At 40.1% G+C, this 288,358-nt stretch overlaps 7 protein-coding genes across 9 annotated transcripts in view; 6 read left to right on the forward strand and 1 right to left on the reverse strand.

Annotated features, from left to right (window-relative positions):
* LOC141013795 (diacylglycerol kinase theta) overlaps positions 1-466 on the reverse strand; it is a 19,884-nt gene extending 19,418 nt beyond the window's left edge. The window contains exon 1 of the mRNA XM_073487657.1: positions 1-466. This exon is cut by the window's left edge and continues 675 nt beyond it. The gene's annotated coding sequence lies outside the window, so the exon portion shown is untranslated.
* Positions 467-9,228: 8,762 nt separating this feature from the next.
* mgat4b (alpha-1,3-mannosyl-glycoprotein 4-beta-N-acetylglucosaminyltransferase B) lies at positions 9,229-116,009 on the forward strand. The gene is made up of 15 exons (XM_073487181.1): positions 9,229-9,509; positions 61,200-61,379; positions 61,480-61,623; positions 64,108-64,241; positions 69,750-69,796; positions 71,275-71,388; positions 81,219-81,294; positions 85,831-85,945; positions 93,542-93,672; positions 94,052-94,159; positions 96,470-96,663; positions 98,313-98,391; positions 100,993-101,080; positions 107,684-107,796; positions 114,149-116,009. Exons 1-15 carry the CDS (start codon positions 9,413-9,415, stop codon positions 114,170-114,172), a joined length of 1,644 nt encoding a protein of 547 aa, XP_073343282.1. The 5' UTR covers positions 9,229-9,412; the 3' UTR covers positions 114,173-116,009.
* A 2,137-nt stretch (positions 116,010-118,146) lies between these two features.
* Positions 118,147-132,951, forward strand: canx (calnexin). 2 transcript variants are annotated; one of them, XM_073486290.1, is made up of 15 exons: positions 118,147-118,219; positions 124,571-124,807; positions 125,756-125,829; positions 127,046-127,104; positions 127,272-127,413; positions 127,503-127,584; positions 127,770-127,962; positions 128,115-128,304; positions 128,630-128,743; positions 128,840-128,996; positions 129,099-129,314; positions 130,719-130,838; positions 131,436-131,568; positions 131,653-131,747; positions 132,806-132,951. In XM_073486290.1, exons 2-15 carry the CDS (start codon positions 124,574-124,576, stop codon positions 132,863-132,865), a joined length of 1,869 nt encoding a protein of 622 aa, XP_073342391.1. In that variant the 5' UTR covers positions 118,147-118,219; positions 124,571-124,573; the 3' UTR covers positions 132,866-132,951. The 2 variants fall into 2 exon arrangements, with proteins under 2 accessions (XP_073342391.1, XP_073342392.1); XM_073486291.1 differs by having other exon boundaries at positions 131,439-131,568.
* A 6,118-nt stretch (positions 132,952-139,069) lies between these two features.
* maml1 (mastermind-like transcriptional coactivator 1) lies at positions 139,070-171,103 on the forward strand. 2 transcript variants are annotated; one of them, XM_073486982.1, is made up of 6 exons: positions 139,070-139,376; positions 140,118-140,621; positions 156,662-158,032; positions 162,853-163,113; positions 164,349-164,478; positions 166,309-171,103. In XM_073486982.1, the coding sequence occupies exons 2-6, from the start codon at positions 140,292-140,294 to the stop codon at positions 167,364-167,366; spliced, it is 3,150 nt and encodes a 1,049-aa protein (XP_073343083.1). In that variant the 5' UTR covers positions 139,070-139,376; positions 140,118-140,291; the 3' UTR covers positions 167,367-171,103. The 2 variants fall into 2 exon arrangements, with proteins under 2 accessions (XP_073343083.1, XP_073343084.1); XM_073486983.1 differs by having other exon boundaries at positions 140,324-140,621.
* A 1,467-nt stretch (positions 171,104-172,570) lies between these two features.
* ltc4s (leukotriene C4 synthase) lies at positions 172,571-175,682 on the forward strand. The gene is made up of 5 exons (XM_073487638.1): positions 172,571-172,634; positions 173,011-173,110; positions 174,539-174,609; positions 174,703-174,784; positions 175,541-175,682. Exons 1-5 carry the CDS (start codon positions 172,571-172,573, stop codon positions 175,680-175,682), a joined length of 459 nt encoding a protein of 152 aa, XP_073343739.1.
* A 7,079-nt stretch (positions 175,683-182,761) lies between these two features.
* ccdc69 (coiled-coil domain containing 69) lies at positions 182,762-202,809 on the forward strand. The gene is made up of 9 exons (XM_073487398.1): positions 182,762-182,811; positions 196,128-196,191; positions 199,858-200,036; positions 200,512-200,599; positions 201,012-201,085; positions 201,163-201,264; positions 201,342-201,461; positions 201,604-201,701; positions 202,241-202,809. Exons 1-9 carry the CDS (start codon positions 182,791-182,793, stop codon positions 202,407-202,409), a joined length of 915 nt encoding a protein of 304 aa, XP_073343499.1. The 5' UTR covers positions 182,762-182,790; the 3' UTR covers positions 202,410-202,809.
* Positions 202,810-213,104: 10,295 nt separating this feature from the next.
* Positions 213,105-236,576, forward strand: emx3 (empty spiracles homeobox 3). Its single transcript, XM_073487178.1, has 3 exons — positions 213,105-213,835; positions 228,411-228,595; positions 234,781-236,576. The coding sequence occupies exons 1-3, from the start codon at positions 213,475-213,477 to the stop codon at positions 234,952-234,954; spliced, it is 720 nt and encodes a 239-aa protein (XP_073343279.1). The 5' UTR covers positions 213,105-213,474; the 3' UTR covers positions 234,955-236,576.
* The last annotated feature ends 51,782 nt before the right edge of the window (positions 236,577-288,358 follow it).

A 288,358-nucleotide genomic window follows, 5' to 3' on the forward strand; every position in this document is an offset into this window, starting at 1 on the left:
CTTCCTCTAACACAGAGTCGGTGTCCCGGCGAGGCAGCTCGGTATTCAAGCCTCTCGACGTCGTCCTCCTCACGGTGGAGAGATCGTCCACCACGCCGAGATCAGAGCTCCTCCGCCGGAGACAGCGGTGCCACCCAGCGGCGCCGCGCGGAGGACAGGGCGCTGCGCTCGGCGTGTTTCCGGAGCTCCCCGCTCGGGAAGCTCGATGAATAAAAGATGAAATATTGACCCGGTGAAAGCTGGATGCTGAGTGTGTCCGCGGCAATCTGAAGTCAAACCGATCAATGATGATATTTTCAGTCAAAAGCTTCAGTAACGATGCGGCTCGTCTGTCCGTACCGAGCAGCTCCACACCCGGCAGAAACACTCCGCAGACCGGGGGGGGGGGACGTTTATCTCCGCGGGGCTGCTGGAGCTCAACGTTATTCAACAAGTGTGAAGTGAGCCGGAGGGGAAGCTCTCATTTTGGGTTTCTTCTTCCTCCTCAGAGGCTGATTCTTCTTCCGCGTCAGAGTCTCCAACACTGATTTACTCCTCCTCCTCCTTCTCCTCCTCCCTCCCCTTCATCCCCTCTCCTCGTCTCCTTCCTCCCTCCCTTCCTTCCTTCCCTCCTCCCTCCTCATCACTGAGCTGACTCTTATTAAATGAATGAATGATTCATGTTCTTCTGTCTCATCAGCTTCCTCCTTTTGTTTCCTTCCTTCCTCGTTTTGTTTACTCAACTCCTTCCTCAGTGTTTGTTGTTGTGATGAACTTTATTTAGACTTTACATGATTAAAGGAGCATCTTGTAGTTTTGCAGAAGAAATTCAAACTCTGAATTTTAATATTTACAATATTAATGAGCTAATAATACAAAGTGTTTCCATCAGTGAATAAACCAGCTGTTCTCAGAGGAAAATAAGGTCCCACAACACTGTTTGAAGCTAGAAAGGTGGCAGGGTCCGCCACATATAAACACAGTAAAGCTCCTTTAAGGTCAGTTTGTTTCAGTCTGTGAAGATCTTTCTCTTCTCATGAACATTTCTACATTAAAACTACAGACTGCTCCTTTAAAGCTAATTGGTTTACGGCCTCATTAGTTCACCAACAAATAAGCTAAGTTTACTAGTTACAGTTTAGCCTAAACCTAGCTGGCTAACAGGCTTAGCTTAAGGCTACTGTCTTTAGTTTAGTCTGCTAAGCTAATTTGCTCACTAGCTAAACTGCACTTGCGAATAGTTTATTAGGCTAGCTAGCTAACAGGTTTGCTTTGCTAAGGTTTACTTAATAGTTAATCCACAAGCTAAAGTTTGATAGCTGAAGATAACAAGCTAATAGGCTAAGTTACCAGGCATTATTTGTTCGCTATTAGTTTACTAGCTAGCGTATTGGCTAACATGTTTAGCAAATGAGTTTCAAAAGTAGGCGAAGAGGTCGAGCAGGAGAATTATTAAAATGTTGAAATTAAAATATTCTTTGTTTCAGTCACTGAAGATCTTTATCTGTTCATTTACATTTCTTCACCAAAACTACACAATGCTCCTTTAAGTTATTGTTATTTAATTTAAAAACAAAAACAAAACGTAATTTTCTTACATGTTATAATGTCACACGTGAACCTGAGTTTAACATGTGCATCTTAATAGTCACCTGATTAAAGACGTGTTTTTAGCTTCACAAGACGTCAAACATGAAAAGTTAATTAACGTGTGATTTGATTTACTCACATTTAAAACAAAGTTTAAAAGTTGTTGCTTTGAGTAATTTAATACATGTGTCTTTGTGTGTGTGTTTTGTTCACAAGAACGAGGGAAGAAAACACAAACTGTAAAAACATTTAAAATTAATAAATAAACAGCATTTTGACATTTAATTTGTGTTTTTAGAAAAACAAATATTATAATATAAAAAATATTTTTAAGAAATTTATGTTTTGAATGTTTTTTAAGACCATTTCAGCCTCTTAATGTCTCTGTTGTCATCATTATATTGTTAAATATATATTTAACTTTTACCATCTTCCATCACAGAAAACATACAACATAGAAAATAGACATAACTATAAAAAATTCAACAATGCCTGAGGTACATTTACAGTTTTAATTTGTGTTGATTCTGGCGCCCCCTGTGGACAAAAGATGACGATCGTTTCAGTGCCATAGCACCAAACAGAGCAGCTTCATCCTCAGCTCATCCTCACTGCAACATACACAATAGTTTTAATTTTGTTATGGATCCAACCTGCATCAGTCGATATCAGATATCAACTCCTCGAAGTACGCTTAATAAAAGTTTCCAATAAAACTGAATCTTAAATAATGTTTAAATGGGGTCGAGATTGTTTTTTCATCAATGAATTTTGTATGTTTTTTCCTCAAACCCACACAATGTGCTCTTTTTTTGGTCTTTTAATTATTTTTTTGACCCACACACAAATATTATAATTGTCAGTTTGAGTCCAGTTCAGGGTAATAAGTAACTTTACCCTCCTTGTGATATACACAAATCAATAAACTGCTCTTAAATCATTGAGATTTAAAAGGTTCAACATGTCTGATGGGATCAGGATCCATGTTTTGTATGTAACTCTAAGTCTCCAGAAGCCCCTGAGATCCCAAACTGATCTGAACAGACGTTTTTTACACACACAGCTAACACTATTAGCTCAGCATGCTAACTCTGTTAGCTCAGCAGCTCGAGTGAAGACTTCATCTTAATAAAGGTGTAAATATGGTCTCCTCAGATCAGGTTGTGATCTCTTCTCTTCTGCAGACTGTGATCACAGCAGACGAGCTGTATGGAGACATCTGATGTATCGACAAAAAAGACGCTCCTCACATGTGCAGAACTTGCCTTAGAAATATCATTTTTTAAAGTTTTCTTCAGTATCACAGTAATCCAGTGATGGCTGTCTGTACATCCATGAGTACACTGCAAACAGGAAATGCTAACAGCTAATTCGGCAAAGTTTTAATGTAGTTTTGGGGTATTTTTATTTATTTATTTTTTGGTTGTTTTTCCGTTTTAAATCAAGTCTCCTGCTACTTCAGTTGTTAAGCAGAATGCTGCAACTCTGTTTTACTGTGAAGCTCCAGAAATGTTTTGTGGAATACGAGACTTCACCTGACTTTATATCAGCATGGAGGGAGGAGATGATGACTCTATGAATCTGCTCAGAAATCCTCAAAAAAGACGATCCTTACATGTGCAGAACTTGCCTTAGAAACATCATGTTTTTAGGTTTTCTTCAGTATTAAAGTAATCCAGTGATAGTTGTCTGTACATCCATGAGTACACTGCAAACAGGAAGTGCTGACAGCTAATTTGGCAAAGTTTTAATGGAGTTGTGGAGTTTTCTTCTTACTTTTTTTGGTTGTTTTAACGTTTTAAAACAAGATGAAATGCTCTAAAATCAAACTTCTGTGAACACATCAGACTCCGTGTTACAAATCTGAGGTTATTATTCTCACACATCTCAAATATTCTTACTACTTCACATGTTTCAGTCGGTATATTTTCCACATCCATCCTCTTTGTTTACACTCAGTGCAGCTTTTTATCTCTACTCATTATTGTTTTCATTTCTTTTTTTAAATGATTCTTGTTTTTCTGTAGTTCTTTAAAATACCAGGGGACTGTTTCAGGAAGCAAGTTTAACAAACTCTGAGTCAAAACCTGAACTCTAGGTTGACCAACTCTGAGCTGTCAAACTCAGAGTTTTCGGTTTCAGAACAGGTGTTAACAATTAGTTCAATCAACTCTGAGTCAAGGTTACCCTGAGTGTTGCTCGTGCATGAGGATATAAAAAGCCCTCATCAGTGGAACGCAGATAACATGATCCACCATGGCAACAGGTGAAAAAAGCCTCGATCCTCCTACTTCTCCCCAGTGGAGTTGGAAATATTAATGACTGCATATGCAGAAAATGAGCATATTTTCAAAAGAAAAAGCAATACTGGGGCAGCAGCAAAATAGCGAGAGCTTGTGTGGCAGAAAATTGCTGACCGAGTCAAGGCGTGAGTATAAATTGGAGAAAAAAAAGAAATGTTTCGTCTTGAGTGTTCCACTCATTCAACATTTATATTCTATATGTGTGTTTGAGCGCACAGGTGCAACCCAACAGGCACAAAACGGACTGCAACGGGCAGCAACTAAAGATGAAATATAAAAATATAGTCCAAACAGGTAAGGTATAATTTAATTACAAGCAATTGTGGTGTTGTTATAGCCTGCCCTCATTAAACAGCATTCAACATGTGATAGCGATATTTAAGTAATTAGGGAAATCCCCTAAACAAAGAAAAAGCCAAATCTTCAGCCATCCCATCACGGCCAGTATTTAATATTATCTATATGAAAGCCACACCTAAATGCCTGTTATACATGCATGTCTCCAAATTTGTGTTTTCTGGATATGTTCAAATTTGACCTCCAGTATAGCCAACAGAAAAAAGGCTGAGGCCCGCAAAACACCAGGCCCTGCAACTCCACCACCACCACTCACAGAGGCTGAAGAGATGCCCTCAGTCAGAACAGTGGGCGACCTATTGCTGAGGGCATCTCTGGGGGGAGCTCATCAGAGCCAGCCACGCCCCAGGACACAAGGGCCTACATAAGAGGTAAGTTATTCAAATGAATGGCATATTTACATTCATGCTTTTTCTACTGTTAGCTCAGTAATGGCCATCCATTCATCATAGACACAACTTGGCACACTGATTGTTCTTGTAGCAGTAGGCTACAGTTCTGTTATTGGCTGCTGTTGCTCTCAGATATCAATCTATTTCAAGGTGACTCAGAGTCTGAAAAATTGTGATGGGACCTGCACACTATTGTAAAAAAAAGAAAAGAAAAAAAAGAAATGTACATTAGGTGGGGCACTTTTCTGGGTAATCATCAACTGACTAATCTTCTTCTACCAGTTACTGATGGTGTAATCTGTCTCGTGGAGCCTTCTGCTATAAGAGACCTCCATGATGTTGTAAGTACTCTTAATATTCCACAGAGTTGTCATGATGGTTAGAATATAACACAATAATTTCTTTTTATTACAGGAGGATGATGAAGACACCCTATCTGCCGCCACAGAGAGGGAAGTTGCAGAAAGGCCTGTTGTGGTTCACACCTCTTTAAAATAACTTTGGTTTCAGTTAATGATAGTGTTGTTCCACAATGCAACTTGCAGCTTCTTTCTCTCTAACAGAGCAATGCTGGAAATGACAATGAGGAAGAGGGTCCATCAACCTCCACAGCACAGCTTACCTCAGTAAGATGTTGTTCAGCATTGACCCACAACTTACTATAACACTAAGTAGACATGGCACTGTGAAATTCAACGTCATTTGTGTTCCTATAGCTCCCTGTGAAACTGTACAAGGTGTACTTGCAGACACAAATCAATAAGTCAAATCTGGAAATGGATCACATAAGGCTGCAGATCAAAAAGACACAAATGGAAATACAACTGCTGGATCATCAGTTAAGGGCGGGTGACGTGCCCACAGGTGGATGATTTTCAATTGTTTCAACAACAAAAGATTAACTGTACAACATTTGTACTTCCAGGAAATAAAGAAGACCTCATAAAATAAGAGGCATATTGTCTTTCTTTGACACTGGGGAGGTGATGGGTCAGTTAGAAATGGTTGAAGCACATCATGTCTCTAACAGCTCTTCCATCTCGTGCATCAGCACGGGGGTTAGGATTATTGTCTGGATCATCAGACCGCTGATAATGATAAAACATCCAATCAGGGTCTGATAATGCTCTCCCGACGGAGATTTCTGCGGAGTATTTGCGCTTCGACATTAACTGGCTCCTCGAGAAACGGACACGCCATGTCTGCCACTGCCTTCAGTCTGCAGGCTTCAACTTAAGAGCAGGGGAAACTCAGGGTTACGCTGAACTGGCTTTGTTAAACCGAAAAACCAGAGTTTCCCTCATCTCAGGGTTGACTAAGTCAGGGTTTTCACTAAACCTGCTTTCTGAAACGGGCCCCAGGTCAGGTCCTGAAAACTTGTCAACAATCCTGTTTGTGATGCTGGTGTGTGTTTGTGTACCAGCTGTTTGTGACCACTAGGTGTCAGTGTGAGGCAGTTAAACTGATTCAGATGACAGTCTGCAGCCTGGACAAACTGCTGTTGTGCCTCTGAGCAAGGCATTATGAAGCTTCACTGTAGGAGAAGCAGTTTTAATGTTTGAACCACAAACGTTGTTCATGATGTAACGGATTACAGTTAACACTTTTATAAATCAACTTAATGTATTCTTTATTTGAGATTAATTGAAAATAATAATCTTAATATTCTTATTTAGTTCCTTCAGTTGACTCATGTGTGACAGTGAAATACTTCATTTTATTGACCACATCATCCTGTCAGATTAATTAATTTGACCCATCTCGTCTCTTTTAAATTTATTTTATAAATATCACATTTTTTAATTCTTACTGTTGTTGTGTTTCCTGAATCATTTACAGCAGTGATTGTAAAAGTTTAGTGACTCTTCTTCACAGGTTGCACATCTCCATCAGTCCAGTTGTTCAACCAAAGACTGATTTTTATACCTCTAAAATAAAAAAACAAACATATTTTGTCCCTTAAAGAGTTTGTTGGCATGTAAAGTTAAATGCAACAGATTTGTGAAGCTGTTTAGTTTTTTTCTTTTGGATATCGTCACTGTGGGGCAGATTAATTCTTTAAAAATAAAATATCAGGTTCCATTTTCATCTTCAAATCGTCTGGTTTGCATTTTTATTTGTCCCCAAAAAATAGTAAATGAAATGTAAATAAAATGACTGAGGTGAAATGTTTTGCTTATTTCATCTGAATATCGTCCACTGTAGAGCAGGTGACGTTGACTAAAATGAAATATCAAACGGCTTTCTCCCTTTACAAGTACGTGAAAAAGAAAATGCAAATTCTAATTATTTAAAATTTTTACTTAAAGTCACACATATGTAGAAATTTCTGCTCCTTTTTTTATTTTCAAGTTCACATTAATCATTTTATGTCGCCTTTCCAGACAGACAGACAATGATTTTTATTCTACTTTCTACATTCACAGGGTCCAAAAATCTCCTTGCCAGCCAATCAGACGCTCTCTTTACTCAGTTAATATTCTCTAACTCGACTTTGATATAAACTAATCTAATTTTCTGATGTGTCATCCTGACCACCAGGCAGCGCTGCAGACTGTGACTCAACACAGCTGGATTCTCTGCACAACTGCCAAAAATGAATTAAATCCTGACCTTTAAAGCTGTCAGCTGATCCAAACACAGTCATGACTGAAGTCACACCAAACACAAACTGTGCAGCAGAGACGGACGGTGGCTGCGGCCACACAGGCTTTAAATCAATCTCATTTAGGAGATGAAGGTGTGGAAAGTCTTCAGCTTCTAATTCCTTTATTAGTATATAATCGTTTATACAACATTAAACAGAGCAGGAGAGGAGAAACACAGGTGACAGGATGGAAATAAAATCAATAAATTAAATTTAAAAACAGCTGACAGCCTCCAGAGTGAACGCTTCATTCATCAACTGAAAATCAGAAAAACACCAGTGAGACGCTGAGATGAGACGATCAGCTGGTTTATTTCTTCTCCTGTGATTTTATTCTCTGAGCATCATCAGACTGACAGTTAACAGACGCACTCATGTGTCTGATGTGTCTGATGTCCATTTATTTACATATTAATACTGATCCTGTGTCAGTCTGACCAGCAGCAGCTACATATCTTATACAAAGAGGCATGACGGCTATAAGCTAACACAGTTCACACCTGTAGTGGCGTTAACTGGCCTCCGTACTGACCCCTGGTCTGTAAGAGTGGGTTGACCCCTACACAGGTACCTGATCACCTGACACCAATTTACCAAAAACCTCATTAGTCACAATTTATCTACAAACCTCCAAACAGTTAAATATCAGTTTGTATTTTGCTAATGTTAGCATGTCCCGCTAACTAGCATACCATCAACATTAGTAACCTAGCATTGCATCCAAGGGCAAGAGTTAGCATACCATAATTAATTAATCATAATAATTATCTGGGAACATCCAGACTGATCTGGATGATGCTATATTTGAGTTTAAGCTAACATTAGCAGCTCTGTCCGAACACTTAAACATAAATGTGTAAAAAAAAAACTCAAACTGACACCAAAAACACACTAACAAAAGTTGCAAGGAATTAATTAGTGTTAATTAGCAGTGTTTGGCTGATGTTAGCATATCCAGAAGTTGGACTTGTTAAAGATGAGTAAAATATCAATTCATAGCTCAGAAAGTTAGGTCGCTGAATCACTGGCTGCTAAAGAGTGGGAACAAGGACGTAATGGGCGGGAACTCGCCGCTTACGTCACAACGAGCCGTTTATTACCAAATTAAACAGTAAAGAATTCAGATTTATTTCTTAGTCATCATTTATATTCTATAAGATACTTTAAAATATTTTTATTTAAGAAATAATGTTGTTGGACCTGTTTCAGACTGGATGTAGTGACATGTTTCTGCCTATAGGCGGAGGCAGCGCCCTCGAACACTCCTGTGTGTACGTGTGTTTGATGTTTTGAGGCTGAGTTCATTAATGTTGCAGAGTTTTATCTTTGGGGATTTTATATAATGTTGATATAAAAAACGGCCTCACGTGTTTTACACATTTACATTTCCTGCAGTGTGTCACCTGCTTGCTAGCTCGTTGCTAGCTGAATGTTAGCCTCATGGCTTCAGAGCTGCTGCTCACATTCTCACCATTTTATCACTTGAACTAAAATCACTTCCTGTTTATAACCAGCAGCTCCTGAGTTCATCTGACAGCGATGAGCCCAGAAATCAAGACTGGAAGCTAATTAACAAACAGCCTGGAAACATGGACAACAACTCCTCATAATAACTTTATAATAACTTGAAATCATCTTTAAAAACAAAATTAAAACACAATAATCAATAATCTAACAGTTTATATCTAATAACAGTTTATGTCTAATAACAGTTTATGTCTAATAACAGTTTATGTCTAATAACAGTTTATGTCTTTATTTGACTGGAATCTTAATTTGATTTGTTTGTTTGAATTTTCTGTTTGAATCATTTTATAATCTGATTTAAATCATCAATGCAAATAATGTTATCTGTTTATTCCTCTACTCTCTCTCTCCCTCTCTCTCAGTGTCTCTCTACCTGTCTCTGTCTCCGCCCCCCTCGTCTCCCCCTCCCTCCCCCCTCTCTCCCCTCAGTCTCGCTGCTGCCTCTCAGACGGACGCAGCTCCGCCCGTCTCTCCGTGTCTCTCTCTCAGTCTGTCTGTGTCTACCTGTCTCTCTCTCTGTCTGTCTGTCTACCTGCCTCCCCCCTCCCTCCATCCATCCCTCCCTCCGTCCCTGTCCTCCCCCCTCTCGGTGCGGACATGCTCCCGGGGCTCCGGAGATGAGGCTCCGAAATGTCTCCTTCCTGACGGTCTTGTTGTTCGGGCTGTGCGGGCTGGTCTCCCTGTCCTGGTACACCGCCTTCAGCAGCTCCAGAGGTAAGACCCGGTCCCGGAGCGTCCCGCTCTGTGTGTGTGTGTGAGTGTGTGTGTGTTACAGTGTGTGTGTGTGTGTGTGTGTCACGCTGGGGGGGCTGGTCTCTCAGAGGTCGGTGTGGTCTCGCAGCTCCGCTTTGTGTTGTGGATGTTGCAGAAAAAGCAGATGATGGTGAGACTGAGAGGCTGCAGGCTGCACAGGGTCTGGAGGTACAGGGAGCGCTCGTTTTGAGATGCATCACAGCCCAGCTGAGGGGAGAGAGAGGGTCCACATGAAGAGAGAGAGTCTGAGTGTGTTGCAGCTTCACACAAAACAGATGATGCTGCTGATGTGAGGGGAAGCTCCGGCTGAAGGTGGGCAGGGGAGCGCTTGGTTTGTGATGCAGCACACACCAGCTGAGGGGAAGAGGGTTTAAGTGAAGGGATGAGATGGAGGGGTGGGGGGGAGGTTGATTTTGTTGCAGAGAGAAAACACAAGATGCTTGAAGAGGGGAGCTCTTCAGTGAGGTGATGAGGGGAGCGCTTGGTTTGTTACACATGACATGCCAGCTGAGAGGAGAGGGTCCAGTTGACTGAGGGAGAAGATTAATGTGCAGAGGGGATGGGTTGGTTTGATTTTGTTACAGGAAGAAGCTCATGATGGTTTTGGGGAAACGCTGGATCTGAGGTGACGAAGTGGAGCGCTTGATTTGTCATGCATTACATGCCAGCTGAGGGGTTGTGGGTCCAGGTGAGGGTGGGTTTGATTGTGTTTCAGTTCTTGTGGTGCAGTAAAAGATGCTTTTGTACAAGAAGCTCAAGCACCTGAGGCCATGAAGGGAGCGCTTGATTTGTTACACATTAGAGCTACAGAGAGAGGGTCTGGATGAAGTCAGAGAGGAGGGGTTGGTTTGATTTCGTAGCAGGAAGAAGCTCATGATGAATTGGGGGAAACTCAGGATTTGAGGTGAGGAAGGGGAGCGCTTGATATGTGATGCACCACATGTCAGCTAAGCGGTGAGGGTGTAGATGAAGGAGAGGAGGAGACGCTTCTGCATGAGAAGCTCCAGCTCCTGAGGTAATGAAGGAAGCGCTTGATTTGTGAAGCAACACAGCTTAGAGGAGTGGGTCTAGATGAAGGAGGAAGGAGATCATTAGGGAGAGAGGAGGGGTTGGTTTGATTTTGTAGCAGGAAGAGGCTCATGATGGTTTGGGGGACACTCTGGATCTGAGGCGAGCAAAGGGAGCGCTTTATTTGTAATACAACACATGCCAGTTAAGGGATGAGGATTTGATTTTGTTCCAATTGCTGGAAAAACAAAACAAAAAGACACACACAAGACTCCTGACTGACAAGACTGAGGCTATGAAGGGAGCGCTTGATTTGTTATACATCAGAGCTAAGGGGAGAGGGTGTAGATGAAGGAGGGAGGAGATCATTAGGGAGAGAGGAGGGGTTGGTTTTATTTTGAAGCTACAGGCTTTCTGTGATGTCAGAGGAAACTCTGGCTTTGTGGTGGCGAAGGGGAGCGCTTGATTTGCTTGATTTGCTTGATTTGTGTTGCATCAGAGCCAGGGGGACACATGCCAACTGAGGGGTGAGGGTGTAGATGAAGGGGTGAGTTGGAGAAAGGGGTTGGTTGCTTTTGTTGCAAAGAAAAACACAAGAAACTTTAACTCCTGAGGTCAGGAAGGGAGTGCTTGATTTGCGATGCACCAGCTCTAAGGGGAAAGTATTTAGACGGAGGAAGGAGGAGAAAAATGGGAAGACAGGAGAGGAGGGGTTGGTTTGATTTTGAAGCAGGAAGAAGCTGATGGTGGTTTTGACTCTGAGGTGAGGATGCTACGTGAGGGAGCGCTTGATTTGTGATGCATCACAAGAACTTCTTTGCGTACGGTTGCAAGGGAGCGCTTGGTTTGTGATGAACCACATGCCAGCTCGGTGTCTACAAGAAAGTTGGAGGCAGAGGAGGGTTTGTTTAATTATGCTGTGTTGAAGAAAACAAACAAACGTGTGCACGTGAAGCTCTGAAGATGAAGGAAGGAGCGCTTGTTTTTCAACACAGGCCAGCTGAGGGGGGAACAAGTCTGGAAGGGGAGGGTGGGAGGGGTTGGTTGGATGATGATTGCAGTTACATTTTGTCTTACATAAAAATGTAAATAACGTTGTTGCTGTATGCAAAACCGTCTCAGCTGCTCCAGACCTCACTGAAAGGAGCGCTTGTTTTGTGAAACCTTACACTCTTGGTGGGAGGTGACAGACGAGGCATCAGATTGTTACCTTCCTGCTTCTGTCTTTCTGGTACCGGAACCGCTTACTGTTGAGCTGAGGACGATCTGTGGGCGGGTTTGGACTGAGAGTCAGGTGGAGCAGCTCTTGAGCAGAGGGGCAGGCTTCATTTATGATCTGTGACACATCTGGAAGGGAGGAGACAGTTTGGTGTTGTGTGTTAACCTCTGACCCGTGTGGATGTGAACTGCAGGGTCCACTGTCAGCTGCCCCAGGGGGTAAGGGAGCACTTGATGTATGGTTCATCACAGGCCTCTGGGGCATGTGTTTGTGTGTCTGTAAGCGGTTTGTGTGTTTGTGTTGAGCTGTTTTGCATGAAGCAACAACATGTGGGTGTTTGCAGGCTCAGCTGTCAGCTGCACTCTCAGGTCCATGGGAGCGCTTGATTTATGACTCCTTATAGCCTGTGAGGAGGGTGGAGGCAGTGAGATGATGAAGAGGGGGTTTCTGGAGCAGATGTTTGCAGCTGTTTGTTGTTTTGAATATTTTTTTGCTGAGGGAAGACGTTGCTCAGAAAAAAAGGGAGCGCTTGGTTTGTGGTTCATCACACAGCAGGGGAGCGGGGTCCAGCTGTTGTGGAACAGATGATGTCTGGAGTTTCAGTCTGCTGCTCGGCGTGTTTGGGGCGGGTGGGTGCAGACCAGGCGGCTCCTGAGGAAAAAGGGCGCTTGGTTTGTGACGCTGGGTGAGACGGGTGGTGTTCAGGTTTTGTTTCTGTATGAAAATGTTTTTCATTAAGAAGGCTCAGCAGCTTTATAAGAGGAGCACTTGCTTTTAAACACAGTACACACCAGTGGGGAGGAGTCAGACTATTTAATATCTGGCTGGATTTTGTGTGAATGTGTTTGCTGTCGGCTCGTCCAGCTCTGGACTCATGGTGAAAACATTCTGCTGATAATCATCTATTGATCGTATCAGCTCCGGTGTCCACCTGCTGGAGTCTCATTATATTCAGATTATCTGCTGGAATGATGCGTTCACGTGCAGTCCTGTAGGTTGGAATAATGAATATCTTATCCACAGAGGATGTTAACGACTGTTGACCTGCAGGAACCTTTTTTATCTGCTTCAACATGTCGTGAACAAACGGCTCGGACAGATCTGTCACCTCCATCAGTGATGTCATCACTTTGTTCTCTTCCTCTTTCATCACTTCCTCCTTTCACAACAAAACCTTCATACAGTTTTATCTTAATTCCAGTGAAGCCTTCAAACAACATCCGCCTCTGTTTATATCAAAAGTCTCACAGGAGGAAGTCCGTCGGACAGGACAGAACAGAACAGAACAGAACTGTTCACAGTGATGCAGGTTTGTCTACTGATATTTATTCAGACATATTTCAGAGAGCTCGAGTGTCAGCGTGATGATTTCGGTTTGTTAAATTGACTCCATCAGTGAAATAATGAAATGTGACAACTGCTCAGGTTCGTTCACTTCCAAAGCAGCCAGTGAAGTTAAGAAGAAACTAATAATCCTGCAGCAGTTTGTGGGATTATTTATGTAAAACAACTGTAACAATGTCTGAAATGTTCTGTAGACTGGCTCGTTAATCAGAAGATGTTCTGCTCTGCGTGTCGACAGTTGACGACATCGTTGTTGCACTTTGTGTTGCAGAAACAAACATGTTGTCAGAGGAAGCTGCAGCTAATGAGGGAGTCCAGGGAGCGCTTGTTTTGTGATGCTCCACGTGTCAGGGGAGGGGAGGGGTGAGCGGCTCCAGACGTGAACAAGGGAGCACTTGATTTGGTGGAAAGTTAGTTACTTTCCACCAAATCAAGTGCTCCCTTGTATATTTACTCACATACATTCACATACATTCTTCCCCACTACGTTTATTTTACAGCTGTGAAACATGAGTCAACATATGTTGCGTTTGGCTCTGAACACACGGGTGGTGTCAGGTGTGTGGCTGACTGGACCAGTTCAGACTGGAGTTGTACTGGGATTACTGTGAGCTCACCAGAGAGAATCATGGAGCTGTGTGTTGTCCTGCTGTCAGGAGGAATCCTGAAAGATCAGCCTAGTCTTTCCTCGTGACTTTTAAAAACATTTCTCTGGATGTTTGAGGGGAAATGACTCCAGACTTCTGATCTGAATCTGTTCCAGTGAACTTTGTGTTTGTGCTGCAGGTGACAGGTAGAAACTCCTGCAGTGACTCTTGTGTGTTTGGAGAAAGCAGATGTGTTTGTGTGTCTGTGATCATGTGATCCGGGGTCTCGGTCGCTCCGACAGGTTCAGACTCGTCTGTTTGACTTCACAGTTTCTCTGGAAGTAAAGAAAAGTTTCCACTCAGTGTCCAAACATGAACTTTGATGTTTAACCACAAACAGACCTGCAGCACAGACACTTTCATCTGCATGATAACTGTCGACTGTTAGACTATTTTATGAAGAATTTAAATTTGAAGTTTTGCATTTGGAGAAAGTCGAGGAAATGAGAAGAAAAAACCTTTTGTCGGGATAAAAATCTTGTGTCTGTTCTTCAGCCAACAATTTATTTATTTTTGTCACCAGAAGATGCAGATTATATTTTATTTATATGTTTGGCATGACACCGAAATAACAATATTTAATGTGTCAGTTTGGCTCTTTCAGCTTCTTTCATGCGGAAAAAAAAAATGTTTCATTGAAAACAAAACCTGAACTGGAAAAAGAAACATTTGTGTTTGAAAAGGTTGTTTCAGCACTCAAACAAACATCTGGTACTGCAAAAACAAAAGAAAACAAAAATTTCACTGAAAACTACATAAGAGATAACAGATAATAACAGACATGAAGAAAAACATCAGATCTCTGTCATCAGAAAACATCAAAATACAAATAAATATAAAAACAGAAATAATGTTTAATGTCTGTTTTATTTTTCTGTGTAAGACTTTTCAGCACCAGATGTTTGTTTCAGTGCTGATGTTTCAAATGTTTCAAATGTTTCAATCCCATTTTTTCTTTTTCAGTTCAGGTTTTTCGTTTAATGACACATTTTATTTTCCCTTTATTTCCTTCATGTAATTCTTTTGCATATAAATAAATAAAACACAGATACTAAAACAAATTAAAGTATCACAGGTAGAAGTCTGATAAGAAGTGTCAGTTATTAGAAGAAGCATGCAATCAGTTAAAGAGAGTGTCGGATGGATTCATTCACCTCAGCAGGACGTTTCAAAGACGTTTCATACGAAGATAAAATACTGAAACAATTGAAGCTGGAGTTCAGTGACATAAATGAGACGTTCACTGTCTCCATCCTATAATAATCTGTTCCTCCTCGTCTCTACTCTCACATCATCGATCTCCAACATGGTGAAAGAGAGAAAACATGCAGCGTGTTTGTGATGAGTTTGCATGTTTGTGTTTCTGCAGTCACTGTAAAATAAAGCTGCAGTTTGTTGTTGTTTGTCTCAAAGTGTCCGTTTAACAGAGCAGAGAGACACAACAGACACAGAGACACCGTACATGGACGCAACAGACACAGGGACACAACAGACACAGAGACGCAACAGACACAGAGACACCCTGCATGGACACAGCAGACACAGAGACACCCTGCATGGACACAACAGGCACAGAGACACCCTGCATGGACACAGCAGACACAGAGACACCCTGCATGGACACAACAGGCACAGAGACACCCTGCATGGACACAACAGGCACAGAGACACCCTGCATGGACACAACAGACACAGAGACACCCTGCATGGACACAACAGGCACAGAGACACTGACACCAGCCCGCTCTCTATTATTTATTGTTGTTTAATCACAGCAGAGACGAGCAGAACAGAACCTGCAGAACTTTCAGATTCTTATCTTCAAACTCAAACACAAAAGTTTGCCGACAGTTTTCTCGTCTTTGTTTGAATCAAAGAAAGTGACTGAAGTTTCTGAAAGTGTCAACTCAGCGTTTGTTTTTATTGGACGACAGAATAAAAGAAGAAGCGGAGCCGTTTGAAAGGAACGAGACAGAAATGTTCTCGACTCGACTGAAGCTGATGATTCAGCTGCCAGATTATAAACAGAGATCAGTTCACTGCTGCTGGTTGGAGAAAACAGCTGGAAGGAGGAAATAATCCTGATGATGTGTCCGTCTGCTCTCTGAAGGTGGATCTGTCGTGTCCTGTCAACAGGTTGGCAGCATCCTGTATGAGACGTTTATTGAACACTTTGACGTGGCTGATGTTCGGTTGGTTAGAATGATGTCATGCTGGTCAATTTTCTGTTTCAACAGAAAATGTGTTTTTTGTTTTTTTTTACCACCAACATGACTGGAAAATGTCCCGGCATCTCATGAAAACAACCGGTTTTGTTACCGCCAGCATTTCTCAAAATGTCCCAATGTCTTGTTAAAAATGTTTTGTTCGAACCAACATGGCAGAAAAATGTCCTGACATCTTGTAAAAAAAAATTTGGTTTTTTTTGCCACAAACTTAGTTGGAAATGTCCTGGCATCTTGTTAAAAACACCTGTTTCTAAATATGCAGTTTTGTTGCCTTTTTTGAAAAAAAGACGTCCCAACGTCTCTTGAAAATATATAAATATGTTTTGTCGCCTCTAGCACGGCTGGAAAATGTCCCAATGTTGCCACAACCCATTTGGAAATGTTTGAACATCTCATTAAAAATGTCCAGTTGTGTTGCCAGTAAGTTCTGAGAATGAGTGTCCCAAAATGTTTTTAAAAATATCCAGTTCTGTCTCCACAAAAACAGCTGGAAAAAGTCCCAACGTCTCTTTAATGTCCTGAAAAACCATTTTGTTGCACCAACATGGCTGAAAAATGTCCCGACATCTCGATATATAAATGTCAAGTTTTGTTGCCACCAATGGTTTTGAGAAGTGTCCCAACATCTTGTGAAAAACTATCCAGTTCTGTCTCCACAAACACGGCTGAAAAATGTCCTGACATCTCGTTGAAACTATCCAGTGGTTTCAGGCTTACAAATGCTGAACCGCTGTCTAGAACAGTGGTCTCTGGCTCGGCTCGCCCAGCTTTAACGCCACCGCTTGATATGAAAGTCGGCTCATGTTTTATGATGTGAACGTATCTGTGTTTGTAGAAATGGAAAATGGAAATGTTGTGTACTGGCGACAGTGTCTGCCTGATTTGGTGCCACACACACACACACACACACACACACACACACCTTGCGCTGTCTTGCCGTGGTGTCATTCCCATCATGCTCCTCTCCATCCTCTCTGAATGAAGGTGTGTTTCTGCTGCAGAGGCGAGATTGATTCACACGCCAGGAGGTGTGTGTGTGTGTGTGTGTGTGTTTGTGTGTGTGTGTGTGTGTGTGTCATACCACTCAGAGTAAATGAGTCCAATCAGTGAAGGTGCGTTTGATTCATTCATTCCTCTGAGACTGCACCAGTGATGTCATGTTAACAGCCGTGAGGTCAGAGGTCAACACCTTTTAATCAAGCCCTCTGATTGGCTGTGCTGAGCATGAGTCTCTGCTGCTACGCTCTGTGGTGGTCATGTTGGAGGTAATAAAGGAGCATTCTGCTGATTTAATTTTGATATTTGACTTTGAACCTGTTATTTATTTAGTGATTCATTTAAGACTTTAAGACTAACCTCACCAGACTGCTGCATCTGTACACACACACACACACAGAGTTTGGTTTACTACATGTGAACAGCAGACAGCTCATAGCGATTAGATGACGCATCGGCCTCTTTCAGCCTGGAAGTGAACATGCCTGGCCCTGTCCTCCTCCTGTCACTCCAACACACACACACACACACACATCCTATCTGGTAGTGTTTAGCTGTCATAACCCTGGTGTTACTTTCCTCTGTGGCGGTGTTTGCTACTGATCTGTGAAGCTCTTTTTTTTGTACAAACGACCGTCGGCAGCTTTTAATCCTTCTGCTTTTAATTAAACTACATTTTATTAAACATTCTGATAAAAAATCATTTCATCACAACTTTGACATTAAGATGATTAGAAACGGTAATAACAGTTATTGTTATTAAATGTGAAGCTGCTACCTGAATGTTTTCATATAACAGAGCAGATAAAACTCAGTGAGAAGCTGCTGTCTGCAGGTTCAGAGTATTTCTGTGTACTGCAGTAATCACTGTACTCTGTCTGCTGGTTCAGGAGTATTACTGTGTACTGCAGTACTCATTGTACTCTGTCTGCAGGTACAGAGTATTTCTGTGTACTGCAGTACTCACTGTACTCTGTCTGCAGGTTAAGAGTATTTCTGTGTACCGCAGTACTTACTGAAGTAGTATTGGATTGTTGTTATTGGTCAGGAAACCAGAGAAGAAGAAGAGTGGCTTTCTGAGAGCAGTTATTGATCTTCTCTCTGCTTTCACGCCTCAACTCTCTCCTTTGTTGTAGTGTAGTGTGAACATTTATACACATTTATATAAATTTACAAACATTTATACATCATTTAGAAAACATTTAAACAACATTTATGCACGTTTATACATGCTTACAAACGTTTACACAAAATGTATATACATTTCTACCAGATTACAAAGATTTATACAACATTTATACACGTTTACAAATATTTACACATTTTTACACGTTTACACATTTATACACAATTACAAACATTTATACAACATTTACAAAACATCTAAACAAAAACATGTTTACAAACATTTACAAAACATTTATCATGTTTACAAACATTTACAAAACATCTAAACAACATTTATACACATTTACAAATATTTATACACCATTTATACAGGTTTACAAACATTTACACAACATTTATATACGTTTATACCAGATTACAAACATTTATACAACATTCATACACATTTACAAACATGTATGCAACATTCATACACATTTACAAATGTTTACACATTTACAAACATTTATACACCTTTACAAACATTTACACAACATGTATACACCTTACAAACATTTACAACAAATTTACAAAACATTAATACACGTTTACAAACATTTAAACATTGTACATGTCTACAAACATTATATGACATTTATTTACACGTTAACACAACATTTATACATGATTACAAACATTTATACAACATTTACAAACATCTAAACAACATTTATACACATTACAAGTTTATAAATGTTTACACATTTATATACGTTTATACAACATTTATACACATTTACAAACATTTATACAACATTCATACACATACATACATACAAACATTTACACATTTCTTTTAACACATTTACAAACATTTATACACATTTACAAACATTTATACACGTTTACATAACATTTATACGCGTTCACAAACATTTACAAAACGTTTGTACACGTTCACAAACATTTACAAAACGTTTACAAACATTTATACACATTAACAAAACATTTATACATGTTTACAAAATGTTTTTAAACGTGTATAAATGTTTGTGAATGTTTATACACGTTTACAAACATTTAAACAAATGTTTAAACAACATCTATATGTGTTTACAAACATTTATATGCATTTACAAACATTTAAACAACTTTTATACACATTTACAAACATTTATGCAACATTTATGCAACATTTATACATGTTTACAAACGTTTATACAACATTTATACACATTTACAAACATTTACACAACATTTATTCATGTTCCTTTCACTTATCTCTTCGTCTCTCCAATCACACCTGCTCCTGATCTGATCCTCTCCTCCTTCCCTTCAGTCTTTCCTTCCCTTGACAGTTTGGTCAATACGAGGGAAACTGAGAGCCTGTGTGTGTGTGTGTGTGTGTATGTAATATGAGTTCCAGATTAACTATGTGATCTGTGTTACAGAAGCTGCTGTTTGAGATGTCAGTCACCCTGGTAATGACTGTAGCTGAGTGTGTGTGTGTGTGTGTGTGTGTGTGTGTGTGTGTGTGTGTGTGTGTGTGTGTGTGTGTGTGTGTGTGTGTATTACAGATTTTAATTCCTTCAGCTGTCGGCTTTCATCAGCCGGCTGGTAAATCTGAATCAATGAATATAAAATTGAATAATTGCTGTTACAGATTAATAAGAGACTGAAAGCAGGTAAACTAATCAAAGATGAATCCATCAGTCAGGCTGATATCAAACCCAGTGTAACAGTCTGAACTCCTGCTAGCGCCACCTAGAGTCTGCAGTGTCCACTACAGCCACAAAATGAGCTATGAGATCAGGATTCATCCTCTGGGGATCATGAATATCGAGTCATTACAGCTTATTTTTCATTAGCAACTTACCTGATGATTATTTTCACCAACATTTGGTCAATAAAGTGTCAAAAAATGTCACCATGGTGATGTCTACACACATCTTGTTTTTCTTAATGAAGTTCAGTTTACAGTGAGATAAAACAAGAAGAACAGCAGGAAGAACATGTTGTTGATTCATTGTTTGCTGATCGACTAATTGGTTAATCAGCTAATTGTTTCAGGCCCGTGTGTGTCTGAGAACAAACAGATAATATAATAATATAGGTCATTATAATTGTAATTTGTCTCAGTTGATGTAACATAAATGTTGAGATGAATATTCACGTCCAGTAAATCAAGTGCAAACTGTTAGGGGGTAAAAATAACCTGCTGTGTGTGTGTGTGTGTGTGTGTGTGGTAATGGTATCTCATCTAATAACAGTTTCACACCTCTAAATGAAGTGCAGCCTTCGTCGTCTCCATGGAAACTCGCCCTCAGACTCCTCTATAGGCGTTGATGTTCTGTCTGCTCCCGTTAAGGGCTTTTATTTTGAAAGGAACAGCAGGGGGGAAGTTGTCTTGTCAGAAAGCTTGTTTTCCACCATCGATCACGTTGTGTAGTGAAGTCAGGAAACATGTTTTCAGCTTCCTCCCTGAGTCTCACTCAGAATGTCCTTTGATTCATTCACTCATTTTACTTTTACATGTTTGTTCATGACATCACTTCCTGTCTAACGTCTGTGATCTTTTAGTCAGCAATTCTTTCATTGGCCTTTAGGGACAAATGAAGTGTTAACTTTATGTATTCTATGATGCTCTTCTGTCCTGTGTCAATCACAGACACCTGAACACACCGCAGAAACTCGACTCGCTCATCGACTCTAATCGTTTGTCGAGCCGTAACCCATGACGATCTGTGGGATTATGGGATATTGTGTTTGTTGAAGGACGATAAAATACATAAATATAAATAAAACAACAACATTGTTTGTTAACAAACTGCCGTCATTATCTCAACATATGAAAATACTTTGAGGTACAGTTGAAAAAGTTGTATTCTTCATTCTTAAAATTGTTAGAAATGTTAATGAGGTTTTCTTACTTCAGAACCTGGAAATTCTGGTTTCACTGTGTTTATTGTGAAACCAGAACTGTTTATTCATTGAGATTTCATTAAAGCACATTAAAGTGGAATGTAACTAAGTACATTTACTCAAGTACTGTACTTAAGGACAGTTTTCAGGTACTTACATTACATTCTGGAGGCTTTATTTTACTTTTTATTCCACTACATGTATTTGATAACTTTAGTTACTAGTTACTTTACAGATTACATTCTGCATCAGAGCCAAAGTAGCACATTTCTAAATGTATTTATTTTTTATCATCAATCAGATAAAAAACAGTGATTGTGATGACCAGGTGACTCATAGTGTACAGTATATACATACATGTAAATATATGGATCAGTTACTTTCACTTGTACTTTTGATACTTAAGTACATTTAATATCAGATACTTTAAGACTTTTACTTGAGTACTCGTCATATGGGTGACTTTCACTTTTACCAAAGTAATATTTTAGCACCATATCTTTACTTTTACTCGAGTATGACTTTAAGGGACTTTTTACAACACTGCATTTAAAGGTGCTATTTGTGGAAATAATGTCAGATAATGGTGCTCTGGGCTGGCGCCGACCCGTCCTACATCCCAAAGTGTCAGTTTTTGATGAGTTGGGAAAAATCAAAAATCATCTTTTCTTACAAATAAAGCACCTTTGACCTCTGGTGGTCTGTTGGATTTTGGGAAATGGTGTTTCATGAACAAGACCCAAATATTGAATTAACAACAACATTGTCAGAAACTATTGAAAAGTCGTATTCTTACTTTTTAAAGTTGTCACAAAAGTCAATTGGATTTTGAAGTTTTTCTTCCACTGGGAAAAACACCTGGAACTTCTTCTTTTACATTGATTCTCTATATTTAAACATTTACGTTGTTATGGAGCCAAAGTTACCTTCATTACTTGTTTCTGCTGACTCACTGATGAGCTTCTGTCGGGTCAGAAGTTCTGTTTGTCTGAAGTTTGAACAGTTCATTGATCTGATGCTGCTGTCAGAGGACAACATGGACTGAGGCGACCTGTTTTAACCTCTTACATTCTGTCTCAACTCCTGAAGCCTTTGAGGACGTCTGAGCACAGAAGACGATCATTTTGTTGGACTGAAACTGCAGAGTGAGTTCGTTTGAGAAGAACTTGATGCAGAGACATGAATCCTGATGTGTGAGTTTTGTTTCTTTGTGTTGTTGACGCTCCGTCTCACACTTTGGCAGCGTGAGCCTGAAACCTGCAGGAGTCAAATCAGCAGACCAACACAACGCTCTCTGTCTGTGACCTTGACTGCCGCCTTCGCCTCAGGGGTCGGGTAGCCTCGTTCCCCCCGAATAACCCCCCCTTAATACACACACACACACACACACACACACACACACACACTCCTGCAGGCTGTTGTCATGGTGTTACTGCTGCCCTGTGGGTGGCTTTCAGTGTGTGTGAAGTTAATTTTTATCCACACCTTCTCCTCCAGTCGTCATGTGTTCAGTTTCCTCATCACAGGAAAAGAAGCAGCAGTTCAGTCATGTCTAAATCTTTATTCTACCACCCTTTCACAATAAAAATAATATATATATGCAGTGTGCGAAATACAGGGGGGGTCCGGGGGGCTCGACCCCCCCGATTAACCCATGAGACCCCCTGAAAGCCTCAAAAGCAAAATTTGAAGGGGGTCTCAAATTTTGACTAAAAACTAAAAACTAAAATATTATATTAAAATATAATAAAATGTTACTAATGGTCATTAAAATGTTTTTAAGCTCACCATGTCCAGTATTCAGAATTCAAAACATTTATTCACAAATATATTGTATTTGTTGCCATGCGGAGCCAGCTGGTCCTGCGCACGTATGCAAATTAGCCATGTGCGCCAAACAGAAGAAAGACATAGGTTGAGAAGTCATACTGAAAATGGCTAGCAAGCGAAAGCTAAACCAGAGTGTATATCACTCACACACTTTGGGTTCACATCCAAAAAGGCGGCACTCAGAGATGAAGAGGCACCGGAGGACGATGCTGGTGCAGGTAGCACAGTGGGCCCGCTCCGTACCAGAACAGAGGCTCCTCTCCCACCCAGTGACTCCCAAGAAGAACAACGTGAAGTTGAGGCCGAGTGCTCTGAAGACACAGCAGGTGCTGAGGTAACGTTAGCTGCTACTGCTGCTAGCACAGGTGACCTGCCGGCTGGTTGGACAACAAAGCAGGTGGGCGAATGGAAAGACCGCAGGTTATGTAGGCCTTGTGGTTGGTCGTGGTCTTAGAGAGAGCACCCGCCGTGGTGCTGTTTGGCTTGTTGTAGGCTGTCTGTCTGTCAGCACCCGCCGTGGTGCTTTTTTCAATATGAGAGATGGCCTGTTTGCACGGTTAGGCGAATGTGCTTTGTGTATGTGTTCAATGATGCATCTGTCTGATCGTATTTGCTGTAGATGGATGGTTAAATAATGTCACGCGATCGGTCATACTGCAGGCTCTCATTTGCAAGTGCACTGATTGCCTGCCAGTCTCCGATAGGCTATACCTGGCATTTATTCAGTTGATTGCTCTTGTAAGTGCGCCAGATTGGTGCCAATTATTGTCGTGTCTGCATTGTAATGCACAACTTTACCTCTCCTTGTTATAAAACAGCGTGCATCCAGTGCAACCTCCTATGTCAGTGTTACTTTACGAGCATATCGGATTGTCAAAAATTGTTAAGTGTGTGCGTGTGTGTGTTGTCATGTAGGCTATAGACTGATTGTCTTGGCTTGCATCCATGAAATATTGTAATGTTATAGACCTACTGCATATTGAGGAAATTTAGACTGGTATTGGGCAACAATCGGGAGATGGGGACCCCCCCGAATACTGACGGGTATTTTGCACACTGTATATATGTATACATATATATATAAACTGGAAAAAACTATGGTCAGTTGGCAGTTTATTAGGTCTGCCAAGTTCAATCTAAGTCAATCCAGCACAACAGTTGTGTAAGAAATGTGTTGTAACTGATTTACTCCTGATTAACTGATTTATTTGACTCGCTCAGATTATGTTTATTTCATCATTTCTGCTTTATTTGTGTGCTTCTACTGTGGTTAAGTATCTACGTAGTTAAATTGTTTCATTATTTGTCCGTTTATTGTTAATATTTCTGACTTTGTCGTGCTGTAAGAGCCCGAGTCTGCACCAGCTGTTTTATTTTGAAAATTGAGAGGATGCACTCTGCTGTTCCGCTGTCTGACTTCCTGCCTGACTCGAGCTGCTCGGTGCAGATCGACGCCGCCATGGTGCAGCTGGTGGAAACCGTAACCGCGGCTGTAACGTGACGGAGATGAGCTCAATGAAAACTGGTAGTTAGACACGTGCTTATACAAAAATCGTGTTATTTTGGAGGACGTTGTTTGCGCTGCTGGTTTCTATTATTTTGTCCATCCAAATTAAATCACTCACTGTCTTGTTTGGCACATCCCAGCCACCGTACTGACACCAGTTATTCGTCTGCGTGACATTACATGATGCTAAGTTGTATTTATTTTTATTTGAGCCTTAATTCAACCAGGAAAGTCATTAATGATACTAAATTACACTTAATGTTGCTAAATGGTGTTAAAAAGTGTGTGCTCGTCAGCCTCACCTTGAGGTCTATTTAGGAGCTTTTCTGGAGCTTTCAGTCATAACTGTCAGAAATATAAAAGTTCATATTTCCATTTTATTGTGAGGTTTTTAAGGATTACTTGAATGTTTTGGATTAAAGTGTTGCTGGACGGTGAGAGTCTCCCTCTACATGCAGTGAAGTGGAAGTGTTAAATATCAGAAAATGTTAATGCAGTCTGGTGGAGGTGCAGAAGTGAAGTAAACATACTTGGTAACATTCCTCCTCCGTGTATTAATAAAGTGTAATTGTTATTATCTGTCATGCATGAAGCTTTATTGTTTTATCATTAGTTATGGAACACAATGGGGTAATATTCAGTTTACAGACTGTAATGAGAGTCCACTGTTGATGCTGCTGTTGCACACATGCAGGTTTCTGAGTGTGTGTGTGTGTGTGTGTGTGTGTGTGTGTGTGTGTGTGTGTGTGTGTGTGTGTGTGTGTGCGCGTGTGTGTGTGTGTTTCCTGGAGAGTCCAAGACGTTGTGAAAGGAGCTGATGAATATTTGATGTGAGCTCTGGGAGGTCGGGTTGCACTCAGACAAACACCAGGCAGAGAGAAACCACGTGAAGGACTCACTTCGTCTGTTTCGGACTCGATTCTGATGGTTTCATGTGTGGGAAGAAAATGTACCGTATCAACTGAGCTTCATTTAGAGTGAAATCATTAAACACACATCAGACCTGTTGATTTGATGAGCTCAGGATTCAGCTCTTAATGGAAACAGCATTTACATTTTGCATTACCTTAAAAACTCCCTGATGTGTTCTGGAAACAGCTCACAAGTTGGCTTTGATTGTTTTATTTTAATGTTCTTGCCGTTAACATGAGGTGAGCAGAACAATGAGTTCTTCTTTTTCACACTGGCACCAGACAGATTAGGATCTTTGTTTGTTGCATTTTACGTTTCTGCAAACCGTGGATATGTTCAGTTGTGCACGTGTCGTATCAACGTTCAGATTTGATGTCGATGATCCGACTCTCATGTCAGGAGGTGGAGGGGGTGGTGGTGGTGCCAGAGACCACTGTTCAAGCATGAAACCATTGGATATTTTTAACAAGACGTCGGTACGTTTTTCGAGACGTGTTTGTGTTCTTGACAGAACCAGGTATTTAAAACCATGACAGTTTTCTGATCTAACCGAGTGATTTTTGTTCCTGTACATAACCAGAGACCACTGTTTGAGACGGCTTTCTAGATTGTAAGCATGAAACCACTGGATATTTCTATCAAATTTACCAGCCATGTTGTGGTGACAAAACCAGGCATTTCAAACCTAATCATGACAGTTTTCTGATCTAACCAAGTGGTTTTTGTGCCTAAACCTAACCGGACCATGAACAGGGAGGGACTTCACCTCGATCACAACCGTCATCAGAAACAGGATCACAGTGTTTCTAGTTGTGGTCAGGTGCGAACGTTGAACAGGTTTATCTTGCTGCATAATTCATCCAGTTCCTAAAAAAATCCCCTTTTTAAAGCATTTTTGATGTATATGACCATGAACCAAAGTGTGGAATAAAAATCCATCACAGTCCAACACATCTGTAGTTTTTCAAGTGTTAGAGTTGTGTTAGCTTTATTAGCAGCTCCACCTCAGGTCTGAGCTCTGGGATGAAATCTTTTTAACAGAAATGTCTCTGTGTCGACCTTTAAAGGCTCATTAAATAAACAGGTCTGAGCGCAGATGTACAGCTCAGACACTTCATGTTTATTCCCAGTCAAAGAACAACAAGGCGAAAGTCAAGACAGGCAAATGTACAAGAAACAGGTCAGAGAGGCAGAACGACGGGATGACTCAGACGTGAGCATAGTAGACAGTCAGCATCTCTGCGGGTGTCAGATGTGAGTGTGTGTGTGTGTGTGTGTGTGTGTGTGTGTGTTTGTGTCGGGCCGTCAGCTGTGTATTAGCCTGTTAGCATGTTGTCCTGATGACTCTGATTCAGCTGCAGACTGACGGCTGCAGTCGTTTATCTCCAGCTGCTCCGTCAACCTGACAAGCTGTGTGTGTGTGTGTGTGTGTGTGTGTGCATGTGTGTGTAGGACCATGAACTACAGATTACCACTGTCACTCACACACATACACACACACACACACACACACACACTTTCTTTGTGTAGTAACAGTGCTGATGAGTGTTTGGTCTGAGGCGATGTGCTGACACTGTGATAGGTTGGGTAAGCTGTGTGTGTGTGTGTGTGTGTGTGTGTGTGTGTGGGCACAGTGTGTGAGTGTGCCAGAGGTATCAGGAGGACAACATGTGACCCACTGCCTCCAGCATGTGACTCACATGTGTGTGTGTGAGTTCATGTTTTTGGACGTGACCTTTGACCTCTTGTTCTGCGGCTTTTTCGAGGACACTCGCTCTTTGTTTTTCTGCCATTTGCAGCTCAGATGATCACAGAGACGATTAACATCAACAGACAGATGATTTGTTCACTTGTCGAGTAGAAACACTAAACGTTTGCTGAGCGTTTGATGCTTCTGCTTCGTTGCATCGTGAATTAAATCTTTTTTAAGATCTTCAAGCGTCCAATCTGAAGTAAACCCATGAAAAACACCTGAACCCAAAGTGCTTAAATCAAATCAACACAATACATAAGTTTATCCTCTACAACGACACGCTGCTGCTGCTGCTGCTGCTGCTGCTGCTGCTGCTGCTGCTGCTGCTGATGATGATGCACCATGAAATCAGAGCTGTCCTGTTGGATCATCTCATTATCACGTCATAATTAATAAAGATTTCTTCTTTTAAGATATAATATGAAAGAATTGTACGATTCTTTTTGTATTTTGTTGAGTTGTGACATCCAGAAGTTCACTCAAAGAAGGCTAACGGTGCATTTCAATTGGTTGCCTGTCACTTTAACCTTGAACGAGATGAAACACAACGTGAATAAAACTTTAAAACATGACCTCGTCTGTGAACAGTTGGGCCTGAGTCTCGTCAGATAGATTACGTTAGTTTCCAACAATGATCATTTGTGTTCATTGGCTCCAAACAGCCATATTACTTTACTGTGCATTAGCCTTAAGCTAACATTAGCATGTGTGTTTGAATCCAGGTGAAGCTCTGAGTGAAGTCAGCACTCAGCAGAGACTCTGGTTCTGGTTCTGGTTCTCTGTCTCCTCTCTGTAATAGTGCTGTGCGATATGCTAAAAATACTACCACAAAGCAGTAGCATTGCTGCAGTTACATTCGCCTTCATACAATGAACTTGATTTGAACTCAAAATTTGGATATCCAACGGTCATTCCGATGTTGAGTTGTGCTGTACACGGCGTATTAAATCACAACCGTAGTGTACGTTAACGTTAGTGTAGCAACAGTGCTAAACAAGTAGCCTACACATTAAAATTACGATATAGACAACTGAGAGTTATATCCTACGGTAGACATTTTTATATCGCACTACAATATATATCGTAATATCGCACAGCTCTACTCTGTAACGTTACATTCATGAAGTAAAGTACATTTCCCCTCCAGCTCCAGTCAGCAGTCAACATTACAGAACAGAAACACCCGACAATGGAGGTCACCTCTGGATCACTGCTGCAGTCAGGTTGATAAACAGGAGTGAAGATCAAAAAAACTTTTTAATCCCACAAGTTACAAACTAATCTTTGAGCTCTCCTCCCGTCACAGTCTGATGAGATGTTTCTTCTGGCTCCACACGCCTGTTGTTTTGTTTTCTGATCGTGTTTAAAGAATGTTCAGTCTTGATTCAGACTCTGATGATTATCAAACTCACTTCACCTGCAGTGTTGTGGTGACTGTCTTCTTCCATCTTCTCCTTCTCAGTTCTTCTCAGCTTGTAAAGTCTGATAACTTCAGAGAAACGTTCCAACAACAAACAGTATCCCGGAGTCTCGTTAATTTAATCTACAAAGAGAAAAGAAATCTGGAAATTATCTGAAGACAGACGAGAAGAAAATCTAATTCAAACCACTGAAGGAGGAAACAGAAACAAGATGTGGAGAGAAGTTGTTCCTCTGATGGTCCTCCTGAGATCTGTTCCATTGTTTCCTCTTTAATAGTCTGAGGACAGGAAGGGAACAGACCGAGGAGGTCAGTTATGATTTGTGATATTTAAACAATATGAATAAAACTGACCTGACTTTTAGAGAGAACGAGGATGAAGAGGAGGAGGAGGAGGAGGATGAAGATGATGAAGAGGAGGAGGAGGTGGCGGGGAGTCTCTGTTCTGAATCAGATCAGCTTCCTCACACAGAGAGAACCATCTGTCTACCAGAAACACTGTGTGTGTGTGTGTGTGTGTGTGTGTGTGTGTGTGTGTGTGTGTGTGTGCGTGTTCAGCCCTGCCCTCTCATTTACTGTAGATGAGTAATGGGACTGTCCAGGCAAATGGACATTGTGTGTGTGTGTGTGTGTGTGTGTGTGTTTGAATCACTTTCATTAGATTAGTTGTTTAAATCTCTCTCAGAGTTTCAGGTATCTCTGTTTCCTCTCAGGCGACCATCTGCCACCACAGTGTGTGTGTGTGTGTGTGTGTGTGTGTGTGTGTGTGTACAGTAGATGTGTGTGTGTTGGACTGTGTGTGTGTGTGTTGATGCTGCAGGACTGAATGTATCATCCAGATGATGTTGGAGGATGTTTTGGTGCAGATTATTAATCATCATCAGCAGAAACACTGAAACATTTACGTTAACGTGTGCCCTCTCAGTCTGTCGTGTGTCAGCCTGAGAATCACTTCTGCTCTGTGTTTCCTTGTTGTTGCATTTTATTTTACACCTCTAACAATCTACAACACACAAACCTGAAGCCTGCTAATGTTCCAGCAGAGGAGCTCTGACTGGTTTCTGTGTTTCTTCAGCTCTGGAGTGTAAATACAGTATTTATATATTACAGTTTGAGTACCTGAAGGTAGAACTCAACTACAGTTTTTAATACATTTACAATAATTAGTCTTGAACCATCACACAAAGAAGCAAGAAGAAAATGATTATATTTTTTTCATGAAGGTGAACACATGTAGAAATACTCTGGAGATCTGACTAACTCGTATGAAGCATTAAACTAAAATCATCCAGGTGTCGCCACCACAACACACAAACACACACACACACACACACACACACACACACACACACACACACACAGGCACACGTCACGTGAGCAGAGCTGTACCATCGCTGGCATCTGTCTATGAACACAGAGCTGCAAGGACGTGTGTATGTGTGTGTGTGTGTGTGTGTTCATGAAGCTGAATGAAAACACCACAAAATGGCGGCTCTTCATACTATAAATAACATGAGATGAGCTTCAGTACCACAGGGCTCAGTACTCGGACCACGTTTGTTTGTGCCTCCTCACATCAAACCTTAATAAATACAACAAGTTATAATTTCTATCATTTTTACTTATGTAATCTATTATAATCTATAATTTTAATACATATTAAATGAGGTTTGGACGGTTGGTTGGAATAAATGAACACTGTGAAGGTGTCAATCAACGGATTCATAGAGAAAATACTCAGCAGAAGAACATACAGTTATGAAATGTAACTAAGTACATTTACTCAGGAACTATACAGTACAATTTTTAAGTACTTGTGCTTGATTATTCCACTTTCTGCTACTTTATACCTCCACTCTACTACATTTATTTAATTACCTTAGTTACTAGTTACTTTACAGATTACATGATGCATCAGAGCCACAGTAGAACATTTTAAATTAATGTATTTCTATCAGCAGTCATAATCACCCAACCCAGAGTATAAAGTACATACATGAGGTACTTTACTTGAGTATTTCCATTTTCTGTCACTTTAAACTTCTACTCCTCTACATTAATTTAATAACTTTAGTTACTACTCACTTTAAAGTAATAATCTGGAAGATTTTCATGTAAATAAATATCTGTTAAGTCACAATCTATCTCCGAATGAGGTAACACACTGATGATTGAGCCTCGGGCCCACTGTTGAAAGTGCTTGTATTTGGTGGAATACCAAAGTTGCACACTGGGTGTCGGCGGAGGCTTTCTCGGAAAACGCGACATAACAGTTTTGTTTGTCCTGGTCGTTAACGGTTAGCGTTATGGCCGAACACCTGATCTCCGTGAAGCAGTGAGGTCCAAAAACACACCTGCAGTTGCCGTTTTAAAGATGACATGCTGCATCAGAGCCAAAGCAGAGCATTTGCTACTTCAGTACATTTAATATCAGATACTTTAATACTTTTACTTGCACTTCAACCAAAGTAATATTTTAACATGAGTATGACTGAAGATAATCGGAATTTATTTGACTTCTTTTATTACTTTTACTTTGAACCCTTAAAGTATCTTCCTGGTTAAACTTGAATACTTTTACTGCAGTAACATTATGACTGCAGGACATTTGGGTGTTTGGTGTTATTTTAATACTTTTATGCTGTTATTCAGTCTAAGACATGGATGTTTGCCTCCCTCCTCTCCTTCCTCACCCCCACATCTCCTCCTCACTCTCTACAACCTCTTCCTTTCCATCTTCTTCCCTTCCTTCCTCTCCTCTTCCTCACATCGTAGCATCCTCTCTTCCCTCCTCTGTGTTTTGTTTCCATGGCAGCGGGGACAAAGGGGCGGGGCAGCAGTTATTATTACTTAAATGATGTCATCTCAGTGGCGCTGCTCGAGCCGAGGGAGATCAAATGTGTGGGACAAATGTCTTCTGCTGGTGTGTGACGGTCGTAATGTGTGTGTGTGTGACTACAGCAGTCTCTATTTATAGACTGAGCTGAGATCCTGAGGGGCTACACACACACACACACACACACACACACACACACACACACACACACACACACACACACACACACACACACACACACACACACAGCCTCAGTAACTGTTGGCTGTCTTCAGGCCACCAGGTCAAACAGCCAAACTGTCTTTTCTTTTTCTAGTAGTCGTGGAACTCTCCAACCTCCGAGCGTCCGCAGGAGATCCATGTTTATGATCGTGTTTAAAATCGATCTAAAATAAAAACCAAAGATAATTCATTCTTTTTGCAGCAGGAAGCTACGACTTTAGTCTTTTGTATGTAATTATGTCATCACGCTATGTGATCTGCGTTGCAAAACGTGGTGAAAAAGCCAAGTGATTGGTATGAGGGTGGGGCAGGGTTTTATGTAGCTGTGAGAATATTTAGAACAGGAAGCTTCTCCAAGAAATAACAAAATAAAAGCAAAAATACTGATGAAGGCGCTGGAGAATCACTGTATTTCTATTGCAGATGAAACCATCAAAACACCTCATACAAATGAGCTCAAAGACTGATACATGTGCATAGTTCACATGAGTTGTAGAGTCTTAAGAAATATTTTGTTCATGTTTCTACACTTTGGATCAATATGTTGTGTTTTTATTCAGCAAAATATGATGAAAAAATGTCAGATTTTTTATATTTGTATTGATCATTGTATCATTTATTATTGATTATTGAATTAAATCACATTTTAGCTTAGGTTGTAAAGATGTCAGGAAATTGAAGCATTTGAAGATACTCCTAGAAATGACATCACAATATCCAAAAACACCATGAAGGCACCGATGGACCATTTCTGTTGTTCAAAGGGTTAAATATGAATATACATGACAGTTCAGAGACCAAACAACGGATTGATTAACGAAGAAAACAATCGATAATGGAGATAATTGATAGTTGCAGCCCTGATGTTTAGTTTAGTTTAGAGTTATATAAAAAGGAGAAAAGCAGAAAATCCTCACAGTGACGAAGCTGACAGCAGAGACATCTTTTAGTCCTGAGGATTATGTTGTTGATTAATTGGAAATCATTCAGTCTATAAAAAACAGAAAATAATGTAAAAGGTCATAATTTCCTGAAGTCTCAGGTGACTTCTTGAAATTGGGAGATGTTTTGTAAGCTGTGACTTGGGAATGGCATTTCTGGTTGAGAAACATGATGATTCTGGAGTTTTTTAAGAAATAAAGTCAAAATTATTTAATTCCAGATTTTAAAATATGAATATTTTCTGTTTTCTTTCTCCTCTGTGGCAGTAAACTGAATATCTGTTGAGACACTTGAGGACGAAACACTGATCGACATTTTTCAACATTTTATGACAATCAATTAATCCAGAACATAATCGAGAATAACAATAACTGTCAATTGATGCTCTAACTGATGTATTGATTTAACATAAAGTCTCAAAACGTAAAAGTTAAAACAGTTCAGAGAAAATGTAGAAATCTGTCTCAGTGGGAGTTTTAAAACTGTAACGTGAAACTAAAACACAAATAAAACAACAAATAGAGTTTAAGTGCAGCGCAGAGCGGTGAAACCTGATGATACTGTCCTCACACACACACACACACACACACACACACACACACACACACACACACACACACACACACACACACACACACAGTGAGGAGGATAAGGTGTTGTGGTTAATTGGTTGGTATTTGAGTTTCCCTCCAGATGTGGCCCCTCGCTCTCTAAATGCCCTCTTTGTGTCAGCGGCTGCTCGAGTCTTTTTCCACAAACGCTCTCATTCACAAGCTGCTACCTGACTCCGCTCACCTCCACCTCCCAGACGGGCAGAGGCAAGGAGGAGGAGGAGGAGGAGGAGGGAGGCAGTCTGGGTCTTAGTATCCACACTGGTCCAGACTGGATTCAGGCTCTCAGCTGCCAAAACAAAAAGTCTCCAATCGTTATATTCACCATCGTCTGTTTTCCACCTGAACTACTTCACAGCTAAAATATGTCTCACCTTGAGCTGTCAGACACCCGAGAGGAAATAAAAAGGCAAATTATAGACGGGTTTTCTTTCCTAACAGATAATTACAGGAGCTCACATGCTGTAAAATCTGTCATTGCAGTGTGAGAAAGTGAGAAAATTAATATTATTGATAGATAAAATGCAAACCACAGATATGTTAAGACTTTGTGTATCTTCAGGTTTCATTTTCAATTTAATGTCGCAACAAAGCTGGAAAGTAAAGATGGTGACAAGACGAGCTTTTAACATGATGCCGTAGTGATGCTCCGGTTGGGTTTAGGCACAAAAACATATTGGTTAGGGTTTGGAGACATCATGTTTTGGCTCAAAATACCTGAGCCACAGCTGAAATATGTCCCAACATCTCATTAAAAATATCCAGTGGTTTCACGCTCACAAATGTTAAAAACCCCATCTCGAACAGTGGTCTCTGGTATTTTAAATTATGTTTAAAGGACCTGGTGTCTTCGCCACAAACATGGCTGGTAAAGGTCTCAACATTTGGTATTAAAATTCAGTGGTTTCATGCTTACAAATGTTGAAAAGCCCACTCAAACAGTGATCTCTGGTTTGTCAAGCATCTCTGGTGAGGTTAAGCCACAAAAATCACTTGGTAACGGAAATGATCGTGTCTTGTCTCAAAAAATGGAAAATGTCTCGACGTTGAGTTAAAAATATCCAGTGGTTTCACGCTTACAAATGTTACAACGCAGTCTCAAACAGTGGTCTACGGCTTGGCCATCTTTGTTTAGGTTTAGGCACAAAAAACACGGAAAAGATCATGTTTTGGCCACAAGCACAACTGGAAAATGTCCTGACGTCTTGTTAAAGCGGTTTCATGCTTACAAATGTTAAAGACGCAGTCTCGAACAGTGGTCTACGGCTTGCTGGCCATCTTGTTTTTATCCTGGTGACTGAGCTGCTCCAATCTGATCAGCTGTTCAGTTGTCTTTAGAGAGGTTTCAGTGCTCTGAAAAGACTAAATGACTGAAATCATAAATGTCTGTCAATGGCTGTCAATCATAGCTGATCGTCGTGGGTCAGGTTCTCCACAGGGATCAATTAAACTTCCCTGATGGGATGTGATCAGGTCTAACAGGACTCTGATGATCACCGACTGTTTGGTCTGTCACACTGAATCATCTGACGAACTCACTGCCAGCAGTGTAATTATGATTAATACAGAGCAGCCATGTTGGCTCACAGCCTCACCGACAAGTCTAATCTGATGTGAACGATTCCTGAATGACAGATACACGTCAGGTTCACACATATCCTGGAAGATTATCTCATTTATGATGAAATCTGAGCGTCTGAAGGCATGACGATGACCCAGAAGCAGGTATTTTAAGTCAAAACATGATCTTTTTCTGACCCTGACCAGGTGTTTTTTGTGCCTAAACCTAACCAGAAACAGCTGCCAAGCCAGAGACCATTGTTGAAGAGGACTTTTCAACATTTGTAAGCGTGAAACCACTGGATACTTTCTGTCTGAATGTCGAGACATTTACCAGCCAGATGGCAGCCAGGCCAGAGACCACTGTTCAGGACTGAGTTTTAACATTTGTCAGCATGAAACCACTGGATGTTTCTGAGGAGACGTGTTGGTGTCAACAGAACCAGATATTTGAAGACAAAACATGATCTTTTCCTTTTTTGTGAATAAATTAAGAATTGAAGCTAAAGCAGTAAAGTTTCAACTTATCCGTGGTTTTTGCAGAAACATACTTTTATTCTGGTGAGTGGGTTGCTTGGAGATTCTTTTGGACCTCTGAGGATCAGACAGGACCGCCTGAAGTGTTTTCCATATGGACCCTGAAACCTTCAGGGGGATCTGAAACTCTCAGGAGGATCAGTCAAACCCCTTCAGAACTTCTCTCTTTGAAATTATGCAGATCTTCGCCTAAAGGTGATCTGAAACTTCTCAGAACCTCCCAGCAACTTCTTCAAACTTCTGCAGCTTCTCTAGAACTTTCTGAATGAAACCAGCGGTGAATGGTTGTTTAGGGACGCCTGCGGGACATTTTTAACTTCCTGAAGAATCTAAATCAGAATCTGAACGAGCTGAGCACTTTGTTCACGTGGGAATCAAACCTGCGGCCTGCCTGGTACATTAGAGAGCGAGAGGAGGGTTTACTGTGGTGAAGCTCTGGGTCACACAGACTCCCCCGGGATGAAGCTGATTGGCCGACAGAGATAAGAATCTCCCGTTACCACGTCAACGGTCGAGTGCCCTGTCTGTCAAGCGTCTGTTCCCACGGTAACAAAAGCTCCCGTTTCCCCCAGCCGGACCCCCATAACCCTGTACACACACACGCACACACACACACACACGCACGCGCGCGCACACACACACACACGCACACACACACAGTTAACATCTCCAGTTTGTCCACACAGACTGGAATCTTTCCCAACTCTTTGAAACCTGTGTGTGTGTGTGTGTGTGTGTGTGTGTGTGTGTGTGTGTGTGCTCTTGTGTTTCTGTCTTTGTGAGGACTTTGTGAAGAGTTTTACAGAGAACAGAAAGGTAACAATGTTTTGTTCGATCCTCACATCTTCAAAGATTTGAATGTTTAGATCTGGATTGAGGGTTGATGTTAGAGGTATAGATCTGTAGATGTTATAGACGTATACATCTGTAGACGTACAGATATGTAGATGTGTAGAAGTAAGAAGAAATGTGTGTGTTGGATTCTGCGGTCAGTGCAAATGTTTTTCTTCTCGGACCAGGAAGAGTGAAAAAGGCCAAACTGATCCTATTAGACTAAAACACACACACACACACACACACACACACACACACACACTCAGGTTGTTTCCATCTGAATGTGGAACTCATTTAAGAAAATGTTGTTGGCAGAAGTCGGTGTCTCGTCTGCCAACTTAGTTTCTAATAGATTAGATAAAAAGAAACAAGATGTTAAGAAGTTGAATTTTAATGACGAACATGTATGTTGTGATTATAATCTACAATAAATTGAGTAATGTGTTCTCAAACAAAGACAAACATTTCCTCTGGGACTCTACATGCTGACTAACATCCTCTTTGTTCACGTGTTCCTGCAGTCTGAAGCTCAGCCCTGCTGGTCGGTTCAGGTTCATGTCAGCTTTGTACTGTAGCTCCATAACAACCTGCTCCTCCTCCTCTGACACACCTGACGGACTGGTGAGAGGGGATGACGCACACAAATGATTTCTATTTAATCCCCTCGAGGCAACACAATCACCAGAATAAATGTTGGCAATGTTGAAACTTTACTTTTCTTTATGTTGCAACTTAGGTTCAATGTTCAGTTTTATTTCACGTACACACTTTACTTATGGTCCAGTGAGATTTAGGCACAAAAACCACAAACACTTAAAAAATGTCCCGACGTCTCATTAAAAACATCCAGTGGTTTACAGACGTTGTCACAGTGTTGAACGGTGGTCTGAGCTGAAGGTCAACTCATCATTATATCACACGTGTTGTACAAAGGTCAATATGGTTTGTGTGATAGTAGAAATTTGAACATATATGTGAAAGCAGCTTTTTGCCACCCATGTTTACATGTGTTGTTGGACGGTGACCTCTAGTGGCTGTAGTTATTATTACAGCAGCAAAGGAGGAAGTCAGGTGAGGTTAAGAGTCCATATAGAGAGGGGGTCTGTGACGCACAGGTAAGTCAAACGAGCACAGGACTTTTATCAATGAGACCGCTGCTCATATCCTGTGTGAAAGCAAAAATGAATGTTGAGTTATTTTAACTTGTTACTTCACATAACATATGTAACATAGTTCATTTTCAGCTGAACCATGATGTTTTCCTAAACCCAACTGAACTGTGGCGTACGTTGAAGGTCCGGTCCAGATGTATTTGGCTGCTGGAGGAAGTTAGTTTTGTGACATTTCCTTCAAAGGAAATGACGTGCATGAACTGGTCTTCTTTGGAAAGTTTGAAAATGTTTCCTGCTCATATCACAGTTCAAGGTTTCTATGATTGTACTGGCAGTTTGAAGTGATACCACAGTTGAGTTTTATTATGAACGACAGTAGGACGAGTCATAGCCGGTTGAGGCTTTAAAACCAGCAGTAAAACCCTTAAAAATTGATTCAGAAGCTCGCAGGATCAATGTGAGGTGTTAAAAGTCTGACAGCAGAGTTTAACACCAGCTGAGGTCTTCAGATGTTTCACCTGATGATGTCACAATAATAATGAGTCACATTAATAATAATGTGTCGAGATAAAAACATCGTCTCTGTCTGTTTGCAAATAACATCTGGATGGAACAGGCTGCTTGAATGAAGTGAGAGGTTAGAGACACACACACACACACACACACACACACACACTGTGCCAGCTCCAGGGGAGTGCAGACACACTGCTGCCTTGTTGTTTAAAGAGAAGTGATACTTGAGCTGAACGAGTGTGTGTGTGTGTGAGAACAGACCACTCAGTGTACAGTCCAAAGGCCACCAGCAGGTCCACACACACACACACACACACACACACACACACACACACACACACACACACACACAGATTATATCCTGTGTTTACCTCTCTGTAAATTCACAGAGGAGCAGCTCAGTGGAACTCAGATCAGACGAGTCCATTAAAACAAAATTTGACTTTCCATGAACACCAAAGACAAACACGTACGTATGGAGGCCCAGAGAGGTCAAAATCAAATAACTAATGTAACCACATCATTTAGAAATATAACTGTATAATGCTTACTCTTTATTTATACTTAGGACTAAAACTGTGACAGTGAAAATAAGCAAAGAAATTAGTAAATGGCTCAATAATAAGGCATTAATGAATTCATAAAATGTGACATAAATCAATATTTCTGCTTCTGTATGTATTTATTTTGTATGAATTAGTATTCTCCTATTTGTTTACTTTCCCTTTTGTTTTACCATTTTATTTATGAATACATTTATGCATCTATTATTATGTACTTTATTAAAGTAAAGGTGTGTAAGTATTCAAAGAAAAATGTTTGTAGAATAGCTATTTTCTTTTATATTACACATTATTCTATTATTGTTGATACTGTATTGACAAATAATTATCATTTTGATTGCTGCGGCTTGTTGAGGTTAATATGAAGTATTTTATACCTTTGGCAACTTCAATTAGCTTCAGAATGATACAGTTTTAATACTTATTTATTAAAGGTTTTTAAATTGTTAGTCTGTAACTGTCATATTAATATGGCCGAGTACAAACTACAATATTTAAAGTACAAACTACAATATTTCCCTTTTAAATGGATGAAAAGTAGAACAAACAGTACAGAAATGTTAATACATCCAAAATAAATCCACTAACGATACGACAGGACAAACGTGTTCACTTTTCTGAACCTTCACCGTTCAGTTTCTTCTTCTACTGTTTCTACTGTGTGTGTGTGTGTGTGTGTGTGTGTGTGTGTGTGTGTGTGTGTGTGTGTACATGTGGAGGTCGAGCGAGGCAGACTGTAAACAGAGAGATAGAGAGAGAGATGTAAACTGTCAGCACAGAGCTCATCGGGGTCAAAGGTCACATCTTGTGGTTTGTCGATGCTCGAAACCACTTGACCCGCTGCTGATCCTGCACACGGGCGGTCGATGTGCTGTGGTTGCCACGGTGATGCTTTTACCCCCCTCCCCCTCCATCAGTTCATCAGATCTTCACTCATTATTAAACACGTTCTAATTAAAAACACATGATCCAATTACTGTAGAAGTTCTAATTAACAGATTCCCAGTATCAGACCAGTAACACATGAGGACGGATTATAATTACTGCATGAATTATTAATCACTGGGGCCGGTCTAATTACTGGAGTTATACTTTAAACCAGGCAGGTCACTGATTGGTTTTTACGCTGAAACAGATCAGAGAAAAAAAAAAAAGATTTCTATCAGTGGAATAATTTGGCTGGTTGCCATGGTAACACGATCCATGACAGGGGATGCCTTCAAGACGCCGCCACTTCCTGTTGGGGATGACGTCACGTTGGGCTCTGGGAAACTTTTAAGATTAAATTATTAACACTAATAATCAGTTAATGCTGAAACTGAAGGACTGAAACTGAAAATCAAACATAAATAAATAAATACATAAATGGCTCATAAAGTAGCAGATATGCCACAAAATGTAACACACAAAAGATTCGAAAAATAAGCATTAATTAATTTATGAATTGTGACAAAGTGATATCTCTGTCGTAATTTCCCTCTGTATTTATTATCGTATTAATTATTGAATGAATTTATTAATTTGAAAATGTTTTATTCATGTATTTATTTTTGTGTTGCATTTAGCAAGATAATACATGAATACAAAAATGAATGAAAAAAACTTAAATGGCAAAATAAAGAGGGAAAGTAATTAAATAGGGTAATTTACATAAAGGTAAATAAATACAGAAGCAAATTAAAACACAAATGTCACATTTTATAACAAATGAATGCCTACATTTATTTTAAGTGTTATTTTTGGTGTATTGAATGGAATATTTAGTTGTTAATTGAGCCATTTATTTATTTATTCATTTATATTTGTCCTTTTTACATGTAGTTTTTCTACATTTAAGGTACTGAAGGACCTGAAAACTTACTTTAAGTATTTCAATCATTACATCACATTTATCAGATGCATTAAACCTCTGCAGGAACAAAAACAACTTTATTATTTAGTCATTTATTAACGTGTTTGCTGTTTTCTCTCCACTCATGACAGTAAATATTTAGTAAACATGAATAAATACATCAATTAAAACAAACCTGAGTGTATAAAGTGCTGACTGTGTGAGGTTCAAGGCGCCTCACAGACAGCAGCTGAGTGCGTCTCCTCATATTAATTATTTACTTTATTGTGTATTAATATCAGTAGATTCTGCAGAGTCTGTGTTTTATTCTCAGGTAACAACAGAGTGTTGATAAGAGTTCAGCAGTTCATATACACATGAATATTTATATACAGTACATGCATATATCAGAACAGGCATGTGTTAGCATTACAAACAGTGTGTTTGTACAGGATTGTTGTGGAGTAACTGGAGCTGCAGGACGCTGGTCAGTTTAATGACGTCATTGTAAATGCTCCACGATATTCATGCTTTTTTAAAATTCATTTGAATTGCCAGGATTTATCTAATAGTTATTAACAACAATTTCCAACATTTAGACCGTATTTATCAAAACTGCAGACAGCAACAAACTAAAGGTCAGAGCAGCCACAGCAAGGAGACAACTCAATTTTGTGAGTTGTTGAGTTAAAACAAACTTTATAACCGCTGTGAAACTCTGTCTCTGACAGATTCTAAGTCATTGTCTCCTTCTTGTAAATTCAGCATTAAATGAAAACATGAAGTTGTTTGTCTCCTTGTAAAAAGTGTCAGTTTGTGGCAGCATGGCTGTACCAGCCTGTCTGCTTCTGTGTCTAAAGTGCTAAAGTCTTACCTGCCAACATTTAGTAGCTGATTGAACACACTGTTTACACTGATTTCACCATTTACACTCAATTTATGAAAGAAGAAACATTTCATTGATGCTGAACATGTCACATTTTACAAATACACTGAACAGTAACCAATATAGGCTACTTCTTTGTCCCCGTGGAGAAAGTCCCCAGACTCCCTTAACAAATGTCTCAATTTAGTGAGTTGTTGAGTTGGAGACACTTTATAAACTTTGTGAAACGCTGTCTCTGACTAATTCTTCATTATTTGTTCCTTCTTGTAAATTCAGCAAATGTTCTACATGAACTTCTTTCTGTGAATAAAAAATATATGTGTATATCAGCATCATAAGTCATAAGATAAAAGTCAAATTCATGTGTTTGAGGACTGAAACGTTAATAAAATTATTGATCGACAGGTTTTGGAAGCTCGAGCTCGGGAGCTTAGGGAGCATCATAAAAACAACAAAAACACCTTTCCCTTCTTGTACCAGTTAGTCAATGTTCATCATCTTGGCAAAATATTCCCAAGTCTGAATATTGAGAGTTGATATTGAACACTGAGGCATGAAAACAGTCTGCTGAAACATTCACAGCGCCCAAAATACTGACGACGTGACCCAAGTGTCCTCAATTATAAAGTTTATAAAGTCATTAAAATGAGCTCCACCTTTAGCAGCTGCACCATTAAAGTGATGAACACATTAACGCAACAATAATTATAATCAGATAATGCCAATGTTTTTTGGCACGCACATTTTGTACTTTAACTTCAGTAAAACATCTGAATTCTTCCTCCATCACTGCACAAAAGTGATTGTGCTTATTAACATGATGATTTTGAAGTGTGGCTCCTGGATTAATCAAGTTGACAGTGTAATATCAGTATAATATGTTACCTGTAGAGGAGCTGACTGTTAAGTCTCAGGTATCTGTCGGAGGAAATTGAACCGTCAACCTGCTTCCTGTGTCGGTGCAGCCAGCTGCCTCTGAAGCTGCAGGCTAATAACCAGTTTATGAGCTCTAATGCCTCCCTGTGTGAGTCTGAGTCTTAATGGTCTTTAGTTAGCTGGAGGAGTAAATCTATCAGACAGATGCAGCTCTGATGGAGTATTACTGCTCCGCTGTGCTGACTGTTTATCAGAGGACTCCATTATTCTCTACAATCTGTAATAATCGTCTCTGGTTACATCATCTCTGACAGAAGTTTGGTGAAATGATGTAAAGTGTCTGTAAGTACGTTTACCTCCAAACTGAGCTCAGCTGAAGAACTTCAGTACATTTGTATTAGTTAAATTAAACTGCAGTTCACTGTTTCACGCTTCATGTTCCTGCTGTGTATTTAGCTCCGTTAGCTGTTCGCTGCCTTTGCCAAACACATGGCAGCACTCTCCTGCTCGCCGGCTGCTAACAGCTAGCTAGCTTTCTTGCCAGTTTCAGTCCAGATTTGCAGTGTCCTTTTGGTGCAGCATATTCATATTTTTCTACTCTTGCCCAGAGTAGCCAACCACTGATTGTAACTATAGTAACAGCATGTGTTGCAGTCAGCGCCCGGTTCAGTTTGTCATTTCCAAAACGAGTCTGTTCATCCCAGACACATTCTACCGAGGTATGGTGGGACGCTGTTGGTCTCAGGCCCTGCAGCGTGCTACGGCATTTTAGTTGAACATTAAGAAAACTGATCGGCTCTTCTGATCGTCCTTTATAGAAAACACAGATCAAAATATTTAGAATGAATATTGGCCAATCAATCAGAGCACCCTTACTTTATAATATGTTTACACAGCAAAGAGGTCTGCAGCTGCAGTCAGAGATCACAAAATGAAAATTGATCTTTCATTTAATGCAAACAGCTTCAACAGAGATGTTTTTAGTTTTTATGTTGCTGAGAAAGAAAAAAATGTAAGAAAGACCAAAAAACCTGACAGAATTCAAACAAACCAAGCAAAATAAAATGTTTTTTCTTGTTCTCGCTGCTCTAAACTGCATTATGATGTGAGGAGAGCTCAGTCTGACAAAAACATGATGAATAATAAACTACAGCTGAAAGCAGGTACATCAGGAAGGTCTGATTTCTGTTAGCTTGTTGAGGCAGGCTGATGATAGGAGGTGTGGACTAGAGTGCGGCACGGGCCGCATATTTCTGTCCAAACCCGACCGAGCCCGAGAGAATAGTACCCGAACCCGTCCGAACCCGACAGTCATTCTGTTTTGTTATGTCCAAAACCGAACCGAGCCCGACATTATTTAATTACTGAAGCACTGAGTTTGTGTCACACAGTTGTTATGGTTACTATTTAACCCGATTACACCTGGTAAATGACCGTAAATAGGCATTGATTTGTGCTTTTCTGATAGTAGATTGTTTAAACACACGCACACACACACACACACATTACGCAGTGTCATCAGCAGTTAAAAAGATAATAAAATCTTACCATTGTCCGTTGACGAACGATTCTTATCGATTCATGTTCTTATCTTTTGGTAGTTTTAAACTTCCCAGATGACAGATGTTGTTTGGCGTCCTCCATGTTTTAGCTAGGCTAGTAACGTAACGTTAAGTTACAACTACTAAAGTCTGCCAGAAAAGTACCGGCGGGACCCCCCCCCTCAAAGTTCTGGCAGAAACAGCCAATGTGTGTGTGTGTTCTGTTCAGGTGTTGTCACGTAAATAACAGTTCCCACGCAATAAACAGGACAGACAATAGGATTTTATTTATTTTTACATTACATTTTCACTGAAAGCTGACCGAATCCGGCCCGACCCGTCGGGTACCGTCGGGACCCGTCGGGCTCGGATCGGGCAGCCACACTCTAGTGTGGACATAAAATCTTTTCTCATCTCAGAAGAGAATCTCTCACTTTAATCACTGTTCACAGAGTCACTGATGTTTCTGACGACACTTGTTTCATTGTTATTCATGTTTCACAGAAATGAACTGAGGACAGAGGAGAATAATCTGCAGGAAAATAACAAATATTTTAACATTTTAAACCTTTTGTAGGGGATAAAATGTAAAGTTATCAATAAAATGTCAATAAATAACAGTTTGGACATTATGACGTCTGTGTTGTGGAGAAATCTACTGACGTTAGCATGCTAACCAACTAGCCTCAGCTCAGTACCGGTCCAAAGAACACTTCTCTGGTGCTCCATGCTCACAGTCGGGACTGCTAGCCATACAGCTAAATACGCTAACAGCAGTCACAATTGCTGCCCCCTACTTGTTTGGAGTATGAATTCAACTGTTATCAAATTCCTACGTACTGCACCTTTAATCTGTTGATGGTCATGTGATCATGTTAGTGGTTACAGTGAAGCTCAGTATTCTTCTTCTCTTATCTTCATTATGGTTCGCTGTGGTCCTCTGAGACCATTAGCACAGGCTGTAAACAGGAAGTACCCAGGCCCAATCACTGACCCCATGATAGCTCCCTGCGGGATTCTGGGTAGCGTAGTTGACGTTCTCCCCTGCAGTTGGATGTGCAGCCGGCAGCACCGCCTCAGGGCAGCAGGTGTTTCTCATAGAGAGACGGCAGCATAATGAGGTCACATGACACGTAATGATGGGGAGGAATGCATCAACACGGCAAGGACTTTTTATTTTTCTTGTGGAGGGCAGCAGGGTGGATGTAAACCAGCGTGGGAAGAGAGCAGAGGAGGAAATGTTAATCTGTATGACCTCTGGATAACAGATGTAAGCAGCATCAGAGTGCTTATAGACAGGAAGCTATTATCTTATAGACAGGAAGCTACACTCCCAGGATCATATGGACAGGAAACTTATCAGTCTGTATGTAGAGGATGTGGTGAGAACACTCAGCCTCTTAATTAGAGTTATATTATTGTTTCTCCTCATTTTATTTTCTTAAAAACTGAGTTAGAGAAAAGTAAGAAAGATTCATAAAGATTACCATGAATCCTCTTTCATCATTCAGTGTGTTCACACCTGACATTAACATACATCTGACTGAGCACCTGTGATCAGATCTCACTTCCTGCTCTACATGCAAATAAACATCACCGGGACAAACAGACTCCATGTTTTTACACAAAGACAGAAAGAAGTTCATGTAGAACATTTGCTGAATCTACAAGAAGGAACAAATAATAAAGAATTAGTCAGAGACAGCGTTTCACAAAGTTCATAAAGTGTCTCCAACTCAACAACTCACTAAACTGAGACATTTGTTAAGGGAGTCTGGGGACTTTCTCCACAGGGACAAAGAAGTAGCCTATATTGGTTACTGTTTAGTGTATTAGTAAAATTTGACATGTTTAGCGTCAATAAAATGTTTCTTCTTTCATAAATGGAGTGTAAATGGTGAAATCAGTGTAAACAGTGTGTTCAAACAGCTGCTAAATGTTGGCAGGTAAGACTTTAGCACTTTAGACACAGAAGCAGACAGGCTGGTACAGCCATGCTGCCACAAACTGACACTTTTTATAAGGAGACAAACAACTTCATGTTTTCATTTAATGCTGAATTTACAAGAAGGAGACAATGATTTAGAATCTGTCAGAGACAGAGTTTCACAACGGTTATAAAGTTTTACGCTACTTAACAAAATTAGCTGATTTGTTAAGGGAGTCTGGTGATGTGGTTACTAGTTCAATGGTTCGATTAGTAGAAACAGACAGTGTGTAATCCATTCTGCTTGTTGCTGTGTCTTCTTCTTCTTCTTCTTCATTGGTTTTACTTTGTTACTGACGAGTTATTTCTGTATAAAAGAAAGCTCCGGCGCCTGCCTGCAGTGTATTATGGGATACAGTGTGATGTGATATAAATCCTGTTATTAATGGATGTCACTGAAGCTGTGTCCAAATTCAGGGACTGCATCCTTCGAAGGGCGCATTTGAAGGCCAATTACGTCACAACGCTGCGCGAAGGCTGTCCCAATTCGAAGGCTGCTCCAAATGTGGCCTTCTTTTCCCTCTTTTTGGAGGACGCACCGCTACTATCCTTCACAGCCTCCCATATCCCAAGATCCTTTGCGCGCCGTTGCTCAGTCCCGAAAAAGAAGAGGGAAAGCAAGAAAAATGGCGACATCAAGTGGCGCAGACTTGACATTTAAATGTAAGTATGGGTTTATACTCGGTTTTTACTCATTTGAACACAAGGGCGTAGGTTTGGTCTCAGCTTTGGTAGTGACATTACCAACCTCACCCCACCCGCTTCTTGAATAGGAAGTCGAAACGGTAATACCACGCATTTCATTACCACTAAGTGGTCAGTAGATGGCGACTGTGCACCGCAAATAACAGGCAAAACATTAACGGTATCCAAGATCATAATGGATAGGCCTATGGATATTTAGACCAGCACAGCAGCCCCAGTACTACAAACAAAATGACTACGCATTAAAATATCCAGAGACTCATGGCAATGCATATAGTTCAAGAGATGAGAAACTGTCAATTCAATGGGCTCATTTGACAACATTATGTTAGGATATAGCCGAGCTTACATGTTGCCATGGTGTATTTAGGGCTGATGAAACGAAACCTGCTATAAGGCCAAACCGGGCAAGAAGAATTCTTCTATACAAAAAACATATTCTTAACCTGCTCATGGCTTGCATCTTCTCTGTTATCTAAAGCTCACGCACAGAGCTTTCATTAGGTGTCCGTTTCCGTTATTAACGGGTTATTAACGGAGGGTATAAAAGAGCCTTTACACGAGGGTGGGAAACGGGGAAGACACACTTAGCTAAACATCGCACTCTGAATGCTATTCGTTTTTTTACGTGATTCTGTGCACACTATACTTACAGCCGCGGTAGTGAAATACGTTCGAATGTCCCTTTTCTTTTTTGGAGGTGGCATTGTCTCCGGAGCTTAGCCTACTGCATTGAAGTAGGAGTCCCCAGTCCCGATTGACAGATGCGGGGCGTTTTAATTTCAGCACATGGACGTTTGTTGTTCTTCTGAGTCGCATGGGGCCACGGGGTTACCTGACTGACACCAGATCAGCAGTGGCCCACTAACCATCACTCTGTCGCAGCCAATAAAAACAGCGGATATGGGTCGTCATAGCACGGAATCAATGTCGGAACGTGGCAAAAAAACAAAACGTGAACAAATGTAAAATAGTTTTTATTAATGCTACCATATGTGTACTATATTGAAAATTTGAAATAGTATTTCAACATTGTCAATGAATGTAGATTTTTCCTATATAAAATTAAAATGACAAATATTGGTAGTGACTATTTTGCAATCCTCGAACATTGGTTGTGACATGTCACGACCATCTATATAGAAACCTACGCCCATGTTTGAACATCCAACGCCAGATATGTTAAACTTCAGGGGACTTGGAAAACCTCCAAATTTTAACTTTCAGTTAAAATACGTGACGCTGGTAATGCATTAGCATACGGCATAAATTTGCATTAGGCCGTTGGAAGTAAAGCCTTAAAAGCCTTCACTTTCAAAATGTTAGAAAACCATAAAATCCATTCAGTCAACTCTCTTTCGCGGTCCTGGGCGGCAGAAATCGTGACATAAGGGTAAGGGCGGGAACATCTGGTGACGCAACCAGGAAATACTCAGAAGGCTAGACCGTCCAATTTAACAACGGTTGACGCGGCCGTTGAAGGTCTCTCCGAAGGACTCGCCTTCGGAGGCCACAAAGGCCGCGTCCTTCGAAGGATGCAGCCCCTGAATTTGGACACAGCTTGAGTGTCATGGCTGATGTGAGCAAAGCATGATGGGAATCTTATAGCTTCAGTTGGACAGTCTGCTGAGCTGCAGTTTGTTTTAATGTTCTGATTTGGATTCTGGTTTCTCCTCTCTGACGGCTCACATTCCTACATTTCCCAGAATCCTTGTCAAATATGTCAGGTATCTCCTGATGGCGAGCAGCTGAATGATGTCTTCTGTCCAGAAAAACAACATAAATGTGACTTCCTGAGGATGACGATCATCAGAAACAAACAAAAAAAACAGAGAAAACGTTTGAAACTGGTGGTAACATGTCCTCCACCTCTGTGTGTGTGTGTGTTAGTATTCAGAGGGCATCAGATCGACCACAAGTGCACACAGAGTATATCTAAGGTGTGTGTGTGTGTGTGTGTGTGTGTGTGTGTGTTCATGTTATCATTGGCTGCAGCAGCAGAGACAGCGAGGACACGCTTCACAGTCTAGAGGACATCTGATTTCATCTGTGTGTGTGAGTGTGTGTGTATGTGAGTGTGTGTGTGATTGTCAAGTGATTGGAGATGGTGCGAGTCAAGTCAATTCCTTCACGCACACACACACACACACACACACACACACACACACACACACACACACACACACACACACACGGTTGTCGTGGTAACCGTGTGATGCAGCAGGAGGCTGACAGACTGCAGTCAGCTCTCTGTGATGCTTCAGTCTGTCGCTCTGAATCTTTGTTTCACGTTTTCAGTCAAATGTCAGAAACTCACAGTCAGTCTGAGTCTGTGTTTTCCTGCAGCTGTCTGATCCTGAACGCCCCGCTGCCTCCTCCTCCTCCTCCTCCTTCTCCTCCCCCCTGTTTTGTTTTTAGCACACATGCTAATGTGGCAGCCATGTTGGCAGCCTTTGAAAGCTAGCAGCAGTGACAGTAAAAGTACTTTTACTGTGGGCTGTGGCTGCCATTCAGTGTTCCATCTGCGAATTTGGGTATTTTAACAACCTGAAGAGACTTTCATCTTCTACATTTACAGACTAATTACACATGTAGGCACGGGTTGAATTAAAATAAAATGCAGAGACGTCATCTTTAGTCACCGTAATCCTGGCACTGAGGTTTAGAAACGGCATTTAGACGACTCTGTAAAGATTACATTCATAGATAATATCAGTCAACATTTAAATGTGTTTTGGTCCATTATGACTGCATTTGAATCTCTGCTCACATTCAGTTTTTGGGATAAATTAAATTAACAAATTGATTTTCTCTGATTCATTTCCTCTCACTGTTTGGATTCTGAGGCTAAAAATCAAAAAGAAACCGGGAACTGAATCCCAGAGAAACCCAGTGAGACCAGTGACTTCATCTGCTCTGACAGGAGGGTAGGAACCAAAACGCTGCCAGATTTTGGTTCCTACCATCTCTTTGTCTCTGTTCCTATTGGATGTGACAGCTGATATTGAGAGGAAGCGGCATGTGAAAATATCTGAGCGCTGCCAACTGACCAGTCTGTGTGTGTGTGTGTGTGTGTGTGTGTGTGTTTGTGTGTGTGCGTGTGTGTGTGTGTGTGTGTGTGTGTGTGTGTGTGTGTGTTTGAGTTGAAATGAACCAAACGGAGACTCATTATCATGGTCACACACGCTCTCACACACTCAGACAAACAACAGTATTGACTAAAGGCTCAAATAAACACAAATCCACTCCACATATCGACTGAAACCAGAGCTCAGACTCACACACACACTCCGTACGATGAAGTCATGGTGTCAGATGATACTGTTTGGGTTTTAACTGAGGAGTCTGTGTGTGTGTGTGTGTGTGTGTGTGTGTGTGTGTGTCTGTGTGTGTCTGTGTGTGTGTGTGTGTGTGTGTGTGTGTGTGTGTGTGTGTGTGTGTGTGTGTGTGTGACATATAGTGAATAAAATATCCAGTGTTGGAGGAAGTATTCTGATCCTTTACTTAAGTAAAATAAATAATATCACACTGTAAAAATACTCTGTTACAATAAGTCCTGCATGACAACATTACATATTAAGTGTTATCAGCAAAATGTAATGAAGAGTTTTAATTAATGTGTAATTAACATTTTACTACTGTAGTTGGTGGAGGTGGAACTGATGTGAACTATTTTATTAAAGCATTTAAAATCTTAATTTGTAAAGTAACTTGTAACTGAAGCTGTCAGATAACTGTAGTGACGTACAGTTGAACTGTAGAGAAGCAGAAAGTAACAGAAAATAGAAATACTAGTACCTCAACTTTGTACTTTTTGAGGTTCTTTTAATTCACTTCTATATTTATGTACGTTACCATTAATTTCTTAAAGTATTAATTTACTTTTTCTTTTGTTTTACTGTTTACTTTATTCATTTATATATTTCAAATACATTTTTTATTCATGTCTTATGTATTTATTTATGTATTATCTTGCTAAAAGGGGAAAGAACACAGAAATAAATAAGTAATTAAAAAAATTAAGAAAATGAATAGAAATAACTTGCAAAATTAAATTGAAAATAAATAAATCAGGAAATGAATGAAAATAAAATCTGAAATATCTATTAGTCACGTTTTATAAATGAATTCATCTAAACATTTATTTTCTTATATAATTCTGGCATATCAAATGACACATTATTTATTTATTGAGCCTTTTATTTATTTATTTAATTTTGATTTTGACCTAATGTCAGCATGTTAGCATGTTGATATTAGCATGTAGCTCAAAGCACTGCTGTGTCTAGTTACAGCCTCACAGAGCAGCTAGCAGGACTGTAGATGCTTAAGTACAACACATGTCGGCCATCATTTGACGCCTGTAGCACACGTGTGTCATACATTCAGAGAAGCAGGTCTCCTCACCAGAATAACGTTTACTTCATCATTTCCACAGATCCTGACTAGTTAACACCTTCAGTTTGAAACAGATCCCGTTGACTTGCTCATATTTGTCATGGACACGTTATAGTCTCTCTGTGTGTCAGACGACGGCAGCTTTCCATTGTTGTTGTCATTTTCCTGGCAGCTGTAACAGCGTAAGTCAAACCATATGGTGCACACATCATGCTGTATTGATATCACAGTTTCCACAGAAAGCAGCATCTGTTGAAGGCGTCCAGATTAAAGATAAAGTGGACACCTGCCTGATGATGGGACTCACATGTTTTCCGTGGCTGTGGTGTGAAAGCTGACGGACACACCTGGCTGAGAGACGACGGATGCTGTGGAGGTTTTCAGCCTTTTCTCCGCCATTCTGTCGTTCTTTGTGTCTGAGAGGAAAAACAGAAACTCTTTGTTTCTGTCGTTCATTCAGTGTTTTTTGGCTAACATGCTAATGCTCCTGACAGCTCTGTGCTCCTTTGTGTTTGAGTTTGTGATGTGTTCAGTGTTTTCTCTCTGTTGTTGTTCAGTCGGTGTTCTTGGCCGTCCTGCTGCTCCGTCCTGCTCTCTCTGTTTCACTCCGTCTGGCTCGAATGCTAATGTTCCTACCGGTCCTCCGCTCTGATCTGTGTGAATTAATGGAAGAAAAGAAGAACAGCTCTTTGTCATGGTCTGTTCAAACTTCAGCTCCGGGCTCAGCGTAGTCTCTCTTCACCTCCTGTTTTCCTTCACTGTCGATGGTTGTTTAGCTCGTATCACACCGGAAGATATTTGCTTTCAGTTTTCCCCAAACTGAAGATGAGATGCAGGATCTTGGCATGACGTCGTGTTGACAGAAGGTTAACTGAGGATGGAGAGAGACAGAGACAGAGACAGAGAGAGAGTCTTCTCATGTTATAAATCAGTGTGAACAGCAGAGGATCGTGGGAGTCGTGTGAAAAATCACAGGCGAGGTGTGAACATTCAAAAGTTAGGTTCAACTCACTTTACTCAGACTTTGACATGAGTTGTACAGGAGGAGCTGAGCCTGGAGGTGAAGTCAGTCTACGAGCATAATGAGCTCATAGAGGACTAAAGAAAAGAGACTGTATATCAACGGAAAACATGTGTTTCCTCAGAAATAGGTGCAGCAGTTTATCCGTGTGTCCTGGTGAAATAGGTTCAGATAGAAGCTCGGTGCTACAACACTTAACGCTAACAGCTTGCACTAGTCGGCCTCAGTAGCTCCCATAACTAGCTTGACCACAAACCTCTTTGTGTCTTCTGTGGAACAGTAGATATGAAAGCAGAAGGTGCAGCACAGCTAACAGGATGTGTAGAGCTCAGGTTCTGTCTGTAGTCGGACCTCTGTTTGTGTCAGAGAGTCTAAAACAAATTTGAATGTCACCTTCAGTGAAGTGTGACTGGATTTACTGGCTCTGATATTGTTACTGGTCTGACCATCAGTCAAATTCATAAATCCCAACACGCCCTCACACCTCGACTGATTAGGTTGATTGCTAATGGCTCCCGACCTGTTTACCAGCGACAGGTGAACCACAGCAGACCTTCAAGGGTGCGTGACCCTCTTTCCACTTTTGGGACAGACGACCTATACAGCTGATTTTGTGACGAGGACGTGCTGGATACCCTGAAAGTGTTCAGAGGAGAACCTGGTGGTGATCACGTTGCTTTCAGAGGTCCGATATGGGGCGGACACAAAATATGCTGGAGGAACTATTTATATATATGGCACCAGCTCAGGGAATGCCTCTGGATCGTTGAGGAGCAACAGGAGGTGGTGGGGAGGAGGAGGAGGTCAGGGAGGAGGAGGAGGTCAGGGATATCGTCTTCTCCTGCTCTCACCACCAACCTGAAACCAGATGAGCAGCAGAATCCAGATGGATGGTTTTCATCAGCAGCACAGACGAGGTTCTGGTTCATAATAAATTTGCTGCAGAAGCTGTGAGGATGATGTCATTGTTGTGAAGCTCCAGCCTTGACTTGTGTTCACACTCCTCACTGTTTGTGTGTGTGTGTGTGTGTGTGTGTGTGTGTGTGTGTGTGTGTGTGTGTGTGTGTGTGTGTGTGTGTAGAGGGGATAATTGACTTCCTTTAACACAGCCAGATGGAAATCAGCTGTTTATTGTCACCTGTTTATTCTCTCTCTCGCTGTTTGTCTGGTTTTTCTTCAGTTCATCCAAAAGACGGAGATTTTTAAGAAAAGCAGGTCGGGAGCTGAAGCGACAGAAACATAAATAGTGGATAAGACACACATTGACATTTTCAGCACACACTCCTCTTCTCCTGCAACAGCAGACAAATTATGGAGGTTTATTCCCCAAAGAAATTTACTGACGAGGCACAAAAAGCAGCGGCGGAGGTTCAGAAAGTGAGTTTGACGTCAGACTCAAGACTGTGAGGATTTAGCTCCTTCAGCTGTATTTTAAATAAAGTTCAGTTGGACTAAATGTAAGTGGTTTGGATGGATTATTAAACGACTGGATGAATGTTTTATTATCATCAGACAGATTCTGTGTGGACGGAGAGGTTAGCTTGAATGTTGATGTTTGAATGGAGGAAGTCAAACATCTGTGAGCTTCATGTTTCTGCTGTCAGAAGATGTGAGTGTGTTTGTTAGAGGGTCAGTCAGATGGAGACCGGATGGATTCAGGTTTGAAGTCAGTGGAGACACAGAGTTAAACACAGAACCAGCTGCTGCACCTTAACTAACTGTAACTCCTGTGTAACACAAGCGACTCACACAGCTGGAGATATGTACTGAACACACCCAGAATCACTCCACAGACACTTAAAACATCTGTAATAACTAGAATTACATATTACTAGTTACCTTCATTTTACAGTAATATATTACATTTCAATATTACTGTCTGTGTAGAGTAATATATTACTTATTACACTACTTTTTAGTTACTTTCAACAAAATGCCCAAATAACCTCTATAGAACAATTAAACAGTGTAGATCTGTTTAAATAAACGATGGTCTTGGACTCAGAGATGAGCAGACAGAGGATCACAGTCTGATAGATTATGAGATTTAATAAATATTTTTAATTGTAGAACAATGAACACATGGTGTGATTCATCATGTAAATTAAACAGCGTTATGTGACATAACTGTAGTAATATTATAAGTAATGTGTTATATTACTCTGTTATCACTAAAAGAAATATATTACTGTGACACGTTACCTCAACTCTGTTATTAACACTATGAACCAACACAAACACCGTAACAACTACACAATATAAGTACAACCCCAAAACTACAGCAGCAACACAGCAAGACCACTACAACAACCTCACAACCACTCTGTAATATCCCAGTAACTACTCATAATTAGGGATGTAGTAAAGTTTATTTATGTTATTAATTAGTCTGTCAGTTATTTCCTTTATTTGTTTATTATTTGTTCTATAAAACATCTGATAAAAATCCTCACCACAGACTCACAGGGTTGTTTTTGTAACCCACAAATATCCTCAGTGTGATTAGAAGACTAATACAATAAAGACAATATTAACATTTAATGATCCAGTGAAGTTTTTTGTTTCTTTGTTTGTTTTTAGCTTTAAAAAATCCAGTTAACAATGAGTCAGTGATTGATCACCTTGAATCAAACCACAGCACCACAACACCCGAGCAGCCGCTTTTTACTTTATCTACTGCTGCAGATACAATGTTCAGATTCACTTTATTGATTTATGATTTACTGATTCAGATTCAACAACTTCATTGATATAGGTCAGTTCATTCACACAAGCAATGCGACAAACAGAGGACAGAGAAGGACAGCAGGATGAAGAGCTTAAGTGAAATAAATACACATTTGATACATCTGTCTTAAAAATGTGATCTAAAATGATACTTTCTGAATTTAGTGACCTGACAGAAGGAATGAAAGATCTCGAGTATCTATTAGCTCTCCTCCAATAATATCTTTTCATGGTTCTGGTCTAACTGGTCTGATTTTCAGTCATTATATCACCTTCATCTTTGTGTTTTGTGTCAGTGCTTCAGTAACACTTCAGACGTCTGTCCTCTTGTTGAGTCTCATTGATAACGAGCTGTTGTAACTCTGTGACCGTCCCGTCGCTGTCAGCTGACTCAGCAGCTTTGGTTTCCTTCCCTCCTCGTCCTCCGACACACTTCACTCTGACTCAGCAGGTGAAACTCAAACAGTTTTCCTGTCAGTCGTCCTGTGGACCCTGCTGCCGCTCCGACATCCTGCTGGACATTTTTGAACTCCCATCTGAGTGTCAGAGGGTTACTCAGAGTTATTTAGAGTTTGTACCTTTTCCTGTTTTTCTGGAATCTTTTAGACTTTTCCAGACAAGATGTTGAGTTTGATATGTGGAGCTGATAATTCTCGTCACTGCTGTGATAAGTGCTAATCTGCAGAGAGGCTGGACTGACTAACAGCACTTGTTCCTTCATTTATCTCTCCCTCTGTGTGTGTGTGTGTGTGTGTGTGTGTGTCTCTGATTAAACACCATCTGCCGGGGGTGAGATGAGGGGGTGGGGGGGAGAGGTGGTGGTGGTGGGGGGGCAGAGGGTTGGGAGACCCCTCGTTAGAGACCTCGTTAGGGACTTCGTTAGAAAGTGCCAGACCGTTCTGTCCGTGAAGCTCAGCCATGTGAGAAACACCCTACACACACACACACACACACACACACACACAGTGTTAGTATGCTGCTGTGGTCGGCTCTACAGATGATAATACGGAGGCTGGAAAATAAATGTAATTAATGTCGGAGCTTAACTGCAGCTGATTTATTAATTCATACATTTAAAAATCAATCTATAAAAGTGATTAACTGTAACAATGGGTTTAGGTTTGTTGTTCCCTCCTCACAACACGTCCTCAAATTAAAGTTTCCAAACTTTTTTCAAACCGCGCTGACTCGCAGAAATCACAGCACAAACAAGCTTCAGCTCAAACCTACGGCATGAACATCCAACACAACGACTGAACAGGTCGTCAGTCAGCATCTGTCACACCAACATGGCTGCCGACACACACCGGACCTGAAAACTGGCTTCCGGTGTGTCTTCAAAGCCTGTCGCTCTTCATGGAGGCTTGGACACAGCGGCGACTAGAGGACAGTGGACACACTGCCTCAAATTCAGACACGCCAAACAGCGATCCATCAGGATGTTTCTCTGTGGACATCATCATAACGGCATCACACAGCACTATTATGTACAGTACCTAACCTGACTTCAGTTCAACAAACTCAACGTTGACCTTTGGATTCATTTCCCTGAAATGTTACTCAGTGTTGAGGAGGTAAACTGGTGGTACAGATTTCTCTGAGTATTGATCCGTGCTGCTGTTCACACATGACGTCATGCAGGAAATGATCGTGAACGTTTCAGGGAGAGACAGCAGGTGTGAACGAGGCTTTATTTAACCTTTATCTTTAGTCTCAACAGTCTGCGTCAGAATCAATCACTATGATACTAATCATTACAGACAGTGACAGGTTTTAAAGATCATTCAGGACTCATTCAGACCTCCTGCTTCCTGTCGAGTGAAAAACCAGAAGACCATTAACTGTGACTCATCCTGGAGTAATGTGTGTGTGTGTGTGTGTGTGTGTGTGTGTATGCGTGTGTGCTTGTGTGTGTGTGCGTGTGTGTGTGTGTGAGAGAGAGAGAGAGAGAAAGAGCAGGCTGGGTAATCTCATTACCTGGGTGGTCTCCACCCTGTGATTGGTGGCTATTATATTATCAGGCTAACACACACACACACACCACATGATGACTCAACCTGACCGCCCTCTCAACTCTGCTTTGTATGTCACAAATGTGTGCGTGTGTGTTTGTGTGTGTGTTTGTGTGTGTGTTTGTGTGTGTGTGTGTGTGTGTGTGTGTGTGTGTGTGTGTTGTGGTATTACAGTGCAGGATTACAGCGTATTAGTGCTGTTTATCCGTCGACATTCAGCTATTGATCTGAGCTGCGCTGTGTGTGTGTAGCCTATATGCCTGTGTGTGTGTGTGTGTGTGTGTACTGTGTATGTGTGTGTGTGTGTGTGTGTAAGTGTGTTCACGTGTGTGTGTTTGGTGTCTCCTCGCAGCAGCCTGATGAACTCTGACACCAAACGAATGCTTAACTTACCCGTCATTGATGTTGTTATCTTTGATTAATTATTGGAATAGGCAGAATGAACACACACACATGCACGCGCGCACACACATACACACGCACGCACGCACACACACACACACACACACACACAGGACATCAGTGGCTGTTGGGTCGAACATGAATATATGAGGATGTAATCCTGGAGAGAGCCGAGCCTCGAAACACAATGACTGTTTTCACAATGTTATTATCTGACACACACACAAACACACACACACACACACACACATGCACACACTCTCTCACTCTCACACACTGTTTACTGTGTCGGCCTGGTTGTGAAAGCATCGTAAATCCAATTCTGTTTGCTTTTTTTCTGTTTTAACTTGAAAGAAAAACATCTTAAGTCAGTGTGATGCAGTTTGGAGTCCTGCAGGCGCCCCCTACAGGCTGCACTGTCACATTATAGCCACAACATGACCAGCAAAACCAGGTTGTTAGTGTTTGATCATCATTGTCTCTGATGTCCAATGAGGAGAAACATCCATAAATCCATTCAGAAATCAGAGAAAACAAGTCACTCATAACTGCAGAACTCCCCTGAGAATCTTCATGTTTTTTAGTTTTCTTCAGTATCAAAGTGATCCAGTGATAGTTGCACATACATGGGTACACCACAAACAGCAGCTGCTAACAGCTAATTCTGCATAACTTGTAGTGCATTTGTCTGAGGTGGGCATACACACGGTTAGACTTTGAAAACCCTGTGCAACAGAAAAGTCTTTAAAATCATGAGGCTTCATCGTTTAAAGAGCAGGAACTGAATCAGGAAATCACAACAATATGCCTCTTAAATTCAAATTTTTCTGGGTGAAAGTTGAAATTATTGTCTCATGGTGGCACCCAGTGAGTCAGTTGTGGAGGTTTGTGGAGCGTTTGATCAAGAAATGTCCAAAAATCCACTTAGAAATTGTAGAAAAAGACTCTTTTTGTAACTGCAGAACTTGCCTAAGAATCATCATGTTTTTAAGTTTTCTTCAGTATCACAGTGATCCAGTGATGGTTGTCTGTACATCCACATTTAAACTACAAACAGGAAGTGCTAACAGCTAATCCGGCTCACTTTTCATAGCAGTAGTCTGAGATGGGTGCCCACAATGTTATGAAATTTCAACAATCTGCCTGAAATTTTGAGTTTTTCTGTGTAAAAGTTAAAATGTTTCCTCCTTTGGGCGCCTGATGAGAAGTCAGGGGGTCACCAAACTGTTTCTGTCCACTAGTTGTTGAGATGTCTCAATCTGGACCAGAATTACTGGACAGACGGACGAACAGACGTCAGCCTTCTTAGGCTGCATTCAGATTGATACAAACACAGATTTTCACCTTGAGATTCTTGCAAATTTTAACTGTCAGACTGTTTGTTCAGTCTGGTGTTGATTCAAGAACTGCACAGACGTTTGCTGTAACGGTTAAGACTTGTCTCAAAACTTATAAGGAACTGACACAAAAGCCTCTTTGTGCCAGTCTGCGGCGCCCGTCTACTCACATCCTCGCATTAACTTAATATCCGTCACACTGCCGCGAAAATCTGCCTCATATTCAGTCATCCTCTGTCTCTGGAGGGATTAAACCAGCTGTTGTTCACACGTCTGTCTTCATTCAGCAGTTTGGTGTTTTCGTTTCTTCTCCTGTGGACAGCTGGTCAGTTGCAGATGCTGTGATGTGTCGTCCAGATGTTTCCAGCTGCTCGCCTTATTGATTAATTGATCTAAGTATTGACAGGTTCCTCTCAATCAGACAGTGAGAGCTTCTTTCTTTGATCCAGTAGAGACGACTGTTTCTCACTGACTCTGACTCTTAAACCCAAACTCAGGTTATCTGCTGATATCACAGACAGAGCCAGGCTAGCTGTTTCCCCCTGCCTCCGGTATTTATGCTAAGCTAGGCTAAGTCACTGTATTTCTGCATCATGTTGTCTGTGAGGATTTTAAAGCACTTTGTGTGACTGTTGAGTTTCCTTCAGTCTGCAGAAACAGACTCACTGTTAACAGACTGAGTGCTGCAGGAAGGAGATTATTTCATCAGAGCAGATAAATAACTGGGCAGGAGCATCATTAAAAACTCATCAGCAGTGTGTGTGTGTGTGTGTGTGTGTGTGTGTGTGTGTGTGTGTGTGTGTGTGTGTGTGTGTGTGTGTGTGTGTGTGTGTGTGTGTGTGTGCACTTTAGTTATCATCCAAACAGATGTGACTATTGTGCTCCATTAATGAGGCTTTAGGGGAATAATTACAGCAAAATGAGAGTGTTTTTACTTTCCATCTATTAAAGTTCAGCTCAGACACAGAAACACAGAACGCACCAACAGTATATTCAAGGAAAAACACAAGATATCGGTCAGATTACCATAAATATTCAGAGGATGAATCCTCTTCATTCAGTGTGTTCACACCTGACATTTACATACATCTGACTGAGCACCTGTGATCAGATCTCACTTCCTGCTCTACATGCAAATAAACATCACAGTAGAACATTTGCTGAATTTACAAGAAGGAACAAATAATGAAGAATTAGTCAGAGACAGCGTTTCACAAAGTTTATAAAGTGTCTCCTAACTCAACAACTCACTAAACTGAGACATTTGTTAAGGGAGTCTGGGGACTTTCTCCACAGGGACAAAGAAGTAGCCTATATTGGTTACTGTTTAGTGTATTTGTAAAATTTGACATGTTCAGCGTCAATTAAGTGTTTCTTCTTTCATAAATTGAGTGTAAATGGTGAAATCAGTGTAAACAGTGTGTTCAAACAGCTGCTAAATGTTGGCAGGTAAGACTATAGCACTTTAGACACAGAAGCAGACAGGCTGGTACAGCCATGCTGCCACAAACTGACACTTTTTACAAGGAGACAAACAACTTCATGTTTTCATTTAATGCTGAATTTACAAGAAGGAGACAATGACTTAGAATTTGTCGTAGTCGTTTAACAAAGTTTGTTCAGTTTCTCCTCATGAAACAATCTTCTCAAAATTGAGCTTTTTTCAAAGGGAGTCTGGTGACTTTATTCACAGGCGACAAAGATGTAGCCTATATCGGTGACTGTTCACTGTATTATTAAAATGTGACATGTTTTCTTGTTGTTTCACGGAGGACGTCAGTTGAGTAGGAGGTCCTCTGACTTGGCCCAGGACAGATGTTTTATCTTGTCGCCATAGCAACCACTGCAACCTGCACTGATGATGACCATGTCAGGATGCATTAACGTTTACACTATAAAAAATATGTCGTGCCAGACCACCTCGAGTGATCGGGTCACAATGCATCTTGGTGGTGCTTGTTTTCAGAGCCGTCCACTTGTGTTCGATCACCTGAGATACATATTAACTCCAGGTATAAACAGGGTTCATGACTCTTCCTTTAGCGCCACCATCAGGTCTAAATTTACTTTTCTTTTTTCTATCTGTATTTAAAATGAGAATCATTTGTAAAACATGAAAAACATGCCACCATTTGCAGTTTGTGTGTAAATAGCGCTCACAGTCATCAAATACTGTAAATTCTCGAATAGACGCCCGCATTACTCAAACATTGGTTGCATGATAAAAGCTTTTTATTGTACAAAAATGATTTATAATTTGTAATTTATAAAGTCAACATGGTTCAACATAAAAAAAGAAGGAGAAGGTCAAAGAGTTTGTGCTTTGAGCCGCTGGAGGGTTTTTAATCTGAAACATCTGCAGGAAAAGTTTTTGTTGATCAGAGGAAGTGTTGAATCTGTTGTACTGATGGGAACATTTCTCTGCAAATAAACGTTGAGCTGAATTTAAACAACAAATTACAACAAATGATATAAAAGATCAGAAAACTTTGAGATTTGACGATACTACAAAATAAACTAAAACAAAATAGGAGCATAATAACAGTTAAAACCTGTTTTTCTATCTCAGACTGATCTGTTCACGTAGTCATCTGTTGTCAGCGGCGTGCAGCCTGACGCAGCGTCCTGATGTTAAAGTGAGTGAATGGCAGCGGCTGCGTGTGAGCGTGACGGGGATTACTGCAGATTTACCTTCACATAGCATTAACTCAGAGGATGATGGAGGGATGATGGACCATGTTTGCTGCAGCAGATGAAGGATTTAGCTTTATAGTTTCATGTTTTTATTCAGATTATGTCTTTTTTCTCTCCACCTGTTGATGACGACAAGCTGGTTGAGTCCTACATGTACTCTGTCTGAGGAGTAATCTCATGACGCTGCCACACAGTCCTGAGGAGGACAACAGCATTAACATCTGTCTCCTGAAAATCTCTAATATTCACTTTTATAAAATGAAAACAGCTTCAGGACATAAAAACACATAATGACTCATGTTCACCAACGTTTGCCATTTTCCAATTGAAACAACATGTTGGTGTTTTACACACTGCTGAAAAAACCTGTAATAACCTCTCCTCCTCCTCTTCCTCTCCTCCTCCTCTTCTCCTTTTCTTCTCCACCTCTTCCTCTCCTCCTCTTCCTCTTCTCTTCCTCTCTTCCACCTCTTCTTCTCTTCCTCTCCTCCTCTTCCTCTCACTCTCTTTCTCTCCTCCTCCTCCTCCTCTTCCTCTCCTCCTCTTCTTCCTCTCCTCCTCTTCCTCTCACTCTCTTTCTCTCCTCCTCCTCCTCCTCTTCCTCTCTACAGGAGATGTGGTGGACATCTACCAGAGGGAGTTCCTGGCGTTGAGGGAGCGCCTCCACTCGGCCGAGCAGGAGAACCTGCGGCGCTCCAAAGAGCTCAACCTGGTCCTGGAGGAGATCAAGAGGGCCATCGCAGAGAAACAGGCGCTGAGAGACATCAACCGCACCTGGAGCAGCCTCTCCGGTCAGTGAGAGTCTCATCTGATGTGACCCGGTCCAGTGTGGTATCATCTGGGTTTATATAAAGTAACCTGGTCCCGCCCGGTCTTGTGTTCTGGTTTCAGAGGAGACGAGGCTGAAGCTGTGGAATGTGAGCAGCAGTAAAAACGTCCTGCAGCTTCCCTCCATCTTCCATCATCTTCCTCACCTGCTGAACAGAGAGGACAGCCTGCTGCCGGCCGTGCACGTGGGGCAGGGACGCACCGGAGGTGAAACACCAGCTTACCGTCTCCATGATAACAAACACAAAAACGACTCACATGAACTTATTCATTCAGCGCATTAAAGGCTGAAAGAAAATAAGAAAACGTCATTAAATCACACACACCTCCACTCCGGCCCGGGGGACCTGCAGAATAATCAACCCAGGCACGGTGCACCTTCCCTGGGGAAACAGCTCACTGAGGCCCCCCTGATACACTCCACACAGCCGGGAGAATAAAACAGCTACAAGCAACCAGGCTGGACCAAGGTCACTGTGTGTGTGTGTGTGTGTGTGTGTGTGTGTGTGTGTGTGTGTGTGTGTCAGGTCTAATTTAGTTGTAAAGCATTTTTTCTGCTTAGTAAACCGTTTCCTGACAAGTGTGCTGTACACAGAGGGCATAAATACAGAACCAGAGAACAAACACATCAGAAAATCTAAGATATTACTGTGTGTGTGTGTGTGTGTGTGTGTGTGCGCGCGCGCGCGCGCGTGCACACAGTCAAATATATTTATGATGCACTTTGAGTAAAACAGGTTAGTCAGGTGGAGGACAGAGAGATAAAAAACACGAGAAGAAACACTGAAAGAAATGTATGTGTTTTTATCTGTGTGTGTGTGTGTGTGTGGTGGTGGTGTGTGTGTGTGTGTGTGTGTGTGTGTGTGTGTGTGTGTGTGTGTGTGTGTGTGACAAATCTGATTTCGATCTTAAGTTTTTGAAACAATACAGACTCAACACAAAGCGTTTCTTTCCCGGAGCATCAAGTAGAGACAATCAGGTTAAAGAAAAACAGACTTGTTAATTTACAGATATACAGCCAGAGGCTCTGTGTGTGTGTGTGTGTGTGTGTGTGTGTGTGTGTGTGTGTGTGTGTGTGTGTGTGAGAGAGAGAGAGAGAGAGAGAGAGAGAGAGAGACTCATTGTCCTGGTTCAGTCTGGTTTGGTTTATAAAATCAGGATTTATCATAGATTGTTGATAAACACATCAAAATAAAATGAAATTAAACCGCCTGGAGAGACGATGCCAAGGAGGGCTTTTATTGTGAAACCTCTTACAGGAAGGAAGCGCTGAGTTTAATTGCTGTTAGCTTGATATCAAATATATGAACAGTAAAGAGGAACCTGAGGGAAAGTGTGATGCTCAACGATCTCACTGCACCTCAGCTACCCACCAGATCCTCCGGCTCTGTTTATTTGCTGGAAAACCTGCCCAATCCCATTATTCAGGATTAACCACGGGCTCTGTGTAGTTGCTGGGAGTCCCTCACATTCTCAGATCTCCTGGTCGACCCTCTGGCTCCAGCTTCATGTATTTACTGGATTATTCTACAGCTGCAGGTCTTTGTGAACTACTGTGAACTTTAAAACCTCCTCTGCTCCCTGAACAACCTCCTGGCTCTGTGTGTCTGCTGGAAAAACTTTACATGTTCAGGAACTTTACACTTTCTGCTGGTTGTTTGAACTTGCTGAGAGAATCTCACATTCCCTGACCCCCTGAACTGTTCAGAAAATTAAAATCTTTTCCCCTTCAGATTTGTAAAGACGTTACATCACAGGAGGGGAAGAGGAACTGATTCATAATGAAATGTTAGTCTTCAAATTTACAGCAGGAGGTTTTTATGCATATTTTCAATTTTCACATAAAAACTAACGTGAGTGGAAACTGGAAGAAAATTAAAAAAACTTAAATATTGCAGCTACGGAGGCCAGAAACAGACAAATAGATCAGGATAACTCGATCAGAACAACATAATAACAATCTTGTTCATGTTATTACCCAAAATGCAAACTATAAAACACAATTAATCTTGTTATAACCTGAAACATTTCATGTTTTAATGTGAAACTATGAAAATAACAAGAAGCTTTTCTTCTTCTTTTTATAAGATGAAATATATCTCTGTTTTAATGTTATTACAAAATACAGACTTTTCAGGTTGCAACATAAAAAAAATTCTCTAAGAATATTCTCTTGTTATAACAATAAACTTTTCACACTATAATAAGGAACTTTAATAAGAAATATATTAAAAAATATCTTCTTACAAACCTGTTGCTGAAACAAGAAACTAATTATCTTAAATTTTATTCATTAAAGCTTATGATAAATATGATAACTTATGTTGTTGTATCAAGAAATGTTTGACGTTGTAACATGATAATAATATATGAAACTGTCTTGTTATAACGTGGAAATATAAGTTATTATCTATTATGTTTTAACAAAATATTTCACATTATGACGAGATGTTTTCATGGTTCGTTCTCACATTATAACATGAAATATTTCTTGTTATAGATAAAAAGTTTATTATCTAAGAAGAGAAGTTTCCTGTTATAAAGTGAACGTGACGCTGATGTGTTTCTGTTTCTGACGTCACGTCACCGTACAAAAACCAGCTCAGTGTGTCACTCAGGCTGCTGTGACCTTTGACCTCCGTCTGCTTCAAGGAAAACTCCACCTGAAGTCTGTTTCCTGTGTTGTCTCAGTCTCCATAGTGATGGGGGTTCCCAGTGTGAAGAGGGAGGTCCACTCCTACCTGACCGACACCCTCAGCTCTCTGATGTCAGAGCTCAGCGCCGCCGAGAAAGAGGACTGTGTCATCGTCGTCCTCATCGCAGAGGTCAGTGTGTGTGTGTGTGTGTGTGTGTGTGTGTGTGTGTGTGAGTGTGTGTGTGTGTGTGTGTGTGGATAATTGGCCGTCAACGTGAGTGCTTATTGATGCGTATGCTTTCTCGTATGCTTTCTGAAGGTCAGTGGTTTAGCTAATGAGCCCCAACACACACACGCACACACACACACACACACACACACACACACACACACACACACACACACACACAGAGGGATAATGGTTAGCTTCAGTGCTAACGCTAACCTCATACAGCTGCAGGGAAGTGAAACGAGGATGACGTGTGTGTTCACTGAAACATTTAAAGCTGTGAAATTACATTAGTGAGAAGTGTGTGTGCACGCTATCAGTTACATCACAACAGGACGAATGGGCGTGTGTGTGTGTGTGTGTGTGTGTCTGCAGTAACAATGATGGAGGTCACACTGTGAGCTGTGCCTGTGCCGCAGTTTCAATTCAATCGATGATTTGTTATTTTTTAACTTTCTTAGTGACTTTTATCGTCATCAAATCTCCAAAACAAACAACATGTTGGTCCGTCTCTTAATACTGTCCGACTTCCTGTCCGTGGCTCAGCTCCAAGCCCATTGGTTCCTACTGAAGATCTTTAAAAACTCCGTACAAATATATAGTTTCATGTTTTAAGCAGCTGCTCACTGTAGTTTTTTATCAAATGAACAGGAAATTGTGAATTTAGTGTAAGTTTTTGAAAGTTTTTGAAAAATATAGATACCCAAACGTATCTTATGACTGTTTAAAGGGGCAATTTGCAGGATATTGATACATTTATAAGAAGTTTAGTTTAAAACCTTGGCATGCTAACCAGCTAGCCCCGGCCCGTCCTGTCTCCTAACAGCACTCTGTAACTCAGAGGTGATGGTCTGATAGTTTCAGCTGGGAGATGTAAAAGCAGCCAGTTCACTACCGAGTCAAATAAGTCAACAAAATAAACTCACTAAATGTGAAGAAAGGAAATATTTTGACACATATTTTCCTTCTAAACAGAAAAATACAACCGTCCACCGCCTGAACTCAAGTTTCTGAACTCAGACGAGCTGAATCGCCTCGGTAACTCATCGTAACAGACACTTCATTCAGACTGAGGCTGGTTTCTGAGGAAACAGTCAGAATTCAGACTTTAAACTCAGAATTGTGACATTGAAGTCAGTGGGCTGAATCAAACTCACCAGAACAGTGTTGGTTAGGTCCAAATAACTCCTCAGTTCACAGAGTAATTATTCATGGCCCGTGGTGACCTCTCCCCGAGATCTGAGGTCTCAATCTGAACAAACTGAAGGGCCACCGGCTCCACGGCTAACTGAGCTTCTTGCTAACGGCAGCTAGTTGCTATAGCCAAAGAGTGCAGTGAGCAGCAGTTAGAGGTGATGCTGCCCCCTATAGTTTTGGAGCTACACAGCTCAAACACAATGTGGTAGAGATGATAATAGACTGATAAGTTCAGTTGATCAGAGTTTCAGTTATCTTCCAGCAGCACGGAGACATTATCCTGCAGATGTTGGGACTCAGGCAGCGGCTGATTTCAGACCTGTTCATGTGAAATAAACAGCGTGTTGTAGGTCTGCAGGGGGATCAGTCGGGTTGTGTTGCCCCGCTGAGTCGCATCACATGTTCTCCTGCTCCTTCAGTACAACATCCTTCAGTCATGTAAAATTCATGTTACACATCTCTCCACTTTAAAACCTTTAAGTGCTCCTGCAAAACAAAAACCTGCTGAGACTCCGCGGGATGAGTTTATTCTTCAGGATCTCTGGAACCTGAACATCAGAGTAAAAGATGAGCCGAGCTCCGTTTTAACTTCGGTTCAGTCTGAATCCATCAGCCAGGAAATTGCAAACTGCGTCTGTGAGATAAAACAAAAACCCTGAGGGGAGTTTAAACATCAGGCTGCAGGAAAATGAAAACAGGAGGAAGAAGATATCAGAATGACGAATGGAGACACAAATGAAAACAAACTGAAAACAAGGAGGGAAACAGAAAATAGGCTGAGGGAGAAGAGGAAATGGAAAGTGTAAAATCACTGAAACTGACTGTGACAGAAACACAGACAGAAACACTTTAACTCTGGTTCATTCACCAAACGAACCAAACCATGAGGGAGGAAGGTACGGTGGCCCTGAGAGCCCAACAGACTGCAATATCTCCACCAATCTGACAGCACATGAAGACATTTTCTTAATTAGTGTTTTGTCTCTTTGTAAGTTCTTTCCAGCTGCAGCGGTGTTGAGCTCTCTGACCAGGAGGATGAATCCAGGATCAGTTTTAAATCCTCTCAAATCCTTGTCCAAGCTCGTTAAGCTGAGCCTGTACGGCTCTGTTGCCTCTCCTCCTGGAGCGATCGCATCACTTGTGGTGAAGTTCGGTCCGGTTGGAAGATGCAGTGGGCAGTGATTGTCTCAAAGTCCGCTGCACTTAAAGAGCTTCATCCTTCAAGGGACAGTTCAGCCAGAAAGTAAAATCCAGTCATTATCTCGAGTCTCAGGTCAGGTGAAGCTTTCAGCGTTCTGGTCTTCACACTTTTAATTGCCTCATCTTATCTTGTGACAAATCTGACCTGTTGGCAGCGTTAAGAATTATAAATAAAACCAATAGAAATTAATTTTCTGATGTCGGTCATATCGAGGCCTCGGTATAAAATTGAGAGCTTCAGAACCAGTTAAAATCTGCTTGTATGTTTGAGTAGAAGTAGAAAGTTGCGAGTTAAAATCCAGCATTCAAAATGTATTGTACTTTCATTTCAGCACCAGTCGCTGTCCAAATACGTTTCTTTTCATCATGAGATCATATTTATCAGGATTTAATGATGCCATCATAAACATCAGTATCAACAGTAGATTTATGATTTGTTATGTCAGAGTTTTGCTTCACTACATCCAGACAGAGTCGCCTCCTCGGTCCCGACAGCTCTCTCTCAGTCGGGTTCAGTTGGAGCCCATGTGCGGCTGATAGAAACTTCCTTGAATCTCTTAATTGGACTCAAACTGAACTGAAACTCCGTCAGCTCGTCACCCGCCAGCCACTTCACTGATCCACAACAGTGTCTGCAGCTTGTTTCAGGCTCACACGACGGCCTCTCTTTTCTTCTTCTAGCTGTTAAAATGGTCAAACGTAAAAATGTCTCTGTCAGAACCGGAGAGGCTCAGAAAGAAAAGAACTCTGAGTAAATATTGACGGTGAGAAGTGAGAAGCGGCTCTACGCTCCGTCTGCTCCTCATTAACACTGGAACTGTGGTAAGCTCCACCCAGCTGGCACCTCCAGGACGCCAAAACAAACCGCACACTCTCTGCAGGGCCCGACGGGCCGCAGCTCTGCTCGGCTGATGGAAACATGTGTGACCTCTCAGCGACCTTTCAGAGCCAGATGATTGGGTCCCAAGAGAGAGTCCAACTGGGCCCCGATTGGCCGAGCAGGAGGCTGAGCTGTGATGTCATCGATTGCTCAAGTTGTTGTTGGTGTTTGAGGGGGAATAAGCGTGTGTGTGTGTGTTTGTGTGTGTGTGTGTTTTGTTTTGGTGCAGGAAACATAAAAATATTCAGTGATCTCATTCTGACTTCATGATTCCTGCAGAGCCGTTGTGTTTGTGACGGTTCTGGTGCAGAACACAGAAACTCACTGACGCACAAAGTGAGATTAAACTTCTCATTTACTTTAATCCAAAAATAAAGACGATCTGATCCAGGAGGGAGGCAGGTGAAGTGTCTCCACAGCGCAGGAGAAAGGTCTGGCTGCACCAATCCTCATCCTGCTGTAATGGCTTGTTTTAAACCAATCACAGCTGTCCTTGGGGTTATTTAAATCAAGGGTGCAAAATAGTGTCAGGAGGGACTGTTGTTGTTCATGGGTTGGCAAGCTCTGGCAGTAAAATAGCTAAATCTAGAGTTGTTCTGAACTTGCTACCAGTATCGAAGTTAAAACACTGGAAACTGTATCAGCGAGTACACGAGTCTATGCACCAACACCACAGAATTGATTTATTAGACACAGAACTCTGCTACCTCCAGCAGCGTCCTGTACACCTACATCCACACAGGGTTAGCAGCTGGAGAAAATACTAATAAATGCAGATTTGTCTTTAACACATTGGATCAGATCAACTGATACACAAAGTTCAGGTGTCAGAATCAGGAAGGAAAATTTGTTTTTTTCATTCATGTCGTGCCAATTCTGCACAAAAGAAAAGGTAACAGCTGCTAGCTTAGCTTCATACCATTAGCAACCAAGTAAGGGTAAGTAGTCTTCAGTGTGTAGGTTGTTAGCTCGGAGAATGATGTCGATGTTTCCTGTAGATACAACGTTAATCGGTACGCGTTGTAAGAGCTGCTAGCTTGTTAGGTTGGGTTAGTAGGTCGCTCACTTGAAGACTGTAGAGACGGGGCGAGTCAAAGGCAACACGCACACGACTTTTTATGGTGCAGAGAATCAAATCCAATGAAAAAGAGAATTCAGGCACATTTTTTAACTCTGCATTGATTTAGGCTGAAAATGGACTTTCTATATTTGACCTGTGTGTTTCTACTGTGAGATTCCCCACAAACGCACTACATATGGAAGGAACGTGTTGTCTGTTGTGGGGGGGGGGGGGGGGGGGGGGGGGGGGGGATTTGGAATAGTCCTCCCTCCACCATAAGGGAATGCCCCACATATTCTTCTTTTAAAGGAAAACTAAAACAATGGCTCAAATCAGCGACCACTAACTGGACTTGTGACTACTTGTACACTACTTTTTATTGTTATATCCTGTCTGGGTCTGGTATCCTTCTGACTATGTAATATATTGTGTTGTGTGTATTGTCTCTTATACTTGTATTTTATCTATTTATTTGTCGTCTCTTCTATTTGTATCTTTTCCATTTATTTCTTAGGGACTACAAATGCAAATTAGCAGCTTTGCTATAATCCGACATGTTTACATAGATATTTAATATCGATGTTCATCAATGTGCACTGTCCCTACCCAAAAATAAAGCATTTTTATTATTATTATTATTAGAGTTTTTGTATCATGATATAAATCATTTGCTTTTTGCAGGTTGAAGAGTTGGTCTTTTGGATATGTGTGTATATTTTTTCTAATTTGTATTTAAATATATCATTAATTTATAAATATTTTTTCTACTTAAATTTTTCTTTTATTTGAATGTATTTCTCTGACTAGTATAAGTGATCTGATCTGAGATACGTTGTATTGAAATTCATCAAATGTCGCACAAATCAGTGAAAACAGTGTAAGCTAGCTCGCTAGTTAGCAACCAAGACATCAGCAAACTCGTAGTGTTTTGTGTTATAAAGAAAATGATCATCACATTGAAACATCAGAAAGTTCTTATAACCGTCAGTTTAGGGCCTGTGTGTCACATGACCTGCAGTACCGAGTGTGTCCACTACACTGAAATAACTTCCTGTTTCCTGTGGGGGCAGGGTCAGGACTTCTGATGATGTCACAGTAACACCTGACACTCTAACTGTGTGTGTGTTTTCAGGCTGACCAGCAGTACGCCAGCAGTGTAGCAGACAACCTGAAGCGCCTGTAAGTCCACCTGCATGATGGGATGCCGTCTCTATGGCAACAGATGCTAGAGGGGAATCTTCACACTCTCTCTCTGTGTGTGTGTGTGTGTGCGTGTGTGTGTGTGTTGTGTTTGATCTCAGCTCGTATGCGTCAGCCTTTGATCGCCGCCGTGTGAACAGCTGTGTGTGTGTGTGTGCCATTGTTCACGGCATGTAGTCAAAGTGCAGCATGTTAGTGCATGATTAATTTATCTCTCTCTCACACACACACACACACACACACACACTGTGTCAGCAGCAGGAACCTTTCTGTAAAAACGTTTTTACACTCAAAGATCAAGTGTGATTTTTTTCCTCCACCCCATCTTTTTCTTTCCTTCATCCTTCATCTCCGTCAGTCTTTTCTTTCCTCCCACACCTCCTTCTTTTCTACGCTTCATTATCATTTCATTCACACCTCCACCTCCCAACTACATCTCTCCTTCTCTACATCCTCCTTTCCTTTCCTTCCTCTTACGTTTGCATCCTTCCTCCTACCTCCTCACTTGATATCGTTCTTTCAATCTGAGTGGTGGAAGAAGTAAAAGTACCACTACAAAAATACTCTATTACTGTTGTACTGTTGGAGCAGCTCCAGGTGGAGACAGTTTGAACTACCTACTACAGTTAGCTAGTTTAGTCCAGGTGTTCCCAACCTCCGGGTCGGGCCCCTCCAGAGGGTCACCAGATGAATCTGAGGGGCCGTCACATGATTCATGGAACACACAACGTTAGTTCAGACTTTTAATCTGTAAAGATGTGTTTTATGTAAAATATTAATCTGTGAAGTAACTAAAAGTGGCAGATAAATGTAGTGCAGTAAAAAATACAATACTTCCCAGTTGTTGTGGAGTAGAAAAGTAGGATATTATGGAAATACTCAAGTAAACTACCTCCAAATTGTACTTTGTACTACTTTGAAAGTCACCCATATAAATAGAGTTCAAGTAAAAGTCTTAAAGTATCTGATATTAAATGTACTTAAGTATCAAGAGTACCAGTAAAAGTAACTGTGTTTTTGTGGTGTTTTTCTTAAAATGATTGATGATAAAAAATCAATTAATTTGTGAAATATGCAACTTTGGCTCTGATGCAGCATGTAATCTGTAAAGTAACTAGTAACTAAAGTTATCTAATAAATCCAGAATGTAGTGGAGTGGAAGTACAAAGTAGCAGAAAATGGAAATACTCGAGTAAAGTACAAGTAGATCAAAATTATACTGAAGACAGTACTTGAGTAAATGTACTCGGTTATACTCAAAGGCAAAGCCACACATCCTAACTGATGTCTGCTGACTGTCAAGTAAATGTACTCTGTCGCTGTCTGTCTGTCTCAGCTTCAGTCAGCTTTATTGATATAACAGGTGAAGACAGTGTGTTATATGTTATAATGTATATAACAAACAATAAACAACCAGTGAAGTGTGAAGTAAACTAACATGTTTGTCTGTCTGTCAGTTTTCCAGCAGAGATCCAGTCGGGTCTGTTGGAGGTCGTCTCTCCGTCCGTCCACTTCTACCCTGACTTCTCTCGACTCCGAGAGTCCTTCGGAGACCCAAAGGAGAGAGTCAGGTCAGTGTGTGTGTGTGTGTGTATGTGTGTGTGTCTGTGTGTGTGGCTTCAGTACAGGAAACTTCTCTTTCACTATAAAAGTCTATTTGAATAACAACAGGTCAGTAAACAGGAAGTTTATTATGTTTTTTTGGAGTCCGTCCGTGTTGTTTGTTGTTTGTTGTTTGAGGAAACTCGTCATCAGTGCAACAGATGATCAGATTAGATTAGATTACAAATATTCTATTTGTAAAGTACGATGGCACCCAGTAGAGTGCATACCTCCACCAAGGTCCAACAGTCCCCTTTATTTCAATCAAGCCTAATCCAACATCAAATAAAACGTGTTTAAATCTTTTTATCAGGATCTGTATAGAACTGTTCTCACTCATAAACACCAGCCTCCTGCACAACTGATTTTATCCCGTTATCTGGATCCACACCAGAAGTTAGAGGGGTCTATTCTGAACCCAGACTTTTGCTGACAAACCATCCAACCAATAAAACAATAAAACAGCCAACTGACCAACCAACCAACCAACCAACCAACTGACCAATCAACCAACAAACATGGACCTGGGTGAAAACATAAATTTGCAGAGGTAATTAGAGTTTGACGAGGTGATAATTCAGAATCAGCTGTTTGCTGCAAATTTAATTAACAAATCTCAAAATGACTAAAAACAAACCAAATAACAATAATAATAAGAGTTCAGTTTAAACTGAAAACAAGGTGTTTCACTCAAGGTCAGGTTAGTTTCACTTCATTGAGTCTCGACTTTAAAAAACTGCAGTTTATATTAATTAAAACACACACACACGCACAGTCACCTGTGCATGTGTTTGATTTATCAGCTCCAGTAATCAGTGAAAGTTGTGTAATTTTGAGTGTGTGTGTGTGTGTGTGTGTGTGCATTTGTGCGTGTGTGTGTGTGTGTTTAACAGCTCCCCAGGCTTCTGTCAGCCTGTCATGGCTAATTCATGAGGCTCTGAACCACACTGAGCGAGCTAACTAGACACACACACACACACACACACACACACACACACACACACACACACACACACACACACACACACACACACACTTAAATTGGTCCTCCTTGGCATCCTAAAGGGAAACACACACACACTTTCGTTAGGAGTCAGTGTGCAGCTCGAGGTGACATCATTTTACTTAATAAACTGTTACTCCACCCCTTTTTGGTCTTGTTACCGTGGTAACACAGGAGAGAGGGGGCGGAGGTGAATTCAGAGGGAAGGAAGGATTGAAGGAAGTAGGAGGAGTGAAGGAAAGAAGAGACGAATGGAGAAAGGAAGGAAACAAGATGGAGGACTGAGGGGAGGAAGGATGAAGGTCTGGACACATCAGGATTTAGAATAAACTGCGATCAGAGGATCCACAAAATAAATCCATGTAGAGTTCAATATTGTTGAACTCTGACTTGTGAATTAGCGCTGCTGACCAATGACAAGCCGTCTGAACAGTTTTGAAATTGAAAGGAGAGAACGAAGAGCCAGACCGTCCAGACTGAGGAAGGTGGAGTAGATTATCAGCTGTGTTGCACCGAGACAAACGTCAATGTTGCGAAAACCTCTTTTAAATAAAACATGTGGACTTTCTGTAGCGATCTTGCTAACAAGCTTTATTTTCCCTTTTCAGCAACTTGCTAGTGAACAAAATGTCAGGAGAAAGTAGAGTAGAAGAAGAGCCTGAGTGACCACCTTGGATCAGATGTCACTTCCTGCTCTACATTCAAATAAACCCGTCCATCAGTGGGAAAAAAAACACCGTGTTTTTACACAAAGACAGAAAGAAGTTCATGTAGAACATTTGCTGAATTCAGGGCCGGTTTTTGCTATGGGCAATGTGGGCGACCGCCCAGGGCGCAATCTATGTGAAGACAAAACAAAACTCGCCAGTTTTCTAGACTACCGCTCATTTCCATGTCAAGTTAGTGGAGTGGGCGCTGGGGCGCCTCATTGTCACATCAACTTGCTGCTGAGAGTCACACAGGTTGTGTGTGTCAGAAGAGGCGAGGGGGAGGGGGAGAGGGATAGACTGATGATCCCAGGCCACACAACACAAACTGCTTCCAAATAAATTGTATTTCATTCCTAAAATTAATATAGACCCATATACCTACATGTAATTAATTGGGTTATGTGAAAAATGTAAAAAAAAAAAAAAAAAATCTGTGCATGCATCTACGTGAATTTGTTTACATCACGTGACTCCGGTTGTTTGACGGGCGAACAGACGGTGTTGGCAAAAGGTAATGATGTCGAGTCTTCATCTTCATCATGGATCAAAGTAAAAGAGCAAAGAAGCCATCAGGTGCCCAGTTCAGAAAAAGAAGAAAAGAAGAAGAGAAGAAACGGGCAAAAGATAAAGGTATGCAGATTTCTATGAGTGACGTGAGTGACAGTAGCCTATAGGCTATTTATTAGCCTCTTGCTAATATGTTGCTACTTAGCCACAGAAGGTTTTTAATTTTGCTGAACTAGCAACTATTAGAATTGAGGCATCATGTCATGCAACTAATTTCACCCATAGGCAACCTAGGCTAGTTTGTGTTTGCAACACAACAAGTGCAAATTCACACAGACGTCCTGACTGTGGAATGTTTAATGCTATACGCTATATGCTAACTTAAATAACTTCTAATATACATTGACATGGCATTTTGTAAGCTACATGTGATAAAGCTTTTTGAATAATTTGTAGTGTGTTATGCTTAGTTAATAGGATGTTAACAAATGTTAATAAAATGTGCATTATGGTCATTTTAATTGGGTAACTGATGCATGTGTGATCTAAGTGTGATCTAACTTACATATTGTATCTTAATTGTAAATTCAGGGGCACTTATGAAATATTTTGGAGCTGGAGCACCCACTGGCCAAAATGAGGAGTCAGATACTTCCACAGCAGCCACAGACATGGTCCTGGAGTCTGATGAGGAGCCATCTACCTCTGCAGCCACACAGGCCTCTTCAGGGATGGTCCTGGAGCCATCTACCTCCTCAGCCACATGTTCCTTGCAGGACTCCTCAGGTGTGTGTGTATGTGTGTGTGTGTGTGTGTGTTAGATCCTGTGATGAAGGATTTGTGCAATTTACATTGGTGTTTATAAACTGTATTTCATTTATTTATCCTGTTTTTTTCTCTGTTCTTGTTACCTTTTTGTATTTAAGATTATATATAATAAAATAATACAAATAATATATAGTTTTGCTGTTTTTTGGGGTGTGTGTGTGTGTGTGTGTGTGTGTGTGTGTGTGTGTGTGTGTGTGTGTGTGTGTGTCAAGGGATGGTTCGCCCAGGGCGTAAATCTAGCCAGGACCGCCCCTGGCTGAATTTGCCAGAAGGAACAAATAATGAAGAATTTGTTAGAGACAGCGTTTCACAAAGTTTATAAAGTGTCTCCAACAAACTAACTATCACTAAATGAGACATTTGTTAAGGGAGTCTGGTGATGGAAACACAGCTGTCAGTTGAGATTTTCATTCCTCTGTTATTGTTTCACTTCACTTCAGTGAAACACTGTTTGTGTCTGTATATATCCAATCACTTACTGTTGGATGTAAACACACCTTAAGCTCAGGTGAGGGATCGTACCTGACCACCAGACATGAAGCTTTGTTAGCTATGTGATGTTAGCATCTGTGAGGCAGTTAAGGTTTCTTCTTTTATTACAGATTTAAACAGCCTGATTCACACATTTTGGAATTAAACTTTTTTTTTTTTTCTCACTGATTTTTATCTTTTTTTAATGGATACACAAACAACTCCAAGCTCTTCTTTATAACTGGCTAATTGGTTTAAAACTGCAAACAAAAACCCTCCTTTATCTAGAAGCCATTTTTATGATTTGATATCCTCCCTTATGTTGCATCAAATGTGGTGTTTATTCACAGCGAGCGTCAGTGATGAGGGCGAGAAATTAGGCTAAAATATCAACTGAAACAACGAAACCTTCAATGTGAAGTTTGTCTCACTGCTCCAGGCTTCGTTAGAGGAATTCTCCCTTTTGAGAAAGTTTAAAAAGATGCATGAGCTGCATTAAAGCATGTACGTCTTTAAATCTAAAGTCTTCTCTGCACAGACACCACCTCCTCCTCCTCCTCCTCCTCTTCCTCCTCTTCCTCTCTCACTCTGTCTGTCTGGTTACGGCTGAGTTATTTTCATCCTCTGGAGAAACAGTAAAAACCAGTTTCAAACTTTTCTCTGAGTCTTGCTGCAGACAGTCTGGAGGATGAGAGCAGGTTTAAAGACGTCTGTGTCAGGACTCAGTGCTTCATAATGTATGAAGGAGGACTGAACAGGTAGAGAGACCGTCTGATCTCAGAGGAGGAGGGGAAGAGGAGGGACGACAGACGCTGAGGATTTTGAGGATGAACAAACAGATTTCTCTTCATCACGTTTCAACTTTTTGTAAACAGAAATCTTCTGCTTCGTTGTGAAGCTAAACCTTTGGCTCAAAAAGAGTTCACAAGAACTTCTTTTCATCAAACTGAGTTTTATAGAAATAAACAGAAAAGTGACGGAAAGAAGGGAGAAGGAAATCAATCCAACATCACTTCCAGAAATGTCAAGTGTTGATGATTGGAGCTGAAATATGTCAAACGTGTCTCGTCCTTAAACAGATGCTCAGGGACCAGGAGACAGACAGATATCAGCAGGGATTCGTCCTTTTTAACAGTTTGTATGCATACTGAAGCGTCTCGCTGTCTGAGGAGAGACATTAAAGTAACGACAGTAAAACGAGCTGAGAGTCGTGACCTCGCATGTTAAAGCAGCTTGTTCAGTTCAGTGTCAGTATTTCAGTGTAAAGATGTCAGACATGTATATTTCTGAAAACCTCTGACAAGTTGAAACTTCTGTCACCACAGATATCCTGACATCTTGTCAATTATGACCAGTTTGGTTGCTGCAAAGACGTATGGAAAATGTCGCTTCAAAAATGTACCAGTTTGTACTGTACGTCCCAACTTCGCGGCAAAAACATCCTGTTTCATTGCTGCAAATTCTTGTGGAAACGTCCCGATGTCTTGGCAACAACATCAGTTTTTGTTGGCACAAACCTGGATGGAAATTTCCCTACATTTCTGTTTTTGTGCCACCAAAATGGTAGGAAAATTATCCAGACGTCTTATTGAAAACACCTGGTTTTGTCGCCACAAACATGGTGAAAAAAATATCCTGACATCTCGTTAAAAATATCAGTTTTCTTCACGTCAAACACGGCTGGAAAATGTCCTGATTTCTTGTCAAAAAAGTCCAAAGTTTTGTTGCCATGAACTTGGCTGGAGAATGTCTGAGCATTTTGTTAAACACACCTGGTTTTGGCACCACAAATGTGTCTGGAAATGTCCCGACACCGTAAACACGGCTGCACTGCAAAATGTTCCGATGTTGTCAAAAATATCTTGTTTTGTCACCACAAACACCACTGAAAGTCTTTCCTAAAATCTTGTTAAAATATCCAGTGGTTTCACACTTACAAATGTTGAAACACTGCCTTGAACAGTGGTCTCTGGCTTGGCAGCCATCTGTGCTTAGGTTTAGACATAAAAACACTCGGTCAGGTTTAGGAAAACATCGTGTTTTGTCTTAAAATACCTGGTTCTGTCTCCAAAAACACAGCCGGTAAATGTCACGACGTCTCAAGAAACTGAAACAAGTCCAGTTGCCTACGATAGAGCACTTAGATTTACCATGACTTAGATGACTGAGAACCTTCATCAACACAACTTCTCATTGAAAGACTCAGTTTCAGCACCACAAACACACCAACATCTCACTAAAATATCTGTTTGTGTTGCCCCTAACACGGCTGGAGATGTCTGGATGTCTTGTAAAGAATATCCAGTGGTTTCTTCTTACAAATGTTGAAACCCAGTCTCATACAGTGGTTTCTGGCTTGGTAGCCATCTCTTGTTAGATTTAGACACAGAAACCTCTTGGTTAGGTTTAGGAAAACATCGTGTTTTGGTTCTGTCTCCACAAACACGACTGGAAAATGTCCCGACGTTTCATGAAAAATATCATGTTTTGTCGCTGTGTCTGGATATGATGCGCACAAATGATCAGAAACTCAAACTTCCAACATCTAATCCTGCCAGTGCAGCTGAATGTCCTCATGCTGACTTAAACATGAACTGTGGTGACTCGAACTCAAATTTCAAAGACTGAAGGCTGACACTTAAAGTTATTGATAGCACAGAGTCACAGGCTGAGCTGAAGAGTCTCTGTGTTCACGCTCAGCACAGATAAGTGGCGTTTAATCTGAAGACACTGGGTCTTGTTGTGTTGGAGTTCGGGTGGAGAATCAGCTGACTTTCACTGGCGTGTTAAATGTGGTCGATGTCTGAGGGCTGAGACAGAGAGCGTGTAAGGCGAGGCCGCTTGTTGAGAGCTTTACTGTTCGCCTATAAAAAGCTCCTTTTTCTCTCCAGGATTGTTTTTAACCTCAGCGGGGATATAAAAAGGCTATTGACTCCCCGTAGTAAGAAAACACTTTAAACTGTGGATAAACCGCTGTGTGAGGAGATGAGCCAGGCTGGTGGGGGGTGGGGGTGTATTTATGGTACAATAAAGACAAATAGAGGACAGAAGGGTGGAGGTGGAGGTGAAGGTCTGCAGACTGAAGGAGTCAGACGCCATGTGTTCATCACATGCTACATAAAGTTACACAAAGATATTTGTGATGTGATGTTGGTCTGTTTTTAGGGTCAGACTCTGAGCCGGAGGAGCTTCAGTCACATCAGACACATCAGACCATGAAGTCTATAAACAGCAGAGAGGCTGCCGCTCGCTAAACTCCCCCATCACACTCTGCTTTTCACTTCACATTCACACTGAAGTCATAATCAAAGCTGTGAAGGTCACAGTTAATTAAACGTTTCACTAGGATGCTTTCTAGTGTTGTATGAGAAATCCTCTTCCAATAAGTTTTTATTTAATCAGTCAGAGTCATTTGTTTTTGTTTTTTTGTTATTCAGGGAGAAATGTTATCCAGGAAACATTTTAAAAGATGTTAAATATCATCAGTTCTGCTTCGTCTCGCTCGTCTTCCTGTAATCTTAATTTAATGACTGATAATTGTAGAAGATAAAAAGTATTTTTCTATAACATTTATTACAAATACTCGATGGTTTCCAGCTGAAATAGAAACACTGTTCATAAACACAAAAAGACATGTTTCAGTCTCTGAGCTCAAATAAATTACAACTTTATTACTTATTCATGTTTTCAAGGAAGTAATCAGATTGTTTACTTCACCAAAATAACTGATCAACAATCTTAAAATATGAGTGAAAGTTCTGCATTTTAAATTTTATTCAAGTAAAAGTATCAGCAGTATTTTCAGCTTCATGTAGTAAAAATAACTTTTCTCTGAATGTTGTAATTGTTCTGTTCATGCTGAAGTAACTAAACTTGCACATTTACTCAAGTACTGTACTTTTTTACATTTTATGCTTCTTTATATTTACTTCTCCACATTTCAGAGGCAAATATACTTTGTACTCCACTTCATTTATATGACAGCTTTAGTCGGATCAAATAAATGATGATGTATTATTATAGATTAATATAAAACTTTATTGATTCGGAGAAATTCACAAACGACCCGGCTGTATATGACGTCATTAAAATGAGCTCCATGTTTAGCAGCTGCAACATTAAAGTGATGAATAAATCAATAATTAGAATCAAATAATATAGTTTATTAGTATATTTTGTTACAAATACTTTTATTTTGTACTCAGTGGAACTGAAGTATAAAATCTAATAATAAAATAATAAAAATAAAACACGCTGCTGATGTTGAGCTCACAAACACCCAAGAGTTTCCTGCAGCCTCCGTAAATATCGAACTCTGTGTGTCTGTGTGTGTGTGTGTGTGTGTGTGTGTGTGTGTAGATGTTGCTAAAGGATGGAAGTCCCCTCTTGGCAATTTCTTTTTAAAAAATTAAAGATCACATTTGAAGTAATATTATGGTAAAAGAGCTTAAAAGAAGCTTTTTTATTCTATTTTTGTTTTTTCAAAATGACCAGAAACACAGGTCCCCTCTTAGATAGGGGAGACATTTAGTGCCCTGTTAGCAATATTGACATGTATGTGTGTGCGTGTGTATGTGTGTTTACTGAACCTCGTCTGTACACACACTGATTCGATTCATGGCTGATTGCTTGGTGCTGTTTTCTGGGAGCGACTGGACCAACTGGATGGAGACGAGCTGTTTAGATCCAGCTGATAGTTGATCTGATGGATTTATCAGCGTCTCCTCTGCGGTCGTTTCCTCTGACGGTGTTGGAGCTGATGTTGTTCCTGCTCTGGATGTAAATTTGTTCAGTGAGGCAGTTAAATGATGTAAATGAGAGAAGAAGAGCTGCAGGTTATCGTCTGTCAACACCAACTGACCTACAAACTGATTTCTGTGTCTAAGATCAAGTCGGTCAGATCGTTGAGTATTTATTGTGTTTAATGTGGTTTTAATTTCATATACTGACATCAAAAGAATACCTGAATTATGTCTTGATAATGTTTTCATAATTATTTACACATTGACAAGTTCACAAACAGCAACAACATTTTATCAAAACCAATCAATATCAAATCGAAATTAACATTAAAATCAAATCAAACAGAAAATATCATGTTGTTATCACAAGTTGACAGAACGTAAACAAAATATTAACAAAACCCTCCACAGCTGTCAGTGCTGATATTAAATCAGCATGTAGGTGAGGAGGTGGGCGGGGACGGCCATGCAACTGCAGAGCAGATGAAAAAATGGAAACAGGTGTTAAATGGGTTGAGCAGTCAGGTGATGTGGAAAGGATGTAAAATCCAGATAAATCTGGTACACAGATGGAGGCAATAACAGGGCCTGGGGAGCTGAGGAGGAGGGACGGAGAGACAACCTGTAGCACTGAGTCACAACGAAGTGATGAACTGTTAATAAACCCACAGACAGAGAGAGGTCTGTGACATGTCTGTTGTTTTACTGTGTTTGAAAAAAAACTCAACTTTAACCTGAAAGTAGCTGAGTGGCAGAGATGAGGAGAGGATTGTAGCTATAAGAGTAATGGAGAGGAGAGAGCGGTGAGTCACTGTGACCTCTGTAGAGGTTAAAAAGTTCAGTTTCAACATCGTATACATGAACAATAAAACTCTGATATGACTGAACTTTACATGTTGGATGAATTAATATTTGATGTCACACTGTTGGGCAGTCACGCTCTAATAATTAATAATCTAATTTAGGGAGGCTGTTTGCAGGATAAAGGTCTGAACGTGGCTCAGGTATGACCTCTATGGACGTAAACAGTGAGAAGCTAGACGAGTCTCCCCGCTACCAGCTGAAGCAGTCCCTATCTAAATCCATATTAAAGCAGCACCTTGTAGGTTTAGGGACCGAACCCTTTATAACGGAGAGCTGGTCCAGTATCTCCTGAACAGGGTATACTCATGATCTAACACATACAGTACAGTAGCAGTGAGTGTGTGAGTGTGAGTGTGTGTGTGTGTGTGTGTGTGTGTGTGTGTGTGTGTGTGTGTGTGTGTGTGTGTGTGTGTGTGTGTAATCTCATGGCTCATTGGGTCTTCTGTCCCTGGTGGCATTTTTCTGATTATCCACTGAGCAGCCTGTTATTATAGCTTACTGTGTGTGTGTGTGTGTGTGTGTCTGTGTGTGTGTGTGTGTGTAAATGTGTGTATAACAGGAAGGCAAACATTTCTTCTTGTTTATAATATTTATCTCCTGTCTTCTTTCCCCCTTGTCCTCCTCCTCTTCCTCCTCCTCTTCTTCCTCCTCCTCCTCCTCCTTCTCCTCCTCAGGTGGAGGACGAAGCAGAACCTGGACTACTGTTTCCTGATGATGTACGCTCAGTCTAAAGGAACTTACTATGTCCAGGTAGGAAAGAAAACGGCGTACAGATGTTTCACAATAAAAGCAGCTGAATGTATCTTCCCTTTTCTGGTGGGCTTTTAATGTGAAACACCTGCAGGAAGTGTTGAGTTTCACTGTGCTTAACAGCGATTGAATAAACAGCAGACAGATAATTTCACATTTAATGAATCCCTCTTGACTCTCGATGTGTTTGTGGTTTTCTATGACAATGTTTTTCTGCTCGGTCACGTCAAAAACTCTTGTTACAAACAACACGTTCATCGTTTCATCATGAAGGACTTGATAAAAGCTGACTGACAGACTCTCTGGCCCCGTCCACACCTCATATTAACATTTTAATGAATATAAAACCCCTCTCTGCTCATCTCTGTTGAGTTTTATGAATATATTTATTAAAGCACTGATGCCAGGAAGCAAACAGTACAGTAAAGTGTCAGTTTGACTCACCTGATGCCTCCATCACAGAGTCATAAAGAGGGAGTGTGTGGTCAGAACAAGTCACTTTGAGTTATTCAACAGATCATTTAACAGTGATCAGCCCAGGCTCCAGGATGGTATGTTAACAGTTAATGTTTCTGCAAACCAACATTATGTCTAAAAGACATATATTATTCGTCTACACGTAAACCTGACGTCTGAGCAAAAGGACGGTTTGTGCTGTCATTGAAAATTTTGAAGACGTCTGTTTGAAGATTAAACGTTCACATTCAGATCATATTTCACCAGGTTTTAAAATACTGGATTTCAAACAAGAGATTTGAAAAATAACGATGAGCTCTCATTTGTACATTGTAGAGGATTAAAGCACAAAAAGAGAAGGACTTGAACCATCAACCCTCACTCGACCTGTCACGCCACTGCAGACACATATAACAAAACATGTAAAGCAGCTTGTGCTCCATGTCTTATTTAACATTAATGTATAAATCTGTTCCCGTTACGTTGTCCTGGAAGCTTCTCTTTAGCAGCTCACAGTCTGTATATTTCCATATTTATGACATTTTATATGAAACATTAGATGTGTTGATTTTAAGTCTTCATAGACCGACCAGTGACTTAAAACACACTTAAAACTAATCAGTATCGTCTCTTTTAAAATAAACAAATTATAAACATGATAACACAAATTTGTGCTGATGTTTAAACCACAGCTGGTTGCTGCCAGATGTTGTGAATGCGTTCATTATTTGCCTTGATTTCACCTCAAAATCTCTGTTTTCTGACCTGATGAAATATCAAACAAGGTACGAGGTAGATGTTTAAAAAACGAAATAAAGTTTGAAGTCCTTGTGTCCTGCTACATTTTATGTTGCTGTTGGTGTTGATGATGAGTTGATGAGTCTCACAGCCTGAGGACTCAAGCTGCTCTGTAGTCTGGTGGTACGGCAGCAGATACTTAAGATACTTCGAGTTTAAAATCTCTCAACTCTTCAGAAAGATTCTGGTGACATCACCGTGGCTCTTCTTCTTTCTCCTGGCCTCGGCAATTATATTCACCGTATTTTTGTCTGCTATGGATGATGTCATCACTCACATCCTCCTCGCTATGACGTCCTGATGTCAAATAAAACACAAACACATAGTAAACCACAGAGGATCAGTGTCCATCATACAGCAGGGACTGTCAACATACTGTTGTCATAGAGACAAGACGCACGTGCAGCGTTTTTCCTCTCAGAGCTCCTGAACAAACAGCCAGCACTTTTCTCCTCTGAAAAAAACGTAATGTGGACACAGACCCTTAGTTTCCCATCAAACATCCTGAAAGCTGCAGCAGCAAAAACAAAATTGAACAATTTCACGATCCTTTTGTTGAGAAGTGTGTTTCAGATAGACGACTAAACTGGAGTCTGTCTAACCGAGACTTTAGAGGCATCAGTACTAACCTGAGTCATTGTAGTACATTAAATGAGACTGACTTGGTTACGTAAAGACGTATATACAGTGTACACAAACACACACACACATATATTTATGTATATATATATATGTATATAAGTGTAATGACCTGAATTTACAGCATTGTACAATACACTGTGTCTGTCAGCACATAAATAAAATGGATGTTCCTGCTGTAACGTCTCAGCAGCTTCACTTTACACTCTCACATGTGGAACTCAGCTGATGTCCCTGCCCTGGATCTGATTAATCAGGACGGCCATTAAAATAAAAAGTGTCTCTGATGTAATCCTGTGAGGCTGATGAAACTGTTGCATTGTGGGTAGACTGACAGGGAAGTTAATGGAGGTGTCTCAGTGCTTCATCAAACGCTCTTTGTTCCCTTTAAAGATGAAAAGAAGAAGAAACAGGCAGCGACTGTTTCCTCCTGTTTCCCCTCGCATCTGAAAACTAAAGCAGGTGCTGCTGGACGCCACCTGTTGAAGGTTAACACACAGAGAGATAACTCACATGTTGATATTTACTCAACTTCTTACAGAAATATCTGAGAGAAAGAACATTTAACTTGAGATGGATATCTTTAAACAGCCTCTCCACCGGTGCACTTTCCTTTGCTTACCAGGCTTTGTTAGTGCAAGGAGGCTGCATTTAAGCTTTGGTCTACACGCAGGCCGCTCTATTGTCAGAACCATGTGGTGAGTCCCAACAAAAGAAAACAGCGTACAGATTTTCACAATTAAAGTGGCTGCATGTATCTTGCCTTTTCTGGTGGGCTTTTAATGTGAAACACCTGCAGGAAGTGTTGAGTTTCACTGAGCTTAACAGGGATTGAAAAAACAGCAGACAGATAATTTCACATTTTATGAATCCTTCTTGACTCTCAATGTGTTTGTGGTTTTATAAACGATGTTTCCTGCTCGGTCACGTCAGAAACTCGTTACAAACATGTTCGTCGTTTCATCATGGAGGACTTGATAAAAGGTGACTGACGGACTCTAAGAAATTACCTCCTCTGATAAAAGTCAATGTGAGAAGAAATGAGTTTCATTCATTTCATCATCGAAATAGAGCAAAGTGATCAACCCAGTCACCAGAAGAAATGCTGGAAATGTACATTACTGTAAGCAGCAGATACCTTGACACTTTACATTTATTTATGTTCAAGTTTCAGTTTTATGTTGTGACAACTCTGTGATTATGGTCTGGTTCAGTTTAGGCACAGAAAATCTTGGTTAGGGTCAGGACAAGATCAATGTTTTGGTACAAAAAAACCCTGATTCTGTCTCCACAAACACGGCAGGAAAATGTCTGGACATCCAGTGGTTTCATGCTTACAAATGGTAAAATGCAGTTTTGAACAGCGGTCTCTTGCTCAGCAGCCGAGTCTGGTTTGGTTTAGGTACAAAAAACACTTGGTTGGGGTCAGGAAAAGATCATGTTTTGGTTTAAAATGCCTGGTTCTGTCTCAAAGTATATTTGTGTAATTTCTAGTAAAAATATGTCTTTACATTTAATATATGATGTGACCAGCTTGAAAGTAACATTTCAGCGAGGTTTAAGAAACTTGGTTTTAGGAAAATGTCCTCTTTTTTTTTTTTTTATTAATCAACAACATCTTTCATTATTCTCTTTCTTATTTTTGAGGTGGCATTTTCTCCAGTGTGAAACCATAAAAGAGACGTTGTGGAGATAAATTTAGACCCAGATTCTTCTGCTTGAAATGTAAATGAACTTCCTGAGTTCCTGTATTTCCCTGTCTGAGTGCATTCTCAGTGAAATGAGCAACATTTTCTGTTTTCAGGAAGGTTTCTGGTCTCTTTCACAGTCGAGACTGAAAATGATTTCTGGAGATGAATGTTTTGGTTGCGTTTCTTCCCCTCAGTGTGATCTATGACTCTGTAGGTTTGTCCTTGAACGCAGCTTGCCCTGCCGGAGCTGAACCGGGGTTATTTTTTCCTGGCCATTTTCCAGTGATGGAGCGATCTCCCTGCCATCATCTCTGCTGGCAGTGGCGTGTTTTGACAGGAAGGCAGAGTCAGACTGGCTGTTATGACACCTAAACTCGCTCTGAACTTTGTAGAGTCTTTCCTCGGTGGTGTGTGGTGACGGAGGGAGGGAGGTGGAGGAGGTAATTACTCCGTGTCAACTTCCCCGGGATAAAAGTGGAGGATGTAAATGTCTGTCAGGGAGCAGGAACAGAGATGTTGAGGCGCAGGTATTTTTTACTGTAAAGATGAATTTGTGTGTCACAGCTGAACAAAAGTAAAACTGAACAGCCAACACGTCCTCTTGTTCCTGCGTCTTCTGCCTCTGAATGACGTCCGTGTGAGACTTTTGTTTCAACGATTTCATCTTCATTGCAGCAGTTTTCTGTTGGTCTGAGACACACTCGACCACCAGGGAGTTTATTTCATCTAAAGACTTCAGAGCTGCACAAAGATCTGACACAAGCCAGACCAGGACTCAATTATAACATCCACACTCAAGATCTGAACGTGTTTTCTGAATAAAAAATGTCCTAAAACAACCTGACATTTGTTTCTACATGTTGTTGAGTTGTGTTCCTACTTTATCACAAATGTTTCCAACAATGTTAAATATTTGTACTTTTGTACCTGTCCCTCTCTCTCTCTCTCACAGCTAGAGGACGATATAGTTGCTCGTCCAAACTACTTCACCACCATGAAGAACTTTGCTCTGCAGCAGCCGCTGGAGGAGTGGATGATCCTCGAGTTCTCGCAGCTCGGCTTCATCGGTGAGTCGATAACAACGATCCTAACATTATGAAATATAATATATCTTTATGAACACAGAGGCTGAGCAGGTTCAGCTGGAGGCTGTCTTAATGCACCCGGTCGGTCTGATCAGCTTGTCTGAAAAGACTTCTGAAAGTTTCTAAGCAGACACTTTGAGTCATGGAGGTTGCACTGACCAACGTCTTTGTCACTTAAATGAGCCAAAAAATAATTACCAAAATATGTGTTAAACATGAGGAACTATGACACAACAAGTATGCTTTAAACACAATAAACCAAAATGTGGCATTTATTTACCCAGATGCAAATAAAAAATAATAATATTTCAGGTCAATTAATAATTCAAATGTAAACAAAAAAATCCCAATATTAATAAACACAAAATGAGTTTATCTTTCTCTTAATACTTTCAAATGTCTTTAAATCATTAAAACCTTTTACCTGTTCTTAGGTTTAATAACAGCACAGCATCTTTAACATGTAAACATCTACCATGTAGCGGTAGAAGGTCAGTATCAGTACTCAGAGTCCAGCAGTGGTGAAGGTCGGCATGGGGAACAGGATAATGGATGTCCGGTGGAGCGCAGATGAAAACCCGCTCAGCAGAATAAACCCGTCAGAACACAGTTTCTGGTCCAGAGGAGCTTTCCCGGTCCTCGCACAGTCACAACTGTCCGTGTCCTGAATCACATGAATCAGCTAAGCAACAGGTCCACGCGCTGTTTCTTGGTGATTTAACAGCAGCTTGTTTTAACCAGTTTCATCAAATGCAAAGCTAACAGTCTGAAAGCAACGCTATTGACAGTTATGCTAGGCTAACGGCTAATCGCGATTAGCGACACATCGTTTTTTCACTATAACATGTAGTCACAGTACATAAAACCACACAAACACTCATATTTACCTCTTGTAGATCATAAACATCAAACCCTGATGATAACTGGTCGTCAGTCCCTGAAGTTATGGACGTTATGACTCGTTAATCTTCCGGTTCACTCTGCGGTGATAATCAGCTTCTGCATCCTCCAAAACCCGGACCTAGCAGCTACGACTAAGCCCCGCCCCTCTACCGGAGAATGGAATTTGGTTGGCTGTTTGTTTTAGGACAGTCCAATTAAAATAAAGAAAACACGAGATTGACATATTGACATATGTAAAGCAGGTTAGGCTGTAAGGCTGAATACACGTGCAGGCTCACTAGCCCTTTTCACACAGAGACTCCGAAACCAAGCAGCTCCAGCGTAAAAGATGACCTGTTCCCCGGTGTCCTCCTGTTAAACTAAACATGTACCTGCTGACTGTTTATAATCATATGGATGCTGTTATAATGTGTTGTGATTGAGATCCTGACCCACCAAACATCCTGGAAAATGACAAAGTTACGTTTTTCTCTTAATTACATAATTACATAATCGCCATCAGTCAACAGGACGCTGTCTGACTCTGTCACTCGTGGGGAGGGAGGCTGTTTATGGGGGAAAGTTCACTGGAGTCTTGGTCGGGAGGTCTGACCATCGTGGTGATTTTTTTCACTGCGATTAACACTTGATGAGTTAAAGTTTTTTGCCGGGAACAGACGCTGTTTTTCAGGCAGAAATGTGACGAAGAGTCGGTTGGACAGACACTTCTCCACGAATAACTGCGGTATTTTTTTCCTCATATAAGTTGCCAGAGACACGACCAGTTACTACGTTACTGTTGTTTGGTCCTGTAACGTTGCTTTGTGGGACATTTCTCTATATTTTGTTGAGTGAAGGATCTGTTTAGTTATCAGACAGTGAACACCATCAGTTCGACACGCCCTCGCTCTGTGCCGCCGGCTTATCGGTTCACACTGGTTCGGTTCGCCAATACTGCGCCTCTGATACTACCTCTGATACTACCTCTGATACTACCTCCGATACTACCTCTGATACTACCTCTGATACTACCTCCGATACTACCTCTGATACTACCTCTGATACTACCTCCGATACTACCTCTGATACTACCTCCGGAGCCGCATCAGAGGCGCAGCGAAATTTCACCCCTCGCCGCATCTGAGACTTTCACACAGAGGAGGAGGCAGAGAATTGGCGCAGGATCCCCGCATGCAAACGGCAGTGTGAATGGGGCTACTGACTCAGGTGCATTTCAAACAAACCATGCTACTTTGCATGAACTATGAGCTTTGACTAATGAACTACAAAGATTAAGACTCTTATATTTCTACATATGTTTAAACCTTTCAAGTTACATTTTAAAACTTTATTTATATCAATGTTTTAACCATATTTAAACATTTTTAAAGACTATTTACAGGCTGATGTGTCTACATTAATTATTTATCTCCAGATGTCTAAAAGTATTTTAGCCAGGGCTACATATACATTAGTATTATTCTACTTTTTATCCTCCTTTCTTCTACAAATTAACTTATTTTTGGGTGATTTAAAAGTATTTAAAAACACACTAAACTAAGCTGAACTAAACTAAACTGAGCCAGTCTTGTTCTGGACGGTCAGATTTTTTATGTTTTTTCTTTCTGCAGTTATTTTATTGTCACTTCAGTCATTTTTTATTCAGTTAGACTTTTTTAAGCAAAGATGTGGAAACATTCTCCGGTTCGAGCTCCTCACATGTTGTTGAATTTTTCAGTTTTCTTTGTTGTATTTGACAATAAATTAAGGATCTAAAGGTTTTGGAATAAGATAATTCAGGACTTCAGATCATGAATGCTTTTAAACATTAGGAACTATGATTAATCGATTTAATTTCAACTTTATTTGTTGCCACTTGTGCTGATGCAGATACTAAAACTATAGGTTTTTTGGGGGGATATCCCAACTTTGAGGAAAATGAGCAGAAACAGTTTGAAGTCAACAACAGAGCTCCACATTAGGAGTAAACTGCTGTCATGTGTTCGCTGAGATTTAACACCAGCACTGGAAACTGTGCCTTTAAATTCTTTGGCTCATCAAGATCAGAACCACAATTTGATAAACATGTGGTTTATGTGAAGGTTTGAACTATAAATCCAGATTAAGTTCTTGTGATAAAGTGTATGTAAGGTTAGTTCGTCCTCTGCGTCCTGCACACTGAGATGTGACTGAAAGCTCTGAAAAACGAGTAAGTGGACCTCTGAGATTAGCTCTGGTGTCACATCGTGTTCCCAAAGGTCAATAAAGAAGTTCTCAGTTGAGAAGTTTCTGTTGGAGCAGCGGGGTGAAACAGGAAGCTGAAGTCCGTCTGATGGTTGAATTACATCCAGCAGATGAACTGAAGCGTCTCCTCCGTCTGATCTGCTTCCTAATGATCCTGTCAGAGCTAATCAATGACTCCTGTCGTCCTGGATCCAATCAGCCGACGTATGGAGCACAGGCGCTACTCGCCTGGAACCTCCGGCTGATCCAGACTCAGGTTATTTTCTCAGAACTGTTTCCAGCTCTGACACATGGAGGCCGGACGAGCCGGACCAGAGCCAGAAATTAATCAGCAGCTATTCTGATAATTGATTGGTTTCTGGTTTCTTTGTCTTCTGTTATAATAAACTGAGTCTAAGTGAGTTTTGGACATTTGGTCAGACAATACAGGACATTTTAAGATGTCACCATGGCAACAGGACACCTCAAAATGTTTGGAAGACATAAAAATTAAAAATGCATGACAACAATTAGACGGAAATGTCTCAGTATTGTAGTTATTGACCCAAACTGACAAAATAAATGAAAAATAAATAATAATTTGACTCAAACAAACTTATATTTTCCTCAAAAGACGACAAAATTTACAGTTTGACTAAAATGAACAAACTAAATGGTACAAAACACACACACTTAAAGAAACAGTGTGTGTGTCTGTGAGGGGAGTCGATGTTTACACACACACACACACACACACACACACACACACACACACACACACACAGTAACTGTCTCTCACACACACACAAATTTACCCATCATCATTTTCTTCCCATGAGGCTTTGCTGCTCCACTTCCCTCTAATAGGTCCCTGAGTGCTCAGCCCGTCATTACTGAGGCCGGGGATGGACGAATCAAGCGCTCCCCATCGTCCCTGCAGAGAGAGAGCAGCTCAACAACGAAGCAGAGCGTCTTCGTAAAGACACAACGTGACCTCACACAGCGAACACACTAAACTTTAAACTGAGGCGGACAAACAGCTGCAGGAGTTAAAGGAACAGTCCCAGTATTAGAGTCCAGGTGTCCTCGTAACGATCGATGTCAGTGAAGAGCGAGCAACACGTCGAGGTTGGGTTTAGGTAAACAGTGAAGTTTTACCTAAAATGACTTCATTACTGAGGTAACTTTAGGCTAACCCTGAAGATAGCTTGGCCCTGGTTCCCTCCACAAAAGGCCTATGAGAGTTTTGGATTGGTTTTTGGATTATTACAGAAAATAATCTCAACTTTATGATCCTTACAGGTTTTGTTCATCAAGATAATCTTCACAGATGAACACACTGTGTGATGTTTGAAGCATAAATTAAATATGTAGCAGTAAAAAGCTAATGTTAGGCTACAAACAGACTTCAAAGAGACACAAATGACTTCAAAGAGACACAAAACAACTACAAAGAGACACAAATGACTTGTGACATCACAGTCACATGACTTAAATGTCACCACCACTTTGCGTCTTACTGCACAATTACTATACAGGTTTTCTATAAACTGATCAATGTTCAAGTTGTAAAGTCAGAGTTGGAATAGTTTGTGACTAAATTGGGCCTGTAAAGACGGACTAGTGAGTAGATGAGTCTCCGTGTTCGCTGTGAGGACGCTTAATGTCCCCGACAACCTCTGTAGTCTCATTTAGACACTTGTTAGCAACCGCTAACCGTTTTTAACACACGGAAGAGATTTATAATTAAACTGTGGGACATTTAATGATGGAGTTTATGTCTTATTATTATTATTTCATTAACCAAAACCTCTGTCTTGACTTCAAGACGAGGGAGGAGGAAGTGTATAAACGTATTTCCAGGTTACTAAACCTTTGTTGACATCCTGACCTTCCTGTTTCACCAGCAAACTTTGTACTGCAGAAAATATGTAATGAAACAAACTAATAATGATCATTTCAGCATGATCGATCCCCAGAGAAAAGACCTTAAACCCATCAAATGTCCTCTCGCACCACCTGCAGGACAGGATTGTTAGCTTAGAGGTTTCCAATAAAGACGAAACACTCGGCCTCTGCTTTATACATGTAGGACAAATAAAAGCATTTTATGCACACACACACACACACACACACACACACAGCTCTGATTTGTGTTTAGAGGCGTTCTGATCCCTTTAATTTAAGCGTGACCGACGTGTGCAGAGCAGAACATTTTTAAACTCTTATTTCTGTTTCAGTATTAAGACAGAAATCCTGTGAAGTGATTCTCACTGTGTGTGTGTGAAGCTGATGAAACTGTTGCATGATGGGTATTCTGACAGTGAAGTTAATGGAAGAGTGTGTGTCGCGCTTTCCCTTCATCAGCGCACACTTTGTTCTTTTTAAAGAGAATAAGTGCGTCGGACAGCAGAGAGTCCGACATCATCCAGCTGTGCTGCAGGACGCCCTGAGGTCCAGTCAGTGTTACAGCAGAACCACAATAATCGTGGAGATGATGACTGGATGTTAGCATGTTGGAGAGCTAACACTGACGTTAGCATGTGGAGAAGCTAACACTGATGTTAGCCTCCTTTCCTTCTTTTTGTTTTTTGAAAACATAATGAAATAAAAAATCAGTTGTGAAAATTATTTTTTCAATCACATTATTTTCTTAAAATTTTGCTTCACGTGAAAATGAGGCTTCAGTTGCAGATACACTGTCTGAACATTCATTTCAAAGAGACAAACAATGTTAGAAAACGTTTCTGTAATATTAAAAATCCTCCTGATGTGTGTCTCACTGCAGTAACGTAGTAACTTTCACTGTCAGTTTCTGTCATGAGGTTCCTGGTAGAGTCTTAGGTTCTGTTGTCCAGTGGGTACTGAATGAATCTCAGGCTGATCCAGGATGTGAGGGTGAGCTGATTTAAAGTGCAGACGCCTGAATGAACTCCTGACTTCACATCTTCGTTGTCTTCAATTTCTACGAACACACAGTTCAAACAGAGTTGAGGCGAGGGGACGTTCTCGGGGACTTAAAGGTCAATAACTGAACTGAACAGAATGTCTCACCGGACCGAAACAGTGACAAGGGTAAATTGAGAGGCCGACAGAGAGCTGAGCCCGGCTCCTGCCCCTGCTGGTCCGTCCTGATCTGTTTGGACGTTTCAGCCTCTGAAGGGCCGGATGTGCGACGAGGCAACAGAATAAAAACCCCCTGCAGACGTAAACGAGGCCGGACTGAAGCTAAACTTAGCAAATGCAAAATTTGAACAGCTGAATTACAGAGCGGCCCCGCAGCGCTGCAGCTCTCTGCTCTGTCTGATTTAATTCAGTGAGTCAGCTTCACCCTGATGAATTTATTAAAGCAGCCGCTGCTCGCAGGCAACTCGGGGTCAGGGAGGAATCCTAAGGTCAACAACGAGGACTGGGGGAGGAGGTGGTGACACTCCGACAGTCTGGACGGAGAAGAAACATCAACGAGTGAAATCAACATCATCCAGCTCAGGGACCAGACTCCTGCTGGGCTCCATCGCTCTTCGCCTCCATTTGTATTCACCTGCATCTCTGTTGAAATCACTCCCTCTCTCTCTCTCCCTCTCTCTCTCTCTCTCTCTCTGTATGTGTCTCTACCTCGCTCTATCATTTCCACATCAAATTCAATTTGAAACGAGCCCGGCTGGCAGAGCAGGAGGCTCGCTGCTGCCAAAGAAAGTGATAAAAACAACAGCTGAATATTGTAACAGGTGGCTTCAGTTCACATTCATTCAGAAAACAAACCAACGAGTCACCAGAAGATTACAGAGATAGATTTAGTATCGAGCATCAGCTCCTCTGAGCGCTGATTGATTGGATGAAAGGAAGCGTTGATGACTGAACTCAGATCAGCTCTCAGCTCCAAGTGGAAGGATCTTATTCAGGAGGGAGCGTGCCTATGTTCCCACAGCCCTATGTTCCCACATGTCTAAGATTGCAGCTGTAACCCTAACCCTAACCCCTCATTCATTCATTCATTCATTCATTCATTCATTCATTCATTCATTCATTTACTATAAAGTGCTTCCAAAACATCTTGTGGGAGGATAGGGCTTAAATTGGAGAAGCTAACACTGATGTTAGCCTGTTGGAAAAGCTAACACTGTTGTTAGCCTGTTGGAGCAGTTAGAGCTGTTGTTAGCCTGTTAGCTTTCAGTGTCACAGACTATGTATTATTATTTTATAGCCTACAGACTATCTTCGCCTCCAATGACACAATCGGTTAAAATTAAATGCCCGTCTTTTCCTGTCCGTTATAACGAGCTAGCCTGCAGTGACAAGCATTTAATTGATTTTAACTATTTCCATCAAATAAATCTTCATTTTCAAACAGTCTTGTTATTCTGAACCAGAAAAGTAGAAGCTGAGAAATGGAAGTAAGACCTGAATGTTGCAGATCAGACGAGGTGTTCTCGTGTCTCACTGACCAAACTAAACGGTCTTCTTCTCTGACAGGTAAGATGTTCAAGTCGTTGGACCTGTCGCTCATCGTTGAGTTCATGCTGATGTTCTACAAAGACAAACCCATCGACTGGCTGCTGGACCACATCATGTGGGTCAAAGTGTGCAACCCAGAGAAGGATGCTGTGAGTATCTCAGTCCGATCTCATGAGCACCAACAGAAGTCTTTACAGTCTGTCTGCAGAAGAGAAACAGAACAGAGACTGAAGATCAACTGATCCTCTGTGGTCCTCTTCAGAAGCTGTTCTGGCGTGATGTTCTGTTGTGATGTTCTGGTGTGATGTTCTGTTGTGATGTTCTGGTGTGATGTTCTGGTGTGATGTTCTGTTGTGATGTTCTGGTGTGATGTTCTGGTGTGATGTTCTGTTGTGATGTTCTGGTGTGATGTTCTGTTGTGATGTTCTGGTGTGATGTTCTGGTGTGATGTTCTGTTGTGATGTTCTGGTGTGATGTTCTGGTGTGATGTTCTGATCTATAAAGATGATTTGTTTGTGTCTCCATCAGAAACACTGTGACAGACAGAAAGCCAACCTGAGGATTCGCTTCAAACCGTCTCTCTTCCAGCACGTCGGCACACACTCGTCTCTGGCTGGAAAAATACAGAAACTCAAGGTAACCTGTGTGTGTGTGTGTGTGATGAGATTAATCCTTTTATATCCATTAGTCACTTATCATGTTTAACTCAAAGGCACATTTAGTTCACATGAATACGTTTAAATGAAAATATTTATTTTTCATGACACTGTTGCTTCATAACTTCCATTTTCACGGGACTGTTGATATATTTCATGTTTTTCTCGCTCCAACATGAACGTTACAGTTAAATAATAGTGTTTTAGGAAACGAGCCAACATGGATCCAGTGGTGCTGACTTCTTGTTTCAGGCTCAGATTGCGATGCTGCTCACATGGAGCACGTATTGTTTCATTAAATCATCTCTAACCAGCTGACAAACATCCAGCCTGAGGCTGCGGTTCCCCCACAGTTCAGTTCAGCTCTGCCCGCAGGCCTGGTGCTGATTGAGGCAAGTGCAAACACTTGTAGGTCAGAGCCTCGCTCTCACACTGGGAACAAACACAGGTAAAATAAAATATTATATCTGAGCTGCAAGTTAAAGTTTTCTGGCAGCGCTGAGCAGCAGACTGATGGTACCGGTCAGCTGTCAGCGTGGAGTGTAGAGTTTAGTGAGTTTGAAACAGGGTTTAGGTTCAGTCCAAGTTCAGTCGGTGGAGATGAAGATTAAAAGCCACTGCAGTCGTCGGCGTTCACACACAAGCTGCAGTATCTCACAGCGGTGGCAGCTTCGCTTCCTGCCAGCAGCTCAGAGCCGAACGCCGCGGCTCGCCTCTGATTACTGTGTTAAGAGCGATGGATATTAGCCCCGCTGACTGCTGCTGCAATCTGGGCCCAATCAATTGGATATTGATCGGGCCGTCCCGGACCACCGCCTTCCCGATGAGGCCTGCCAGCACGGGGAGGCTGTAGACGGAGGCTAAACATAGCTATTACCCTCCAGCGTGAAACGTTCACTGTGGTTTAGTAAGAAAATCAGCCCTGAGTTTAAAATGAAAGTTAAATTAAAAGAATCACAGTGGATGTGGGATTTATTGAAGTGTAGAGAGGCTTGAAATAAGAGAGTCAAGAGATTTGTTCACATGGAAAAGTCTCAAATAATTACTGGAGTGAAAATAAAGAAACAAAGAAATCATGTGGAACTGCTTCAGAGCTCGTGACCCTTTAAAGAAAAGCAATTTCTTCTCCTCTGTCTGTAAACCGTCAGATGTTTAAACACAGAGTCACATTCGGCTGTAGACTGTTCAACTTTAACTGGTCTGAAGAAGAAAAACTGGTATTTGTCACAGAAAAGATACTAAAGAGATTAATAAAGGAATAACGTCAATAAGATGACATCACTTCACCGATAAAAAGATAAAGAGCAGTAAAAGAATAAGTTATAAATAGATCAAAGATAACAGTTAGTCATCACATGAGAGCAGCTAGAATCAGATAAATGGAATAAAAGCAGTGAAATGAATTAAAAAGATGAACAATCTGTTTAAAAAGGCAACTTCACAGGAAACCAGGTGGGTTTTAACAATTGATTTAAAGTAAGTTACTGATTCTGTGAGCCTCGTCTCCTCAGGTAGGTCGGTCCAAAGTCGAGCAGCCCTGAGAGCAAAAAGCACGATCACGGTCCTGATGTGACAACAACTAAAGAATGTGTGACGACTTATTAAACAACAAAGGAACAACTTCCTGTTCTGAGAGCTGCTGATCTGTCTGATCATCTCTAAACAAAGAAGTCTGACAGTTTTCTCTGTGTGTCTCTGTGTCTCTGTGAGTGTCTCTGTGTCCCTGTGTGTCTCTGTGAGTGTCTCTGTGTCTCTGTGAGTGTCTCTGTGAGTGTCTCTGTGTGTCTCTGTGAGTGTCTCTGTGTCTCTGTGAGTGTCTCTGTGAGTGTCTCTGTGTCTCTGTGTCTCTGTGAGTGTCTCTGTGTGTCTGTGAGTGTCTCTGTGTCTCTGTGAGTGTCTCTGTGTGTGTCTCTGTGTGTCTCTGTGAGTGTCTCTGTGTCTCTGTGTGTCTCTGTGTCTCTGTGAGTGTCTCTGCGTGTCTCTGCGATTGTCTCTGTGTCTCTGTGAGTGTCTCTGTGAGTGTCTCTGTGTGTCTCTGCACTGAACTGAAGCTGAATTAGTCATCAAGGACAGCTAGCGAGTGATACCAGTCTGTGTAAAAGGCTGTTGGCAGTCTGAATGACTTGGGGGTCGGATCATGTTCTGGTCAGTGCACCGTGGTGTCATCAGTGTTCCTGGTGACTCTGCAGTGACACAGCGAGGCAACACAAACAAACTGTGTGGAGAACTAACTGCCTGATATCTGAATGTGTTCATCTGTATGAACGGTGTCCCTCCTGCTTGGCTCCAGGATAAGGACTTTGGGAAACAGACCCTCCATAAGGGTCACGCCAACCCGCTGGCAGAGGTGACGACCAGCCTGAAGACCTACCAGCACTTCACCCTGGAGAAAGCCTACCTGGGGGAGGACTTCTTCTGGGCCTTCACCCCCGTAGCGGGGGACTTCATACGGATACGATTCTTCACACCTGTCCGCATCGAGAGGTTGGTACCAGACTTACAGGGTTCGAGGTCGAGTGCTAGAAGGGGGTACAGGTTGTGGAGGGTACCAGATGATACCTGACATGTTCTCAGGAGGAACCAAGTGTACTCAAGGTTAGAGGATGTGAGAGGATCCAAAAGACACCAGGGAGGGTGATGGAGGTGATGGCTTAGGGGCATCAATGGGCATGAGGGGTTACCAAGCCTCAGCTGGTACTAGAGCTAGAGTAAGGGTGATGGTGAGGGGGTATGAGGGTACCAGAGGATGCCGGAGAGGAAACAAGGAGTTCTTGGGTCTCTGGGTACCAGAAGCCATTAGACCAGGGGTCTCAAACTGCCGGCGTCCGGCCACTTCCGGTCCCCCTCCTTCCCCCATCCGGCCCATGACCTGATGTCAAAAATGTAACATAATCCAGCCCGCAAAAGTATTTTATTTATTTCATTATTTTTCTTCGTTGTTTCACACTAATTTAAATTACACCTTCATGTTCAAGTGAAATACAAACACAATTCAAGTTGACTTTTATTTTGAAGTAGACGAGTCACAGGAAATGCAAAGTCTTCAGTTAGCAACGCTGACGTTCATCAAAAATGCATCTTCAGAGTGAAACAGTGGTTATTTTTCAGCATTTGTAGACAGCAGATCAGTTTTAAAAACCTCTGGGAGAAGTTTTATTCAGTCGGTGGACAAGAAGGAGGTGTTTGATGAAGAGCTGCTGACAGGATGGACACCAACAACTTATCAGAGAGGTGACAGCTCTGTCTCCCTCATTAACATTATCAGGTTTCCTGTTATGAGATAAAATCCGACATATTGCCAAACAGGCGCGTTTGCTTTTAGCTTTGACAACAAGTCCTCCACCATTGTCTCGTCAGTCAGCTCTCCTCACTCCCTCTACGCCAAAAGTTAAATGTGACTCTGCTGACCTCCAGTCGTAGCGTCCATCGTTGGACTATTGATTTATTAAAAAGCAAAGCGAAGGTGGGAGCAGTGGGCAAGTGATGTAATCTGTGTCAACACCGGGATAACCGACTACCACTGAAAGCCTTTGGGAAACAGACCCTCCATTAAAAAAGACTTGCACTGTTAAAAACTAATGTGCATACAGATGTTTACTCCTGTTTGCATTTCTTGTTAAATATGAAAAAAATAAAGTACAAATGTTTTTTCATTTGTTAGTTTCAATAAGTTATTTAAGAGCAGATCTGCACTAACTGTTGCATTTTCTTGTGGCCCGAGGGAATTTGAGTTTGAGACCCCTGGGGTAAAGGGGTACCAAAGGCTACCAGAGGACCAGAGGATGTTCTGAGTAGTATCAGAGGGTTCAAGAGTCTCAGAGGTACCAGGTGGCACCATGTGTACCAGATGTCAGGGGACACCAGAGGTTACAGGGTGTAAGAGGTACCAGAAGATATGAGGATGTTACAGAGTGCTGATTGAACAAAGAGTTACAGGATCCCAGGAGAAACAGGTGGTACCAGGGAGTCACACAGTACTGAAGGATAAGATTTATATGGTCTCAAGGGTAACAATTCAGACTTTCAGACCAGTGACACTGCTCCAGTTGTTCATACAGGGAAACCAGCAGAAATGAGTTTTATTCAACACATACTGAACAGACTGACTCCGTCCGTCTCTCTTTATCTTCCAGGTATTTCTTTCGGAGCGGAAACATCGAACATCCAGGAGACAAACTGTTCAACACGTCGGTGGAGGTTCTGCCATTCGATGTGAGTCCTGAAATCCAGTCTGGTTACTGAACCAGTTATCAATCACAACATTTTTTTCTATCAGTAATAAAAACGTCTGATGTTGACGCCTCTGTAAAGACGACTGACAGCTCAAGAAACTCGAGCAGCTTACAGGCAAATGTTTGAAGAGAAATCAAACCGTCTGTGGTGAACATCCACAGATCAGCTTTAACTCTGACCCACCGGCCTTAACGTAGTTTTCTCGCGCTTCTCTTGTACAATTTTTAACAATATTTGAGGTACGTTCACTTTCAGTTTGACCTTCAGGTGAATCTGGACTTTAAACAAAAGTTTCTTGCCCTGTTGGATTTTTTAGTTTAGTGTTCCCAGATCTCAGATGTTAACTTGATGAGTGCAGCTGTATCATCACTGTACACAACTCAAAAACAAGTTGAACCCACGTTACCATTGGAAATAAGTCAGCTTTATGTTTAACAAGAGATCAGATGTGTGATGGATAAGTACCAGATGATATTATCTCACTACTCACACATCAACACCTGATAACACAGAGGTACAGACTCTCTGGGAGAGGAGGCAGAGTGATGGATCACTGCTTCTTCTTCCTCCTCTGTGGTCGCCTGTAAGATGAAGGCTGATGAAGACTAAGTGTCACAGCAGGACGGAGCGACGTATACAGAGAGGAAGAGGCGCTCCGGCTGAGGTCGGCCTCAGTGGACGAGAGAGAGAGGCATAAAAAAAAGACAAAAAAAATCAACCGACACTCAGAGCACGCCGAGGACACAGAGGAGAGAGAGGAGGTGGAGGCGGTTGCCGGGGTAACACTGACCAGGAGAGTGAGGAGGCGAGGGAGACGATGTTGAGGGCTGATGGGAAAGAAGGATGTGGTCGATCAGGATGACAAAAACAAGAAGAGACGTCTGAGATTCAAGAGTTTGACAACGTTTTTTAATCCAATCAGATTAAAACACATTTAGTGATTCTGATCCTGAGAAGAATCTTGATTTCAGTTTCTTCTTCTTTAAAAACCAACAAAGAGAAACACAGTGGTGATACGTCCACTTTGTGTTTTTCAGTGCGTCTTAATTTTGGATCTCCAGCTGGTGGCTCGGTTCTGGCAGAGGAAAGGATGCAGTGAAAACGTTCCAAGTGATTTGGGAGAGTTGGATAGATTTTTATAAAAGAGGTCCGAGAGAATAACGTGTTTAAAAACCGATCAATCAGAGCTTGAAGTGGAAAATGAGTAAAAAAAAATCATTCACATGTTTCTGTGTGCATTAATAAACACAACTCTAGTATCTGTATTTTCAAAAAGAAAGCAAACATTTAATGTGATTATTCAACATTTTGGGAAATACGCATTTGGTTTCTATCAGAGAGTTAAATGAGAAGATCAATACCTCTCTCATTGGAGGGTGTTAAATATAAAATAATTATACTCAACTTGAATATGAAGCTAAATTTTAAGCTACAGACATCAGTCAGTTAGCTTAGCTTAGCATCAAAGACTGGAAACAAACAGTCGGTCATCAATCGATCAATTCTTGGGGAAGAAAGCGAACAAGTGTTTTTTCAAACTGTCAACGAAAAATATGAAAATATAAAAATAATTATTATGTAGTTAAATCATGAGGGAAACATCTTCAACATCCTTAATCTCTAATTAAGTTTCAATGTACTTAAAAATTAAAAGTCATGTAAACAACATACATGACAAAAATCATATACAATAAAATCATATACGACAGGAAGATATAACAGATATACAAACATATAAACACATGAAATAAATCACACAGGATGAGAAGATAACACAGTTAAAAGGATTCAGATAAAAAGGTGCTTAAAAGGAATAATGAAAGATTTATTATTAATTGTAGGTATGATGAGGACCTTTATGTGATGATCTATTCAGTGAGCGTGGGCCAGGCGTCAATTTAAAGGAGCATTATGTAGTTTTATAGAAGAAATTCAAACTCAGAATTTTAATATTTAGAATATTAATGAGCTAATAATACAAACTGTTTCCATCAGTGAATAAACCAGCTGTGCTCAGAGGAAAATAAGGTCCCACAACACTGTTTGAAGGTAGAAAGATGGCAGGGTCCACCACATATAAACACAGTAAAACAGTATAAATTGTGTTTATTCAGTTTATTCAGTCGTGGAAACAAAGAGAGTTTGATTATTCAGTTTGTTTCAGGCAGTGAACATCTTTCTCTGCTCATGAACATTTCTTCACATAAAACTCCAGACTGCTCCTTTAAATTATTTATGAGTGATGATTTTTTTCCACTCTTCTTGTTTACATTGGAGCCGTTACTTCACGAACAAGACCCCGAGATGTTTAACCTCCTTCGCTCCTTCAAACATATATTAAATTTGAATTTTACATTTCTAATTTAGACTCTCTGATATCATATGGACAGAAAGGGATGAAGACATTTTTTAATTATTTCATTTTAATATCGGCAGCAACAGACTTCCATACAGCAGAATCCACACAGAGGTGCTCCAATGTTTCATCCCTCTCTTCATATTTAACATCATCTCATCTCCTGTAACAAATTAAATTCCTCCGACACGTCAGTAAACTTGTGTTTGTTTGTGCTTTTCCAGAATATTCAGGCAGAGAAAGAGGCCTTGACAGAAGGGAGAGAGAAAACACCAAAGTACCATCGGACAGAAGACGGATTCATCAGAATAGGTGAGTGATGATGAATCAGCTGCTTCACCTGAATATTCATACTGTTGAATAATCTGCCTGCTGATCAATACTGTTCAGACAGTTTGGTTCGAGTCCTAACGAGCTTAACGAGCTGTGTGCTAACAGAGAGAGGGAAGTTATTCAGGACACATTCCTCTGCTTCTGTTTAACACACACACACACACACACACACACACACACACACACACACACACACACTCACACACACACTCTGTGGTTTTGTGGGACATTTACGAGTTTGGCCGGTGACGTAAAGTTCACCGTTTTAGGAATATTCTCATTTTATTTTACGAGGCTTATATAAGCAGTGAAAACAACAGTAGAAGTGTATTATTAACAGTAATGGTAACACAAGTAGACGCAGTATTAGAGGCATTAGTTGTATTTGCAGCAGTGCAACAGTTTGAAGTGACAGATGAATAAATTACTGGATTAATTAATTCCACTGTGAACCTGCAGCCAAGTGAACATAACACAAGAAACAGTCAGGTCACAAAGAGGTGGAGGAGACACTAAAATAAAACATAAATGACTAAAATCTTCACTAGGAACCTAACTTAAAGACTGGAGGAGAGTAAATGTAAGTAAATGAATGATAAATAAATATCAGAAGCAATGAAACAAAAACATATCAGATGTGTCGAGGTGCCTGCAGCCTGTCAGACTGTGTAGCTTTCTTCTTTTACTACACTTGTTTCTGTACTTAAAATCTCTCTACATTGTGATGAAGTAATAACTCACAAGTTCTGCCTCACGGATCAGTCACACATTTCTCATTCTGATTCTGAAACAGGCAATAAATCCTCAAAATACACAAAAAATGTTGCAAATACAATTATAAATTATCATTAAATTAACTCGCTGTGTGCTCAAGTCTGTGATTAAGATAAAAACATGAAGCAAAAGAAAAGAACCCACAAGAAGAAAAATAAATCAAGAACACATAAATTAACATCACTCGTCAGCAGAATGTCAGATTTATTTTATTTATTTACAGCTGATTTATTTTAACCTTTAATCAATAGATGAAGTCCTGACCTGCAGACTTTCATACAAATATAAGTACGGATGTCTCTTCATCAGAAGTTCTCAGAGAACCACTGGAGCGACTTCAAGTTGGATTTTATACAGTTAAAGGTGCAGTCTGTAAGATTTGGCCACCTGACAGTTTCAGACTTTAAACCAATAGGGGGCAGCGTATCACCAGACTTACCGGTACTGCTCACTGTAGCTGCCCTTAGCTCAGTTAGCTGTGCAGCTAGCAGTTCGGACTGGGAGCTCGGAGAGCAGGGGATGGGTCGGGGTTAGCTGGTTAGCGTGCTAACTTCAGAGGATATCTCCAAAAAACAACAAAAAAAAAATCTCCACGACCTTTAAAGACGTCATGTTGTCCAAACTGCTTTTTATTCACGTTCTGTTGATAATTTTAGTTATTTTTTGAATATTTTCAACATAAATTCTCACATTTAAAGTTTTATAAACAATGGATAAAAACTATTAAAGCCAATTATGACCACAATTTTGCAATTCCATATGTTTTGTTCCATTGGATCTTAGTTTCTTATATATAGTTTCTGTTTTCTTTTAATTATTGCATGATACGTGTGTGTACGCTCAATACGACCACATTTCTTTATCATCTTTCAAAAACTGAACATAAATTACAGAAAATGTGGTGGAGAAAGTATTCAGCTCCTTTAATGCAGTAAAAGTAAAACTGTAAAAATACTTTTTACAAGTCTAAAAAAATATTTAAAATGTTACGTAGGTAAAAATATGTAAGGATTATTAGGAAAATGTACTGAATTTGTGTGTAATTTCGTAATTTGTAAGGTAATGACTGAAGTCGTCAGATAAATGTTGTGAAGTAGAAAATGGCATGAAAATGTTATTACACTTATTATTTGAGTAAATATACTCAGTTACTTTCAACCACTGGCAACATAAATATCAATATTGTGATATATTTCATATACCAGGATATAGACTATAAAAACATGTCATCCAAAGGGACTAAACCAGTTCATCTGTATGTTGGACTTCAGGTTTGGATTTAAACAACAATGTAAATATTTCCAAATATATCCAGCTGTTTGTGTCACCGTCTGTCCTTTCACTCCAGGTTTCTCTGTCAATCCTCATATTTCATTTTCCTCACAGACCAAACCAAATATTCAGATTTAAATCAGAAGGATAATCAGACAGACGTGCAGGACGGTTTAAAGAAACAAACATGACGGCAGCAGAGCGGCGGCAGGACGAGAGGAGGGCAGCTTCGATCTGACATCATAAATTACCAGCATCTCTTTATCCCCTTCATCAATTTTTCAGATGAGTCGGCGGGATCGATCCGGCCGGCTCTCCTTCACTCTATTAATTTCAGCTCGATGCCTTCAGATGTCCTGCATCTGCAGAGAAACGCAGACGTTCAGTGTCTGAGAGCATCGTCCATGATTCAGTTATTTTTATTTATTTGACCTTATTTCAGCAGAAATATTCCCTCAGATCAACCAGCTGAGAGATTCAGGACTCAACAGCACTTTAACAACTTTATATACTCCTTCAGTTTAAAGCCAGCAGTTCAGCTTAGCATCATATGTAGCACAATATCCCTCCTCTGTCACACATTATTGGTATTATTAACTCTTGAAGCCAGCCGTGCAGTTTAGCATCAGCTTTTCAAGATCTAGCATTCACACTGACATTTCCTGAAACATTTCCTTCTCTAGTATTTTAAAGTTACTCTTCCAGCCAATCATGAAACAAAACACATGATTTTATCCATTTATTTAACGACGATGTTTCCATTAAACCCTGAAAATCTTTCTTTAAATGTGCTTTATAAAGTTGAGCTCTAGTTTCGGTGGTTTACTCATGATTTTATTCACAGACACTCCGGTAACGAAGGGATTTTTGTGCAGATTTACAAAGTTGTGAATGTATTATTCACATAAAAAGACCCCAGTAAGATTCAGCGACACCTGACCAATTACTCAGTTTAATATAGTTTTTAACTGAGTGGTTAAATGAGGGATTCTGAGATGAAAGTAGTCATAATGACCAGACTAAATGTTGGCAGCGAACGTTTCTGCAAACCACAGATATGTTGAAACTTTGCTTTTCTTTAGGTTGAACTGTTGATTTTATGTTGACATCACTGTGTTCATGGACTGGTTAGCTTTAGGCACAACAACCAGTTGTTAAGTGTCAGGAAAACATCATGTTTCCTCTTAAAACACCTGCTTCTGTCTCCACAAACACAGCTAGAAAATGTCCTGACATCTCGCAACAGAAACATCCAGTGGTTTCATGCTTATAAACATTGAAACACAGTCTTGAACAGTGGTCTCTTGGCAGCTGTCTTGTCTAATTGTCTGGTCATCATCATGTCCTCGACCTCACGACATGACATTCAGCTCATGTTTATGTTATGTGACGTGATATGACACGTACGAAAATGACAAAATCTGAACGTACCTGTGAATTGCAGAGACGTTCAACATTTTCTCCTGACAGCTCGGTCGTTACCGTCAGCTGATAAAGGTGGAACCAGCTAACTTTAACTACTTCTTTACTGCTGGGTACCTCAATTCTACAAATACATTATAATTTATTTGTCAATATATGTTTTGTAATAATGATCTGAATCTGCAGAGTGAGTAGAAACTGTGAAGTCCACAGGCCTAGAAACTGTATCTAATTACAGTACTAGATTACTTTCCACCTGACAGACAACTTGCGTGTTTTGTTTTCTTCACTGTCTCAGTGTCATCTTTGTGTCATCTTTGTTTCATCTTTGTTTCTGAGTAAATCTCTGCAGCAGCTGCACACATGTCACAGTGAAAGCCATAATACCCATAATAATAACAGATAATACCCCGTGATAAACAATAACACGCAGCCCAGACACTGCTCTTTGTTGGGATTACGGTCACATCCGTACCTGGAAGCATCAGTGCCAACACAATATAATCCCAGTAAATAAATCCTCTGAGGGATTATTGCTCTGTTGAGGAGCCGTCACACCAAAACCAACTTCACTGAGCTGAAACTGGAGTGAAGAGCAGCGGGAGGTCGGATGGACTGATGGAGATGACTGGATGTAAAGACCAGCAGTGATTCAGGGAGGGAAACATCACAGAACCACAGGGGTATAGTTAATGGACTATGATAAACGTAATGGGTCTCAATAACCATTAATAACCCTGTAAATCTGCACAAAAAGCATTTAAACTTAATTACTCACCTCCATCAACAGATGAATAAATAAATAATATCACAGGAAAGAAATCCATTAAAAAGCTGAGATACTGAGTCGGTGCTGCCTTTAGATCCGGACTATTTTAAAATGAACGGACCAACTTTATAGAGATTTCTGTAGGAATAGCTGTTGGAGTGTTTCATTTAGTTTAATTCATTTAACTTAGTTAAGTGTAGTTTTGTTTTGTTCCGTTTTGTTTCATTTTGTTTTGTTTAGTTAATTTAATTTAATGTAGTTTTGTTTTGTTTTGTTTGATTTTTCTTTTTTTTTAGTTGATTTAGTGTAAAGTTGTTTAGTTTCATTTAGTTTTGTTTGTTTCATTAAGTTTCAGTTAATTTTGTTTCATCAGACCTTCACCAGTTGTTCACATGTTGTCAAAGTCAGTCATAAATCCAACACAACATGGCTTTAATCAAGTAATTGGAATTAAAAGGCATCAATTAGGCAAAAAAACCCAAAAACAAATAACGACTGTTGATAAAACAACCACTTTAATCACAATGAAAAACTACTTGCAGATACCAAATTAATGGAAAAAGGTGGGCGTACAAAAATAATATCGACCGTACCAGAAAATAAACCACAAAGCAACACCAGGATAATAAACAACATCAGAAACACTTTAAAAAGATCAATTCAATGTTGTTTGTATCAACATCAGGGGTGGAAGAAGTATTCAGATCCTTTACTGATGTACTTATAGTACTAATATTACACTGTCAAATGTACTTCATTATAAGTAAAAGTGTAGTATAATGAGGAAAATGTACTTAAAGTATTCAAAGTAAAAGTACTGTGCAGTGTCCCCTGTGACTGTTATACTCTTATATATAATTAGATCATTATGATTCATGCATTTATATAAAAGCAGGATTTTGTTGTTTTGTATCAGACTAAAATCTAATTCATCGCTATCAATCGACTAACTGATGAACTGATCGGTTCAGCTGTACTTTAAACTGTTAAAACAAAACGTATATTATCACATCTTCATATGTTTTGTATATGTGACCCTTCTACCACTGAATAAAGCATTAATCCCCTTAAAAGTCAAATAGGTTATCATGTGGTAAAAGAGACATCTCAGTGTAAATAAACTATCTGGGGTCACTAATATGACTCTCAAGTAAATAGATTTAGAGGCTGACAGGATTTCTCTTGGATTTCTCGTGTAAACACAAATATGGAAATTACCATATTAACTTAAACACCAAGCAATAACACACAAACACACAACATCTCAGCTTGTTTTGTGGTTTTTGTATTAACAAATAATTAAATGCAGATCAAGGCAAAACCCTTGTATGGTGTTTGTTCAACCAGAGTGAACTTTATTTTAGGTTGTTATTTGAGCAAGCTTGCATTTAGAATCGTTGGCACGCTTTAAAGTTGGAGCTCATAAAGAAACGAGACGCTAGTACCTCTGTATGGGCAATGGTAACAGCTCCTACCGCAGGAACATCCCTCTCGTGGTCGCAGGTCCGCGGTGGCTCCGACATCCACACAGAGGAGAAACACAGGCCACGTCTCTTCCACATGGCGACAGCTAAGCTAACTCAGCTAGCTCACGTAATAGCAAGAAAAACACACGCTGTCTGCAGCAAACAGTCCCAAACTCACTCGCTTGATTGTGAGGTAACTGGTGAACAGTTCACAGTCCAGCGTGAAGGAAAATAACACGTTAAATACAGCAGTCTGTAACTATTCTCACACGGCTCTACCTCCCGACTCTTTCTCTACACCATTGTTCTCTCGCTCTTCACGCGCTCCCTTCTTCTCTTCCTCTTCACAGACAGGTGAACCGGAAATGTTACTCTTCAAGGTCATTCTGTCTCAAACGTTACAATAACGTCTTTTTAGGTTTTTAACATACATAACAAGCCATGAAATATATTTTAAAGGTGCATATTTAACTGTAAATTATTTATGCATTTTAACTTCTTATTTAATTCACGTTAACCTCATTAACATGAACTTAACCATGACAACTGAATATTATTCAAGCGTCTTATGAACTTGAAATAACCACACCTTTTGAAAAGAAATATAACTGTAACTGATATTTATCAGGTTATTACATATAAAAATGAGAAAATAGACTCAGTAAAGTACATGTACCTCAGATTTGTATTGAAGTACAGTATCTGAGTAAATGTACTTAGTTACAAGTTACATAATTCTCTGTCTAAATGACCGTATGTTTGACAAAGTGGTCACAAGACCTTCTGGAGGTGGACGAAGTGTGTTCACCATCCTGAGAGTCAGAGAACATCACAGGTTCCATCAGCTGTATTGATCTTATTGATCTTCATCTCTTTCAGGAACCTTCCAACACGGGATCACAGAGGGCGAGGTGGACCCCACCTTCGGGCCCCTGGAGGCCATGCGTCTCACAGTGATGACGGACTCGCCGGTCTGGGTGATCCTGAGCGAGGTGAGACCCCCCAGACGGATCACTGGGACCAGATTCAAGCCAGTGTGGTGTCACTTCCTTTAGTTTACATACAGGGTTCCTTAGTTTGGTTTCTGAGGGAACTGAGGGGAGTCCCGGTTCCTTATTTGTCTCTCAACGCACCAGTCGAGGCAGATGGTCGCCCACCATCGAGTCTCGTTCTGCTTGAGGTTTCTGCCTGTTAAAAGGCAGTTTTTTCTCACCACTGTCACCACCTGCTTGCTCAGAATATGGTCTAGACCTGCTCAATCTGGAGAGTGTTGTTAGATGTAATGTGTTTTCTGTTAAGATGAGTTGAAGTTAAACTTCCAAAGGTTTCATAGAGGCGTCTTGAGTTCTTGATAGATCTTTGATCGGGTTCCAAACATCCTTGAGATCCGTATCCAAAGTTACTTCCTGTACTTTGAAAAAATTGTTCTTCAAGGAGGTTTCTGAGGGCAATGAGGGGGTTCAAGGTTCCTCATCTGAGTCAATGGATACCTGTAGAGGTTATATAGATTTCATGAAGGTGTTAAAGGAGTTCTTGAAAGGGTCACAGATTTAAAGGGTTGTAGGAAATTGCCTGAACTGTTTGAAGCATGACAGGTTCTAGAGGGGTTTTCTGTAGATGAGTTTAAGTCGTGCCTTCAAAGGTTTTATAGAGCGTCTTCACAGAGTTTTGAGCTCTTGAAAGGGTCTTTGATGGGCTTCCAAGCATTGAGGAGAGATACATCAAGAAGTAACTTCCTGTAATTTGAAGAAATGGTTCCTTGAGGAGGTTTCTTGAGGGGGTTCCAGGTTTCTTATTTGAGTCAGTGGATACCTGCAGAGGTCAAAGGGTAAAAGGGTTAGAAGGAAACTGCTCAAACTTTTCTTTAGCCCTCATAAAAACAAACCTCAGGGTTTCTGTTTAGATGAGTTTAAGGGATTTAGTCAAAGGTTTCATAGAGGTGTCTTCAGTTCTTGATAGGTCTTTGATCGGGTTCCAAGCATCCTGGAGAGAATCCAATGTGTTCAAAGCTTTAAGGAAAGTATGTATGGGTATGTTACAGAAGTTGATAGACCTCCAAGGTGCCTTGATTAGTTGAGTGTGGGAGGATACTGCTGGGGTTCTCAACAAGCTTTCTCGGTGGATCCTTGGTGGGATCTAAGTGTTGCTAGAGGTGAAATGGCTACTGGGACTTTTGTGTAATCGGGTACAAATGATCCTCAAGGTTGTGACTTAGGTTGTCAAACATGTTCCAAGTTCCCAATTACCCAAACCCATTTATGAAGTCCTTGGCAAAGTTCCAGGCTTTCTTGAAGGGATCCATGCAAGGCCTAAACCATGGAGTCAACATTGGGGGGGACCAAATTTCTCTCTTATATATATATATACCTTTTTTTTCTTTTTACCATAATGATAATGCATTGCGTTACATGTTATTACATTGTATTACTTGTGTGGGCACTGGGCAGGAGGGCCTTCACTGCTCTCTTCTCATCCTGTCTTCCCTTGCCAAGCTCCTGTGGTCCTATATTCTCCTCTCTCTTTTCCTCTCTCTTGCTCTCCCGTCATCTCCTCTCCTCTCCTCTCCAGTCAAGTCAATTCAATTTGACTCAAATTTGTTTTATTGTCATGAATGTTGTGAGAACTATATTGCCAAAGCATCAGGAATACATGAAACAAAACAAATACAACCCACAGAACCAAATAAAATAAAAATGAAAAAAGTATGTGTGTGCTTATGTCCTCCTCTCCTCTTCCTTTCCTCCTCCTCCTGTCCTCTCTCCTTCTCTATCCTCTACCCTCTTCTCCTTTCCTATGAAATATTAGTAAACCACTAGAAAGTCTAATATTTATATATGTTTACTTTAATATTAGACTGTTATGTTGTCATTAGTTGGTCTTAACCATTCATATTAGCTCCTTTCTCACTCACCTCCATGTCACCAGCACACACTCTCCCTGTCCTGTCACCATCCTCTTGTTCATTCTCTCTGTCCTTACTCTGAACACACCACAGTGAACATGGATGAAATATTAGTAAACCACTAGAAAGTCTAATTTTTATATATGTTTACTTCAATATTAGACTGTTAGGTTGTCATTAGTTGGTCTTAACCATTCATATTAGCTCCTTTCTCACTCACCTCTATGTCACCAGCACACGCTCTCCCTGTCCTGTCACCATCCTCTTGTTCATTCTCTCTGTCCTTACTCTGAACACACCACAGTGAACATGGATGAAATATTAGTAAACCATAGACTAGAAAGTCTAATATTTATACATGTTTTACATATGGGGGGGCAACACGAGTCTGTACTTTAACATTGGACTGTTATGTTATGTTGGGTGAACAAATTGCAACAGAAGCAGTGTTATGTATGCAAATTAGCCATAAGTAATTAGATTATGCACTGTTTGCTCATGTTAACAACGAATTTCAAAAAGCCTGTATACATTTTTCATTTGTCTTAATGTAAGTAATAAACTCAGTAATTTACATGGTGATATCTAAGGCGGGTTAAACATTTTACCCTATTCACGTGAGGAAAATAATGAGGCTAGCGAATGGACTATATTTGGGTCTTTTTTGAAACTTGGGAAATGGGATTCTCCAGGGATTTTTTCCCTCATGTTGAGGATATAAAATCAGTTGCATTTGCTTCTGTTGCAATTTGTTCAAGGTTGTCCCCCATTTTGTCTTAAAATTACTGGACTAGACATAGTAAATTATAGACTAGAAAGCCTATTTGATTATACTATATTGACTCCTTGACATTAATGGTAATTACTCATTTTCTCACTGCTCTGAACTTACTTTATTTCTTTTCTGAAGCTGCCCAAAAAACAGTCTTATATCGCTGCCACTCTTCCTCTTGCTCATGATGACTCACTGTGAAATTGACGTGCTACATAAATGATTGACACTCAAACTTCATGTGGGTTTTCTTACAAATATAATATGGTTCGATATAGGAGCTGGGAAACTTCTCCTCTCCTCATGTTAGTTGCTCTGGCTGTTCACTAGCTAATACCTGTAAATGGAATGTAGCCTAACATTATACTAGTGAGTTAGCTCAGAATTCCTGTCAGAATGTTAGCTAATGTTAGCCAGCTAGCTAGTAGGCTATTCCTTGCAAGACCATTCATGAAATTACATTTTCATAACACTTAACAAAAAATATAATCAACAACTTTAATATAGTCGATTAGTAACATTCATATTAGGCTACATTCTGATTTTCCACTTTTAAATATGTTTGAAAGTAATGAAAAACAGAGAGAGGGTTTGACATACCCACAGCAGTCGAGCAATGAATTCTGCTGGATGGGGTGGTGTGTCAACATGGTATTGTACGGCGGGCAACACCATCTGGACAAACCACGCATAACTGCAATCCTACAACCGGTAGTAACTAGCCTATATCAAAAATGTCTTATGTTTAGCTATAATAATGATTAAATGACTTTTTTGCTATTGATTATTTCGGACAGTGGGATGTGTATGTGGTTGCCTGACTTTTTTTTTTTTTTTTAATCAGATAGATATTGGGGGGGACATTTTGAGCATATCTGAATATTGGGGGGGACATGTCCCCCCCAATGTATATGGTGATTTAGGCCCTGGATCCATGGGATATTTGGGAGGTGGTTCAAGGGATTTCAAAGAGTCGTCAAGTCTACACGTCCAGGTTCGAGGGCTTGTTAGGGATGTAATTCTCGGGCTACCTTATAGCTTTTCCTGGCATCGTTGAAAATCAGAGAGCGAGATCCTTGAAGTGCCTCAAGGTTCAGAGGTTGAAATGGAACTGTGGGGGTGAAACTGGTGTTTGATTGATTCCAGGCATTTTTGAGGGGGTTGCAAGAGATCAGGGGATGTTTCCCAGGTTATGGAAATGCTTCCAGTGATAGATAGAGACTTTATTTGTCATTGTACAAAATACAACAAAATTTCAGGTGCACTCAAGTACTGGCCTCAAAATACATAAATAAAAGTAGATGAAATAGATAATATACCCTGAAATACAATAAATAATGCTTTCAAGCATCATCCATTTGTCCTGACTCACTTATTTACCATGCATACCTTGCCAGCGTATGCAAATCATATGTTCCATGAAGGTAAAGTGCATTGTGTAATAATAAATTATTGCATATTAGTGTTGACGTGTGTTTAGGGGGTGTGTTTTTAGTTCTGAGTTCAGTATGGTGATGGCTTTGGGGTAGAAGCTGTTGATGAATCTTGTGGTGCGTGTTTTGATGGACCTGTAGCGTTTACCGGAGGGCAACAGTTCAAACAGGTGATGGGCGGAGTGGAATGAGTCCTTTAGGATGTTGTGAATTTTCTGCAGGCAACGGGAGGTGAAGATGTCGTCCAGGGAAGGTAGCTGTTGGTTTAGGATGTTCTGGGCAGTTTTTATGACCCTCTGCAGGGACTTTTTATCTGCTGCGGAGCTGCCACCATACCACACCAGGATGCCATATGTGAGGACACTCTCAATTGAACAGCGGTAGAAGGACTCCAAAAGCTGTTGTGATAGGTTTATCTTCTTTAGCAGTCTTAGAAAGTACAGTCGCTGTTGTGCCTTCTTGACAAGCGCTGTGGTGTTCGCTGTCCATGTGAGGTCCTCTGAGATGTGTGTGCCCAGGAATTTGAAGCTGGCCACCCTCTCCACCCTCTCCCTGTTGATGTTCAGTGGTAAGTGGACATCCTGTTTCTTCCTGAAGTCAATAATGAGTTCTTTGTTTTTTTGGTGTTGAGTGTCAGATTGTTTTCTGTGCACCACTCTGTCAGCCTCTGTACCTCCTCTCTGTAGGCAGACTCATCGCCTTTGGTGATCAGCCCCACCACAGTCTTATCATCTGCAAATTTGACTATGGTGTTGGTGTTGTGGGATGGAAGGCAGTCATGTGTATATAGAGAGTAGAGGGAGAGGCTCAGCACACAGCTTTGTGGGGCCCCTGTGCTGAGTGTCAGAGTAGAGGAGCGATGCGGGCCCATCCTGACTGACTGTGGCCGGTCTGTCAAGAAATCCTTAATCCAAAGACAGATATTGTGTTGTACACCCAGGTCGGACATCTTGGAGAACAGTCTGCTGGGTAAGATGGTATTGAACGCGGAGCTGTAGTCCACGAACAGCAGCCGTGCATATGCCCCTTGTTGTTCCAGGTGGCGCAGTACAGTGTGGAGGACAGTGGAGGTGGCGTCGTCTGTTGACCTGTTGGCTCTGTATGCGTATTGGTGAGGGTCCATAGTGGGTGGCAGAGCAGCCTTGATGTGTTGCAGGACCAGCCTCTCCAGGCACTTCATGATGACAGGTGTCAGTGCCACGGGCCTGTAGTCGTTGAGGGATGTTATAGCAGTCTGCTTTGGAACTGGCACTATTGTGGATGTCTTCAGGCAGGTGGGGACTGTGCACTGTGACAGAGAAAGGTTAAAGACATTTGAAAATACCTCGCCTAACTCTGCAGCACAGTCTCTGAGGACCCGCCCCGGGACGCCATCTGGGCCAGCTGCTTTCCGTGGGTTGATTTTACGGAGTGTGCGGATCACATCTGCAGACTGGATGACGAGTGCCTGGTTGTTGGTGACTGGAGCAGGATCGATGTTCGTCCTTGTTCTTTCCACCTCGAAGCGGCCAAAGAACAGGTTGAGCTGCTCCACCTCCACGGCGCTGCTGCTGGTCAGGCTGCTGGTGTTGTTTTGCCTGGTGATGTGACGTATCCCCTGCCATGCCTGGCGGTCTTCTAGATATCTTTCAAGGGACTCGACGTGGCCTCTGGGATCCTTGAGGAGGTGTTATCTGTACTTGGATGTAAGATTCAGGGGAACACTGAAGGGTTTTCAGGAATCTCTCAATGAACAGAAGTAGTTCTCAGATTAGACTTGTGTTGTTTCCATGATCGTAACAAATCCTTGAAAACTTGTTCAAAAGAATTGCAGGGGTCTCAGTTTCTCACTCAGAATGACTCCATTTGTTTTGCCCCAGTTTTTGTTAACGGATTAATTCCACAGCACCTTAAAGTATGACTGTGGGGCAAATATTTCGTCCTGACCTCTGACCCCTGACCTCTCTTTAAGGGTCACTGAGGAGAAAGTCTCTCCATGTTAACCCTTTAAAGAATGCATTAGTCTCAATTCAGTGACGACTTTTAGCTTCACGTGATGTAAAAATGTTGTTCGAGAGGCTTTTTTAATCCTGACAGCTGAAACATTTCTGAACATTATTTAATCCAAAAATGTCTGGATCATTAAAAATCATAATCAGTCGACTCTAACAGGCTTATAAAGCACCAGGCTGTACTGGTCTATACTGGATCATATGTGTGTTAATGTTGCTGACTGGAGCTTCTGGTTTCTCCCTCAGATCTTCATAAAGAAAGCCGACTGAAGCTTCTCCCCCCCTCAGCGTTACCTCAGCACCTCCGAGCGTTCAGCCGAGCTGACCGGAGGCTCGTCAGCTGCCGTCCTGCTCCAGACCTGCTCACCAGATCCCCACCGTGGTGCCACAGCGCCGCCGTCTGGCTGGACCTCGCCACTGCAGAGCTGATCAGATCAGAGACTGAAAACACAGAACACACAGACAGACAGGCCGAGCAGGAAACACCTGTCTGACACGACATGCAAAAAGAGAAATTCCTCTCAGATGATGCTGTAATTAATCCTGAAGAGTCTGTATTTATGTGTACATACAGTAAGTCAATGTTAAACACTGGTAATTATGGAGGTGTGGCGAGAGCGCCGCACAGCTTCTGATGATGAAACCGCTGCTTCAAAATCAAAGACTCAAAGGCCTCTTTCTATCTGCAGTCCAGACCTTTCTACCAACACTGTCCCACCTGTCCCCCCCACAGTAACCATGTATGTGCATATATGCATAGAGATGTACACACTATCATATGAATGCCCTCTCAGTGTGTTGATATGTGTCTGTAGTTGCTGCTCGGGGTTTCACACCTTTTCCCTCCTTCGGTGAACGATTTGCCTTAAACGAAGACGAAGAGCAGAAACGAGCCCCAGACTGAAACATGTAGCCACAACAAATACCCAGAATCCTTTGCTGCGACCTCGGACATTTCTCACATCTTTGTGGCTTGAAACTACTGACAATGACCGCTGATATTTTCTTTTTTTAATGAAGTCTTTTAAAGTTGTTTTAAGTTAACTGAGGCCTTCACTGACGACTGCTCTGTTCTGCTCTACAGTACTTTAATGTGCTTTACATTACTGCACAGTACTTTAATGTACTTTACATTACTGCTAAGTAATGTCATGTACTTTACATTACTGCTAAGTAATGTCATGTACTTTACATTACTGCACAGTACTCTAATGTACTTTACAATACTGCACCATACTTTAATGTACTTTACAGTACTGCACAGTACTTTACTTTACTGCACAGTACTTGAAATGTACTTTACAGTACTGAACAGTACTTTAATATACTCTACAATACCGCTCAGTACTCTAATGTACTACACCGTACTCTAGTGTCCACTCTGTTGTACTTCACTGTACTGTAGTTTTCCAGTCCAGTGCAAAAATAGAGATTCTGCTCATCTTTTCTTGTTTTTCCATTTTCAGTCTCTCGTCGTCGCCTTTGCTAAAAACTTCTTCCGTAAATTTAATTTTCATTTCTCTGTAAAGACGCTGCCTTTTCCCTCTGGGAGTCATACAAGCTACATGTCGGAGGAGAGAAACTTTTGATAAATTGTTCCAACAAAATGCTAATTTGTGCCCTTTTCTTTTTACATGTCAGTTCAGTTAAATGCTGTTTAAAGGAAGAAAACAATGGTTTCATCTTAAAAACATTCACGTTTCGAACAAAGTCGCCTTTAAATCAACAAACCCACTGAGTTAACAGTGAGTCACGTGCACCAATCATTAATTTAAGGGAACAAATGTAATTAATTAAAGAGAACAAAATTACTAATTTAAAGGAGCAATTTAACAAACCGTTTCCTCCGACACCTCCCGGACTCTGCAGCTGTCACATCTGGACTTCATTCATTCACACTGTGGAAAACAGTCTGAACACACGTGAAGTGAACTGAGCGTCTTTGAGCTTCAGGAAACATCCCAACGTTTCTTTTCTTTGTAAGATGCACTGGAATGCATTGCTATAATCTTGTGTTTGTCTTTTGTATCCTTTAGATAAACTATTTAAATGATCTTAAACTTCTATCCAATCTGTGAATTGTAATAAAGACAGAAATTTAAATGAGTTTTTTTGGATGTATCTGTGTGTTTCATAATTATAAAATGTTTGTGGGGGTGGTCGTGGGCAGATTTCTGGGAATGTCATCAGGTTTCATCAAAAGAAAATGATGAAACATCAGTTCATGGCAGGGACCTGGAAAGCTTTGAGTTTAATTTCATGCAGAAAAAAACAAGATGACAGGAAGTATTAGTGGCACCAAAAACTGTGGTTTTCACAATAAAAGCCAAGTCTTCAGTTTCACATGATCCAGTGAAAATGTATGTAACTATATACGAATATTAAAAGTGCACATTGAGAAGGAAACATTTCAGAGGGATATTAAAGGTTCAGGACGTTACAAAGCAGCTTTATGGTTCATCACAGTGAATTAAAGGTATTAAAGCAGCCTGTTGTTTAACCAGTCAGGTCACATGGATGAAGGTCACATGACCACAGATCTGCACTGACAGGCTGAGGGAATTAAAGGAAGAGTTCAACATCTCAGTAAAAGTACTTTTCCAATCAGAAAATGTCACAAGCGAAATCACAATTTCAACTGATCGGCTTTTTTTTTTTTTTTTTTACATATAAATGAAAATTTTGACATTTTCACAAACAAAGCATATGTAGTCCATATTTTCACACATTTACACATGTGACTGGCTGCTTTCAGATAAATGTATATATTCAAATATTTTAACGTGAAAATACAATAATGTCACACGTGATCTGCTTCTCTCACATATTAATGAAAAAAAGACATTTACATTCTAACTTGGGAATTAAATACATTCATACTCAAGGATATAATCCTGAGAGTGAGATGATCAGAAGAAGTTGTCAGATCTTTAATTGGGGTCAAAGTGCAAATATAATAAATATAAATTATAATATAATATAAAAAAGAGACCCTGTGACAAGTAAAAATACTGCATGAAAAGTTTTACTTAAGTAAAAGTACATTATAAGTATCAGTAGTAAAAGTACAGTATATTGTCAGCTTCATGTAGTATGTAAAAGTACAATATTTAAAATATAGAAGTATTGTCAGCTTCAGAACTTGAATTCAGATTTACTCAAGTAAAAGTACCAAAAATACTGTGTGAAGTACAAATCAGGCATTGAAAATGTTCCTGAAGTAAAACTAAGAAGTATTTGGAATATTTACTTAAAGTATTGCTGTCACAATACCAGAATTTCACTACATGATTATTGTGAGCAAGGAAAAAAAATGCTGGCACTCAGATCTATCTTTAATTAAGTTTACTGTGTGTTTTGTCTCTTTTTCTGTCAAATAAATGACCAGAACTGTAAAAAAAGAGTCTACAAAAAAATACAACTATCAGCTACTCAGTCACCAGTGAACCAGATTAACTCACAAACAAAAGATGCAGAAGGCCGAACATCTTCACTGTATTATTCACAACATATAAGCACACGTGTATTATTAACACAATATCAATATTTCATATTTTAATATCATGGTTATTGTGAATATCTCAATATTGTGACATACCTAAGTATTTAAAGGTACTCAATGCAGTAAAATGTCCCCTGTGACTACTTTTAGATATGGGTCATTAGATGATTATGACTCATGCATTAATGTAGAAGCAGGATTTTACTGTTGGAGATGGTTGAGCTTTTTGTATATTTGACCAGTAACAAGTCAGCGAGTCAGCAGATATATAGTGAAGTAAAAATTACAGCAGACTCATCAGAAATATAGAGAAGTAAAAATAGGACATTTTCATAGAATAAGGTAGTGCTTTAAATAAACACTTTGTTTACTACTTGAATACTATGATTTATTTCCTTTCTTGTTAATACTAAGTTCATAAACAAAGATTTTAAATAAGAAGAGTGTTAATTGTTTTAATAATCGTGATATTGATCAGTTTAATGTGTTTACAGCTTCACTCTGTCTGATGGATTCTAGTAAAATCCGTCTCAATCTCAGCCTTTTCATCAGCCGCACTACACCCAATCACCGCGCACTTCCTGTGACAGCTGGACCAATCATGGCTGTCCACGAGGTTCAGCTCCGGGGGGGGCGGGCACTGTCCACTTCGACTGAGATTCTCCTTCGACCAATCAGCTGTTGACAGTTGACAGGAAACGTCAAATGTTCGCTCTCGTTAACCAATCAGCGACGGGGAGAGGCGGTTTCTGCCCCCCGATATCCCACGTGACCCTCCTCAGTAGTTCCCAGGCGGTCACATCAGCGAGCCGGAGGTGAGTAAAGAGACCGATAAATGTCACTTTTAAACGGACAACATTGCGGGAGTGGGACGTTTTCTGAGAAATGTCCGTTTATTTATAAAATCTGAACACTAATTATTCAGATAATGGCGGGTTTTAGCCGTTAAAAATAAAGCTCCGTGTTTCCAGCGTGCTGTTAGCATTGAGCTGAGTGGCTAACTGAGGCTAATTAACTACAGGTGAATTCAGCTAGCCAGTTAGCCTCATGCGATGGCCTTTACTATCATTTAATTGGCACATACATCATTATTACATTTCGCTTCATATTCCACTGAGACTACTTCTCTCCAGGTTAATCAAAGTCTGCTCGTGTCTGTCAGAAGACAGCTGAAGTTTTCTTGGCTCGGCTCCTGCACTGACAGTTGTTTCGTAAGCAGCATCGCAGCTAAGCTAAGCTAACGTTAGCTGTCTCAACCGGAGAGAGGTTCTTCCTGCGGGGACACTTGGGAGAGATTAATGAATTGATAAAGAACATAAATGTCGGTTGAAATGTTCAGACAAAGCGACGTTAAGGGGATGCTGTTAAAAACTAATGAATGAATGAATGAGTGTGTGTGTAAGGGCTAACGTTAGCATCCTCAAGACGCTCCAGCGTTTACAAACCAACGTTTCACAACCTGAGATGCTGTTCAAACACACACAACTTTATTTAAAATGGTATTATTGATCCTTTTATTTCTGATGATGCCAAATATTAAAGGCTGTGGAGGTATGTGCTTACAGTTAACCATTATTTACAATCCGTCATGTTGTTCAAACAGGGAAAACTTTATTTAAAATGGTAAGAGATACCATTCTTTCTTCAGTTGCCATGTGTAAGATGCTGCAATGATTGATTACCTGCAACCTGTCAATTAGTTATCTGATCAATCATTTACTTTTAATGTTACAAAAACGTCCACCACAATCTAAAATTTTTTATGTTTTCATATTTTCCTCTTTACTAGTGTTTTATTTAATGAATGAATAGTTGAAACAAAAACATACATAATAAATGAGATTCTTGCTTGTTCAAATTGTGGTATTAAAAATGTGACTTGTAGTCAACTTCTTAAATACATACCATTTTCAACAGGAGGGTCAAAAACATTTTGTCTTTTTGAAATGAATTGTTGAAATAATGTCAAATGCCCATCACAAGTTTCACATTTAGTTTCACTTTATCATTCAGTCTCACTTTAACACTGGCAGTGATTCAAAGTGTCTGGAGCTACACCAACATGTGCAGTTGTGAAACGGAGGAAAGCTGCAAATCATTTAAGTCAGATACTGGTTTATGTGTTAGAAAGTGGGGTCCACATATGGGTTGATGCATGTTCTTCTCTCAGGTGAAGCAGTCCGACCGGTTCAACCCGCTGGTTTCTCTCAGGGTTCAGTGCGTCGTGTCTGACCGCCACCCGCTCTGATCTGAAGTCAGTCAGACAGAAACTGACTCTGTATTTAATCTCCTCCAAATTACACAGAGGTCACAATTTTCTGCTCGAGCTGACTGACCAGTTGAGCAGCAGAGTGAAAATCTAGATACTAAATAGCAACACACGCAAATGGTCATTTAAAATTGCTCAAACTGATTTGAAAGTACGTTATTTACACCCTTTTTTAAGCTGAAATCTTCACTTAAGTGGCTAAGATAAAAGTGGCTTTGCTACTGACGTGTGTCAAGGGTCAGAGAATAACATCTTTTAAATCAATTTGTTGTTAAAACCAACCAAAAAATATAAAATGGCACCGTACAGCTCACCTGGTGTAATCCAAGGGGTGAGGAGATGAATTCTGATTTACTAAGTGAACCCGTCCCTTAATATCAAGCCATTTCAACTGCAGTCGATACACTGTCACCGAATGAATCCACAAATGTAGTCATGTTCCTGCTACAGCTGAGAGTCGGCTAAAATCTGAATGTAGATCTGCAGGTTTGGTCACTTCTGATCTCATTTAACGTGATAATAATGCTCAGAACATTGATCAATCTTGCTGAATCATTATCAGTAAAGCATGAAATCATAAATAAGCATTCTGCAATTTGTGTTTTAGAAAATCAGTCTCAAAATTTAAACGGTATGAATAACTTACGACAACAAAGACATTCTGTTCACATCATTTTTATATTATGAATAGTTTTTAATAAAAAAATATCAGTGTCAAGAACTGTGTTCTGACTTCACAATAACTCACATTTTATTTATATATTCAGGAAGAGAAGAAGATTTAACATCCTCTTTGACAGACATTTGTTACATTTATTCAAACAACAGTATTTGCAGGTGAAAACAGTTTTTAAAGCTCATTGTTGGTTGTAAGGTCGGTGATACAGGCACAGATGAGTGACAGATTAGTAGAAACACAGTCAGTCATTCACTTTCTATATGAAAATGACTCCCCAATGTTTATTTCAGTTTAAACAGTAACCTGTCGGTCCTGTCTGTCTGCTGCTCAGTTCACTGATGCAGTCTGATAAAGGCTCATTCCGCTGTTTAATGAAGAGCAGCTGGTCACAATACTCGTACATTATTTGAAATGTCTTTAAATCATCTTTATGCCCAGATAAGCTTGAAACATTTTAATAAATTCACCCTATTTTCTTAAATGAATTTAGTGTTATTTTGTTAATAAAACTTCTGCTCTTAGTTAAGATGTCAACTAAGTAAAAATGATTGATAATGGATTTATTTCTTGCATTACTAACTTAATATTGTCACATTACTAAAAATGAGGTGTTTTAGATTTTCTTTGAAATGTAATGTTTGTTACAGCTTCTGAAATGTGAAGGTTTTCTTGCTTTTATCGTTTTATATTCCAGTAAATCTGATATCTTGGGGTTTAGACGGTTCCCGGACATATTAAGACATTTGAAGACGTCATTTTGGACTCTGGGCCTAATAACATCTCATAGATCGATCGGTTTATCCAAGGAGTAGCCTACAGATGTATTTGATAACAAGAATATAGTCTTATAGTTCTAATTCTCCAGACAGCTCTGTGTTTCCTGATCAAACTCTGTTAGAAAGCAGTGTGGTTATCAGACAGTGAATCAGAGCAGCAGCAGATGTCCTGCAGGCTAAACTGACTCTAATATCAGATTAACTGACCGTCAGACTGGGTGGAGAACAGCAACTTCAGCTGCTTTCTCTCAACTGATTAAGAGACGCTGCTATCAGCCAATCAGAGACCCTCGAAAAGCTCTTTACTCCTGCAGGATGGAGGAAGACCATCGTCTCATAGCTCCTTCTCTGTATCACACAGCGTCCTGCTGTCACAGATAGTCACCAGAGCACCAAATGTGGATTAACCCACTGCTGAAAATAGTTCCCAACAAATTCTTAGAAATGACTGTTTTAGGAAACAACTGAGCCAAACTGATCTTGTGTGGACTGCAAATAAAAGCCTCCAGAGTGTAACTTATTAAGAATAATGCCAATTTAATTACAATATTGGTCCGAATAATTCAATTTATGCCCTCAGTTGAGCCTTAAATTATATATTTGTGAGATTTACATCTTCAGGAGGAACCAATGAGGAGCTGAGAGCCACAGAGTCTGAACCTGAGATTTGTTGACAATGCAAATAACCTAAAATAACATCAGACTGATCCTTTAAGCTTCAACAAACATTAAAGACAGCTGTTGTGAAAACTGACTTGTACTGACGTGTTTAAAGACTTGAGTACTGAGCAGTGATGGTGTTTTGATGCTTAATTCAGCCGATTCACTTCACAATAAGACAAAATGTAGCACCCCGGCAGGTTGCCGATGCGTCACATGGCAGAAAGTAGTGAAGGGTTAATGTCCTGTCACGGCTGCTAATAGAAGTTCAATTTTTAAAGGAAAGGAAATATTATTTCTCTGAAGTTTTTCACCCTGCAGCTAAATCCTTCAAATGCCATGTGGGCACTAGTCAGATGGCTTTGATGCTAAGCTAACAGCTAGTGTTGGTGGTGGTCACACTCATCACTATGCTGCTGGGCTGTTAGCCAGGCATGCTAATCCCGTTAATCTGATTATTAGCCTGGCAGTCTGCTGAGTGAGATGAGTAGCGGCAGGTTAACACACTGAAGAGCAGAGAGCTGGTTTCATTGTCTTTTACACATCGACAGATGACATTTATCTGCCAGATCTTATCTAATGTTGTTTTATAGGTTAATTTGTGATTAGTCCCACATCCCATCCTGTGTTTGAGTCAGGTGACGCAGTAAAGAAAGGATGGAGAACATCCACACACACACGATCACAGCTCCTGATACTATTTAAATGTTTCACTATAAAACAAATCAAATTGGTATATTTTACAGTTAGAGAAGTTAAAAATGTTTTTGTTTAGGTTTGACCCTTTAGGGTTTCATTACAGAAACTTTTTTACTACAGAAATTTAGAAACTCTACATTCAGAACATTTAAATTCTCGTCTTAGACTTGAAAAATCCTCATTTTGTAGACACTCGATATGGTATGTCAAAAAATGTAAATTATATTATAATGTTTATACATATTGATATCAGCATCTGCTGTTATAATTGATAAACACATCAACTCTTTTTTTTTTTCTTGTTTTTTTGGAAGGATCCCTTAAATGGTTTTATCAAAAAGGTATTTGTTATGGAGGTGGGATATTATACAGTATAACAATAACTCGGTGCGCTAAAACAATAAACTGCACTGGGAATTTAGGGATTTTACATCCTGAGAATCATTGTAATCTCTCGAAAAAATTTCTTATATATCAGCTGATAACGTCGGGTTTAATTTGTATTATTTTTATTATTATTGTTGAAGTGGACTTTCAGTTGACAAAAAATAAACATTTATTGTTGTAGGCCCTGAAATTTTCTATTGTGTTTAAGTTTTAAATACAGCAAGTCTGTGTGAGACGGCAAGATGTGAATAAATCTGCATACTACCGTGTGTGTGTGTGTGTGTGTGTGTGTGTGTGTGTGTGTGTGTGTGTGTTAAATAACCTCCATTCTCTACGGACTCCACAGTGTTTATGTGCAGAGTAAATTACCCGTGTGTGTGTGTTGTGGGGTGCTGCAGTAATCCCACGGGGTGTAATCTCATTAAGGTTAACTGAGCTGAGGCTGAGTGTCCTGTGGGTGCTGCCTGGTCACCATGGCGATGGATGGGTGCCAGGGTGACACAGGTTAACAGCCTGCTGTGTGTGTGTGTTAATGATGGCGGACACAGTTTGTGTGTCGCGGCTATAGACAAATAATCCTGAGAGAGTTAGCGGAGCATTAAAATCCAGCAGGGATGTGAACAGTTGTCAAACATGAATCAACATGTGGACTTCCTGCTGCTCTGATACTCATTCATCTGTGATTCGTTCTTCATTTATGGGTTTTTTTGGTTTAAAATCAGGAAAAATGCAGTTGTTTTAAATCTAACCACATATAACTGTCATTGTCTTTTAATCAGAATACGAGAGTTGATGTTATTAAGACTTTAGAGGAAAATATTCAGGTTATTCAGAAGATATGATCTGTTGGTGTAATGAGGCAAAAATTTAGACTAAACTTATATTTTGATAGAATATACCTCAATATATAGTTTGATAAGACATTAAATTTGACAATAAAGGAACTGTTCACCCTAAAAGTAAAACTCAGTCATCATCCCCTCCCTCCATGTTGATATAAAGTCAGGTGAAGTCTCATAGTCCACAAAACATTTCTGGAGCTTCACAGTAAAACAGAGTTGCAACGTTCTGCTAAACAACTGAAGCAGCTGGAGACTTGATTTAAAACATCAGATGTCTCCATACAGCTCGTCTGCTGTGATCACAGTCTGCAGAAGCCCCGAGATCACAAACTGATCTGAAATAATTATATTTACACCCTCGACGTGTGGTCGATGCTAACACTTTTAGCTTAGCTGCTACAGTGAAGATTCCAGCTGTAAAAAAGGTGTAAATAACGTCTTTACAAATCAGTTTGTATCTTGTACGTCCGTTGAGATCCTCCACCAGTCATGCACCAACATCTTTAGCAGTGTGACAGCATTCACTGCTGATATCTGAGTTTAAAACTGATCAAAGTGTGGAAATGTTGTAGAAAAACATGGACATCAGAATCCTCGCTGTAATAGCAGTGCACGCTGGGACGGTCATATGATCAGCACTCAGCCGTTCATGTGAATTCTGATCATGTTTCAGCCTCTCATTTATGTAAAGATGGACAGCATGACAGCTCAAAGACCTAAAGTATGTAGGACCTGAATAAACAGGATCATTGTAGCCTGATATCAGCATGTTAGAGTCCTGCTGAGACAAAAAACAAGCCAGAATCCAACCAGCTGGACCAGATGTGCTCACTCTCACCTCCTCTTCTGTGCAGACTATGGATCAGAGGGTCGGGTTGTTCGTTCTTCTGGCAGCAGGCCTCCTCTGCCTCAGTGTAGCCCCGCTGTCTCGGGCTGAGGACCTGGTTGAGGACGGTCTTGGTGACGACATGGACGTGGAGGACGAGCTGGATCTGGGTCTGGCAGGAGCTGAGGACGAGGAGATGGAGGAGCTGGACGGAGATGTGCAGGATGAAGCTTCATCTGCTCCTAAAACTCCTCCTGCACCAAAGGTAATCTTCTACTCTGTGAGAAAAGTTGTTGTTGAGTAGATGCACAGATTCTGATCTTTGTATCCAATATTCATCACAAAGTCATTATTCCTTTCTTATTATGCAAAAGAATCATCTTAGAGTTATTTATATGCAACAACAGATTTAGTTTATGCCAGAGTTGTAGAGAACAGAGGGCGTCACATGTTGTAAATATGTTGTAAATCCTTCTGATTTGGGGCTGTATCAATAAAACTAACTTTACTTTTAAGTGCTGCTCTCCATGAAAATATAAAATACTGATCTTCTCTAACTTCATGATATTTCATTTAAACAATGAGGAGGACGTTAAATGTTTCACAGGAAGTGTGTGTTACTTACTCATTAACGGTCCAATCAGGAGGTCAATTTGATAAGAAAACAGTGAGCTGACCTGCTGATCTACTGACCTGCATTCACACTGGAAGGTCAACTTAATCTGTTTCAGTTTGTCTTCCTGAAACTTTCATTTATCTAAATCATTTCTTGATTAGACGCAGAACTTTAACTTTAATAGTAAATAATTGATTTGTAATTTTTCTAAAAACAAAGTTACAGAAAATACAAAGAGAAAATGGTTGGCAGAAGAACAAGAGGGGACTTGTCTCTTTAATACCTGTTAACTTGAGATTAACTACATTAGTTAAATCCTTTCAGACCAGAAGTATTCCCTGTAATATTATAATGAAGTACTGAAGAGCTGCAAATCTGGATTTTGATAATTGTTTGGTACAGACGGAGCAAAGATCACATCATCATTTTTATATTTTTCTTTTCAATAAAAAAACAAATGCAAAAATTAACATACCAACTAGAATCTTGACTTGTAGGTCTATCATAATAACCCTACAGTGAGGACGGAGGTCAGGAACAGAATAAATGTTCTGTTGTGTTTCACTGCACCACTAACACTTTCTTCTTTGTATCCAGGTGACCTACAAAGCTCCAGAGCCAATGGGGGAACATTTCATTGCTGAGTCTTTTGATCGGGGGACACTTGACGGGTGAGCACATTACTCACACATGCTCCTTTTCTCATTTCTCAGTTTATACCTCCTCGCCTCCTTTCCTCACGTCTTAGTCCCCCCCTAAGACCTCTCTCCAGACGCAAGGAGAGAGGAGTTGAGGCAACGAGCATTTGGAGCCGCATTTTAAAGCAATGTCAGTTAAATGTGACACATCTGCATCGTCTGTCTGTTGTTTCTTATGATCTGTCAGCTCATTACAACCTGTGTATTTACTTTTAATTCAGTCCACAATGTGACATAAATCATTTCAAGGTGAAATGTCATTTAAACGCAAGTCGCTGTGCAAACGGTGAAGGGAAGAAAGTTTGAGCATTTAAAATAACTAATATAACTTAATAATACAAAGAATCACACTCTGGAGCTCAGCTTCCACCACAGATTGTATATTCCAGCTGTGTGTCGCCTCTTTTACATCACGCAGACTTGGCAGAGGATACAGCTGTGCATCCTCACTCATAGCTCCTCCGGTACGCATCCTCTCTCCTCGAGCAGCATTTTGGGACATAAGACCTCCTTCACTGTGGAGCGCTGAGTTTGATTTCTGGGTCACGGGCAGGAGGACAGAGGAGAAATGAGAAGGTTGTTCTCATCAGTCACAGCCCGAGGAGCAAAAACAATCCTGGTCTTAATTTGGACTTTCACTTGGAAACTGTTCCAACTTCAGACCACAAATAATTTTGTTCCTTCTGTTTTATCAAAGATGCTCGTGTAGTTTCCCATCATGCATTTTGCTCCAACCAGCAGCGATGGCAGATGATAAGAGCGAGACCCAAGGCTGGTTTTTTTTTTATAGGCTCCAAATTAAGTGTTTAGATTTGTGGTCAACACATCAAACCAATTCTTATTAAAATCTTCTCCTCTATTATAGCTGCAGAAATGAATCAATTCATTCACAACTATTACTCGCCAACCATTTTGATAAGCGATCCATCTGTTTGAGTCATATTTGTTGTAAATTCTCTTATTTTCTGGTGTCTTCCCTCCTCTGTGACTGTAAACTATCTTTGGGAAATTTGAGGACTGTGTGTGTGTGTGTGTGTGTGTGTGTGTGTGTGTGTGTGTGTGTGTGTGTGTGTGTGTGTGTGTGTCTGTGTGTGTGTGTGTGTGTGTGTGTGTGTGTGTGTGTGTGTGTGTGTGTGTGTGTGTGTGTGTGTGTGTGTGTGTAACTAATCTTCCTGTGTGTTGGTTTCAGGTGGGTGGTGTCCAGCGCTAAGAAGGAGGATGCTGATGAAGACATCGCAAAGTATGATGGTAGGTACACAACAACAACGTCAAACTGTTTGACTGAAGCTGATCAGCTGAGATGTCCTAAAATAAACAAACTTGGACAAACTCCTGATTTGATTCAGGTAGTCGTATCACTTTCCTGGCTGTAGTTGTCGTCAGGTCTATGAAGATGATGATGTCGTTCTGAACAGGTAAATGGGCTGTGGAGGAGATGAAGGACAGTAAGCTCCCCGGAGATAAAGGTCTGGTCCTGAAATCTCGAGCCAAACATCACGCCATCTCCGCCCAGCTGCTGCGACCTTTCACCTTCGACACAAAGCCCCTGATCATCCAGTAAGAACTCCTTTCCCTCTCACGTCACGTCTCCTCACTGGTGGTCTGACGGACTTGTTCATCACTCTCCTGTCTCTTTCTGTGTTCAGGTACGAGGTGAACTTCCAGTTAGGTATCGACTGTGGCGGCGCCTACGTCAAGCTGCTGACTCAGACTCCTGATCTCGACCTGGTTAGTCTGACTCCTCTCACACAAACACATCCAAACCATCAGAATATGTTCTGAAATCCATTGAGTTGTCTGTGTGTAAATGTTTTATCTGATTATTTTAGTGTGTTTTTTTGTAAATTATTGTGTTAACTCTGTGTTGCTGCCATTCTCAGCCAGCTCTCCCTAAACTGTGTGTGTTTGTTCAGGACCAGTTTGTGGATAAAACTCCATACACCATCATGTTCGGACCCGACAAATGTGGAGAAGATTACAAACTACACTTCATCTTCAGACACAAAAACCCCAAAACTGGAGAGTACGAAGAGAAACACGCCAAGAAACCCGACGCTGACCTGAGGACGTACTACACCGACAAGAAGACACATCTGTACACACTGGGTAAGACACACACACCTACACACGCACCTGTACACACTGGGTAAGACACACACACTGTACACACTGGGTAAGACACACACACTGTACACACTGGGTAAGACACACATGAATGATAGATCAGGTGTATAAGTCGTCTCTGTTTCGCACCCCAGTGGTGAACCCTGACAACACGTTCGAGGTGCTGGTGGATCAGACGGTGGTGAACAGCGGCAGCCTGCTGACGGACATGACGCCCCCTGTGAACCCTGCCGCTGAGATCGAGGACCCCGACGACCAGAAGCCAGAGGACTGGGACGAGAGGCCCAAGATCCAGGACCCTGCCGCCACCAAGCCCGAAGACTGGTCAGTACACATGAAAGTTATTTCTGGACATTGATTCGGGAATGTTTAGTTTGTAAACCCGTTCAAAGTCACTTACTAGTTTACTACTTGATGAATCATGTGGTGAAAGCTCCTGAAAGAGACCTGAGTTTGGATTATGTTCATGATTGAAGCTTCTTTTCTACACAAGACACAATCAATTACACAATTAAAGTACCTCAAAATAACTGAAGTTAATGAATTTCAGATGAAGAACAGAATATTTGTAGGGTTATTTGTTGTTTCATTATTGACAGTTTCCTCCTCGTTCAGTCCTGCAGTCATTAACATTTCTGTCTGTCTTCAGGGACGAGGACGCTCCCGCTCAGGTTCCAGATGAAGACGCAGTGAAACCCGAGGGTTGGCTGGATGAGGAGCCCGAGTACATCGGAGACCCCGACGCCGTCAAACCTGAAGACTGGTGAGTTATATCATCACATCACAGACACAGCTCACTGATTGGCTGATGACTCCATTCGTCTGATAACCGTCTCTGTGTGTACTTCCTGTCCATCAGGGATGAGGACATGGACGGTGAGTGGGAGGCTCCTCAGGTCCCTAACCCCGCCTGCGAGACCGCCCCCGGCTGCGGCACCTGGAAACGACCAATGATTGACAACCCCAACTACAAGGGCAAGTGGAAGCCCCCCATGATTGACAACCCCAACTACCAGGTGAGCTTTTAACCCCGCCCCTCTTTAGACACTCAGATTATGACCTTTTCACAAACGAGATGAAAAGACTGCAAACAACTAAACGCACGTTTGTGTTGTCAGGGCGTCTGGAAGCCGAGGAAGATTGCCAACCCGGCGTTCTTCGAGGATCTGCAGCCGTTCAAGATGACTCCCTTCAGCGCCCTGGGGCTCGAGCTCTGGTCCATGACCTCCGACATCTTCTTTGACAACTTCTTCATCACCGACGACCGCAACACGGCTGAGCGCTGGTCCAACGACGGCTGGGGGCTGAAGAAGGCTGCAGAGGGTGCCGCTGATGTGAGTGAAGGGAGCGTCGATATGAAGTGCTGTTCTGTCTGAGGAGACTTTTAAATAAAGTTTTGAACATTCAGATTGAAGCGTCAGAAGGTACCAAAGATTCTGCAGGAACAGAGGATGAAAGTTTTATCTTTATTTTGATGATACAACAGGATTTCACAATAAAATGCAACTGTAACTTCTCCGTGCTGCACACAGGAAATACTAATATTCATTTTTATTTATATCACAAATTTTCCAGTTTGGTAAATAAACATCTCCACATTATTTTATTTAGCTCCACATATGAAATTGGTGGATAAGAACCAAGAAGACAAAAACAGAAAAACTTTAAAAATAAAAGGGACTGGTGAAGAGATACTAATCACATACTGTAAATTAGAATAAAATAAGACAATATAACGGGCAACAAAATGGAATAAAGTATTACAAGTAACATTAAAGGAAGAAATAAAAAAGAACAACTTGGTTGCTGGTTTGAATCCTGGTGTGGAAATTAATTTAATTTGTAATTTTCTAGAAACTTCTAACAATCAACAGATGAGTAACTTTTTATTAAAAATGTTTTTACCAATCAAAACAACAAAAATGAATCTGCAAAAACAATTATTCAAAAAAAAATCAAATACTAAAAACTGTAATATTCAAATAATTTCAGAAAGATAAAACAATAAAATGCAACAGGACAACAAAGTGTAAACAAATCACATTAAAAATGAAAAACTAAATGAAAGTTGCTGGTTTGAACCAACAGGAACATTTACTGTAGATGAATCACAAACATCTCATCACATTCTAATAATAATAATAATTTTAAAATTGGACGATGAGAATTAAAGAAAATATTATTTTAATCGTAATAGAAATATATATAAAAGTTTTATTTTAGTTTAAGCAGTAAACCTCCTCAGATTAGAGACTAAGGATCAATGAACACATCGACAGTGTGAATAATTTTGATGTAAAGAAACACATTAATATGATGGCAGCAGATAAAGTTCATTTTGTTAAATATTTCAGGTCCAGTTTATCTTCAGATACTTTAAATTCGAGATGTGACTTTGAACCTGAGTGACCTCAGCGATGATGTAATCCTCTGGAGGAAGTGGTGTCTCTTAGTGTGAGACACAAATAGATGTTGTGAAGATTATTAAGAGTCAGTCAGTAACCGTCAGAGACTGTGACACTGTTTCAGCTTTCATCCACACAGATGCTGCGTTCAGGGACATGTGTGCTGCTACATAATCATAATTCACCAGGACAACATTTAATTAAGTGTGTCACAGCCTGTGTATGAAGTGACAGAAGGTGTGGATGTTCACCAGGCGGGGAGCGTTTCTGATCACTGACATGTTGTTTACTCATTGATGATGTTGTTGTTATTGTTTGTTTGTGTGTTTGCAGCCCAGTCTGGCCACACAGATGTTGAACGCTGCAGAGGAGCGTCCTTGGCTCTGGGTCGTCTACGTCCTCACTGTGGCTCTACCGCTCGTCCTCATCATCGTCTTCTGCTGCACTGGAAAGGTAACACACACACACACACACACACACACACACACACCTAGCTGTTAGCTGGATCTTTGACGGAAATTCAGTGACAAGGCTTCAGAAAGAAGGAGTCCTGAATGTCACCCTGACACAAGCCCTCCTGCAGCCAGTTATCAGAGCTGATGTCCCAGTGTGTGTGTGTGTGTGTGTCTGTGTGTGACTGTCCACAGAGGTCTTCAGGATCAGCTCAGGGTCAGTTGAATTTCAGCACCTTACAGGAAGACTTAAAGGAAGCCGGACTCCTGTCCACCTCCTCCTCAGGCCTGGTGACTGACGCTGCTGTTAGCTGTTAGCTTCGTGTCTGATGTGTTTGTGTCTCTGTGCTGCTGATAGTGACAGTTCTGTTTGGTGCTGTAGCGTAAACAGCAGTCTGTGGTTGTGTGTGTTCACTTGTGAAACGTCACTAGTCACCAGCAACAGTCACACCATGACGATAGGTAGAACGACTGTTATTGTGCGACCAAATTGTTTCAGAATTTCTTTTTTGTGTAGATTAAGCTCATGTGTCGTTGAAGAGGTTCTGAATCTGTGTATCTGAAGTCAAACTGAACTGTTCTCCTGTTTGTTGTGAAGAAGAAGACTCCAGCGACGCCGGCAGCAGAGTACAAGAAGACAGATGAAGCTCAGCCCGACGTGAAGGAGGAGGAAGAGGAGGGGGAGGAGGAAGAGGAAGAGAAGGCTGAAGAAGCAGAGAAGAGCAGTCCAGGTGACTACGACGTCTTCAGAAAACTCTGTTATTCTCTGTGTTGTCTCTGCCGTCTGTCACTGACTTGTCAAACTTTTCTCTCAGCTGCAGAAGAGAAGAGTGACGGAGAGGAAAATCCTGAAGAGGAAGAGGATGCAGAGGGCGCCGCGGATGAAGAGAAGGAGGCGACAGCTGACGAGGTGAGATCAGCTTTTGTTTCCCTGTGTTGGTGTGATGTGAGTGTGACGCTGCGTTCAGGTGAGTTTGTTTGTCTTTACAACAGAAAGACGACTGAGAACAGGAGCGATGAAGACAGTTTAGATCTTTTCTGAATACTTTGTGGTCAAAATAGTAATTTTTAACACAATGTTACAGCAGCTTGTTCATTTAAGTTGGTTAAAACTGCCTGGTGTCAATAAGAATTTTTTTTTTTTATGTCACGATGTGACAAATGTCAGAAAAATCAGATGGAATCAAACTGATGAGATGCATCTTTGTTCAACAAAAACTTCAGTCACTAATCTTGTTTTAATTTTTGATTCAAACTTAATCAGGATTATTTATTTAACAAAATAAGAAGTAGAGGAACAAAGTGAATACAAATTAAAGTCTCGTTTGATTCCTAGACAGGACAATTTAATTTAGTTATCTGATGAAGCTTTTGATAAAATGAAATAAAAAAAGCTTTTAGATTTACTGTATATAAATCACTTTTTTGCAAAAACACAAATTGAATCTTGACAATAAATTAAAAAATCATATCAAAGCTAATTTGATCAAAACTAATTACACTAATCATGTCACATATTAAAACGCGTCAAAACTGCGAAAATATATTGATTTTTTAATATTACATGATGAAAATGTTAGAAAATAAAACTATAATAGAAACAACATTCAACAGTCACACCAGATAATTAAACATCATTGTTTTGTTGAAGATTTATATTTTACTTTTTTATAGATCTGCAGCAGTTTGTGAAGAAGTAACATCAGGTGCAGAGTAAAGCTTCTTTTAATGGGAGTAGTTTTTTTAAGTGGGAAATATAGAAGTTACTGATATCTGTGACTTTGAACCACAACTACATGACTGTTTCTACATTCACAGCTGCTCATAATTACATTTTGAACCATGTCTGGTGCATTAAAATAAATGTACATTTGGTGGAAGAGGCACATGTTAATGCAAAATTGGACGTTTTGTGAATGAGCTTTGGTTGGGAGCACTGTGACATCTTCTATCTTGTTTCGTCTGTAGAAGTTGGAGGATGACGTTCTGCGGAGATCTCCCAGGAACAGGAAAGTCAGAAGGGACTGATATCTCTGAATCCACAGCCTGACCTCAACATCTCCACCCTGACCCCCACCCTAAAATACCCCCCCCGACCCCCCTCCTCCTCCTCCTCCTCCTCCTCTACTCCTCTGCTCCGAGGTGATGAAGCCTGAATGGAACCCGTTTGAAGCAGTGAAGCCAACAGGAACCTAATCAAGACCTCCAATATGGACGCCTGAAGATGATGATGATGATGATGATTCCAGTATGAACAGGACTGAGTTAGCTTGATTTAAAGGATTTTTGTTTATGAAAGAGATTTAACTGAGATTAACTAAAACTTCCTGCATCATTCCTTAACAACACCTGAGCAGACTCGAACCCGCGGGATCAACGTGTCCTGTCCCGTCCCGTCCCGTCTGAAGCACCGCCCACTGCTCACCGCCCAGCGCCACCCTGAGCTAACAAGTGCCCCGCCCTACCAACAGTTAGTTAGCTCTCAGCAACTTGCTGATTAGTCTCCTGACGGATGGATTTTTGGCTATCACCACCCAATCTGAGGTAGTCTACCATAATCCTGCTTGAGCTACTAACAAGCTGCTACTTAGCCTAATAATTAAGCTAAGAGCACTTAGGATTAGCCTACACATGAGTCTTGTTGAATAGCCTACCACCAGGCTGCTAACGAGGCTAACAACAGTCAGGATAACCATACAAACGGTCAAGAACATGAAAACAAAACTCTTTGCTAATTAGCCTGGATGAGTAGATAATTCAGCTATGATAGCTAGCAATCCGAAGTAGCCATCTTCCTGCTAAGGCTACCACCAATCTAAGTAGCTCACTGTCAGGGTGCTAATTAGGCTAACAGTGGTCAGACTTATTCAACAAACTGTCAGAGAAACCACCAACCAATAGTCTTGCTAATTAGCTTAATATCAAGCTGCTAATAAGCCTGCAAATATTGTGATTAACTGTCTTGTTTGCTAGGCTAGCAACTAGCTTGTTAGTCAAATTCACCTGCTAACAGTTGAATCATTAGCCTTCTGTGCGTCTGGAATGGTCAGAAGTAGCCGACCAAAAGTGTTTCCAATTGGTCTTCTAGCCTGCTAATTAGCTCATGATGCCTACTTGCACTACAATATAAAGTAGCCTACTATCATCCTGCATGGACAAACAGCAGGCTACTAAAAGCCAACAACTAATGTAACTTCCTAGCTAAATAGCCTGCTAAAAGCTAATTCCCCTACCAACAGTCGGCATGTTAGCCTTTCTAGATGTGACACATGAGCTAGCTGGCATCCTAAAGTCACCCACAACTTAGCAACATGCTAATATTTAAAAAATGCTAACGGGAACACTCCAACGGACACAACTTTTACTTTTGCATGTCTTATTTCTTGTCATTTAGTTGTTCTAAAGCTCATGGTTTGTCCCCTGAACGAGTCTCCTCGGTATTTCAACTGTTTTATTCTCCTGATGGCAGCGGGGAAAGGTCAGAGGTCACCCAGCTCAGAACCACAGAGCCTGAAATGGTTGGAGAGAAGGTGTCAGAGCTGGTAAAGGTGAGTGACAGGTGATGTTACCTGGAACTGAGGTGGATGCTGTCGGACCAGCTCTGCGCACTAAGCGTTTCTCAGAAGTGTTGAGTCAGCATGATGATGGTTACAGGCAGCAGATGAGCTTCTGACACCAGAAACCTGTTTTAGTCTCATGATTCAGACTTTTTTTCTTTTTGAGATTTCAGTCCAAACAAACATTCCAGCAGCGTGTATCACTGCTTACTTCTTCCCGTCCAATCCGAGTTTATTTTCAGAATCTTTGTCCCGGGGTTTAGCCTCCCAGGCAAGTTAAAATCACCATGTCAGCAGGTGGACAGACATCCAGTCTCTCTTTCATCAACCCCATATGAAAAGAAAAAGGCACTAAGGGAAAAACTCAGGCGCTTACTCTCTCACCTGTCCACCTGCGGCACCACAACACCTCCACCAATCACAGACGCTCTCCTGCATGAAGCCATGTTGGAGTTTAGCCCCATATTTAAAAGAAACGGCACTTGAGCGTGAAAGTTGATTTATAATCTTTGACAAAATAATCTCAACTCATGTTTCACTTACCAGCTTTTCTCCAGAGCTCGCTCTTCATCCATGACAGACGTTGGGTCGTGTGACGACAGCTGAACAAACTCCAGAGAAAGGCTCGTAGATGAAACTGTCAGTTCAGACATTTAATGTTTTAACCTTCAACATTCTCAACATATCAAACCCAACTTTGATTCTGTCTGTTACTGTTTTTTATTCTGCGATCGTTACATTTTTATACATTAATTAGCATCATGAACTAATGCCAGAGTAAACACACTGTCAGTCATTTCGTTACCACCAGGTGTCGCCAAAACCAACCAGAGCTACTATCTAAAGGATGATAACTTAAAGGTGCAGTATGTAAGAATTATACAGCTAACTGATGCTAACTGTAGCTGCCGTTAGCTCAGGAGTGGGAGCTCAGAGCACCGGAGCTAGCTCGTCAGCATGCTACACATGTTTTTAACTCAAAATCTTACATATTGCTCCTTTTTAAAGTAGCTTTGTTGTCATCAGAATTCACTCTGTCTGTCCGAACACTTGAATCCTGAGCAAAATATCTCAACAACCAGATTTTGGTTAGTGACCTGCTGACCTTTCCTCTCACGGCACCATCAGGACGAAATATCCAGTTTTCTCTCCGCTGGTGGTGAAATTCTCACAAGGATTTCATGAAATAACTCCATGAACTTTTCCTGTAAAGATGCCAATTTATCAGTTCTGTGTTCTTTTTTTACCGATCATGTTCTCATCTAAAAGGATTATGAGGAAACCAGATGATGATGTGGCTGATGGAGCGTGTACAGTTCAGAGAGCTCTGAAGTAAAACTGTTGTTGTGAATCTGAACGTGTGAAGAAGACAAACATTTGTCCCGTCTTGTGTCCATGAGGTGACTGTCGATGTGTCTGTTCTGTCCGTGTTCTGTGTTCCAGACGGTTAAACGACTAAACTTCTTCTGTCAGACGTCTGTTTTCTGTCCATTTAATTCAGGATTCCCACCAATCATGAGCAAGCTTTTGGCAGGCGGTCGACTAGTAAATGGTGGGCGGGTGTGAAGCCAGAGCTGATGATGTGTTTGTATCTCTGGCTGTTGTGAGATCAGATTTTGGGCCTTGCTTCCATGTCAGGTGACCTTTAACCTTTATTTTCCTCCTCCCTTTAGAGTAAACAAGAGCTAGTTAGGTTTTGGCTGTAAGCTCTGCTGCTTTTAGTCTTTATTTTCTCCTGTGTCGTCTCTAAAGTTAAAGTGTCAGTTTATGATACTTTAGGACAAATCGCCTCCAGCAGCAGCAGCAGCAGCGTGACATTCCTGTCGAGAATGTACGTTTCAGCCGTTCTCTTCGTCTCCCTCCTTTTTCTTTTTTAGCCTCAGATTTTTCTTGTTTCCTCCGGTCGCGTCCGGCTGAAGCTGCCTAGCTAACAGACTGTAGACTGAACACTGTATCTGCTGGTGAAACTTTACATGACTCTGTAACTCTGTACTTTTTATTTTGTTGAAAATGTGTTTGAACTAAACTAAACTGTTGGCCCAGCCTGTTTCTGATGTACACACTCTGTAGAGAGATGGACCTGCTGACACACCACAGGAAGGTCCAGCTTTGAATAGAAATACTGTGATGATGGAGCCTGACGTGTGTGTGGACGAGCAGTCAACATTTGTTTTGATGAATAAAAAAGGCCAAATGGAAACTGAGCGACTGTTTTTAATGTCTCAGATTCATTGTTGTTTAAAGTGAACCACTACAGGTGATGTGGATTTTTAAACACTGGCTTTATGTTCTTACTGAGCTGGTTCAGACATTTAGACTTTGTGTGAAAATGTTTTTAAAGGGCTTTTTGCAAAAGACTGGTTTAAACACTCAACAATGTCACTCTGTTTAAATACTCTTATACAAGAAAAAGTTTCGAGCAGAAATTACTTCAGCTATGAAAGGAAATGGTCCTTTTCAGAGATATTATATATATTGTTGGAATTGTATTAGTGATGCTTTAAAGGAGCTTTATGTAGTTCTGTAGAAGAAATTCAAACTCGTTTTAATATTTATAATATTAATGAGCTAATAATACAAACATTTCCATCAGTGAATAAACCAGCTGTTCTCAGAGGAAAATAAGGTCCCACAACACTGTTGGAAGCTAGAAAGGTGGCAGGGTCCGCCACATATAAACACAGTAAAACAGTATAAATTGTGTTGTCCTTTAAGGTCAGTTTGTTTATTCAGTCATGAAAACAAAAAGAGTTTGTTTATTTAGTTTGTTTATGCAGAATCAGTCAATGAGGATCTTTCTCTGCTCATTAACATTTCATCAACAAAACTAGACTGCTCCTTTATCAGAAAGACAGAGGTTTAAGTAATCAGATATTTAGATGTTTCATCAAAGTAAAAATACTCTTACAGGAATAGAAATAACAAGCAAAATTTAGTTAAAGCATTAAAGTAAACAGGACCTGCCGGATGGTCCTTCACAGAGATATTATAGATATATTATTGGAATATTATTACTCGTGTTTTAACAGATAAGCAACATTTTAATGTCTCAGATGATGAGGGAAAACATTTTAACTAGTTAAAATACTGCTGGATAGTTTAATATACAGAAATGTGTCATATTTTATAAAATGGTCATATGTTTGGTCTTAAAAAGTCCTCAAGTAAGTCGAGCTGTCCGATAAATATAGTGAAATAGTGAAAGAGCTAAATTACCCTTTGAAATGTCATCAGATAAAGGAAACAATTAGTTGAAATGTCTTTTCAATGTACTTACTAAAAATATATATTTCTGTATGTTTTCTGATCTAAAACTGCTCATTTGAAAATGTTCATGTTATTTTTGTTGATCACATGATCAGTGAGAACTCAGCTGATCATTTTATTCACACACATTAATCACTGTACAGATGTGTTGAGTTATACTATCCACAGTACAGCTGCAGATATTATGGAAGCTCATCTCTGCCAGAAAACAGTTCTCGTGGTTTGTTTGAATTAAAGGTGCATTATGTAATTTTGTTGATGAAATGTTAATGAGCAGAGAAAGATCCTCATTGGCTGATTTTTTTCTGCCTAAACAAACTAAATAAACAAACTCTCTTTGTTTTCATGACTGAACACACTGAATAAACAAACTGACCTCAAAGGAGTTTTACTTTGTTTATATGTGGCGGACCCTGCCACCTTTCTAGCTTCAAACAGTATTCTGGGACCTTATTTTCCTCTGAGAACAGCTTGAAAAATACATATTTCTGAGTTTGTATTATGACCTCATTAACGGTTGTATATATTAAAATTCTGAGTTTGAATTTCTTCTCCCAAACTACATAGTGCAGCTTTAATAAATATTTTTTTACAATGCCTCAAATCAATTATTTTTATCTGGTGCCATTATTTGAAAAATCACTCAGTCAAACCGAAAGAAACTTTTGATGTCAAAATTCAAATTATCACAAAATTGTTACTGGAAATTGTGTTTTTACTCAAAGTTAAAACTTTAAGTCGCACACAATTTTGTCTTAGTATCTCATAATTCTGACTTTTAATGGTTTCATCTTGACTGGGGGCAGGGCTGCACCTTGGAAAATTTATTTTGGTGTGTTAAAAGTAATAATTTTGCCTCCATAGATCAGAGTTTTGATTTCACATGAGCATTTTAATTTTTCTACCTTCTCATTTGTTTTCTTCTACTTGCAGAAAGCTCTTTTAATTACTCTGTAATTGTTAATATGAGTAGAAAGTCTCAGTAATCATGTTAATCAAAGAAAGGATACCATGTAAAAACAACAGAACTGAGACCTACTGGAGCAGAAGCTAACCCGGAAGTGGGCGGGACTTTCGTCATGATTGACGGCACTGATTCTCTTCTGATCACCATCTCTTTACTGTAGTCTGATCAGTTATTGATCACCAGCTCTGTATTTCACTCTCATCAGTTGTTCATGACTTCTCTCTGATTTCTCATGACTCTGCTGAACATAGCTGTTGCTGAATGACCAGGTTTTCCTCACTCCTCGCTCCCTATTGGCTGTCTCCGCTGTCAGTCACCGGTGAGGCGGGAGCAGGAACATTCCTCCTGTCGCTGATGGAAAAAAAGAGAAAGTTTCCAAGATGGCGGCGTGGACCTGCCTGTCCGCTGGAAAACAATAGAAACAGCACAGAGGGACAGAGTTAGCCCGATCTAACTGACGAATCCGTTCCCCGCTCTTTAAACCTTACTCATCCCGAGTCGGGCTCGGCCGAGGGGAGGATTATCCGCGCCAGCACCGCGGCAGAAATAAATTAAAAGTATGATGCTTTATTTAAATGTTTCAGGCTAGCCACCTAGCTAGGTTGCCAGCCAGCTAGCCCGAGCTCTCGTTAGCCTGTCTGCCCAAAACATAGCGCTAGCAGCTAGCGGCTAACGGCTGCAAGGAGGCGGAGGATCAGCTGTTTGCTAGACAGATGCTGTAGGAAGAGCGGACAGCAACACTTAAACAGTAAGTGATTTTAAAACCTTACTATGCCTAAATTGTCTGGAAAGTCTTGTCGTTTGTTTTGTGGTGTATGGAGCTGTAGTGTTAGATGGATTAACGTGTTTATTAACTGAGGAATAGCTGCCAAGTTTGTGAAGAAGCCAAGTTGTTAGCCAGCGCTAGCCTGTTAGCTCTCGTCCCGCTAACCAAGCTAACTACTAATACTTGAGCAAAATAAAGTTTCAGACAAGTTGCAGACCCGTTATGATGCCCACATTCACTCTAACGTTATCGTTTACAAATAAATGGAGGTGAAGTGAGAAGCTAACGCGAGCTAGCTCCAAACAACCTAATTTTAATGGCAGCTCAGATAATTTTATAAGGAATTTTCGACGCTCCAACTTTGATTTTGAGTGGAGGAATGTGCTAACTTAACTTAGCTCAACGGGAGTGAGTTTGGTAGCGAGAGAGCAGCACACTGTTCACTGGTTGAAGTGGGAATGTAGAGTGAATTATTAGGGTTTGTTCAGAAAGTAGCGGGCTGGTTTGTTCTCCGACCACAGGGATAAATGAGAGGTTTGTGTTTTTGGGGTTAAACCAGGCGGAATGTGGCTCTAGCAAGACTCCAGCAGCTCTGCTTTACACAGCAACTTAAATGAGCTGGTGTATATAGTGAGGTTCATAGTACACACTCGGGTTTAAACGGGTAAATTCAGGAGGCTGAATGGTATTGCACCCAAAAACCTTAATTTTCCTCTTCGGCAGTGAGTGCCGCTGTGACTGAAGGCCATTAGCAAGACAAAGGTCGCCTCCATGGAGCCAGCACAGGAGTCTTTGTAAAGGGCAAGGGGGGTGTATAGACGCCCAGAGTGAAAAAGAGCCAAATTCAGCATTTTATGGACGAAACCTGAGCCTGGAGTTTACTACAAGTCTTTATTGATGATGGCGGATTTTGTTACACCGCGACACAGCGCGGTGATGGAGAGGCTCCGCCGGAGGATCGAGCTCTTCCGGCAGCATCACAACAGCTGCGAGAGCCGCTACGAGAACGCGACGCTGGAGCGACTGGAGCTGGAGAGGCAGCAGACCTTCGCCCTGCACCAGCGCTGCCTGCAGGCCAAAGCCAAGCGGTCCAACAAGCACCGGCAGCCCCAGCCCAGCGGAGATCAGTCCGGCCAGAGAGCGCCGGGCGGCGGCGGCGGCAGCGCGGAGCACGGGGACAGCGGAGGGACGGCGGCAGAGCAGAGCCGGAACAGCACCCTGATAGCGGTGAGTGAGCACTGGACACAGGCTGACACAAACACACGGCAGGCTGCTGGAGGAAACAGGGGGACAGCTGGAGGGGCTGCAGGCAGCGGTCAGAGGGACAGGCTGTATCAGATATTTGGCATTTACAGACTGGATCCAGACTGATTTATCGGCTGTATGAATCACAGTACAGAACAAACACAAAGTGTTTCTCATGATGATGATGGTGCTGCAGATAGATTGTGTGCTGTGCTATAAGTAGCAGGACATTAGTGGAGGGTACTGGGGACCAATCCATCCTAATTTAACTTGTGCAACAACACCAGCAAAATGTGCTGTGTCCAACAAGACTTCAGCTGGTTTACACTGGTTGTTGATTGTAGTCTCCTGAAGGTCTGTTACAAACATTACTACATGTTAGAAACGTCTCTGCAAAACACTGCAAGAGCTGCAGTGATTAATCAGTTGTCAGCTCGTATATTAAATTGGTTTGGGTAATTTATTAAGAATATTGTCATATATATTATGTATTTTCTGGTTTCCTCCCACAAGACATTTGAAGACGTTATTTTGGGCTTTGGGAGACACTGATGAACATTTTTTCAAAATTTCCTGACATTTTATAGACCAAACAAATATCTGATAAATCAAGAAGATAATCGGCACATTAATCAACAATGAAAAATGATTATGTGCAGCCCATGCTGATGTTTAGCAGGTATAATGTTTAAAGGTGCAGTATGTAAGATTTTGCCACCTGTCAAATTCACAACAAATAGGTGCTAACTAGCTGCTGCTAGCTAACTAGCTGCTGCTAGCTAGTTAGCCCAGTTAGCTGTGCAGCTAGCACTCCAGACTGGGAGTTCGAAGAATTGGGGGAGTGTTTGTGTTTACACCACAAGCACAGGAGGTTTAGACCGTGACAGGACAGGGTTAGCTGCTTAGCATGCTAACTTCAGTCGATATTGTGAGAACTGCCATTCTATTGATAATTAGATTTAAAAAAAAAAAAATTTCAACCAATTCTTACATATTGCACCTTTTAATATATTCACTATCTTAGTTTAGCATGTCCAGCTGAGGCTGATGTGAATGTCATTAGTTCTGTAGGTATTTGGTGATAAACCAAAGTAGTGGACACATTGAAATGACAGGTTATCCAACAATGAAAATGAGTTTACAGCCGAACAAACTTCCTCCAAACACCTGTCTTCAACAGTTTCAGGATTTCCTCCAGGGCTGTTGTATTCGAGGTGTTAGTTTGAGCTAGATGTGCTCAATAAATTGGCAACTGAGTGTATTAGATGTATTTCCTTCATCTCATGCAGCCATGTGTTGTTGATTATTTGTTTGTTGTTGTCTTGGAGCAAAATCAGTAGAGAATGATAAGGTGTTGAGTCTTAATAGGTTAATTAAACACTGACCAACATGTTTATTTAATACCTGAGGAGTGTGAACCATCACCACAGATGGACTGTAAATAATCAAAGCAAAATTAAGGCATTATCGATAAGACTGTTATCTAAAATACATCTGAATATGGCTAAAGGCGTGTGAAGGAATCTAATCTGTCAGTTTGTGGCGTGGCTGAGCTGTTAACATAAGAAAATGAAATGCTGTGACTGTTTGTTATGAAGGTTTTTTATTATGTTAATGAACAGACCTAAAATCAGCAGTTAGTATTCAGACATACGTCCTAATGATTTCCTCTGAAACTGATAAACATGTCGGTGACGTCTGAAGTCCGACCCACAGTGTGACAGACGCTGTACCGTCAGATATTTGACACAGATCTTATTTGTCTGCTGTCTGAAGTGTTTCTCTGAGCTCAGACAGCTCCTGTGTTTGTTAATCAGAGCCGATCACACTGATTGATCACTGATGTGCTGAAGCTGCTGATCAGAGAAGCCCCCTACACAGTTGAAACCACTGCTGTCTATGTGTGTGTGTGTGTGTGTGTGTGATTGACAGAGGAAGTGTTGTTATGTGTCTGTCTGGTCATGTGACGTGTGTGTTTCCCTTCAGCCTTGCTTGTGGTTCTGGTTGTGGTTCTGTAATAGACACAGACTGGTTTGGTTCAAACCTTTCATCCTGCTGAAGTGTCCATGAGCAAGACACAATATTCCCTGACCTTTGACTGCTTTACCTTTTTAGTTTTGGTGTTTATTTCCCTAACAATTATTCAGTTAACTGATCTGCTTATTTAGTCAGTTGATGGTTTAATAATGGTAATAAACTTTATTAAAACCGTTCTTTTCTAAATAATAGAAGAAAACTAATTTATTAGATAAAAACATCAAATATTTGCAGGAATCAGATTATTGTGTTACAGTTTGTGACTCTTCTTTGTCCCATAAACTGTTTGACTCTGGCTTTTCTTACAGTTGCTCAGACTGTTGAAATGTGCTTCTAGTCTGGCTCTTTGTCATGTTGTAGTTACACACAGTTCTTATTTCTTAAAGTAAATGTCAAGCATTTTGATACAAATATACTTAATTTCTGCATCCAAAACTTCAGCAAGGAGTGATACTTGTACTACACAAGTGTATCTCTTGTTTTAAATTAGAGCCCATCGATATATATCGGTTGGCTGATGTCATCAGCTGATGATGGCTCATCACAGATATTTCAGTATCAGTGTATATTTTGTCTGATGTGCACTGATATGAAATTTAGACCTGATAAAACCAAAAGTTTATTAAATTTCCAATGAAGCTTACTGTGTCAGTGCAGCGATGTCATTTTGGATTGTTAAACTGTAAAATATATTTATCTTTGTCACAAGTGTTTGACAACCGCATTTAAGCCATCATTATAAAATGTATCGGCTGATATTAGAATTTATTGAAACTGACTGTATTTTAAATATAAAAGGTTGACGAGTAGAGTCGGTGGTTTCTCAGTTTGGTTTGAAGGTTTACTCCACTGTAGGTCCTGTATGTGTCCAGTTTGACTGACACATGCAGGAGTGTGTGTGTGTGTGTGTGTGTGTGTGTGTGTGTGTGTGTGTTAGCAGATACTCAGCTGTTAGAAAACAGAGGAGTGTAAAAGAGTCCATCTGATGGCTCACAGCAGGTGAGAGGCTACAGGTGGGATTGATGAGGTTTAAACTGCAGCTCAGGGCACCAAACAGGCTGAACATAAAGAAAAAGAGAGTCACTGCTCTACATGAAATCACACTTTGTTCAGGCAATCTGTCAAACTGACCTACTGAGAGACATTTTAAATAATACCAAGATGTTCTGGTTCAGGATGATCTGATGATCACGGAGGCTTTATGTGCATTAAGCCGTCTACATTTTAAAACACTGTTTATGTGCGAGTGTGTCCACAGTAGTGTTTCTAAGGTGTTTGAGTAGAGAGCAGTCTCCACAGTAAAACACCTGACCAGAAAAACTACAAAATCTTCATCCTCTTTTGATTTGGTAAACTGCATCTCAGCCATCATCTGGTGAGGAGGAATCATTATTTCATGGTTGTAAAAATACAAAATCACAGAAAAGAAAGTTGTCTTTACTTTTAGTGCCACACAGTCGCGTGTGAGTGAGCAGTTAGTTACACTACCTGCTCTCAGTGATCACTATGTTTTTTTATGTTGTGTTAAATAAATACATTTTTCTGTTTCTGTTGTCACACAGCAGTGATTCAGTTTCAGCCCATAAATACTACATATTAGTCAGCAGTCGTTCTCAAGCTGCTGTGGTGTTTAAAATCCTTTTTTTTATTCCAACAAAATCAGTATAAATTCTGGTTAATGACAACAGCTCTACTGTGTATTCAGCTGCACTGACATTTAAAATGAACAATCACAGACAAAGTTAGAGTCGTCTTCATAACTGTTCTGGCACTCAGCCCCCGACCTTCACTGGACCGGTTGATGTCATCGTAGGGCTGCACGATATTGGAAAAAACTGACATCTGACATCTGACAGCTCTACATCAGATTCCTGAGTGGTCCACAACCCCTTGTTTTGTAAATAGTAGAAAATAAGTAAACAAATTAGTTGTGTTGTTACCTCTCGTTGTGGCAACAGATGCAAGGCACTGTCGACACCAAGTCTTCGTTTTTGGCGATTTTCTCTTGTTCATTGCTCATTTTTCAATGTTGTTACAAGCGACTCACTCCACATGCACAGTGTGTGTCAGGTACCCTTGAAATTAGATGAGTTCATTTGCCTCCTACATCGCAGGCCCTGCGATGTGACTATTGCGCACACGTACATCGCGATGACGATGCTCAAACGATATATCGTGCAGCTCTATGTCATCGTGTTAGAAAAGCTGACTTGGTTTTATTTGAAATGGAAAAGATGCATTCTCAAATTCTACCGGTTTAATGTGGACGTGTTCTGAAGAAGTTCTGAGGTCCTTTTTGAGATTTTAAGGGTAATTAAGAAGGTGCCATCCTTTAGGGCATTTCTGTGGGCATTTAAGAGGCTCTAGTTGTCAGTGAGTAGTTTTTAGGGGTTCTTTTAAAAGGTTCTAGTGTCATTTGAGGAGGTTTTGGGTCCTTAAAGAGATTCTAATGGTCACTGAGGATCCTGAAGATGGTTCTGATGGCCTCTGAGGAAGTTCTGGGGGTCTTTAACAAGCTTTTATGTCATTATTCGTAGTTTATAGGGTCCTGTATGAGGTTCTAATGGCCGCTGATCAGGGTCTAGGTAGGGATGTGAGATATATATGGGATCAATAAATTATCAACCCAGTAATGGGAAAATATGGCAAGCCCACTGAGGCAATGTGATCATGATATTGGTCTATATAAATAAAATTGATTTGAAAATTCAAATAAAATCAGGTATTTATCAGTATCGTTGAATATTCTTGCCTTAACCATCACAACATTTACAAACTGTGATGCAGCAGTCGGCTGTTTGTATCTTCCATAAGATGTTTTAGTGATAAACACAGAGGAAGAAGCATGTAGGATATTAAATCATCCATCTTTGCTCTCTACACCTGAACCTGTCTTACCCTCAGGTGTGCATAAACTACAGGTTAGGAACTTTTTTTCAAATCATTGATTATGTTATCGGTACAAACCAGGAGAAGGAGGTTCTTCTTGGTTATCTGTAGGCTGAAGAAATCCACCTCATTCATCCGTAGCTCCAGGGGTCATTGGTGAGTTTTTATGGTCCTGTTGGTCGGAACTGTTCATAGTGCCTGGTACCTTTTTTGGTGTCACCTCACTGAAAACACTTTGAGGACTGATTGGTCAGAGAAAATCATCACTAGATTCCTCACTTGACGCGTCATGTAGCGAGCTGAGTCGTCTCATCTGTTCTCTGATGAAGGATTTCATAAACTCTCCTGTTGTTTCAGCAGATTTTTGTCTGACCAACAGTCGCGCCTTCATACCGTCCATGGTTCCTGTATGTGTTTGTGTCGTGTTGAAAATGATGTCACAGCAGTTTTACGTGGTGTTGCTATGGCAATCAGCGGAGGCGGAAGTGTCTGCCGTGGAAAACAAAAAACAGTACCTGGTGAGCCGAGCCGGGCTGTACCAGGCAGTGGAGACGAGGTTTTAATCACTCCACTGGTCATGGAGAAAGTTCTGATGATGTGAGAGTTTCTCTGGGGTCTTTGAGCAGCTGAACACAGCAACAAAATAAAGAGATTATGTTCATCCCTCCATTAAAAAAGGACCTCTGAAGCTGCTGTTTTGTCACTCTGTGTTTATTTTGTCTGGTATTAAATCTGACATGACCAGTCACAGTCGTGCTGCTGTGTTTCTCTCTTACAGTCAGTTTGTTTCTCAGAGTGAATCTGCTCTCAGGCTGACAAACACTGACTGGAGTCCTGAGAGGTGACTCAGTCTGAACAGAAACCCCCCACCGCCCCCTCACAGCTGACTCATCACTTCACTCTGTGTGTTTGTGTGTGTTTGTGTGTGTGTGCACGTGTGCGTGCGTGTGGGGCCTGAATGCTAACACAGGAAACACCTCGCTCTCACTCTACTAGATGTCGACAGCAGCAGCAGGAGGAGGAGGAGGAGGAGCTAAATCCTCTCTGAAAAGCTGTGATTGGTTTCTCTAAGTAATGATGTCACTTACTGGAGGTCAAAAAGCTAAACTGCAGATGTTAACAGCAAATACTGATTAAACAAACGATACTGTAGCCTAATATCAGAGTTTAGAGACCGATGCTGGTATCAATACTGGAAAGTAAAAACAATCTCTGCTACCACAATCTACAGACGGGACACTTAAATGACACAATAACCAGTCAACAGTGGGAACACGTGCAAAATGATCTTCTCTACTTCCTGTTCTCATCAGTGGACTGAATTTATTGGTTTTATTTATTTTGTTTAACCTTATTTTTCCCAAAGATTTCGCCTTCTGAGATTCAAAATCCCTTTTACAAGGAATTAAAAACAAGCAGCAAATTACATCAATACAATGCATTTACCAGTGTTGAGTAACAGGACATGTGAATTCAGTGGCAGAATAGTTCTTAATCCTGTTTTTATAGTCTTTCATACTTATAATAATGAAGTTAAGGTGTCTCTGTAGAGCACACCAATATTCTGTCTGAAAATTGTTTTAATTCCCCCAAATTAAAAACATATCTCACATTGATAGACCACACGTTGGAGAAGCTGTGGAAGAAAATCAGTACTACGCTTTGTGGACCTTTCCAAAGATACAAATGTTTTGGGGAAATACGTAGAGAATCACACATCAGAGAATAACAGGAAATGAAACTAAACTCCCTAAAACTATTTATTGCAGCGGCCAAGAAACAGCCATCACTTGTAAATTCCAGGTCGATCCACCTACAGAAGAAGATTATCTTGAAATGATCAAAGACATTAAATAAAGACTTTCTTAGTAAGATTTATACAATGATTTATACATTAGAAGACTCACTAAATTCAGTGTTTCCGCCAGGATTTTTTTAAAGAGTGGCGGCGAGGGTGGGCTGATCGACGGGGGGGGGGGGGGGGGGGGGGGGTGCGCGCGCGCGACCGGATCGTCGACTAGTCGCTGATGACATCATTCATATTTTTCCCATCATAACTAAAATCCCAGGAGGAGGGAAATGCTCTGCAACAATCTGTTTCACTGACTGACAGCTCATGCACAGAAATGAGTCCACAGTACAGCAGCTTTATAAACAACAAGCTGTAAATCAGTTTGTTTTTTTGTAACATATAGCCTACAGGTGCAAAAGAAAATACTGTAGCTACTGTTCATTAAACAATTAGGGAGGAAAACGACACACAGGCCTCGTCACCATCACAGTCCTGCTCAGTCACAGTTTCACTCACAGTTTTAGTTTTTCCTGGTTGGTTGCTGCTGTTGTTGTTGTGCGCGACGTAAAGCTGTCGATATGAGCGGAGTTTTTTTTTTGTTTTTTTTAATTGCCGGCAGCCCGGACACACTGCCCGCGGAAGCGGCAGTTTCTCCTGCTCTCTCTCTCCGCGCCGGTCAAACATCAACCCGTCTGTATCTGCTCGGTTTTCCAAACACAGGTCTGTCTCTAGCGCTGTATGTAGCCTATGGATGTGTCTTGTGTGCAGACGCAACTGACAAATACTTATAGACGGACAAGCAAACTTAATCATCATTTATTTTATTTTGAAAATTGACCGGATTCTCTCGCCTTTTCTGTGCCCGACTTCCTGTCTGGTACGCGCTCGTTCTATCCAGCTTGACTGCGCTCGTATTTTTTTCATTCAGCGCACTCAGCTGTTGTTTCAAGCCGCTACTCTTGTAGCCTACTGTTACATGATCAGCGACTAGTCGACGTCAAGCTCAAAACGTCATTGTGGAGCAGGGGACTAGTCTGTGCAACCTCTAGTGGAAAACCTGCTTTACATTGTTTTAACATAAAAAAAAAAAAAAAAAAAATCATCATTCTGAAGGTGTGGCGGCTTTTATTTTGCCGTGGCGGTGCGCCACGATCAATTACATGTAGCGGAAACCCTGAAATTGATAATATTATGCCTCGTTGTGGGACTAATACAGGGTTATCTTATCTTATTGTTGGAATAATGAAAGATGCTGGTATTTTTCCTCTGTCATCCTCACTGCTTTAAATCTCATTTATGTTCTTTTTTCTGTTCAAGGAAACCTATTCACAAATAATTAGAGCCGATATATCAGTTTGTCGATGTTATCGGCTGATTTTGGCCTGTCACAGATACATCAGCGTTTATGTTGTCGATATCAGCCGATATGAAAACCTTTTAGATTTTTTTTTGAAGAACACAATACAGAAAAAGATGCTCAGGTTGATCAATAATCAGTAAATGACAAGAAGTTAACCATTTCAGTGCAAAGTCAAGTAATGAATTTCAGTGAAAGAAACAAAATATTCCAGCTGAAAACCTGCAGTTAAACTCTGATAAGCCGACATAAACTCACCAGATATTTAGGATTTTTGTGGCAAAGCGAGGACCAGCAGTTCCAGTGTGAGTCACTCTGAAGATATTTAGAAGACTTTATTTATTTGACTGTTTGATTGTTATGTCAAATATGCAGACTTGGTTGTTTTAGCCATAACAGAAGATTTCAGTGTCTTCTGAATGTGCAGACTCAACTTGGCTGGTGTTCAACAGCTCTCCTCCTGCTGACATCGACATGGCTTTATTGTTTACAGTGCAGCATTATCAGGGAAAAGTACTGTGCATCCCCGTCGATAGAGTCTACTGCGTCCTTCAGATTTTAACACATTATCATTTTCTCAGGTGTTTCGTGAGTAGTGAACCAGTGATTGTAACTAGCTCTGACACATCGCTGTGAAGAGAGAGGTAACTATTGTAACAGCAACAGAAGACGTCCTCTGTTTCTGTCAGCGCTAAGTTTAGTTTGTTTGCTAAGTGATAGTCATACACAGTGGACACATACAAAAACCTCTTTCATCCCAGGGAACATTTCTGTTCTTCCCAAACACATTTTGTATCGCTCTGGGGTGAACTCTGTGGAGTTCTGATTATTAAGTAGTTTTGTTTTTGTCCCAAACTGTTTTCCTCCTTCTCTTTGATTAGCTGTTCTTTTAGGATACCAGCCAGTTATTAAGAAATCACAGTGAAAATAACTTCTTCTACTCATTTTCAATACTTTGTACAGTCTTTTTTTTTTTTAGAGTAAATACTCAAAATGGTTCCTGAATATTAGACTAATGTTGGATTGAATTTCAAACATTGTCTGTTGGTTATATAAAAGATTGTTGTTTGATTTAACGTAGATGTTGAGATGTACCTATGATGTAGGGAATCCAACCAATGAGCTGAGTTGATCCCCACTCTGAGCTTTGACCCCTGACATGTGAACTTTCTGTGGGGGGACACAGTTATCAGTAACTGACAGTCTCAGTAGTAACAGTGGTATCAGTTCACCTGTGTTACCTGACAGATGAAGCTGTCTGAATACCCAGAATGCCTCTGATGTGCTCTGTGCAGTGACTGTGTAGCTACAGCAGGACCACCCCCACCCCGCTCTGTATTCGTGGTAACGAGGAGGTGGAGTCAGACCTGTATTTCAAGTTTAAGAAGTTCAGTGAGTCACCAGAGTTTCCTTTCCCTCGGGGCAGACTCACCGATCTCTTTTTCTCTCTCTCTCTCTCTCTGTCCATCAGTGTCACTTTACCTCAACTCCCCCCACCCACGCTCTTTGTTTCCACTCATCTTATGTGCATGAAAGTCCATAGAAAACTTTTTTTTGTTTATAAAACTTTGAATACCCGACTTATTTCCTCTTTTTAATGTTCAATCTATAAAAAGTCAGCAAAAAGTGAAAAACGCCTGTGAGAAGTTCCCAAAGTTTTGTTTTGTCCATCAGTCTGAAACTAAAGACATTCAGTTTAATATCAAACAAACAGAATATATTCACATTTTTCTTGATTAATGGATTATCTAAATCATTGTAGATTAATCAGGGCTCCAGACTAACTTCTGGTGGGCGTCGCTTTTTCATTAGCAGCACCCAGTAAAACATTTTAATTAAATTTCTTAAAACATTATGTAAATGGTTTTTAACAGGAATAGAAGTGCAGATTAATGTTTTCTTTATTTAAATCACAGCACATACAACAAGAAATTGTGATAACCTTATTAAAAAAACGTTAGAAAGTGCTAATGTTTAAAGTGCTTGACAAAGTCAGATCTCAAATATTATTAAAAAAAAAACATTAATCGATATAAACATTTACAGGATAACATTCATTTAAAGGCTACTGCCCACACATAGTTTGTGTTTTAAAAATATATTTTTAATGATTTTGTAATCAAACCTGCTGAATATCAGGCGCACCAGTGTGACCAACTAAAATGTTAAGTTGTGCTTTACAGATTTTTGGCTGTATGTGTGAACTTAACAGTCACTCACACCCTGGAGCCCTGTTAGTTTTCTGTTACTTGACTAAATGATTAATTGACTAATTGCTGCATTCAGGGACACGCACCAGAATCAGCCAAATGAAGTCAGTAGCAACTTAACACCTTATTTTGGACTGAACATGTTCCCACCATGTATTTACCATAAAAAGTTTGAAACACACAGTACAACTCTGATTGTTGAACAATTGTTAGACCAGACTTAACATTTGTTTCTGTAGCCATTGTCCCATTAAATCTGTTAAATCTTTTACCTGGACCGTATTCAGCTTCACTTTATTGTTTTCTAAGGGGAAAAAACTCACCCAGTGGCACTGTTATGATCACTACCAGGTTGTAAATGTTGCCACTGACTCTGGAATTGAACAGAACTATCATAGAAAGAAGAATAATCATGTTGGTAATAACATGTCAATAACAGGACCACAATGTTTTCATGTCCTGACCTTTTAGGGGGACAAAATTAAGTCAATATGAGGGTGAAACTGCTGTAAAGTACATGAAAGGAAGAAAAAAATACATTTCTGTTGCTCAAAATATCTATATCATGATTTAAAACATCTTTTGATTATTTCAGATAGATTGAACAGAGGTCTGATCCTCTTCTTTCTGTCTATGTACTGTGGGTTAAGCTCCAATTTGGCCCTGTTCAGGTCTGGTTCTGTCTGCGTACAGTTAAAGTTTCCTGTAGTTTATAATCCAAACAGTTTCTTGCTGCTTCCAGAATTACTGGCCAGAATCGACGAGCTACTGGCCAACTATTCTGTCCAAATGTTTTGATTCTGCCGTTTTGGCACCAGCGAGGCTGATCAGGAAATTCTCAGCATGTTTTGTAGAAGACGTCACGGTTCTCCACACCGTGACGCCACTCTGCTCATGAGGCTGAAACCTGGACAGACTTTTATCTTGTTCACCTCTGATGTCTTTCTCAGAGATGTCAGGACCCTGATCAGGTTTTTAGACTGAATTCTAACTAACTTGTAATAATCAGGTTGGTTGTCTGAGGACACATTCTCTTTCACAGTAACGGCCCGTTCCACAGGCAGGAGGGTTGTTAATATTTTAATCCATCAGTTATTTTTATTTGAACTTTATTAATTTATTTCATGCATCAAATAAATTTAGAATCAGCTGGTCGTATATGGATGTTTGATTAGTTTCAGTTGTTAAAAGTTTTCAGACACACTTATCAGTAAGCACTTTGTTCTAGACTAAAATATGTCAACAACTCTGTGATGGATTGTGATGAAATGTGGTTCAGATATTCATGTTTCCCCTCAGGATTAATTATTTTTCATATGAATTATACTTTTCATCTAGCGCCACCATCAGGTCAACATGTTAATGTGTTCAATACTGTAGTTTATTACCTGCAGAACTAAAGACATTCACATCAGCTGCAGCTGAACTTTGTTTACTGCTAATTAGCTAATGTTTGCATGCAAAACTAAGATGGTGAAAAACATATCTGCTAAACATTTGCCTGTTGGCTTTGGCATTGTGATCATGTTAGCATGATGTTAGCATTTAGCAGTGCTGTGTTCGGATCACTCCGGACGGATGTAAATACCAGGTCTGAATGGGGTCAGACCTGGTATTTACATCCGTCCGGAGTGATCGATTACAGGTGGACAGCTCGACGTACAGGTGTGATGGCCCCATTTGAGATCCAATCAGCCAGACCACATTCAGAGGTGGTGAGCAGTAACCACAACATCACCAGACTCCCTTAACAAATCGTCTGATTTTAAGCGTTGTTACATGAGGAGAAACTTAACAAACTTTTTACAAATGTCTCCTTTTTGTAAATTCAGCATTAAATAAAAACATGAAGTTGTTTGTCTCCTTGTAAAAAGTGTCAGTTTGTGGCAGCATGGCTGTACCAGCCTGTCTGCTTCTGTGTCTAAAGTGCTAAAGTCTTACCTGCCAACATTTAGCAGCTGTTTGAACACACTGTTTACACTGATTTCACCATTTACACTTTATTGATGCTAAACATGTCACATTTTACAAATACACTAAACAGTAACCAATATAGGCTACTTCTTTGTCCCTGTGGAGAAAGTCCCCAGACTCCCTTAACAAATGTCTCAGTTTAGTGAGTTGTTGAGTTAGGAGACACTTTATGAACTTTGTGAAATGCTGTCTCTGACTAATTCTTCATTATTTGTTCCTTCTTGTAAATTCAGCAGATGTTCTACATGAACTTCTTTCTTTATTTGTGTAAAAACATGGAGTCTGTTTGTCCCACTGATGGACGGGTTGATTTCATATAGTTCAGGAAGTGACATCTGATCACTGTGGTCATTCAGATGCTGGTTAATGTAGCTGTGAACTGACCGAAAAGGTCAAACTGAATGTAAACATCAGCGAGAGCGTCACCTGGATCCACCTGTTGAGTCTTCTTGGGTTGAGACTGCATGTGTGGAGAATATGTGATAGTGAAACCATGTGAGTGTCAGCTGATGTGGAGTAAGTTGTGAATGTTCCCCTCAGATGTTGGAGGGATGAGCTGCCTGCTCTGAGGAAGCTCTTTGTTATCTGCATTATGTAAGCCGGCCGGACCGCCTGCAGCTGATTCTATTAACGGCTGCAGCACAGACGCCAGGAAGGTTTTTACTCCAACTTGTATTACTCTGTCTATTCAGCTGCAGCGCCTCCTACAGCCTGAAAACTGTCCCTACACACACTGAAATAGAGATTCTGTCATAATTCAACAGCTGTGTTTGTTACTCAGTATTCTCAAATAACCTCATTTCATGATGTAAGTATCTAAATTCAGACATTGTGAACTACAACTGGAATTGTTTCTCGCAGTTTAGAACTAAAATAAGCAGATTAACATGCCATCAATTAATCATTGGTCGTTATTTGAGCTGAAATGGCAAACAGCCTCTAGTTTTAACTTCTTAAATGTGAGGATTTGCTGTTATTCTTTGTTTCATATCGTTGTAAATTAAACATCTTTGGGTTTTCTGACAAAATAAGATATTTGAAGGCGATGGAGCAACTGTTGTAGTTAGACTTCATTGATAATGAAAATACTTGTTATTTGCAGCTCGTTATTCGTAGTCTGAGGAATTAACCAGGGTCATAAATCAGACACTAATGGATAATAACAGATTTTATTTTTACAATTTAGCAGAATAAACTTTGAAAAACTTGCAACAAAATGATGTCAAGTAGAATTGTGTAGGAGATACACTAATAATAAACACTCGTTAATGGGGCACCACCTCCGTTATTTGGTCTATTTGAATAATCCGGAGGTAATTAATCAAATTCGACTGGACAAGTTTAACTTGTATCAATTCTAATCAATTTCAGATCAATTTATTCATCTCATATATGAAGCAGTGAGATTCTACACATATCCATCGGTTCTCCACATTAAAAACAAACCTGCACAGACAACGACATGCGGTTAAATATGTTTATTGACTAAATAATTCAGGTTGAATAAATGAAATGGCAATTTAAATGAATAACACAGGTAACAGGAAATGTGAAATAACTAGGTCATGGGTTATTAGTGGAATATGGGCTGATGGTGAGATTATGGGTTAGGTTGAAGCATTTAAATATTACGGTAGTAATTTTTAATACTAACGAGACCCTAACCGAATTTCTCTTAAGCTAAAAGATTAGAACCAGAGCCATATACCATCTCATGTATCATGTGTGAATCCAGCTGTTGTGAGTGATGGAGAGCCTACTTTCTCAGCCGAGTTGCGGGGCCGCGGCAGCGGATTCCCTCGGGTGATTTGCGACTCTAGCTGGCGGTCCGATGGCCGGGGTCAGCTCGTCCGGTATCAGTCGGTTGGGCACCTCGGTCCGTTGTCTTAGGAAGAGGGCAGCTGGTCCCGTACCGATCCGGTGCAGATCTTGGCTCAATGCCCAGCGGGATGGTACCGCTAGCGAGCGCTGGGGGCTTGTCAAAGAGTCTGTCTTTCGTTGGAAACCGCTTGCACGGTCTCGGACACAGCAAGTTGCTGTGTCGTGATGATGATTGTGATAAAGATGTTCTTCTTCGTTTCTTCGAGTGGTTTTCAGGCTCTGACTTTATAAACTAAATCTAACTTCTTGAATAAAATAACTGAGGACGATACGTTGATCAGGCGGATCTTCCGTTGTTAGTTAATGCAAGATAATCTAAATTAAGTTCACTTCTTCAAAAGCAGGTTACGATACTTAACTGTATAAAACAAATTAAAACAGAACTTCGTTCTGGTACAAACTTAATAAAAGAAGCTAATCAATACTGCGAAAAATATAAAGTGAGAAAAATCAACGCGTGAGCACTTCTGATGAGATCGCTGTCTTGGAGCGTGTTTCAAAGTAAAGTAAAGAGCTTCAAAATAAGTTACAAAAGAAAAACTTAAACAAAACTTTTTAAAAACAAAACAAAAACAAAACTAAACAAAAAACTAAACTGACTCGAGAGACGTGATCTCTCCGTTTTATTATTCGCAAATCGAGGCGTGTCTAGGCGGGGCTTACCGGCTTTTATCTCCAAGATTTAGTGGAGGTGTTAAGATTCACAGAAACTCACTGAACTAAACCGTGCTTCACCTTCTCAGTTTCTCACCATGGCTCAATAGATGTACTTTGTCTATCATGACAAGGATTATGACGTGATTAAACATTAATTATACATATTCAGCTTAATACTTGTTAAAACAAAGACATATCAGAGTCATTTACTGGTTATAACCATGAACATATTAAACAGAATATTTCTCGTCCAACTGTATCAGGACTCACCATCAGGAGGTGCTGTGGTTCCACCGAACACAGTACAGATTAAACATTAAAATTTGATCTCAGTCAATCTTAATCGTAGAGAAACGGGAGAAAGATCAGTTTTATGAGCTTCTCTTACTGTTTCTTAATATGTTAGAAATAAGATTGTGAGATACTGACTTAATGGTTAATTAGACATGGTCTGAAATCTGGAAGAATACAGAGGCCATTTGAATGGAATGTGAGCAGATAGCATCCAGATGTGTCATAAATTTAAAGAAGACAGAGTAACAGCATAGAAAAACACGTCAGAAGGTGTCCGATGTCCACTCTGTGAATGTTTGTGGATCAGAAGTCATGGAGCAGAGAGAGAAATAGGTAGAAAGTGATCAGGCGTGTTACTTAATCTGCAAATGTAAAGACATTGTATTAACACATCCTCTGATGACATTGGTTCGTCCCTCCTGGTGAACTGTCACAGGACTCACATGACCTGTGTGAGGAGGTTCTGGTCAAAGGGAAAAGAGAGTTCAGAAATGGGAGTTTAGTTGTAAATTAATTAAAACTGTCCTCATTTGAAGTCTTTATGGTCCAGGAAACACTATCCTCTCTGCCAGGAGATAAGATGGCACCCCTGTAGCCTGTAAATCGTCTTCATCCAGATGAAAGGGTTAACAAGAAACAACAGGGCCTCAAGCTAATGCAGAGGCGATGGAGCACATGTTCCTACAATTGATAAATATTTAACTTGTATAATTTAGTTGTTCGCTTATTATTTTTGAAATGGCGTCGTCGTCCAGTGCTTAGATATGTTTCAACAAGTTTACATCTTCTCATTAATAACATGTTTGTATGAAATCTATTATTGGACTGTTATTAAGGAGCCACCCCGAAAACTGTCAGTTTGTTGCTCAAATACACTTCAGCAGAGTTTGGGTTTGAATCCTTTTGTGATGCTGTTCTGATTGTTCTCCAGCTGCAGGAGACGGTGAAGAGGAAGTTGGAGAGCGCCAGTTCTCCGATGGGCAGAGATCAGGTCAACGGTTTCAGCGACGGTTTCCCCCCCAACAAGAAGGCCTGTCTGGACAACGGCACCGCCAATGGCTCCCCACTGGACTCCAAGCTGGGCATCAGCGACGCACTCAACTCTAACGGCACTCACAGGCCGGCGGGCGAGTCGACGGACAGCGGCAGGGAGTCGGTCTCAGACTTCCATCGGAAGGAGATGAAGCAGGAGCCCGATGACATCCTGCCCATCATGCCTCCATCGGGAGGAGGCAACAACAGCCTGTTCCCTGACCTGAACCTGAATGAGCAGGAGTGGACGGAGCTGATGGAGGAGCTGAACTGCTCTGTGGCGATAGAGGACATCCAGGACATTCTCAACGACGGCTTCGAGGACCGCAAAGACCCTCTGGAGCTGGCACCGACTCCGGGTGGAGCTGGGGCGGTGGGAGGAGGAGCAGGAGGAGCAGCAGGAGGTGGAGGAGGCCAGTCGTCTCAGGGTCTGCTCCCTCCTGATCTGGTCAGCGTGAAGTCGGAGTTCTCCCCGGCGTCGGTGGCCTTCGAGCAGGACTCTCGCACGGGCTCCCCCCACGTCAGGTCCACCTCCTCTGGGCCTCCTCCTCACCCCACCAGCTCCCCTGTCGCCTCCTCCTCTGCCTCATCCCCGGCTCTGCCCCCGTCTCAGCCAGCTCCTCCCCCCAGACAGCTTCAGCCTCCCCCCAACCACCTCCTCCCTCCGGGTCCCCCGGTGCCTAAAGACCTGTCCCCTGCCCAGCAGCTGCAGCAGCTGGCCGCCCAGCAGCAGAGGGCCCAGCATCTCCATGGCCAGATGCAGCACAAACAGCCGCAGCCAGGGGCCAAGTTCCACAACCAGGGGCCCCATGCCCACCCCCCGCCTTGGCCCCAGATGGCAAACACCTCTCAGAGCCCACTAGGGGGCGCGTTTGGTATGGACAAGCCCACGAGCCCCTCTCTGTACCCCCAGGACTTCAACCCCAGCGGGCAGAAACAGCTGCTGATGCCTAGTCAGCCCAACAAAGTGTCTCCCAAGGCAGGGGCTGGCAGCTACATGCAGGGGCCCACCGGACACCCCAACATGCTGGGGCACCCGACTTCAGGGCCTCCCCTCAGCCATGCGCCGGCCCCTGGGGCTCAGGCCTCGGCCGCCATGCTGAGCTACAACAACACCAAACCTCTGTCGCACTTTGAGGCGGGGCCCGGACCGCCGCGGCCCCCCAACACCCAGAGCCAGAACAAGGCGGCGCTGCTGACGCTGCTCCGACAGCAGCAGATCAAACAGAAGAACAGCATGAACTTCCGCCAGCACATCCCACACACACAGGTAAGACACACATGAATAATGTACCCTGTTAACTGCCCTGCTCAACAGCAAAGAAACACAGAAGATGCTCAACTTCTTTTTTACACTTGTGTGATTTCAGTGACATTTAAAGAAAGTTTTAAAGAAAGAAACTTCTGGTTCAGCACCCGGCTAACTTGAATTGGGATAAAATAATTTAATCGTGTGGCTCTTCTGGACTTTCCACATTTTATTGGACCCTAAAAAAAATGCTTCTTTCACAATGTTGGCTTATGGAAAAAAGTATTTTTTGGCCTCAGTGCATCACGTGACGATGTAGTTACACAGTTTGGCCACTATGGAAACTGGCTTCAAAGACTGGCGTTCTTCCTGGGGCCTTGATCAGAGCACTACAACAATAACAAGCTGTACAAACTGATCAGAGTGTTCCTGCTCTGCTTTCATAACCAGGCCAACAGCACATTCCTGGACTGTAACACACACACACACACACACACACACACTTCATACCGCTTCATTTCCCAGATCGGAATGAATAAGAGCAGGTCTGCAGATTCTTACTTCGTACAACAGACTTCATGACTAGTTGCTAGTGGTTCACTTTAATATTAAATGTTTATCTGATAGATGAACCCAAACTCAGTTCTGACCTCCCACACAGCTGTAGTGGACTGATGAACAGACTGAACAATGAGAGTCTGTTGCAGCAGCAGAGTCCTGCTGCCTCATTCAGTTTGGACCCAAAAGAAAGAAAGGGAGGTCTGTTAACTTTCTCAGATTTTATGTTGTAGATTCAGTGATGGCAGGCGGGATTTATGGAGGACAACTTTTTTAAGTCTGTCAGGATTTTTACTGACTCCAGTCTGTTGTTTTGCTCCTGTTGTCTCTGATAGTTACGGACCAGCTATGTAGTTAATGAGGAGATCTCGAATTAATTATATGGTTATCTCGGGAAAACAAAGTTTCGTTATCTTGAGATCTCGAGAAAATTATCCCGTTATCTCGGGAAAACGGCAGTTGTTATTTCAAGATAATAACTCGAGATCTCGAGAAAACAAATGAAATTAACTCGTTTTCACGGGAAAACGGAGGAAATAAAATGTATGAATGCATGGCCCTTTAGGGCTTCCGTAGATAGTGGACCTGCTGGTTTGGTGTCCACAGAAATCACACTAAATGGATGTGATGGGTACACGTTGTTTCTTACAAATATATTAAAATGTTTGAATTATGAAGTTGAAGCTTAATTAATGAAAAAAGTTGAAAATGTAATAAATGACGCGCTGGAAAAAGTTTCGCTTTAAGTCTAATGGCTTGTGTCCATCCAATTTTGTTTTGTGACTGGTTACAGATTTACGCCCCCTAGTGTTCAGCGCAAGGAAATGCATGTCTTTACAGATGGATAAACGCCACCGCTAACATGAGAGAGGGAAGCTAGTTTTTTTGTTTTTCGCATGCCCACAGGTCATTATCGAGACAAAAACATGACCAATGATTCATGGAGACAAATGAATAATCCAGTTTTGTTGAACGTATGAACCACTAACATAATGCAATTAGACTATTTGTTACATAGCTAGCATGCTACTTTCATCAACCAGTTTGCTAATTCGTTTATACTTCCTGTGGCACATAGTGAACGAGGTCTTACTGAAATCCAAAAGTGAAAAGTTTTCAATGTACTCGAGGGATATTATGGACTGAAAACAGCAATAACAAAAAAATGGAAGGAGGAGTTTTGCAGCTACATCAGAGATCTTGGAGGTTCCCATAGATATGAATGGACTTGATTAGACTCTCATACACACAGCTACGTGGAAATGAGACGTAAGCCTTGAGTTTAGTGGAAGCATCAATTGAAATGTGATCAATCGAGCTGGAAGTGTGAAACATCAGAAACATCAGTTTTAAGTCAATATTTCAGTTGAAGTGGCAGCACTGAAGTTCAAGTATGTGCACCGTAATTAAAATATAATTTGGTGTGTAAACAGTGTAAGAGATGAAAACAGTTAAATACCAGTTAATGAATAAAAATGAGTTCAGGAGTCACTTGATGTAGCAGTTGAAAACAGTTTAGATAAGTTGATAAAAAAGCTGAATTGACTTTTTGTGTCAAAGACTAAAATTCAGACAAACTACTTCCTGATGATTGAGCCTCTGTTAGAGATGTGAAGTTTGTCCTGAAGAGGGCGCTACAGGAACACTTCTGGAGTCATTAACTTTTATACGTCTGAGGAAGGAGACATTTCTTATCAGTCTCTTAGATTTTTATTTTATTTGTACAAGTCACCGTCAGTTAAAATCATTAGGAATCTGTCTGTGTGGCCTCCACAGTACACGTCAGACTGGTGTGTAGCGGGCTGTACTGGTTTGAGTCCAACAGGTGCAGATGAAGACCAGTCTGGAGCAGTTTGAGTGGAGGTGAAGTCGGCCTGCAGCAGGGAGGCCTTTTGTTCAGCTGCTCTGGGCCCCACGCTCTAACATCCACTGTGTGTGTGTGTGTGTGTGTGTGTGTGTGTGTGTGTGTGTGTGTGTGTGTGTGTGTGTGTGTGTGTGTGTGTGTGTGTGTGAAGCAGCTGGTTGCTAAGGCTCACACAGGGGGGTGAAGGGAGGCCGTGACAAAGCAGCCTTTCATATTCTCTCTCTGTGTGTATTTAAATTTAGCTGCTCGTATTTTTCCTCTGAGCAGACGGGACACTCTGTTCCTGCTGCACTTTGTCACCAGCGTAACTCAAACTCACACCAACTTCTGTAGTTTTTGTCCTGCTAGGCTTCCTTACTCTAACATCAGCAGGGGTGAAAAGTAATTAAGTACATTTACTCAAGTGCTGTAACCACAGAAGACTAGCTTGCGTCATGGTGTTAGATAACGGTGATCATAATACAACAAATACAGCTGATACATTTAAGTTAAGTTTACCAGACGGATGAAGTTACTTTTCAGATTAAGTTTATACAGATATAATGTAATTGTCACAGATTAAACTATCAAATAATATAATATATGTTTATATGATTTTAAAGGGACCAGTTTATCCATTAGCTACTTTTACTGTCGACACTATAGGTACATTTTTGATGAAAAAACTTTTATTCTCAAATCTTGAATGTAATATGTAAATATGTATGTATTATTGTAGGTTAGAGCCAAATGTCAAACACATGACATTAATACATAACACATTAATTAAACTAATATGATTTATACCAGTGATCTTTCCTCTAGCACCCTCCTCAGGACAAACTGTACATCACTCCTCTTATTGAGGCTGTGGCTGTGTCCCAATTCAGGGGCTGCATCCTTCGAAGGGCGCATTTGAAGGCCAATTACGTCACAACGCCGCCCCAATTCGAAGGCTCCTTCAAATGCACCCCACAAATGCGACCTTCTTTTCCCTCTCTTTGGAGGACGCACCGCTACTATCCTTCACGGCCTCCCATATCCCAAGATTCTTTGCGCGCCGCTGCTCAGTCCCGAAAACAAAGAAAGAAAGAAAATGGCGACATCAAGTGGCGCAGATCTGATATTTAAATGTAGGAATTGGGTTTATACTCGGTTTTTACTCATTTGAACATCCAACACCAGATATGTTAAACTTCAAGGGACCTTAAAACCTCCAACCTTTTTCAGTCAAACTCTCTACTCGTATTTTCACTTTCGCGGGCCTGGGCAGCAGAAATCGTGACATAAGGGTAAGGGGTGGGAACATCTGGTGACGCAACCAGGCTAGCCCGTCCCATTTAACAACGCTTGACGCGGCTTTCGAAGTGCAAAGGCTGCGTCCTTCGAAGGATGCAGCCCCTGAATTGGGACACAGCTTGTGATGAACACTGCAGCCTTTTTAACTAAATATAAACATAATTAAATGTATAAGCTGATAAACCATCTTAGTCTCTTACTTCCTTCCTGCGTCCCTCCTTCCATCCTTTCCTCACTCCCTTGTTCACTCTTCCTCAGTGGTGAAGGTGATTGTCAGAAAATTATTTGCTGATATCATCAAGTAAAAATATCAAACTTTAGTTTGTTATATCTTCCAGAACCTGAATTTTTCTTATAGCCATTGGTCTTTATTCATGTCAATTTAATGTTGACTGAACGATAAATGATAATATTAAGAATAAAGTTATTTGTAACTTTCAAATCAAAGATGTCAAGTACCTTAAAGTACAGAAAATGAATTTGGATTAAATTAACCATAATGAAATAGATAAAAACTGTAAAAAAAAGAACAACAACACTAAACTTTGGGTTAACATTAATAAAAGGCCTTTTTTATTTTACACATTCTGCTACCTCAGATTAGCATTTTAATTCATTTTTTCTTTTCTCACTACAGTATCTAATTTCTCATCCCTGCCTGAATTACTAAATACAGTCTGATTTACATTATTATTAGTAACATGTTTGTATTCATGTTTATTCATATAATGCAGTCGAAGCATTTGCGCAGGATTCAATACAAAAGATGTATCGTCTTTTTGAAAAACAAAAAGGTTCTTCAGTCAGAGATTTCTTGGGTGAGTTGAGGGAAACTTGTTGAACCTTTTCAGAAATATCGAGAGTATTTTTTCCAGTTATTTACATACATTTGTTGAAACTGATGTTTCTAGACTTTAACTTTGAAAAATCATGGACGTTTCAGGTCCTGGAGAGGTTTTGACTCTGCTTTGGAAAGTCTTTGAATTGTTTGTGTCTGGTCTGTTTTTGCAAACCGTTACCTGTTTTTCTCCTCATGTTTAGGAAGCTTAGTGTAAATCTGAACCACCTCTCTCTGGAAACAGCTCCCTCTGCTGGAAACATTCATAACTACATCTTTTTTTAATGTTATGTTCTCTACCAGGACCAGAACACGTATCCTGCTCCTCCACACGGCCCGGGCCCCGGCAACACTATGACGTCTGCGCCCGGAAACAACGCCATGACGGCCCAGCCGGGGGCCAATGCCATGGCAGGTAGCCACGGAAACGGGGTGTACATGAGCAGCCAGGCAGCGGCGGTGGCGGCGCTGAAACAACAACAACAGCAGCAGCATCAACAGATCCTGGAACAGCAGAAGCAGCAGCAGCAGTACATGCAGAGACAGCAGCTCATGGCTGAACAGGTAGAGTGGAACAGTGACACCATCAGACATTTTAACACAGCTGATAGGCTAATGATTAGCACTGATTGATCCGTCTGCAGCCCAGATTTTAACTCTCTTGTTTTTATCCGGTGCGATCAGATTATTTTCAATGAGAGAGGAAGATATTTGAAACTTTTTGCAAAATGGTGAATCAGTATCTGAATCTTATCGTATGAAATGATTAGTAAAACTGACTTTACAACTCAGTTTACAGAAAACTCAACTAGTTGACTTTTCATACACATCCAAAGACAACATACCAATAAACTGCACTAAATAATCACAAGAAAATCAGTTTATCCATATATAGTTCATCATCTTCTATAATTTACATATCTTTACATTCACTCACTGCAGAGTCAGCTAAAAGCACATAAACAACAAACAGGTAAAAGGGTTCTTTTTTTTTTACTGGTGAAGTAAAATAAGCCAGTGGCTGATAAATAACATTAGTCAGAGATTCAGTTTCATCTTTTTTTATTCCAGTTCTGAATCGGAGGGATGTGATTGTTTATGTTCAAACCTGCAGTTGAACTGAGAGTAAGAAACACGTTGTGTCAACCTGTGAATGCGTCTCAGTCTCAACACTAGAGGGAGCTGTTTGTAGTAAATGAGCTCACAGTGATTGACTGCTGTAGTTTCACACTATAGTCCCATTTTCTCATATTAGCCCTGACGATGCTGTACTTCACTCCTCTACATGGTGAAGCTTTTAGCAGAAGAGATGAAATATATTGTGGTAGCTGCTGAATATGTAACTTTAACGAGAAGCCTTCAGCTCCTTCTCAGTCAACTTTAAACTTACTTCAGGCCCAGTGTTCTTCCTGCAGAGCTGCTTGGACTCTTCTTCCTGAATGCTAATTTTATTTATTTAAAGTTAAAGTTAAGTAATTTCTTCTGCCAGCCCATCTGTCTTAGAAACACTTAGGAAATACAGCTTTACTTTGAATCAGACTCAGAAACAGGTTTATTGCCCTGTCACATACAAGAAGTTTTCCACAGTGTTTTGGTAGTAGTTCAGAGTCGAGAGACGTCCTCAGAATTGGCACCATTTACCAGCCAAATGCTGTTCAGATAATATGAAAGCGACTGGTAGAGCTGCTTCACTCGCCAATTGTTCACGGTATGAATATCTTAACCTGCAAATATATATCCACGTATTTAAACATTACTTTTACACTTAAATATGATTGTGTGTGTCTGTGCGTGTGCAGGAGAAGCAGCGACAGCAGGACCAGCAGCTGCAGAGACACCTGACCAGACCTCCCCCACAGTACCAGGACCAGCCGGGACAACCAGCCAATCAGAACCCTTTCCCTCAGCCGCCAGTCAACCAGTTTACAGGTAGGACGACAGGAATACACGTGTATGAGGCTCACAGTGAGAACAACAGCAGGACAGACATCAGTGATTCATTATTCATCAGGGTTATGACCATCAGACTGCAGGTCGAACATCTGGGTCAGAGGTCAAATGATACAGATGACAAACTCACACTGAGGACGGACAAAATATTCAGTATTCCTCAGTTCAGTGGTTTGATTTTACATTTTGTTTATTTCTGCTAATTGTTTCAGACTTTTTTTGATCTAAACGGACTCATTTTCTCTCTGTCCTTCGCTCCACACAAGCAAACCTGTCCCACTGGTGTTTTTAAGAAGAAAATCACTGTTGGTTATATTTCAGACCGAACACTGAGACGTCTGTACACTCACTGAGTTCTGAGCTTCTTCAGTGATGGCACAGATCAGCGACAGGAGGAATTTATTCTGCAGTCACTGATAGAAATCATCCAATCCGTGTGTTAAAGCTGTGATATAACAGAAGCTTCATTCTTTAAAGATGACCATCAGTTAAATATTACATCCACACACTCAACAACACAGATTAATACACAAGCTGCCAAGATACTGATGTGGTAATTAAAACTTTCTGTTGCTCACATCACATCCAGGTTTTAGCTACATGTTTGAATGTTCGTTACCTTCAGAGTAAAAGTTATAATCCTAACTTTGTGGAGGTCTCTAGAATAACTAACATTATGGGCAGAGATAAATAGATGAGCAAGAAAGAAGAGAAAGGGGAGAGAGACTTGTGGAAGCCCATTTCTGCCAGTTAAAGGAAAAAGAAAGAAAGCTAAGCTTGATGAAAAATAGTCATGAGATAAAATGTTACAATTTGTCAGTGATTGTGACTTTTATTCTCAGAAGCTTTCATCTCATAATTATGTCTTACTGTGGAAATATATAGAGATATATTTTTTTAATCAAGGCAAAACATTTTATCAACGTTTTGTCTTTTTTTTTTTTCACTTAAATTTTATTCAGAATTTTGTAAACGTTCAACCTCCTTGGTTGTATCATTTTGTCTTTAACTGTCAGAAAAGTTCTTCCATAACATCCTCTGAAGTGTGTGGTGGTTAGGTTCTTCAGGAAAAACATGTTTCTTGTAGTTTATTTGTATCATTAACATAAATAAAACTCATTACATTAAAAAATTGATTATTTGTGATGACAGGAATGGTTGTTGGTATTAATGACCCAACAGATGTGTTGTTTAACTGCTGTCATAGGAAACAATCAGGGTTGTACATTTATATTTACAAAACATAAGTGATAGTCAGTCGACCAGCTGAGCTGCTGTTCGTGAAATAAAGTAATTTCACAGCAGGACTCGTCTCTGCTGTTTGTCGTGACTCAGTTGGATGTGAGCTGGTTTATCAGACACTTGTTGGTCAGGTTGTTGTTGGACAAACATTCCTCTGTGTGTCGATGTGTAAATGATGCTCACCACTGATTTGACTGGTAAATGTGAGACAGAACAGTTCTGATGAGCTGTGTGTTTGTCCTCCAGTGTCCTGGCAGCAGCTCAGACTGCTGCTGCTTTCATGTTCAATCTAAAACTGAAACATTACTGTTGAATAACAACACAGAGGTGAAATAAACATTAATCAGATTCAACTGCTGCTCCATAAATCTGATCTGAGCAACATCTGCTCACCTAAATTAATTGTTTAAAGAGGCTAATTATTCTGTTTGATCATGTTTCTAACTGGAGCTTAAATGATTAATTGATTAATGAATTGGAAACTATCATTAACAAAAATAATCATTTGTGTAAATTGAATGTGCAACATTTTGTCTCAACTTTACAAACTTTGTTTTTTCTTCACAGCTTCCTCTCAGCCAATGGGGAGCGTCGGCTCCATGGGAGGCCCCGCCCCTGGCTCCCAGCGTATGTTCCCTCAGAACCAAGGTATGATGGGTATGAACATGGGTCAGGGCGGCGGGCCGGCAGGCGGTGTAGCTCCGCCCACTGCAGCGAGTCAGGCTGACATCAGTCTGTCGTCCTGCGGGGGCGGAGGGGGCGGGGCTGGTGTGGACGTGCAGCAGGTGCTCTACAACAACATGAACCTTCACCCAAGCCACCCGAACCACCCAGCCCACCCGCCACAGCAGCCCGGCCTGCAGCGCCAGCCTCTGGGCGCCATGAGCGCCTCCTACAGACAGAACCTCCTGGCTCAGCAGCAGCACCTGAAGACGCAGCCCAACGCCGCCATGTTGAAGCAGCAGCAGCTGGCTGCCGCCGCCGCCCGCATGCCGGGCTCCATGCAGAACAGTATGGCAGCCAACCTTCCCGGCTCCATGCCCGGCAGCATGCAGGGACCTCAGAGCGCCGCCTGGCAGCAGCAGCTGGCCAACCAGCCGCCCTCCAGTAACAGCGGCCTGCCGCCAAACGCCTTCAACAACGCTGCCAACAGCTTCCACCTGCAGCAGCAGACGCGCATTCCCAAGATGGCGCCCGGCTCTGCACCCTTTGGTGCAAACCCCAGTGGGCGTCCAATGGGCGGCCTGAATCCCGGGCAGCAAATGATGCAAACAAACATGGCAGCCGCTCAGCAGAGGGCGCAGCCCAACCCTCAGAGCCTCGGCCAGCCAATGGCCAATCAACAGCAGACTCAACAACAACAGGCCAATCAGAACCAGGCTGTCTTGCCCGACCTGGCGCCGTTCGGACAGCCGCAGGGCAACAGCCGACAGGGACTCCAGTGTAACCAAGGTTACCAGGTGAGCAGGACTGCAAATCAGCAGCAGCAGCAGGTGTCGTTCGGATACAACGTGGCGTCGGGCAGCTTCGCCGGAGAGAGCGAGCTGGTCGACTCCCTGCTGAAGGGTCAGAGCACCCAGGAGTGGATGGCCGACCTCGACGAACTGCTCGCCAGCCACCACTAGTCAGACTCACCTGTGTGCACCTGGAGCACCTGAAGCCTGCTCAGCTGAGAGGCCGCACTGCTGTACCCGGAGGACGAGCCGCAGCCGCCATGTTTAAATACGGACTGACAGTAACACTGAAGGAGGTCAATGTTAGTATTAGCCTCACAGCTAGCTGATGGTGAACATCAGTCTGCATCCTCCACCTGTCTCAGAGATCTGACAGCTGATTGGCTGGTGAAGACCGTGTGTCCTGTTCTGATGAGATGAGACTGAATCTCATTTCATCAGAGTAGAAACAGGAGGTTTGGTTTTCATCAGATCAGTTCAGTTCCCTCAGTCAGCTCAGAGTCACCGACATCATGTCAGAGATCAGCTGGTAGAGATCTTCAGATCAGCAGACGGAGGATTTAAAATAAAACCCGTCGAGTCACAGATGAGCCCTGATGTGTTTCAACACCAGACTTTATTCAAAAAACTCCAAATTTAACGATGACTTTCTCACAGCAGAATTACACACCTGGTAGAACAGAACTTAAAGTCTTTAATTCTCTGATATTAACACACAATTTAATATCCATCTAACAGGAAGTCCCTCTGGAAAATATCAGTTTTTAGATCTGTGATAGCTGAGCTACATCTACCTGCTTCCTATACTAAGTATGTTTTGGACTAAAAAGAAAAAGTGATGGAATTTGATATTATATTTAAATCTATTATGATGTAGATTTCACATTTTAAATAATAATTTGAAAAACTGCTCAGAGACAAAATAACCAGACAGGAACTTTCTGGTTTTGTTTAAATTGTGTGACTTTAAAAACACATTAATGTGAAATATTCATCAAACAGTCCACTTCATTGTTTGGTAACATTGAGCACAATATCCTGAAACATCCACAGACAAAAAAAATATAAAAATGATATAGTGAGATAAAAGCCTCAGTATGAAAACCTTTATGATGGTTGATGAGCTTATGTCGTCTTGTGCTCTAAATTTTCATATCAAATTGCAACTTCAGATTGAAATAATCAGCAAAAAATAAGATTTTTTCATTTTATTTTTCATTTTCCAAGCTGAACTGTGTCTACAGCATCAACATGACAACAGGTGGAGTTTTGTTTCTGTTCTGTTCATTTCAAGTGAATTTTATTTATAAAGCCCACAATGTCGCCATCATTCCACAGTGAACATGTCAGTGTTGTCGTCATGTGTTAACAGGATGTTTGAGTTAATATATCTGTTATTTGAGTTTTTGTTCTTCAGGTGTGTAAATCTGTAACTGAGCGACTCGTCTGCAGACGATCAGAGTGTTGATCCAGTTACTCACTTCAGTGTTTGTTGATGACTGGAGACTGAACAGATGAGTCGTATTGAGACTACTGAACCCTCAGCTCAGTGTTAAACCACTGCAGCCGCCCACAGCGCCACCTACAGACTGTCAGCGGCAACCGGTCGCAGTTTGAACAAAGCTTTTGCAGCCTGAACTTGATTAAAATGAAATCAGTCTGAAAGAACGCATACCAAGTCAATTTAAAGGAGCATTCTGGTGTTTTTGCGCGTTTTACAGTTTTCATCACTCTTACAAACATTTAATTCATTTTAAAAATCAACTTTCACATCATGTTTGCTTTTAGTTTTATAGTTTTATCATAGTTTTCTGTTATATTGGTGAAACTTCACCGCAACATGTAACTGTGATGAAATTAAAAGCAGATGTGATGGTGGATCCACAGCTGATTTTCATACTGTACGGAAATATCAGCTGCAGGGAGGACAAATATTTAGATATCTAAAACAATACCTGCAACACTTTGTTTAGGGAAATGATCTGCAGTCATGGCAAGTGATTTGTTTAGAGCCATAGTCAAGTATTAATTATAATTCCACTCTTCCACAACATCTTTATTTAAACACCAACAAGTCAGTGCAGATTTCCCTCACGTTGACCAGACTGAATCATCCTCCCGTCCTGTCATTACCTTCAGCCTCATCGTCCTCAGTGTAAGAAGTGACAGTAAAACATGCACACTGACCAGCAAATGTTAAAATGTAAATGTTGTCTCACTGAACTGAGACCGAGCTCCACTTCCTCCTGCTGCACCGACATGAGGCCACACAGTCGATGCTTCAGTCTCTGTGCTGCATCATTAAACTTAAAGTTCCTGAGTTTTCCTCTCCTGACTCAACACATCGAGTAACGGATGAAGCATTAAACTCTTCTTCTCCGCTGACACAGTTCTCCTCAATATTTAAGTTTTCGTGACATTTTTACGAGTAGATTTAATCTAAATGCAGAACAGCAGCAGGAAACACACGTGATCAAAGTTCATAAAGTTTTTGTTTTTGTTTCAAAAGCAGACTGTCGCATGTGTTCACGCTGAGTTTCCAAACAAAATGGAGAACTGAATTCCCAGCTGGGAGCATTTAAATCACTTGTCATGAAACTTGATTTTCTTTGCCCTGAAGAAAGTCTCCTAGGTGGAGCAGCCCCTCCAGCTGAACCCTGCCTCCACAGATGTTGACACTGACAGTAAAGGTTCTGAGTCGGACGTTTGCAGACATGTTGACGCATTTAAACTGTCCAAAATTTCTGGTTTTGTTTTACAGACTGTCACTGATATTAACAGATGCAGTGAGGAGGGCAGAGGGTTGGTCAGCCTGGGAGTCTGAGTTCAGGCAAAAATGTCACTGATGATCAGTATAAATCTTTGACTGCAGTTTAATTCAAAGTTCTCCATCTCATGAAGATAAAACAAGTTTGATAGGCAGTGTTTTAGCTAAAATGTTTCCCTGATTCAAACTGTCCTCGTGTTTCCTGATATGACAGCAGATGATACAGATTTAAAGGAACAGTTCACCCAAACAGTAAAACTCAGTCATCATCTCTTCCCTCCATGATGAAGTGTCGTGGTCCACAAAACATTTCTGGAGCTTCACAGTAAAACAGAGTTGCAGCATTCTGCTAAACAACTTAAGTAGCTGGAGACTTGATTTAAAACATCAAATGTCTCCATACAGCTCGTCTGCTGTGATCACAGTCTGCAGGAGAGAAGAGATCACAACCTGATCTGAGGAGACCATATTTACACCTTTATTAAGATGAAGTCTTCACTGGAGCTGCTGAGCTAACAGAGTTAGCGTGCTGTCTGAAGTGGGTGAACTGTTCCTTTAAACTCCATCGTGTCAGATCAGATGATGTTTAAACACTGAAGTTTAAAGTTCTCAACATGTCGATCCTTAAAGTCCACGTCTGCTCTGTTTCACCCGTAACTCACCTGTGTGACCGATGACAGTCTGCAGCATTAAAGGCGGATCTGTGACCCGGTGGTCCTGTTGTAAGGCGGATCTGTGACCCGGTGGTCCTGTTGTAAGGCGGATCTGTGACCCGGTGGTCCTGTTGTAAGGCGGATCTGTGACCCGGTGGTCCTGTTGTAAGGCGGATCTGTGACCCGGTCGTTCTATCTACTGTACTGTTTGTTGTGTATTTTATTTGTGATGTAATTTGGGGGCTGGTTTCGTGTTCTGTCCTGACGGACCATCAGCCTGCAGCGCGGCTCGGCCTCTCGGGGTTTTCTGGGTTAAACTGTTGTAAATGTCTATAAATATATTTTTTGTATGTATGCCTTTCCTAATGATCTGGAGAAGATAGATGTTATTTTTATATATTGCAGCGGATTTTTTGTAAGTATTTTATACTTTTGATATGGTTCTCTGTAAAACAAGAGTATTATGTAAATATAGTTCTTTAGAAACACGTTTGTTGTCCGCGTGTGTCTGTTGTGTCTCCTTTTCTCTGACATGATGAAACATTTCTGTTAAAAACGAGATTAAACTGATGGAGAAGAGCAGAGAAAATGTTTTACACATCAAATACTGTAAATGTATTGTGTGATTCTTGTTCAGGCCAAAACTTAATAACTAAATTAATCACGAGGAGAATTATTCAGTAACACCTCACATTAAAGTCCTTGTAGCAAGTGTTAGTGAATATGTAATAAAGTCCTTAAACTATTAGATTTGTACTTTACAAGCACTTGTAACACGTTTACACTTAACTTCAATAAAAGTTTAATGAGTTTCTTAAAGTTCATAACAGCATTATAAACACATTTATTGAGTTTAACTTACTTATTGTAATTGTTAAACATTTACTAAACTTTATTGTTGCTTTAATAAGATAAATACATAATTTATTATGTATTAGCTGTAAACGATGCACTAATTACAACGTAACTGCTGTTTTCTGCCGCTGAATCTGAAACTTTAAACAATGGCTTATAAGAGTTTTTATAAAAACTATTAACTCACTTGATTCAAGGAGCTTTAATATAAAGTGATTTTTATCAAATCTTTTCTTCTTTCTTGTGAACACTGGATACTTTTACATCTTCAGGACTCTTAACGAGGCGCTGTTTTACTACTCGTTAACGTCTTTATCATTTCCAAAGAAGTATCATCAAAACAAAATATCTTTTAAAGGTATTTTAGGACTTAAAGAATAAATTCATTGATACAAATGGTTCAACAAAAGTAGAGTTTGGATTTTTGATTCAACAACATTCATGAACTGTAAAAGACTCAAAGAAAATTATTGAACTAAAACATCAACTTTAAGAACTTTTTATTAAATGTAAACCTCCACCTTATTCTTTTACACAAGTTCACTGTAAAGATGAATTAATGCAAAGTTTTTCTATCGTGTTATGAATAAATTAAATAACTAGATGTGTCATTTATTACAGGAGAAAGAATAACAGATTAGATTACATTACTTTTATGTGTAATACTTGAATTAAATATAAATGTTGAACATAATTTTGTCTATTTTTTGTCTAGCCTATTTGATAACTAAGTTAAAAAACTAAAGTTAAGTTAAAGTTAATGTATAAATCTGCATCAAAAGAGTTATTTAAATTAAATCTGATGCTTTATGTTACGGAAAATTAACATTTAATTAAAGATTCTTAAAGTCAACGTGATTTTTGTGAGTACAGAAAATATAATCCAGACTCATCCAGCTGCAGGAGACGGCTGGTTACTCATTAACCTGGTTACCTGTGAGTGTGTTTTGGCCCCGCCCCCTGCAGGTGCGCTCTCTCTCTCTCTCTCTCTCTCTCTCTCTCTCTCTCTCTCTCTCTCTCTCTCTCTGTGTGTGTGTGTGTTACCTGTCAGTATTTCCTGACAGTGTGTCAGTGCTCAGGTGTGTTTTCTGTCTCACCCGATGATCATGATGGAGGAGACGGTCGTCCTCGCTGCTGTGACCGTGCTCGGTGTCCTGGAGCAAGGTAAGAGAGGGCATGCTGGGAAATCTGAGAGGAGCCTGAGTGAGGTGGTTAAATTAGATGAAAAATGACTGAAGTCTGGTTGGGTCCTCACTGTGAGGTTTATATAGACGATATGAAAATGATTGTGAGAGCAGATGAATTCATCTTTAGATGTTTTAACTTGTGAAAGTGTATTTTCATGTTTTTACTTTTAGTTATTTTACAGTTTAATCTTGTAAACTTCACGTAATAATCAGCTGGTCTGCTCCACGCTCATGTTTGATTATTTACACTGACTTCTTTTTATGAATCAACTTTGCATTTGCTTCAAACACAGTGTGAACTTTGATCAGTGTTACACTTATATTCATATTTATATCTGTGTGTGTGTGCGCAGCCTATTTCTCTCTGCAGGTGATCTACGCCCGGAGGAAGTACTCGGTGTCCCCACCCGCCACCTCTGGATCACCGGAGTTTGAGAGAGTCTTCAGAGCTCAGTCAGTTTAATCAGAATGATTTTTTTTTTCTCCAGTAATTAAAAGGATAAAAACAGTCTAAACTAGAGCTGCAAATAATGACATGTTTTCAGTGTTTAGTCCAAGTTCTCTCCGAGACTTAATTATAACATTAAAAGCTTTAAAAGATAACTTTTATTTTGATATTTTCAGGCCATAAGAACAGACAGAAAGGTTTGGAGACCTCTGGTGTCAGAACAAGAGAACAAACTCCTATTTTTAACTTCAGACAGTCTCATGTTATAGTTTCTTATTTAGTCTCAGAACAGTTAAAACAACAAAATGATTAAAATAACATTAAACTAATGATTTGTTGACAAAATCCTCTCCCCACGAGGTTTATTTAGAGTTTTATGAAAGCCTGTAAGAGACTGAAAATGTAATCTTGAAAATGAAAATCTAATTCAACATGTGTATTTGAGAAAAAATTTAAATGCAAAAATCCAATTAGCATTTTCATTTTCACACTTGAATCTGTGGTGATACTAAAGTGAAAATGTACAAAGTTGTTCGACGTTTCATTTCAGAGAGTGACCCAGCTGTGTGCGGTCAACAGTATTCAAATGAGATAAACAAAGCAGCGTCTTCATTATTGCATCTACTCTCATGTCCTCACGCTCTTTAGGGACAGAATTTGAATGCAGTGTAAACAATGGAGCCTAATCTCCCTTTGAGGAGACATTGTTTAAGTCATAAAATGAAAATGCAAATTTCTTACAGTTTGAAAGTGAAAACAGCTTCTCACATTTTATTCTCAGAGACTCGACCGGCTCAAAGTGGACGATGTTCAGATGAGATAAGCGACACAGTTTCTCCGCCGGTGTTTCACATTTATGTGTCAGCGCTTTCTTCTGATGAGATAAAAATGAAAAGACAATTTTTTATAACAATTTGAAAAGAAAATGAAAACAGCACTTGACATCATTTTCAAAGACTCAAGCTGCTCTAAAAAACATGGATTTTCAAATTGTGATTTTTATTTCAGCACTTAAAAAAACTTAAAAAGACAGAAATCATATCTGAGACACAGTCAGAGGGCATGTTGGGAAAATGAGATTAGACTGACTGATTAAACTGGTTACTGGTTAAATTTGATAAAAACTGACTGAAGTCTGGTTGGATTCCAAACTGTCCTCACTGTGATATTTAATAAAAATGAACAAAATAATTCAGTCACATTTTTTCTGATTAATTTCATACAGAATAAAGTATCTAAAGGACATTGTGCTGCTAAATTTTCTGTGCTTTTATTTTGTTATTTCTCCTGCACGACTTTTACTTGTAACAGAGTATTTTTACATGGTAGTACTGGTACGTAGTACTGGTACTTTACTGAAGTTAATGATCTAAATACTTCCTCCACCACTTGAGATACGATCAATAATTCTTTAATATCTTGGTCGCGTTCAGAGCCAACTGTTCTGAGTATTTCCCGATCTTCATCACCGTCCTGTGGACGTCCGGAGTCTTCTTCAGTCAAGGTGATCAGACACAAACAGCTGACTGACTCTTAGTCACAGTTCTGAGTCTTTATCTTATATAATCTTATCTCAGTTAATGTTCGTTTGTTTCAGGTCTGTCTGCAGTCTGCGGGCTGCTCTATTTATACGGACGCTTCCGATACTTTCATGGATATTCACAGTCGGCACAAGGACGGTAGGAAGCAACAGCACCCGTCTGTCTGTCTGTGTGGTTTAAATTTAAAGTTAACATATTATTTACAAGGGCCCAGGTTTGGTTGCAGAACTCACCCAGAATTCAGAACTTTTCCCACTTCATGTCAGGGACTTTCTGACTGTCTATTAAGTTCACAGGACCAATGAAAAACAGACTCAATAGGTATCACACAAAGACAGAAAACCTTGAAATCAGCTCAGTACAAATATCTGCTGATGAAATAAAACCACTGAATGTGACATTACAGCCAGTGACAAGTACGTCAAATTAACTATTTTCAAAAGATTAATGTTGTTCTGAGCCCGAGTCTCCTGAACCCGATGAAAAACAGGCTCAGTAGGTATCACACAAAAATAGAAAACATGGAAGTCAACAATTACAGCCAGTGAAAGGAGGAACAATTAGCTGTTTAAATAATGATGGTTGAAGGTATTCTCAGCCCCGAGCTGTGTCTGCAGGTATTCCTTCAGCCTAAATAATAACTGTGGTAAATAATGATATAATATTGATGTAAAGTTGCTGAATCGCAGTTAAATCATCTGTTGAAGTGACATCAGGGTGTTTCCATGTCTTGAGATCACGTGCTAGTTGACTGTAAAGAACAAACAACCGATCTTATAAAAGTGTTTCAGATGGTCTAATGTCGAGAATCTGGTTTACATTTCAGATTCCTGTCTCTAGAATTAAATAGTGGAGCCTGTGAGCTGTGATTAATTGATCGTTTTCTGTCTGCAGTCTGGCTCCGCTCTACTTCAGCGCTCAGGTTCTGTGGGTTCTGATCGGGTTCTCGTCTCTCGGCATCTTCCTCACGTTCTGCAGAGTTTACCTGAACGTGGACCTGCTGCAGGAGCTCTGCTCTGCCCTCAGTCCAGTCTGAAGGAGGAGACTGATGGGTGTCAGGGGTCAAAGGTCAGAAGTCAGGAGACAATCAGACTTCATCAGTGACACTAACATCATGATGTCACTGCAGGAAATGAACCTTCAGGTTTGACTGTTTAATGAGACATGAATGAGGACGTCTTAATTAACAAGTTTTTATAATCCCAAATCTTTTATTTATGTGGTTTTATAATGAATCTCATTGTTGTCCCTCTTTTTATTTATTTATTTATTTCTGTATTTTATTTTATTTTAGCTTTAACATTTTGAAGACAAACAAACAAAGATTCATACATGAGTTGTCACATGAAACGGACACGTTCTGGCTCAGACTTTGTCTTTATAGATGTACTTCTCCTGTTTATCTCCTGGATATGACGACATGTCCATCCTGTCTGTGATATGTTTGTGTTCACCTTTATAAAAACTGTTTCTGCTTCATTCCGTCTTATTGAAATATTCTCTGTAATGTATTTGATGATGCTGATGAAACATGTTGCTGTCATAATAAAGTGTCAAAGCTTTGACTCTTTAAACTGTTTGTCTTCTTCATGTAAGGAGCTGAAGTCGAGCCAGAGCTGATGTGCACAACATGTAATGAAACTGAACATGTTTTATAATGTTAAAAATTAATGTACAGCTGAATACTGACACAGGAGGAGGTGGAGGGAGTTCATGTGTGAAGTTGTTTGAATGTTTATATGAACCACTCGTTGTTAGAGACGCTGCTGGGTGACAAACACGAGTTGATGACATATGAAACGTGACTCTAAAATGATCTGTGTTGGTCTGAACCTCCAACAGACTCCATTATAAAAAGTGCAACAGTTATAATGAATAAAAATCACAGAAGTCACAAAGTAACGTTTTCACTTTTTAAAGAAATAATGATTATCTCTTTAAATGCTTCATGTGTCGTTTATATATTTATATAGATTATTAATGAACCAGTGTGTGATGAAGTCATAGTACAGTAAGTATTAAAGAGAGATGTAATATTTGTCCAGAGACGACAGATGAAATAAAACGTCTTGGGCTCTTTAATGCAAAGTGTGTTTATTAATCTGCACCGTCCCTGTTAGATAATATCAGGTTTGACCACAAGGTGGCAGCAGATCCTTAGAAAATGTGATGATAAACAACAGCTGATGAGCTTCAGTAGCTGAGGAACAATTAAATAATATAAAAAGGAAGTCAAATAATTATATCTAACTTCCTTTGACTATTCTTTCTCATTTTGTGTTTGCTGTTGACAGTCAGATCTTTTACTTTATATAGAAGTATTCATACCACTGTGTAGAAATACTGAATGTTACAATTCAAGTATCTAACTACACACAGTTAAAGACATTCATGTAACAGGTTCCATGTGTATCATGTCTTAAGTGCTAATGTACAGCTTATTCTTTTATTATATAAATCAGTCCGTCCCATATTTTATAAGCTTGAAAACAAATGAATGAAACTAAAATATTGTTTCAGATTTTAAATATTTCAGATGTAAACGTCTGTTTCGGCCTCAGATGTCTAAAATAACGACGGTTTTAAATCAGTTTCTGTTGTCTGACAGAAAAACATCTTTTTCTTATTTAAGATCTTCTGCAGAGTTTTGTCCACTAACTGAAATATAATACAATATAAAGCTCCTTTAAAACATTTAAAGCTGATCATGTGTGATTAGATAACATGTTGACTTGAAGAATATTTCTGTTTGTGTTATTAAAACATGATGATCATCATCAGACCGACAGCCTGAGGAGAGAAACTCAAACAGTTTTCTGTCTGTAGAGTGATGTGAGGCTGCAGGAGGAACTTTAACTCAGCTGTTCTTGAATAAACAATACAATATATTCAACACATTCACAGTAAAGACTCAAGTCAAGATGTACAAATGTCATGTTCACTTAATGATTTAAGTTGTATTTTAATCATTTCAGGGTTCAGTTAATTTTTTAAATCTTATTTTATATGAAAGAGACATAAACATGTAACCACTGGTGGAATGTAACTAAGTATGTGCTTTACTTCAGTATTAGTCGTGTGTAGTTGTGAGTATTTGTGAGTAGTTGTGTGTAGTTGTGAGTAGTTGTGAGTAGTTGTGAGTAGCTGTGTGTAGTTGTGTGTAGTTTTGTGTAGTTGTGAGTAGTTGTGAGTAGTTGTGTGTAGTTGTGAGTAGTTGTGAGTAGTTGTGTGTAGTTGTGAGTATGTGTGAGTAGTTGTGTGTAGTTGTGAGTAGGTGTGAGTAGTTGTGTGTAGTTGTGTGTAGTTTTGTGTAGTTGTGTGTAGTTGTGAGTAGGTGTGAGTAGTTGTGTATCCTCATCATGTCTCTGAGTTGTTGTCAGTTCCACTAAAGATGTTTAAACTCTATTATCATATTTCACTATTATCCAGTAAATGTATGCATCAGGACTTTGTTTTGTCTTCTTTCCTCTATATATTCACACAGCGGCCATTTTGTCTTGACGTCACACTCAGGGGTGGACGTCACTTATATATTTGATACTATTTCACTGTTTCCTGATTGATCAGCAACTGAAAGACGATGGACAGTAAAAATCTGGACGGACATATTTTAAGTTAAAACAAAATATTGGGTAACCGGTTAGCTAACGTTAGCATTCAACCACATCCTAGCTAAGATAAATGTGAGATAGTGCTACACATTACGATAAGTAAGACACAAATTAATTTTATAATATCAACACACGGCACTGATGTCATCACACAGTAATATTAGCTAGAAAGTGGTTCAATGCTAACGTTAGCTTATACGTTGTTTTTTCTTGAACTTTGGATCGACATGAATTATTCATCCAATTAAAACGTTCTTAACTTTTATGAAGCTGTCGTTGATGTGTGTTTAAAAAAGAAAGATACATTTAAAAATATCTTTTTTTCTTTTTTTCATTCACTTCCAAAACAAACACAATGACAGGAGGGAGGCGCTGGTGCTCATACTGCTGTTGTCCACAGGGGGCGCCAGAGTCAACAAAAAATAAAGTTAATGTAGCTGCTTTAACTTGAAATGAATAAAATGTGAATATTTATCTGAGATCAGATTAATTTAAAATGTTCCAGCTCAACATCCCATTAACACACATATACAACATACAGTGGTGCAGTGCAGACATTGTGTTACAGTGTAAACTTTCACTGTGGGGGACGCTCAGAGCAGTGCATTGTGGGTAAATTATGTGTGGATTGTCTCACACTGAACGGAAGGTTATTTATAGAGCAGCTCAGCCCCTGTTTATATTAAGAGCTACACACACACACACACACAGCATGAACACACACACATACATACACACACACACACATCATGAACACACACACATACACTCACACACCATGAACACACACACATACACACACCAAGAGCACACACACACACACACACACACACACACACACACACACACAATCTCTCTCTGTTTCTATCTCACACTCTCTCTCTCTCTCTCTCACACACACACACACACACACACACACACACACACACACACACACACACACACACACACACACACAGGTATGTTCTGTATGCTCACATGCAAACAAACACACGCCCTGCACTTTGTTACCACACAATGAAACTGTTACTCCCATAACACACACACACACACACACACTTGGGTCAGCTCATGTGTGATGGAATGTGTATTTGTGTGTATTTTTAGCGTCGACAGCAGCAGTTGTTGTGTCACAATAATTTTCCATCCAACAACAGCTGCATGACGTCATCGTACTGATACACATCACGAGTACTCGAGTAAAGTACAGTACTTGAGTGATTGTACTTAGTTACTCTCCATCAGTTATGAAAACTCCACAGTCTCATTTTTCTGTGTCGACGTGTTCAAAAGTATAAAAGACTCAAACACATCCGTCCGTTTGTTTTCCAGCTGCTCAACTGTCTCCAACTTCCTGTTCACACCTGATCCTCTTAAAGTGAAACTCTCGCCAAAATGCAACCTAGGCTTTTTTTGTGAAGGAACCTGAGTCAAACCTTCGTGTAAAAGCATAATTACGACGAAAAAGCCACTTTTAAGATTTACCGTATTTTCGTTTTCGGGTCAAAATCATTTTCAATGGCGTGCTAGGGGCAACATTATGGTAGCATCAAAATCACTATTTTTAAAACACTAAGAAGACTCGACACAACATGAAACTTTGCTCGTAGTATCACCAGGGTCTCTACACACGAACATGAGCTTTTGACTCGGGTTCCTTCACAAAAAAAGCCTAGGTTGCATTTTGGCGAGAGTTTGACTTTAAGAGCTTGATGCTGATTGGCTGATCTGGAGAAACTGATTGACAGGACAGAGTGAGGAGCTGTTAATCAGATTAACACGCAGACAGATTAAATAGAGCCTGACTGCAGGAAGTTCACCTGCTGCTCAACACCTGACAGATACAACATGACAGTAACTTAGAGGGTTAACACAGAGGCCGCTTTTATATTATTGTCATGTTTTCCATGTTGTGATGCTCGACTGTATCCTGTGAAACACAGCAGGTGTTTGTGTTGGCAGAGAAACAAGATGGCTGCTGCCAGATGAGAGGAATGTTTCTCCTCAGCAGGCAGGAAAGAGTTCAGATAACGAAGTCGGGCTGTTGTTGGAAACTAGCAGTCAGAAGAAAACATCAGGGAATATCAGGAGAAGAAGAAGAAGAAGAATTGTGTCACTGTAAATCTGTAGTTTTATGTTCTTCATATACTTTAATCATCTCACAGCAACAGGAAGTCCTTTAAAACACTGAATTAACATGTTAGTTCATCTTTAAAGCTGAGAGCAGGTAACATGTGTCACTGTGAGGCTCACACAGGTAACAGTCATGTGACCTGCTGTCACCTGTGTTACATCATCATCATCAGTGTGAGGATGTTGTTCAGCTTCAAACTGTGTCAGAGTTTAAACGTTGACGTTGTTTTTCCAGTAAGACAAAGTTAATCATCTCATGCTGACAGGGAGGTTTCACACATCCTGATGATGAACTGCATGTGTGTGTGTGTGTGTGTGTGTTTCTCACATTGTGGGGACCCTCATTCCTTATGGGGACCTAACGCAAGTCCTCTTAACATAAATCATGAAATGTGAGGGTGCAGACTTCAGGGTTAAAGGTTAAGGTAAGGGTTAGTTTTAGAGGCTGGTAAGTAGTCGCTCTGGTTACAGTTAGAATAAGTCTCCAGGAAATGAATGTAAGTGTACATAATGTCCCCAACAGGGATGAAACAACTGTGTGTGTGTGTCAGTGTTTTATGAGCTTTACGTTCTGCTCGTATAAACGTCTATAAAACAGAAGCAGGAGGAGAAGAAACCCTTCAGAGCTCCACAAGAAAATAAATCTGCAGCTTCAACCTCAAACTATAAAAACTACAGCCGCCATTTTGAATCAGGAACTCATTTATACAACTTTATATTTACCATCACATCTGTTAAGATTAAAATAATGATGTATGAGTGTAACTTGAAGAGTGAATCTGAGCTACACACACACACACACACACACACACTAAGTGTGACATCAGCTGTTAGAAATGTGATGATGTCAGAGGTTTCATGGGACGATGCAGACAGATGCAGCTGAAGTAAAAACACACCTGACAGGTCAACCAGAGGAGGAGGAAGTACTCAGATATCTTACTTCAGTAAAAGTACTAATACACAGTGTAGAAATACTCTGTTACATGGTAGATACAACTTTACTTGCCATCAGAATATACTTTAAGTGCCGTAAGTAATGCAGAATGGCTCATTTCAGAATAATGTATATAATATAATATAATTATTGATGCATTAACGAGTTGATCACTTTACTGCTGCAGCTGGTAAATGAGGAGCTGATTTAAACTACGTCACATTCTGCTGAGTAGTTTTATCCATAAGAATACATCATCATTTATTGTGTGATGACATTTTCATATTTCTGATCTGAATCTGCAAAATAACGTGAGTAAAGCTCTCAGATAAATGAAATCAGATGTAGAGATGATGTCGTGCAGAGTGACATACAATTTAAATACTCAAGTAAAGTAAGAGTACCTCAGCACTTGAGTAAATGTACTTAGTTACATTCCACCAATAAAACAAGGGTCCATTATGTCATTATGATAAATCTGATAATTTGATGTTATTTCTGTAAACAGAGTGATTGACAGGCATAGCAACAGTGACATTAAAGGGAGGCGGGGCTTAACAATTGGTACATTTATGGATCTCAAGAAAATTGTAAATATCTGACACTCATCAAAGTGTGTGTGACAACATCATGTTCTAAGTCTCGATGTTTAATTTTAAGATAAATCAATAACGTTCTCCAGTTTATGATCATAACTATCTGGAACGGCATAGATTAATTTTAATTAAGTCACATTCATTAAACTAACTCTCAGGTCCCAGTGTGACACTTTTTAGCACTTCATTAAACGTCTTATCCATTTATTTGTTTTTAGTTTATTAAGATTATAAGGTTGTTTTTTCTTGGTTGCAGTGCAAATATAAGACTGGCTGATGATTCTGTTTGAGTTCTATTTACTAATTTATTCTTATTTGACTGGAATCTTTGCATTTAATTAATTAGATTTCCAGTTTGAGATTCAATCATAAAATTCACCTCTTGATTTGTTGTGTAATTATCAAAATTGTATTTTCAAATGTAATTTAAAAAGATTTTTTTAAGGAATCCGTAAACTTTTTAGATTTGTCAATTTGGGAGTGTTTGTATTGTTGATCTTTTAACTTATACAAGTTTGTGCTTGCTAACTTTTTTTTGTAATTTGTATGTTTTTTCGACTAGTTTGTATTATATTTACACCTCTACCACCTCTCTGCTAAAATAAAGTCTTATCTAATTTATTTTATTTTATTTTTTTTATTTTTAAATGAAGTTAAAAGAAAGTTTAAAGTTCCGATCTTACGAAGTGTTCGTGAAGGCAGCATGGCTAAGCCCCGCCCCCTGTATTCGGCGGCCTGAGCGGTGCGTTCACGGCCCTTTTCACAGTTTTTGAAAGTTGTCAACAGAGAGAAGAAGAAGAAGAGGAGGAGGAGGAGAGGACGAAGAAGAGCAGCTTCACACCGACAGCAGAGCTCGGAGGAGGAGGAATGGGCTGCAGCCAAAGCAAGGTGAGAAACACCGACACAAACCGACTCAAACACCGGCAGAAAACAGCCGAGTACCGGGAGAAGTTCACTTTGTTTCTGCCGGAGGAAGTTCATTAGCAGGCGGCCGGCGGCGGCTGAACGGACACAAAACGTGCCGGGAATGAGCTCCGGATAATAAAGCACCGTGTGCTCAACATACAGCTCAAGTCTTCATTAATTATATCTCATTTATGTGACATAAACACAGATACAGGTGGAGGTTTGGCGCCTAAATGTGTCAAACAAAGAAAAGCGGTGAACGTTACTTTTCTTCTGAACATCTGTTTTTAATCTGGCATCGTGTTTGAATCCTGGAGCAGTTTTCCCACGGTGCTCTCTCTGATGGACACCTCCAGAGTCTCTTGTTCTGCCATGTAATACACTTTTAACGCCCTTATTTATCTCTCAGACAGCCATTCTTTGAGTTAAAGTGAGTTTATAGCGAGTTTTTATCACTTTTAATGCAGATATAATGGTCTGATGTGTTGTTTAATGTGAGTTCTTGCTGTGTGCAGTGATTTAAAGGTGAGCCAACTGGATCACATGGTGTCATAATCAGTGTAAATCCTCTAATATGTTCTAATATTAACCTCACAGCTCTGTGATATTAATGTGGTGATATTAGTATATAAATTAATGGTTATTTTTCTTTAAAATCTGAAGATATCACCTCTTTAAACTTCTTTCTCTGAGCTCCTCCATGTTGTCAGTCAGTGAGGAGTTTGTGTATTAAGGTGAGATCAGTGTGATTGTGTGTCGAGAGGTCTGAACTGTAATGTCTGTAATTCTTCACCACAGTTTGACAGCTGTTGTCTTCCTCCAGTTATTGATAGACGATGACATCATGTGGGTCAGAGGATCACAGACTGACTCTGCTGCAGGGACGAGTCTGATCACACATTAACATTCAGTACTGAATCACTTCTTGATGAACTCGGTCCAGTTTGTCGTCAGGATGTAGAAACCTGGATCTGAACAACAGCTCGGTCTCCTGACTCTTACATCTTGTTCTGAAGTCTGAAGCTGATCAGTTATTGATCAGTTATTGACCTGAGGTTGTGATTGTGTTATAGAAGTCGACTCTTGACAAACTTTTAGGGTTTATCATGAATGTAATATTTGTATTTTTCATTTTATATTTACTAGTTTTCATTTTAGGTCACGGCTGCGACTGACAAACTCATTGATGTTAATCTGTTGATTGTTTTCTTGATTAATTGATCGCTCTATAGCCGGACTGATTCTTGTTTTTGGGGGCTAATGTCGTCAATATATCGGCTGATATTCACACATTTTCTGCAGTGATCCTGAAATGTGGTTATCAAACATTTGTGACAAAGATATGTAACAGAGGCTGCAGGATATTTTATAAACAAATCATATATCGGTCAAAATATACGCCAATACTGATATATCTGTGATAGGCTAATATCAGCTGATAATATCAGCAAATATTGATCAGGCTCCTATTACGAAGCCCGAGATGACATCCTCAAATTGGCCAATTTGGTTTATGGTGCTTTATTTTTTACAATGTGCTGGATTCAAATACTTCTGATTCATAAATATGAAGCGAATCAGTTACAACATCACCAGACTCCTTTAACAAATGTAGTGATTTTAAGAGTTGTTTCATGAGTAGAAACTTATCAAACTTTGTGAAACGGCTTCGACTGTCTGCTTCTGTGTCTAAAGTGCTAAAGTCTTACCTGCCAACATTTAGCAGCTGTTTGAACACACTGTTTACACTGATTTCACCATTTACATCCTTGTCCCCGTGGAGAAAGTCCCCAGACTCCCTTAACAAATGTCTCAATTTAGTGAGTTGTTGAGTTAGGAGACACTTTATGAACTTTGTGAAATGCTGTCTCTGACTAATTCTTCCTTATTTGTTCCTTCTTGTAAATTCAGCAAATGTTCTACATGAACTTCTTTCTGTCTTTGTGTTAAAACATGGAGTCTGTCTGTCCCGGTGATGGACGTGTTTGTTTCATATAGAGCAGGAAGTGATCAGATCACAGGTGGTCACTCAGGCGCAGGTTAATGTAGCTGTGATTTGACTGAGCACTGGTTGGATACACAAGGTCACATGTTCAGGGTCTGCAGGTTCAGGTAATGGTGGCCATTACTGGCCCGTCGGCTGCACTTTGAGAAACCCCTGCTCGACAGGAAGAGGAAGTCGAGGAGTAGACAGGCGGTTATAGAGAAAGTGAATTTCCACAGAATTATTAATAACCTTTCTGCTGAAACACTGAACTAAACAGATGCTGAACCTCCGCTTTCTATAAAGCATCTTGTTTCACCACAGAAGAAGAACACTGAGCGGTTTCAGAAGCTGTTACATAACTTAAATCCAGTAAATCTTTGATTAGCTCAGAATAGAAGAGATTTAGAGGCTCAGAGTCTGAGCTGCTGCTGCTGCTGGAGGGGATCCATCACACCAATAACAACACAAACTGATGGTTCAATAATGTGTTTCATTTAAAACAGAACATGAGTTCAACACATTCACCTGCTGTTTTTGTTTTGTACTTTCAAATCTTTTTTCCCTGTAGCTCACTGTTAAACATTGGTTTAAAGCTGTTCTGTGATTTTTAGGTGAAAGCAGCTTTAAGTGAAACAGCAGTTAAATCATATTGAACCTGATATATTTCAGACTTTAACAGAATGTTTGGACAGGTGACAGTTTAGAGAAGATTTGATCCAGTCAGTCGGAGGTTTGATTTATTTTATTTTATTTTATTTTGTTTAAAAGTTACTCAGTGATCATGAAATCTTTGGCTTTACTTAAAAAGCCAACATGCTAATATTAATATATGTATGACATGTTTCAGCAGGTCATGTGACTGCAACACTCACACAAACATCACACAATGAAAAGTCTCCAGACGAGAACCAAACAAAGCTGATGCTGATAACAGATCTGGACTTTATTGTGCTGATTGTCAGATTCTCTCTGTGGTTTGTGTAAACGTGGAGTTTGGACGGTTAATCGATCATCTGCAAATCTGCCGAACCAACATTCAGACTCCAACACGTCTGTTTCACACGTGTGTTGATGCTGCAACTTATTAGAGTTTACAGCCGACATGTGGAGCAAACGTGTCGAGTCTGAAAGTGACATCTTTTATTCACATTTTTAAAAAGATATTAATCAAAGAAATTCACTTGAAACACTGACGTATTTAGTTTACCTAAGTAGTTCTTCTTCTTGTATCGCTAAAATAATCAGTTTATATGTCATGCAACTATGGTGTAATGTGTCATTTAATTAAGTCTTCTTTAAATCAGAAGTTCTTTGTTTCCAGCTCCAAAGTTACATAAATCTAAATATCTTTTTGAACATTGACATTTGAACATTTTTCACCATTTTCTGACATTTTATAGACGAAACCATTTATTCAATCTCAGAATCTTTTATCTGACCCCCTGAAAATAATCCATGAGGTGAATAATTCTTCATTCCAGCTCTAATTAAGACCCATAAATGTCTCATGTAAGTCCGACACGATTTTAAAACAATCATGACTAAATTAAAACAACTTGTCCGTGTTATGAAACCTGTTGGCTCATTTCTCACCTCAGCTCTGTGAGTCGAGTCGTCCAGTTGTCTCGGAGCCAACAGATGGTGGAGAGGTTACAGTTTTCCACCGGCCGGCTGCCTCTCAGACTGTAAACCTGAACTCAGTTTATGTCTGAGCTGTGTGAGGTGTTACACTCTGAGCCGACAGCTTGTTTAAAGGATGAAAACCTCACAGAAACTCACAGTGTGACAAAAGTGTTTACAAAATATGAGCTGGCTCGACTTAAAGCTTAAAACCTCCAAAAATGACTCTTCTGTTTGTAGAGTTTAGTGTTTGTAGTGAAACAGTCTGAGGCTTCGTTCACAAAGTCAGTGAAAACTTTAAAACAATACTGTCTGTTTAAAATGAAACAGGTAAGAAAACAGGAAGTTTAAAGCTCCTCGAGTACGTTTGAACTTTAACAGACTGAAAAAATCAGGAGGAACTGAAAATGACAAAATCCCAGTTATGTCATCAAACTGCCGTTTGAGTTTGTAACAGATCAAGAAAGGGACCCTTTGTGGGGAAAACAACAGGAACTGGAAAAACAAGTCCAACAATTGATGTCATTATCAATTTATGTGCTGATTATTTTGTAAATTAAAGTCAGAAAAAAGACGTTGTTGTCTTATTGTGTAGTTTGACATCGGCTGCTTGTGGACAACTTTTACCTAACCCCCAAGTTGCATTGTGGATAATGTAGGCCCCAACTCCTGTAACATTGTTGGACTCATTATGGACAGTTGAACAAATGAACCAGAGATATCACGTTTTTTAATCCACATATTCTTCTTCCTTTTGTAAACCCGGCCGCCTACATTACCCAGAATGCAACCAGCTTTATACTATTTCACACATGTAGTGGAGCCCAACACCTGTAAACAGACATTAATGAGGAAAACTGGTGGAATTTCCCTTTAATATTGGTAAATATGCTTCCAGATCCTAAACAGTTTAGTGAGTGTTTGCTAATATTGTAAATAATAAATAACCTGCATCATCGTTCTGATCCGATGGATGTTACCATAGAAACATCGAGCTGCTGCTACACACACACTGAGCTGGTTGAGCTAATTGTTAGCTAGTTGAGCTAATTGTTAGCTGGTTGAGCTAATTGTTAGCTGAAGATATTGTCTTTAATCTGGTGTCTGTGGTCGATGTCCGGTCACATGACCTCCTCCTCATGTGACTGAAGCTTGTTCCTTCAGTCATGTGACGACAGCTGAACAAACTACTTTATCTAATGAAGTGTGTGAAAGCTCAGGAACAAACTAGTGTTTAATTATCGTGTGTTTGATGCTTCGTGACTTCCTGCAGCAGAAAACGGCTTCATGTGACTCATAAATGTTTTTTATGATCAGATCTGGACACGTCCCGAGTCCTTCATATGACCGGCTGTCACCATGGCAACGAGGAAACATCTCATTGTTGTCCTGAATCATCCGTTGTGATGCAGCTCGAGTCAGATTTCATCAATGAGACAAAGAAACAATGAACAGAACAGATAGTGATGCAGGAGGAGGAAGAATAATTATTTAAAAATATAACGGCCGCAGTAAAAGTACTTTATTGTATTTAAAGTATCAAAAGTAAAAGTACTTTTTCAGATAAATCTGAGGGGTTGTCAGATGATTAACAGGAGAGAAAAGAAGAAAAAAATAGTTTTTTCTCAGATTTTTGCTTTTTTTTTTTTCCTCTTTAGGCTTTTTAATAACTATTTAAATGAAAAATAAAATGTGAGTTAAGTTGGGAAATGGAAAGTGTTGTTTATTTGATGTAAAAACATGTAAAACTACAATATTTAAAGAAGTACAAGTACCTCAAAACTGTACTCGAGTACATTAGTTGAGTAAATGTACCTCTAACAGACAGGACCACTACAGTCACCTGACGACCCTCTGAGGGTCCTGACCCCCCTGTTGAACACCACGAGGAGTTTTCCCTCCTCTTCCTCTGAGCTGCAGCGTGGAAACTAAAATCATGTGTTTTCTGACTGGACTTTGGTTGTGCAACTGTTAAGAGGTGATGATGTCACAATCAGACCTAAAGAAAAGAACTCATCAATGTATTGATTATTACTGGACAAACTGATGTTGATCAGAGTAAAATCACTTCACTACAGTAGGTGAGGTCCTGCTTCACGACCTTTGACCTGCTGCGTCTCATAGCTGACCCGTAAAGAACTCTTCAGGTTCTGCTTCATGTTTTACAAACTGCAGAGTTTTAGATGGAAGTCATTAAAGGCTCAGTTCACAGTTTTTACAGTCGGTCTGTAAACATCTGGGGAGCTGCTGTTCTTGTGTCAAAGGAGCCAGATGAGGTTTGTTCACCTCGACTGGAAGATCAGGCTTAGTTCATCAGTTTAAAGGAGCAGTGCCACTTTTTGCGAAATATGTTTATTTTATTTTTTTTCCGAGAGTCAAATTATCAGAGTGATGCCGCTGTTGTGACTGATGTTTGTTACCTCTGTTACCTCTGTTTCTGCTAGCTGTTTCCCCCTGTCTCCAGTCTTTATGCTAAGCTAAGCTATTTGGCTTCCTGATTGCAAGAAAGAGAACAAGTGGATCATTTCTGCTGCTTTCGTAGTTTTTGTGTTTCTATCATTAATAAATAATGTTGTTAAAAAGTACTCAACAGTCAGACTCATATAACTATAATATTATATTATATTAGTTCTTTTTATATGAAAAGTATTTCAGGAAAAGTCTTAACTTATCTGATATTAAATGTACTTAAGTATAAAATGTAAAAGTAAATTATACATTTATATAATTATAATTTTATCGACATGGCGGTATATCTCATCCAATACTCTACATTTTTCTGATTATCAGACTCTTGTTTTATCTGATTGATGATAAAATAAATTAATTTTAAAATGTTCTACTTTGACTCTGATGCAGCATTTAATCTGTAAAGTAACTAGTAACTGAAGTTATCAAATAAATGTAGTGGAGAGGAAGTATAAAGTAGCAGAAAATGGAAATACTTAGGTAAAGAACAAGTACCTCAAAACCTCAAAATGTCGTCTCCTTGACGACTAATAATCAATATCAGTTGATCTCTAGTTTTGAATGCAGGACTTTAACTTGTGGTGGAGTATTTTCAGAGTACTTTTACTGGAGCAAAGGATCTGAATACTTCTTCTCCCTCTGCTACCTGACAGAAAGCTTTTAAATAATTTATTAATAAATGTATTCTACAATCTGAACACAAAGCTTTTAATACAAACACTTGTACATTTAAATAAACTTAAGTTTGAATTAAACCTCATTTCATCAACATAATGCAGCAAAGACGTTCATTTTTCGTAACATTAAACTGCTCATTCCAGGTCTGGAGTTTAATTCATGTAAAATAATTTAAATTAAAATGTTTATGTTTGTTAGAAAAGTCGACTCCTTCAGGTTTATGTCTGCTTTTAATCTTTTAAGAGTTTCTTTTACCTCTTTAGCAGCTTTAATGGAGTTAAACTGAGCTTATAAGTCTTCAAAGGAAGCTTTAAACAAAGTGAATCTACAGTTAAACGTCTCGTTCTCTTTGATGAAGTTTGTCCTGCAGAACATGAAGAGTTGTTTTTCCCACAGCGAGCAGTTTAATGACTCGACTCTGAGACTCTTTGTGATGAGTTTCCGCTCCTCAATGAGCAGCAGGTGTTCAGAGGAGACTTCATCTGTTGGTTTCCAGCAGCAGCAGGAGGAGAAGTTAAAGACGGAGCAGCTTCAGGTTAACGTCTGAATTCTCCGTCTCCTGGGTGAACGTGAGACATTTGACACGTCGGAGGGAAAAGAAGCTTTTTCTTCATCACCGTGTGAGAGTTTAACCCTCGTTCAGGAGATGTTACATTTTGCTCCGAGGAATATTTAAACACTCAGGCAAACATTTTGTCGTGTGTGTGTGTTTGTGTGTGTGTGTGTGTGTGTGTGTGTGTGTGTGTGTGTGTGTTTGAATCATTGAGAAAAGTCCTGATCATAAGACAGTGATGTTTTGTTCTCTCCTGGATATTGAGCTATTCTTAAAATCAAAATAGCTCAAAAATAAGGTTGCGTTTTTACGTCAAAGTAATGAATGACCACGTAGGTTTTGGGAAGTGTGTGTTTGTTTGTTTGTTTGTGTGTGTGTGTGTGTGTGTGTGTGTGTGTGTGTGTGTGTGTGTGTGTGTGTGTGTGTGTGTGTGTGTGTGTGTGTGTGTGTGTGTGTGTTTGTTTGATCCCTTCACAGTGACATGAACATGCAGCGTTTTACATTCCACTTTCTTGAGTTGTTTTGTGGTTTGTCAGAGGAGGAAAACAGTCATTACTGTTGTTCAGAAACATGTTTTTGACTTTCAGCCTGCAGATGTGACTTTGTGCCTCAAAGTTCAGAGATGTTGAACTTTACAAGATACATTTAATGACACAACTTCAGGCTGAACAAACAGACGTGATGCACATATTTCTAGATTCAGAGGATATAATGTTTATCCTTGAATGAACATTTAGAAATCAAAGGAAAGATGCTCTTTATAACTGCAGAACTCCTCTGAGAATGATCCTGTTTTTAAGTTTTCTTCAGTGTCAAAGTAATTCACTGATAGTTCTGATATATCTGTCATGAACTGGTCAGTTTTGAGATTAGAGGCTTTTTTACCTCCATAACATTTCTTCTCCAAAGAAAATGTTGAATACACACTCTGACATCACATTTCACTTGAAACAGGTAACAACACCCGTTACGTTACGTTATGTTACGTTGATCAGCAGTTTGTATATTTTACTGCAGTCTTTCTTTTAAACTCAACGTCGACTGAATGACTTTCGAGCACTCACACATCCCAAATTCCTTCCTTATTCATGCGCCACCACTGGATGTTGATAACGCGCCATACGTCAGAATTTAGCGTGTTCACCCAGGTCTTACGTTTAGATCGAAGCCGAGGTGGTAAAAACCCGGTTCTACTGCAGAGTCAACTGACCCGAGTGTAAATGAGTTGACACATTCTCACTGCACATAAAAGGCCGATCTTAGTGGGTTTAAGTGGGATTTTTGACCAGTGGAAAAGGAGTACAAGTGTCTAAACTTAATGGAGACAGTTTACCAAAATATATAAAAATAAAGGCTTATATGCTGTTGTTGTTTCCATGGCAACGTTATTAAACTTCAATAAAAAGCATGTTTGAGCTTTGTGGACTGCGGACACATCAGCTCATCTCTGAAGTTTTACGTCTCATTCTCGTGAGTTTTAACGGCGTTGAATCGATGAATCAGAGGATATTTCCTGTGTTGCTGCCCTTTCAGGCTCAGAGGTCAGAGGTCATCTGGTGATACTGTCCAGTCAGCTATTGAAACACTGATACTGTGTTCAGAAAAGGAGAAGTCATCATCGTGTCACAGTGCTGCAGCATGATGTCACTTCCTGTTTGTACCTTTTTATGCCTCCAGATTTTTTATTGCGTTTATTCATCAGCTTTTTAATTCATGTTTTTGCTCCAAAACAGCTCAAGCAGCTCAGAGGTATCAGCCTGTTGTTGGATGATGAGGCTGCTTTGAATTATCGTTATCGTGATGTGAGACTAGACGGTCTTAAGTGTTGTCTTCTCCTGGTTTTAAATGCTGCTTTACAGGAAAGAGATGTCATTTTGTCATTTGATGGCGGCTGTGTTTCTTTTCTCCCGGTCGCTGCTGGTGTTTTTCTCTCCCTCCTACAGTTGTTATTTGTGTTTGCATAGCTCAGCTTCTTGAGTCAAGCTAACCAGCTAACTTTGTCTCAAGCTTCTGAGGCTGAACACACCTAAGTTACAGATTACAAGTTACAGTCATGTGGTGCTGAGATGACAACCCGTTTAAACCCAGCAGAGAAATGTATGTCGGACCGTCTCCAGGCAGAGATGTGAGAGTCGATCTGACTCTGTTTGCTGGTGTTGGGAGACAGTTTTCTCTGCTGGGTGATAGAGCAGCAGTGAGAAACTGCCTCGACCCCCCATAGACAGTAATCAATAATTAACAGAATTAACAACTTTCCTGATTTTAGCTCAAACTAAATTACTTGAAAGTTTCGGGTCTTTAAATCTCGTTGGAAACATTTACTTTAAGTCTCCTGTTGAGTTTCGATCTAAAAATCACTCGACTATAAAACCTGTAGCTCTTCAGCTCCGCCCACTGAGCTTTAAATCAGCCAATCAGAAGATCTACATTCTCCTGACAAACGTGCAGAAGCTGAAGAAACGAGACGTTCAGCTCGGTGCCGTCAGGTTTTTCTTGACACTGAAGTGCTGCACAAACAGAGGAGGGATCCTCGCTCTGATTTATGGCCTTTTTTATAAGCGAGGGCCCCTCCGACGCCTGCAGGAACATATGCTTCTCCTCCTCGTCCTCCTCCTCCTCCTCGTCTTCATCCTCCTCGTCCTCCTCCTCCACCTCAAACTGATGATCCCCGTCTCCTCCTGTTTAAACCAGAGATATTTATTGTTTCAGCTCACAGTTTAAATAAAGTTGGTGTCCAGTTTGCTGAGCAGAGTTTAGAAGTGTTTATACAGTGAGTGTGTGTGTGTGTGTGTGTGTGTGTGTGTGTGTGTGTGTGTGTGTGTGTGTGTGTGTGTGTTAGGGTGTGATTGTTTGGCCTCACTGTACTTGAGCAATGTGAGGGTGTGAGGCTGCTGAGGCAATACAGTAAGCATTCATTTCTGTGTGTGTGTGTGTGTGTGTGTGTGAGAGAGAGACGTGGCCTGCAGTGTGAACTCTGTGTTCTTGTGTAATGTGGATGTTTGGATCAGTGCCTAAAGCTGTCTTCATATCTGCTGCACAGATCTCCATAAACCTGCTGCTGATGTTCATGTGAAGAAAAACAAATATTATTGTGTTGGAAAGAGTTCGACTATAATAATTTATTTAGAAATATGGAATCTGTTGTGATAGTAACAGAGTGAGGAGGATAAATCAGCTGGTTCAATATGTTTTATTAGTATAAACGTCCATAAATCCACTCAGACATCTTGAAAGATGCTCCATTCAGAACTCCCTTGAGAATCTTCATGTTTTTAAGTTTTGCACATCTGTGAGCACACTTCAAACAGGAAGTGTTAACAGATAATTCAGCTCACACTGAATGGAGAACATTGGACTAAATGTAAAAAATTATAGGTTTATATGTAAATTTCTAATTTCTAGTCTCAGTCAGATCGCCTTTAAACTAACAAAAGACATTAATGTTTGGCATCACTGTGAGCTGAACATCTTTGTGTTTTGGACCGTTGTTCGGACAAAAGCGACATCTGTCAGCTCGGACTCTGCTCGACCACGAGTGACGTTTTGCTCTATTTCTCTGACATTTCATACAAAGTGAACGAGGCCAGCGAGCAGCTCCTGGTGTCAGTGCAGTGAGGTGTTAAATGTGCAGGTATGAGACCCTCTCATCATAAACAAACAGTGGTTCTGTTGTCTGCAGTCCGTCTGAGCTGCAGCTGAAGTTATGTAACCAGAAAGAAAAGAGGGAAAGTTACAGCGTCAGTCATGTGGAGACTAATGAGACAGAAGCTGGCAGCTCAGAGTCACTCAGACCTCCATCTGCAGCTTTCATAATGACCACACTGCTCCAGTTTAACAGCCCGACCTGAACCACTAGGCCTCAGTGAGCCCAACAGTCAGACCTGAACCAGGAGGCGCCTCAGTGGGTCGAGGCTTCAGCTCCCTCCAACCACCTGTTTTATGTTCCTGACACACTTCAGATTATCAGTATTAGTTTTAGAGATAAGTTCAGTTCAGTCCGGAGCTGTGAGCTCAGAACAATAATATTATCTGACCTTCAACCTGAGATCATTTCTAATTAGGTTTAGGTGCAACATGTTTGGCTCTGTGTCTGGGTGACTTCCCCCAAGAAAATGTCATATTCTTTCAATAAAATGATGTAATTTCAACTCATTTTAGTGAATTATTATTATCATGTTTGTGCTCATAAAGTTGGAACAACAGTTTGACTTGGTGGTGCCCAGAATGACTTGGACGGTAAAACGGTACTAAAAACCCTGCTGAAAGGCAGGAAATGGATCTTTAATGAGGTCAGAGTCCTGGATGAAGCAGTGGAAGAAGTCCTGACTTTACAAAATACAAATATGATTTATTTTTATTGTTTTATTGTTGTCAGCTGCTGTTTACCTGTAGAGAGATCCACCAGAACACATCCATATCCATTTTCTCAGAGATGTTAGGGTTATAACATCTGCAGGAAATGTTTGTTTTTACCTGCAAGCACTATTTCAGTTAATCTTCTCTCAGTTGATTGTTTTGTCTATAAAATATCAGAAATCAGTTGTTTTAGCCGATCAAACTGGTTGTCAGAGCTGTCGACAGTCCACAGATATTCTCCTCCAGTAGAAGTTCAGATACTTGTATAAAAACGGACTCAGGTAAAAGTAGAAGTACTGATTCGACTTCTTTACTCCAGTAAAAGTAATAGAGTACAGGCTCTGAAATGTACTCAGAGTATTAGAGTAAAAAGTCTCCCTCTGAAGGACATTTGTGGTCGAAGCTAACTGAAGCTCACATCATATTAATATAATTCAAAGACTATTAAAGTTGAAGGTAGAGTCAGTAGGATTTGTCCCAGCTGTTCCTGAACGCACCCCAAAGATAGTTGATTGTTGAGTCTCATTCCCAGGACGTCAAATAGCCACATTTTGTGTTGGTAAAGCGTCCTGAGCAGCAACAAAGAGAGAAAATAAGAAAATCTCTGCAGATACGAGACACTAACACGCCTTTTCTCCACATTCCAGCCTCCCTCTCTGTCTGTTTACGTCTTCTTACGTCTTTGTTTCGTCTCGCTGCGTCTGCCGTGCGTGATGTGCTCTGATAGGCTGAAATCAGTCTTGTGATGTTGGGAAGGCGGCGTGCGATGACGCCAAATAAAAATAATCCATAATTCACCTCAAATGCATCAAACTAAAGTAACGAGCCTGTTTTGAAAATGTGAGGAGGAGAAAGTTCAGATGTTTGTGTTCAGATGTAGAGAGGGAAAGTCAAAGAGATACTCAAGTAAAGTACAGATACCTGAAACATCTACTCAAGTACAGTAACTAGGTATTTTGTTAATTCCCACCTCTGCTGGCTCTGGACTGTCCTTCAAAACTTGTTGACCTAAAACTTTGCAAATGTTTGAGGTAGAAAGTTTCACCACCAATTTCAGGGATTATCAAGACATTTTCCACCAGAAACAACAACAACAACAACAACAACAATTACTGTCCATGATCTAAATTATGATCTTTACTCTTGAAACAGCTTCTGAATTTCTTCATTTACAACATTGAAACACAACATTTCATTACAGAGTTTCTCAATCAGCCAAAAAACGCAAACAAGGGTCAATTAGTGCCGAAGGTTTGAAACACAACGCAAAAACTAGAGCTGTAGACGCTCCCTGATGGCCAGATGTTGGTGTGTCGGGGCCCTTTCCTCCTTTTTATTTCTTTCTTTCCCTTCAGTCAACAACAGTCATGATTATTTTATCATCACCATCATCAGCAGTTTGATTTAATAGATGTAAAGATAAGTAAATAGACAGAAAAGAAGTTATGACTTTTGCAACAAATGGAAAAATAAAGAAATGGGTAAATAAACACATTTTAAATAAATATAGAAAAATAACAAGCAAATGTTTTTAACCTTCTTGTCTTTGATACGGCAGCAAAGGACTGAAGCTGTTTATCTGTTTGTTGATTGTGTCACTGACACTTCTTCTTCTTCTCTTCCTGTTGTTATCAGAAGAAAAGCAAAGGCAAGAAGGGAGAGAAGAAGCAGAAAGAAAACAGCCGTCGAGATGAAGGAGGTGAGTGTTTTCATATCTGTGCACTATATGTGGGTTTCCTCCTCTGACGGTTCTCACCCGCTTCATGTTCTTTCACTTCCTGTTTTCATGTCTCACTAAACGTAATGAGAATCTGACTGAAGACTTTAGTCTCTCTTCAGACTTTATCTTGTGAAATATTGGATCATTTTAACTCAGAAAACATTTAAACATGCAGTTACAGATTTGTTTTGTCCACTTGGGGGCAGCAGAAAAGTTCTTTTAGCTCTGTTTTTGGTCTCCTCCACCTCCTGATGAAAACATCTGTCTCTTTAGCTGCTAAACGCTTCGCTGTGTTCAGCAGCTCGTCTCTAAATGTGTACGTGATGAAATCAGCTGCTGCTGCGGCTGAACACTTCCTGTGTCGTCTCTGAACTTCTGGTTCCTTTTGATGGTTACAGTAAATTTATTTTTATTTCTATATTTACAAGCTGAGAACACAAACGCACCACAGAGATTAAATTGGATAAAGACGACTCTTCAGAGCAGAGAGGTCATTAGCTTACAGCTAGCTGAACTAGCTCACTGTGATGTAGCAGCACGTCAGCTGGATGTTTAAAACACAATAACACTGAGGCTAAACTTAACTAAATCATCAGATGACACAGGTGAAGTTAATACGTTATCATTTAATGTGTTATTGAAAAGTATAATTGTGAATAATCAGCCTTTAATAATAAACTTAATAACTGATAATAAGATCCATGTGATTGAAGACTGGCTGTGTGTTTGGATGAAGAAGTATCAATGACATCATCTTGTTATGAACACAAACACATTGTGCTCGGTCACCATGACGATTGTATCAGTAACCTGAGAGCTGCAGGTGAACTGCTCTAATAAAAAGACCTCCTGCAGTTTGACTTGTCACAGCAGGTTCATCACAGGTGTAACCGACAGCTGCATTCCTCTCAGGTGAGCTCGGGTGTTTACCTGCATGCTGGTTCACTGTCATGGTTTACTGGGTCACTTCACGGGACGGAGCGATTGTTTTAAAGAGCCCTGTGATATTCCTGCTACGCAAGACAAAATGTTAATGATCGATGTTTGTCAGACTGAACAAGAGACATTATAAAACTGATGAAGTGCAGGTGAAGCTACACAACGCAACACAACGCAACACATTCCTGTCCTGTGTAGACAGAAGAAGTGATTTTCATTTAAATCAAAAATTGATTAAAATAAGTTTTCAGTTTTTTTTATCATTGCAATCAAAAGCAGGAGCTCACTATTTCATTTCCCTCCATCCTGCCGACCCCCTTCATGTTAGCCTGCAGCTAGCTTCATGTTAGCCTGCAGCTAGCTTCATGTTAGCCTGCAGCTAGCTTCATGTTAGCCTGCAGCTAGCTTCATGTTAGCCTGCGTCACTTCCAGCCTCTTCCCCTGTGTGATGAAGACGATCAGCTGACTTGTACCAGAGGAAACTCTGACAGCACCTGACATGTTTCAGAGATCCTTTATTGACTTGTTTGTGAAGAGGCTTCACTCTTGACCAATTTTAGAAACTGAACTTTGTAACAAACTGAATTTCTCTCTCTTGTAGTTTATCGTTGAATCACTGAAGGCTGCAGTTGTTTTATTTTTGGTGAATATTATTTGAACTTGTCATAAAGACAGCAGGATAAAGTCGAGCTGTTCTGTCTCTTTAAAGAAGAGTTTGTAACATAAAACCAGCGATCTGTGGATCTTTACTTACTCAGCACAGAAAAAAGTTTAAATCAAAAATGTAATCACGTGATGGATTTGTAGAATCGTGAAAACACAAGTAGTTGACAGTTTCCGTCTGGATAAATACAATTCTGTCTTATATTATCTAGATTTCACAGACATCTGAAGATTTCTGAGTATCCTAACTTCTCAAAATAACTACTAACGAAAACTAAGACATGTAGTAACTCTGCCATAAGCCCGTTAAGTCTAAAGTTTGAAACAGCTGCTGTGGAAAATAAAATAAAACGGCTTCAGATTTACAGTAACTCGAGATGTTTACAGGCTGCAGGAGGGTTAGAGACAAAAACCACGACGACAACAAAACCTCCTCCTGACGTCTGAGTGATGACAGTTAACGGTTAGTGAGATCTCAGGTGATTACAGGTGTGAGGAGACGTTTATGTGACTGAATGAATCGTCTGCTGTGACTCAGCACTGACTGTTCCTTCGTTTCCGTCTGTTTACGAGCAGATTGTTCAGTTTAGACGACAGAACAGAAACCTCTCATTAAAACAGGAAGGTACCAACAACACGCTGTCGTCATCCTGCTCTGAATCACTGAGGCTCTGAGGCAGCGAGGAGCTGGACTCACTCTACAGATGTTGGAGTGAAAACACTGGAAAACAGCTGCTCATTCAAGATGGCTGCCTTAAAGGAACAGTTCAGCCAAAAAGTAAAAAACCCACTCATCATCTCCTCCCTCCATGCTGATATAAAGTCAGGTGAAGTCTCGTAGTCCACAAGACATTTCTGGAGCTTCACAGTAAAACAGAGTTGCAGCATTCTGCTAAACAACTGAAGCAGCTGGAGACTTGATTTAAAACATCAGATGTCTCCATACAGCTCGTCTGCTATGATCACAAACAGTGTAAATAACGATGGTCAGAGACTTGGATTACACTCGCATCATTTTTAGGTGAACTAAGGACTCGTCTTGATTTGGCTTGACAAAGAAAAATGACTTGGAACGACTGACTTGAGTCTCATGTCTGCATCTCTTGTGTTTTTCCATCATTGATCTCCCGTGCTGGACTGTGAACGATCCCACAGCTCTGATGTTTGTGTCTCAACCGTCAAACAGCAGCAGAAAGAAACTAAAGCTCCTCTTTGTTTAAAAAATCAGTTCACGTGCAGACGGACAGGCTGCGACCTGCTTCACCTCCGTCTGAAATACAGAAGATGATTTATAAATCATTTGATTTCTTCAGTCGGTTTGTTTTCATCGTTAAGATGTTTTCTGACAACTGGAACTAGTTTTAAAACGTCCTCAAACATTTTCTCTATTCAGGTTTTTACAGCGTTCATAATAAAAATAATGAGTCTCATCAGGTTTACAACACTCGAGATGTTTTTCAGCCTGAAGACGTCATTCAAACTGTGTGTGTGTGTGTGTGCGTGTGTGTGTGTGCGTGTGTGTGTGTGTGTGTGTGTGTGTGTGTGTGCGTCAGCGTGTGTCTGCATGTCGATGATGTAATTGACAGGTCGAAATTAAATTAGTCTGAAAAACTTCCTGCAGCTTCACATCTGAGAGCAGTTTTGATTTAACCCTTCGACTCCTCCAAAACACTCAGAACACATGAAATACTGACATTTACTCAAATACTGAGGTACTTTTACTTCAATTCATTTATCCAGCGGCTTCAGTTACTAGTTACATTACAAGTTAAGATCTTTGCACACCAAACAAAGTAAAGATTCATATGTTTTACATGAAAAATGACAAACGGTGATCCAAAAGTTGGCAATTAATTTTTCTGTCACTGATTAATTGATTAATCGACTAATTGTTTCAGTTGTTCGGTGGTTTGATTGATAATAAAACATAATTTTCATGGTTGCAGCTTCACAAACGTGAAGATGTTCTGCTTTTACTTGTCATTATGTGAATGATGTGAATGTATTTGTAATCATTTGTGTCACTGTTTCTCTCCTCTGCAGGTAAACGGTCGTCAGGCGAGCAGGACGTGTATCTGGAGAAGCAGCTGGAGCGCTTCGAGTGGCAGCTGAGGACGTTAAAGGAAGTGCTCTCGTCCAATGGGAACCCGGAGAGGGCGGAGCTACTGAAGCACCACGCTGATGAGGAGGTGTGCGCCCTCGTCCTGAGCATCCTCGATAAGGTGAGGAGGTCGTGATTATTGATTAATAACTGGTCGGAGGCAGATGCTTGTTGTCTTCCTGACCTGAGTCCGTCCGACCTGCTCAGAACTGATCAGCGTCAGTGTTGGACCTCATTGATTCTCACACAGGAGCTTCAACATCTGGTGGATTAAAGACTGGATTGTGTCGGAGCAGCAGATTAACACACATCACAGCCACGTCTGAGGTCAGCTTCTCTGGCAGGAGGAGTGAAAGTGTCAGCCAGAGTTTATTAATACTCGTCTGACAGCAGCTGAGCAGCTCCTGCAGGTCACGTGACCACCTGAACACTCTGCTCATCAACTTGTGACCTGACAAGTTTCAGTTCATGTTCATGTTTTAACTTCTCTCACAGCTGAAGTCTCAGATTTCTATTGATGCTCAGTTGATTTAATTAGTCTGTGTGTCGTTAGAATGAACTTTTCCGTCTTTATTTCCTCTGATGTGATCTTTTAGGTGAAGACGGAGACGACGGCTGATCTGAACGTCCTCCACGAACAGAAGAGTAAAGCTGCGACCGAAGAACACGAGAGAAACGTGGAAGGTAACAAATGTCCAGATTATTCTCGGCACCAACGTCTCAGGTTTCATAGACGGAGCGTTTTTTATTTACAGTCACATAACTTTATTAATACACCACGTAGAGACGAGCTGAGCTGAGCTGAGCTGGAGCTCATATACCTTAATAATTATGTCTTAAACTTACTTTACAGACGGAGATGTATTGAAAAAGCACATGAACAGATTGGGATGGAATCACTTAACATGTAAATAAACTGTAAGGTTGTATTTCTCAGATGTTTGTGCTGTGCATCCTGGTCAGAATTTATCGGACCACATCCAGTCAGTGTGTCAGGATGTGTTGTGCGAGCTAACCTTATTTAAGAAAAGAAAAACTTCCAGAAGTAATAAGTATTAGGAACGTCATCAGTCTGAGTTTGTGTTTTTTGTTGCAGAGCTGCAGAAGAAACAGGAGCAAGAGAAGAGTGAACTGACAGAACGGTTTCAGGCTGCTGAGAACGTCCTGAAGGTAAAACAGAGCAGATCAGCGACCGTCTGAACGTCAGTGTTTCATGTTTCATTTTGTACCATGTGCTGTGACTGCAGGGTGAAGTGGAGCAGCTGACGTCAGAGCTGCAGGTTTACAACGAGCTGAAGAGGAGAGTCCAAGAGTCGACGTTTAAAAAGGACCTGCAGAGAAACATTCAGGTGAGAGAACCTGAACATACAAACCAAACTATGCATTTATTCTTCTGGACGAACTAACCAGTGTGTTCGTCCTCCAGGCCCACGGCAGCCCAGGTGCATTCTGGGAGTCTGAGCAGGAGTCTCTGCTGTTTGTGATCGAGATGAAGAGCGAGCGAGTCCAGGAGCAGAACAGGAAGCTGCAGCAGATGGAGGCTCTGGTGGGTCGACTGGAGGAACACTGCTGGAGACTTAACTTTAATCTGTCTGCAAAGAAATGATTTGATTTACATCATCACCTCGTTTCTCTTCCTGTCTCCTCCTCCTCCTCCTCCTCCTCCGTCTTCTTCTTGTGGTTCTCAGGTGGAGAAGAATTTGTCTCTGGAGGATCAGATCATCAACATCCTGCAGCAGAACGAAGATCTGAGGGTCCGGATAGACAACTGTCAGGCTCTGATCCAGTAAGAGCTTCAGCCTCCTCTTCTTCACTACCAGCAGCTCATTGTGGAGGACTGTGGCGCCACCTGCTGGACAATTACATCACACATACATGTGCAGAAAAACAACATTTACACTTTCTATTTGTTTTCAGATCTAAAGCACACTTTAACATTATAAATGGATCACTGAGTTAAAACTGTTTTAATCCAACAGTCCTGCAGTTAATCAGCTGTTCATGAAACCCAGTAAAACTGTTTAAAAGACGGTTTATTCAACTGAAGGATCAGCAGAACAGTTCAGACCCTCAGAAATGATCCACACGTCTCTGAAACTGTTGAAACACAAACAGACGAGTGATGGAAAATATTTAACTGACTGATCTCACCACACGACACTGACACTGACCTCCTGCTGCCAAAGATCAACAACCGCTAAATCCTGAACATGAAAAACGCAAAATAAAACACTGTTACTGTTCTTTAAACCTCTGGATTTAAAGGGACAGGGATGCTTTTAAAACGCAGTAATGCTGACTCTCTGTCTCTGCTGTGTTTGTCAGGGGGTTATCGAAGGAGCAGCAGGACCTGAAGGTGGCGCTGGAGAGGCAGCTGGTGATCAACCAGAAGCTTTCTCAGGAAAAAGAGCAGCTGATGTTCAAACTGAGACACAGAGACTCGTGTCCGACCATCCACCTGCCCGCCATGCTGCCGGAGATCGCTCCCAGATGACTCTGATCACATGACTCTGATCACATGACTGTAGATAGAAAGCAGACTGTGCGTCTGCACAGCTGCCATCATCATTCTCAAGGTAACCTGCAGTCGGCCCGGTTCTCCTCTACCTGGGATCTAAACTCAAACTGAGCTGCAGCTGCTCGTCTGCAGAGCAACAAGCAGCGTCAACACAACCGTCAGGACTTTCAGTTGGATCCTCATCGATCCAGAACAACAAGGACGATTATTTCCCATTTGAGCTGCGACTCCACCAGTAAATGTTCTGGTGCTCCAGCAGCTACATGGACTTTAAACTGGATCCTGTGTGTTCTGAGCCTCAGACTGTCGGGTAAAACTGCTGCCACGTTGATCTGTTTGTCAATTTAAGTTTTATTCTATCCGTTTTTTGTAAGATATGACGGTTAGCTCTTCAGTTCTTAAGTTCAGTTCTTAAGTCATAAAAATTAAGTTTTTTTAAAGGAATTATGAGACGAACGGACGGATCAGTGTGGCAGCATCATCAGCGCTCAGTCACACCAGAAAGTCACGTGGTGAAGTCATGATGTAGCGGCTATTTGTCAGGCTAGTTAGCTTAGTACTGTAGCTAGAGAGCTAATTAGCTGACTGGTGAAATGCTACCTAGCTGTTAACGTCAAAGCAAACGAGACTGAATACTTTCCTGTTTCCTGAAGCTACACTTGTAGTCGTTTTTATGCTAACAAGCTTCCAAAAGCCACCTACAATAGCTTGCCAAGTTAGCTAGCTTGCTGACTGCCAGGTAACTGTTAAACATGGAAGCAAAATAAGTTAGCATAGTTTGTTTGGCCTGTTGGTGGGCTTCTGTGGCAGGAGAGCTAGCTTCCAGGTAGCTAATTAAATTGGAAATAAAATAAGTTAGCTAACTGCTAAAATGCTTTCTAGCTGTTAACGTCAAAGCAATAAGACTGAATACTTTCCTGTTTCCTGAAACTACACTTAATCGTTTTTATGCTAACATGCTTCGAAAGTAGCCAGCTACAATAGCCTGCCAAGCTTGCTAGCTGCCGGTTAGCCATTAAGGTAAATAAGTTAGCATAGTTTAATTCAGAGACAGATTTGTACCATCATCTTTTATCCCACAGCTGATTGAAGACGATGCTGCTTCTTCTTTCAGGTCATAAAACTGGATGTTGCGTGTTTTTAGTTGTTATAGTTTCTGTCAGCTTGTTCACTTTAATGTCGGCTCAGTCACGACTGTTTCCAGTCGGTCGGCTGTCCGAACAAATCCTCTAATCATGACAGTGAGATGCTGGTGTGACCCGGCCTGAGTGACCACAGTCGACCTGCTGAAGTGCCTCGGACTCACATAATAACTGATCATAAAGCTGCATGTTCTGGTTCTGAGGCCAGTTTACAGCTGACGGACTGACTGATGGCTGCCGGTCGTCTCCACACTGACTCCTCAACACGGAGGAAGATCGACTTCTCTGTTTTCTGAAACTCAACACTTCATGCCTGATCGTACGACCGCCTCGGTCTGTCGGACTCTGAGAGCTCCAGCAGATTAGGTGCCTTGCTCAGTGGCACGTATTTGTGACGGAGTTGATTTAGTGTTCCACTTCAACTTCTTCCAAGAACTACTTTTATACTGAAGGTGCCAGGAAGTAAATTCAGTTCATTGAAGTTTCCATAAATTGATTTCTTAAAGTGTTCCAGGTTCCTACAAAGTGTCCACAAGGGTTTGGATGACTTGTCAAGTTTTCAAACCGGCCACCATCAGCCAATAAAACATATATATTTAGATTTTTACACACTGTTTGTCGCTGAGCAGCAGCTCACGCTCGCACCTGGACGTCCTGTCAGAAAGTTGAAGTGGATTCACAAATGATTCAACACTGAAACCAAACAAAGCCGGACTGAAACATAACAAGTTTAAACCATCAACTGTGATTTTTCCTCCTCGTCCTCATGCCAAATAAGTTTCTCCTTTGTATTTCCTGTCTGCGTGCCTCACAACTCACAGACGCCTCCTGATGACACCTTTTTATCGCCATTGCTGCTGTTGGGGGGCGACTCCACTTCACTGTCAGAGTCAGTGTGTACATACAGTCTATGAGTCCAGTATTCATGAGCCGAACAAACTCTTTATTTTAGTGTTTCATGAGCCTCACAATCAAATCATTTTCTCAACACACAACGGACTGTTTTAGTTTTGTTCAGTACAAAATGACAGCTAGAAAAATTAATCGTAATGTTTTTAAGCATGTTAGCATCGTAGCTCAAGAGATGCTAATATCAGTTGGTCCAGAGTGAAACCTCCATGATGTTTCATCTGTTGCTATAAGCAGCTTTTACCACCCAAAACTTCAGTTCATGCCTCCAAACAAATGACAGAATCCCTGAATGCTAACATGACATGCTAACATGCTAACGTTAGAATTCTAACTTTCAAAAATACTGTTGGCTTACATAAAGGAAGCAAGTTACAGGCTAACTAATCTCGGTAAGCAGATTTTGGTATCGGACTTGTTCTAGTTTCCGGTTGTAGTCCAAATGGCATCGACCAATCACGTCTGGGATTATTGGGCTCTGGTTGCACGCAGGTAATTGACTGAAGTGCAATCTGTGAATCCATCAGCTATCGTCTGACAACGATTTAGCTTTTTAGTAGCTTTTTAAATATCCACTTTCATATGCAGACATTTGTTTACAGAGATGAACCGACATGTTGACTCGAACTCCGTTTTCACATCTCAAGTTGCTGATCAGACTGCAGGAGGGGAAGTCGTTGAATCTTTGTGTTTCTGCTACACGCAACCCTGACATGTTAGTCGTTGCTCCTGGAGGCTAAATCATCGTCAGACGATAGCCAATGAGTTTCCAGATTGCACGCTAACTGTGAGCGTGGTAACAAGGCAAGACACCAGATGTTAAATGTTAAATACCAGCATGTCAAAATCCATTAGTAAAAGTCTTGTTAGCATGCTACAGTTAGCACATTCAGCACAAACTACAGCTGACGGTGATAAAAGTTGAGTTCAGTGTTTTTAGTGATACAAATTGTACAATTTTTCTGTTGTTTTAAAAAACAGTTTTGTTAACGAGCAGTAAGTCATCATCAGGGTGAACTTTTGGTTGCACCAGAAAGTGACTCGGCAAAATTCCTCAATGCATCCCCTCGGGGGCTAGCTGGCTAGCTACTGTGGCTACAGAGCTAACTGGTAAAATGTTATCGAGCCAAACAAACAAGACTGAATATTGAATCTGTTTACTGAATCTGCATTTGTCATTTCTATGCTAATGCCCTTCATAACTAGCCTGCAACAATAGCCTGCTAAGCTAACTAGCTTGCTAACTGCCAGATAGCTACTTAGCATATAAACAAAAATAAGTTGGCATAGCTTGTTCCTCCATCAGACTCTCTGGCTCTCTTTACTGTAGCTGGAGAGCTAACTAATCATGTGCTAGCTAGCTGGTAACATGCAGGCAGTAGCAAGCTAACATAGCTCAAAGAGTTAGCTAAGTAACTCTTTGCTAACAGTAAGCTAAGTAGGAGTTAACAAGCTAGACAGGGACACACTGTTTGTACCACGAGCTCCTGTCTGACAGTTATATTTAATACTTTATTAAAACAGGGTTAGATAAAATTTAAAATATGATGCGACTCAGCTAATTAGATAGAATCCGCCATTTTGGATCAATTGGTTCAGTTAGCAACAGTTAGCAACTGAGCGGTGTGAAGTCTGTTTACTATGGTGAAGTTTGTTTCATGTTTAAATCATATTTCAGTTTTACATCAGAACTTCTCTGAACCGTCAGAACTTTACTCACTGAACACTGTCGCCTCTGTTTCTGGATTCATTGTGTTACTTTTTAAAATATGTGAAAATTTTCTTCTCAGATTACAACTGTATTTCCTGTTTTTGTTACCAGGGCGATGGATTTATGGGATGTGACCTTTTTGTATTGCCAAAAAAAACAAAAAAACAACCTTTGTCAGTGTTTTGACATTTTCTCCTTATGCACGAGCACTTTGACCCGTATCTTACAGGACTTTGTATAAGAGAGATTCTTCCATGTTTGTATAGTTTTGAATTTTCTCGACTTCTTTGTGTATAAAAACTTATTTTCTCTTGTTTGGATTTCAAACCAGAGATTTGATTTACTTTTTTTGTTTTTTTTGTTTTTGGCTTGACTAAATAAAAAACAGAAACTTAAACTGATCGTAACAACAACAAACAATAACCTGCGTATAATGTTTTTACACAAGAAGATGACATCATGTGAAGGAAGATAAGTCAGTGTCATGTGTCACTAAATAACGTATAGGCACGCTAATAAACGCGCCTCACTTTGGACTCGTTAACCTGCAGAGTGTCACTCAAAGATCTGTCTTTAATCATTTTCTTTGAATCACCAATGTGTAACTCCAGGTTTCAATTGAACTACTTACTTAACTGTTTACTCTGTGAGAGTTTTTGGATTTCAAAGAGTTAAAATTATGACAATAATTAAAATGTGAAGGGTACAGGTGAAAATTACGGAAGCCCTAAAGGGCCATGCATTCATACAGTTTATTTCCTCCGTTTTCCCGTGATAACGAGTTAATTTCATTTGTTTTCTTGAGATCTCGAGTTATTATCTCGAAATAACAACTGCCGTTTACCCGAGATAACGGGATCATTTTCTCCAGATCTCGAGATAACGAAACTTTGTTTTCCCAAGATAACAATATAATTAATTCGAGATCTCGAGATAATGACTGTGATATGATAGGCCTGAGATTTCCATCACACACAAGTGGCATGGCATGCTGACTGATGGGTTTCTTGAACACTACTGTAGGTAAGTCTATTTCTCCTTTGATGAAGGGATGAATGAATGTTACAACAGCTCAAGATCTCGAATTAATTATGTCGTTATCTCGGGAAAACAAAGTTTCGTTATCTCGAGAAAATTATCTCGTTATCTCGGGAAAACGGCAGTTGTTATTTCGAGATAATAACTCGAGATCTCGAGAAAACAAATGAAATGAACTCGTTATCACGGGAAAACGGAGGAAATAAAATGTATAAATGCATGGCCCTTTAGGGCTTCCGTAGAAAATTATATTTCTAAAATTTCAAATAATTATTTCATTTTATTTATTTATTTTAATACAACATGAATACATACACAATATTCACTACACAGTAAAAAATCAAATGATTTTATTAAGATGTCAGACTCAGGTTGTGTAACTCCTCTCTGACCAGCAGGGAGCAGCAGAGGACAGCTGAGACAGTGAAGAGCTGCAGCTGCACCCTGCAGGTGAACTTTGACCTCTGAGAGCTGGTTTACAGTCTCCTGTCATCAGTCTGAAGGATTCTGGATGTTTGCAGCTCTGACAGCAGCAGAAACAACGACACAGATCAGCTGATGATCAAAACCACAACATGAGACCAGAAGGAAGAAGCAGAGTGAAGCTGTGATCCGCCTGCAGGAGGCGCTGCAGCCCAGCAGCAGCGGTGGATGAACGTTATTAACTGTTACTGTTAATGAACTTTGTCCCTCAGCTGTTTGAAAGTGATTAAACACCGTCAGATGATTTTATATCATATTAATATTTATATTTTTTGCATTTGCTTATTCAAACACATCCTCTGCTGTGGTTTACCTCTTATTTTATTAGAAGATTAACCACAACAGAGGATGAAGATCATTTTCAGGCATCAAAATTCAATCATCTTCATCATCATCTTCATGTCTTTTACATATTTTAATGTAAAAGTCCCAAAAATTCAGCTCTGTGGTTTTGGACACTTTGAGATTTTGACTAAAAATTTGATGTTTCTTTTTTTTCTGTGAAAAAAACAAACATTTTTTTGTTGTATAACTAAAAACAATGGGAAAATAAAACTGCATGCTGCCATCTTGGATCCTTGGTGACGTAAAAGCATTGACTTCCTGTGACATCAGACCTCCTCACAGGTAGATACACACTGCTGTGTGTGTGTGTGTGTGTGTGTGTGTGTGTGTGTGTGTGTGTGTGTGTGTGTGACCCACAGTCTTAATATTGAGGCCCAGGAGGCTCAACACCTCTGACCTGCTGCTCTGTGTGTGTGTGTGTGTGTGTGTGTGTGTGTGTGTGTGTGTGAAGCACTGAGTGGATGTGAAAGGATCAGTGTGTCAGGGGCTGTTTGACAAGATGAGACAATACCTGGTCAGCTCCTGCTGTGTGTGTGTGTGTGTGTGTGTGTGTGTGTGTGTGTGTGTGTGTGTGTGTGTGTGTGTGTGTGTGTGTGTGTTAGCCGTGGGTCACAGCCTCTCCTGTCATGTCACAGTGTTCCCATGACACTTCACAGCCACCTGGACTCACCTGCAGAGGAGAGAGAGTGTGAACGTGTCCATCAGGGCGACTCAAACACCTGAAGTGGCCACTGGAGGGCGACAGACACCAAACACACCCGGACAGGAAACATTAACTCAACCTGAGCTCATTAAACAGGATGATTTAGTTCAGCGTTCATCATACCGCTGCCTCACAGAGACCCACAGAGCTCAGTGCATCCCACAATGCATCACTGCTCCACACCTGTCCAGCTGATGGAGGTTTTATTACAAACAGCAACAGAAATCAAGAATATCGTGTTGTTTTAAAACTAACGTACTGGTGTGTACAGAGACATCGTGTTACTGTGATACTGAAGAAAACTTAAAATCATGATGTTTCCCAGAAGTTCTGCACATGTGAGGAGAGACTTTTTGAGGATTTCAAATAAAAAGTCAAATAAGATGAACACAAAACACCATGAAGAGAAGAAACTAACCGATCAAGAGATGATAATCCCATAAAAACAGAAACACACAGATTTTGTAGTCGGTGATGTTGAGCAGCTCTGAACTTTATCTGAGCTGAAGTCACTCAGGTAGAAAGTACGTAATGAAACTTTAATCAGAGATTAATTAAAAGGTTTTAAAGATGTTTCTGAGACGTTCTTGATGCATTAACTTTTAGAAGATTTAAAATCTCCTCGTCAGCTCGTCTCTGAGTCTTTGTGGATCAGAAACAACAAACTGAACATGAACCAGAATCGGCGCCAAACTGCCTCCATGTTTGACCTTCCTGCAGCTGCTCCTCGTCGCCCAATTAAATCTGATCTCTCCGACAAACAGACTGACATCCACCGGCTGGACGACTGTATCGTCACTGTCGCTGTTTTCGCGGCGTTGCTCGCGCTCCACGTCTCCTCTTTTTACATTTTTAAGTGCCCTTTTCACGTGGAGCATAAAGCGAAGAGATTAGACGAGGAGAAAAAGGAAATTTGCAGTTATTTCCTGTTAATATCTTCCTCTTGTTGGGCTCTAATGAGAGGAGGCGCCCCTTCACTTTCAAGAGGGCTTAGCAGCAGTTAGCTGGCTCCGGGCTGCGGGACAATAATCACATTTTAACTCAGGCTCACACCCCGAGCCCTCACAATAACTCACACCACTTAATTCCTCCTTTCAGAGCGGCGATAAAACGCCAGAGGCAGAATTAATAGATGCTAATGGCCGCCTTCAATCAAAGCCGAGCGGGATCCAAATCTGCACCGAGGCCTATTAATTAACATGTGTGGGGGGGCGGGGGGGCAGGATGGGAGGAAAAAGGGGCTCGTCGGTTCACACGGGCCTCCGCAGGGCAGCTCATTGAGGGTGGAGGCAGGGGGGCTTTGTGGAGCCTCCCGGGCCACAATTAGAGGCTCCTGAATGGGCTGCCGTTTGTCCTCAAGGTCCAAAAGCTGCACAGGAAGAGGCCGAGTCCGGGCCGAGACCGGGCGGCGTGGGTCAAAACCAGACGTCCAAATGGTGTCTGATGGAGGAGGACGACCAGACGGAGTCAGAAAGACGGGACGTGACCGTGAAACAGAGTCTGTCATCTGTCACTGCTGATGCTTTCAACATGTTCGTTAAACAAAGAAACAACCTGCTGAGAGTGAAGCCCGTTATCTGTGGACCGGGTCCGGAGACAGGCGAGGATTTGGTTTAATATTGACTCATTCGACAACAACTCACCTAGAAAACTGATCTCAGTTCATGTACAAACTTTGATTAAATTCATGGGACCTCAAAAATCCTGAAGCTAAAGAAGATCAGAGCTGAAGTCTTTAAGTTTGATATTGTGAAATAATAAAATAATGTGTGAACTGAGCGACAGAACAAGATGACGTCATCGACTCTGTCACAAACCATAACAAAAGAAATATATTAATACATTAAAAAAGTGGGTTTTTCAGCTCCGAAGCTCGATTTAACAGGATCTCTGTCCCGACGTCTCCTGAAATATATCCAGTGGTTTCATGCTGACAGATGTTGAAACACAGTCCTGAACACTGGTCTCTGGCTTGCCATCTCATCTAGCTATAACGCCACCATCATCACCATCATCCCCTCTGTCTCCTGATACCAATGAGCTGATTTTCATATCCAGACATGGAGTTAAACCTCCGACGGCTGTGAAGCCAGAGACCACTGTTCAACACTGTGTTTCAACATCTGTCAGCGTGAAACCACTGGATGTTTATTACGAGACGTCAGGACATTTCACAGCCGTGTTTGTGGAGACAGAACCAGATATTTAAAGACAAAACATGATGTTAATGATGCTGACATTTGTTCTGACGAGCTGGTCTAGTCGATCACATGTATTGATCCACAGGAGACTCCATGTTTCACACTGAGTCTCACGTCTCCTGATGTTTACGTGTCGTGAACTGATTAAACATGGTGGTGAGGCCACAGGCTTCATGATTTCTCTGTAAATGTAACAAAGATATTTAACTCGATATCTTTACTTTTCCTCAAGTGTGACTTTTAGCTACTTTATGCAAAAAAAGCACAAATGTTGTTGTGTTTTGACCTTCAGGGCCACCGTATCTTTATCCACATCTTCATATCTGTTGGTTATATTTTGGAATCTGCAAACTCATTAATTGAAAACCTTAATATTGATCTGAGTCACTCTGACCTCCTCAGTAAACACACACACATGGACAGGAAAAACAGAAACATCGTAAACAATCACATGAAACGACCTGACGATGATGATGATGATGATGATGATGATGATGATGATGATGAATAAACAACTAATTGATAATAAAAGTGTGAATTATTGACGAGTTATAATATAAATATATAAATAAGCAGCTGGATGATTATCAACACGTTCAGTCGGTTCAAGAGCTGAAACTTCTCTGTGATTGAACAGATAAAGGAGGAGGTTTCCTCTGACCTTTGACCCCTGAGGTCAATTGTCTTGTTCTGTGTCAATTGACCTGTCACTCAGACACACACACACACGCACGCACGCACGCACGCACGCACACACACACACACACACACACACACACAGAGTTAGAGGAAGTCCATTTGTGTGTTTTGTGTCTTTGTGATGTTTTCCGTCGACTCAGTTTGTGACTGAATTCACGTCATCGTTTACTGAACGTCTCAGACAGAAATAATACTTTAAAATAATCTGTTACAGTTACTTTTCTCTGTTTTCTGTCAGACACAGAAACATTTAAAGACGTCACTTTGACATTTTTCTCTTCTTTATATTTTAAAGTTTATGATTAATGAAATGAAACTCTGAACTTCTGAATCATTTCCAAACATCCTGAACCAGAAGAAACATGTTCACATGTACTTTAATGTTTTCTTACACGATTACAGATTAATTAATTACATCTATTTAATGATGCAGCATGTAATCTGCAAAGTAACTAGTAACTTAAGTTATCAAATAAATGTAGTGGAGTAAAAAGTACAATATTTGCCTCCAGAATGTAATAAAGTAGCAGAATATGGAAATACTCAAGTACAAGTACCTCAAACTTTTTACTACACTACAACAGGCTGCTTGAGTAAATGTAGCCTACTTAGTTACATTTCATCACTGGTTTTAGAGTACAAGTACCTCAAAACTGTACCTAAGTACAATACTTGAGTAAATGTACTTAGTTACACTCCACCACTGCTATAAAGCAGCAGTGGTGGAGAAAGTACTGAGATATTTTACTTATGTAAAAGTACTCATGATGTAGAGTGGCTCAATAATGTCGATCAGTTTTCTGGATTATAATTATTGATGATGAATGTTTCATTTTATTTACTTCATATACTGCTGAGTATTATGAATCTGTAACTAAATCTGTCAGATAAATGTAATGGAGTAAATGTAAATGTACTTTCCAACACTGACTTTATAAATATTATTAAAGTACAGTGTTGTAAAAAAGTCACCTGTATGATTAGTACTGGAGTAAAAGTATTAAAGTAACTTATATTAAATGAACTTACCATGTTGATTATATTTTATATGTTTGATCTGAATCTGTAACTAAAGCTGTCAGATAAATGTACTCGAGTAAGAAATACTCAGTAAAGTACAGTAACTCAGGCTCCACAGTACTTGAGTAAACGTTACTTACTTTCCACCACTGACTTTATGAATGTTATGAAATTATAGAATGATTCATAAAGATCATCATCATCATCATCATCATCATCATCATCACCATCATCATCATCACCATCATCACCATCATCACCATCACTCTCCGTCATCCATCAACAAAATGGCTGTCTGGTCGGTCTCCTCTGCGCATGCTCAGCGCACCTCTGCCGGGGGCAGGGCAGGTATCTGTCGGCAGCCTGTTGACCGACAGTCACACTCTCCCGCCCGGCTTCACTGCAGCGTGCGGCGGCAAGAGGCGTGAGGACACACGGACTGATCAGAGCCCCGCAGCCCGCCGCTCCGCGCTCTCTCCCGGCCGCAGCCCGGAGGATCCCCGCTGACTCCGTCCGGACACTTTGAGGAGTTTGTGCTTTTTATTCCTGCACGCGCGGCCGCAGAGGAGCGAGGCGCGTGCAGAGACACCGCCCCGGACACAGGTGAGAGGAGCCTCACCTCCAGGTGCAGCAGTCAGGGTCTGTTGGAGGTCTGCAGGGGAGGCATGGCTCTCCGGGGGCAGCTGGGTGTCTGATCCCCGGTCCGAGGAACTAGTGGACGGTGAACCCTTCATCCTGCTCCGCTCCGCTCCAGGTGCTCCAGGTGCTCCCGGTGCTCCAGGTGCTCACCATGTTCAGCAGCAATAATAAGAAGTGCTTCACCATCGAGTCTCTGGTGGGGAAGGAGGCGATCAGCCACGGCAGCGGCTCCGGGGATGAGCCCATCCGGCCCACGGCGCTGCGCTTCCCGGAGTCCCTGCACCCCGGGGTGTTCGGCTCCTGCTTCCAGGGGGGCAGCGGCAGGACTTTGTACTCGGCCGGGCCGGACCTGGTGCTCCAGGAGGCCGGGACGCACACGCAGAGCCCCGGCGGGCTGCCGCTGCACCCGCTGCAGATCCCCCCGCAGAGCTTCTTCAGCCCGCAGCACCGCGACGCGCTCAGCTTCTACCCGTGGGTGCTGCGGAGCCGCTACCTGGGACACCGCTTCCAAGGTGAGCCGCTGCCTTTGATCCAAACATTTATTAATATGTTTATTAATGTTGGTGTTTAAATTGATCATGTGGAGGTTTTTTTTTTATCAAACATGAGAGTTTTTGGTCCTTTTATTAACAAAAGATCCTGTTTTTATTGTGTGAGCTGCAGTAATCACAGTAACGAGCAGAAATAATGTTATTATAAGAGAAATATCAGGATTGTTATTGTTTTCTTTATTATTGTACATTTAATGTTTGAATGTTTAATTGTTTCCCGTGTTTTTCTGCGGTTTCAATGAATATTATGATATTGTTCCACTGCGTGAATTATCATCATTAAGAATAATAAAATGAGATTATTAGTGAACAGGCTGACAGGACAAAGTATTTAATCAGTAGATGAACTGCAGCGTTTTCTGAATTATCGATAATCGATCATGTTGTTGGTGATTTTTGATCTCCGTCACATCAAATCTGCAGCGTGGAAGAAAATAAACTAAACTAATGTTCAGTCTCAGTTTCCTTCAGACGACAGGTTTCATGTTAATATCAGATTATTGGTTTCTCTGATTTATTTGTTGGATCGTTTTCTTGAACACTTTAGTCATTTTAATCTTTTTATTTCTCATGTAAAGATTTATTCATCACTATTTTCTACTCCGGCGAAAATTTCCTCTCTTATTTGTGCAGATTGAAGCTCGAGCGACCTTTAACCTCCATCATTATATCTCCTGTAACATCCCCTCACTGCTCCTTTAATAACGCAGCGTGCTCAGTTATATTACAGAAGTGTTTCTGTTTCCTCCCTGCGGCTCTGTGATGGTTTTATCTTGTAAATCTTTTTCTGAGCCGTTTTTCTTGTTTTTGCCTCCTGAATCTTGACTGAATCCAACCAGACTCCATTCAACTTTCCATCAATTTAAGGCGTCAAACTTTAAACAGCTGAATTTAATGTGAACTTGATGTGAGGCACATAATTAATATTAAACTGATGACAGAAGCAGAAACACGTGAATCTATAAAATGCTTTACATGATTAAACGCGCTCGTGTCTTGTTTTTTGCAAGAAAGTCAATTCAAACTTTATTTAAACGACATGAATCATCACTGCAGGACATTTATGTGTTGGCTTAGAATAAACTCTGCAGGCTGTTAGAATAAAAACATTAATATTAAATTCTACATTATTATTATTATGATGATTAAAGCCAGAGAGTCACAGAAGCACAATGATTTTAACTTCAGGGCCTTTTGTTAAATTACAGCAGGATAAAAAGAGGAAAAAGCTTCATTTTGAGACATTTTCTCACATTGTCTCGTCTTTTAAATGGATTTTAAATAAAGTTGTGATTTGAATCAGGTGTGCTGTTCACATTAAATCCACCTGATGACCTCACGGGGAAAGAATTCAGATGAAAATCAAATATTTTTTAGTTTCACGTGTTTTTCTTCCTCAGCTCGCCGTGATGAGCGGGTTTAACTGTGTTCAGCTGCAAGTCTGATTGATTATATCGATAATAAATAATAAAATGAGTTTTTTTATCATATTGGATGAAACAAAGTGAAGCAGCGGGACAATCAGCAGCAGCTGAGTCCACGTGTCAGAGCCGCAAAAGGCTCATTAAAGAAAGTCACATTAAAATGAACTCAAATAATCTTGTTTCACACAGAAAGTCTGTTTTAGAAAATCACAATGCGATAAAAGAGAAACGATCGGAAATCAATCAATCAAACAAACAAACGATCCAGAGTTTCTCAACAACCCTTTGAAATAAAATCCTCATTTCATCAAATATAAACATCGAATAATCATAAAACAATATAAAGTGTTACTACAGTCACAATAATGATGTTCTAACACTGAGTTAAATATTACAATAATGAGAAATGATGTAAAACTAATAAAATACATCATATCATGTAATATAAATATAATAATATATAGTATTTAAATATCAGACAATAAATTTAAAATGATAATTACATCTCGGTGTTTATAAATAACAATATACATTTGTAATTAAAACAATTAAAATGACACATTTTGTAAATGAATTAAAAAATAAAAACATTAAATCATTTTGAGGATTTAATGTCAGAGAATAAAAATGTTTCTCCTTCAGATTCACATGAAAACAGTTAAATATCAGACTTCATTACTCGGTGATGGAATGTAACTGAGTACATTTACTCCAGGTGGCTATTCGTACTTTACTCGAGTATTTCCATTTTCTGCTACTTTATAATGTAAATAAATGATATGACTTCATGAAACAGCGGTGAGTTATTAAACATGAACGCATCAATAACAATGATCCAATAATTTAATACGTATAATTAAGACATTCTGCATAATGAGGATTCTTACTTTTGGTACTCCAAATAATACTTCTGTACTTTTGCTGCAGGATTTCTTGTTGTAACAGTATTTCTACGCTGTGGTACTTTTTAAAGAGAAAGATCTGAGTACTTCCTTCAACACTTAACAGCATTGATGGAACGTAACTGAGTACATTTACTCAAATACTGTACTTGGATTTACTTGTATTTTTCCATTTTCTGCTACATTCTGGAGGCAAATACTGTACTTTTTACTCCACTACATTTATCTGATAACTTTAGTTACTAGTTACTTTACAGATTACATGCTGCATCAGAGCTGAAGTCGCTCATTTTTAATTTATTGACTCCAATAATCAGAAGAATGATCAGTCGACCCAGAGTACACAGTACACAGTACACAGGATATATCTACATGTAAATATATGTGTTTCACTTTTACTTGTACTACTTTTACTCGAGTACTCTTCATATGGGTGACTTTCGCTTTTACCAAAGTAATATTTTAGCATCATATCTTTACTTTTACTCGAGTACAACAGTAACAGATACAAGCTGAACTGAGATGATTTTATTAAATCAGCAGAAGAAGAAACACAGACAGGAAGTGTAGTTTCAGACTTCTTCTTCTTCAGTTTTTGTTTTAACTTGTTCACGTCCAGTTTCTTGAATCAAACAGCTGCTGAGGGACGTTGATACTGTCTGACACACACGTGTTGTGTTCCTGAAGCTCGTTGAGGCTCCATGTTGTTTCTTTCATCATTTCACAAACCTTCAGGCCAGATTTAAATAAAGTTCTGTGAGTTTGAACAAAGTTAACTGACAGCTGAGGCTCATAACTGCTGAAATGATTTAAATTCAACAAAGCTTTATTTACACAACACAGCTGGCTGTCAATCAACACGTCAACTGTCCTGTTGGTGGTTTTAACTCCTCGCTGTGTGATGTCATCACAGTCAGAGCGACTAACCATTAACTTCATCATCGATCGCTCTGCAGAGTATCATTTAGTTTATAAATGAATCAGTGAAGAATTCTTACAGATATCATGAAGGTTTATAACCAGGAGGAAAACATCTTGACCTTGGTTTAAAAATGTATAAATTAGGAATAAAGATGACTTTTTAGTGACATTTTATCAAGTTTGAATCTTCTGGACGAGGTTCAGTTTTTATTTTTGTTTTTATTTGATAATAAAGTAAAGCTAATAAAAAATATTACTCAGGTTTGTACTCCAATAAAAACATGCACCTCCAACTTTTAGTGATTTATAATTTCATAATGTTTCAGGTGAACTGAAAGATGTTTTTTAATATAAATGAATTATTTAAAATGAGCTCAACATGGTCATTACATGGTTTTCATATCACAGTGAGGTCATATATTAATATCAATACTACTAATAATATTAATAATAATAAAGCTTGATAACCTCCTGGATATAACGATGATCTATAACAGTTATCTCAGGATTAATACTTTACTTCCTGGTTGAGTAATGTTAACACAGACACACACACACACGCACACACACACACACACACACACACACACACACACACACACACACACACTCAGCTCGTCACCTGTCAGATTAAAGGCTTCTGTTGAGTCGGTGGATTTTCTGTCTGTCGGCTGTAAAAACACAGAGAGCGATCACAGCTCTGAACGTTTCTGTGCTTTTTATTTCAATTTAAAGGAAACTGGAAACATTTTGATGCTTTTATTGTGGAAAAGTCAACAGATATTACCGTGTCTGATACACAGACCACACATAAAAATACTACGAATAATAACTCACAAGCAACTTCAGTTACCTTGTTGAAAAATTCCTAAAACCAGTGATGAGATGTGACTAAGTTATTCTTCCATTCAGCTACATTCTGGAGGCAAATATTGTACTTTTTACTTCACTACATTTATCTGAAAACTTTAGTTACTAGTTACTTTGCAGATTACATGCTGCATCAGAGTCGAAGTTGCTCATTTTTATATTAATTTATCTGTTTACATAAAAACAAATACTGATTTTAATGATCAGAAAAATGTTTAATAACAGATTTCTTTCAAGCAGTAACAGCTGAGGTACCTGTCGCTCCCACACAGGTGATCCCATTATCTCCTCCTCCTCCTCGTTCTCCTCCTCTTTGTCCTCCTCCTCCTCCTCGTTCTCCTGCTCTTGGTCCTCCTCCTCCTCTCACAGTCTGCTGCTCCTTCGTTCACTCAGACACATTTTTATTCATTAGCTGGAAGCAGCTGACAGCCTCCATCACCTCTCTGTCTCCTGTTTCTATGGTCAGCTGAGTGTGTGTGTGTGTGTGTGTGTGTGTGTGTCAGGTAGGACAAACAAGAAGTCCTCCAGGCAGCTGAGGGTCAAAGTTCATCCTTGACCTTGAAAACAATCGTCTCCTGCTCCCTCCATTTGTGGAGCTGATGCTCAGATTTCTGTTTTTTTTCCTGAGCACTTTAAGGTTTAAATTTCATTGAGCATTGAGGAAAAACTCCTTAAAGTCTGAGGTCTTCTGACTGTGACGAGCTTTTAATGTGAAGCATCAGCAAGAAGTGTTCAGTCACAGCAGCTTAAAGGACCAGTTCACCCAAATTAAAAATCAAAATTCAGTCATAATCTCTTCAATCTGACCTCTGATTCGTTTAAAAACATAGTGAGGAGGAGGAGGAGGAGGAGGAGGAGGAGGAGTGTGTCTGTTACAAACACACACACACACACACACACACACACACACACACTTTTCTCTGTCACAGGTCTGGACTTGTTTTCAGTGCCAGGGGAACCTGATGTGCCATCTGCTCCAACAACGCTCCTCCTCCTCCTCCTCCTCGTCCTCCTCCTCTTCTTCTTCCTCCTCGTCTCTGACAGTGAAAATATTCTCAGCATTTTCTCTTTGATTATTTTGTTAATCATCATACTGACATGAACATTTAGTTTTGGCGTGTCTCTTCCTCCTCCTCCTCCTCTTCTTCTTCCTCCTCTAACAGCGACATACTCTCATTATTTTTATCTGACTATTTTATTTTGTTAAATCTGTATGAAATCAAAATGTTTCTGCCACTTTTGTTTTGGCGTCTTGTCCTCTTCCTCTCTTTAAAAAATCTTTAATTTAACAAGTTAATGTATAAAGAGGCAAAACAGACAGATTTGGTACAGATAGTTAATAACTTATATTATTATAATAATTATTATTATTATTATTAAGTGTTAACTTCAGCAGTTCACATTACTTTGGCTGCCTGTCTGATTCATAATTGATTTGAAGATTTTATTGATCACTTTTAAAGTATTTAAACTTTAAGAGACTTTGAGACTGGTCGTCTCAAAGTGGAGACTTCAATCTGAAGGTGAGCGTGCTTCTGTCATCAGGACTTTGGAATGACCTGCCTGAGGAGAAAAGGCCTCCATTATTATAGACTTGTTTTTATAGACATATTTTTTGCTTTTATTGCCTTTTTCCATCTTGTGTTAACTTTTCCTCAGTCTGGGCTTGTTGCTGTTTGGTTTTTATTTTTTAAAATTGTGTTGAGTTTCCTGTCTATCAAATCACTTTGTAAATAATGTTGTTTAATATGTTATATGACTAAAGTTCATAAGAAAAGTTAAGTGCTCGTATAGCAACAACAGCCTGTTTTATTCCCATGATGCATCTATTTTCCACAATTTTGTGCATCAAATGTTGATTATCATTTAGAAAGTACTTTTTGTTTAGAGGCGATCTCACTCTCTCTCTTTGGTAGTGAATGAAGAGAGACAGATAATTCATTGACCCCCCCCCCTCACAGTGGTTCGGTCCACTGCCAATCCACCTGCACCTCCACATTTTGGCGCTCGGTCCGGATGTCGGTGGAGACCGAGGCGAAGTTAGTTTTGTGTTGGATATTGGACAGACATTCACTCCGGAGACACCCAGCGGCGTCTCTTCCTCAGTGTCACCCAGTGTTGGCAGCAGGAGGGCGGTCAGCTGCCTCCCAGAACCTCCGGTGCGCTGGAGGCAGTCTTAGGGACCATCAATAAATTACCCTGTTGTTTGTTTGAGTTACACAAAAACAATGTTTCTTCACGCTGACTGGATGATATAAGTGAAACTCGTGATTTGATTGATTGCTAATGTGTTCTGTATTTATTTTGCAAAAATGTGTTAATAAAATTATGGCTTTTTCCCCCAAATAGCTTCCATGTCATGTGACCCAGTGACTCCAAACCACTGCCGAATTGTATTACTGAATGGGACAAATAAGACACACCTGTTTTAATTACATTTTAGAGCTTCTTTTATTTTATATGAATACATTTTTAATCAAAATTCAGCATTTCCTTGTCATGTGACCCAGTGAAATGTAATAAAGAGATGTCTTATTTATTGGGAAAAAATGCTGAATTTTCATAATAAATATTCATATAAAACAAAAGAAACAGTCAAATGTAATAAAAACAGGTGTGTCTTATTTGTCCCATTCAGTAATACACTTCGGCAGTGGTTTGGAGTCACTGGGTCACATGACATGGAAGCTATTGAAAATAAAAGCCATTATCTTATTAAAATGGTTTTGCAAAATAATACATAATACATTTACAATCAAAATAGGTGTGCTACAGTATTTATTTATTTTAATCATAATTTACACTGATAGCATCTAGTCAGCATGAAGAAACATTGTTTTCGTGTAAATGAAACAAACTATAGGGTAATTTATTGATGGTCCCTGAGTCAGCCTCCAGCGCGGGGAGCTGACCGGCCTCCTGCCGCCGACACTGGGTGAACCTGAGGGGGAAGTGTGTCTCCGGTGGTGCTGGTGGTCAGTAAGGAACTGTCTTTACGAAAGTTTACTTAAAACAGAAGGTGCTATTTTTCTCTTGTCACAACGGGTTAGGTTTCAGCACAAACACACTTGGTTTGGATCAGAAAAACAGTGTTTTGGCCTAAAATGACTGCCTGCTCAAACACGCTGTAAGTCCCGAGGTCATGTTAAAAACGCCCGGTTTCGTCGCCTCGAACGTGGCTGCAGATGGACCGACTCCCCCGCCAAAAATATCCGCTTCTTGTCGCCACAAACACGGCCAGAACATGTCCCGAGTTCTCCTTAAAAACATCCAGTGGTGTCAGGTTTACAGTCAGAAACATCCACGTAGCCGCCATCGACGCTTCGTTGCTGCGATACGTCAACGTCGCCGCCATATTGGACAGGACACGACTCACCTGTTAACAGATACAAGTACATGGAGGAGCTGCTGTCTTTCTGGATGACAGCCACTGTAATGTTTGAATTTCTCAACAGATTTCTGCTCCTCTTGTTTTATATTCAAAGAGTTATGATGAAGCTACACGGTGAACAAAAAGTTTTGTCTGCATTTACTTAGAATATCGATCATCAGGCTGTAATCACTGCTGAATGCACAAGAGGAGCATGGATTTAGCTTATTTTCCTGGGTTTATAATAGTGAACACGTCCCTAACTCCCTATATTATTTAAGTGAATTTATATTAAATGTGATGAAAGTTTTTTTTACATTATGGAAACATGAGTTTGTACAATTCCTTATGACACTGACCTGTTAAGTAATGTAGTTAATGTAAACCTAATCTAATCTCTAACAATTGGGATTATGAACAACTGGAGACACGTAGGTCATAGACCCTTAAATATATAAGTTGAAAAATCCAAACTTTTTTGTGCCTTTTGTGATCAGTGTTTGCTCTATATACATTTAGTGTAACAGTGCTTATGATGGCACCTTTGGGTTCCCCCTTCAGGAATCGCTCTTGAGAAATGTTTGTTTGTCGTGAAACATCACACCCTTGGTGTCACCGTCTTCTTCTTTTCTTTCTCTTCCGTTAACTCCTCTTCTTTCCCTGCTTGTTGTCTTTTCACACTTTCCTCACCTGTTTCCTTCCTCTTCCTTCACCTCATATTTTTTCAAATAATGAACAGACCTCCTCCTCCTCCTCCTCCTTCTTCTCCTGTCCCTGCCTTTTAAAATATCTGGCGTACATCGAAAATGTTTGCTATTTCTAGTTGAGTTATTTAAAGGTGCTCAGTGGATCAGGCTCTCTCTCTCTTTTAAACTCTTAAAATGCCTTTACTGTCTCATGAAAATGTCAGAGAGTTTTGTAGTGATTTTTATATCAGGCATCTATGTTGGAGCTCTGCAGCTCTTCCCTCCCTGTTGCACAGGATATTGGAATAATGATGTAATATTGATATATTACATGTTTGTGAGAGACAGTAGAAGAAGTGGGTTGTTAGCATTAGCAGCATTAGCAGCATTAGACACTAAACAAACAAAGAGAAGAGTAAAAGCAACGGTCAGCCTGTTTGATTGACATCATCTCTGCTTCTGTTTACATTTTTCTTCTTCTGTCGTCACAGCAGCTGAAGCTGTTTGTCAGTGATGAGTCAGTGACAGGAAGTATGTTCACATCGCTGCTGTCATCTGTTTCTGCAGCTGAAAGTATTGATTCTCTTTTGGGCCTCTCTTCACCTGCTACAGATGTAGTTTGGTATCTTTCTCATGAGATTCACTGTGTAAAAGATGAGATCTAAGAGGATAAACTGTTGTTGAGATGTCAGTTAAAGCTGGTTTGTTCTGTGTGTTCTGGAGGAAGCGTCTGCATGTTTACTTTGGCTGGAAATAAAGAAAGATGAGTATCTACATGCATGAAATCTAGATGGAGAAAGATTACAGATCACCTCCTCCTGCAGTTTGTCTGACTTTATGTTTGCAGAAACAAGAACTTGATTCACAGACAGAAATGAAAAGCAAAGAAACGTTCTGTTGTTTCTTCTTCACTCTTTCTTTCTTAAACTCTGGATTAACTTTAGAAACTTGTGTGGTTTACAAGCAAAACTTAAGGTTGTATATGATGATAACTAGGTTGATTTGGTGGAAGTGTAGCTTAATGATAATGCAGAAGAGTTTCAATGATTTACATTTGATGAAATGTTGCAGATGTGTTGTTGTGTGTTGTGGAAAAGGTTTAATCTAAATGTGAAGACAAGTGATGTGTAATTTTGAAAGAGGAAATCAAGATTTTAAAAGGCTGAAAACAAGAAACGATTGTGCAGAATAATTTGAACATGAGCTGTTTTTGCTTCCTAATGTTGTTTTTAACCTGCGAGCGGGTCAGACACGTCTTTAAAGCTGCTCCTCTTGTTGTTGTTGTTGTTGTGTCATTATCCTGCAGCATGTGATCATTACCTGCTTCCACTCTGTCAGCTGTTGTCGTTAAAAGGGTTAACACCTTCAAGTAAAGGTCATTAGAGACTTGAGAGATGAGCAGCCTTCAAACGGGAGCTTTTACATCTGAGGGTCAAATTTTTTTCTTCTTCATCAGCAGGAAAGTAAATTCTTGTTCATTGTGGATAAACGTGTTCGTCAGCCGAGGCTCTACTGACCCAACGTTCTTCTTTATCCACAACAGCAGAAGAGTTTCTCTGTGTTGCTGTAGGACAGACGGTGTTAATGATCCAAGACTGATCAGAACAGGGTCAGAATTTATCTGAGATTTAAAGACAAACTACAGAACTGAAGTCTCTATTTAGTTTTATTATTAAAGGAGGACAGTGTACATTAATCAACATTCAAACGAATGTAAATGTAGCAGAGTTAGCTGAACAGCTGGTTCTCATCTGCAGTCTGTTTGCCTCAAGGTGATCCTGGAATAAATAAAAAAAGAACACAACCGGTACAATAGTGAAAAAACATACTGTGTTTTGATAAAAAAAACATATATGATACAGTTAATAGTAAAAGTAAGTCTGTAGCTAATGAACTGCACTTCTCAAACACTGGAGCTGAAAATACTATCTTACTTTATCGTTGAGTAGTGTCGTGAAATCTTAAAATGTTATTTGTAACGTTACAGAGTACAAGAAGGTAAAATATACTAAACATGAAATGGTTAGGGCATTTTGGTATGGATCTGTCTCTTGTTGTTTCCCTTTTATTTTTAAATTAATTACCGTTGTGTAACTCCTCCTCCTGCTGTTGGTTTCACTCAGCACTCGGTTGCTCTTGCTGCTTTTTAAAACCCCTCACTGTCTGTACGTTGGTTACGCCCTTGTTCAATAGAAATACAAAAATCAGAAACGCAACAATGGATATACCATTATACATAATGTAAACGAGTATTCACATGCTCTGACTCGTCTAATGTGTTGCGCTGCACTGTTGCATCATGGGTAAATAACAGGTCTGAACTGTGATGCACAACAAGTCTGGTTTTAGAGGCTGATTGGTTTTGTTCAGGTCTTTGGTACTTCATGTTGTATCAGCAGGAAGTTTCCCTGCAGCAGATTGTTTCTTCTTGAGCAGTTCGTCTTTCAGAAAACTTTTCCTTCTGTGGTTTTCCTGGTTGTTTCAGAGCGTTTGCTGCCTCAAAGCTTTGACTTCTTTGACTATATTCTTACTTAGTGTCTCTGATCTTCGACCTCTCTGTAACCACGCTGTCTTTGTCACATAACAGCGTCACCTCGTGTTACTTCACATTCAACAGAATCAACCGTCACATTTGCAAGTGGGGCTCCTCTGAGACGCCCGCTAACCTCCATCAGTCACGGCCCGGCTCAGAGTTTGCATATGAATGTGACTTTATAGACGCTAACGTTGAATCAAAGGCGTGAACACGTGTCGCTGTCTGCACGCCATCATTGTCCTCGAAGCCGCCTAGCAACCGACTTTTTTGCGTGCGGCGTGTCGGCGGCGGCGACTCTTTTCTCTCGAGCGTGTATTTGTTTTTATGTAAAATAGATTTGAAGAATTTACGTGAGATTTCAATAAACGGTCAGAAAAATAAAGCAGATGTTGCAGGTGGGTTTGGAGCAAAAGCGAGAACACAAAAGAAACACAACGACCATTTTTACCTACGGCGTCTCGGGTTCACTTGACCGCACGCCAACGCGTCTGATAAACAAATTAGCTTCAGTTTGCGAGAATCTGAGTGGTGACAAATCACATCCCTTCACCACGTCAGTAAAATTAGTCAAACCACAATGGAAAATGTACTGAAGTAACCAAAGTACATTGAATTATTTCTGCATTTAAGCAGTTTATAACGTTGACGCTGGTTCAGTTGAAGTTCAGGAGCTCAAACAACAAAACTTTATTTTTGTACTTTGCATGAAAACTGAATTCTGCTCAGTAACGTCACCCATCAGACAAACAAAGTAAAGAGTAAAAAGAACAAAACTAATTTATTCATATTCGTACCAAACTACAAGTTACACAACCTTCATAAGTCACCAGAGTCCAAGCTGACGTCTTCATGAGTCTCACCAATAAAGATATTCATTAAATTCAAAAAAGCTTTATTGGCTCACATGTTTAAGTTACATTACTGCCAATTAAACATTACTGAAGAATTATATTTAACACAGGCAAACTAAGTAAATGATCACCAAATCATTTAGGAGCATTTAAAGCAGCTTGTTTCTCTCAGTTTTCTTTTCTCCACATAGATGAGACACTTTCTAAAGATCGGGGAGATAAACCAAGAATATATTATTTATTTTATCACAGAAAATGTCTCGTAAATCCTTAAAACTCAGTTTGTTGTGCCTGTGACGACCTGTTTCTGTGTTTCCACTCAGTCTGTACATTGTCAACATTATAGTCTCTGTGATCTGCTGGTGTTCTCATGTACTTTATGATTTAGTTCCAATACTTGATCATATTATCTTTTTGTTTCGAGATGATTTGGTTTGGCTGGATCATCAAATGTCTGTTTATTTTCATAAAACAAAGAAAAACAAAACGATGCACATTTAACAATCTGGTATTAACTAATGTTTAACAGTCCTTCAGTAATGACCATTTGTTTCATCTCAAATTTAATTCACATTAAAAATTGATGCAGGTTATGAACAGAAGAATATGATTCCCAAATGAATACAAGAAAATGCAACTGTAACAAAAGAATATAAGAAAAAATATCCACCTATAGACAAACACACATTATCTGATTATAAACCTGTGAGGAGCTTTGGATTTGATTTAATTCATTACAACTTATTTATAACTCGAAAGGAAAAGAAACAGAAACACAATTAATCATAAAACTAAAAACAATCGAGGCTACAAGGTTTAAAAAATATGTGAAATTGGTGATAAATAATTCTAAACAATAAGGTGATGAAAGATGGTGTAAGGACCTGGAGAGATAAATAAAGATGATCTGCAGCTGAAGGTGAAATTTATTGAAAGATAAAAGTAAAAATAATTTGCTTCACTGACAAACGTGAGAAAAGCGAGCTGTTTAAAACTTTTGAGACTTCAGACTCCTGTGTTCAAGTTATTTACAGGAGCCTGTTAGACTTCAAACTAAAGACATGTGGAAACACTGCACAAAATATCATCAGTTGTCCTGAATAAATAATTAAAAGGTATTTATATTACATAATAAGGCGATTGTAACTGAATATTTACAGCTGCTGATTATCTTCAAACGTACTTTTAATTGGTTGTTGCATTAATCAATAAAGGAACAAAACACTGATTTTGTTTTCTTCTTCATGGTCTTTTTTTAATTGTGGTGCCAATTTCTTCTTCTTCTTCTGATTAATATGTGTGTGATTGAGAGGAGAAACTGACACCCCGTCAACTGTCAGTGTTTTTATTTGAATGATGACATCATGTTGTGATGATGCAGCAGCAGTGAAACGCTGAGTCAGATTTAAATCTGTGGTTTGACTGCAGATCCAAATGCAAACAACACACACACACACACACGGTGTTTGATCAGATTAAGCAGTATCCCAGAGCAAACAGTACACACACACACAGACCTGTATCATGTTCATGGATATGAAGCTGCTGTTCTCTATGAGGACTCTGTGTCTGTGATCACATTCATGTCTGTCTGGATTCACTGAACTGTTTGAGGGTTAAAGTCTGAACAGTAATAATCTGCTCTGAGAATCTCTGTTCTGCTTTGAGAAGAAAATACTGAAACTAAACTGGAGAACTTAATAATTTTGTTTTTTTTTGTATGGAGCCCTGAGGGGCAATTTCATTTTTTGGGTTTTTTTTTCTGGTGAATTATTTTCTCTCCTGTGTTTCTGACTTGAGAACTGGTGGAATTAAAAAAAAAAATTTTTTTACATTTTTTTTCAGGACAAAAAAATTAACGCGGCTCCACACGTAATTTCTTTTTCACTCTGTTCCACACAAAGAAAAAAAATATCATGAAAAGTGTTTCTTTTTCTCCCACTTGGTTTCACACAGGGAATTTTTTCCCTGTGAAATTTTTTTTGTTCTCATGACATTTTTTTCCCCTCCTGGGGATTTTTTTTACTCCGTTCCTTACATAGGAAAAAAATATTGTGAAATAGGTGGTTATTTTAGGTGTTTTTTTCTTGTGAAATTTTTTCTTGGTTCTTGGTTTTGAACATGGCAAAAAATGTCTACTGAAATGATTTTCTTCCACTGGATTTTTTTTTTCACAGATTAAAAAATAAATAAATAAATAAATATTATCCTGACAAAACTTTTTTCATAAAGTATGTTTAGAGTCATTAACACAGGAGAGAATTTAGATCAGACTCAGAAAATGGATCACCAGAAAAAATAAACTCTCTCTTGCCCCTCAGAGCTTCTGTAGTTTTATGTTGGTGAAGGTTTTGCATCATTGCGTGCTCTTGTAGTCTTTTATCTTTCTATTTTTGTCTTTTTTAAAAATCTTTTATTGGTTCACACATATAGAAATAATACAAATGAATAAACACGAGTAACAAAAGATGGAGAGGTGCTGAACCCGCCTACAGTGAAAGATGGATTAATAAGCAGGACAGGGGGACGACTAAAAATAAGATTCATCACACAAGAAGTAACAATATGAGCAACCAGGAAACTGATGAGTTATACTTTCTTCTTCAGTCTTGCAACAACGTGCATGATTTTCAAACAGCCAATCAAATCCTTCATAGAGCTGTGACATCATCACATCTTCTTGCTTTACCGCAAATGAAGAAGAAATGAGTCGGTCCTGAAACGATTTCAAGGTACAGTCAGATTCTGGAGAAACATTTGGGTTTGTCAGTGTCGATATCTGATGATGCAGAATCGCTGACGGCACCTTTAATCACGAACACATAACTTTTTACAAGACTTTGATGACGTAACATTTACCATCAACACCAGATCAGACTGATTCTCACTAAAAGATCTGTGACCCATTTGTTGTTCTTCCACTGCAGGCGTCCACTTGTTTATTGATCTTTGTTTTGATTGGTTGTTTGTGTCCAGGTGAGGACAGCAGTCCGGAGAACATGCTGCTTCACGGTCCGTTCTCCAGGAAACCCAAGCGGATCCGGACGGCGTTCTCTCCGTCGCAACTGCTGCGTCTGGAGCGAGCCTTCGAGAAGAATCACTACGTGGTCGGAGCCGAGAGGAAGCAGCTGGCCAGCGGGCTGTGTCTGACCGAAACGCAGGTAGGCATCATCGGTAACTGAGGGGGAGGAGGAGGGCAGGATGGGAAACTGAGGACAGGGAATGTTTAAAAAAAAATGTATATAAAAATATTTTCTTTTATTCAACATAGATCAGTTTTATCTGTGGTGGAAAGTAATTAAATACATTTACTCAAGTAAAAAGGAACTTGTAATTGTACTGTCGCTATAATCTGACCAGATGCGTCTTCAAATATATATGAATAAATGGATGAATGAAGGATCAGTGAAGTCGTGCAGATAAAATAACAAATAGTAAAAAAATTAAATAAATAAAACCAAACATGAGTTTCACTTAACACTTAAACATTTCTTAATGAATGAATGAATCACAGTGAATTAATGGAAACAGCTTAAAATAGTTAAAAATGATGTTAGAATTTCTGAAATTATGAATAAATGAACAAATCAATGTGTAACATGAAAGTAAACAAACAACAAAAGAGCAGATTCTGAAAATATGGAAAATGTATTTAAGTTAATGAAAAATCTAATATGAAATAATGACTGAGTAAATAAATGATTGATGAGTTGATGAGTAAAATCTGTCCAAATTAATAAAAACTGCTCAGAAAAAATGACTAAGCAAAAAAAGATTTCTTCCAGACGAATGAATTTAAACTGTCAAGAAAAAATAGAGATGAAAGAATCAGTGAAGCCTGGCGAGTCTCATCTAAATCATTTTCTCTCCTTTGATTACGACTTCAGAATTGGTGAGGAAAAAAGTTCCTTCATTTTTTTCCGTCTGTGGAAATGTGGAGGAAAACACAAAAATATTTGTTTCATGTGTGAAACTGAGTGAAAACAAAAAAACAGAGTGGAAGAGTTGTAATTATTTTTCTTCTTCAGGATGATTTTTCTCCGGCTGAAGGCTCGACTGCTTCACGTTAAAGACATTTCTCTGCACGCTAAACACAACATACATCTTCTGTGTGTCAGCCGGTGATGTAACAGTACTGTCATGTCTGTCTTTAGGAGAGGAATGTGGTGTAATTGGCGCTGATCTTTTCTCCTGGTTTTTTTTTCCTTTTCTTTTCACAGATGGAAAAAAATGTCAGGAACTTATAAAGATTATCTCCTTCAAAGCTTGTTTCCCTCCAGTTCTGAAGTCATGAACACAAGAGAGGAAATAATTAAGATGAGACTCAGAAAATGGATAAACAGAACAAAGTATTCTCGATTGTCCCTCAGGGCTTCTGAAGTTAAAAAGTCTGATCTAAATTATTTTCTCTCCTTTGTTTATGACCTCAGAACTGGAGGGAAAAAGTTTTGCAGGATCATTTTTTATAAGATCCTGAAACCACTCTGTTTCTATCTGTGAAAACATAAAAAACTACTGTATTGTACTCTAACAACTGACAGTCGCCTTTATAACCATAAACTGCTCATGTATCAGAATGAGATGACTTGTTGATAATACACAATACTCCACCCGTGACACTGACGGCAGATTAGTGACAGTTACAACACATCCCTCCAAAACAAAGACATGACAGTGATGTTACATCACCTGCTAACACAACAGAGGTTTATCTTGTGTTCAGTGTGCAGAGAAATTAAAACTCCCCTGGAAGAAAACATGGATGCTTTTAGTTTCATTATAACACGAGGCAGCGGTGCACTTCAGCCACTGGTGGTCAAAATGAGTATTACAAAAACAAACCTGCACACGAAAAAAAATTATCTTAAAAAAAATGTTTTTTTCTTGTGAATTTTTTTTTTCTGAGTTTTATTCATGATTTGTTTCTACTGAAAAATAAATGTTTCACACGTTTTCACGATGGAAACAAAATTAAGGAATTAAGAAAATGGATCACCAGAAAATAAATGCTCACTTGCCCCTCAGGGCTTCTGTAATATTCTAAGTCTGATCTAAACTGTTTTCTCTCCTGTGTTTATGACCCGAGAACTGGTGGATGAAAAAAATACCGATGAAAGTATTAGTGAACAATGAATTGAACGGATTAATAGAAACTAAATTGAAAAATGTCTAAATGCTACCAGGCTGTATCCTCCTAATGAATGAAAACTCTCCAACAAATGATCTTCCAGACAAAATAAATGAATGAATTAGTGGTTAAATAATCGACTGATGAACGTATGAATAGATCCTATGAGACAATATACTCTAGAAACTATGAATAAAAACTTAACCTATGTTAACTGTCCAGAAAAAATAGCTGACAGATTATCGTCCAAAAAATATGACTGAAAGAATTAGAAACATGATTAGATAAAAATGGATACTGTACCAAAAACTCCTCAACACTTGAAGATTATCCTCTAGAGAATCTGCATGAATGAACTGATGAGTAAAAACTTTCCAGAAAAATCAGCTCACAACAAATTATGTTCCAGAGAATATGAAAGACTACAGACTTCCTGCTCAGTAACAGCTTTTTATTTGTGTGAAACTCTTCAGACAAACTTCTGATCAGTCTTCAGTGTGAACTCGTTCGTTATGTTTCCAGTTTAAAGTCTCAGATTAAACCGTTCGTTATCGTCCTCGTCGTGTCTGAGGACAAACCGATGTGACGTCAGCCTGCGTTCGAGGCCGCTGGCGTCGCTCCAGCTCTGAGGAATGATGGAGGGGGAAGTGAGTCGCTGGTTAGTCAGATCCTCGGCGCTCCCTCCACCTTTTCTCAGGAGTGATTGACAGTGTTTGTCATCAGGTCGCCACGGCGATACGAGCCCTGACGCCAGTGAGACGACGTGAATCATCCTCCAGTATTTATGAGCTAATTTCACAACAGGACAGGAAGAGAGAGGAAAGAGTAATCCATCAATCAGCACAGAGTCACAGCCATCAGCAGTTATTAATCACACATAAATTAAGACATTTTGCAATCGTTGCACTTTTATAGACGGTAATGATCGAGCGATCTGCGTTCCAAAACAGATCTCAGGGCTGCGATCCAACAAGTGTTCACACCAACTTTATTATGACTTTCACTCAGAGTGTTAAAGATTGTTAAAACACTGTAAATAAATCTAAAAATAATATTTATTTCATCCAGCGTAGAGATCAGTTCTGGAGGAAGAGTGTTGATTGTCAGGGTTGGTAATGTTGTGGGAGTTAGAGTAATGGATTACATGTAATTGGGATTGATTAATCAGATTTTAAAAATAAGTAGCTATAATCTGCCCAGATTACATTTGATGAATGTGTACTTAGATTATAGTTACATTGTCGAGGATTACTTGATTAATGTTTTTTCTAACAGTAGAACACACAGTACTTCTCTCAGGTGTGTCGGTCATGTTTTTGTGAGGGTAATCTGATTACACCAAATGTAAGTAATTATTATGTAAACTGCATTTATTTCATTGAAAAGAGGAAAGATTTTTTTTAAAACTTTCTTGGCTGCGTTAATATTTTTTGCCTAAGGTGCAGTATTTTCAATGATTTATGGGAAATGAAAGTATTCAGATTAAATTAAATCTATTTGACGACCCAGAATTGGACTCAATAATAAATTAACTTTCTCCAGAATCACCTGAAAAGTTACTCATGTTTCTTTAAAAATGCAGCAGAAACAAAAAGTCCTTCAGTTTATCTGAAAAATGAGATGAGTTGAAAGACAGAAACACACCTGGACTGTACGCTCTACTTTTATCTGAAGGTTTAGTTACTGAGTAACTTTTAGAACATAGTGAACAAATGTATTTTTATCTTATTTTGTGAAAAATATTCTTTGTCTCATTTGTTTGATCTGCACACAAACTGCTGAACTCAGCTAATTAACTCCTGACTTCAGACTGTAGTAAACAGACTGAATCACTGTGATGTCACATGAGCGCCAACATTTACTTCCTGGTAGAAAACCAGCCGCTGATTTAATGTTTCTGCTGTGATTACTTTATGTTCTGTGTTGCTTTGCTGCCGTCTCAGACGAAATACTAGTTTAGACTCAAGCTGTCATTTTCTTCAGTCTGTGGTCCATCAGGTGAATTAAGTCTCCAGTTTTATTAATGAGATATAAAAGAATCAAACATGTCTTTTAGATAATTTAGACTGAACAAAGACGATTAAATTGTATGTAAACTAGTTACTGATGCAGGGTTTTCTGACTTGGAAGTATAAGGTGGCAGAAATACTCAAGTGCAGTTTTGAGGTACTTGTACTTTACTTGAGTACAGTACTTGAGTAAATGTACGTAGTTCCATCAGTGGTTATAAGCTAAAAATGTGTATGTATGTAAATGTATGTAAGAGAAAGTAACAGGAAGTTTTATTTCTGAGAGGATTACTGTCTAATCGACAGATGCAGCATGTTATCTGCAAACTAATAACTGAAGTTATCAAATAAATGCAGTGGAGTAAAAAGTACAATATTTGTCTACAGAAATGTAGTGAGTGGATGTATAAAGAAAATGGAAGTGCAGTATTTGAGTAATTGTACTTAGTTACATTCCATTGCTGTCTGAATGAGGCCTTTTTGCATAGTGAGTACTTTTACATCTGTTAACTAAGGTTTTTAATGCAGGACTTTTACTTGCAATGGAGTATTTTTACTGTGGTATTAAGATCTGTGTACTGAGGCGTTCTGTCAGAGAGAATGACAAGAAGTTTTACTTGCGAGAGGATTACTGTCAGTCCGTTAATCGACAGGAAATCACCTCCTATTTAACCGTCCGGCTCGTCAGCGTCAGATTTAGTGACATCGTTATCGTAATTACTCAGCAAGCCGTCACACACACACGCACGCACACACACACACACACACACACACACACCAAGCATGAGATATTAAAGTGTCACCTGAGGCCGTTGGCAGTGTCGAGGAGTCGATCTGGATCGTGTCAAGCTGATCTCAGATCTGACAGATTGAGCAACACGAGCTCTTAGTCAGAACTCAGCTGGACGTGTTTGAACGTGGCTGCGTGTCACATTCATGTTTTACCAGCAGGGAGGTTTTAAATCACCGTTCAGCTCCAGAACATTTATTATGATTACTGTCAGGAGGGGAAGCAGAGCGACTGTAGTAGCTGCCTGCTTTAAAGACACTTCCAAACTAAACAGCTCTGATGTTACAGTAGTTTAAATCTGCAAGTTAAAGTCCTGCAAGAAAAACACTTTCTGCTTTCTAATCTGTACTTCAGTATCAAAAAAGTAAAGTACTCATGATGCAGGACAATTTAAACTTTAACTCCTGTAGCTCATCATATTTTATAAGATAACACGATTCAGATGATTTCAGAATATGAAGTAACATTTTGAACACAATAATAATTATAAGTACAGAAATATTATGATTGAAATATACTTAAAGTACAAAAAGTAAAAGTACTTGTGCAGATTTTATATTGTTGGATTATAACTAACTTTATAAAGTTTGTATCTGGTAATACGTGTTGTGATTGCAGTACTTGAGTAAATCTACTTTCATATAGAATAGTAGAACAATCACAGTTTACTGCGCTCAGTACTTACGTAAAAGTTTAAGAAACTTTTTCAGTGCAGGACTTTGTCTTGTAACAGTAATTTTACAGTGAAGGATCTGATTACTAAAAAAGTACTTGAGTAAATGTACTTTCATACAGAACAGTCACAGAACTGAGTACTTTTACTTTGAATACTTTAAGCAAATTTTCCCAACAATACTTCAGTAAAGGATCTGAATACTTCCTCTGTACTGAAAAATTACTTTAGCACAATACTTGAGTAAAACTACTTTCCACCACTGTGTATATGACCTATTGCATTTAGGTTAATGAATTTATGATATAGTATTTATAAGTACATTTATTTGTCGAGTATTTCCATTTTCTGCTGCTTTATACTTCTACTCCACTACATTTATTTGATAATTTTCGTTGCTAGTTACTTTGCAGATTACATGCTGCATCAGAGCCACAGTAGCACATTAATTTAGTTAATGTAGCACAAGTCATTTAAGATACTTAAGTACACGTAATATCAGATACTTTAAGACTTTTACTTGAGTATTATTCATATAGGTAACTTTCACTTTCACCAAAGTAATATTTAAACACCATATCTTGACTTTTACTCAAGTAAGACTTTTGGGTACTTTTTGAAAACTAAGACATTAATAATAATCTCTTCTGTGTTAAATCAGACGTGTGCCACCTGTCTGTCTCTCTCTGTCGTACTGAATCTGACGTGTCACCTGTCTGAACACTCACCTGTCCGTCTCTCTGCAGGTGAAGGTTTGGTTTCAGAACCGCAGGACGAAGCACAAGCGTCAGAAGTTGGAGGAAGAGTCTCCTGAAGCTCAGCAGAAGAGGAAGGGCAGTCAGCACGTGAACCGCTGGAGAGCAGCCACGCAGCAGCCAGGCGGGGGCGGTGACGACGTGGACGTCATCAGCGACGACTAGACTGCAGCACACACACATAAAAACACATGCACATAAACACACACACACTATCTAACAGTCATTGTTTCAGTCAGATGTCAAAACCACTTTCATGGTGCGTTCAGGAGCCTTTTTCACATGTTTAAAAAAGTGTTTAAGGGAACAGGATTAGCTAACCGAGCTAATGTTGCTAACAGGCTTTTTCTTTCCTGCTCACCAAACGTTGAAGCAAATCTTTCAGTCCATCATGAACGTGGATCATGTGGATGGATGTTAAAATATCCCACAAATATTTTCTATAGATGAACAGCTTTAAATAATACGAAAATAAGTCTTTTTGTCAAAGGACAAAGAATTCGTTGAACATACCAATCAAAAGAATACATTGGAATGAAAGCGGGAACAAACATGTGTAAAAGGCAGACATTGAACGCACCACAAGGCCAACTTTAGCTCCAAGTACCAGTGATGAGAGGCACTGATGTTCAGGACAAAAATACTCAACAACCAGGAAATAAATGAGCTGAAGCTAATCTGGAAGAAGGTTTGAGAGCTTCACGATGTGTTAAAGTCTTTCAAAGTCTAGAGACTCTTTAAAGAAGCAGTCATCAGAGTCGTGGAAACAAACACCAACCAGCAGTATCAGGTCTTAATAAGGTGAAAATAAAAGGTATTGTTACCTGTCTTATAATGATAATTTTGTCTAATCTGTAAAAAAAATCATGACAATTTAAAATGTATTATAATTATTGATATTCAGTTGAGTTCAAACTTCATTTCTTCATCATCACTTTTAAACAGACTAAAAAAACACTATATTGAAAACATTAAATGAACATTTGAGCTGTCATAAATTAGGTTATTAACATCAAGTTATTTATCTTTTGTCATCAAAACAGTGACTTGAGTTCACAGAGTTAAACCAATGACTAAACCATTATAACCACAGCTACACAATCAGTAATCTGCACCGCAATAAAAAAGGCCAAAATAAAAGTTGATGGTGCAACATTAAAATGTGATTTTTGTATGAAGGCCAAACCTGTTCAAGCTTAAACAGGCTCCAAGCTGCTCAGTGACATATTATCTAATTAGCAATGGAGCTAGGTAGTGTTAGCAGGTACATTTCAAAATAAAAGTTGATGTTGCAACATCTCCTATTTCAACACATTTGACTCATACTTGTGATTCGTGCTGAGTCACATTAAAATTTAAAGTTCCTAAGAACTTGTTGCAGTAAATTCAGAGGACATGACCTCGGTCAGGTGGAGTGTTTCCTGTTTCCTCGACTCGCTCTCAAATCTTCATTTACAGCTTAGATTTGTTTTAAAAAGATGATAATCTGTCAAAATGTCCCAATAAACTGGCAAAAATTTATTCTTCTAAATGTAAAACATGTCAAAACACACACTCACAACAGCACATACGACAAACACACAGTCACAGAATACACACAGATTGTTGACAGCTCACCTTTCAGAGGACCGATGGATGTCCTGAAGGCATCAGCGCTCATGCAGACAGCAGAACTCTCCTGTTAAAGACGATGAAAAAGAGGACATTAAAAAGAGGAGATTAAAAAAACAAACTGTGACTTCCTGTTGGAGTTGGACTGCAGAAAACAAACCTAACAGGAGTCCAGACGTGGTCACAGCTGTCGACTGAACACTCAACGGTGTATTTTGGTGCCAAACGAAAACCAGCGTCCTGAAAAAGAGACGATTAAAGTGAGAAGGTTTCTGAGCGTCTGTCTGCAACAGACGGCGGCCGGCTCGCAGGAAATCTGCTCGACTCAACAACACGTCTGAGAGAAAGAAAGAAAATAAGGTTCCTCCAGCAGGAGAGAAGAAACAGCAAACATTCAGATGGAAGTTTCATTTCTGTCTGCTAACAGGATTAATCCTCTCTGCTTCTGGTTGTGATGTTCTTTACATTCCAAACTCCATTTGAAATTCACCGTATTTTAACTCGACTCTCTACCAAATGTTTTTGACTTTCAGCACAGAGATCTAAAAATGATTAAATATCAGGTTTAACACCTGGGACACAGCATCTGAATTTAGACAGAAATCAAACCCTGACAGTCAGAAAGGCTCAGATGTGTTGATAAAAGATGGATGATTAAATTTAACAGCTCTGATAAGATCTGTTGTGATAAAACTTACACTTCCAGTGGCCAATCACAGATAATATAAATTTCCAATATATCGTGCATCTCTAGTTACAACAAAATAATCCTAAATCATACACATACTTGTCTAATTTATGGATAGAAAAGGGTTCAGGAACGTGTTTTTAGAAAATTGTTTATGGCTACAGTACAGAGAAATAAATAAGTTTAGGCCCTTACATTAAACTGAACACACAGGCGATATAGTTTATTTCTGCTATTTATCAATTTTTAAGGTGTAATGTTTTTAAGGTTTTGGCTGAAATCATCCACTTTCTGTCTTTATTCTCTGGCTTTTCTTGAAAGGCACTCTGGGAAATGTAGGAAAGTAAGCGGTCAATGTAGATGAGACTAAAAAAGGGACACTACAAAATTTTATCAAGACAAAATAACTTGAAATGTGCAGAACATCACAGACTGATGATATTTAACAGCTGGACTTTAATTTATAGATTTAAAGTGACTTTTAAATCTTGACTTCCTGCTGGAGGAACCTGGAGTTTTCTCTTCTAATAAAGTTTTGTTGAAAAGCCCAAATGAAAAACAACTGTAGTGACGCCGGTACTGAAGATCTGGAGCGTGAAAATATTCTGTATGTTTGTTTGCACAGTGTGTGTGTTGATGGTAATGAAGGAACATGTCAGCCAGGACACACACACACGGCAAGAAACATACAGAACATCACCAACTTAATCTTTAAAATTACACCAGTAATAATGGAGACGTGATCAGAAAGTCTCCTGTATATTACAGTTGTTTTTCCACTGAGGCTTTTCCCATGATGCATCAGCAGCAGTGTGTCCTGCTCAGCGGCACTGCGGCAGAGCTGATCTCAGAAACACTTTGGACCGTTTTCACTTTTCATCCTGCTGGTAGTTTTTTGTCTTTTTGAAAACAAAATGTAGGTATTTATGTAAAAAAAAAGGATTTGAGAAAGTATTCTATGCATCTGATGTGTATATAATGATAATAATAATAATAATGATAATAACGTGTGGACTGTTCGTTTCTCTCACTGCATCGTTCATCTGTTTGTTTTCTTCTTCTTCCTGGACAGATTTACCTCATCTCCTTATGTAGCACTTCTTCTTCTTCTTAGTCAGATCTATTTTTTCATCGTTTTAGGATTGAATGCACTAACTGTACAACTGGTTTCCTTTAAGAAAGGGAAGAGAACGACAGAAGCTTTGTACTTCCTGTGTTCAGATTTGGAAAAAATATGAATAAAATGAGATGAAATCAAAGGTTTGGTTATGTGTTGGAAATCTGATGATCTGATGCTCATTTTCTTTTTCTTTTTTATTTAAACCATGAAACGTTTCTTTTCTTTTAAACTAAACTCTAAAGTTAAAGGTGTCATTGTTTTAAATGGTGGTTTTGAGTTTTAGAAGTAGCTAAAACTGACTTGATTTTAAAAGAATGGGAAATTTATATCACATGTGACGTGTGTTCAAAAATTACTGAACATTATTACATGAGAGAAAATTACAATTAATTTTGATTTAATGCAGTTTTAATCTCGGAGATCTGGTGCTGAAGTGGAATAAATAGATTTTTTTTATTTATAATTTTTAGATAGGCCTAAAGTATTTCAATATAAGTTTGTTTATTATTTTTATTACTATCCTACATTTTCAAATAGGCCAATTTTTCCACAGACAGTTTAATTGAAACTGAAGACATTAGATAATTAAATACAATTTTATTTATTTTAATCAAATCGTCTTAAGTTACACGATCAGGGACGATTTTAAAGAAGATTTTAAAATATCAAAAATCTGTCTTCACGGCTATTTCTCCTCAAAGTGGAACGAAAAAATGAACGGTGATCTGAACTGTTAGCCTCCGGCAGGTTGAAGCTGATCCTCGGCTGCAGCGGAGCTTCAGTCCCGGTGTGTCGGTCCTCCTCCAGCCGCGGACTGCGGCCGCTGTCTGCAGCTGCTCCGCCGGTGGCTCACAGATCATTAACAGACACATATTCACAGCTACATTAATATAGTCCCTGACTGTTTCAGCGGATTTACAGTGTTTTACATTTACTGACCGAAGTACTGAAGTTCATCTTGAGGAAGGACACATTACACCTGACGAAGATTCACCTGCCGATCAGCCGGAAGTCTCAACGTGTTTAGATTTGAGGCCTCTAATATCAAAGATTACATTTTAAATACATTTAAAAAAAAAACGAAATGTAAACTTTAGATAAAGTATCAGGAAGAGCATCGCTTTAGTTCGTTAAGACAGTTGATGTTAACATTATTTAAACAGTGTCAGACATTTTGGTGATTTTTTTAGTTGGACCTGAACGTGTCGCGCCGCGGGGGGTGTCGGAGGACAATGCCTGTCTAAATTATCTTTGTGCCCCTCAAAAATTCTCAAAGTACATTCTGTTATCATAAATATTACATATGGTTATCATGTCTTTACGAATAACCAAAACAATGTATTTGCAAACGAATTTATGAGTTAAAAGTATATATAATTAAATAAGGCAGACAGCATCAGGTGGTTTACCTAACACCTTTAAGGCAACTGAGAGTGACCCAGCGTGTTTTTTAATGAAGCTAGCTAGCAAAGTTTAACAAAATGGATGTAAAAGAAATGACTGCAACCCGTCCACGCCAGCAGAATCTACTACAGGATCCACTCCTTCAAAGTCAGAACCACAGTTTCCTAATCCCAGAACATCCCTTCAAAATGTGAATGATGTTTCTCGCTCTGCTACACAACAAGCTAACCAGCTAACGTTAGCCCCTGACTCAGCCTCATGTAACTTTGTATTAACATTTCATACAATCAAGTGTCTAAAGAAAATACACACTAATCAAAATTAGATAGGGATATTGGGATATGGGTGCATATATGTGATATGCAATAAATGTCAAATGAAATGTGTCACATGATTTTTGGGGATGAAAAATATTCATAAATAAAAATTCAGATATGTTAAAGGGTAAACAATCAAGTCAAACTAAAATATCTCAATATCCATAACTGATTTTGAGTAGGTATTTTAGGAGTGTTTAATTCATTCATAGTAGACTGCCAGTGGACGGCAACAAAAACAACTGTTTTTTGCACAGACAGCTTGATTATTAATCACATAAAACATTGAGTGTCAGATTTATTATCACAGATTTATTTTACAAAGTCTACAAAAAGACACCAGACCACGAGGTCACTTTGTTTAGCACAGTTAGTTTCATCTCTAATCAATTTACAGCATCATGCATTAAACTAAAATACACTGTAGAGTCTGAAGTACCTGATGTACACATGTAGTCATACTAAAAGTAAAAGTAAAGATAAAGTTAACATATTACTTTAGTAAAAGTTATACAAATGATATTTGAATGAAAGTATCTGATGTTATGTTCTGATGTTGTTATCTGTTGTTGTGATGTAGGCTACTAAAAGGTGCAATATGTAAGAATTGACCTCCTGGCATCATATCGCTAAAGTAACCGCTAACCATTGCTAACTAGCCGCCATTAGCTAGCTAGCTCAGTTAGCCATGCAGCTAGCAGTCCGGATTGGGAGTTCGGAGCACCAGAGGAGTGTTGTTGTTTACACCGCTATCACAGGAGCTTTAGACCTGGATGGGTCAGGGCTAGCTGGTTAGCATGCTAACTTGAGTAGATATCTCTGCAATACAATACAAAAACACAATTCTGATGATAATTTCCAATAATTTCTGAATGTTTTCAACTAAAGTTCTTATTGTGCCTTTAAAGTTTAAAACTACTTCACATCTGGAATAAAAACACAGTTAGAGGCTCACACAGGTCAAATCATTTCCTGGCATGTAGGTCACTTCATAACATTTTCTCCTCTGGAAGGCACTTTGTCATGTCATATCTACCCCAGGGGCATCGAAGAGGGCACTTTTGATAATGTTACAGAAAGACATCAACACTACAAGATAAAAAAAACAGGTACAAAATGAAAATAAAAAAAATCTATTACAGTAGGATGAAGTGATGTGAATCTGATAGAGATATGAGGAAGCTGTGTCCTCCACCTCTGGTCGCTGCTACCTGCCTGTATGTTGGTGTCATTGCCATGGAAACATTTCAATATTCACAATGAGAAGCTGAAATGAAATAACAGATGGTGGGAGGCATGTAGGTGCACGACTGACAGAAACAAATTATCACTTCTTTTTATCTTCTCGGAGCGCACCGACTGTTTAAAACACCAGCGACACTGACAGGTGAGTCCAGGTGAGCCACGGCGGTTATTGACAGTTATTAAAGTCAATTATCACACTGCAGGACGAGAATATAAAAAAAGGAGCAGACGGCTTTAAAAAACAAAAGGGTGATTGATTTAATGTGAAGAGGGAATCCAGCTGTTCTGAAGAAGTGTAACCTGCTTTAAATGGAACCGTAATTTACAAAATTATCATCAGGCAGAGATTAAGAAGACCTGAAACTAGAGACCGAGACAAGAAACTCATCAGGAAACTGTTTACTGAGGTCGTTAATCAGGTGAGAAGTAGTGTTATTTTCTCATAGGCTTACATACAACCATACTTCTGTTTGAAACCAGTGGAGTCACCCCCCTGCTGGAGTGCAGGCTTGACTTTTTCAGATGCGGATGCTTCGTTGATTTTTGTGTCAGAACCTGGATGTGGTTCACTGCTACAGACCAGACTGAAGGCAAAGAGCTGCCAGACAAACAAAGGCGCTCTGTCTGAAACACTCTTGTTTTAGCCCATGTCTCTTTAAGGCCCGTTCTCCTGAATGCCCAGTCTGCTTTGATTGGTCAGCTCACACACGCCTGAGCCAGCAACGCTAACAACAACAGAGCAGCTGTGCTAAATCAATTCTTATGTGCCAAACTAGCTGCTGGGCATAAATTATGTAAATGTGTGACATGGTGATGAAGCGTGATGTCACAAAGTTACAGAATTAAAGGTGGGACTACTGACGAGGTGTTCAGGAGCAGTGTTTTCTGTGGGAGAGAGGAGCTTCTATTGTTCTTTTACATGAACAGGAACTGATAACACACTGAAGGAAAGGAAAAAAAAAGAAAAGTATATGTCTCCTTTAATTCTAAATCAAAAATTGATCACAATGTTTTTCCAGTTACGATGATTTATATCAAGGTTTTGACAATGAAGAGCGTTGAGGCATGGAACACATACAACGACATCTCTGATCCTTGTTTTAGAAACAGACACCACCTGGCAATGCAGCGTTAGAAACCTTTTGTTAAAGGGCAGACGCTTTAAAAAAATACTCAGCAGGTGATTTGACGAACCATCTGTCTATTACAGGCTAACTTAAACCAATCAGATCAATAAGAGTAGGGCGCTACCACCAGAGGAGCCAGCCAGCAGCTACGCTAACCTGGAGGAGCCGCCATTGTTGTTTTCAAACCAACAGTCACGTCTCTCGCTGGTCGTCACATCTAAACCACAGCTGACAGTAGTTCCTCAAAGGACACTGATTGGTTCAACCAGGGTGCGTTCAGACACAAGTGCAACAAACATGTCAGTGAGACGTTTGCAGCTGTACAGGTGGTTCAAACAAAACCATCTTCGTCTCTGTTCAGGTGGTGGTCACTGTGTCAGATGAGGAGGTTACAGAGTCATAAATTCACGCCATGATTCAGCCGATACGACATGAAACAATGTGAGTGATGTCATCAGGGAGGAGGAGCTAGGGACCAAAATACAGAAACATGAATGTAAACAAACATGGTTACATGGTTCACCAACATCACTCCTCATCGTGTCATTTCCTCTGCTTCGGTTGTCATCCGTCATGATTCACTACGCGGGATTAAACAAGTAACCGTCACGCCTGATGAACTCCCTTTTCTGGGCAGGCGCTGATATCATGTAGTCTGAACCGCCATCACAGAAAAACAACTCTTAAATCAACATATTTCTTTGGTTGACATGACAAACATTAACTGCTGCTAACAACCTCAACCACATTTTTTAACCACATAAAATCAGCCAGAAGAGACGAGCAAAGATGACTTCAAGTTGAGGAAAATACCCAGAAACAAACTAAGTAAACACGCAAGAGGATTCAAGCTTCTTAGTAGTTTTCCTCTTGTTGAACCTTTTTGTTTGCTGTAGTTTGTTTCACACTCGTTGAGCTCGTTGCCTCCAATCAGCTAAGTGCAGCGATTAGCATCAGTCCCCCTCCAGCTCTGTGTGTGTTGAATCACAGAGGCTGAACGGCTTCTTCAAGTAAATCAGAGTATTTATCCAAATGAGACAAATGAACCCAGCTACTCGTTATGAACCCTCTAATCAACCAAATCAACTTAATTGCTGCAAATAAAGGCAATTAGCATCAGAGGCTGTCGTTATCCACTCAGCCGCTGCTTCACAGCTACAGCTCAGCAGCTCAGGACATCAGAATTGATCAAATAACTGCTGATCAACATCTCTCAGATATTTTCCCTCCATTGATCCCGTGAACGGCCCATCTGTCAGTTCTTTATACAAAACACCACTTAATAGGCTCCACTGTGTGTGTGTGTGTGAGTGTGTGTGTGTATTTACATGTGGTCCAGTATTTGCATGTCCCTGTGTGTGACTGTAAACATGCGTGACAACAATAACTCGTAAAAGAAGCTCTGACGGAGGGAAAGTTTGGTGTGTGTGTGTGTGTGTGTGTGTGTGTGTGTGTGTTAAAGAGGAGGAGGAGAGCTGACGGTGTCGGGACTTGATGGAGGGGATTTCCTCCTCCTCCTCCTCCTCTCTTCATCTTAACACACACAAAAACACACACTTCACACTGATCTTGCTTAAAGTCAGTTGTGGAAGAAGTACTCAGATGTGTAAAAATACTCTGTTACAAGCATTTTAAAAGTATACTGGAGTAAAAGTATAATCAGTAAAATGTGTTTAAAGCAGGATCTTACTGTTGTGGTTGTTGAGTTCAATGATAATTTTCTTACTGTTGATGATTTTCTCCATGAATCATCAATTGTTTGGTGAAAATGTGGTGTCAATGAGCCCATTCGACATTAAAGAGGACCTATAATGTTCAATTGAAGCTCTGTATTTTTTTTTCTCGGACCCGATGAGAGCGTCTTTGCACAATTCAAAGTTCAAAATAATCCTCATTTATCTTTAACTGGCCCTCAATGCAACACCTCAGTTCATCCTATCTGAAACACTTTAGCTACTGTCTCTTTAAGGCCCCCCCTCCCTAAAAGCCCACTTTCCTCTGATTGGACAATCATCCGTAGCATCACTCGACTTAGATTCTGTACAAAAACACAACTTCATAACTTTTTCACTGATTTTGGTGTAACTGGATCATATTTTATGGAGAAAATAGACGAACAGACAGCTTTACTTGTAGCTTGGCTAGTTAGCTCAGTTAGCCGTGCAGCTAGTAAGCAGCTACAGCTAGCGATCCTATTAGATGGCTGGGTCTACGTAGACTGGGAGAGCTGTTTACACTTCAGCACAGGAGCTTTGGACCCCCGGGAGGACGAGATTTTCTGGCATGGGGTAAGCTAACAGACCGCTAACTGCACAGCTAACTGAGCTAACTTCCTAACGGCGGCAAATGTTACAGACAAGATAAATTTCCTAAACAATGTTTAAAACTTTTTACATGAACATCCGACGTGGTGACATTATATATACGACAACAACAACAGTTCGCCTTTAAAAATACATGAACATCATTAAAACGAAAGCAACAAATCTTCACAATTGTGAAGCTGAAACTATGAAATTAAATGTTTTTATGTAAAAAATGACGTAAACATTTTAATTTTCTGTCAATCAACTAATTGATTAATCAACATAATATCTGTCTATATCTGTCTGTGCTGTGTTAACTGTTGTGTAGTTACATTTAGAAAAACAAACTTCTGTAAAGTAACTAAAGCTGTCAGACAAATGTAATGGAGTAGAAAAGTGGAGTAGACAGTGACATGAAAATAAAAAAACTGAAGTAAAAAATCCAAAAGATACTAGTTACTTTGCAGATTACATGCTGCATCAGAGCCACAGTAGCTCTCTTTTAATCAGCAGTCATATAATTTACTTTACCTTGTACTTCTGATACTTAAGTACATTTAAAATCAGATACTTTTAGATTTTTATTCAAGTTTTTCTTATGGCTGACTTTCACATTTACCAAAGTAATATTTTAACACCATATCTTTACTTTTACTCGAGTATGTCTGTCGACTACTTTTTAAAACACTGGTACTTAGTTACATTCCACCACTGGATTTTTTTTGGACAGAAATATGTGATCATGGAGGATAAACCGTCCAGAGGTGTAATATTCACTCTCATATTTTTAGTAACTTCTCGCCTCAGTAATTTAACTTCCTGTTTAATCTCCATGTGACTCGTCAGCACGTGGAGCCGCGACCGGCAGAAACTAACGATGTAAAGAGGAACGTCTATAAAATTGTTGATTTACGTCCATCGATTATCAGTCAGTGTTTTATGTGACACACTGCTCCACCTCGCTAACTGTCAGCTAAACTCCTCCGAAGATGATTAATGTTCCCGCCTAATTACTTCAAGTGAGGCGAAAAACTCTGCACGCCAAATCAAAATGGAGGCTCGTCCTGCAGGACGTGTCCTGGGCGGTGAATCATTTATATAAAACACCTCGTTTGACCTAAAGGAGATTTTCTGTAAAACTCCTCCAGCGTGCCAAACGCCTGTTGGCTCACAGCGTGATTTGTAGCTGCAGCTCGGGTTGATTTACGGCCGCCATGACGGGATAATGACGGGTTGGAGTTGCGTTTACAGACTAGAAGAGCTGGTTGGGACGCGGCAGAAGCTGCTCCCAGATCAGCCTCAAACCTCCACAGGTTGATGGAGGAAGAGCTGATCCTGAATCAGCAACCGCAGGTGACCTCGACTCCCACAGCGTTTCCTACGCCGCCACCTGGACAGGCCGCTGTGATAGGCTGAGAGGAGCTGGGGGGGAAATGATAGGCTGCCTCCAGCCGCGGAGCTCGGGCAGTAAAAGATGTTTCTGATGAATCAGTGAAAGAGCTTTAATTAAGTGTAATGACGGCTGAGGAATCAGACACGAGAGCTGCACAACAATGATGAGTTAATTACACGTAATGATGCAGACGTCCAGACAAACTCAGCGTTAGTTTCATGACCGGGTCATTTCTGTGTCGGTGAGTCGACTGTGGTGGAAAAATAAATGGTTTCATGTTTTCACACAGACTTTTACTACGGATGCCTGGTTCTGCCAAAAATATTAAAAATGGTAAAAATTTGACATGAAAACAGACTTTCTCAGTCAAAGTTTAACTTGAGATATAAAATCCAGTTTATTTTAACGTGTTTATTTGTATTTGCCTGTATCACATTAATTAAACATTTTTAGATTGTGACCTTCTTAACTTACATAATTTTAACTTAATTAATTTTAATTTTCACACATCTTTTTTCTTTATACCTTTTTTCATAATGTTTTTCCTTTAAGACGCCATTTTGGCTTTTATTTTGATTTTTGAACACTTTTTTTTATTTTTGCTTTCAGTTAGAAGTGTTTCCTCAAACATTAATGTTTGGTATTTTTATCACTTTTATTTCATTTTATATTTAAAATCTTTATTTTTTTTCACTTTTTACATATTGTATCACGGTATTGGACCCAAAAACATACAAAAAACATTAAATTACATTTGGAAAATGATCTTTTTTTAGTAATATAATCAATATAATATAATATTTAATAATCAGCTTTTTCAGAAACAGTTTTGTAAGTGAAACTTTATGAGTGAGTGATCTGTTTTGTTGTTTAGTCTCAGAACATTAATTATTATGAGGTTAACTCCTCTGACAAGATTTAAAATGTGTAAATATTAATATATTTTCATTATTGTGATCACAGTAAAATGATTTAATGACTCACACACGATTCATTTATGATCTCGGGAGAGGAATCATTTTCTGGTGTTTACGACATCACAAGCTTTGACTTCCGATTGTGAAATAAAATGATGATGAGTTCATTAGTTTTGTTGTAATGATGAGGAGGAGACGGTGTGTGTTAGTCTGAGCTCAGGAAATAATTATGAGGAAGGAGAATGTGTTATGTTGAGATCACAGAATAATGGATCTGCGATCACGACAAACAACATAATTAGACCTGCAATGTTTTCTGATTCTGGAGGAAAAGGTGAAAATTTAGAAAGTGTCACACACACACACACACACACTGATCTCACCTCCATACAAGCATGTGTCTGTACATCACACACACACACACACACACACACACATGTCGACTGTTTCCAGGACATTGTGACCCAACCTGTCGTACAGGTGAGCAGAAAAACACAAAAACACCAATTATATGACTGTTTGGACGACAAACAGCCGCCCATCACGCTCCTCAGGCTGGATGTCAGTTTCCAGTTGGTTACCGTGATGATCACGTCACCAACCAGCATCTGCTCTCAAAATGGCTGAGTCACTCATTTTTATAAGTTGTGTCTCATGAAACTCATGAAATGTCGAGATGTCGTGTCTGAACCCGACTGAAGGACCTCTAGTTAAACCGATGAACTGTAGACTATTGATACACACATAATGAGCCTTAATAACGCTGATTACACTTAATAACACTTAATACACTTCAGACGCTCTAATAGTGTCAACACGAGGAGAGCAGCAGGCAAACACTGACACCTAGATATAAAGAGTCGGATCAGACCGACTGCAGCCTGCAGCTGAGTACATGTTGGACGTGCTGTTCTTAAAACGACGGATGGTAAAACTTTTACATTACACGTCTTTATGTTGCAACTTTGAGTTTCTTTAGGTCCAAATTCCTGGTTTAGTCGCAGCAAACCCAACTGAAAAAAGTCCCAACAGAAATATTTGGTTGTGTTGCCACAAACACAGCTGGAAATGTCCCGACATCTCATAAAAATATCAGATTTTGTTACCACAAACATGGCCGATGGTCCCGATAATATCCAGTGTTATCAACATAAACCAGGCTGGACATGTCCCGACCACTCAACAGAAATATCCAGCTCTGTTGCCACAAACCTGGCTGGAAAATGTCTCGACTTCTCATTTAAAAACATCAGTTTTGTTCGCCAGAAAATCAGCTGGAGATGTCTAGACACTTGTCAAAAATAACTTTTTTTGTTGCTGCAGTCCTCAGTGGAAATGTCCTGATATCTGGACAAACAAGGCTCGAGATGTCCTGTCAGAAATATCCAGCTTTACTGCCACAAACACTGCTGGAAAATGTCCTGAAGTCTCATTAAATAAAACACAGTTCTGTCAAAAATGTTCTGCTTTGTCGCCACAAACACGACTGGAAATGTCCTGATGTCTCATTTAAAATATCTGGTCTTTTTGCCACAAACAGGGATAGAAATGTCCTGACATCTCATCATAAAGATTTGGTTTTGTCACCACACACAGCTGGAAAATAGCCCAACATCTCGTAAGAAATATCCGGTTTTGTTTCTGCAAACCACCAACAATAAGTCTGCAACTTGTCAGGGATTGTGATCCTGATATATATCCAAACCTTCAGGTGTAAAGAAAATCAGTGACACGATTTCTCAGCCTACAGAGATGAAGTCTCCAGAAGTTCCTGTTTTAAATAAAGTTTTTAGAAGAAGATTCCTGGAACCAGTCTTTACCCTCATGTCTTTATTTCCCACCAGCCCCGGCGGCGGCGCAGTGTTTGGTGCGGTAACAGGCGGTGGACCCGAGGCTGTGACTGACTGACAGCCGATGGGCCTCTGCTTTGTGGTCTTTGTTTACAGCACGGACAGTCTTGCGTGTCTGATGGAGGATTAGAGCTCATTAAGAGAGCGAGGCTGGTCGCCAGGAGCTCCTCAACACACCACACAGACATTATACAAGTCTGTCTTCATACAGTCCTCTGACTCACTGCACCAGCTCGTTTACTACGTCTACACAAGCTTTAATGATCATATCCTCAGTTTCATCCCGAGTTTTACTAATGAAGTGAACAGTGCAGAGATGAAGCTCTAAACATAAGACATCCCCACCCGCCATTTACTGTTAAATTTACATCTTTTTTTGACAAACTGAGGTCGTCTTACTCGTGTTTATCAGAGCTTTTATTAATGAAGGTGGTGTTACAGCTAAGTGAGACATCTGTGAAGCCAGAGACCACTGTTTAAGACTGTGTTTCAACACTTGTCAGCCACTGAACACGTGGATATGTTTCACGAGACATCAGGACACTTCCGGTTGGGTTTGTGGTGACAAAACTGGGTGTTTTTAAATGAGATGTCAGGACATTACCAGGCAAGTCTGTGGCAACAAAACCTGCTTTTTTTCGACTAGACATCCAGATATTTGTGGCGACAGAACAAAATGTTTTCAACCAGACATTTCCAGTTGAGTTTGTGGCGAGAAAAGTAGATATTTTTGACGTGATGTCTGGACAGGTTTGGGGCAAAAAACTGTATATTTTCGGGGAGACTTAATGATATTTCCATCTGCGTTTGTGGTGATAAAACTGGGTATTTTAAGCTGAAATGTGACGTTTGTTTGAAGCCTAACTAAGTGGGTTTTGTGGCTTTTGTACCTATTAATCATTCAGACACCAGAATATATAAAGACAGGGTCAGATTTCCAAATAACAAAATGACCCTTTAAGTAAAGACGTGAGAACTTTCTCCTCCACTGACATTATGTCTTCTCATCACCAGCCGGACTTGACTCACTCCTCGTGTAGAAACAGCTCAGCACAAAGCCTGCAGTGTCAAATAAAAGAGTGAAAGCTGACGGCAGCGAGGAAACCGGTGAACATGATTGGACAGCTTCCTAACTGGCATTCAGCTTCCTGGTGAAGCCTGCGGCGATGTGAGGGTGACGTCGTAGTAAAAGCTGCAGATCGGACGGTCGTCTGTCATTAATTCACCTCTGATACAAGTCAGCACAGGTGATCACACACAGGTAGGCAGCTGCAGGGTCTCCTGCTGAGACCAGCTAGAGAAAGACTCTTCTTGCGGTTCTGTATTAAAGGGAAAGGGGCGGCGACGGTTTGGTTTCCCAGAAATGGAAAGTTATTTTAGTTTTACATAAACAAACGGTCACCGTCTCCACCTGATACACTCACCTCCACCTGTGTCAGACACCAACATGTGTCAGAGTGAAACCACTGGATCTCTTTAGTGAGACATCAGGACATTTTCCAGCTGTGAACCAGATATTTTAGGACAAAACAGGATCTTCTCCAAACGTTAAGCGCGTCAATTCTGTGCCTAAACCCGACCAGAACATACGCACAGTGATGAACGTGAAGAAATGTAAAGTTTCAACAGATCTGTGGTCGTTCTAGTGTTTGTGTCGTTGAACCTCCAGCTGGTCGAACCCGCCAGATCAAACCAGCGTCTGTCTGATGACTTCCTGTTCTCTTCAGCTGGAAACACAACAAGCCTCCGCTGCAGTCTGAAGGTGTTGAACAAAAGGTGGAGGTATGATCTGTGGGTGGAGGTGTCTGCTATGAGTCGTGGGAGAGGAGGGTTTTTTCGGGCCTGTATCTCCGACACTTGTTTCACAACACACACTAATTGCAGCTTTATGCAGATGTGAGAGGCGTTTTAACGTTACGCCTCGGGTCCTTCTCCTCTCGCAGCTGGAGCTCCAACGCAAACAAACAACGTCTCATTATGACATGCAGGCGGTGAAAATGAAGTCTTAAACACCGTCGTTCCTGAAGGTGAGCCGGCGAGCCGAAGGTGAGCAGAGCTTGGTGTTAATTGTTACCGCCGGGTCTCATTATGGCTCCAGTTTGACGACAATCAAAGAGCGAAGGAAGGAGGAGGGTCAGCACATACTGCAGGAAACACAGCAGAGGGTGAAGCACTGAGGAAGTGATGGAGGGCACACTAAACAGATGAAGCTCAGTAAGACTTTCTGAATGCAAAATACAGATTTGTTAATTTTATTAACTCAGTATGACACATTTATCTTACAATGATTTCTGACTAGATTTTTCTTTATCTGAATGCAAAATGTTTTAAAACTCTTGTTTTCATGTTCACGTGCAGTGTAAACCACGAGGACTTACAGGACTTTTTAAATAAAAAGGGAATTTAAATGATGAAAGATTAGCCGTGAGCAGTAATACAGAAACATGAGGACACCAGACAATCTCGAGATGCCAACAGCAACAACAAAAGACGTCGATGTGATTCTCAGACCTCTTTTGGAAGCTGCTTTTAAGTTTCTGTCGTCTAAATGAAGAATGAAAGTTACATTTTTCCCAAAACTGCCAGAAATTTAAGATGGAAAAGTCAAAACTCTGTCTGACTGCATCAACAGCAAACCTGAGAACAAAGTAATGAAACTTACTTATCAGATATTTTGTCATGTAATCTGACTACTCTGACTACTCTTTTCTACAGCACATTTTATTTTATTTTGTTTTTTGAATCTGTCCATCCTGAGATGAGATCCCTCCTCTGTGGCTCTTATTGAGGTTTCTTCCTTTTTTTCCTTTTACCCCCGGCTGCTGTTCAGGGTCGTTCACTGAACAGACTGAGGCCAGCATCACTTTTCATTTTCTGCTCCTTCATACCTCCACTCCACTATGTTTATTAGATTACTTTAGTTACTAGTTACTTTACAGATTACATGCTGCATTGGAGCCAAAGTAGCACATTTTTACATTAATTTATTTTTATCCTTTAGGTACTATTTCACTTTGACCACAGTAATATTGACTTGAGTGTTACATTTTCTGTTACTTTACACTTATACTCTATTACATTCTGGAGGCAAATATTGTACTTACCTCTGACATGCTGCATCAGAGCTAAAATAGCATATTAAATTAAATGAATCAAATTATTTTAAAACCATATCATACACACATGGACATTTTTGTATATTTTACTTCAGATACTTTACAATTTTTACTCGAGTACTCTTCAAATGGATGACTTTTACTTTTACATTTTACAACACTGGTTCTTGATGAGCGTCACGAGTTTTTCTTCCGTCCATCTTGTATTTAACACTGTGTTACTTTCTGAAAATGTCGCCGCTGACCTGAATCTTAACGCTGAGGCAGAAAGCTGTTTGATGATTGCTTCCACACGAGTCTGATTTTTTTGTAGTAAACGTCGTCGAGCTGTTCTGATCTTTAAACGCGGCTGGAAGAGTTTCACAAACTGGAATAAAAGCTTCAATCAGAGAATGACTCTCTGCAGCAGGAGCTATAAACAGTGTCACCGTTTACCTCGCAGTCGCTAATTAAATCCCCCTCCTCATAAACAAGATGATTTTTATTCAAATTAGCTCCTTTTACCTCGTTAGCACACCTGTGCTCTCCTGCAGCTAATTAAAAGCCAAATCCTGCAAAGTTCTGCATCCGTCGACAGTGGCTCTGTTACCAAATATTGAGCAAGGTAGCACTGTGCTAATTAATGTTAGGAGGAGGTGGAGGAGGTGGAGGGGCTCATTAACATAATGTGGAGCAGGAGAAGAGAGAAAAACAACACGACCTCCAGTCGTCGTGTTCAGCAGGAGGGCGGTCGCCGCGGTGTTCCTGCAGGCCCTCGAGCCGTTTTAACACCCGGAGTGGCTCTTCTTCTTCTTCTTCTTCTTCTTCTTCTTCTTCTTCTTCTTCTTCTTCTTCTCTTCTTCTTTTTCTTCTTTGTTGGTGTTCATCAGGAGGGAGTCTCAACAACTCGTTAGACTTCAGTTTCTATTCTGAGTCGGAATCAAAGCGTGAGATGGGGGAGAATAAACAGATCCTGCAGGTTTCAGGTGAATCTTCAGGCTTTTTGAACGTGTAAATAAAGTTTGGTTTCATTGATCCCAGCTGGGTGCTAATCACATTCAAGACAAAGGAAAATTAAATATTGCAACAATTAGCAGGTTTGATGAATATAGTCACACACACTTTACTGCAGTGCTTATATTTAACTCTTATAAATGAGTAAAACAGTGTCTGAGGAATTGTAATTAGGCACCAATAGAGGTGTCGGAGCAGGTGAACACCGCCGGAAGCTAAAATAGTGACAACTGAGTCAAAGAGAACAAGAGGAGAGACGAGCAGAGGAAATATAATGGAGAGGAGAGCAGAACGGAGATAATCCAGAACCTGAAGGAGACACCGACCTGGACCTGAACACCAGGCTGGACCTCTTCACGAGACAGAATCCAGAAGTCTTAAATCACAGCATCCTTTTCTCCACCACTCCAAACACATTAAAATATGACTTTGTGGAGTTGAAATCAACGCTGTGATCTGGACGATGACTTGGACCCATTAAGACGGGCTTTGTTGGTACCTTGATGATTTATTTCATCCTGAAATGGGTCACTGTCTGCTGCTGAACACTCTGCATGGACGCTACATGATGTGTAAACTGATCTTATCTATTTTCAGACATTATTTACACCCTCGGCGTGCAGTCAAGCTCGTGCAGCGCCGATCTAAAAATTCAAATCTGTCTTTGTGGAACGGTCAAGTGCAGCTTTTTTGGCCGAGACACAGGAAACATGAGGCAGCGCAACAGTGGGCCTTCATCGGTGCCAGTTGCTGGTTTGGTGTGTACAAAAGTACAAATACTTCATTACTGTACTTAGGTAGATGTTTTAGGTATCTGTACTTTACTTGAGTATCTCTTTGACATTCCCTCTCTACATCTGAACACAAACATCTGAACTTTCTCCTCCTCACATTTTCAAAACAGGCGCGTTACTTCAGTTTGATGCATTTGAGGTGAATTATGGATTATTTTTATTTGGCGTCATCGCACGCCGCCTTCCCAACATCACAAGACTGATTTCAGCCTATCAGAGCGCACCACGCACGGCAGACGCAGCGAGACGAAACAAAGACGTAAGAAGACGTAAACAGACAGAGAGGGAGACTGGAATGGGGAGAAAAGGCCTGTTAGTGTCTCGTATCTGCAGAGATTTTCTTATTTTCTCTCTTTGTTGCTGCTCGAGACGCTTTACCAACACAAAATGTGGCTATTTGACGTCCTGGGAATGAGACTCAACAATCAACTATCTTTGTGGTGCATTCAGGAACAGCTGGGACAAATCCTATTGATTCTACCTTTAACTTTAATAGTCTTTGAATTATATTAATATGATGTGAGCTTACTCTATTACTTTTACTGGAGTAAAGAAGTTGAAGCAGTACTTCTACTTTTACCAGAGTCTGTTTTTACACAAGTATCTGAACTTCTACTGGAGGAGAGACTGTGAGGACTGTTGACTCTGATCAGAGAACTAAGAAGCTGATGTGTTTTCAGGGACGTTCTGCAGCTTTTAAACAGTTTGTTCACCTGCAGGTTCATTAATCTGAAGCAGTGCATTATATCAGAGGTTCTGTCTGGTTCTGTGCTTGAGGAAACATTTCCTCCATGAGCCAGTTCACACCAAAACCAGCTGCAGGAAAAAAAAACTCTAACGTGCTGCTTCACATGAACTGGAGGCTCCTGGTTGCAGCACGTCTGCAGTTTCCTGATTTTGTGAATAATATTCATCGTGAATCATAAAACCTGTCTATATATCTACTGCTGCATGACTGTCAACAACATAAACATTTTAAAAAGCTGCTGCTGTCGTCTGAGAGGCTTCAAGGTTTCCAGCTTCACATGTAATGACTCATTTTATGAGTGAGTGAAGCCTCAGCAGGCGTCGCCATGACACGTTTGTTTTTCTGTCGTCAGGCAAATTCACAACTATAAAAATTTTACATTTGCATTTTTACGACCGTCAATCAACTCGCTTTTATAGTCGTCCTGTCACAATTGATCTTAATATTGTACCGGCTGTCAAATATATTTATCATAATAATACAATGCCTTTAAAATGAAAAATCAAGAAGTGTGAGCTTGTGAACTGTTAAACAAGTGATGACAGAGTTTGAGGAAGTTGGCTTCAGATTTATAACCTGAAGAAGAATGTTGGAGAGTTATTTATCTTTGTTGTCACGGTATTTAATATCCATGTCAAATAAAAGACAAAGTTAAACTGACTTTCAGAGGTTATCATGTTCATCTGTTACTGACGTGTAAACACGTAAAGATAACAGCAGAAACAACTTCTGAGCCTTTGATAGTGAATTTATTTCTGCCTTACATCGTATTTAGTCATCGCAGCTTGTTATTAAAGTGGCTCAGTGTTTCCTCGTGTCGTCTCCTCGTCCCTCAGGTTTCCCAGCCGCAGTAAAGACATCAGTTAGTGAGCTAAGCTAATTTGTTTAAAGAGGTAGCAGCAGGTTAAGAGGAGGCCTCGTTACCCTGCTCCGTCTTTTCAAACAGTGAAAGCGAGCCTTTTCTGTGTGCGCCCCCTCCTCTGCGCTGCTTGTTTAGCTGCAGCCATGCATGCTTAACTCGAGGAGGAGGACGGCGCATCCTGCAAATTAGCAGGCTGATTTCCCTCGCAGGGTTTGGACAGAGGGTTCCCGCGGCTCATCGCCAGGCCCTAAACACAGAGGCCGGCGTCACAGTGGCTGAGCGAAGATGGCCGCCTCCGATTCAAAACGCTCCAGCCGGTGTTTTTACAAACGCGGATTACCCAAATGTCCACTGCACGGTCCGTTTGGATCTGGCAGCAGAGGAAGTGAAGGACTGCTGTCATCACGGACTAAAGTTTATGACCTGACCTGAAGTCTGACAAGTTCAGAGGTCTGAGATCTCAATCAGACGTGACACCAGAGGAAAGAACATGCAGGCTGAGAGCAACCAACAAGGATTCATTTCATCTCACATTAGTTCAGATTTTAGCAAAACTAGTTTGAAAATAAGTAAATCCAGATTTAAAATTGAGCAGAGCTCTTGTGCACTTTTAAAAATGAATCTTTAAAGGTTAAACAAACTAAATAATCAAACTCTCTTTGTTTTCATGACTGAATAAACTGAATAAACACAATTTATACTGTTTTACTTTGTTTATATGTGGCGGACCCTGCCACCTCTCTACCCTCAAACAGTGTTCTGAACCTTATTTTCCTCTGAGAGCAGCTGGTTTATTCACTTATGGAGAAAAGTTTGTATTATTACCTCATAAATATTGTAAATATTAAAATTCAGAGTTGGAATTTCGTCTATAACACTACACACTGCTCCTTTAAAGAAACATTTAGTTTATGTTTAAGTTAAAAAATATAATCTATAATTCTAAGGTGATGTTCGTACGCAGGGACAGATTCACAGACACATGAAGTACGCTGCCCTGCAGCTCATGAGCTACATGTTTAGTCAAAATCAAGTTAAGCCCACAGGGGACATTATTTAAATGATAATGTAAATGTACAATGTTCATACTGTCTGTGTTATGAGTAAACATTAAATACTATAATAAAAAGTGGATTTGATCAGCAAATTAGATTATTACATTTTAATTTCTACTCAAAGACACAAACATATAATCTGTGCTGTTTTATATTTTAACATATTCAGGACTTTTGGTTAATCTGAATGTTGAAGCTACAGGATACGATGATATTTCTGACACTTCCAGCTTTGTGTCAACAGTTTGTCTCCTTCCTGCTTCAACACGACGATGCCTCGGTGCACAAATCAGCTCCAGAAACAATAAAGGCTCTTCCCAGTTTGCTGCAGAAGATCTCGACTGGTCTGCAGAGTCCTAGGATGAACCGGGAAGCACAGATTCATTTTTCTGCTGCAGGATGTGAGCGAACTCACCACTAATGGAGGCATTAACCCTGTTTAACAGCCGAGGTTTTCTGGCTGAGAAAGGAAAGCCTCCTCCCTCCTCCCTCCTCCTCCCTTCATGTAAATGTGAGGAGCTGACTGGAACATGGAGGCTAATAATGGCACACGTGTTTTACATAAAGAGCAATGAGCCAGTAAACTGCTTTGGGTTTCTCTGCTCACAGAGACAAACACAGAGGAGATGAACTAATGATGACTCTGTGTTTGCTTCTTTCTCTGCCAGAACAAATTGTTTCACACAGATTATCAGATAAGCTCCAACTAATCCTCTGTCTGACCCCTGAAGCTGCACTGCTGGTGTTTCTCACAGTGTATGACGACTATTTTATAGTTTCACTTTGTATTTCCCATCAGAACAAATCAAATAATCCTGAAAACTTCATACAGATTTAGTCAATTTTGTTTTTTGCGTCCAGATAAACTGTTGGATTGTTTCCAACTTGTCTCATTGAAAGAAATCTTGTGTTTCTTCTTTTTGGTGAGTAAATTGTTGTTATTACTGATAGAAATGACAAAACCAGGCAATAACATCCACCCGATCAGTTAGATAATTATTTGATGTACACAGTGGTTTAATAAATGTATTCAGACGAAGTTAGTTGATGGAAACATTAACTGATCTGCATTTTATTGAGGCAAAAATTTCAGAAATCTGTTTTATAGTGTGAAACAATTTACTGGGTACATCTGAGCACTGAAGAAAACTGACAATATGTATATAGTAAAATATTTGAATGGAGTGCGTCCGTACTTGCTGTTACAACAGCTACGATATCTGTCCGGCTACTCAGTGCGAGACTGACGAAAAACATGCCGTGTTAAAAATCAGAAAGGACGCAGAGCACGATGTTGAAATCATCAGGAGAGCTGCTTCGCTGTGAGCTATTAGAAGCAAGTGCATTTGGCTAACAGGGCTACCTCGTAACAGAGCTAATACAGCTAACAGTGCTAACCGCTAACTGAGCTAAACACACAGCAGGACTGAGAGTTTCTGCTCAAAGCAACATGAAGCGTGAAACAGTGAACCTCTTAACGTGAGTCAAGTTCACAGAGAATTAAAGTAAAGTACTTCAGTAGCCTGTAGTTTGGAGGTGAAGGTACTTTAAATATTTAATACTTTAAAAACACTGGATGATAACACCAAATAAGATAAATTACATTTTGATTTTGGGACACTTAAAAAGGTTTTCTGAGCCGGTGATGAAAAAAGCTAATCTGGAAAAGGATTTTTATTTTGACAACTGAGCAACAGAACAAGCTGAAAAGACGTCGACATGTGATTACAGATAAAAGAGATCTAGATGGTTGACAGCTGTCTTCTTCCACATCCAGCACAATGAGACGATCCACTCAGAGAGAGGTTTTTGAATCTACTTGATGAATGTCGGGTTCAGAATACAGGATCTTTGGGAGTCACTGGAAAATAACGTATTCAATGGTTGAGGTGATGATTACAGATTATAGTCATAAATTAATGCTGTGAGTAGAACTGACAGACCTGACACTTCAAATCAAAGCCTGCTGTCTTTCTCAACCTGTATGACATCACTGGGGGTGATGAATGAATGTAAACAAACATGGCGCCTGAAACAGTGTGTATGGATACCAGATTTACTATAATTCACAAATTCCACCTCTCTGCACCGACAACATCACTCCTCTTTCACTTCACCATGTTTACAGGTGAAGACGCTCTGTGCTCCTATTGGTCAACATCACCAACATGTAGTGGAAAGAAAATAATTCTTACCTGCTCATCTTTCACCGTCTGGACAGAGACCGCTGTTCAAGACTGTGTTTTAACATTTGTAAGCGTCAAACCACTGAAAATTTTTATCGAGACGGGACATTTTTTCAGCTGTAGTAGTGACAACAAAACCAGATATTTTAAAAGAAGTGTCAGGACTGCTGTGTTTTTGGTGACTGATATTTCTAAGGAGATGTCGGGACATTTACAGCCATGTTCTGGCATCAAAACCACATACTGTTAATGAAACATCGGACATTTTAAGCCGTGTTTGTGGGAACAAAAGTGGGTGTTTTAAAAAAAAATTGGGGCAATTTCTAGTCGTGGGTGAGGAGACAAAACTGGGTGTTTTTAACAAAGCATCGGACCATTTCCAGCTGCACTTGTGGTGACAGAACCGGATATTTTTAATGAGATGTTGCAACATTTGAAGATGAAGAAAACTGATACTTTTAAATAAATATCAGAACATTTGCACCCGTTTGTGGCGACAAAACCAGTTTATCGGGATGCCGTGACATTTCAAGCTGTGTTCGTGGTGACAAAAATGGATATTTGTAATGAAACATTGGGCCTCTTCCAACCAACATTGTGGCGCCACACCGTGTGTTTTGAACAGGACATTGGGAGATTTTCAGCCGTATTTGTGGCAACAAAACCGCGTATTTTTAACAAAACATCGGGACATTTCCAGCTGTCTGGGTCGGGCTGACATTGTGTAGTCTGAACCCAGCACAAGTCTAATAATCTCTCTTCTCTAAGATCTGGTTTGGTTCTCATCAACTCCTGAAAACTGCTGCTGTCAGGACATTTTTCCAGCTGTGTTTGTGGTGACAAACATGGATATCGGGACTCTTCCAACCAATATTGTGGCGCCACACCGTGTGTTTTTAACGGGACATCGGGAGATTCTCCAGCTGTGTTTGTGGCGACAAAACCAGATACCGTTAACGAAACTGCTGCTAAGAACAAGGAGACCGAACGTGCTGCAAAACTAAAACTAGGAGCTGCTGATGATTTGTTTATGAATATTAGCATCACCTTTCACAATACAGACAGTCATTTGACACAATGTAAATAAGTGGAGCTTTAAGAAGATCATAACCTACATTTCCAAACACTTCCTCCTTCCTCCTTGCTCAGTGTTAGTGGAGCTCTCAGGCAGTAAAAGCTGAGGGATCAGCTTCTATTCACACCGTATAATAATAGTTCACATTTGGTGAGAATTGCACAGATCTGACTGGGCTGTTGGTACAGAAACCTCTTGCCAGCACAAGACAGTCGGTGTGAGTTTAAAGCGTTGGTTTAAAAGTTGTAATCGTAAGCATATGCACCACAATCTGTTCTGTTATTTATTGGTGCGCTAATCACAGAGCACAGCAACATTTCTCTCCTCTCCCTCCTCTCTGCGCCCGTATGAGGAGCTCGAACGAATCTGGAAGGATTTCACAAGTAATACTTCATAGGCTAATCTCACTGCATGACTCTAATTAACGCATCATTAAAAGCATAATTCAGATAATTATAATTTCTCACTTTTTAAATGAGAGATGGGGAAGAAGGGGAAGGGTGTCTGAGGAGCCAATTTAGTGAGTGAAACAGATTCTGAGGCAGCGCTGAGCCGAGCGGGTGGGTGGAGAGAGAAACACAGCGAGACGAACACACACCAGAAGAAAAAGAAGGAAACAAAAACACACAACACGACTGTAGATCACATTAAAACAGCAAGACGAACACAAACCAGAAGAAAAAGAAGGAAACAAAAACACACAACACAACTGTAGATCACATTAAAACAGTGAGACGAACACAAACCAGAAGAAAAAGAAGGAAACAAACGACACAATAACACACAACACGACTGTAGATCACATTAAGACGAGACTGTGTTGTTTGGTCCTGGAGCTGAGAGGTCGTGCCTGATGTATTTTGGGGAGGATTTGGCCATGTTTTCATTCTACAGCTGGTATTTATACATTTTTAAGTTGATTTCAGTGTTTTTAGACCAAATATATTTACACTCGGAGGCCAGTCGGAGATGAGAGCGCTGAGATAAACTCACTGTTTACACTCGATGTTATAGAAAATCATCAGGAGATGGAGATAGTGCAAGCTACAAGCTGCCAAACAGCCGACTGCAGTTCAAGTCTGTGGGGACATTTTGGATCATCTCCAGGTGAAAATTCATCCTAAACAAACTTAAAGCTGCAACATAAAGAAACGTTCAGTTTGAACTTACTTTGCAGAATCGTACGTGGCAAATATTTACTGTATCGTGGCCGTTAGGACTCATTAGAACAGCTGGAAAGATTATAACAATTATCGCAAACAACAGCAGCTGATAATCATATTTTCTCAGACCTCAGATGGTTTAACCTCTCATCTTGCTGTGATGATGTAGACGTGTGACATCACGCTGGGCGGGGTCACAGGTGGAGCAGAGCAAGACTCTGACTTCACCCAACAACACCCGTCAATGATGCGTCATCATTAGTCATCCATCAGGGTGTCAAGCTAAGGGAAAAAACACGCCTCAAAGATGACACAGCTAGGTTAGCGTTAGCTTGCTGCTAGCACAGCGTTAGCCTGCAGCTAGACGATCAGCTGACTGGTACCAGAGGAAGCTCATGTTGGTTTATTTTATTTTTCAGAGATCCTTTATTGATTTGTCTGTGAAGAGGGTTCACTCTGGACAGATTAGAGAAACTGAACTTTGTAACACACTGAATTTTAATCTCTTGCTGTTTATTGTTGAATCACTGAAGGCTGCTGTTTGTTGTTTTATTTTTGGTGATTATTATTTGAACTTGTCAAAAAGCCTTTTGTAACTTTGTAAAGAAGAGTTTGTCAGGACATAAAACCTGTGATCTGCTGATATTTACTGATCCACATGTGATAGTCTGACACTGACAGAGCCATCGGTGCTGAAAAACAAGTTTAAATCAAAAATGTAATTGATCCATGGAATTGGACTGATTATACAATATGTGGACATTTTCAGCTTTAGCAGATGGATCATGTACCAAACACACAGTCAGTGAGATGTAGCTCATTGTTAACATGCTAGCAGATTAGCTTGCTCATGCAATAGTAGTGCTAGCAAGTTAGCAACGGCTTAGTCTGATTGGACCCTAACAGTGAAGGAGTTTATCTTTAACATGTATCATTCAGGTTACAGTACTTTAGACCTGAAATGAATCATCATCACATCAACAGAACATCAGAAACGATGACACATCTAACAGCAGACTCTTCTGTGCTTTTAAAAAATTAAATCTCATTCAGAAATCATCTCATTTGTCTTTTCCTTTCTGCTTTAATCACCTGTTCAGTTCTGATCTCTTCTCTGTTTGTTAATGAGGAGCTGATGAATTCAGACTGTGTTCAGAATATATGAAGAAATCAACATGTGCAGATTTCAGGTGTGTAGTGCGATGTCAGCAGATGTCCCTGCTTCTCCTGGCGGCCGTCCAAATCAATTATCCCACCTTCACACACACACACACGCACACACACACACACACACACACACACACACACACACACACACACACACACACACACACACACCTCAGCTCCCTCATCAGAGGTGTGAACGAGGTAAGCATCTCCATCTTCCATATTTCCAAAGTCGATTTCACGCATTGTTGTTTGTACATCTGCAGCCCGAAATCTATTTCCAAGACACCTCTGTGAGCTGCACCTTTAAAAAGGACGACTCCTTTAAAACCCTAAAAGTCCTCTCAAACCTTCTTACACACTGGACAACAAACCACTAACACCCTCCATCTTTTGTCTTCAGTAGGAAAATGTACAATCAGAAGTCGTTCTCAGGTCCAATGGTTGCAGGAGACACCGACACGCTCATTTTTGCCCCTTTTCTGGCGCGATGCTGCAACATGTGGACGTGAATAGTTTTGTCACTGTCCACCATGCTGCTTTTACTGTTTCATGTTTCCATCCCATTTGTGACGTTGAACGCAACACCAGAAAAATAACCAGAAAGGTAAACTCGTCTTCTTGCAATGGGAATGGAGTCAATCTCCTAATTTTAGCAGGTTTACACAAGTTTAAAAATCTGCCTATACATGCTAATTTTTGTCTAAAGATATTTTTTAGTATCAAACACATCTGTAGGAACAAATAGTGGCTTTGAAGGTCTCTGCTGTTGTCGGGTTGGATTCCCACAGAGATGCAGATTTATGATATCTGGATAAAAAAAAATTAAATGTTATTATTATTTTATTACTATTATTTATTATTTTTAAAATATGTAGCTAAATTTATTTATATTATGAGTTCTATTCTATTCTAATAATAATGTCGTGGATCATATTGGTCAAACACCCCCTTTTCCTATGATTTTGGTTTCTTCCAAAAATTTCTGGATGAAACAGGTTCACAATAGCACACACACACACACACACACACAGACATGGAACACATATTGATCTGATTCAGTGTGACAAAAACTTCTCCATTATGATCTCTGAAGTCGATCCAGAATAAACGTCCATAAATCCACTAATCAGAGAAATCAGAGAAAAACAGCCCATTCAGAACTTGCCTGAGAATCTTCATGATTTTAATTTTTTTTTAATCAAAGCTGTCCAGAGTCAGTTGTCTGTACATCCATATTCACACTGCTAACAGGAGCAGCTAACAGCTAATTCGGCATACTTGACAAAATGTAAACAAATAAAGGTTTTAAAATGTTGGTCTATAAAAAGAATAGCGTGTAGCTGACATTACAACAAGATATTTGATGAGCTTTTATTTGGTTTCACTCTCTGGCTCCTAACAGGCCTACATGTTGGTGTTAGCATGTTAGCGTCAGATTAGTAGAAACATTTTTTTCTCCCTCCATTTTCAGTCAAAATTTACACAAAGCTCATTAAATAAAGTTGGAAATTATTCTGAAATCTGGTCCCCTTATATAAAAAAATATGCAAAAGAGCTAAACTTAAACTTTAGTTTCTGTGACTGTAAAAGGCTGAAGGCTGAACTTGTCTACCTCTAACACAAGTAAAAATAAAAGGTGATAACTTTTGCACATACACTCCAAAAACCAAACCCTTCCCACTAAAATAAAATGTGGATGTGCATCTGTTTGAGACCATTATGAGTCGTCCTCATTATGAGCTCTGGATTGTTTTTGCCTTCTCACCTGTCGAAGAGACGGAGGTGTCAGCTCTGCCGCCCGCCATAGGTGTAGAGATGATGTCACCTTCCCTCCACGACCGTCTCCTAAACAACAGGAGGAACTGCACAACCATCACCACTGCACACTGTGATTCACACATACACACACACACACACACACACACACACACACACACACACACACACACACACACAGTGCTCTACCTGAAGTCTTTCACATCTCACACTCAGGCTGAGAAAGGATGTTTTTTTTCAGTCACTGTTTAGTTCACTCAGAGAACCTGTGATCAGTTAAAACAAAGAAAAGTATGGACGTCTGATGTTTATTACCTGGTCAGCATCTAAACACCTGAGCTGGTTGAGAGTTTTGAGCGTCGTCATGAGACTCTTTCCCTCGTCAGAAAGAGGTGCGATCCAAATATTGTCATTAGCTTTTGGTTTAGTTTCACATCCGGCTCCATGTGACTTATCTACCCAGATCTGCACCAGAAAAGATCATTAATATTGGGCAAATTATTAATGTTTTTACCCTCCTGTGCCATATTTTTGAATGCAACAACTGCAGGATGTTAAAGGGTTTGGAGAGATGGTGGTTAAAATACTTAAACAAATCCGATTGATCTCCATGACACATGTCAGCATCATAGATGGGTGTAGACAACAGTAATAAGACAAAAATCATAATTCTGGTCTTGCGACATGATTGGCTGTTCATCATCTTATGTTTAATGACGTGGTAACTACAGTTAGTGCCTTTCCCTTCGTGTGTGGGCTCTGTGGGTGGTTTACAGTATTTATACCAAACATTTATATGTTGAATATCTGTGAGGACAAAATTATGTTGAGATAATTATAGTTTTCTTTTATCGTCCAGCTCTAATTCACATGATTTCTACAGGTATCTTGCAAAAAGGCTGCACTGACACAAACATCGCCTCAGGTGTTCAGAGGTGGATTAACAGTGTTAATCCAGACCTTCCTAAAGCCTCATGCTCGGTATGACTTCCTTATTGTGATGTATTTCCTGTTGAAACAGGAAGTCAAGCTGGGGCAGCAGCTCAGACAGCAAACAGTCTACAAACATCAGATACGGAGAACCAGGAAGTTTAGATTAGTTAAACATTTTTTATTACAGAAAACACTGGATCCACAAAGAAGAGTCAGTTCTGTACAATCAAAAGGTCAGAGTTGATTTTTGATTTGACTTTGACTGAAGAAACTGCTGCTCGTCTCCACATGTGCTGATTTTAATTTAAGTATTTTGCTGCCAAGATAAGATTAAAGGGACTTGGGGCAGGATCAAGAAATAAGACTCTGCGCAGGACTGCGCGGGAAATTCGGACCACGAAATGCAGTACATTATGCAGCACACAGACTGTTCAGGGCAATGGAGAGATACGTGGGTGGGCTCAGTCTTTTTGGTTTTGAACGCTTCATCACCCATTAGCAATAACAAACTTAAAATGCATGTTTATTTTTTCACAAATCCTGCCCCAAGTTCCTTTAAGTAAATGATTCTTTACTTAAAGAAAGGAATCAGATAAAATCCCATTTTGTGAAGATGTTAGAGTCTCACTTTTCTGAACCAGCTGTAGATACCATCACAGATGACACGTTCTGTTGGAGTTCTGTAAAAGAAATAGCAGAATATTCCTGCAGACACTAAAAACATGAAAGCTACGACAAAAAATATTTTTGTCATTTTTCTGTGACTAAGAAGAGTTTGAGGAGCTAAAATAGATATTTGATTAAAAAAAAAACTTGAAGAAATGAACGTTTTGTTTAAAAGCCTGTATGACTTTTCATCGACTACAACTGGACAGAAGCTAGACTCAAACTATGAGGGATAAAAATGACTAAATGTGACTAAAACTAATGAGCATCTTCTACAAAAGACAAATACTTCATCTACAATAGCTGCCAGGATTAAGATGAGTCAACTTCAGCTTTGAATCTGTGACAGTAAACATAAAGAATAAAATTCAAGACATGACAATGTAGGAGACTATTCACATTTACAAGAAAACATCAATCAATCAATCCACAAATCAATGTTTTATTTAAAGCGTGGAATCGATCGCCACATAGCGTGGACCCAAAACACTTTAAACAGGATACAAAACCAGCTGCAGACAAATCAAATAAAGTCATTTACATATACTATGTTTTATTTTCTAGATCTTGCACTTCATGGATGTGACTGAGCCTCATCTTTTAAACCAACACGTCCAAAATCAGTTTCTACGATTTAAAGAAAAAAAAGTCCACGACACCTTTTAAAATGACTGTTTGGTGATTTTGTTTGCTGAACTTCTATATTTTAAATGTAGGCTCCCAAACTGGAAACCCTCCAGTGAAGGTAGCAGAACCTCGTCTCCTTCAGTACATTTAATCACTCTGCAGTCATGTATAATAAAAAAATCTATCAAGAGACATCTCTGCTGCTGCTTTCCTCCTTCCTCCCTCCTCCGAACGCTCCAGTAGCGTGTTTCAGAAAGTGTTTCTGCGTTTGGCTGCTGAAGGCCTGGAGCTGCAGATGGCCGGCTCGTGCCCAGTCCGAAATTTTCCACACAAGATGGCTGGACCGGCTCCCGCTCGCCAACGGCCGGCTGCAAACACAATGACGAACGTCCAGTCACTTCTTCCTGGAGAAACGCTGCACAAAGCAAAGCGTGAGCTGAGCGAACGGGCCTCGAGTCGACATCTTAACCCTCCACCTGCTGCAGAAGTCTGAGACGTGCTGACGGAGTCGCTTATTCATCTGCTGCTCAATCTCAACTAAAAATAGACGGATGGAAAGCACAGGACAGCTCAGAAATAACTGTTTGTCAGGGTATTTTAAGTAGACAAGTAGTGATTCAGTGAATGAACGCTGGCTGCTTTCACTGTCATCAGTTCTGCTTTCAGATGTCGATAAAATCAGAAAAAGGCATCAGGAAGATAAACTTTTACTTCCTTTTACATTTTCTTCCTCTCCTCTCGTCTAATTAAAATGTCGTCTTCCAAGTCTCTTTCTAAAAGCACAATTATCTCTCATTATTTCATTCCATTAATCATAAGTGTAGGTGTCTTTTTGTTTTTCCAGTGATTTTTAATTCTTGGATCAGCACGTTTCCATTGTTCCTCAGCGCTTGGAGGGATAATTTGTGCGTCCCCTCCTCTCATGGTGGGTGTCTGAGGCCTGACCCGAACAGACGACGGCGGTGAGAGCCCAGCTTCGTCCCAGATGATGTGGTCGGACGTGGGAAGCGGCCGAGGCCCGAGGATGCCGGCGGCGGTGGGAGTTTGGCCCGGTTGGGCCTGACGTCGCAGCGTGGGCGTCGGTCTGGATTTGGCCTTCCGTTTCGGGTGGACGGTGGAGGTTTGGGATGAAGCTGTGTGGGCGTTCGGCCTCATCGGTGATGATGATCCGTTTGGCTGAACTGGTTTCAGGGTCGTGGTCTGACCGTCAGCGCCATGAACTTCAGCTCCTCGGTGTTGGACTGCTTTATTTTCAGCAACAACAAAAGTAACAATTCCTTACAATATTGTCCTTTTTTACAAAATTCAACTGGTTTAATCAGTGTATTTAATGCACTAAGAATCTTCTTAACTCAAAAAGGAAAACTTCATCCTTCAATTTATTTAAAAGAAGCCTGTAACTTAATCTTTTAAATTCATGTAGAATCACAGTAGAAACCCAAAGTCCTCCAACACATGCAGTGAACTCAGTAAAACTACAGAACCCTGCAGGTATCTCAAACTAAAGTTCTCTCAGTAAAGAAGTTTTAAGCTTCTGCAGAGCTTCATAATCACAGAACGATGACAGCAATCTTTCAATCTCGCACACCTCAGATAATAACTTGTCCGTGCAGGTTATTATCTTGTATGCAAATGATCCGTATCTTGTTCGTGCAAGATCTTTGATCCAACTGTTGTGCACACAAGATAATAAATCATGTAAAAACAAAGACGAACACTTATTAACAAGTTCTTGCAGAGCGTCAAGGCTCATTGATCAAAAAGTGACTTTGGTAGAACTCAAACTTCCTGCAGTTAGTGACTAGTATTCACTTTATTTACTCTGATGAAGAAAACGTAATAATAAACGTGATAATAAAATGAGTGAAAGGTAAAAAAAGGCTCCACAGGTTTCCCTGCTGGCATGTCTGCATTAAGGGGCAATCTGTACCATTTCCAAACCAGCTGTAAATACCATCATAGATGATAAACTCAGTAAAAGAAATAGCACAATATTCCTGCAGACAATGAAAACATAGAGGAGAAACTGAGGTTCTGGTGGAACTGTAAATCATGCGTGTTAAATACCAATAAGAAGCAGCACATCTGATGTCATGGACGGAAACTATGACTAAAAATGTTCGCCAACAACCTTTTTTTCTGGGACTGATAATAAAAATGAAATGTATGTTTTGTTTTTTGTTGTCGAGACGAGACGAGACATAAATGTCGGTGGGCTGTCGGACATTCAAAAAATGTGTTAACTTGTTAACTCATCGTCAAACACGCTTAATTCAAACTGGACATAAACTGAATCAAAGTCACCAGAACAGTGTTGGTTTGTCTCCACAGTCACCTCTGGTTTGGTCCAATAAATCCTCAGTTCACAGAGTAACATGTGAAAATATTCCGGCTCTATACGCTGGCGATGTCCGACTGTCTCTCTCTGTCCTCTCCTGTCCCCGCCTGCCGTGTCTTCTTGCCGCTCCAAATCACCTCTGTACTCTATCCTTTGTCTTCACACTGACTGTCCGTCTCTCTCAGAGGCTGTGATCTGAGGTTGCAGTCCAGGAACACTTAACTCCATGGCTAACGGAGCTAATTAGCTAACGGTAACTGCAGGCAAGGACAGCTAGCAAAGAGCAGCAGTTTGTTACTGTGACGATGTGCTGCCCTCTATATTTTTGGAGCTACCTTCACATTCTGGACATACTTCACAACTTACACCTTTAAACACATCAACATAGAAATAGGTCTTAAAACTAAATCTGGACACAGGTTCAGGTAATAAAGCTAGACTGACCTGTTGTGAACAAAATTTTCAATGAAATCTGCACAAACCAGTTGACACACGAGGTAAGGTGACATTAAAAACCACAAAATGAGAAGAAACAAGCAGACAATGGTTATTTTAGTCCTCTGCAGTGAAATCATACATACATACATACACATGCAGTAAAACACATTCTGGCACTAAAGGAAGTTGGTCAGCAGCCTAGTTGGCCATCGTCTTCATATCACCTCCATTAGTTCTTCATGAGGAATAAGGAACATATGGAGGATATGGGATAAATGACACCGGGGGGAATACTTCATAAGCACAAGTGGAGAGCTGGTACAGAGACGTGTTAATGGTCTTTTTGGCTCCGTTATGTTTATGTTGTGTTAAAATTAAAGATATTACATGATTCAGGCATGATCTGCTCTCTAGTGCAAATTATTTATAATCTTATAGGTACTCAGAAAGTATGTAGGAGTACGTTAAAACATCTCTTCAGAAAACACAGACGCTCAAGTGATATTTTTCCTCCAGCTGAAACTAAATCATTGAGCAGAAATATCCCAACGTTTAGACCCCAGGTCTTTCAAACATCGTTCAGAAGCTGTAGGCAAAAAAATCAAGGACATTTAAGAAAAAAAATGGATATCCTAATCGACATCGAGTCCCGTTCATCCCAAAAAGTTTGTCAGGATCATGAACATGAATGTTGCTCTTGGAAACTTTCAAACTTTCAATTTCACTGGACTAAATGGATCAAATTCTAAAAATCTATATGGGTTTTAGCAGTCTTAAGAAAACTTAATAAGTGTTCAATCAGCAGAGATGCTATAAGAATGACTTTATAAAAGTCACATTGGTGTTTTTTATAGATGCAGACGAAATCAAGTTATAGTGACACTCGACTTTCCTCTGCTCACAAAATAATCATTTAAACTTTTAAAAATCTCAAAGCTTTCAGTTTTCAGTAGTTGGAGATTTTTTCGTAAACTAAGCAAAGCAAACTTCAAATAAGCAGTACAGATAGAAGTGTATTACGAACTCGGGAGTGGACATTTTTCTGAAAGTTAGGTACGATTTGTGATGTGTTTGCTAACGTTTTCAAAGATGAAAACGACTTTCCTTTCTGACTTTCCTCGTGTTGGACACTAGAGCCATTATCCGTACAGGATATTTACGGATCTACAGACACCAGTCACATACGTATGTAGAGACGTTAACCACAAGCTCTGTAACGTTAGCTTAAATTCTGTTTCACTTCTCTGTGAGGCTTTTTCTAATGTAACCGAGTAACTTTAACTAGACCTAAATTTTCACATCGCACTGGTGGAAAACTGCTTTGACTTCTATTGAAATAAACTAGTTAGCTGTACATGACACATTCGCAGCTCACAGAAGCTAAGTTCTGCTTGTTTAAGGCAGCTTTTTAGCTAACAGCTAATTAGTGCAAAGGTTTTTACAGCCTTTATTTGTAACTGTTGTGTCAGTTGCAAATGGGTTTCATTTAAAATCCAACTGAAAACACCAAAAACAACCTGAAGGGTTGAATGTATATTAAATGCTGCATATTTCAGCTTCTGTTCTTTATGTCAGCTTGAATAAATTTGAGCCTGCTGACAAACAAGTCTTCCGATCACGTGACTAACACCTCTCCTCCTGAGCTCGTCTCGTCCGATCCGCAGTCACATCATGAACCTCTCCTGCTCTTTTGTTGTGTTTCTGGTTAACCAGTTGCCACAGCGCTTGTTGTGAACATCTCCGATAAACAAAGACTTCAGACAGCCAGTAGAACCACTCACAGTTACTGACACCAGACGTCTGTCGCTGATAAACTGCAATTATCAATTTCCACAGATTTACTGCTGTCAGAGCAAGGAAACCGCAACAGACATGAAGATAAAGACTTAAGATCTTTATCTCGCTGTGTGTCAGATGATTCATGGTGAAGAGCTGCAGAGACTCACGTCTTACTCGACAGACAGCGGGGAATACACTCCGCTCACCAAACTGGATCTTAAAATAAAAAAAGCTCCAAGTAATATTCAATTTACAGGCTTAAAAAACAGCATTTGGTTTTTGGCAGGTGTTGATTTTCACCCATGAGGGCCAACCTGCAGGCAGGAACACATCAACAAAATCAAACCTAATTTTCACATATTATATTTAAATTTTTAACTATGGAACATTTACTTTTTAAAGTGCTTTTGGGGTCCCAAAGTGCTGCGTCGCAATGTTGTCAAAATTATTTAATTGCAGCCTAAAAACAGGCTCACGCAGCACCTGAAACAAAAGACTGAAGCCACAGATGTACAGCTGAACTCAACATAAAGAGTCGAGCGTGAAGTCGACATGAGAGGAACAATGCACATCTGCAGCTGCTGCATGTCGAGCCACGAAACACCAAGCTACCTTCAGGCTTATTTCATGTAACATTTAAATATGTCCTCTCATTCCTGTGAACTGTCTCTCATTGTCTGTCAAATAAAGACAGAAGAATACAAGTAATAAACACAGGGATGCTGTAAAGAGACGATGGAGGCAGAATCAAATAACCAAGTTCATTTCAAACATTAAAAAGATACTAAAAACTATGAAACAGCCAACAAAACATGAAAACATCAGATCTGATTGTATCAGTGAAATACTGGAACCAAACAGTTTGCAGCATATTGTTATTTTAAATCCTTTCCAAAACCAAAAACAGGAGCAAAATAGAAACCCAATAAACGTTAGCATAACTGGCTAACTAGCTTACTACTTGGTGTAGTTTACATTTATTATACAAGCTTATTTACTTTACCAATTCAGATCAGAGATACAAAATAGAAACACAGTACTAAATTATGATGTATTAATACAAGTTAAAGTTAAAGGAACAGTTCACCGAAAAATTATTTGAAAAGATGTTATTTACACAATTTTTTAAGCAGAAATCTTTAGCTGCTAAGCTAAAAGTGTTAACGTGCACGAGCTCGACCGCACGTCGAGGGTGTAAATAAAATCTTTTCAGTTTGTGATCTTGGGAGGCTTTTGATGTTTTTCTGGTTGTTTTTCTGTTTTAAATCGAGTCTCCAGCTACACAGCTAACTCTGTTTTACTGTGAAGCTCCAGAAATGTTTTGTGGACTACAGACTTCATCTGACTTTATATCAGCATGGAGGGAGGAGATGAAGACTGAGGTTTACTTTATGGATGAATTCTTCCTCTTTGTATTAAGATATGTATGAGGAGTAGTATGTGCCTTTATCAACAATATAACAGTATAAGAGTTAAATAATCTATTACTGTGTCCATGATATTTCATTCACTTTTTTTAAAATAAACCTGCTTTATCTGCTCATAAAAGGTCAAACTGTAATAAATTTCACAGCAGACATTAGCGGTTGAATTTACAGATCTTGATGTGGTATCAGGCTTCAGACACTAATGTTTGGTGGGTTGGTGGGCCTCTCTCTTGGAGCAGGACTCCTTCTTGACTCCTTTGTTTTGGTGCTTGGACTCGGGCCTCGGAAAACGTTTCCCAGAGCCAGACGAGAGAGCACGACAGAGCGAGGAAGAACTAAAGAGCGAGGAAGAGAGAGAGGGAGAGAAGCAAAATGAGCGTTTAGCCACTGGTGTGAATTGCCTGTCGCACCAGACAGATTTCCTGATCCCATAATGGCTCGAGCTCGTGTTTCCTGGTGCAAATTCTCGGCGGCGCTTGTGTCGGCTGCACATGCTCCGGCGGCCTAATGAGGCAGCATTAGCCAGGGGAGACGCAGTAATTAGAGCCAACGTCAGCGCCGAGGACAGATGGCACGCTAAGACAAGCCTCTCGACTTCACCTCCGCTGTGTGTCTGTGTGTGTGTGTCCTGACAGAAGAGAGAGGGAAGATGAAATGTGTCAGAAGAGAGAGAAAAGAAAGACGGGAGACGAAAACGTGTTGTAGAAGAGAGAGGCGGAACAAAACAGAGCGCCGAGGAAGAAGAAGAAGAAGATGGAGATTTATTGAGAGAATTAAAATGAAAGCAAGGAGAGGAGATGCCAAAAGTATGTGGACATGTTAACGTTACAGTCATATACAGTACGACAGCTGATAACAGTCATTCAGCCTGCTTGATTTATAGCAGCGACAGTGCACCATAAAAATACTCAATTACAAGTGAAAACAATGCACTGAAGGTTTTACATTTTACTTCAGTGACATTAAACACTAAATTATATGTAAGATATACAGTTATGTGTATATAAATACTGTATATATATGTACATTTACACACAAAAAATGTGCAATATGTGGCAAAAATTACAATACTGGTGACAAAATGTACTCACTACAACAAAATTAAAAGTATTCATGATGCAGACAGCCCCGTCAGTGTAAATAAGATGAAAATATATAATTGGATCATTACTATTAATGCATTAACATCAGTAGTTATAATCCAATTATATGATCTGTTATATGTTAACTATAACTATGCATTAATTCTGGAAAAAGAAAACTAAAAACAAACTAAGTTTGTGTGTAAAATGTAAAGTATTTACATGAAGCTAGGGTATGAAGTGAAGTTATACGAGTAACTAAACATTGTATGTGTGTGTATACATATGTAAATATATATCTATATATAAATATAAATAGCCACCTAAAAGAAGGCACACCTAAAATATATATACACGTTTAAGTGTATTGTATAATTTGAACCTTTTTGGTGCTTTACATTGCGTAATACAGTCGAGCTTGTGCGTAGGAATATGGACGTTGTATGGTTGAGGGAATGTAGTCCCAAAGGACGGGGCTGTCTGAGGTAATGTAAAGCACCAAAAATGTTTAAAACATATCGTACACTTAAATGGATATATATATTTTAAGGTGGCTAAAATACATCCTGCTGTCTGTGGCATCCAGCAGTACAAAGCTCTGCTTCTCCACACAGATGGAGAGCTGACGGTCATCTACTGCCGGTAACACACTGACCAGAGATCAGTACCTCATACAACCCCTCATCAAAAGACCCCAGCTATTACTTTAAGCCCAGTACTGGAGTAAATGTCCTGAGTTACTTTCCACCACAGATTGTTTCAGCTGTCCATAAATCTGAAACACAAATAGTCCAAAAAAATGTCCAAGTCGACCGTCCGACAGCCCGTCATCCAGAAGTCAAGAAGGACAGTATCTGGTGACTTTCATCGTCATGGTAACTATAATAAATACATGGTTCATTTTGGTTACGTTCAGGCATCAAAACTACTTGGTTAGGTTTAGATAAAGATCATGGTTTCAGTTAAAATAATAATGTTAGTTTCGTCGGGTTAAGTTACGTATACGTCGATGATACCAGAGTGTATTCTTGGAACATCAGGCCTTTGGGCTTCAGGTCCAACAGGACTGTTCTTGAACTATTGGGTTGACGGAAGCATGGCAGTACTGTGTATGTTGTTGCATTAACATTTCCCATCATCTGAAATAAGAGGCCTCAGATAAAGCTGCAACGATTAGTCAATTAATCGATTAGTTGATCAAGAAAATTAATTGCCAACTATTTTGATTATTGATGAAGCATTTCAGTAATTTGTAAAGCAACAATGTAATTTGCTGGTTCCAGCTGTTTGAATGTGATGAATTCAGTATTTGTGTTTTTGGACTGTAGGTTGAACAAAAACAAACTTAACGACGTCACTTTGGACTTTAGGAAACTGACGAGGATTTTTCACAAATGTTTTGAGATTTATAGATTACTGGTGAAAATAGTCAGTAGATTATGGTAATCGGTAATGAAAATAATAGTTGCATGGGAAAAGTTTGATCTGTAATGATCTAATCAAGTTTATCAATCCACTGCAGGCCTGTTGAATCATTAAACAAAACCGTTGCTAACACAAAGAAAGCTAGCTGTCATAAAACACGATGACGATGAAGATGAAGCAAAAGAACGATGAAAACAATCAAATACACCGGAAAAAAAAAGCAGAAAAACAAGGGGAAAAAAATCAAGACGCAAATGTTGGCATGAAAGAAGAGGGACAAAGAAAGGAAGCAGGATTTGTGGAGATGAAAGTGATGGTTTGAGGAGGAAGATAAAGACAAAAGAAGTGTGATGTTGGAGGAGCAAGTGTGTGAATTGATCAGAAAAAGAAGAAGGGAAGTGAGAAACGAGTAAGAGGATTGATGTAGGGGGAAAAAAGATGCAGCATGAGAGGTTGAAGTGAGCAGTGGAGAGAAGAGAATGAAAAGAAAACGAGAGGAAGGAAAGAGAATCAGGGAGAGAGACGACAAAGTGTGTTGAGAACGAAGAGAAAAGAAGGAGCGCTGGAGAGAGATGAAGGGTGAGAGTGTGGAGGAAGAACGATAAAAATAGATTGAGAGGTGAGGAAGAAGAGAGAGCATGTTGAGAGAGGAGGAAAGCTTAGAGGAAGGACGAAAACAAAAATGCACAGAGACAAAAATAAAATCAGAGAGACAATGAATGAAAGGGTTAATGTGGAAAGTGTTTAGATTTATATGTAAAGATAAAAAGACAAGCATGAGACAAACATGTCACAGTTCGTGTCTCTAACGTGTCACAATCTTTGGAGATCAGAAGCTTGAAGAGGATTTATCACCGCTTAGCAGCTCCACATCTGTCTGTCAGCGATGAACAGCAGCAGAAGAAAAGATCAAGATACAAAGAAAGGAAAGACGAGTGGATAACAATATGACACAACAGGTTCAGAGCAGATTATAGATTCAGTTATATCTGGAAGAAAGACATTAACACACACTGTTCAACCTAATTAATACATCTCAACAAAATCATTCTAAGACCCGTTTTTATTTCTTGGATCAAAACCAAGGCTGTGAGGATAATTTCACTAAACACTGGGGGGCTCAACGCTGCAATCAAACGTACAAAAGTTATGACACACATTAAAAACTTGAACGCCGACATAATGTTTCTTCAGGAAACACATTTATGCAACTCTGACCAGAGGAAATTAAATAGGCCTTGGATTGACCAAACTTTTCATTCTAAGTTCAATGTAAAAACAAGGGGCACAGCTATACTAATTCGGAAAAACGTTCACTTCACCTCAGATAAATTAATTACAGATCCAAACGGTCGATACGTTATTGCCACAGGTACACTATACGAAAAACAGGTAATTCTGGTATCAGTCTATGCTCCCAATTGGGATGACCATAAATTTGTGAGCTCACTGTTTACTACCATTCCAAATTTAGATTCCCACCTTTTAATTATGGGAGGAGACATGAACTGTGTGATTGATCCAGCATTGGATAAGTCTAGCTCGCGATCATCCACGCTTATGAAAATGTCTCAGGCTTTTTCCACATTTATGAATCAGTATGGACTGGTCGACCCTTGGCGATTTTCACATCCCTCAGCGAAACAATACTCTTTTTTCTCTCATGCACATCGCTCGTTCTCGCGGATAGACTACTTTCTGGTAGATAAAAAGCTCATCCCAGAGATTGTCTCCACCCAGTATTTACCTATAACAGTATCAGACCATGCCACAGTAATTTTAGATCTTCACTTTAACATGAAGCCAAAGGGATTCAGATATTGGAGGCTAAATCCTCTCTTGTTGGCGGAGGCTAATTTTTGTAAGCATATTTCTGAATCGATTACCTTTTTCTGCGAAACTAATAAAAATAATGAAACCTCCCCGTCCATTTTATGGGACACCCTAAAAGCCTACATAAGGGGCAAAATTATTTCTTTCACGTCTCACGCTAATAAAATACGCAGATCCCGGCAAAAGAGTTGGAAGAGGCTATCACGGATGTGGATAATTCCCTCTCATCCACAAATACACCTGATCTATATAAAGAGAGAATAAGACTCCAAACAGAACTTGATCTTCTTCTTACTTCCGAGGCTGAACAACTTCTCCTTCGCTCCCGGGGGTTAGTATACGAGCATGGGGACAAAGCTGGTCGTCTCCTTGCACAGCAATTGAAGGCAAAAACAGCATCAAACCAAATTACTCAGATTACTGATGATTCAGGTTCAGTAACTTCGGACCCAGACAAAATAAACGACACCTTTAGATCTTTTTTTTCCCATCTTTATACCTCAGAATCTCTCACAGACGAAGGCCAACTAATCAACTTTTTTGAAAAATTGGATTTACCTAAAGTTTCACCTGAAAATAACTTGAAATTAGACGCCACCCTTACACTTTCAGAAATTAAAGACGCAATACAGTCAATTAACAGTGGTAAATCACCAGGTCCAGACGGTTACCCGGTCGATTTTTATAAAAAATTTTCAGATCAACTAGCTCCACTACTGCTTGAAATGTTTAACCACTCATTCGAACAAGGTACCTTACCACCCACACTCATGCAAGCTTCTATCTCCCTAATTTTTAAAAAGGGCAAAGACCCACTTAGCTGCGCATCCTATCGACCAATATCGCTCCTCCCGGTAGATGTTAAGATACTCGCAAAAATCCTAGCTCGGCGATTGGAATCTGGTATGCCCTTGATTATTTCAGAAGACCAGACGGGATTTATAAGGGGAAGACACTCATATTCTAACATAAGAAGGCTTCTCGGCGTCATCCTCTCTCCATCTCCCTCTAACGTCCCAGAGGCCATAATATCCCTCGACGCAGAGAAAGCCTTCGACAGGGTGGAGTGGGCCTATCTTCTCTTTTCCCTGAGACAGTTTGGTTTCGATAACAATTTCACTTCATGGGTCAGAATACTCTACTCCTCTCCCTGTGCCTCGGTCTGCACAAACAACCAACGCTCCGCTCCGTTCCCACTTTTTCGGGGAACAAGACAGGGGTGCCCGCTATCCCCACTATTATTTGCGCTCGCGATTGAACCACTTTCAGTAGCTTTAAAATTGGTGGGGGGATTCGGAGGGATTAATAGATGGGGCATAAAACATCAAGTGTCGTTATACGCAGACGATCTGCTTCTCTATGTTAGCGATCCCTTATCAAATATCCCACGCATTCTGACAATATTAAATTCCTTCGGTCGTTTATCTGGATATAAACTTAACATTTCTAAAAGCGAATACTTCCCAATCAACCAATTGGCAGCCGACATACCCCCATCGACTATACCTTTTAAAAAAGCCAGCACAGGATTTAAATATCTTGGCATTGCAATTACACGTTCCTTACGAACAATACGAGAGCAAAATCTTACTCTATTAACAACGAAAGTCAAGTCTGATCTACAAAGATGGAACTACTTACCGTTGTCCCTAGCCGGTAGGATCCAAATTATAAAAATGAATGTATTGCCAAGATATCTTTATGTTTTTCAATGTTTGCCCATTTTTCTTCCCAAATCATTTTTTACAGTTATAAACGACATTATTTCATCTTTCATTTGGGCTGGCAAACGACCAAGAGCTAGTCGCTCACTTCTCTATAGAGATGGATCAGCTGGGGGACTGGGTCTACCTAATCTAATTGGTTATTACTGGGCATCCAACATGCATAAAATACTATCTTGGTACACGTCCCCCCAAACTAGTTGGTGCCAGAGTGAAGCGGCCTCCTGCTCCTCGTCGCTACGCGCCGTAGCATGTAGTACCTTGCAGTCTTCCCCGTCTAGTCTTTCTTCTAACCCAGTTGTTATCGGAACATTAAAAATTTGGTTGCAAATAAGACGCCACTTTGGATGGCTCACCCTCCCTTTGGCATCCCCGATCTGCAACAATCATTTGTTTATCCCAGCAAGGACTGATCCAAGATTCTCTGTCTTAGAAAACAAGGGACTTCGTAGTCTGGGCGACTTATACATCAATGGTATTTTTGCAAGTTTTAATCAATTAATCTCTAGCTTTAATCTTAATAAATCAGATTTTTTCCGGTACTTTCAAATGCGTCACTTTGCGAAGACGCACACGACTTCATTTCCACAGATACCGACTCCCAACGGAATGGACTTGGCTCTTAAAGCCAAGGCCCTGCTAAAGGGCCACATCTCCTACTTTTATAACTTACTATCTCCATCCAGCGAATCCCTTTTACATAAGACTAAGATGAACTGGGAGTCAGAACTCCAGCTGAGCTTCTCTGAGACTTTCTGGGAGGGAGCTATAGGGGCCGTTAATTCGTCATCCAGCTGTGCCAGACTTTCATTAATACAATTTAAAGTATTTCACAGACTACACTACAGTAAAGAAAAACTTTACCCGGACAAATTTGATGACAAATGTAACAGATGCTCTCAGACTCCATGCAACCTTACCCATATGTTCTGGGCATGCCCCAGGTTGTCTGAATTTTGGCTACGATTTTTCAAAACAATTTCAGATATACTAGACATAAATCTAACTCCGACTCCACATATTGCTATATTTGGCAAACCTCCAGACAACCTTCGTACCACAGGTATCCAAAACAACGTTATTGCTTTTGCCTCTCTTATCGCCCGTAAAAGAATTCTGTTGCTATGGAAATCACCTCAGCCACCATCAATCAAAGTCTGGTTACATGACATTTTAGGTCTCCTGAGGTTGGAGAAGATTAAGTTCTCCCTCCGAGGCTCTTCCGATAGGTTCTTTACTCATTGGAGACCGTTACTTAAATATCTAGACAAATTACCGGCTCGGGAAGTTTCTTTGTAGAAGCCTATTTGCGACCATTTACAAACTTATCCATTAGCGCCAGCGGCGGCTGCCCCCCCCTAAAAAAAAAAGCTTTTCTCTAAGACATCCCAGCATGACAAATCTACTTTGAGGTTTAAGGAGCAAGCAACCATTGATACTACCTCATAATGACGAGCACTAGCACTTTATTTTTGTACTTTTAATTTAATATTTTCTGTGTTGTTATTTGTGATTTTTCTCTTTATATGTGATCATACCTTCTTTCTTTCCTTGTTGTTTCCTATACATTTTTATTGTGTCGGATCTCTTTTCAATTAGATACTCTTATTTATTCTTTTATTTATTTAGATATCATTTCTGTTTTATTTTTTATTTTTTTTATTTTATTTATTTTATTTATTTTATTAATTAATTAATTAATTTATTTTTTCTCTCTCCTTGAATTAATTTATCAATTTATATTTCATTTTTGAGAGAATGTGTGGGTCACCCTACCTAAATATGACATACTTATCTTCAAATTACCAGGGTGGACGGGGTGGGGTGGGTGGGTGAGTGGGGGGATTGTTCATTTATGTTCATTTATGTTCTTGAATGTAAAAAAGAAAAAGAAATAATACTATTTGTATGTACCTATGTATTTCATGCCTGACAATTGATAAATAAAAGTTATAAAAAAAAAAATAAAAAAAAAAAACCAACACACATCCTCAGACTTAAACAACTGAACAGGTCGATCACCACTGACTCGTAAAACGTTACGAGCGTTTAGAAAAAACGTTGTTTGGGTGTTCAGTTACAAAAGTAGCCAAGTTACATGTTTGATTGGGATGTGTTGTGTGGACACCCGTTTACCGTTAACTAACATGCTAATTAATCTTTTTTTTAAAAAAAAAGACGTGAAATACAAGAGGCACTTTTCATTTGACCCGATGAGCTTCTGTGCACCACGTCAGCACATTAGTTGTTAGTTAGAGTTGACGTTTTTTTGTAGGTTAAGTTAGCATCAGTGGGATTTTTGAATTGTATTTTGGATTATGACATGGAAGTTTATGATCCTTCCAGGTTTTGTTCATCAAGATAATCTTCACAGATGAACACCACTTTGCGTCTTACTACACAATTACGATACAGGTTTTCTATAAACTGATCAATGTACAAGTTGTAAAGTCAGAGTTAGAATAGTTTGTAACTAAAGTCGGCCTGTAAAGACGGACTAGTGAGTAGATGAGTCTCTGTGTTCGCTGGCTGCACAGCTAAATTAGCTAACTAGCTAACGTTAGTAGCAGGTAGCAGTTTCTCAGCTGATATGCTGAGGAGGAGGTGGTCAGTTCTTACATATTGCAGCTTTAACTCATTATTTACTCTTCTGTTGACAGGACCGATGTATTGAGCCGAGCAACAAAAGGAGAAATATTGTAAATAGATAAATAAAAAGTGCAACACATACACAATTTAACGGACAATAACTGTTAAATTAAAGGCCCTCTGACATCTTATCTCCACTCTCCTGTGTACTTACTGTAGTTGGCTTCATTACTGAACGCACAGGTTAATACAGATTAATAAAGTGTTAGCTCATCCTCCGGCTCATTATCTCATCCGTATCGTCTCCTCAGGTGTTGTTGACACGCATGTATAATTGGCCGGTAGACGACCTGGCAGAGTGGCTCAGATTCCTTGTTAACGGTGATTATGATAACAGCGAGCACGGTGTTACAGCTCTACCTGTCCTCGCCGCCCCCTCTGACACGGTGGTTTTAACTGTACATAATTATCATTGTCACTATTTTCCAATGTGTTTCATGAGCGTGTTGTTGATGGTAATTTATTGTTCATGTAATCAAATATTGCCATGCGTTCATGCATTTGCCCGGTGGCACATTTAGTGTTAATTAGGCTGCAGGAGAACAGTGTGGATGCAAAAAAAAAAAGGAGAGAGAGAGAAATGTGGAAAGTTGTTGACAGCCAATCAACTTCTCACTTTCAGAGAGAGATGGTGCAAATAGTACGAGGAGAAACACTGGTGGCAAACGGCTGCAGATCTGCAGCCAAGCGGAGCCTGTTTGGTATCATTAGCAAGTTTTTTTTTATTTGGAGGGAGGGATATTATGATTTGTCATCTCAACTTATGAACATATGAATCAGTGTTTACTAATGCAGCTCTGTCTGCAGGGAACGGCTCGACTGAGTGTTTCTAGCAGGGAGCCTGTGGTTGGTACGACACGGCTGCAACACATTACATTAGCACTTTGACTGCAGACTGAAAAATCATATGATGTTATCTCATAACTCTGCTTGTGTGACATGGGAACACAGGATGTTCCAGATATTATGGACTTGTGTGGAAATACAGCTGCAACGTTTTCATGAAAATGTGACGAAGGGCCTTTAAAGCTTTATGATCTATGGAAGTTTATTGCTGCCAAAATAAAAATGTCATCTTTTAATGTGAAATTTGTTATTTTTGTTAGTAAAAGTTGTTTTCACATTACGACAAAATGATGACTTTTCTTGCTTTATTACAATATATTATTTTTAATGTTATATCATAGAATGTTTCACATAATAACAAGACATTTTTATATTATATTATCACATTATAACGTGAAACTTTTAATGTTATAAAAAGATATTTTCAAGTTATTATGTTATAACAAGTAGCTTTTCTTGTTATAACAGTATATTTACTTTATACTAATTTATATTGTTATAACATGAATTGTTTTGCATTACAACAATATATTTTCATGTTATACTATAACATTATAACGTAAAAGGTTTCATGTTTTAACAATATAAGTTATAATGTCATAACACGAAATGCTCTATAACATTTTCACTTTACAACATAAAACAGCTCACGTTTTAACAAGAAACATTTTATATTGCAACAATAAGTTATCACATTTAATGTTATAAAGTTTCTTCTCTGGTACAACAATAAGTTTTCACACTATAAGAAGATATTTTTCACTTTGAATGCTTTATATTATACTCATAAGTTATCATGTTTTAACCTGAAACTTTTCATGTTGTAACAATAAACAGTATATTGTTATACCAAGAAAAGTTATTATTTGATAAGTTTGTTTGTCGTAATAACGTGAAAAACATCCCCGTGTATTAATAAACCTTTCATGTTATAACAAGATATTTAAACACTATAACGTGAAATTATTTAAGAATATAAGATATATCAAATAGTTTGTTGTGATGATGTGTCGCCTTGTTTTGTATGTTGTAATAACATGAAAATATCATGTTTTAACATCAAACTCTTCATGTTATGAATCGACACCCAGCAGTTTGTTTCCCACCGTGGCAGGAATATACATAATAATTCTCATGAGAATAACTTTGTATTGTGTCAGAATGAAAATGTAGAGACGTCTATGAGCACTGAAAAATGGTATTAAATGTTAAACAGACATGTTCCTGTTTCTCTTTGACGTTTGACATTTTTGTTTCTTTTGATAAATGAAAAACTGGGTTTGTAAAAAAAACATTTATATTTCTTAAAGTAAAGGGTCAAACAAAGGTAATGTTTTGGTACTGAAGTTGGTTCCTCCAATAGAATCAGAACATTTCAAATCATGTGCAGAACTCGTCAGCACTAACCTCATTTTGTCTGTTTTACCCTGACTTATATGATTAGTTTCATCTGAGTGTGGCGAGTTTAGATATAGTTCCAGGTCAGGGTTTAGCCTAGCTTAGCACAAAGACTGAAATCAGAGGGAAACTGCTAGACATTTACTTTTTTCCATCCAATATTCCAATATTCCCTCTCTTATAGCTCTGATTTGGTCCCCACCACCTCCCGAAGGGAAATCTCCGACTCTTTAGCTGCGTAACGCTTCACCAGCTGCCATCTATCAGACAGGCGACTCCGACGGGAATCAAACCAGCAGCACCAGCAGTGTTAATGCCTTGCTCTTCTCTCTGTGGGGAAGCTGCCACCTCAGCTGCTGACAGCAGCAGTGTGACACACGTCGACACAAACACACACACACACACACACACACACACACACACACACACACACACACACTAATATAGATCCAAAACACACACATCTATCACCCCGCCCACCGACACCTCCAGTGTACATCCTTACACCTGCAGGACACACACACACACACACACACACGATCACAGCTCACATTTTACAAATACCGGAAGCTTTGCAGCTCGGGGGGGAAATGTTTCACCCCTTTCATCTACACACACAAATTAACACACACTGCAGCCGGAGGAGGCATCAGTCCTCACATGATTTCCATTTCTCAGCATGATTGAAGGCCTTTAATCAACACACACACACACACACACACACACACACACACACACACACACACACACACACACACACACACACAGCCGTTGTGCTCTTAATGTGGGCAGTGACAGGAAGTCCTGCATTGTATAGCCTGAAGAAGAACATTTATGGAGTACTGTAGAGGAAGGAAAGATAAGACTCTACTGTTTGAATCAGTGCAACAGTTAGAAATGATCTTTTATCTTAATTGATAATGAGGGTGTGATTTTTGCATGACATTAGTGACATCACAGAGCGTAAAATCAATTGACACCTCGTCCAAAACCTGACAGAGTTTTACAGACAGAAGAAGTGAAGAAGCAGCGGTCAGGATGAGCTGATCGATATCGGACATGATTGCCAGTTTGTTTCTAGAGAGTTGACTTTGACTGACGCTGTGAAACGAGATAAAGGATTTCCTGAAGAGCCGGCAAACATGCAGTGACGTGTGCAAAGGAAAATGGCTGCAGGAGTTTAGACGTCTCTTTAGATGTGTGTGTGTGTCGTATTATTGTACCTTGAAAGATGTTGATCTTTGATACAAATGTTCAATCGTTAAATTTATTAAGGCTTCCAGCTGTGTGTTAATCACAACAGCACCAAGTTAATGTACTTGTGGTCATAGTCAAAGTACTTTCCTACTAAATAAATGAGACTCTGTCTTGGAGTCCTTGAGGGGGATTAGCTTAGCTTTTAGCATTACAAATGGTTGTTGGTTCATAAACAGGACAACATGCACAGACCAACAGTTTACTGAGCTGTCTTGTTTCACGCTTCAGTGATGTTGAAATGTGAACTGTCACCTCTCAAAATATTGGTGTTTTGCTAATCTTGTTATGTTCACACTTTTAGCTAGCACTGACGTGTAGTATCACCTGCACATGGACATGGACATGGACAGCACTCATGCTGCTTTCTTTATCAACCAAAGACGGTTGAAGGGCCTCTGAACTCCCCATCGTTAATGAGCAAACGCTGTGAGCTAACCGGGGCTAATGAGACGAGTGAGAAAGGAAACGGTTTGAATTTTTCTAAATCAATATTGATGGATAAATTGATATTTATATATTTTTATATATTATCTGATAGCTGTTGAGACATTTCAGTTTCAGGCTGGAACCATCTGACACCGAGAGTCAAAGGTACAAGTCTGTATATGTAAGTAAACTACAACTCCCAAGATGCATTTGGTGAGAAACATCCAATCAAATTACATCCAATCAAAATTCGGTTTGCTGATTACACTGATGAAACACTCCGCAGTTTGTCATGATCAGTTTTGGATTAATTGAGTGACTGGCAATAGCTTTCAAAACCACAGCAAAGCCTCATGGGTATTGTAGTCCTTTCGTCAGTATGTTTTATTTATTACATCATCGTGAAATCTCAACTGAACCGTAGCTGATCAGGGTGTGTGTGTGTGTGTGTGTGCTTGTGTGTGTACTCATTATGCAGAATGGCCCATTACAGAATAATATACATTATGTTGTTGGATTATAATTATTGATGCATTCATGTGTTAAATAAAGTAGTAAAGGGGTAAAAAGTACAATAGTTAAGGTTAAACAGTAGCAGAAAATGGAAATACTCAAGTAAAGTACAAGTACCTCAAATGTGTACTTAAAATGTGATATGATAAAATGTGATAACTGTATAAGTGTGTGTGTGTGTGTGTGTGTGTGTTTGGAGGATGATTGGAGCGTAAGGGAGTCCATGTTGGAGGGGTGGAGACACACACACACACACACACATGGAAGGCCCTGAGCAACAATGTGCGGTGACAACACACCACCTTCATTATCAGCCCCCTCTCTCTCTCCTCTCCTCGCTCGCCCCACACTTTCCTCTCAGCAGCCTGCTGAACAGCTGAGGTGTCAACGCTAAACAAGGCGAGGAGGAGGAAGAGGATGAGGAGGACAACGAGGAGGAGGAGGACGAGGAGGAGGAGGAGGAGGATGAGGAGGAGGACGAGGAGGAGGACGAGGAGGAAGGTGCTGATGGAGGTGGGGTGTAGGGGGTTGTGGGTAACTGGGCAGGGTTCGGTTCCCACCAACACCACCAGGGAACAAACACACACACACACACACACACACACACACACACGCACACACACACACACACACACACACAAATCCACTGCTGCATTATGTATTTATTCATCAGATCACCATCAGTTTGATTTTTAATGATCAGTTTTGATCAGCCGTTTGTTTTAAGTTCCTTCCAGTCTTTGATTGAGTCTCTGATTGGCTGTTCAGCTCAGAGAATCAGTGCATGAGAAGAGAAATAGAAAAAGTGAAAGCCTCTTGAGTCTGTCGATATAGTATCCATGATTTCACCTGTTTACTGCAGATTCTCCTCATTTTTCTCCTCTTCCTCTTCCTCTTCACCAGTGACTTTTTATCAGACATGTTGTCCATTAGAAGTGACTTCATTAGTGAGAGTGGTGTCTAAAAACACTGTCATGTCAACAGTTTGTATATCTACAATATCTATCTACCTGAGTCATCACAATACAGACCACCTTGTGGTACTCAGAGGTATTTCCTGTCATACAGGTGTAGAACGAGGTAGCTGGCTGACTGGAGTCTTTGCGGTGCGTTCAAGGACACAACAGTCAGCCTTCTCAATGCTAGTTCTTTGATGTCTGTTTGGTGTTTTGACCCAACCATCCACTCCTACTAACGTCCTACTCACTATGTGGACTCTTTATACTCTTTATACTATTTCACCTGAATTCCTCCTTTGCTGCCATAATAATTAGTACAGCCACTAGAGGTCACAGCCTAAGAAAAAATATAAATGTATAATATATAATAAGCTGATTTACTAGTCGACGTATGTGGTTGTTTTTCTGATGAGGATGGGCTGTTTGTCACACACCTGAGTCGACACCTGATCACATTCATCGTCAGCACATCAGTAACTTCAGAGTTGGTTCAACTAAAAGACCAGAAAACCATAAACTCAGCTGTTTGTTAAAGAGCTTCCTGGTACCACACAGATCAGCTGATTAATTATGTATGTTATGTAACCTTTACCTGCGGCAACATTAATGCATCAATAATTTAAATTCAATCATATAATTTATTCTCGGGCCAATCTGCATAATGAGTACTTTTACTGTTTGTACTTTAAGTAAACTTTGATGCTAATATTTGTGTACCTTTAGCTCAGTAATATTTTGAATGCAGCTCTTTATTCTTTATTCTTGGGAGATCGGGTCAAAGACAAACAGTGTAACCTGACAGGTAAACTTTAGCTGTCGGTGTTGATTCCCGGAGGGATGGAGAAGAATCCTTTAAGATGTTTTGACCTGTGGAAAAACACTTGAGGTGTCACACTTCTTCACTTCCTCCTGCTGTGTGTGTGTGTGTGTGTGTGTGTGTGTGTGTGTGTGTGATGTGTTTGGAGTTAGTGGTGGACGACAGATCGGCCCTGAGGCGCTGCAGGTGTTTGAGATGAGAAAGAGAAGGAGGGAGTTAAAGAAAAGAGACACAGGAAGAGAAAGAAAGAAAAACAGAGAGATGAACGAGTTTATTTACAGAGACAAGTTCTCATGACACTGAAGATAAACTCAAAACACCGACACGTACAGCTGCACTCGAACACAACACGCCTCCGTCTCCAGTTGTGTTGTCAGCAGATAAAAACAGATGCAGCGACAGTTTGAACACAAACAGTTTAAACTCAGAATCTGAACATTCAGAGACAAACTGTGAAATCTTTCCAAAATTATTATTATCTCGTCACATGTTGCTGCCAGTGAGCTGCTGGTGTCTGAAGGTGTGGGAGAGCCACCGTCTGTTACTGCAGTAATTAGCTCAAGATGATGGAGGCTGTGATGAGACTCACCGTCCTGTAACGACAAGGTCGCAGGTCTGATGATGAAGTTTTTTATTTGTTTATGATTTTGTTCAATGCAGCGATTCAAGATAACGTTTCCGAAGAAATTGTTTGTGTCAGATTGTAGATTAGATATTATATATTTTTACTGTGAGCCAGGACACATGACAGACCATGATCAGTCTGTTTTCTGTTTACATCTAAGTGTTTTTTACTCACAATGTCGGATCACCTGAGAGCTGTCTGATCTCAGTGTGGTTGGTCGAATGCACAGTTGTTGTTTTCTCTTGAGACATTCATGGAATCTACATTTACTTTTGGCGATTTTGACGACATTTGGAAGGACACGTGACAAATGTGAGTTTTGGTTCAAGTCTGATTTCTCTCCCTAAAATAAGCCTCGATCAGAGAGAGATGAAACGAAACAGAAACTTAACTGCACTTTAAGAACATCCAGGATGATGATCACCTGGAGAAGCTGTCTGTGAGAACACAAATGTCAGAAGCAGCCTGGACATTAACTTGACTACATCCTGCCGAGTACAAAGTTTGTACGATCTCCGGCTGTGTGAATAAAGCAGGTCATCGTCGGGCGAGATGATGATGTTGAAGGTGTACAGAGTGTAGCTGCTACCTGCTCTTTTCTACTTGCCTGTATATCGCTATACATTCCTAGTTGATATAACCAGTACGTCCACATACAGTTAGTATTGTCATTAAGGCAGAAACAGTCATCACCACAGAGGAGTCCTCCTCCTGCTCGCTCTACCCTGGCACCTCCAGATACTTTGGACAAACGGCTCATCAGCAACAAGCTCGAGGTAATTCCATAAACCACCACTTGATTTTCAAACTACATGGCACTACATATCTCAAGGATATAATCTATTTATTCATATTTATAAAGCATATATATGGATCCAGTACATCCCCCAA

This window comes from Pagrus major, chromosome 18 (genome assembly GCF_040436345.1).
Source record: "Pagrus major chromosome 18, Pma_NU_1.0".
Classification (NCBI taxonomy): domain Eukaryota; kingdom Metazoa; phylum Chordata; class Actinopteri; order Spariformes; family Sparidae; genus Pagrus; species Pagrus major.

Coding starts and splice junctions, on each gene's coding strand:
- ltc4s (XM_073487638.1), top strand. CDS start 172,571: ATGATCATGATGGAGGAGACGGTCGTCCTCGCTGCTGTGACCGTGCTC. Junction 173,111..174,538: donor GAGAGAGTCTTCAGAGCTCA/GTCAGTTTAATC, acceptor GGTCGCGTTCAG/AGCCAACTGTTCTGAGTATT. Junction 174,610..174,702: donor CGGAGTCTTCTTCAGTCAAG/GTGATCAGACAC, acceptor CGTTTGTTTCAG/GTCTGTCTGCAGTCTGCGGG.
- ccdc69 (XM_073487398.1), top strand. CDS start 182,791: ATGGGCTGCAGCCAAAGCAAG. Junction 196,192..199,857: donor CAGCCGTCGAGATGAAGGAG/GTGAGTGTTTTC, acceptor TCTCCTCTGCAG/GTAAACGGTCGTCAGGCGAG. Junction 201,702..202,240: donor AACTGTCAGGCTCTGATCCA/GTAAGAGCTTCA, acceptor TGTGTTTGTCAG/GGGGTTATCGAAGGAGCAGC.
- canx (XM_073486290.1), top strand. CDS start 124,574: ATGGATCAGAGGGTCGGGTTGTTCGTTCTTCTGGCAGCAGGCCTCCTC. Junction 127,585..127,769: donor AGACTCCTGATCTCGACCTG/GTTAGTCTGACT, acceptor GTGTTTGTTCAG/GACCAGTTTGTGGATAAAAC. Junction 128,305..128,629: donor GCCACCAAGCCCGAAGACTG/GTCAGTACACAT, acceptor GTCTGTCTTCAG/GGACGAGGACGCTCCCGCTC.
- emx3 (XM_073487178.1), top strand. CDS start 213,475: ATGTTCAGCAGCAATAATAAGAAGTGCTTCACCATCGAGTCTCTGGTG. Junction 213,836..228,410: donor CCTGGGACACCGCTTCCAAG/GTGAGCCGCTGC, acceptor GTTTGTGTCCAG/GTGAGGACAGCAGTCCGGAG. Junction 228,596..234,780: donor TGTGTCTGACCGAAACGCAG/GTAGGCATCATC, acceptor GTCTCTCTGCAG/GTGAAGGTTTGGTTTCAGAA.
- mgat4b (XM_073487181.1), top strand. CDS start 9,413: ATGAGGCTCCGAAATGTCTCCTTCCTGACGGTCTTGTTGTTCGGGCTG. Junction 9,510..61,199: donor CGCCTTCAGCAGCTCCAGAG/GTAAGACCCGGT, acceptor TCCTCTCTACAG/GAGATGTGGTGGACATCTAC. Junction 61,380..61,479: donor CACCTGGAGCAGCCTCTCCG/GTCAGTGAGAGT, acceptor TTCTGGTTTCAG/AGGAGACGAGGCTGAAGCTG.
- maml1 (XM_073486982.1), top strand. CDS start 140,292: ATGATGGCGGATTTTGTTACACCGCGACACAGCGCGGTGATGGAGAGG. Junction 140,622..156,661: donor GGAACAGCACCCTGATAGCG/GTGAGTGAGCAC, acceptor ATTGTTCTCCAG/CTGCAGGAGACGGTGAAGAG. Junction 158,033..162,852: donor AGCACATCCCACACACACAG/GTAAGACACACA, acceptor GTTCTCTACCAG/GACCAGAACACGTATCCTGC.